This window comes from Rhipicephalus microplus, chromosome 2, assembly GCF_043290135.1.
Source record: "Rhipicephalus microplus isolate Deutch F79 chromosome 2, USDA_Rmic, whole genome shotgun sequence".
NCBI classification, from domain to species: domain Eukaryota; kingdom Metazoa; phylum Arthropoda; class Arachnida; order Ixodida; family Ixodidae; genus Rhipicephalus; species Rhipicephalus microplus.
In genome coordinates this window covers 68,044,518-68,288,310 of record NC_134701.1, presented here as the reverse complement: position 1 = coordinate 68,288,310, position 243,793 = coordinate 68,044,518, and the positions used below count along the sequence as shown (strand labels likewise).

Sequence of the window (243,793 nt, the reverse complement as noted above, 5' to 3'; positions counted from 1 at the left end):
TCAATGACCGCGCCGCGCCTCTCGTGCAGCTGATGCTAGCTCGTGCTGCGCGAGGATTAGAACAAGCTAGCGCACTTGGTGTGTCGGACGTGGAAAGCGACGCGGCTCCACTTCAGGCGTGGAATAAAGTGGCGAGAGAACGACACGACCACGTTGGCCACCGTCCCACTTCCCTCTCTCGCTACATTGGTGACCCGGAGAACACGCCCTTCGCGGAGCGGCCCGCTGCCATGTACCCGCAACTCTGCCCGCCAGTGCCGCCGTTTCAATCGACCTACCCTAAGGTATGGTTCATGCAGCTCGATGCCGTTCTTGCGTTGAATGGCGTCACGGACCAGCCGCTGATGCACGCCATTCTCCATGACGCCCTTCCGGTAGAGTTGCGTCATCTCGCTGCCACTTCAAGCACCAGCCCGCAGCCTTACGATGCCCTCTGCACTGCGGTGCTCGCCCGCAACGGCCTCACGTACCGACCGCTTCCAGGGACCCGCGACTTTGGGGCTGTCACTGCATCGCAACGTGTGCTACCAACCGTGGCCCCACCAGACTCCATGACGACCACCTTGCCGCCCGCCTCGGAGCCTGGCACAGGTGACCTTTCGCCCGTTAATGACTTCCCAACCTCAAAGCTTCCGCCTTCAAGAACGTCCGATAAACGAGACTTAACCTCTCGTCTGGCCACTAGCGACGCGTGTCCTGCTCCCGTCTGCCCATCCGCCAAGATTCTCGACATTTGGGCTGAATGCAACCAGTCAGCCACGAGGTTTGTGTTTTCATCGTCCTCGGCCGATGACACTGCAGGCATGCTTACCACCGGCTCGCCTCGGTCGACCTCCCTGGCTCACAACACGGCTGACACGTCAGGTTCTACGACGGCAGCATCACGGAACGCCCTGGTGTCTACCGCGACTACGGACATTGTTACGCCTGTGATTCACCCCCCTGTCGCGAAGGCTTCAGTGTCGACAATGTCCGAAGGTGCCTCTCCACTCACCTCATTGATCTGCGTGTCCTGCCAACAGCAACCATCCTCGCCCTCGCAGTCTCTCGCTGGCGAAGTTGAAGCCACAAGCTGTCAACCACAGCCAAACATCCGAGATGTTGCGACTATGGCCGACGCTCCTGAGGACGACGTGCCTGGTCTGCCAATGTCACAGCAGACCGCACATCTCACGCCTGGCATACAGGCACCCATCTTCCATGCCGACCTGCGCACGAACCGACCTGCGGCGACTACTGAAGGTGTTTCCCAAAGTCAAGGTACGCCCACTGAGCCTCCTCCAGAGTCCATATCTGCTGGATCCCATGACACGCCTCCTACTGAGTTCTTGACGAAAACCGTAGGCGAGCTGGCGTATAACTGGACTGTAGGCACACCCTTTTACAAGCGGCATACGTCATTCACCTCTATCCAATGTGTACAATGCTACTTACTCACTGCCAACGTAAGTGGTCAATTCCACTCATATTCACATACCACTCACGTCACGACACCTGCGTACCGACATCAGCACCAGTGCTGTGCACGCCCACGAAAGCACCGTCAAAGCCGTTGCTTGTCGATGGGTGGTCTGCAATACTTCACTACGCCACTTCTAATTGCTTCGTGCACAGGGGCCAAATCGGCTTTTGTGCACCCGTCGTCACCTCACCCTGAACGCCTCTCTACCTGCAATGCTCACTCGCGACACCCTGTGCGCTCCCAGCTAGCCCCAGCTGGCCATCCTGTCACCCACTTGTGTGCAAACACAGTTTCCGAACGCTTACTTCTTCGTCCACTGCGCAACTCCCAGTGTCGCCCACCAAAGACCCACTGGTTCCCGATGGTCACTACACGTTGACAAACTGGAGTTCCCAAACGGACACCTTGCGGATTGTCGTTCATGTATATAGTCTCTTTCTCTTTCTTTGTGATATACACTTCAAATCGCGCAAAGCGCTAGGGGGGGGAGCCCTGTAGTGCATGATCATCATCATCATTTCTCAATGACTGCACCGCGCCTCTCGTGCAGCTGATGCTAGCTCGAGCTGCGCGAGGATTAGATCAAGCTAGCGCACTTGGTGTGTCGGACGTGGAAAGCCACGCGGCTCCGCTTCAGGCGTGGAATAAAGTGGCGAGAGAACGACACGACCACGTTGGCCGCCGTCCCGTCTCCCGCTCTCGCTACAGACCTTTTGCATGCGGGGCGGATGCTCTAACCACTACGCCATCGCTGCTGCCATTTGACAATGTTCATAGCCAGTGAACATTCTCCATCAAAAAGCAAATACTATGCATATTTGAGCGCGTTAGCCCACGAGTATTATGTAGTGCGTTACTTTATTTTTTAAATGCATAGACACTCATTGTTAAAGACCGCAGTGCTTATTACACTGTGCTGACAACGTGACGCTATCAACGAAAAAGCGGCTGTGTCCTATGCTTCACTAAAGCTACACGGTGCTGCCACCTACCAGTGGCTTTGCATACTAAAAAAACTCTGTCTCTTAAAATTTACTTCTAGATGACATCCACATCTCATGCAATGCCTACTGACCAATCTTCTCACGCAGAACGCCAAACGTTTCATTCCCTCTCTCTCCAGACAGATGACTATCGTTTTTTGACGTCCTTTGTCAGCGAAGCACGCAGATATGCAGTCATTTTTTTCTTACGGTAAATTCTCTTGGAAAAAGTACAAGAATATTCGAGAAACATTCCAAAACTATTTTATTTGATTCAAACTAAAACTTTATTATTATAATTCTCTTCTCGACCAAAATTTTGTTATTCACAAAGCCTTAGTAATCATGTGATTGCAAGGTACAAAATATTGTCACTATCTATCTGACCATAGGGCCCGAATATGGCGACCTAGCAATCTGGTTGCGACCAGACGTTACTGAGGTCAGTAACAATTCTTTGTGACATACTCACAAACAGGTGCTGCCTTTTCATATTTTAAACACTCAATGACTTCTTTCAATATGCCACAGGGGGGAGAGCACCCACAGTTTTAATTCTAGTATGTAAAAGGAGTACTAACCAGAATATTAAATAATTTTGGACTGTTGCTCTTGAACAGTGATTCTCAAACTTTCTGGCCTCGTGGAACCCCAACAGTTTTTCTGGAAAGCCTCAGAACCCTTAACTTTTTCTTTAGCATGAAGACAGTTTTTTTAATATCGTAGGCCAACGCTGTCGATGCGGAATTCCCAATAATACATAGACGACGAGTGCTCATAATACATTGAAAACAGGTGTGTGTCGCTGTCGTTATGGCCGCTCACGGAAACCGAGATGTCTTTCATGGAGCCCCCTGGGTTCCGCAGAACCCAATTTGAGGACCCTTGCTATAAATAAGAGCATCAGTGTCAATACATCATCCTAAAGATGGTATTGTGGGGCGTGGGAATCCATTGAACATATTTTTGGGAGCCTTTAAAAAATAATAGGAGGGGTTGTTTCATATTGACACATAAACACAGTTTGACATGATAGGAAGTAGGCCAACTTGCAATAAAGTGCTCACCACGCACTTTATTGCATTTATAAGCAGCAGCTATGCGATGTGCTGTCAGTTGCACAAGTTGCAGGTAAACAAATACGAGTTAATTGTTGTTCAGCCAACACGACAGCGATTCTTCAGAGGCTACATGCAGGACGCAGAGTTCACAAACTCATTGGAACTATGTTGATTCCTGAAAACGGAGGCAACATGAGGAAAAATTTAAAACTAAGATAATTTATACATGAAGTCTAACTCTGGTGTATGGAGGCCAGGCAAGCAAAAAAATGTCCATTTGGCTATGCTGTAAATTATGTCATTACTCCTTTATATCACCCCACAAAACGAAAACAGTAGGATAATGCTGTTTGACGCTGTCATTAAACTCTAATTACATTAACACTTCAAGGCGGATGAAGGAAGAGTCCATACCTGGCAGCTGCAGGGATCACAATCAAGCCCCACCACCAAACCCCGATGCCAGTCAGAGCTGTTGTCCCTGTATGTATAGGGTACAGCACAGGGTATGCCCACATATACCATCCTGTCTTCAACAGAGTAAAAATTGGAGTAAGGACCACTGTACACTGATTCCAGTTCCTTCAGAAAGAAATAGGTGTATTGTGTAATATATCTTTGTTTTCGCCATCTAGGATAGGGGTATGCTTATCTAGAATATAGAAAAATTTATTGCAAGATGAGCAGCCAGGCCCAGCATATTAAGCTCACCATGGCAATGTTCCGTATTCTTTTTCACTGTACACTTATGCAGCCCTACATCAGAATTTTACCTATAAATGGAACTCATTTTTAAGGGGTACCTATTGTGTGGGGCAAATATAGCGAAACACCAAACGACATAAAGCTCAGTATGGTGAAGCATTTAGTGCCCAAGATATGCATGATCTTCGAAATACGCTTCCTTCTCCCATTCCTTCTTGTAGTTCCGAGTGTACCCCACCTTTCTACCCATGCTGGAGCTTCTCTCGGAGCGTGGATATGCGGCCAATTTTTTTTCGTGCACCTCAGTTGAGAAAAATGCTAACATTACAAAATATGTTAGAAACAAAAAAACCTAATAAGCTGGCTCTATTGCATTTACTGGGTTCGTAAACTACATGAGTGTCTGCAGTGACTGCAATTGCATGACATCTATGAGGTGCGGAGGGACACGTCTAATTTTTTCAGCCAGAAATGCGCCGAAGCGTTGATGCTCATCAGGTTTTCCGGTGATGAACTTTGACAGTCCTTCAATGTCCTCATCATATTTGGAACGCTTCGGTTTTTTTTTTGGTTTTTTTTGTTTTTGGTGGTGGTGGTAGACCCGTACTCTCATCCCGCCTCGCTGTTTGTCTTGTGGCAGTCGCCTGATTTCCAAGAAGCTCTCTCTCATCAGACACGTCTTAAAAAATGCACTCTGGTGCCAGTGCATCAGGTGCAGTCTCCCTGGAAGGCAGGGGTTCCAAGTTCCCTCTTGTCCTATAAGGTAATACATAGTATGTCTCTCAGCACAATTTTTAACATGCAACACCAGCTTTTGAGCTGCGACTTCTCTAAATATTTTATTTATATTCATTCGCGCCTGTGTTTACAGTCAACTACTCTGCATGAGTGTTTGGCGTAAAAAGGTCTATTACAAACTTAAGGCCTCCTTTCCATTGTATCTTCTAGAAACAAGAGCCTACTAAAATAATGCCATTTAGTGGACTCGTCTAATTCATCATCGGCAGGCGCCCCGCTCTTCAATGCACGTGTCCGCTCCTTAAGGACATGCCTAAAGGTGTCTAGAAGGTTCTTCCGTCTCGCCTTCACTTCAGCAACTGCTCATAAATCGAGGAAAGTTGTACACCATGCCAGCACACAATGGCCATGCAGAAGTTTTGGCGCGAACGTCGCTTGTACGCAGATTGCAAAACACAACTAACCAGTGGATCCCATCACTGTTGCAACGTGCCGCCAAGCTGCGTCAGTGACGGCGCGGGACTTATAATTTCGGTCGCGTAGATCCCATAGCACACGTTCGCGTTCGATCACGTCAATGAGGCGCTCATTGTACGCGTTGCGCTCATCGCCGTTGGCCATGTTGTTGTGGTTGTTGTGAGAGCACGCTGAAAAGCACGTGGAAACAACCGGCAGTACGTCACTGCTGTATATCCTTTTCCGGTTTTTCGCTATAGGAAGTGCTGCTTGAGTTCAGCACTTCCGGGCGATGTGTCACGGTTTCCAAATCTGGAGAATTGAGCGATCGCGCGAAAACGAGCACGCGACACGTCGCGCAAACGCCCTGTTTCGTCGCTCGTCGCTGTTGCGTGCATTCTCGCGCTTATGAGGTTTGCTCTTAACTCTGAAAAATATCTCATTGACTGGAGGAGCAGCCACAGATTATCAGCTGTTGCTGCCGATAGTTTTTTCCTTTGATAGTCCGTTCTCGCACTTGCTGCCGGTCAACATGTACAGATGATTCACATGTCTTGTACGATAGATATCCGCGCACACGAGTGAATATTGAGTATTTTTCTTTTCGCACAAGTGACAATATAGCAGTACACATCCGACGTGCCAGATTACATTTTTGCAGTTATATCGATCCCTGCTACTAAGAAACCGCCGAAGAAACGACTAATGCAATCCGCTGAATAAGTATGCCAGTATGTTAGTTCACTAACGCGTACCAAATTACCAACTCAAAATTGCATGTTCTTACATACTAGTCAGAGAAGTACCGACTCCTGGGCTCAGAAAGGAGCTTTCGGTGACAGCCTACGTTGTTGAAAGCACGACACATCTATCGTCGCCGCTCCTTGTGCGGGCACCGCACACGCGGATGAATGGTCTATTTAGGCTCAGGGATGTCTAAACTGTACTTAACAGTAATTCTGACACTTTATAATTTTGCGTACCTAAAGTAAAAAGCGCCGGCAGCATGTACAACGACGCGGCCGGCACCATAGTCCTTGCTGGGACAGGGCACTTACTGGGTAAGGCTGCTCTCGAAGCAGCTGAGTTGCGATGCTTGAAGTTTCTGCATTTGAGCTTTGCAACATTTTAACTCTTACTTGAACTGTACCTGAAGTAAGTGGAAGGTCAATAAATGCCAGAAATGCATTTACGGAGTGGCGATGCCGAGCGACAGCCGTTTTTCTGGCCTCCGCTGGCAGTGTACAGGGGGCGTGCCAGTGTACAGATATATGCAGTTATATCAATAACAACAATTAAAAAACCCTTAGCAATACCCATGCGATCCGCTTAAACTTTATAGTAGGGTGTCAGTTCACGAAGGCGTACCACATTAACCAGTGAAAATTCCGTGTTTTTACATATCAGTCAGAGAAGTACCGGCTAAGTGCGGCCGGCAGCTTTCGGTGACCACCTGCATAGCTGAAAGCGGAACTTTCGATCATCAGCGCTCCTTGTGCAAACATCGAGACAAGACAAAATAGTTTATTTAGGTTCATGGATGTCTAAACTATACGTTACAGTTATTCTCACACTTTAAAGTTGTATGTACACGAAGCAAGAAGCGCCGGTAACTTATACACCTACGCGGCCGGCACGACAGGTTTAATGCTCGCTGGGCCGGACACATGGTAAGACCACACTCGACGCAGTGAGTTGGGATAGTTGAAGATTCTGCATTTGAGCTTCGGAACATTTCTAACTCTTACCTGAAGTAAGTGGAAGGCCAGATATACATTTATACGGTGTGGCGGAATCGAACGACAGCTTTTTTTTTTCTCGCCTCCACTGAAAAACGTTGAGAAGCGATCGAGAGAGCTGATTTACGTTTCGTCAACATTGCGGCAAAAACAATTTCCTGTTTCTGTTGGGAGTGGCGTGCACCTCCAGGCTTACAATTACTGCAACTTGGAATTGTTACAGCAATACACGGATGATGCGAATATGGACGCTATACGTGGGGGCATATGCGAAAAAGGTGCATTTTAACTGCTGCAATACGTACGTACGCCGCAAAAATTACGTATTCGTAGTATCTGTTAGAGTAGCATCTCTCCATGCCTTCGAATCAAGTGTTTTATATTCAACGACTCCGAAACATACCACGCCAAATGCTACAATAACGTTCACGCTGTGCTGGTAGAAACAGCTAGTGCGTGCTCCAGTATTCACCAGCGCTTGCCAGTGAAAATTCCAGCGCTTCCAGCGCTTCACAGTGCGCACCAGCATCACAGCGGTTTAGCCAGCTCCCCTACCAATGCGACACAGCTTTTTCCCAGTGCGCCTTCGAAGTGCCAGTGATTACAAGCATGTACCAGTGTCTCCAGTGTGCACCAGTGTCAAAACATTTACTGGCATCACGCTGTTTTTGCAATAGGGATGGAATGAAAAAAAGCTCAGTCTTCTCTGTGCAGAGACAAAGATTTCCCTCTTCCTTTGCTGCAGTTGTGATGGGCGTTGCGAACATGGACGGGGACGGAAGGACAATCTGCGCATACAACATCTTTTAAATCTCGTTTTGAAGTGACACTCTTCTCTTGTGACATATTATAGGGCTTTTTATCCCCACCATCGTAGCTTGAATGGTACCTCAAAGTGTGTAGTTGCCATAGGATAACCTTTTTAGCACAGCGATTACGGGTAAAGCGTCCTGACATCTTTACCTGACGATGGCTTCCGTGGTGGCCTTGAAGGCGAAGTTGTAGCGTTGATACTGTGGCACTTTTCTTCTCGGGTAATTTCTCTTGTTCAGTGGATGTTAAGGCAACGTGCATGGATGACTGGACGTGAAGAAGTAATTCATACGGCACTTCGTCGAGTACCAGTGCTTGCGCAGTGACAGTGTTGCCGACACATGATGTGGTTACACAAGTTCACTACTCGTGAACATCTCGTCTGCCATCGTATCCGTGTACTGTTATTGACCTTTCCTCTTTTACTTTTACTCTCTCAACAATATTTTCATTTATAACAATTGTAGGGGCGCCGGCACTACCTGTAAAGTAGTTTGCGCTGCGTGGCGTAGGTGTCTCGCCCAAAAGCCGCATTTCGGGTTTTACCTACTCGGTGGTAAGTGGCGTAGTGTTCGCGTTGATCGGCTCTATCATCATCATCATGGTTGGTAGAATGGTAGCACCGGTGGTGACCCTTGGTGGAAGGCAAGCCTTGGTGGCGGGCGAGAATCGAGCGAGTCTCTTCTGTGCGTGGCGGTTGCCGCGATCGGTTGTCTCTTGCATGAGTCCTCGATGCGTGGCACCGCGGGCTGCGTGTCGGGGGCCCTCGTGGTAAGTCAAGCGTTGGCGGCGCCGCCTTGTGTGTGTGTTTTTTTTTGTTTGTTACGTTACTGTATTTTTGTTGTGTTATTGTTTTTGTCTTGGAGTGTATGGTATCTTTGTGTACGGATGTCCTTAGCGTGTTGAAAACAATTTATGTGTCGATTCGGTGGACGATATTGTCGTTTTTAATTAGCTGAATTAAGTATGTTTCTTGGTTTGGACCGACCGCGTCTGCTGTGGCCTTTTACTCCAAGAGCATGGCGTTTCACTCGCTATTTTGTGACTCCACACTGGCTGTCCAACATGGAGCTCTTGGAGCGTTGGACGACAGTTTTCGCAGTTCAGTACAATCTATTGTTAGAGCGGGGTCGAGTAGGTCTAGGGGGACTTCTTTGCTAGCATCGGTGGTGTGCTTTGTTAAGAGCGAGGAGATTGATATTAGGTACGTGTTTGAACTTGTCGGCACTCGAGTTTTAATTTTTGTTTTGTTCACAAGTGCTTTTTTGTTGTTTTTTAAGAACGTTGGTTAGTTGGGACGAGAGCCATGCGGTCTGCATCCTCGGTTGAACAAGGCTTAGAGCACGTGGTTTGTATGCCAGGCCCGAAGCAAGTGAGTACGGAAGCCTCGTGAGTGGTCCAATTTTCTGTAAATAGCTTCTATCTCTTTTGGGCTCAGGGAGCCGGGCGTTGTTGCTGTCTGGTATTGCAGTTCGACGCCAGGGCGTCTTGACACCATCAGGGGCGGTGGACGCCAATCACTCGGTAAGCTGCTGTGGGCGGTGAGCGATAAAGCCACCTTACAGAATGGATGTCTCCTTGCGGCTGCCTCTTCTGCGACTAGGCTGGGTGGTGGGCGGATGCCGGTTGTACAAGTGACTCATTACGCCTAAGGCTCTGCGCAGCCGCCTGTCGCACATGGCACAACTAGGTAGATCGTGGCATTGACGTGTTGCACTCTGTGCACTCTGCTTCCCTAACTTTTTTTCTCTTGTTATGCACGAGCTAGGAAAAGTGATTTTCATTTTATTTTGATGGGTGTCTCGGCCACCGCTGATGTATTTGCTAGAAGTACTGACCATCGTACCACGTGGGCGAAAAGCCCGAAGCTCTCTTCCCGAGGCCCTGCTCCATTGTTAATTTCGAGTGTTTTGAAAAGTTCGCAGCGGGTGTGTTGTAATCCACAGCTGGCTGTCTTCTGCACATCGTCCGCGCCGCTGCCCAGGATTGTGGTCGTAAGTTCAGGCGATGGACATGCCTGGGACCTGTGCAACTGCCTGCAGTCCAGCACCCTCGTGAGTGCTGGTCGCAACTGTAAAACGTGTCAGCGCGAATGACGGATCTTCGCGCCGACGGGAACGTTGCTGTGGCGGGACTCGTACTGAGGTGAAGTCGAGCCGGACAGTGTAGAAATGTCGACCAGCGGCAGTGTCGTGGTGCACGGACATTATGTAGAGACATGGGTTGTCATGTTTCGGTTAGAGCGTGTGTAACGGATTTCTTTTCGGAATATGATTTGAATTAGGATAGGGGGGATCTCGGGGGTGCTGACACCACCTGTAAAGTTGTTTGCGATGCGTAGCGCACGTGTCTATCTCAAAAGCCGCATTTCGGGTTAGAACTACAGGGCAGTCGGTGGCGTTGTGCTCACGTTGATCACCGCTATCATCATCATCATAGTTGGTCGAGTGGTGGCGCCGGTGCTTTCCCATGGCGGAAGCCAAGCCTTGGTGGCGCACGAGAGTTGAGCGAGTGTATTCTGCGCGTGGTGGTTGCCGCGAACAGTTGTCTCTAGTGTGGGTCCTCGGTGCATGGCACCGCGGTCTGCGCGTCGGGGGCCCTCGTGGTAAGTCAAGCGTTGGCGACGCCGCCTTGGGTGTTTTATTGTGTTTGGCATGTTATTGTGTGTTTGTCATGTTATTGTTTTTGTCATGGAGTGTATGGTGATATTGTGTACGGATGTCCTTAGCGTGTTGATAACGATTGATTTATTGATTCGGCGGACGATATCGCCGTTTTAAGTTAATAACTAAATGTATGTTGTTTAGTTTGTACCGACCACACCTACTGTGTCCCCTCCCTCCCTGAGTGTGGTGTGGCGCTCGCTCGGCAATTTGAGACCCCACACAATGAAGCTTGCTCCGCTGTCAACTCACTCACTCTATTCCTTTCCGTCACAAAAAAATGGCAGATCCCATGTACAGTGGGAATCAATTATATGCAAAGCACGAATGAGGAAGGTTGATACGCCACTCTAAAATCAGCACTATGTTACGAGGTGGAGGTAAATGATGCCGTACATAACTTAGCTGTCATGATTGTCATGTTGGGATTTTCGGTTACCTTCGTCATCTATTTACGTCACGTGATACCAAAATTAGTATATGTGGAGCTTGCAAAACGGCCGCAAGCACAGTATGAGCATAGTATGTTGTCGTTTTCTTAAATCACACGCTTGTCAGCATTATTATGTTTGCACCAGTCATATACTTTCGTCCTCCATTACCGTCACGAAACACCAAATGTGGTACATTTGGAGACAGCACTCAAGGTGTATTGACACCTTGAGTGTGGTATGTAGTCACGTTCTTACATCACACGCATCTCATAATTACCATGTTTGCACGAGTCACATACTTTCGTCATCTAATAACGTCACGTAATACAAAATTTGGCATATATCAAGCTAGCGAAACGGCCACGAACGCATCATGAGTGTGCCGTGTAGTCATATTGTTACATGACACACATGTCTTGATCATCATGTTTGGATGTGTCAATTACCTATGTCGTCCGTTCGCGTAGCGTAATACCGAGTTTGGTGCATGTTGGGCTTGCTAAACGGCCGCGAGCGCATCAAGAGCGTAGCGTGTAGTCATGTTGTTACATGACACGCATCTCATAATTATCATGTTTGCACCTATCACATATCTTCGCCATCCATTCACGTACCATAATACTAAATTTGGTATATCTGACGCTAGCGAAACGGCCGCGAGTGCAACATAAGCGTGGCTTGTAGTCTTGTTGTTACATGACACGCATGTCATGATTTTCATGTTAGGGTCAGTCGCTAGTGTTCGACATACAATGATGTCATACCATACCAGTTTTGCAGCATGCCATGTGAACAAAATCACCGTAAGAGCTGCAGGACCACAAAATGTAAAATTATGACATTCACCACATACATGTCATGATTTTTTTGTTGTGACTAGTCAAATATGTTTTTCATCGAATCATTTTGTGCCGTACAAAGTTTGGTACCGATACTAATATTGAAACGGCCAGGAGAGCCAAAAGTCGTAGGCGGCTAGATAGATAGATAGATAGATAGATAGATAGATAGATAGATAGATAGATAGATATATATATATATATATATATATATATATATATATATATATATATATAGATAGATATATATATAGATATATATATAGATATATATATATATATATATATATAGATAGATATATAGATAGATATATATATAGATATATATATAGATATATATATAGATATATATATAGATATATATATAGATATATAGATATATAGATATATAGATATATAGATATATAGATATATAGATATATAGATAGATATATAGATAGATAGATAGATAGATAGATAGATAGATAGATAGATAGATAGATAGATAGATAGATAGATAGATAGATAGACAGATAGATAGACAGACAGACAGACAGACAGACAGACAGACAGACAGACAGACAGACAGACAGACAGACAGACAGACAGACAGACAGACAGACAGACAGACAGACAGATAGATAGATAGATAGATAGATAGATAGATAGATAGATAGACAGACAGATAGACAGACAGATAGATAGATAGATAGATAGATAGATAGATAGATAGATAGATAGATAGATAGATAGATAGATAGATAGATAGATAGATAGATAGATAGATAGATAGATAGATAGATAGATAGATAGATAGATAGATAGATAGATAGATACGCTCAAAGCCGCCGAAGTCCGCTAAAAGTTACTTCGATATTATTAACTGATGTGTACAATATACTTGTATGAGACAAATAAACAGCTTCGCTTGATGACGCCTGGCGCAAGCCGAGACCCTGTTAATTTAGTATTTTTATGCCATCAAGCTCTTCGCCATTGTCTGAGCCTTCCTGGTCGGTGAAAAAGGGCACGGGCGTTGCAGGAAGCCTCCAGACAACAAACGGGCGTCGTTCTTCAGCTCGTGTGGCCCCTGTATTTCTCGCATGAGGTGTCATGAATTGTCACTGGGTTCCTTGGTTCTCGAGGTTGAAGTTTCACATTTCCCACAGAAGTTCTTCGAACGTCGTGGCTCCTCGCATTAGTATTTGTTTCTGGAGGTCCGGACCTAATTCGCTTACGATAAGCAGAACCACAGACGTATCAGGCAAGGACGAGTCATAAAAATAGCCGAGTGCAGATCCATACCTGCATTCGAACGCGATGGTTTTGTCCTATAGCAGCACCTTGCTGTCACTGAAGGAGCTCAGAAAGCTTGCTCTCCACTCTATCCATAGTTCGTTGCTGTTAGCGTTGAGAAGCCATTTGTACCAACTTTTGGCTATGCCCAATAGGAATAATCGCATGTTTTTTTCACTTTATCTTCGTCTCTGTGTAAGTGATTTTCCTTGCATGCATACTCGTAAAACGTTAGCTAGGACTCAGGACTACTAGACTCTCCTTCAAACATGTCTGGCTTCACGTGCTGATGACTTGGTCTGCTTAATCTATCAATCACGTTTACAAGCAAGCGCAATAAATAACTTCGCTGCCTGCTCTGTGCCTGGTGCGGTTGAGGAAACTTTATCAGCTCAATGCAAATGTCAGACGAAAGAGTGGCAGCAGGCTTCGCGCCGTTTCTTCCTGGAGCCTGTATGAACTTCTCATAGTATTGAGGTTCGTGTTGGCCCTCGCCTTTCTTTTAGCAAGCATTTGGTGTGGAGTGAGCTTCATTTTAATGCTTATATAGGAAACAAATGCGTCAGTGCTCACTGCTTCCGGAAGAGCTAGTTCCTTTTCATTTTGAGGCATTGCTGTCAAGCTCCGGATGCCACCACGTTAATTTGCTCCAATAGTGATGTCCACCCACATCTTTACTTGAATGTCCACACAGCAAGTATACGCGTCTGCGCTGAACTTCACCTAACGTCTGTGTACATTCAGGTATCATTGGAATAACAAAATATGTCAAACCTGAGGAATGAAAGTCACAATCACTTAACTGCGTTGTCGAATTTCGCAGCTAAATTTATATTTACAGAGAGCTGGTCTCGCAGGCTCCCCTCATTGTTCTTTTTGTGGAGTAAATGAGTCAACTGAACATTACCTCATTTCCTGTAATAGATACTCTGCCTTACGCAAAACCCTTTAGGTGCCGTTTGCCGCCTACTCTGAATGGACTTATATGAACAAAATGTGCTTTCTTTCAGAGATTGGTCTCTTGGCCGTAGTGACGTGAATATTACTGACGCATTGCAGGGGTACGTCAATGGTTCAGAGAGGTTTAAGTGTCGAAATTTCTTCGGTAGATTTTCAATACGTTTCCAAATTCATTTCTACTTCAATTGTGCCACTTCATTGTGTAAATACAGTTTATTTACGACTCCACTATCAAATTCGCCCCGTTTCATCTGTTTTTTTTTCTTTCCCCTAAAGAGATCGATCGTGAAATTTCATATAAGAAGCTTTTCATCAAAACTATCCGGTTCTCAACTAATCCTCCAGAGAGGTCTGCGCCACATCTTCAAGATTTTTGGCTTTACTTTTGTGAGTGTGTAAACGAGTAGGACTGTAAACCATGCTCCTGAATAAACCCCCTGTAATTTATAACTCGCGACACTGGTGTAAGTACTGGATGGCATCACCACATGATCGGCACCCCTGTGAGTAGCGCTGAGTCCATCCTTACGAGACAGCCAAGCGGGGAGACGCCTGTGCACCGCTCAAGCCGTTTTCTTCAGTCTTGGACCAGACTTTATTTTTTTACAAGGAGCAACACTTCCGACAGCCGCCCCTGCTAGATAACTGGCATTTTCAAGGAGTCCTGCACAGGTGAGTGTCCAGATTATGCGCAATTCTGAGTGATTTCATGGCCGCCCGAACAAAAATGCGCAAGACTGGCTTGAGCAGTTTGAACAGGTATAGCTTAGTCGAACCACTGTAGTCGAAGAGCCCTTCCACATATACTTCGCCCTTGAAGATGGCGCGAAGACGTGGTTCATCAACCGCGAGGCTAGATTGACGACATGGGAGGATTTTTGCCATTAGTTACTTGGCACTTTTGGTAATGTAGATCGACGTGAAAATGCACAACCCCTTCTTGAGACATGCAACCAACAGCTCCATGAAAGCGTCACCTTGTTTACTGAGGATATGGCGTGTTTGTGCTACCACGCGGACCCCGAGATGTCCGAGGCTCAGAAGCTAAGCCCTCTTATGAGGGGTGTCAGAAAGCAGCTGTTTATTGGTCTTGTGCTCAATCCTCGACCAACAGTGGACGAGTTCACCTGGGAGGCCACCGCAACAGAGCATGCACTGCAGCAACGGCAACGTTAGTCTGATTGCCCAGCCACCGGCGCAGCTGCAGGCGCCGCCGCGCTTACCACAAACGGCCAATTTTTATCCAGGACATCTTATTCAGCAGATTTCGCGCGAGGAGATTGTGAAGGAGAACACAAGATACACATTGCTGTCACAGGTGACCCTTCAGCAGGAGCCTACGGTTGCTTCCATCGTAGAAGTCGCTCCCCATAAACTTCAACAAGCGTTTGGCTCCTCCGACCAATATTCCGCTCCACCGTGCCACCCAAACTCGTATACATACGCAGATATTGTGCGTCGTTCATTGGCTTCAGAAGTATAGCCTACCCGCCGAGCGAGTACAGCTATGCAGACGCTGTTCGACGACCCACGCCTATGCCGGCACCGCATGCTTGAACCACATTCTTTGGCAGCCTGTGCCCAGCAACATTCTGTAAAGTGACCCTCTGTGCGAGAGACCGATATATGTCGCACTGCAGATCACCGACCACCAAGCTACAATTGTAAAAAGTCGGGACATATTTACCGTTTTCCCCACATCGCTGAGCTGAACACCATGGGAGAGCACCTGCCGCTACGCGCCGAAAGGCCCCCATCTACGACAACCAGCCTGGCCGGCGGGACGGCTCCGTTACGTTCCGGACACGCTCACCATCTCCGGCTCATTTTGCTTCACCAAGCCGCCGTAGTTTTGCTGACGCCGTCCGAGGTCAGTCTCTCAGCCAACGTCTGGGAAACCTATAAGGGGGGGGGGACAGTTGAAAGTCGTAGAATTGCCGAAAATCCTCACTGCTGCCAAAACAGTGAACACCAACGATGAAGATTCTGCCGAAAATTGTGGACACTGTGACAATTGATGGCTTCAAAGTGACGTCTTTTAGTCTATATTGCTGCAGACTTTTGCACCATGAGTGAACGAATGGCAGACCAACTCAAGAAAGTTGAGATGAAATGGATGGGCCCTCATATCCGAAATGCTGGAGGAGAGATATCAACACCCTCAGGAACACGCACAGAAAGACTCGCGGCTGATAATGTGGCTTTTGTAGCCACATTATCCGCCAAAGTATTGCCTATAAAACTGTTACACAGACATAAGCTATCTCTAGAGATATTACACCAGTATAAACTAAATACATCACTATTCTTGGACACATAATATGTGAAACAAACACCATACGAGCTGAGAAAGAGCGTAATATACAAATATAGATAACGCACGAACTATGGTGACCAACGATTAGCGTCACAAATTCCAAACATTTTAAACAAACACCCAACTATATTACATTTACTGGAAGACAGAATTTCAGCTAGATCATTTTAAAAAATAACGAAAGAGTTCCTAGTGAATGAAAGCGATGCTTTTCTTGATTTTTGAAATTTGTAGTTAATAATGTTTTTGTATTCGTTGCACCTTGTTCATTATTGTCTCTTTGCTTGTTGTTTATTATACTCTAATTTGTCTTGTAGAGCAACTCGATTTCTTAGTCAAGATGTCTCTTGTTAATTTATTTGATAGAAAACATGCGTTTCTTTGTATTTGCCACCACTCGAATAAGGGCTGTTTATATTTCTATTCTTATATTCACACTGCTGGCAGTTCCTGTACGACTATGGTACCTGTGAAAGATAACACGTGATGTTGTAATTTTCTGAGTACTGTACTTGCGGTATGTTTCTCCTTTGCTGCCAGCGTGGCACGACCAAGTCAGGCTTTTACTTAGCCTTTAGTCGTGTCCCCCAAAGCAATCTTGTTCAATTTTGCCAAACCAAATCAAACATTCCTGCTCCTACCAGAGTGCTGCCAACCCCTGAAAAAGGAATGGTGTGGTCAACATTCGTGATGGTGTGAATGCATTCGCTGCTGGCAAGCCTGTGACCCATGACCCAGACCAAGAACCCAGATTGTTACGTGTGGTTGACGACGACGTCTGCGTGCCGCCTCTGTGATGTAGCCTTTTTTCTGTGTGTGGCGGCGTGCATTGTAATGAAGACGCCATGGGCGAACGAATCACTGCCCTTCTTTTTTGCCAAGACTTTGCCATCGCTTGCGACTTCGTCAGCCTACTAGATGGGCGTGCGGAGGTGCTTCTCAGCAACTTCACAAATGAGCGCCGGCACGTCAATAAAAGCGCTGGCGTGGCATACATTAAGAGTACGACTACTCTTACGAATGTTTCGCTGGCCTGCTCTGCACAGCATTCACCACCAGTCAACAGCGGTCCAAGTTTAACACCGACTGAAAGATGCCGTCTTACGATGCTGCTCAGCCAGTTCCAGGACTGCTTCTCCTTGACGTCACGAGTGGGTCAAACACCTCTGACTAAACTGCGTATCATTAAGAAATAAATAAGCAAGACCGATCCAACAGAACCTTTATCACGTGAGACAGCGTGAGATAATCCCGCAGCAAGTGAAGATGCTAGAGGATGATGCAATCCAATCATCAAAATGTTTTTCGGCATCACTGGTGATACTCGTGAAAAATAAATATGGCAGTTTGTGTTTCTGCATCGACTACAGTAAGCTTAACGACGTTACGTAAACAAAAAACGTTCACCTCTTCACACGGATCGATGTCTTTCGACAAGCTACAGCATGTGCGCTACTTCTCGCCAATGGACTTTAAAGTGGGTACTGACAATTAGAAGTAAATGAGCCCAGCCGAAAAAAGAGTGCCTTCGTGACGCCAGATGGGCGTCATAAATTTATGAAGTCCTCCATTTTGGTTTATGCTCAGCCTCAGCGACCTTTCAAAGACTCATGGATACCGTTCGGTCTGGTCTAAAATGAAAAACATGCTTCGTGTACCACGACGTAGTGACAGTTTTTTTCGACCACGTTTGAAGAACATCTAAAATTGCTACTGACTGTTCTTCAAGTCATGTGGTCCGCGGCACTCACCCTAAAGCCGGAAAAATGCCACTTCAGCTTCGAAGAACTCAAGTTCGTGAGACGTGTGGTCAGTCACGATGGTGTGAGGCCTGACCCCGATAAAACGGCAGCCGTCGCAAACTTCGCAAGACCTGTTCGTAAGAAGGTGGTCAGGTGTTTCCTGGGTCGCGGCGCCTGCTACCAGTGATCTATAGCAGACTATGGTCACATCGCCTCTTCACTAATCCGCCTTACAATGGAAGACGTTGTGTTTGTACTCACACCACTTGCTGTCGCATGAACTGCTTCCCTGTGCTACTTCACCTGTGTTTATTTATTTATTTGTTTATTTTTTGCCTCTCAATGTGCACCCAGTGCAAAAACTCTGCCCCAGAGCAAACTGTGTATCAACGACCCATGCCACCTCAACGTTGAATCATTTTCCTTTTTTAGCGCTCAAGTTTGCAGGCTGTTGACAGGTCCTGTCACACTGGCCAGCTGTTCTCCGTCACACTCAGGGCCGGAATGCGTGTCTGGTTGGGCGAAAGTAGATCTTTGGTCGCGAGCACAACATACACTGCGTAGATAACGAAGAACAGATGTTGATTCCAGGTAGCAGTGCAGAAAAACATGCCTAGGGGCATGCACCTAAATTACACGGCCGAAGGCTACCAATTGAATGCCACTTTGTGCCAACGGCAAGTGTGTGTTGTGCAAATTGATGTGACACTTCGGCTTTTCTGCTCATCACCGCAGTATTTATGAACGCAAATTTCCGCTAAAACAAGAATTGTTGTGTAGTCACCTCGGCCGTGCACAAGTGCATATACAGCAGCCAAAGAATCGGGACAACGAGCCTATCACGTATACCATGCCACCTGCCTTTGGTGGAGCTCTTCCAGGGGTGATTTACTGAATCATTGAAACACCAGAGAGGCTTACTAATAAGGGTGAAAGCATACAAATCCGAGCACAAGAAGAAATGTACACCATTCGGAAAATCCCGATGAAAGTTGTCTTCGCATATGCCACAAATAGACCACAAATAAGGCCGAAGCTTACCACTTGGAGTTCTATATATAAACTTTTATTCTGACTCGAGCGAAAAGGTACTAAAATATCGGAACGAATTTTGCGAGGTGTGTATACTGGGCTCACAGAAAGCTCGTTCTGCGTCCCAAAGTTAAATCACTGAAAGCGAGAGCAATGAATCGGAGCAACATGAATAGTGCTGCGCAAAACACACTCGCAGTTCTTAAGCATTCACCTAGCTGGGACATCTGTCTAATAAAACCATACAAGCAAGCTCTTTTTTTTTGCAAGAATCATGCGCTAAAAAGCCAGGACAAAACAAAAACCAACTGCAAACGTTGCTTATGTGTTGCAAGATTGATGTTACATTTATTTCAATCTGTGTAAAGACGCGTGAAAGTCGAGCGGCTATTCTTGATCAACCTCGCAGCACGGGGGTGCCAAAGGAAGGACACTTGGAGGAGAGCGCGGCTTTTAGATACCACTGAAAACAGTGGTTAACCAGCGCCTTCCTCGGAGAACACTTCCCACAAGAGCGGCGGGGATCGTTCGACAGCAGCGGTAGCAGCGGCGCATGTAAAACGAACGCGCGTCCTCGCGCCGCTCTTTGCCGCGACCGCCGCCGCTCGGCCACTCGCACGTGAAACAAGCTTAAAGCGTGCCGCAAAAAAAACGCGAGAGTGCGTACACCCAGTGGCTTGTGTATCAAGGCACTCGGTGGGATGAAACACGGCGAACCATGTGCACCTGCAGGCCCTTTGTGTCGTCTCTACCTCGCGGGTCAGAGTCAATCCTCGGCCACGCTAAAGAAACTTGGGAACTTGCGTACCGCCAATGGTGAATGGTGTATACAGGGTGCCCCACGTAACATTAGCCAGATTTTAAAAATATGCCTGAACACATAACTACGACGCGACCAAATTCATGTTGCTCACCATTGCCTGGGGGTAGTCACACTATTTTGGTGTTCTCAAATATTGTTTGATTAGATATGTTTACTTAATTAACTTTTTAAGAAACGAAGATAGATAAAAAATTTCAATGAGAAAGTTGTATATCGGTTTGCAAAACATCCGATTAGACAGTTTCGCACTTTGTATCTGTTAGGTATCAGTGTTTTTCTGCTAATTACAAATGCCCAAGAAATACAAAAAAAATATCACGTGACAAACCCGTTCGTGCTCCAGTGCGTGCAATGATTCTGGTGCACCCTATACGTTCTGCCTACGAACGACCGCAGCATTTGCCTTATTCTGCTGTCTCGACAGGGCCGCCACGAAGGTGGTGGTTTTGGGATGAACACTTTTTGCTATCGGCTACAAAAACGATAACTGCTGTGACAGCTTATCACTGTCATGAACCGGTGTGAGGGAAGCGTGTTAGCGCACTCGAGGTTGTATGCGAGGTGGCCCAGCACTAAACCCCCTATGCCACGGGATGACAGGTGGCAGGTTTGAAACCACTGTCCCACTCAAACCGCATATTCGCTGCTATTTTTAAAGGGACGCGAAAGGCAACTAACTATTGGGCCGACGTTGATTCTTGAAATAACGGTCCAGAAACCTCGTAAGTTTACCTTTGTGCCAAGAAATGGCCTCTTTGGAAAAAAATCATGTTTTAGTGGTCCACATTGTGTTAGCGTCCTTAAAATTACCCGCCTCCAGAAGCGAACTGACTCACGACACTGTTGCCGTGCACAACGCTGCCAGCTTTACTGCGCTAGTAGCAGCAAACCGAAAGCAGCGGAAGCCACTGCAGCAACAACGGTCATTGATCGATTTCGCATCATTGGCTCCAAAATCACAGACGTTTCTTGATTCAACTGCACCTCGCTAGATAGCACCGCCTGTCCAGTGAAACTACACGAAAATTGAACTTTCGTACTACTCGCGCCATTCCCCATAGTAACGTCTGGTGGTTCTTTTTTCCTTGAATTAAACAGAAACGATCAAGAAGCATTATATTGCATCTCTTGATGCACACAGGGTTCGTTATTTGGCGCAGCTAGATCGATTACTGGTGGTGCGTTTGATGTCATCGATATCATTTTGAGAATGTCCTACTGCGGCGCATGTGTCCTTGCGCACTTACCTCAATTTTCAGGTAATAGGTGACTGTTGTTGATAATATTGTCGTTTTATATATTGTCATACATTGAGCTTTCACTCTGACGCAAATTGTTTTGACTTTAGTGTCCCTTTAACGAACCTGTCTAAATGTTTCGCTCAAAACGCATGAAGCCGATGCCGACTCCGGAATCATCGCGAAACGAGGTTTCTAACACTGTCACAATGAATGGTAGACCAGGATGAATGAGTTAATACAAGTAGCCAATATTTCATAAGCAATTGAGAGAACGTCGATAGCACACCAGTGAAAACTATGCTTATCCGTAACGTTGCAAGCCAACTTACTAACTTGAACTTAACAACTACTGTCAGATAAGGAAGAATCACAATATTAGTTGAGGTTCAACATCCTAAAACCATCATATGATTATGAGAGATGCCGTAGTGAAGGGCTCCGGAAATTTTGACCCTCTTGGGTTCTTTAACGCGCACCTAAGTCTCAGCACATGAGCCTCAAGCATTATCGCCTCCATCGTAAATGCGCCACCGTGACCGCGATTTCATCTCGCGACCTACGGGGGAGCAGCCGAGTACCTTAGCCACGAGACCACCTTGTCGGGTCGTTTAAAAAAGAATAAAAAGGCCTGCTGATGTGTGGTGAAATAACTAAGTACCTGCGCAAACAAATAATGCAAAAACATAAGGAAATCAATTAAGAATGATGAAACTTCATTTAAAGGCCCACAGTTTCTATTACGCAAGACGATGGTAACAAGTGTCACCCTCCGTTGATGATATTGGCGGTGCCTCTGGTGACGGCTGAAAGTCCTTAAACAAAGACGGTCATTTCGGCTTGCCGGGTGACCCAAACCTGGTCGGGCAGTTTGTCGCTGCTGAGTAAATGCGATAAGATCTACAACGCAGGCAATGGCTACACTTTCCAGCTGAAAACTGAAGCTTGAAAGACTAAATGGCAGTGGCATGTTTGCCACTAACAACTTTGTAAAAACTAAATAAAGAACATCTCGGAACGTTCATGGCCACAACAATTCTGGAATGTCAAAGCAATGTATCATATTTATTACACAAGAAAAAAAAGAAAAATCAAAGTGTAATAAAGAAAGAAAGAAGAAAAAAATTATTAAAAAAATAAAAATAAAAAGATGAATAGAAATGATGCAAAAGATAAAAAGAAGGGAAACGAAAAGAAACTATGAATATATATTCTGTAACAATATATACAGCAAAATTTAAATATTACTCTAGAAATTGCTGAAATAGGCATAATCAATTGTTTACATCTTTTATAATATATATTTTCATATAATATTAAATTTTCATATTATATGTTAACACTGAAAATGAAGCGTAAAATGTGAGGGCAAACATTTTCATATTATGTGATAACACTGAAAATGAAGCGTCAAATGTGAGGGCAAACATTTTCATATTATGTGATAACACTGAAAAAGAAGCATCAAATTTGAGGGCCTTGGCAGCCATGAAAAAACCGTCACTACAAAACTGCGCGAAAAATCGACAAGAAACAGAGAAGGCACACACACAAGCGCAGACTAGCAACTGACAGTTTATTGAAAGAAAACACTTATATACCTAAAGAAAAACTATGACGTGAAAGATTAGAAGTTGGCAGTGAGATAATCAATCTCTAGTTGGTGCAAAGTCACCGAAGGCCTCGCAACAGGCTTCGCGCCGAAGGCTTCGCGCAGTTTTGTAGTGATGATTTACCAACTCGCCCAGCGTTCAGTACTCTTTGAAAAAACCGTACATCAAAGATACATATATATACATATACATATACATAAACATATACATATACACACACATACATATATACACACATACACATACACACATACACATACACACATACACATACACACATACACACATATACGTGTGTGTGCGTGCGTGCGTGTGCGTGCGTGTGCGTGCGTGCGTGCGTGCGCGTGCGTGCGTGTGCGTGCGTGTGCGTGCGAAAGTAGCGATGGTTGGTTGAAGCCGAGGAGGAAGAAGTCAGAATAGAATAAACATGGCGTATGAGCCAGGCCACGTCTTCCATTCATCATAGCGTCACACGAGTCAACAGGATGGAGACCTGCCTTCCCCTTCATCAGTCACTCATCATCGAACCAGTTCTCCACAAGACACCCTGACCATACATCGACTACCGAACCATCGCCTAGAAGAACAACGACCAGCACCATGACAACCATTGGCCGACCTTGACATCCCCAAGTACACCTGAGCAGTGGACGATGGACCCGTGCAGGACTGGTTCAACCTGTTCGAGCTCCATGCTATCGCTGCATCATGGTCATCATGATCATCAACTTTACCGACTACGTCTCCAGTGAGGCCTTCAAATTTTATCTCGCCTACATATTTCAAAACGACGAGTGATGGGAAAAGATCGAAAAAGAAATGATCGTTTGGTTCAAAGAATACAACGACCACTACGACGAAGACTCGCTTATAACCCACCATCTACAGGCAGCTGCACTCGACCATCACAGTCAAAAGCAGCCTTCACGCATTGACCAAGTTCCTGCTTTCCATCACGTGGAACTTCGGTTGCTCACAACGCGCACCTCATGTCTCACACGTTCACTATGATCGGAATAGAGCAGAGAAGCTAGGAGGATACTTAGTCAAGCCCAGGACTTACAGTTCAGTTTCATGCGCCAGAAGAGCTCGCATTATTCGTTGCACAGAAAGACAGTCATTCCCATCTAGAATCTGACCCAACCACGCCTATCGCGGTGTTGCCATTGAGAGCACAGCCATCTGAAAGCCCAAACACAGGAGGCTCGGAAGCAACTCTTACAGGTTGCCGGGTGCCAGAAGCCTACGTACCGAATGCTGTCGCAGGCGCCTCTAATGTTCCTCCAGTCAAATCTGTCCTACCAACTTCACTGCCTAAAAAGTGTTACAACAGCCCACAGACTACCAGCTGCGGACTGGTCACTACATCAATTTGTAAAGAAAACCAGCATGATGTTCAAGAAGCGCTCCCACCTCAGCACGATCCAGTACAACCGCAGCAACGCCAGCAAAAGCTAGTCCAGGGATTCAAGACACTCCAACAGAAACGGCAACAAGGAAGACGACGCAAAGTGAGCCTCTTAAAGTGAACTCAAGACGTGAGGCATATACGCATAAGGTATCGGCACCGCAAACACGTTTTGCACAAGAGATCAAGACTGCTCCTACGATTAGAGCGGCGAAACCACAGAAAACGACGAAAGAGACGAAAAGGCATCATCTGTAAAACGCAAAGACCAAGACACCATTCCGTCAGCCACGACCATCACACTCGCTAACTGGAAGCACACCGTCTGTTCCCACCACGACACACAATTCGACGCCTTCGACATTCGAACCTGAAATGCTACAGGGACTCCCAACCTTACCCGCTCCTCACAAGAACTCAACCGATGTCATCACCAGTGCAGATATCCAAGGTGTGGTTATGCTATCCAGGACGCAACAGCCAGCCTCGTCCACCCGAGTTCTCTTAGATATGGCCAGACTGTTTCCCTCTGCTGTGGATTTTTTGTGCGAGTTAAGGAGCTCCCTTCTGAAATGGAACTACGGTGCATTTTGACATTTTTCGCTTTGACAATCTGCGTTTTGTTGGTTTTTCAAGTGTCTGACACGACTTCTTCAGGAGGGAGGGGGAATCATGTGACGTAAGATGGTAGCGACAGTTGCTTGAAGCCGAGGAGGAAGAAGTCAGAATAGAATAAACATGGCGTATGAGCCAGGCCACCTCTCCCATTCATCATAGCGTCATGTATATATATATATATATATATATATATATATATATATATATATATATATATATACTCACATACGGATCAAGCACAGATGAAGACTCTGCTTCATCACACTGTCAGCATTCTAGGGATTGCGTCAAGTCTCTATGAAAGCTGAAAGAAAGACGAAAAACAACATGAACGGAAGGCAAGAAGAACAGTTGTGAGCGAAGATGAAGACCTCAAATAGTCTAAATTAACAATACGAGATAAAGCCCCAATTTTGCCAGGCCGCTCCTTTAGTTGGTGCTCCCCTCGTTTATATTATTTTTATTTTTTTTATGAATGTATACTTTCATATATTATGTCCAATTCTTGTTTGTTTCAATTCAATAGCCTGAAATACTTAGGTGCTGCAGGCAGGGCATTGCTCTTTATTTTTTAAGTAATATTACATGCCCAACTCCACTATATGTCGCTGACAAGTGCCACCTCTCAGCGACAGCGATGCCGAAGCAGTCGATCTGCAGAAGGGACGGCAGCCACGGCGTGAGCCGGCAACTGCTTTCACACGGCAGTAGCAGCAAAGAATGGTCTCGTCGTTGATTTCTTTCTAGCATGCACCGAGAAGTTAGCGGCGGCAGTGAAATTACCTCTTTCGGCGCATTGACAAAACAAGTGCCGCAGTGTGGCTCTTTCCCCGCGCGCTTTGTACGCGTTAGTCGGTTAAAGGCTGGCACAACAGAGGCGTAGGATTGCCGGACTGAAGTGTTTCATTGTAGTGACTTCTGAGCTACGGCATGTCGTTGGTCTAACTTGTCGTTTAGTTGTGGGTATTCGCGTCAACGCGTAGACAAATTGGCAGGAGCCATAAAAAAAGAAGCGGACATACCAGTGCTTTATGCAAACGATACAACGAAAAACAGAAAGAATGTGGATATATTAAACGTGGTAAAAGTTTATAATAATATTACGGCCATGCGTCAGGAAGCGCTTTGTTTGTTGAGGTTGGTTAGTCTTGCATAGGAATGCACACGTGTCACCGAGTTATGGTTGTCCGAAGAAAGCATCATATAAATATGGTACGTTAGAAATTTCTAGAAGCTGAAAGACTTACCACATACTGGTTTCTGATGTGTGTGTATTCGATATCGCATGTACTCAATAGCATTGCGTAACAATCGATATTTGGTGAAATTATATGTCTGCTCTTTTTGTACGTATATACCTATCACTAAAGGGACTGAAGCGGTCTCAAAGTCATTCATAGAAACAAGCTAGCACATAATACACAATTTAAGTGCAGTTTACTTATCTTTCTTGCTAGTAAGCTCAGCCACTATTACAAAGAACACACAACACAAGCGCTTAAATAAGCGCTTGTGTTGTCACGGTGATGTCATGCAGTGTTCCAACAAAGTCATGCAGATTGGGAATCCGATAGCGATCTGGTTGCATCGCCTGGTTGAGGAAACAATAGTCGCCACGTGGACGACAGTCCCCTGGAGCAGACTACAGGGCTAAGTGGAGAGTTGAGAAAGGGTGGGCACAGAATATAGGTTCCGAGCATATGCTCGAATTCCTGTCGAGCGAAGTCCAGCTTCTCTGGTCAAAGCGCCGAGGACATGGGTGCACTGGTGGTCCTGTTGTCATAATGTGATGCGTTACGTTGTGCTTGACAGGGCATGTTGTGTTCACGGGAGGCGTAACGACAGAAAAGTATTTCAATAAGTCTGTGAATTATGGGTTGGAATTTGGTACCTCTAGTCGAAGCAGTGTTGACGTTATCATTACCATGAAAGTCGTGATGAAATGAATGCTCAAGTGTGCTCTAGCATCTCGAAGGCGGTAGTTTTTTATGCCCATGAGAAGACCAAAGCTGTGAAGAAAGTCAGCTCCGAAAATCGCGTGCTTCACGTCGGCCACCAAGAACACCTAAGGGACGGTTCAACGCAGCCCGAGGTCCATCGTAGGGTGCGCTGGCCGAACGTTGCGATTCTCGGGGTGCTCACGTCTCGCAGGTTATATGTTGGCGTTTCTGATCTGCACGCGTCGCTGAAACCACACTGACCTCAGCACCTGTGTCCACCAGAAAGCGGGTTTTTGAAACTTCGTTGACAAGATACGGCAAACGCGAGTCGAAATGTCCCGATAGACGAGACAAATTCTTTGGCGTTGTCGACAAGTTCTCTGAATTTGATGCTGACTACGATGAAATGAAAGTCGAACTATTTTGACTTGTTGGTATTTCTTGGTTGTTGGAGTTCCTCGATAGTATCTGTAGGAAATGATGTGTGGCCTCCCGTTGTGTCTGGCGCACCAGCGGTACTAAGTGCGTGTCCGGCACGCTTACATGATGGGCACAAGATGACGCGCAGTTGATTAAATCATGCCCAAAGCGGCGATGATACCAGCAGATTCGTCCAGAATCTGAAGGCTGAGTAAAGCGCAGTTTTGTGAAGTGGAACGACGTCGTCTTTCTACATGAACTTTCAAAGCTTTAAGAGCAGGCAAAATTTGTTTAACCCCTTTTTTTAGCGAGTGTAACTCCGTAGTAGAGTTTTTCGTCGATATAACGAGAGAAGCGTGACTCCCTTTTACGCAGCCCTTCAAAGCGGAGATTGTGGTGTCACTAACTCCAGCACCCTGTCAGCGAGAGCTGCGAGGTCATTGAGGGACAAGTGACCAGCCACCGCAAGAACCATGCAAACATATGTAGGGAGGCGCTGGAGAAACAGCGGAGGAGGGAGTCATTCATCTTCGACGCCTGCTCTACCAGGAGCTGGCAGATGCCACGGAGAAACTGCGTTGCTTTGCAGTCTTTCATGCCTCACCCTGTTATGAGTGGTTGCTGGTGCTTCTGCTCGGAGAGGGTGGTCCGGCGGGAGTGCTCACGTTTTAACGCTTCGTATGGCTGCTCGTTCGGAGGGGTGAGGATGTCGTCACGCACTCCAGCTGCTTCGGTTGGCGTTAGCGCTGATATGACGTGGTGGAATTTAGTTTCCTGACACCAATTTGTCTTCTCGTAAACTGCGCCGCGACTCGCGAACCAAAGAGCAGGGACTGCTAGCCAGAAGCATGGAAGCTTGAGGGCAACCACTGAGACAGCAGGATACTGCAGCACTTCGTGGATTTTCTCCATCGGGGTAGCATCTGTGGTCGCCATTGTGCCTACTGTTCTTGTTCTGCGAGGACATCATCAGGTGTACAGGATTTTTTTTGGGTTGAAGCACTGGCTGTTCTAACTCCGGGTCACCAATTGTATGGAGAAAATGGTCTTCTGGACTACTCTGAACTGATTACCTGTTTATAACTAAGTATACATACCTGAGTGGTAGGAGGCCCTACGAGCGTGTTTCGTTCCCCGGGAGTGCCTGGTGTTCTCTCTTGTCCCCGGGTGTAACTCGAGATATAGTGAACTAGTACTACACTCGAGATTATGTTCATATTAGCCGCGCCCTCCATTGGCATACCAGGGTCGCACATGATTGGTAGACGTTGGCGGCAAAACCTAACCAAGAGAAAACAAAACTGTGTTCCCAAACCAGGAGGAGGAGTTCTGTGGGAACAGTTTTGTTTTCCATTGTTTCGGTTTCGCCACCAACGTCTGGCAACAACTAGCAGCAATGGTATGTCACCTTTCTATTTTATCAGAAGAATTGTTGTAAGGAATGCACACTTCCTTTGGGCGTGTGTTCACGCAGCACTTCGACCCCAGAAGGACTTCGCTTGCCTTGTTTTACCATATAATCAAAATGAACCAAAAATAAGAACTTTTAAACTCTCGATGGGACCGGTCGGCACCACATGCACGTTCAGTGCACTATTTGGAGAACGAATAAAGCAGAGGCGGCGTGCCTGAATGAACGGAAAAACATGCGGTGTTGAGTACACTTTAAGCCGAAAAAGACTAAAGTGGGGTATGCCATTGGTTCTTTAGGGGACTAAATGCGCTGGCAAAGATTTTTAACCAATTTTGGACTTACTGCACGGGAGCAACTGCAAGGGTTCAACTGTTGCCCCTAGCACTTACTCCACTTGGTTTAAATGTTGGTCCTAGTAGAATGCTTCAGTGAGACTAACAGTTGAACCGTCTCGACGAATAGCAAAAAAAATGGCGACACTCCACTTGTTTAAAGTTTTGAAGTTTATTGTGACATCATGAAAATACAAGTGACATAATTCATGAGTATTACAGAAAAAGGTCCCGAAGTAAACACTGTCAAGGGGACCTCCTAGCGATAATGTGTTGATTGGAATACAGGGCAGGCAAATGTCGAGCAAAAGAAAAGCGTATTTGAAACACGGAAAGCGAAAAAAATGAAAAAAAGATAATTCAAAAGCATGAAATGTAACAATAGTACAGAAACCTATACAATAGTACACTCTGAGACAAATTGACGCGAATTCTAAGTTAACAAGACGTAAAACAATTCACAATTGCGAAACTACAGTTGATAAAAGAATGAAAAAAGACAAATAAAAGTGAAACAAAGAAAAACAAATATGAGTTAGGAAAACGTGAAAGATGGTAGCATGAAATGTTAGCAAAAATGTTGAAGTAGATGTTTCTTTAATTGTGCTTTAAATGATGCTATCTTGCGTCACATTTTACTAGACGTAGGGGGTGAATTCCAGAGATAAATACCAGAAAACAACGCTGTCTGTTTACCATAGTTTAAGTGCACCACCGGCAAGAGTAAACTATGTTGTAAGAAAAATCTGGTCGAATTTGGATTTATAAGATAACGGGACGGAATATTTATTTCAATATCATGCTGACGCGCGCGAAATTCGACCATACATGATTTCAGAGATATGGAATGATGGGTAGGGAGAATGCCACGATTAATGTGAATACGCGTAGCGGAGTCATTCCAGTGACTAAAGGTTATAATCTTCAAAGCTTTACTCTGTAAATGAGTAATCTTGAACAGATGAGTCCTATAGGCGTAGCGGAGTCATTCCAGTGACTAAAGGTTATAATCCTCAAAGCTTTACTCTGTAAATGAGTAATCTTGGAGAGATGAGGCCTATAGGCGTTTCTCTAGGAAGAACAACAGTATGTCAGGTGACTATGAATGAAGGCGAAGTATAGTGAGCGAAAAATGTGCAAAGGGAAGTAAGTGCGTGTTTTAATCAAAACTCGAATTCCAAAAGAAATTTTGGACGAAATAGCGACAATGTGCTTATCAAACTTTAGGTGAGAATCAATGGTAACACTAGAAAACGTGGTTGAGTCAGACGGGAGAATAACATGCGCGTCTATGGTTAGGCGCGGCACGAATGGTATAGTTTTACGTGGAGAGTGAAATAGCACGAAAGCAGTTTTAATCGGGTTAATTAAGAGCTGAATATTATGGCACCACTGTACGATATTGGCTGCGTCTTTATTTAATTCTCTAAGTAAGCAATCTAAATTACTATCAGAGGAAAATATGGTGGTGTCATCGGCATATAGGGTACATCTAGAAGAATTAAGACATTTTGGTAAGTCATTGAAGTACAATAAAAAAGAGAGAGGTCCTAGTATTGAACTTTGAGGAACACCTTGATTTATGGTATCAGAGTTAGAAAAAAAAATCACCGAATAGAACAAGCTGAGATCTGTTCAACAGATAAATACGTATAAGCGTTAGTGTCGGACCACAAATACCATAAGGGTCTCATTTTGCGAAAAGGATGGCATGAATAATAGTGTCAAATGCTTTCGAAAGATCCACAAATACGGCCCCGGCGAATAAGCCCATGTCGATGGAATGTTTAAGGTAATCTGTGAATTCGATTAGTGCGAGTTCTGAAGAAAAGTTGGGCCTGAAACCGAACTGATAAGGTGTGAGAAAAATAAACTTGTTCAGATAATTTGTCAGTCGAGTAACCAGCAGTTTCTCGATAACTTTGCTAAAGAAAGGAAGCATTGTTATCGGACGATAGTTGTTGATTAGCGTGTGGTCCCCTTTTTTTTGAAATCTGGAACTATTTTGCCTTTTTTTTAGCATCAGGAAAATCACCATTTTTAAACATTAAGTTAATTACGTTGGCCAGAGGAATGGAAATCTCCGAGGCAAGGAGTTTTGTTTTAAACGGATGAATGTTATCTGGGCCAGCATCTGTGCAATGTAGTTGCTTAATTACTTGAGTAATTTCATGCGGGGAAGCAGGGCTTAAATAAAAAGAATGCGAGCATCAGGGGAGAGAGGAAACAACAGAAGTAGTAGGCGCATTGGCCTTAGAAAAATGTAGATTAAAGGCATTGGCAATGTTGGAGGCATTTGTGAGCACTCGTGTACCAACAACTTTTGAAATTCCCGGCTCGGACGCTTGCCGATTTAAAAATTCCTTAATTGCCCATTTTTGTGGCTGTCATTACTATTGTTAAGGATACGATTTTGGTATTATCTGCGCTTTGTATCCCTTAATAACATGCAAAGCGTATTGGAGTACTTTTTAAACCGTTGCCAAAGTGAAAAGGTAAATGGTTGCATTTTTACTTTTTTACGCAAATTATTCTTTTTTTCAAAGCTGCGCAGTAGACCATTGGTCATCCAAGGTTGTCTGGCAACAGAATATCTTTTGACAAGTGATTACTTACTGGAACATTTATTCATTGCATCAGTGATCTTATCACAAAGTTTACGGAAGGCTGGGAATAGCAGAGCTATCGTTTAGGACACCTCTCCAATCAGTCCGTGAAATGATGTTATAGAATTTGTCAGTTGAAAATACATCTTTAGTTACAGTCTGCAGTTTATGGTTCACGTGACTATTCGCCAAAAGAAATACAGGAAAGTGGTCAGTAAACGGAAAGTCGGCAACACCGGCAGAAAGATCTTTAGTAATATTCGTTAGAATGTGGTCAATAAGAGTGCTGGAACCACCAGGAACACTACGTGTGGAAGTGGTAATTGAACACTCAAGCCCATTTCCTCGAAAGCATTTTATATATTCCGAGCACGAGGAGTCAGAAATATCAGCAATATTTATATTGATGTCGCCCATGATGATTGTATTCTTATGTTTGTTGTTAACTCGAGTGAGTGTTTCATCAAGGGCAGAGCAGAAGTCGTGGTAGGGTGAGGATGATGAACGATAAATGCATCCCAGAACTATTTTTGTACCATTAAAACAAGAGCCATCAAATTCTAGCCATACAGATTCACAGTTTTCAGTGGTAAGGGCTAAGTCATAGCGAGGAATGTAGGTCATGGTATTGCGTACAAAAATGGCAGAGCCACCATGCCGACTGTTAGCGCGGTGAGCGAACTCTGAGGGTAACCTGGCGGTACAAACAGTACGTCATCTGATGATAACAACCAAGTTTCGGAAAGACAGATGACAGAACTATGATCAATGAGCGTCATGAAGTTGATAAGATCGTGAAAAATGTTTCGGTAAACTACGCATGTTGAGATGAAAAAGTGATAGATGCGGCTTCGCGAAACGGTGTAATAGTTCCTTTGCCTGTTGAAAAGGGTAGAGAGCCATGAATCAGATATGCACTATTTGCCTAAGTTACGGAAATACAGACAGATCACTGAGCTTGGAAATGCGGAAAACACTACTGTCAGGCTCCTTTCTGGCCTTGATCTGGCAATTATCAACCCACAAGAAATGCCACTTTTTTTCTTTCTTTGCGATAGTGCTTGAGCAAACAGGCGTGTATTTTGAGCGGTCAGATGGTAATTGACCAACACTGGTCTTTCCTGACAGGCAGTGAAAGCGATGGCGCCTGTAGTAACACGAGCTTTCTTTACCTTGTTTGCGAACTCTGCTTTTTTCACACGTGAGTGAAACCTGGCAATTATGTTTTTTTTTTCATTCGGTCCGTTTTTAGTTGGCACCCGGTGAACAACATCAATGTCCGCGGACATTGATAAACGAACACTTTCACCGATGCACTTAATAATTGCAATACAATCCTCACCCTTTTTAGTAGGCACACCTTTAATTTCAATATTATTCTGGCGGAAATATTTCTCTAGGTCAGCAACTCGTTGGCTCAGTAACTAATTTTTTTGTTGAAGGAACTTGTTTTCTTTCTGAAGAGATTCCTGTTTTTGTTGCATAATTTCAAAGCAATCATTGAAGAGGGAGAGGCTATTACGCAGCTCATCAACTTCTTCGCGCAATGCCTCTACATTCTAGGTAAGACTTGTGTGAGCTAGCATCGTGAAACAGTACACTCAAAGGGGCAGCAAAAGGCGCGGCAGCAATAAAACAATGTAAACCTACGACACGAGAATACAAATGAAACAAACCTGCGAAAACAGGAGATGTTTGTCAGGCGCGTTGCAAATGCTGCCACGACCACTGCTGCCAAAAGGAAGGGCGCCGCCGGAATCTTAGTCTTATGTAGCCGACACCGATGGGTAGGAGAGGAGGCGATGACGTCGAAGATGATCGGCGATGCAGGCGATAGCCCGTGCTGTAGCTGCAACGTCGCCGGGCAGCGCGTGCAGAAATGTAGTATAGGGGGCGATCCTGTGAAAACAGGAGATGTTTGTCAGGCGCGTTGCAAATGCTGCCACGACCACTGCTGCCAAAATGAAGGGCACCGCGGGAATCTTCGTCTTATGTAGTCGACACCAATGGGTAGGAGAGGAGGCGGTGACGTCGAAGATGATCGGTGATGCAGGCGATAGCCCCTGCTGTAGCTGCAACGTCGCCGGACAGCGCGTGCACAAATGTAGTATAGGGGGTGATCCCTGCGAAAACAGGAGATGTTTGTCATGCGCGTTGCAAAGTCTGCCACGAAAACTGCTGCCAAACTATGGAGTATATTTGTGGAGTATATTTTATGTTTATTCCAATTTAATCAGCACTGAAGAACACAGTACATTGGTCATGCTACACACAATTATATAAATACCTACGCACTATTATTTCAAAGTAAAACTCCGCAAACACTGACCGCCCATGCTACACTACAGAGAACGAACTATCGGATATATATAGCATGGTATTTTGACCTTTCATGTAGTGCCAGTGGGCAACTTTTATTCGGCTTAAAAAAACAAGAAACATTGACACCGTAACTTAAAAATTTAAAAGGGGCTAATTGTAGCACCGAAGCGCACCGATCTTTTAACATGAATCCATCTAATCTTCAACATCCCTCCAGCCAGAGAATACGAATTATCAGGTGGCATTCTATCATATCGGCCGAACCAGCGTTCGCAGTGCTGGTGCACGAGTCTACAAACACAAAAATAGAAGCGGCGCTTATGCGGGAAAGCCGGCGAAGCATCCAGGCGCCCCGCTGATGTCATACCGTGTCGGCTTGCCGACGGCGTCGCTAGGCTTACGACGAGTACGGCTAAATGACCACTGGCGATCGCAACATGCGGCTCACGTGGAAGTTTGGTCGGTCGTCGTTATTTTATAGACACTAATGAACCATAGGTAAGTGTCCCATGTTTGCGGTGTCTTACAGAGTGATGTAGATATCTGTATACTTACAGTGACGAGACCGTTCACAGGCACGGTTCTTTCATCGTGCTGGTAAGTCGATCACGATGTACCGCCGGCCGCACAACTAGTTGTATCCGCGATTGCCTACACGCTGGATGTTTGATAACGATTGTCCCATGGAGAAAAAGACATGAGTTTATCTGAGCTTTGATGATGCAGGAGACTATATTTTCTGTAGAAGAAATCGTATGCGACGTTGCCTTCGCGTGTGTCGGCATTGCACTCACAGCGGCAGCCAGCTTGATACCGATGACGTAAGAAGTCTACTTTTTCTATATATCGCTTTCAAGTTGTGGTCACTGCGCGGGTACACGACCACTGACGAACAGCTTACTTTTATTAGCGTTGTCAGTGTTCTTCGTAGTTCAAACTAATTCAGCATATTGAAGCGAGTTATCCGCATTGCTTGTGTTCAGCAGCAACATTCACTTGGTTTGAGCACGCCCGTGCCGGCATGGTGGAAACGCGAGAGTGCTTGCTGTGCGCACCGACTGAGTGTTGTACAACTTGCCTCTCATAACATCTTCTATTTGTTTCATCGTGCTTCGCTTTTACAGGGGCGTACGCCGATATAACTTGTTTTTATGGTCGCTGACCACGCTGAGCATTGCAGTGCAGCATTGACGGGAGGCGATCGCGGCGCCGTTGGCCTCCCCGTTGGTCCCTTCATTGCCGGGCGTTTGCGAAAAACTCGGACTGTCACGCATTTAGTCCCTGTTGGATGAACCGTTCGTCCGTTAGTTTAACGACTGCAGTTAGTCTAACTTTGCCTAATTTCGGCTTAGAGTGTACTGCCGCCGCAAAAACAAAAAGCAAACGTGACTCGTCTCAAGCGCCCAGTCTAAAAAAGGAAGAAGCGAGCAAAACTTCACAGCATATCCACTGAGTTAATGATGATGAGTGGAGCGAAGCGTTCGTCAGCCCGTCCGTGCTTCCGTTCATTTGTTCGTTCTTGCTTCTGTTTTGCCATGCTTCCATCAATCTAGTGAGCACTTCGAGTACCATCATCTCACATCTTTTCATCACATGTTCATCATATACTAGTACCGCCATCCAGCGAACATTTCAACGACTAAACAATATGCGGCTACCTGCTACTACTACTACAGACACCAGGGACGCACGACCGACACCTTGAGAAGCTTCACACCTAAAATGCCATTCGACTAGATGTTTGACCTTCAGAAAGCGCCGCTGAGGCGAATGAAACCACATTTTTTTTATTTATAACGTACTGCAGACCTGAATTCGGTCCTTGCAGGAATGGCACTCAGAGTACACTAAAAAAGTACAATACCTAAATATCAATACAGTGAGTACAAGGAATGCGCCAATTTTTACACTCAGCTTAGTAAAGGCACTCAGACTGCGTACTATAAAAAATGCAGTACTGCAGTTACAACAGAAGTGAGTAAAATGAAGTAAAACATACAAAATGGAAACACAGCATCTAACGCGTGTATTATGGTAACTTAAAAAGGGTCATTCATTATTTGCCCAGAATTCCACTCCGACATACAAAATCAAACAAAATCAAAACACAACACACAAAAAACATACAAAATCAAAACACAACACCTAACGCGGGTATTGTGGTAACTTAAAAAAGGTCAATCATTTCACGCCTAGAGTTTCACTCCGACACTGTCCTAGCAGAATGAGAGGTTAAAGCATGTGTGTGATAGTGACATGTACGCCTTGTGGACAGAGGTGTTACATATATTGCGGTGTCGATGGATAATTCACGTTTAATCAGTGATTGTAGGAAATTGAGGTGGAGAATCTGCCAACGTGTTTCGAGGAGGGGGAAGTCATTTTCTGTCATCAGCTGTGGGGGGGGGGGGGGGGGGATCGGTGTGCTTGAATTTAGAGTAAATGAAGCGAACAGCTTTTTTCTGGACTTTCTCTATTATTTTAATGTTGTGTTTAGTGTAGGCATCCCGTGTAATTCAAACATACTTTAACTTCGGTCTAATGAAAGTAATGTAACTAAGTAGTTTATAGTGGGTGGGTGAATTAAAGATTTAAGCTTGTGTTTCAGAAAACAAAGTTCATGGAAAGCTGAGGAACATATATTACTAATATGTAAATTCCACGAAAGGTTGTTTGAAAATGTTTGCTCCAGGTATTTAAAGTTTTCAACTTCTTTTAGCGGTGAGGCGGCCAGTGTGTAGGTGTATTTTAATGGGTTTATTTTCCTTGTGATACGAAGACAGACAGAGTTTTTTTTTTAAAGACATGCCTGATCTGTCACACCACGCCTGTATGTTGTGCAAACTAATCTCGGGGTCGGTTTGGTTATGCACTGTAGTTATTTCCTGCTATGAAAAGCAATCGTCTGCAGACAATGTGACTTGTGTGCCAGGCGTAACAACGTTGACAATGTCATTTATATTGACCAAAAGCAACAATAGCCCCAGGATGCTAACCTGGGGTACTCCGGATGTCACTGGAAGACAGCTCGAGTCGTTGCCCTCAATAGTGACAGACTGCACGCGAACCGAAAAATAAGCTGCTATCCAGGACACTGTAATGCTAGGAAGATTGTAATCTACAATTTTTGTATAAGTTTACAGTGAACTACTCTATCGAACGCCTTGCTAAAGTATAAAAAGGAGCATCGATTTGACCATTATTATCCAATGTTCTTGCAAAAGTATGAATTACAGTTAACAGTTGTGTCGTAGTCGAGTAGCCCTTCCTAAAGCCATGCTGGCAGTTCGTTAACACTGAATTTCTGTCTAAACGTTTTGTCATGCGGTTGGAAATGATATGCTCGATTAGTTTACAGCAGGATGAAGTTGAAGATATTGGTCGATAATTTTGTACAGATAAACGATTGCCCTTTTTAAGAATTGGCACTACCCGAGCGTTCCTCTAGTCTTTGGGCACCTGAGTAGACAACAAAGAAGCTCTGAACAGTATAAAAGAAATCTACTGATACATTCCGCATAGCGCTTAAAAAACATATTTAGGATACCATCTGGGCCATATGATTTCGTAGTCTTCAAGTTTAAAAGCATTGACACAATACCATTGCAAGAAATAAAGTCCACTTCGTGCGCCTCAAACACAGTAGAATGAAACACGTTACCTAAAACTGTCTGGGAAAAAACGCTGTGGAAGTAAGTGTTAAAATATTCGGCGATTTCATTCACGTCTTTTGTAGTGGTTACATCGACCATTATCTCACAGACAGGTCTCTTAGCTTCGCCTAAATAAGCCCAAATTGTTTTCGGTTGCACTTTTCATTAAACCAGGTAGCTGCACGTTGAAATAGTAATTCTTTGAACGTCGAACCGCTGATGACAATTTGCTTTCTATGACACTTCTTATAACAAGTTGTGGTGGGTCACCCTTCTTTTTGCTTTTTTTAGTTTGCGCTTAAGTTGCAATATGTTACGCGTCATCCACGGCGTTTGTTTATTGACCGTCTTTGTTTTGTTAGGCACAAATGTATTTATGCAGTGGCGACACATTTTGACGAACATTGACCAGAGCGTGAATACGTCGTTGTCAGTATCAGTGAAGTCACCAAGGTACGTTTCCGTGTAATCTATTATGCTTGCATCATCGGCTTCAGCAAAGTTTTTGAAACAATGTTTTTCTGTACGTTTAGAGACAACAGGCGTAAGTATAGGCAAGGAAACATTTACAAGCTTGTGATCGGACAGATGTTCATCAACTGAAACGACGCATTCCGAAAAATCATGATTCACAAATAGCAGGTCAAGAATATTGCTAGAGAAACCTTGTACACGGGTAGGTTCATTAACTGCCTGAATTAAATTGTGTTCTAGCATAAGGTCGAAGATAATGTTAGCATTTCTGTCCTTCCTTAAATCTGCCTGAAGACGTTCACAGTTAATACTAGGCAGGTTAAAATCGTCTATGAGAAAAAAATTTTATGCCGAAAAGGAGACATGTACTATTTCAGTTTTATCATGTAATAGGGTGTAGCGTCTGATGGTCTATAACATGCGACAAATACAAAAGAATGCCCCCAGCATGACACCTTAATGCATAGGCACTCGATGTCAGGATATTCATCAATAAGTGTTGCATCAATTGGTTCTTTAGTAAGGACAGCCACACCTCCGCCCTATGTGCTCTGACCCAACGAAAACTTTATAACACGGTGGAAATACAAGATAATCTGTTACCTGACCATGCAACCGTGTCTCCGTAATGATAGTGACATGAGGGTCGTGCATGAGCAACTGAATTTCTAATGGATCTGCCTTTTTGATAACACTGCGGGCGTTTAGGCTGGTGATACGCAACTGTTTTGTTTGTCGTGAACACGTGTTAGCAGTACTATTGTAGTTATCTGTGAAAGGGGAACTTCTCGCGCTGCTTGGAACATTCTAGCTTCTCCAACTAAGACAACATTTGCGTGTGACTTCTTGTCATTGGGCAAAGTGGCCTTCCGGCCTAACCGGTACTTCATCATTTTTTTCTTCATCCCAGATATACGCCACCCCGCCAATGTACAACTTGTCAAATGATAACGTAACCTTCCCACGCATTTCACGGTATAACTTCGCACTTGCCCACAGTTTTCGTCTGACATCCAGAATGTTCCAAGATAAATCTTCACCGATTGAAATATCCGAGTTCTTTAGTTTATATCCCTTTTTTAGAATATTGCACTTGTCTCTCGAGTTCGAAAGCCTCACGACAACCGGGTGTTTTTTGTTACTTGCCGGCTTGCCTAATTTATGTATTCGTTCCATAGGCACACTTTCTAGTTCAAGAAGGCTCTGAAAAATATGTTTGTTAACGGTCATTTCCAAAATTTCAGAATTTTCACCTGTTGTTTCAGTTTGTCCATAAGTGATTAGGTTAGATCGACGGCTGTAGTTTTCTAGTTCGTCTACTTTTTTTTCGAGTGACTGAACTACACTGCGAATGCTGTGCAGTTCTTCCTGGTAAGTGTTTATCTTGTCGTCCAGGTTATGAAGCGCGCCTAGTTGCTTTTCGATTTGAACCAGCCGCTTCTCTTTAATATCCTTAATGTCACACGAGATTTCTTTCAGCTGCTTTGAAATCTGAGTAGGATCAGGGCCAGGGTTTGATTCAATGTCCCCTCCCAGAAGTAGCCACCTTCTCAGTGAGAAACGAACAGCGCATGCGCGTTCGGAGATTATCACGTTGGTATTGATGGCAGAATATCACGCGCATGCACGTGATAAGAATAAGTGGTATTGATGCAGAATATCACGCGCATGCGCGTGCGGAGATTTTTAAAAATATCGCAGCATACCCACAGAGTGAATCATGATGAGTGGGGCGAAGCGTTCGTCAGTTTGTGCTTCCGTTCATGAATCATCCCCACGGAATAAAAACTGTGTCAAGACGCTAGTCATTCTGGATGTCACTGTCTGGAAATGTCTCGAAACCTGACGTGAAATTCCCTTCAGATATGTCCCATGTACGGGATGTAGATTTTTCTTAAATGACAAAAGTAGCTGTTCAATCTCACTTCGTCCCTCCCCTTGCATCTACTTTTCCCTTGTTCAGTGTCCCTGCCCTTGGACTCAAGTTTGTGAATGCGGTACGCTAGCTGAGGTGACTTTGAGATTACTGGGACGTGCGATAGCATTTCACGGCGTGGAATCAACATAATATAAGATTTACCAAAGTGAGCATGATGCGCATATTGCATTTATTTCTCGGATTAAAATTCAGAGTTCAAACAATACATTATGATGACTTTCTAGACATCCTTTGTCACTATAATGCCAAGTGTCTCAGTGAGCTCATTCGTGTGCTGGAAACGTCCCTCTCAGTCTTCACAGTGGCGTTGTTGAAGCACAGAGCTTGGCAAGCGCAGAACGGCTCACCTTACCTGTCTCCGTTTTAGGTAGCGACTCGAAAAAGAACACACCGCCGTAAAGGTGCTTGTGCATTGCCAGGTTTTCTGAGGAAGAAAATGCGTATGTAGAAAGGCTTCTAACAAAATTATAAAAAAATATTGGACTAATGAAAATATTTAGCACGCCGAAACATTCATTGTTGTTCTAGCATGGTACAGCTACTTCAATGTCATCAAAATTGTATTGAGCCCTTCACAAGCAAAAAGTGCCTGAAATAAAATATTGTCATCAACTTTGGTTCTGTGCCCATAATCATACTAATATAATGGTTGGGTTACCTGGACTGTATCATGTTATGAATTTTGTTTTACGGAACATTATTCTCAAGTATCCACTTGTATTTGGCATTATGGAACACTAAAGCTTTAAAAAGAGAACATTGCTCTACAGCTTTCATTTGCCATAATTCGTATGATGAGAATTTGAACTGGGATGAACTGAATTCATAAACAACAATCCCAGCAAGCTTCTTTCGGCAGAAACACGTATAAAACGTATGCTGTGATCTCTGTAAACGATTTTCGCACTAAATTTAATGTGATAAACGTAGGATTGTGTATTAAGTGCAGTATCATTATGAATGGTATTGACGATATGAATTTCACCAGCGGGAGCACTTTGAGTATTAGCAAATAGGTGTGCTGTGAGGTTTTCAGACCCGTATGCCACGAGGTATATCACGATGGTGACAAGTAGCTTATGAATTAGTGGTAGTCATGGTGAGATCATTGGCACCTACTTAAACGGTTAATGAACCCAATTTTCGGCCATAATCTGTTTTGTGTAGGTTTGTACTTCTGCCTTCACAAACAAGGTGGCAAAACTTCAGCGAATTCGGTCATCTTGTTAATTTATAATTCAATATTTTTTTATAAAAGAGCGAGTGGCCTAGTGGTCGGGCAACACTGGAACTCTTACGAGCCATGACGTAACGAACCACTTGTTTCGCGAGCTTCTGCATGGTGTGTAGTACGGAGGGCGATCGCGTTTCATGATCAGCTGCGCTTGCAGTCCAGATCTTTCAGCGTTATTCAACGGGCCACTGGAACCGAATGACTTGCAGCGGTTGAAGCCTGCCGCTGCGTCACCATTCTGCGCTGTACGGTGCCAGAACGTACAGAGCAGGGAGGGTACTGCGTCTTTCTTTAAGTTTCCTAAAAAGCGCGCCAAACGCAAAGCTTGGGAGATAAACGTGCACAGGAAGGACTGGTGCGCAAGTGACGTGTCTGTTTTGTGCTTAGCGCACTTCACGGCAGACAGCCAAAATGATGACCAGCGCCTTCTCGGCGAGTTCGGTATAGCAGTTAAAAAGCGGAGGCTTCGGCTGCACGCTGTGGCGACCGTGTTTTCCCACCGTTCTGTCCTCCAAGCTAAGTGAAGGGGTGCTTTTGAAAAGTGTCAAAACAAAGAGGTAAGTGCATTTGTTTTAGCAATAGCGTTGGCATCTGCGTTCGCCCCGTCTTCAACGCTTTCTTCGTCGCTCGAGCTGGTGACGATGGGGTCGAAATCAAACTGCGCAGTGTACACGGCGTCGTCACCGCTTCTGCTCCTCGATAAATCATCGCCCGAATCTTTAGCTGATGACGGTGGCGACGACATGGCGACGGTACCGGTACTACTTCGCAACACTTGCGGACCACGCGGCAAGCAACACTCGCAACACAGTTAGCAAACTGACCGCGTGCCGAAGGTGCCGTTTGGTAGCAGACGACGACACTGCTCCCATCGGTTTGTGACGTCAAGCAGGCCAAGGCAAAATGGGAGTAGCCGGCGGTAGGCGCAGTTTACAGCCGAGGACTTCTACGATTCGTTTTCGACTGAAATAATCTTTCGCAGTCCAGTTTTCACACGTGTGCAAGCATATTCGGCTCCTTACCTTCATTTTTTGCCGAAAACCGCAAATTGTTGGGTTACCATGACATGACCCCTTTAAGCTTCGTCAATTAGCACTAAGTCTTGTCCACGCTACCTATTTTCTGCGAATACATCATTATTCACTATCACAGAAATAGATAACAATAAATATTTGAATGCTAGAAAGCATGAGCATTTGTTGAAGCATAAACGTCAATATTGGTGTTACAAGGCGTTTCCATGTAAAACCAATTATTTCCAGCCCCCATTACGAAATGAGTTTTACCTGCGATCGTTTTCTTGATTCCTTCAGCGAGAAGGGAGAGCCCATGTTTGTCACCCAGTTTTTTCGCCACGATGGCGGCTGCGGGCACCTCTCCATATTCGGCGTGTTCGAGTCCCAAAACCGTCACTTCCATGATGTCGTCAGAGTGCGTCCGAAGTAGCAGTCCCTCAAGCTCCGCGGGTACAACCTGATTGTCCATGCACTTTATCATCTCCTTAATCCGTTGCACAAAATAGAAGCGACCATCTTCGTCGTAGTATCCGGCATCTCCTGATAAGGTAACAAGCAGAGAATTGGTTAGTCCGCAAATAACCATCTGCAAAAACAACCCACAGTGTCTCTTACGCTTGCGCACAGCACAACTCAAAGAGAAATCAATTCTTTGTTGCTATTTTACCACATGCGCCAAGGTATTTTACCACACGTTTCAAGTTTTCCTGTACATTCCACTTTTTTTTGTCACCTGGATGCGGCAATGGATAAATGGAAGCTCATCTCTCGCGTTCACGTGATATAATGGGTGCCTCACACTAGGACCATTAAAGAAAGAGCCAAATTTTTCCACTTTAAAACGTTCTGTTTAATATCAAGAGCCCTTTCACTACAGCGAAAATTGGAAGATGTGAGGCATCAGACATATCGCATAAACGAACATAAAGCAAATAACTCGAGGATGGAGCAAGCCTACGAGTTTTGTGTTCATTCTATACGCTGTGTCTGTACAAGCGACAAAGAACCGACAGCCAAAACAACGAGACATTTGGGACAGCCCTAACCTGTTGTGTGTGCGCCTGACCTATTGCTTCTCTTTCTATCATGAACAATTTTCTTTCTACGTGGAAGCAAAAAAAAAGTTTTTTCGTGGAGAAACAACAAAAGTTAAGAGCGGACACTCCGCAAAATCTGGCCCCAAGAAATACGTCACGACTACGTAACAAACTAGTGCTATCACTAAGCACCAGAGCACGCATGTGCAACAAACAAAAAAATTATCAATCCAACGGAATGCTTTTTTACTGAATAATAATTTTACGCCCATATTTGGCATGTTTTTATTCTTAAAAACAATTTATTCAACACACCCTAAGTGGTGATTTTTGTGAAGCCGCACTGCCGTAACAGCATCTACGCGCCGACTATAGGGAACTGAAGCTCAAGTTTGTGGAGCGGTGACAACGCCGCGCCTGGCCCTGGCGGCGAGCTCCAAGAAACTTGAGGAGAGGCCCGGGAAAGGGCGCAGGCGAGTGAGTGTGTTTCGCCGAAACGGGAGCGCCGTTCCTATATTAATAAATTTCTATCTTATATTAGCGAAGCAGGCAAAATGTTCGCAATAAAAGGCGATACAAACATGCAAACAAACGCCGAGAGTGCAATTTCTGGAGATTAAAAGCCGTTCATATAATCTTACGCATGTTTAAATATTATAACCCTGCCAACACGAGTCACCTCCTCTAGCGCTACCCGATTAGACCTTTGGATCACTAATATTCATGTTCCTTCTGTGAGTATCGCTGTCTTCTCCGTTCAAATAAGTGATCACCACCCCATTTTTGCTTTCTTCCCTACTCTAGGAAATTCAAGCCTAACACATGTTCCTATCGCCTCCTAGATACATTAAGAGTAGCCCGTTTTCGCTCACGTACTAGTGATATAAAATGGGAATCAGAAGTTCTTGAAAATATTTCAAATAGGGCATACGATTTCTTTTTCGACAAATTGATTGCTGCATACAACAAAACCTTCCCACAGCGTTTTAAAACGTCCTAGAAAATATGCTTCTCCCAAAATTTATAAGAAAAAAAATCAAATGTACTGCACTTTCATAAAAACGCGAGAAATTAATCAGTTGGCTGAATTTGGAACTTATCGTAACAAATTACATTTAGAGCCAAGAAAAGCTGAGGAAAAGTAGCATGAAAAAATTTTTTCGCGTGTATATATGAATTCAAAACATTTGGCTAAAAATTTAAAGAAAAGCTATCATAAACAAGCCCTACTTGTGAAGACGTAGGAATATCTTCGGTAATTGTCACTCTTGCGAACGACGAAGCAGTCATTGCCGTAAATGCTCACTTTGTTAAAAGCTGTAATAGCACTACCTTTGATTTATTTGATATGTGGTGTTTAACGTCCCAAAACCACCGTGTGATCGTAAGAGACCCCGTAGTGAAATTAACCACCGGAAATCAACCACCTGGGTTTTTTTTAACGTGCACCCACATCTGAGCCCTCGGCTTTACAGCATTTTCGCCTCTATCGAAAAGGCAGCCATCGCAGCCAGTATTCGATCCCGCGACCTGCGGGTCAGCAGCCAAGTATCTTAGCCACTAGACCACCATAACGGGACAGCACTACCTTTTAGAATCTAGAATATGTAAGGCTTCTTGTAATGAAAAAATCCGTGCCCGATTCTCTTTTGTTATTTTCCATAAATGCGAGTGAAATTGAAGAGATAATCGTTAGTCTTAAGTTGAATGCAGCAGCTGGTATTGGCGGTATACAAGCCTCTCCCGCAAAACATGTATTGGATATCATATCAAGAGTCCTAGCTCATGTTATCAACAGAATGTTCGAGTACAGAATTTTTCCAAGCAAACTTAAAATAGTCAGAGTCTCCCCAATTTTCAAAGGGGGTGCAGACCACTCCGTGAGCAGTTTTGGACCAGAATCAATACTACCGCTCTTCTCAATACTTTTTGAGGCTGTTATAAACTCACGACCAGAAGGATTTTGTAGATAAGCATCGAATAATTATTGTACCGCAATATAGATTTCAGAAAAATAATTCATGTGAGGCCACACTTCTCCAATAAAACACGAAATTCAACAAAATATTGAACATCTCTTATAAACGGTTGGTTTACTCCTGAACTTGCGTAAAGCATTTGACAGAGTGAATAACGAAATACTGTTATCGAAACTTCATACTTATGGGATACGTGGTACAAAATTAGAACTCATGCGAAGCTATTTAACGGATCGTTTTCAGTATGTTTCTCTTAATCGGGTGACCTCTCCACATCCTAAAATTCAAACTGGCGTACTTGGCCCGATATTATTTACATATACTTTAATGACCTCACAAACATTTCACCTACACTGAATATGGTCACATATGCGGATGACACTAAACTTTTCTTTTCTAGCACATCCATAAAACAGATTGAAGAAGAAATAAACGAATATTTTGTTTTATTGCCTGACTGGCCAAAATTGAACGAACATCAATTACAATTAGAAAAACTAAGTATATAATATTTAGGCCGACATATAAACCAATGCATCCTATTATTCCTATTTTATCCAAAGGAAAGTAGATAGAACTAGTAGCAACGCAAAATATTTTGGCTGTATGGCGTCAAGAAGAGTTCTCTTGTGGCAATCATATAAGTAATCTTAGCAGTGACCTGCATAGTCGTAGGCTCTATATATAAAACAAGTAATCTTAAACCACAGCCACTAAAAATCAATGTGCTGCGCTATTTTTTACTGAGAACTTATTTGTTAAACATCAGTCTAAGAAACAACTGCAAAAAATACGACAAAGTAATAAAACTACGAAAAAGGCAAAAACAAGTTTCCAGAACTACCATGGTAGGCCGCGAGACTTACCCACACACAATCTTTTTGATTAACATTCTTTGATGAAAGCAATTCAAATTTGCTATTACAGATTGCCATTGCTCACGAAAAGGCTGAGACTGCATGTTAGGAGTATACCGTTTCATTTTCATGATATCAGTTACGCCCTCAAACAATAATGACACCACTTACAATCTACGGACTTTAGGACCTACAATATCAATACCCCGACTATTGAACATTATGAGGAATGACATAGACTTTTACGCACTGTGTTTCAAGCAATGTGTAAAACGCTTTCTTTCACATTCTACGATACCTAATCAATAACATTTTATACACTGTTTGTGCGTGTTTTGACTGGTTTTTAAAAACTACATGAAGTTTCAACCTTCACTATTTAATGCACTCAGGCACATAATCTTGAACTGTTTGATTATATATTTTAATCAATCTTTCGCATATGTTTCTTTTCATGAATTGTTTCCATGATATTTTTTATTTTACATAAAGTGTTTTATTGTATTGTTTCAAAAAGTGTTTATGTCCATATTTGTTCTCTGGAGGTACTTGTATGATGTGAAACTGTACTAGGTCTATTTTTATTCAGTTATGTAAATGCTGATGATTTATTATTGTTCATGCTAAAAACGATGTGTATGCATGCTGAATGAGCAAAAGAGTAAGAGCCTCTGTTTGGCCACTTGGCCTTTAGCTCTTGCTCCTCTTTTCGTTAAACGAAATAAGTAATAAAACAAAACAATACAAAACGCGTCATGGCGGATCTAGCTTACGGGATTATGAATTGGTAGTACTGAAGATTTGCATACTCTCTATTACCTTGTGAACCAGCCTATTCAGAAGCTTTTACCGGAGATGTGGTAAAAGTCTGTTGTGCATGCGTGAAGCGCCTGAATAATACTTGCGAATACCCTAGCACTAATTCAATCAGATTTCTTGACCTATGTGTAAGAAGAGATAATAAAGAAGCACGTTAGCAATATTAACTACGCCGTAAGAAACATTTTTCTGTACTATCTCAAAGCGCATTCAAGGGTGTTGAATAGGGAAGCCGCAAACTTTTGTCAGTCCAGTGCGCTCAAAAAGTTATGTTTAATTATTTTATGATACATTTCAAGTGCAGCTGCCATGATTGATAAGTGCCGGTTACTAGACCCTGCGGCCTGCTATCTAACTAGACGTTTAGTGCTACCTAATAGTGCTAAATAGTGCTACCTAACTAGACGTTTCACTGAGTAATGATTGCCAAAAAAAGCGTAACGTGAAAATGGTGGATCAGAAATTCTGAGAGGAAGGCTTAACTCTACTTGGTTTTCATTGTGCATGCAATATATCAAGTCAATTCAAAAAGCTCCTCTTAAATCTTTCTACTTGCTCACTGAAGTGTACTAAGGTTTAGATTATGCATGACTGTGTATTTTATGTCTCCTGTGGACCGGAAGATTCCCATAACGATGTCAAGAATGAAATTGTCGCAGTTGTGACCGACTACAATAACACTCTGTACCACTGCTTTCTTCATTTGCTTCGTCAAGAGAGAATAATGATCGTTTAATCTAACATTTACACACTGCCCTGTTTAGTCAATGTACTGTGTGTAACAATAAGAACATAATGCAACGCTTAAACTAGAGCACCTAAAACTAAATTTGATGTAATGGACGTCATCATTTGCGGCGCTTCGAACTCTAGCGTCATCAGTAATGTTTCACCAAGCATCCTTACAGTTAAAATACCCGAAATTGATGGCATTATTCAGATAAAATTTACTTCTCCCTGTATTAGCTCAAGCATTTTCTACATTATCGAATGTTCATCTTGCCACAAATTGTGCATTGGCGAAGCATAACAGCCACTCAAGTGGTTTATTACGTGGATATGGCAAAGATTAAGGGGTCATGACGTGAACATGGCGAAGAAATTACCTATAACAGAGGCACGTTATTTCAGTTTAGCACGTCACAACATCGATGACATCAAAACTTCCACAATCGGTACTACGTGCCTCAGTAACATACCTGAGTGATATAATATACTTTCACGTGAACAGAAAACAGTTATGGAACTAAATTAATGGGCGCAAATGGAGAGCAGAAGCAGCACTTTATGAACAGCAGGCTGTGGTGGGAAACTTTCAAACAGCAGTTCACCGCAAAACATCACAAACACCAGGCCTGCGCCAAACGTGCAGCACTGTCACAGTGAAAGCTCGAAGAGCGGCCTTGTGGAGCCTTTGCTGAACACTCTTTGAGTAACCCCTACGAGCACACTAGCTGAGTACCCACTGCGCCATATATATTCCTAATTTTGTGAAGGATGCTGGCATTCGCAACACTATCCTTCATTATTCTTCGGAGAAGCGTCGTATCCGTCACACACTTGCTAGGAATATTATGCATTATTCTTAGGCAAGGGCTGACGAAGATGAAAAATTATGTCTGAAATTGGTACGCCCCACACTTAATAGGTGAGTAAGAACACGCTTTTTTATTAGGTTAGAAGCTTGGACGACCCGCTCTTTAAGCAATTCTCATTGTGTGACAGCTGGTGGTTCATTTGATGCTCTAAAACGCTTTATTACTAATATTAGCGAGATTCTTTTCCCCACATTAAGCCTGCCTAAGGTCACTTTTTCAAATGAGTCTCCAGTTTCGGCTAGCTCAGTGGTAGAATACTGGGCTAGCACGCAGTGGATCCGGGTTCTAATCCCATTGTGCCCTTCGTGTTTTTTTATTTACTGAGTGATAATTTGTGCGATATTGATTACGGACACTGGCGGCAGCGGCGGACTACCACTGTACCATACGTAACCTGTGTTCTGATCTCATAACAGCTTTCGCTGTAAAAACTTCAAATCAGGGGCACTGAGAAGCAATGAAAGTTTCCAGGGAAAGTGTCAAAACGAGAACAATATTCCTGAACACTTCATTTTGTTGCTTTAATTGGCAGCAAGTGAAGGCGAGCATAGTATGCTCCAGCGAAGGAGTCAAATATCCAGTTGAACTAGAGAGAGATAATAGGATTGCATGCACTAGAAGCAACGTTATTAACGTGTTCAGAAAACTCCTATATCTCACTGTTGACAGATGGCCCTGCTATCTCTGGCTTCAAAATGTTTTGACACTCTGAATGACGCCATCTTCAAATGCATGTTGCACAGAGCAGTACACAATGTTTATTGTGTTGGGGGGAATTTAGTTATGAGGTAAGATCAATTAATGAACTTTTTGAAGAAAGAAAGCCAAAGAAACTTGCAGTCATAAAACTAGATCAGATTGCTTAAGATATTGTTAAACAGTTCTTAATATGCCGTGAAGCTTCAGCATTTTATTGCTTACTGAGCATGGCCGTGAAACTCAAAAAAATGAAAGCGTATCCTATGACTGAATGATGTGTGGGCAAAGCGTCCGTCTGGTCATGCGTGAGTCCAATCATTCGTGTGTCTATCCGTCCATCTGTCTGTGCTGCCGGCTGTCCGTCTATTCATGCTTTGGGCCGTCCATTCACGCTTCCGTCCACGTCCAATCGTTCGTGGGTGTGTCCGTCCGTCTGTCTGTCGGTCCATGCTTACGTTCGTCCGCGCGTGCTTCTATCCGGCCATTCGTGCGTCTGTCCGTCTGTTTGTCCGTCCATCCTTCTGTGATTCTGTCTGTCCATCTGTCTGTTTGTTCATGCTTTCATTTGTGCGTCCGTCCGTCCATGCCTCTGTCCAACCACCTGTGCTTCGGCACGCACGGACGGTTGGACATGCGGACGGACGGGCGGACGCTTCACCCCACTCATCATCACTCAACTCGTGGGTACGCTGTGAGAGCCACTGACGCCATCTGCTATAATATTCCCAAGTACATATACACATAACGCCGTCTATTGAGGAAGTCAATCTAGAGGTTGCTACATACTGCATAGAGAGGAGGGAACGACCTAAGGCCTAAGAAGCTTCGCCCCTGAAATATATATATACCACGTGACATGTCCGCTAGTGTGCCATGACTGCAGTGCTCCCTAACGTTCGCCACATGTATGTTATTCACTTGCGGCAGTTCATGACAGGGATAGGCAGACGCACTGGTCATCGCCTTTTCTTGAACAAAACACTATTTGGGCAAAGGTGGTACATATTTTTGAGGTAATATTACCAGCCTAAACAAACAAGATGCCACGCATAAAACACACGACACACACAAGTGCTCGCTGTCATGTGTGTCCTTCCAGTTCTATGTACGGCGTTTCGTGTGTTTTTTTTTGCTTTTTTTGCTTATTCTTTTACGTCATGAATCGCTTGTGTTGCTGCAGCTGCTTCAACGCTGTAAGCCACCATCGTTGTAGTCCAGTCGTCTTTACACCGCACAATGCTCGGACAATACGATGAAACTCGCTACGTTAGAGCGAACTGCAATAACGGCGTGCTTAGATGCGAGAGTAGCACGCCAAGTGGCATTTTCATTTTGTATTTCGTGAGAATTAGCAGCAAGTAGTAAAACACCGAGATATGAACATTGAAAATAACTAATCAGATGGTTTGCAATATTACTGCAACTTTCTCGTTGGATTTTTTGCCTCGCTACGTTGCTTGAAATGTAAATAATTAACCTTGCATTGAGGCGTTGAAGCAGACTACAAAGACAGTGAACTTGCTTTATGTTATTGTAGTCAACGTGCAATTGGTCAAGTCGTGATAGAATACTTCGGCCTATTAATTTTTGTAGGCTGGCAAAGGCTAGCTGGGGCACCATTTGTGTGAACTGGAAGAGCTGCTGCTGATACATGCTTTACGGCTTCCTGTCTCAACAATTTTGTACTATCAGCATCGTTTACATGCAAAGCAGCTCAAGGTCGAGCTCCACCCTGTGTGCGGCGTGACAATCCTAACTGCGCATGCATGTCCACTCCCCCTTTCTCGCCTTGCAACGTCAACGCGGGGAGCATCTGCTAGCCAACTCTCACTCCCCCTTCTCTCTCCTCTAGGAGTTCCTCCTCGTGCCATTTACACCTCCATAGCACATGCAGATCTCTCCCCTCCCTTTTCTCTTCTACGCACCCCTCTCTCTCTCGCCTCGCAACGCCGACACAGGCCACGTCTGCTAGCAAGTTCCTTGATTGAAAAACAAAAATACCACATATCAGCAGACAGAATTATTATGAGTGGGACGAAGCGTCCGTCAGTCTGTCCACGCTTCCGTTTGGTCTTTCGTTCTTGCTTCCGTTCGTCCATGTGTCCACCTGTGCATTCGTTTATCCGTCCATGCATCTGTCTGTCTGTCCGTTCATCTGTCTGTACATCTAGTGAACACTCCAAGTACGACAATTTTGCACCTTCCGATAATGTATTCGTCATAAAGAAGTCCCACCATATAGCGGACATTCCAAGGACTAAATGTGAGGTAGTTACCTACTACTACTACTACGACCACGACTACTGCTACTACATACATCGCGGACACATATCTCACAGCAGAAGGAGCTTCGCCTCTAAAGACCGACTGCTCGCCTTGCACAGCCGTTCACCGGCCACCCCATACATATAGCCACTGTATCTCGACCTCCAAGGTAGTGCCAGTGGGAAATTTTTCTTGTGCGATGTCGGACAATAAAATTTGCAGCGGCAATGAACTCAAAGTGGACACCGATTCCATGTGTCCAAACGGTGTTTTCTCTCTCTCTGTCTCTCTCTCTCTCTCTCTCTCTCTTAATGTGCATTATCAGCAATTGACATGTTCCAGTAGGATACACCGGTCCATCACTGCGTGCTTTGTGCCTCTGCAGGTTTCTCTCCTGCGCAACGCTGCGATTGCCGCCAGCGTCACCGTCAGAGTAAGCGCTAGCGCCCGCTGCTTAGCCTCTACACATGGCTTACTTCAGCGGGAGATGGTGTAATTTCATTCTTGCCTTGTTTAACCTAGCAATATACAGAATTATTTATCCCAGTTTATGTTGTCTATTATTCTTGCGATCTTTTATTCGGCACTCCCCAAAGAAGCATTTTCATACAGGTGAAGTTTCAACGTGCCGTAAATACGCAATCAGTCTTTATTCAATCTAAAGAGAGTGTCTGGCTTAGTATTTGTGTATGGCTTCCATAGGAGATTATCATTTAGAACCAAATATTTCTGCTAATGTCTACTGCAACTATAGAATATCAGTCAGGGCCTACCCACCAGATTTGCACCACCCATCACCTTCAAAAAACTCTGTAGTCTCCTTGGGACGTTTGTAGTAGCCTCGCATAACAGTGGGAATGCGGAAGCATATTTCCCCCGTCTGGTTGGGACCGAGCTTCTTGCGGGACACCATGTCCACCACCTGGAGCAGCGTCAAATACAAATATATGTATAATCTATAACACTCGATAACCTTATCGACATGAATAACATTACTCTCAAATGTGCAATATTATGGCCAGCACCAAAAAGGTCTCAGCAGTGAACATCTTGTAGCGCTACATTATTATTCATTTAGATCCAGACTTCAACACGTCATCGGAGAAAAAAAAAACAGTTTGGATAACATTACCCGCAATTGTGCAATATCATGGCCGGCACCGAAAAGGTCTCAGCAGTGAACATCTTGTAGCACTACATTATTCTTCATTTAGATCCAGACTTCAACACGTCATTGGAGAAAAAAACAGTTTAGGTTGCAATTACTTTGCTGTAAGAGGTATTGATGACAACTGTAATCACCGCATTGTAACAAAAAAAGCGCAAGAAGACACAGACAGGTGGCTGCTGTTATTTTTCTAGTGCAACCGAACTAACTTGCTCACCGGCAATCGCATAATCAATGAAATAAATTATTCAATTGTTTTCGACATTTCTTCACATCTTGTTGGGGGAACTTCACGCGACAAGCTGTTTTAAACAACTTGAAAATGCCTTAAGGCTATTTTTAGGCAGTCCTGAGGACAGAGTACCACAAAATAGAGTATAGAGGCGTACATGGGCTCCATAATGAAAACATACTCGTGAGATAGTTGAATCTCACCACATCCGAAAAAGAGAACATGACTGTAGCAGCCAAGCTACGATTGTGCTGCATGATAAAAAACACGCCTACCATCAACCCCTATAATGCTCGGAAAATATATTAATGACAAATTACATAGGCAGTTTTCTAATCCCGATGCGAGTGGTTTCTGTTGCACTCTGTTCTGTGTCACATGCGTTAAAAACTATGTAACCACTTTAAATGTTTTTCTGACTAATAAAACTTCAGTTGTGAGAGCAAGCGCTCTCCTTGTCAGCTTGTTCTGTGCGTCTGTTTTTAGTCCACTTCAACAAAAGTTTCAATTAAGAACGTAATCCAACTGGCCCAACTTTCCATCTTGCTGCAATATATTTTAGCACCCAGGGCACTCTACAACCTAATGGTTTGCCTGACCTAGCCTTTTTTTGCTTCAGTAATCGCTGTCGTGGTGTCCGAGCAAAGGTTGCTTCATAGTATATTTTACAGGGAACGTGCCCGCCAGATATACAGAGCCTCTTTGGATAGATGAAGCTTACTGTGGGACATACCAGCAGAGTTTACCACATCGTCAGGTCTGAGTTACTGGGCAGGTCTGTTGCTTCAAAGACCATCTCAGAATAGTGTGCAGCCGAAAAAAAAGGGCAAGACTGGCAGCAATTCCATAGGAAGTGGTGCAAGACCAGTGGTGCAACAGCGGAGGAACTCTGTCAAGTGGTGATGACTCATTTGTCGAAAATAAAAATAAAGACGCCGGAAAAAGAATGACAGGTTCTGAACTTGAGCAACACTCAGGTGACCCAATCCTACACTCAGCTTCTGGCTTTTGGGCCAAAACATTACACCGAACCAGTGCTCAACCGTGCAGAAAAGCTCGCCACCACCAAGACTGCATCCAGGCAAGCAGCCGACGACGAGAAAGCAAGGTGCGTTGCTCAGTATGTGGACGTTGTTGTTTCAACTAGAGACGTTCTTAAGGCTCAAAATAAACTCAAACTCGTCTGTGAATTTCTGGTTCAGGATGAATTGCGCTTAGCTGTGGCAGACAAAAAAATTTTTTTAATAATTCTGGATAGAAGGGCGTTTTGTGAAAAGGGTGCAACAGCGATGAAAAAGTATTTTGCACTAGACCGGGAATAAGCAAAGTTGTCGTACAAACAGCACTGGTTCTCTTAAATGATATTAATATGCATGATCTGGCATCTCAGGTGAAGAGAGAAAAAACTTCAGGTGTTGTTTTAAATGAAGACAAATAATCCTGGTTTACCATTAAGGGCATCTGTTTCTGAGAGGGATACCTGGTGAAAAACTGTGTCCGGTTATTTGCAGAGCAACACTGAAGGACTTACTGTGGAGGATTCTTATCGTCGCAAAAATTCAATGCATTTGGCAAAGATTTTAGTTTTCAGAATGTAATCTATGTCAAAGCTATGCATTTTGCATTAACAATTAAGATTTGTTCTACTCTATACCTCACGACAAAATGACGGTGACAGTAAAGGACTGCATTACTATCCAAAACGACGAAATTTAAATTTTCAAAAAAAAATCCCGTAACAACGTAGCATCATTCCGGCAGCTGCTGTAGTTTTATTTAAAGTCTACTTTTATTTCTTGGGAAAATAAGTCTTTCTTCCAGCGATCTAGAATATGTATAGTCTCCTCTGAAGCGCCTACCTTTAGCTAAATACTTTTGAGTAAATTTGACCGGGGTATTAAGCAGCACATTTCTAGTATTGTTAAATATATATTCAAGTATGTGGATGACTTCCTGGTATTCCCTCATGGCACTGATCCCTCTAGAGAGGTAGTGAACGTGACAAAGGTGTTTAAAGAAAGTAGCATGGGCTTTGAGTTCACTACCCAGCAGCCTAAAAACAACAAATTGCAATTTTCGTATTTAAAATTGGAGCTTGGTAGGAAGCACATTCGCTGGTGTTATCAGCCAAGAAGCGCTAAGCCAGTGCTAGATGTCACAAACGAGCGCTCAAAAAGGGCACGCCGCCAAGTTCTCGCGATAACGAGCGGGAAAGACGCCGCGAGGCCAGCGATAAAAAAAGAAAACAAGCATCCAGACTCCCCGGGCGCGCGACTCTCTCCCCTCGGAAGCGTAGGTTCGCCGAACCTCCTCACCCCACATCGGCGGCCGAGCAAGCACTCGAAATTTCTCGATAGAAAGGGGCGTGGCGATGTCGGGTTGAGTCATCCGTCGCGGACGGCCCTCGTATCGTCTTGACCTTTCTCCCCAGCCTTCGCTGCGTATCGCGCCGACGAAATGACGAGAACCTTGTGGAATCTCGCACGGAAGGTATTTAATGGAGCAGCCGAGGTGAGAGATCAGGAGAAGACGGAAGTTAGCGCCAGAGCGCGTAGGGATTCCGCCGTGTAGTCGGCGAAGGTTTTGTCCGTGGAGACAAAGCAGGAGAAGAAGATGACTTCCACCTGAGGGGTGACGACTCGAGCTACAGGCAAGAGTGTGTGTTTACCGCTATCGAGCGAAGTCACGTGGCAACAGCTGCGTGTGTGAAACCGACGTGTTTCCGGCGAAGAAGGTTGAAGCTTGGAGAGTGGCCAAGTGAAGACGGGAGGTTTCCTAGAAGAGAAACTTCCGGGCAGTCGAGGTTTCCTGGAAGAGAAACTTCGGGGCAGCGGAACGACAGAGGTTTCCTGGAAGAGATACATCGAGGCAGCGGAACGAAAGAGGTTTCCTGGAAGAGAAACTTCGGGGGCCGCGGAACGACAACAATGCTGGACTTTGACTGAGTGATTCTCGGAAGAGTATCATCTAGACTTTTGTTCCAAGAACTTTGAACTGAATATGTTTTCTATCTCTTTAGTCTTTAAGTGTCTTGGTTGTTCATTGCATGTGACTGCATTGTAGTGCGTATTGTTGTCTGTGTCCGTTGTTTCGAGTGTGGCTGATTGTACTGTGTAGTACGTTGTTTGGTGTGTGACATATTGTATTCAACTACTGTGGAGTGTGCATACTTGTGTATTGCTTTTCATCTGCCATTATTGAGAATATAATTCTGTTTTGTTTATCAACTCTCGGCTCTGATTTGTTCTTTGGGCCACAGCCGGAGTCCGCTGGTGCGCCAAAAAGGACCACTTCTAAATTGTCCACGATTTCGTGGTGCGGTTCGGGGGGCCGATACTTCGGCCCTTGGAATTAGCCCGGCGATCGCCTCCCTAATTAACAGGACCCGTGACACTAGATTACCCCTCTGGGAACTCAAAGTTGGTAAAGAGTGTGATAGTGAAATCTTTTATGTCATCTTTGCAGAAGCTCCAATAGTCAGGTGGAAAAATTCCACAATGCAGGTCACCCGAAACAGTTAACTCACGGTCTTCGTCAGAAAATAAAGAGCAAAAAACAAAGATCCAGTTCGGAGACAAAGAAGCTAGAGAAAATGGCTGTCATTTTATACGCACACAAGTTGGCACACAACTTCAAGCATGTTGGAGATATATACTGCGCAGACGTTAAGTTTTCGGCAGTAACCAAACTAGCAAGCTTGTGTCGACGCGTTAGTAATGCCATAGGTTCAAAAGCTTGCTTCGTAAAACCACAGAAACATGTTCGTGAAGTCCTTAAATGAAGTAGCATGAATGACTCCTTTTTTTGTGAAAAACTCTACATAGAGCAATCAGGAAAATGCGTGAACGACCACTTTAGACAACATCATGCATCTGTTAAGGCACCAGGGAACACTCGTCTTGCAGATCACTGTAAAAACTGTGGATGTTACCCTGTGTTTAAAGAAACAGTAATAGTATTTCTACATATGAATCAACTGACATGTGAGATAGTGGAATCTTACCACATCCGAAAGAGGAGACATGTCGGTGAGAGCCAAGCTACGATTGTGCTGTATGATAAAGAATACGCGTATCTTGACACTTAGTGCTTGCAAAATATCATAATTGGCAAATAAAATGGACAATTTTGTATTTCGAATACGAGTGGTTTCTGTTGCACCCTGTTTTGTTGCACATGTGCGAAAAACCAAGTAACTGCTTTAAACTCTTTTTCTGACCAATAAAACTTCAGTTGTGAGAGCAAGCTCTGTAGTTGTCACCCCTTTCTGTCGTCTGTTTTTTGGTGCGCTTCAACAAACTTTTCAAGTATGACTACCAGAAATAAACTTGTTTACACAGTCGTGATTTGACGAAGCTATAGATGAGTAAAAAGCAGTGAAAAAACGCAATTTCGAATCAGAATGTAAACTAAATGTAAACTTTGTAAGATGAGCTGGCGCTCTTTGGCCATGAAATGGCCCTTGCGCTACAAAACATCAAACATCATCATCATCAGGAAATACCATAAATATACCTATAGGGAGGGAGCAGTACATTACCAACAGGTAAATAGAACTTCTGTTATTACACAGGCGTCATTCATCATTGGACAAGAAATGCTGCCTTATTTATTTCTGGCTTAAAGTCTGATCGTCAATACTTTCATTCTCATATTTAGCGAAAATTTGAGTGATGTAGTAAAATAGTATTTGGAAAACAAATTAGTGCGCCTTTTCGGAACAAGCGTTTTATCGTTGCTTCGCGTGCCATTGTCACTGAACTGCCGTTGTAGTCTTGACAGCAATTTGATAAGTGCAGAGAACTTGCTACAAATAAATATGAACACAACACACGAAAGTCATACACCTCAGTACCTCTGATCATGCGAAATGTTGTCAAAAGAAGTAGGATTGTGCTAATCATGACCCGCTCACCATAACTCGAACTGAACGTTTCTAAAAAACAAAACGTTCCTGTATGTTCGTATATATAGTGCTGACCAACTAAGCATGCAGTAGTTAGCGTGCGAAGCAAATATTGCCTCGTGACTTTGTAATTTCTCCTTTTCTTGAAAGAAATAGTGACACCGTGTTAAGTCACCTGTTGCTGATTCGAAGATTTCGACAACAGTTCAACATGGGGGCTCCAATTGATTATAATATATAAAATGACACCAAGTGCTTTATGTACGTGAAGATTCTGACATTGTACTGTAAGCTTACGCCGCAGGAGTGAAGGAAATATGTGCTTCAACGACAATCAACGCCACCAGAAAACGAGAGCATTGGCTTCACGCGCCACCACCAAGCGCTGCCTATATTTTCTTCCTTTTGCAGTGGCCCATACTCCGTTTTGCGCGCCGTGTAAAGGAGGGCAATAGACGCTCCCTCATGCCGACTCAAAGTCAAAATCTGACGGGTTTCAGGCTGTCCAACGAAAGGTCAGGCGTAGAAAAGACGTTTTTTATGGCGGTTGCCTGGTACATCGGCTTTAGTCACTCCAAGCTAACTGTCCCTTCGAGGTCGTTTAGTAGAAGAGTAAGAGTTTCTTAAGTGTGGTTAAGGGTTGGGAATGGTCCGTCGTAGAATGCTGTTATACGTGGTTTGACCACGTCGTGGCCTACAAAAAGGTGTGTTGAAGCGGCCAGACCAGGGTGGACAAATATTGATTATTGATCGGAAGGTCGGTTGGGGTGGACCGAAAGTGTGAGTACAGTTCATGCGACGTTCTAGAACCTCTTGCGGCTGGAATCGCATCTGCGTTGATATGAAGAAGTTTCTAAGGAGCCGCAGAGAGCTTCCATACACTAGCTCTGCTGCTGAGCTCTTTAAATTCACTGGAATAACAGTCTGTAAACCTATAAGCACCAGTAGCAAGGCATCAAACTAGGTGGCTCTATGAGGCGGGTGGTCAGGTAGGTCTTCAATTGCCGGTGAAGGCGTGCCACCATGTCATTGGCGCACGGATTATAAGCAGTGGTAATGCAATTTCTGGATCCGAGGATGCGGTTTAGGACAGTAAACAGCGTGAACTTGAATTGACGTCCACGGTCTGTTGTCACGCAGTACAGCCAAAACGAAATACCTACGTAGAAATGAAATACTGGGCAATGGTCTCACAATTATGTCTCGAATGGGCACAGGCTCTGGCCAGCGCGTGAGACGATCGACCATGGCGAGTATATAAAGCATCCTTGAGACGCTTGCAGAGGGCCCACAATGAACAGATGTATATGCTATAAACGATGGTGCGGTAGAAGTAAAAGTGAGGGAGGCGCCCTGGTATGAAGGGAGACCTTTGTGATCTGGTAAGGGAGACACATGCGTGTCCAAGCATGCACATAATCATTTATTTCATGTCAGACATATCGCTGGGTGAGAAGTTTTAGAGTAGCCTGAATGCCAGTGTGACAGATGTCGTGTAAGAAGTGGAAACCACTGCGATGTAATGAAACAGCAACAAATGGGTAGAGGATTTCAGCTGAGCATCCCACCATAGTGGCTCAGATAATAACGAATGTCGCATCAGGCGTAGCCGTAGAGAGTAAGGGTTCTCCTGAAGAGCAATGCGATTTCATCAGTCTTCTGCGCGGTGAAGAATTAGGCCTAGTCAATCGCTGGAAATGGAGAGACAGCCCCAGCTATACGAGAATAGGCATCCGCGGTGGTGTTGTTCACGCCTTTCACATTACGGATATCAGCCGCGAATTCCGAGACGTAAGTGAGATGGCGGAGTTCATGGGGCACGTAGTTAGATGAGTTTGATAAACGTGCTCCAGTGGCTTATGATCAATCAGCACGTTCCACGAGCATTCTTGCTGAAAATGACGAAATTGCCTTAAAGCTTAGGAGATGGCTAGCAAATCCCGGCCGAAGACGCTGTAACAGGTCTCCACTCGTAATTAATGCACTGCTGCAAGACGGCTCCAACAATCACGCTGTATGCGTCCACCATAAACCGAGTAGGGGCATAGTTGTGCGGAGGAATGAGAAGCACAGTGTTTGGGACCACTTGCTTGGCGGTAGTTAAGTCAGCCTGGGCTCCTGACGTCCAAAGAATGACAATGAACGGGGTGCTGATAGAACGAATGAGATTGGTGAGCGTTCGAAGCAGTTCTGCAAAGTGTGGTATGAAGTGCCTGGTGAAATGTGGTTTATTGCTTCGAGTAAAGCACTTGATCGGCAGGGTTACGGACACTGAGAGTGGCGGCGAACACGGCACATTAATCATAGGTTGGATCCCAACAGCTCGCGGTCGGCTCTTCAGGCTAAGGTCGTGGCCCACTACGTAATATCACTCTGCTTTCTCTTTACAACACTACGGCGACAAAGGGGAGCCATTCTGGCTAGCAATGGTGCCGACAGAAGAAAGGGTCGAGATATGGCTTGAGGCTGCTAACGGGCACTGTCTCGTGCCCAAGGCAGCACCTGTCTGTTAATGGCTTGACGGGCTCAATAAGCTATGTTATGGATAAGTGGTGTTTCATGACATAGTAAGGACCATGATGCTTTGAAGCAAATTTAGACGACAGGCCAGCAAAGTAGAAATGCACTCGCAGCAAGACGAGAGGGCCCACGGCGAAAGTCGGGAAGTGCTGGTCACGGTCGTGGCTTTCTTTTTTGAGGGTTCATTCTTTCGAGGTGAATAAGTGCATCAACTGACGGCACTCTTCAGCGTGGTGTACAACTCCAGAAACGGAGCTGAATTCGGAAGCGACTGGGCAATACGGCAAAATAGTGTAAACAGTGGCGTATGGCTCACGGCCTTATGAGAAAGAAAGCTGAAAAGCCAGTTGTTGACTGCGTGATGGTATTATACGCATAAGGCACAAACGGAAAGACCGCATCCCAGTTTGTTTGCTCAGAATCTACGTAAATCGCGAGCATGTCTTTCAGAGTTCGGTTGAAGCGCTCAGCTGGACCAGTGGTCTGCGGGTAGTAGGCTGTAGAGGTGCGGTGAGCCGTGTGGCACGCGCTGAGAAGTTCTTGAAGAACTTTGGATGAAAACACAAACCTCTATCAGTGAGTATTTCGCATGGTGCACCATGACGTAGTATGAATCGCCGTAGGATGAAAGTGACGACATCTCGAGCATCAGCGGAAGGCAGCGAAGCTGTTTCCGCGTATCTCGCAAGATGGTCCACCACGACGCTTACCGATCAATTACCAGCCGCGGTGTATGAAAGCGGTGCATATAGATCGATGCCGACATGGTCAAAACGGCGTGCAGGGCATTGTAGATGCTGCAGGAATCCACGTGAATAGGCAAACTACTTGCGTTCTTGGCACAATAGACAGCCTCGAATATATTACTGGATGAAGGTGTATATGCCACGCCAGCAGTAGCGCTGGTGAAGCTGCTGATAAGTCTTCAACGCTCCAGCGTGAGCATGTTGCGGATCATCATGAAAAAACGCGCATACGTCAGATCGCATGTGTTTTGGCATCATCAAGAGCCATTTGCGACCATCCGCGTGCTAGTTTCTTTTGTATATTAGCATGTCTCTTATCACAAAATGCGCTGCTGGGGATGAAGAGCACGTGGGTACGCAGAGGTTGAAGTGTCGAAAGGACGTCTAAGAGAGAGGATATCCACAGGTACTTTTCCCGCTCGAGGACATTTGTGCAAAAAAGGGCAGATATATATATATATATATATATATAGTGGGAGTAATAATTCAATGGGCCAGTTAGTCTTCGTGAAGGTATGGGATATGGCACAACGGGAGCGTTGTCAACAAGGATAAATATATTTATTTCCCAACAGTTTCGGGAGGAGTCCTCCCTTCATCAGGGGATGAGTTATCCCCTGATGAAGGGAGGACCCCTCCCGAAACTGTTGGGAAATAACTATATTGCTCCTTGTTGACAACGCTCCCGTTGTGCCATATCCCATACCTATATATATATATATATATATATATATATATATATATATATATATATATATATATATATATATATATATATATATATATATATATATATATATATATATATATATATATGTATATGGGCAGGCATGGTGGTTGAGTGGCCGTAAATATATACATATATATATATATATATATATATATATATATATATATATATAATAAAGGGAAGTCGGCTTTAGTCTGCTAGTCTTCACTAGACGGCACTAGTGCTCGACATGCACGCCCGCCACGTAAAAATATTTTCGACCAGATCTGTAGACGACGTGAATGTCAAATACTTGAAGGCGTAGAACCCAACACCCAAGGCGACCGGTAAGATCTTTCAATGATGTTAAGAAACAGAGGGCATGGTGGTCGGTTACAACGTCGAAAGTCTGTCCGTACAAGCAAGGACCATACTTGCTTACAATGGTGAGGCACTCTTTCTCGGTGACTGACCAGTTGGTTTTTGGGTTTGTGATGGCGCGGCTTGCATATGCCATGACGTATTCTGGAATCCCGGTTTTGCGCTACGCGAGTACTGCACCAAGACTGACGCCACCAGCGTCAGGGTGAACTTAGGTCGAAGCACATGGGTCGTAGATGCGTAGAATTAGTGGTGACGTAAGCAGGCGGCGCACTGTGCTGAAGGCATCGTCCCATGCTTGGGTCCAGCTGGGAAGGTTAGCAGAGCCAACGAGTAGTTTCGTCAGTGGTGCTATTATCGATGCAATTTTATGCATGATGCGACGAAAATATAAGCACAAATCCACAAAACTCCTAAGTTCTTTGAGTGTTGTCGGCTTTGGAAACTCAGCAACCACACGAATTTGGTCCGGGTCCGAAGGTATTTCATGTTTTGATACCACATGACCTAATATAGCGAGTTGGCATGCTCCGAAGTGGCACTTCTTCAGGTTAAGATGGAGGTTTGCCTTGATAAGGTACCGAAACATTGTGCACAAACAGTCCACATGGGTGAGAAAGTCTGGGGTGAAGACGATGACGTCAGCAAGGCAACACAAACATCTGTCTCTTTAGGCTGCGTAAAACGCTGTCCATCATTCGCTCGAACATCACAGGTGTATATCAATGACTGAATGGCATTACTGTGAATTTGTGTAAGCCATCCGGTGTAACGAACGCTGTTAAAGGTCGGTCACAATCGGCCACGAGCACCTGCCAATAACCCGAACGCAAGTCTCATGACGAAAAGTATTCAGCCCCTTTCAGGCATTCGATGGCGTCATCAATTTGGGGAAGAGGATAGGCGTCTTTCCGTGGGATTATGTTGAAACGCCGGTAATCCATGCGAAATCTAGTGGAAACATCTTATTTCCTCCCGAGCACTACAGGTGTACACCACAGACTTCAGAAAGGGGTGATGACACCGTGCTGAAGTCATCACTCACTTGCGTCGCAATGATATCACGTTCCACTGCTGTGATGCGGTAGGGGCGTCATCGCAAAGGAGTGTGACCTCTAGTGTCGCTTCTATGAGCAATGCTGTTCATCTAACGCAGTGGTTTTTGCGGAAAATTAAATGAAATTCGAAACTCATGAAAAAGCGCAGTCAGCTCGCCCGTTGATCCTCAGGGAGCGTGCTGTCGATGGAGCGATCAAATATCTTCGAGCAGCCATCATCCGTAGTAAAACGAGGAGCCACAGCATTCACCTGGAATTTTGAACCAGTCTTACGAGATTGAATGAACACAGTGGCGTTTTCATCGACAGGCTGAACGTGACCAAGCGTCTTGATACTGTGTGAAACGAGAGGGCATAAGCTGGGGTTTTAAACAGAAACTTCAGTCGTATGCCGATGGGGAGGTAGAACGGCACATGGCAGCGAGGTGCTGTGGTGGCGACTAAAAATATTGGATGGCGTGAAGACAAGGATCATGCCACAGAGTTCAGTACAGCAGACAGGGACTATGACGGCACTAAAAGGTGGGACGCTAGTGTCGGTGGCAACAACAAGCTTGCCGACACGAGATCGTTCTACGTCGGTATACGGGGCATCACGAAAGACTGAAAGTTCCACCATAGCATGAGTGCAGTGAATGACGGCATGGTGGCGCAATGAAAAATCACAACCGAGTATCACGTCATGCGAACACGTGGCCAAGACGACAAACTTTGTGTATACAAAACGTCTTCAATGACGACTCTGGCCATACATGCTCCAACCAGTAAAATTTGTTGCGCGCTTGCTGTACTGAGCGAAAATCCAGAAGGTGGCGTGGTGATTTTTATTATAAAGCGACAAAGTTTGCGACTCATTGCGGAAAGGGCAGCTCCGGTATCAACAAGTGAACAAGTACGCAAACCTTCGACGAACACTCCTATAACAATGGCGGAGGCAAGTGAGGACTCACATACTGGACAATTACGGAGCTCGTGCATAAGAACCTGCAGAAATTAGTTTTCTGTCTTGAGAGGGCTTGCTCAGTGACGCCGGGGTGACAGAGATCTGCGCAGTGGTGAGGGTGACCGACGGTACGTGGACTGTCGGTATTCGAAAGTGCGTCGCCGGTCTCGTTTCGCTGGTATCGGTCAACTGGCAGTCGGTCATTTTGAGGTGGCATTTCTTGCTGTGCGTCGTACGGGGCCCGGTAAGAGAAATCGGAGTATCTCGATGCAGCCGAGGTCGCTGAGAAGCGCACGACATGGTCCAGATACCCACACGCGTAGCAAATGGGGTGGTTTTCAGCAGTGCGCCAGGGGTTTCCGTAGCAATGGTCTGTATTGGGTGTCGTTGGCACTCACACAGGTTGAGACATCGACAAAGGTAGTGGTCGTTGTGGGCTTGCACTAACGGCCGCATAAGTTCGGTGCGTGGTGACAAGTGTAGCCGGAAAGGCGGACGGCACTGCCTCGGTGACTTGCTCCTGTATCAGCTGTCACATCGCGGGTGCGAGACACAAAGTAGTGGCATCCGCTGTCGGTGAATACTACAGGCATGCAAACTATCGGGCCACTTCCTTGCGAACAAATCGCTTGATTTCTGACATGATCTTTGTTTTTTGCTCACCACCAAGGGTCAACGACATGAGAGTTTCATCTGTAGCCGCTGGCTGCCGTGCCAAAACCCATCGTTTTCGCATCTCCTCGAAGCTCTGGCACAGAGTGGCTAATTCAGATACAGTCCGTGGTTCCTTGGCCAGCAGCATCTGGAAGGCGTCATTGTCTATACCCTTCAAGATGTCTCGAATCTTGTCTGCCTCCGCTATCGAAGGGTAAATGTACTTGCACAAGTTGAGCGCGTCTTCAATGTAGCTCGTCAAGCAGCTGCCCTGCAGATGCACGTGCCTTTGCTGGCGCTGTTCAGCACGGAGCTTGTGTACCTCGGGGTGGCCGAAAACGTCGACAATTTGTTGCTTAAAAGCATTCTAAGTGCCAAAATCGGACTGGTGGTTGCTCAAACAGAAGCTCACGACTTCTTTCAGGTAGAAGGTAACATATTGCAGCTTCGAAGGGTCCTCTCGCTTGTTGCGTGCACCCACTTTTTCAAAAGTTGACAGCCAATCTTCACTTTTCGTTCGTCTGTGCCGTTGAAAATAGGTGGGTCATGCCCGCGTAACGTAGTAGGCACGACGACCATCGGAAGCTGAGAGTGAGTCGCACCTTCTTGCTGAGTGTTTTCGTCAACCTTTTCTGGAAGAGCAGGCAGTCTCCTATTACGGAGCTCCAGGTTGAATACCCCGTACCTGCACCACTTAGAAACGGTGTTTATTGGTTCAAGTAAGCTCTTCAATAGAAGGCTTACGGACGCTAAGAGCGGGGCGACATTCGGCACACGAATCAAAGGCTGGATCCCAACAGCTCGTGCTCGGTTCTGGAGGCTAAAGTCGTGGCCCACTACAAAATATTGCTCTTCTTTCTGGTTACATCAGAAAAAATGACAAGTCCTGGAAATAGGCATAACTAGCTCACTATTATAGGTTGATGATAATGCTGGATTGCTTTAACGTGGGTCGGGAGAGGGCGCATACCTTTGGGCGATATGTGATGACCCAAAAACTCGAGCTTCGAGGCGCCAAAAGTACACTTCGACACGTTCACAACGAGGCGATACTACTGCAAGCATTAGAACAGAGCACGCAGATGCTGTGCATGCTCTTAAGGCGTCCGGCTGGTGATGAGGGCGTCACCAAGGTGCGGAAACACAGTAGCAAAGCCTCGTGTGACCTCGGAAATGAACTGCTGAAAGGTTTGGACTAAACTGCGCATTCCCAAAGGCATCCACGCATATTAAAACCAGCCAAAAGGCGTATTGATGGCACTCTTTGGTGAGATTGTATGTTTTGGTTAATTCCAGCTGGAAACTTGCCAAGAGTTTTTCGAACAGTGAGGGAGGTATCAGCATGCAGATGCCCATTGTAGCAATGTCGGATATGACTCCAGAGATGAAGAGACAAGTCTCACCATCGATGAGGCAGCAATGCTGCGCGTTGACGTCCAAATCAAAGTATGAGAGGAAGTCCGAACCGATGATCAGCTAAATGACGTCTGTTGTGACGAAAACTTGCTCGAAAATGCGGCGAAGGCCAAAGTGAATGATAAGATATTGGAGTCCAGACGTCGCAATTGCAGCGACGTTGGGAGCACTAAGCGACTGCCAGGTGACTTTGAGCGATCAGCCTTACTCGGGGGCACAATGCTGATTTCTGCGCCCGTATCTATAAGGAACTTTGCGCCAGATAAAAGGCGAAAAGACAAGCCGTTTCGGGTTACAAACAGACTAGTCAACAGACAGAGAGAGAGAGAGACAGACAGACAGACAGACAGACAGACAGACCAAAATTTTTGCATCGAAGTGTCCGAAGAAAGGATATCATCTTCATTATTGGGCGGCGCCATGGTGTCCCCAACTATCGAGAAAATAGGTCACGCGACACCATTCACGGAAGCTCTTTAAGACCACCTCTTGATTATAAGTGGAATGATTCACCGTAATACTATCATTTCATGATGCGCGTAGATGCCCAATATAAGAATCGTCACGAAATATTGGTGTATACAAAATTCGCATGAAATACAGCAAACCAAGAAACAACAAGCATGATGCCATTCAGCTTGGTTTACGCACGGTAAGTACGGACAACGCTGGATGCGGTGTTACCACATAAGTGGAACGATACCGACACGGGTGCCGACGTGTTCACCGAACGCTCGGAAGTAGCCAGAGATGTCGCACGCTTACGGATCTGCCAGCAACAAGGCTACCACGCAGGCTGTTCCAATGCCCGTCATAGAACAGTAACTTACAAAACATAAAGTGGGCGTTGAATCGCTGCATTTCAACACCCACACCATGTCTACAAATAAATGTAGGCAAGACAAAAGCAGTCTTATTTAAGCCGAAGAACAAGCGCATACCTCCACATCAAGAGAATATTGTAACAAATATGTGAAAGGCAGAGAAAAGAAAGAGAGGAAGACAAAAAGCCTTGGCAATATCACAGTGCGCTATCGCGGACTGCCATCGCTCACCTCTTGTAAATAAAAATGTATATCATAACTTCCTGTAACAGTTGTGGTGGAAGTTCTGGGTAGTCGAAACCAGAAGACGGAGGTTGAACCGCAAGTTCTTTGATGAAGCCGTCACCTTGCTTGACTTCCACCGAATCCATCTGGGCTGAACATGTCTCACAACGCAGATGAACATCGACCCCTCTCCCCTTGTGCGCCAACAAGTTGGGCTCCACAACTGAGAGATGCCCGTCCCTTTGCCGGCAGACCAGATGAAGACATCGAGGCCTGGCTAATCTATTACAAACGGCTGAGCGCCGCCAACAAATGGGGCGCCACTGCTCAGCTTTCGCGCGTCGCGTTCTTTCTGACGGATACTGCATTAATGTGGTACAAGAACCGCGAGGAAACACAAACTATATGGGACAGAATCGTTTGTGAAATCAAAGTGCGTTTCGGCGACCCCACAATAAAAAAGAAAAAAACCCATAACAGACGCTCATGCAATGCGTGCAAGTTCCAGGTGAAACTTGCACGACCTACACTGAGTAAGTTATAAAGCTCTACATTAAGTAAGCTATAAAGCTATGTAGGATCATTGACTCCGGAGTGTCTGAGAAAGACAAAGCAGGGCGCATCCTAAAAAGAATCGTCGAGGATGCTTACAGTTTCCTCATTGCGGAAGACCCCCTGACGTCTGTCACTGATGTAATTCGTCATTGCAACACTTTTGAGCAACTAAATACGAGGCACATCACACCGAAGGTCGGCAGACTTGCCAATGTGACGACTATCGCAAAGCACAGGGAGCAACTAGCTGCCTGATCTTGCATCAACTATCCGGCCAATAGTACGTGAAGAACACGGTCTGTACGCGCAAGTGGCACACCACTCAAGCACTAATCCCCCCTGCCTGCCGCCAGAGTTCAAGTGAAACGTTGCTTCATTCTCCTCTCACTCAGCGGCGGAGAGCATTGAGGATTGTGAATCCGCGCCTCGGTATGAGCGACGTCTCTATGATAGAGGCCCTGCCTATGACGCTCGATCACGATGAGGACTGCCGCGTTCTTATACTGAGGACTCTGAGCAGGACTATGCCTAACTGCAGCAAGGATAGCACCGACCCTACTACCAAGATGCAACTTACGACAAATACAATAGATTCCGGAGAGTGGCAGAAACTCCTTATTCGCGTGATAATGAACTTGCTCGCCGAAAGCAGTGGCCCAGAATTGGTTGCAATAAATACAGTCACGTACCAGTTTTTCTCTGCGTCTCCCCGCCGGCTCAGTTCTTCTGAGTAGAAGAACGTTCGTAGAACATGACAACTGGTGAAGACGCTGGGTAATTCTCAGCCGATGTTCCAAACACCTCCAGGTAGCCCTGTGCCTGTAGTGACAACACCTGTTTACCACGCAAGCTGAAGACTCCGATGACTACCTCCTGGGCTTGGACCTCTGTCCGAAATGTCGTCAGTGACATCCCCGAACGCTGTGGAAGGAGCTGCAGCCTCCAATGCTCTGGAAGGCGTTTCAGCCACGCCTCCTACGCTGCGGAAGCCACGTGTGCCGAAGATGTTCCATGGGTCTTGCTTGCAGGATGTCTGGCTGGCTCAGAATACAATGATTCGACCTACTTCGACAAGATGAGGAACGTTTATTTCAGCCTTTCGGATGGCGCTCGTATTGGTACGAAAACGGTCAGCCCTTTTTCTCGTGGAGCGCCTTTCGCCATAAGTTGCTGGCAAGCAGGGTGAACCTTGATAACCGTGAACGAGCTGAGCAAGCGATTCTGTTACGCATCCAAATGCTTAATGAGAGCGTCTTTATTTACGTCGAACGCATGGCGAGCCTCTTTCGCTGGGCCGACCCCGACATGGCAGGAGAAAAGAAGCTCCGTCATTTAATGCGAGGAGTGAAGGAGTATCTTTTTACTGACCTTATTCTCTGCCACCAAAAACCGTGGTGGAGTTTTTGACCAAAGCCACAACCAAGGAGCAAGTGCTACAGCAGCGCTCTACAGTGTACGACCAGCAAATGAGTGTCGCTTTGTCAGTAGGCCAGATTAGAGGTACAGGAAGCAGTATCAACATCAAATCAGGAGGCAGAATTAACATCGAACCTCTCTGCGACCTCATGCAATCGGTGGTGCGTGACGAGCTACAGAAAATCTAGTGCCAGTCCAAACCTACTTCGGGGTCCATCTGCAGCATCGTCAGGAACGAAGAACGCAAGCTCTGCAAGTGCTGCCTTACCGTTATGTTCGCCTGTCCCAACGGAGCCACGTCGTGCAGCATACGTGGTAGCTGTCAGTCGATATATTACTACTTCATCGCGTTTCTATAACCCTACGCCTCAGCACGCACTTCCTTCGCTGTAGTTAATTCACCACTTGGAAAGTCGGGAAAATCAGCAGGCAATTTCAAGAAACTCCGACATATGGCGCATACCAGACAGACGACCACTATGTTATCACTGTGGTGAAGCGGGGGATGTGTACCGGGAATGTCCCTGTCGCCACCTTGGACTCCAGGTTTTTGCCGTCGACTCGCCACGGCAGATATTTTGTGAAAGACCGAGTGCTATTGAAGATTACCTCTCGCAACAACGCATACCACTGCGGCGGCAGTCGTAGTCCCCATGCCCAAGACGATCTTCTCCAAATTTTCAGAGCCTCCCAGCGGTGGCGCATGCACGCTCACCAAGCCCTAGGCGGGAAAACTAACCACAGCGACCTTCGGGAGCGAGGCCGCTGACACTCGATGCAAGCAAGGCCTCGCATCGACACAAGTACGGGCCCGCAGCGATTCACCAAAGACAGCGACGAAATGCGGAAGCAGATTTTCTTTGGACATAAATGTGGTAGTCGATGGTCACCACGACGTTAGACAATTATTGGATACAGTGCGGACTATTCGATAATAAGCGAAAAACTAGCAGCGCACATAAAGAATGTTGTCACGCCTTGGTACGAAACACAAATTCGTGCTGCCGGCGGGCATATAGTCACCCCAATCGGCATGTGCACTATCAGGGTGACAATTCAGGAAGTACGTTTCTCACCAGCTGCCTCGTACTGCGTGACTATTCCCGAGACCTAATCCTGGAATACGACTCCTTGCGGGAGCACGGCGCTGTTATAAATATTCGGGAGCGTATTGTGACGTTTTCGACAGCTAGATCTACCGACAAATCCGATGACAGCCGTGACAGCTCGTTTCGCGTTTATGCCGACCGTATCACGTTGCCTTCGCGTACCAGCATCCTAGTTGATGTGGTGTCTGACAAGTTACTGGATGGTGAGGCTGTCGCCGAAGGCAACTTGGCGCGTTTGTTCGCGGTAGGTGTTTGCGCTTCACGCAGCCTCGTCACGCTTCATGACGGACACTCTGCCCTACTTGTGGCTAGTTTCAGTAACGAGTACCGGCACCTAATTCGTCACACCGCCGTCGCTTTCGCCTACCCTATCTGAGACGTTGCTGATTATTTCACTTATACATCAGCCCATGGCGGGCTCCGACGAAGACCGAGCGACGTGACTTCATTACTGGCCAAAATTGATGTCAATTCGACCTTCTCGGAACAAGAACAGACTGAGCTATATATATGTGAGCTGATCATACATCCATTTAAAGAGTGCTTCAGATCCAACTGGGAGGTTCGTCAGACATTGATCACCAAACACCAAATATTTGCGTATACCGACGCCTCGCCCATAAAACAACACCCTTACCGCGTTTCGGCAAAGGAAGGTGACGTGATAAATACTCAAGTCAAAGCGATGCTCCACAATGACGTTATCCAACCTTTCAAGAGTCCCTGGTCATCCGGTCATTGTCGTAAGGTAAAAAAGATGGATAACTGCGCTTCTGCGTAGACTACACAAACCTTAACAGCGCGATTAAGAAAGATGTCTACTCAGTGCCCCGTATCGTTGATTGCCTTGACAGACTACGGCAGGGCAAGTATTTTTCATCGATAGATTTGAACAGTGGCTACTGGCATATCGAAGTTGATGAACGAGATTGTGAAAAAAACGTTTTTGTTACACCGGGCAGCCTATAAGATTTCAAGGTGCTTCCTTTCGGCCTCTGTTTCGCACCTGGGACATTCCAGAAAATTATGGACACTGTTCATACTGGTCTAAAGTGGCACACGTGCCTACAACATCTGGATGATGTGGTCACGTTTTTATGACCATTGAGGAACAGCTGAAGTGTCTGCAGACTGCGCTAGAAGCGCTCCGCTCTGCTAACCTGACACTGAAGCTAGAAAAATGCCACTTTGGTTATAACGAATTAAAGCTTTCGGCCATGTTGTCAGTGTGGATGGTGTTTGACCAGACATTGACAAAAGCACCACCGTTGCCTCGTTTTCTGTTCCACGTGATAACAAGGCAGTATGTCGCTTTCTAGGGCTGTGCGCGTACTACCGCTGCTTTAGAGCCATTTCTTTGGAATGGCTGAACCGCTCACTCGACTCACTCGTCAAGACGTGCCATTCGTCCGGGAAAAAGAAAAGAACGCAGCTTTCTCTGAACTACGAGAGCGTTTGAAGGCGCTGCTAGTCCTCGCTCTCTTTCACTAAGATGATGATACTTAGATTCATACTGACGCCAGCAACGTGGGTCTTGGCACTGTCCTCGTCCATCTACCACAGGGTACGGAGCGAGTAATAGGGTACGCTAGCCGCACTCTTTCTCGCGCCGAGGTCAACTACTTCACGTCAGAAAAATATTTCATCAATGTTGTATGGACCACGATGAAATTTAGGCCTGCCTTTATGAACGCCACTTTAACGTAGTGACCAACCATCACAATAAAATACGTGCACTCGCTTTCCCGCATAGCATATTCGCTTGACAGACTTCGATACTCACGCTCCTTCTCTTGCATGGACTTAAAAGAGTGCATATTGGCAAAGTAATCGTGAAATATCGCATTCGTGATGCCAGACGAACTGTGCAACTTTATGGTTTTACCATTCGACTTGTGCTCCATGTCTGCTAGTTTTGAGCATCTCATCAATACCGTGCTGTCTGGGCGCAAATATAGAACTTGCCTAGTATACCTTGATGATGTCATTGTTTTCTACAACGTTTGACGAACACCTTGAATGGTTGCAGGTAGTCTTGCAGGCCATACGAGCTCAAGGCCTGACACTCAAGCGGAAAAGTTTCACTTCTGCTTTGAGGAACTCAAGTTTCTTGGCCATGTTTTCAGTTACGCAGGAGGTCATGCAGATCGCGAGAAAGTTGCCGCCGTCCCACAGCTTCAACACCTTAAGATGAAAAGGCTGCCAGGTGTTTTCTGGGTCTTTGTGCACATTATCTGTGGTTTATTCAAGACTTTATGCGCATTGCGTCGTTTTTGACTCACCTCACGAGGGATGACGTGGCATTTGTCTGGGGTGACGAACAGGAAGCTGCATGCAATGACTCGTGGCAACGTCTACACACGACCACCTGCTTGCTTATTTCGATGAGACAGCCCTCACATTGCACCATACTGATGCCAGCAACGCTGGCCTCGGAGCTGTGCTTGCGTAGCGCCAGGATGACGAGGAAAAAGTGATCGCTTGCGCAAACAGAAATCTGTCACGCACGAAAGCAAATTACTCGACAACTAGAAAAGAATGCTTTGCCACGGTGTGGGCAGTAATGAAACCATACCCATGCTTTTTCAACCGTCCATTCAAGGTTGTCAGTGACCACAATTCGCCACCGTGTTGGTTAAAAGTCTGAAATATCCTTTTAGGCGATGGTGTACAAGTCGGAAAAATGGCACACGGTAGCCGACTGCCTGTCTCGATCACCAGTGGAGTCTGCTGCTTTTTGGATGAAAAGACAGCGTTCCTCGGAATCCTAGATACGGCAACCATCACAGACCACCAGCATAACAACCCTGAGCTACTTGGTTTGAATAATTTTTTAGGATTACGAAGCCATAAGACGCTCAAAGCCTTTTCAAGAGGATTATCATCGTTCTGTTTGTGAAACAACGGTCTTTACAAAACGAACTTCTCGTCAGATGGCTCCACTTACCTGCTGTCGTTCCTACCACTCTTAGTTCTCAGGCATTGCAAGCGCGTAACACCGAGTTCACATCTGGACATTCAGGCTTCACGCGCACACTGGGGAGAATTTGAGAAAGGTATTTCTTGCATAGACTCACCGCTGCCGTGAAAATTCATGGTCAGACCTGCCTCGATTGCAAGCGGCGCAAGTGACCTCTGGCAAAATAAGCCGGTTTGTTACACCCAGTCCAGATCCTGCCAACGTCATTTCACCAGGTCGAAATGAGCCTTTCGCGTCACATCCTGCCTCTAGTGCTGGTAACCGCTGGGTTAAAGTGGCGACCGACTACGTTACTCGTTACGCCAAGACAAAAGTCAAATGGCTTTTGTCTCTGAATAGAGAGGCACAGCCGAACAGGTGGCCCGATTCTTCATAGAAAACATTGTGCTGAGACACGGTGCACTGTCGATTGTTATAACAGATTGCGGAACCACATTCACGGCCGCGCTTTTTACTGCACCTCACTAGCAGCGCTGCGCGAAGAACAAAACTTAAACTGTATAAAAAGTTTGTGGACAGTTCGCTAGCTAACCCTATCCAATCCGAAGCCTGTACTTTCCATATTTTCCATGGGGGTGCACGATCGCAGCGCCAGATTCCTCTCTAGGTATTACTGTGTGAAACTCTATGTTTTGTGCGCTGTGCCACAATGCCGCAGTAGATCTTCAATTACCGTGGAATGAAAAGTCTTGCCACAATTACTCTACCGGACAAGAGGTACAATTTCACGTAACACAATGTTGTACGCATAGGGTCAGTTCTGCGTACCATGTCAGGCGATGAACTACTGTCACTGTATACCATGACCTCTTGGCGTGATGTGAAAAGGTCTGATTACGTCTATCACAGCGATGGCGAAAGGCGCTTCGGGACACGGAATTAGGTGCAATAGGCCAGCAAACTTGACGTTAGTAGCTTCGGCCGTTGACACAAAGGGCAACAAGCAACGTAGACGGTCACAAAGGTAGACAGGCCAGGACAGAATAAACCTTGCCTGACGTGGCTGTGTGCTATGGTATAACCCAAGTGGCCTGCACAATGGCCGTCATGATAGGCTTTGAGAAGTTGGTGACCTAAAAAACGTGAAATAATTGGAACCCAGCGGTGTCCATATATGGTGTGACGGTGTATCACATTGTTGTCCACGCGAAATATCCGTAGTTATGGACTTGATCTGGCATAAAGAGAAGGCGACTTGTCTCTTAGGCGTTCGATGATTCGGCTTGAGTACGGATCATCATGCTGGCGCAAAGTGAACTGAGCGTAGTGATATGAAACCAGCATGCCAGCAACCGCTAGTTGGGACAACGTAGAGCTTGACACAGCATCTAGATCATGGGACAAATATTGATTAATTGGTCTAGACGGTGATATTGGAAGGGGCAGCGAGAGAAAGCGTCTGCGTCTTCATGCTTCTTGCCAGACTTAACGAGCGAACAATGCAAAAATATTACACGCATGGAATATTTTTATTATGCTTTGTATATTTTATGTTGTTGCTCGTTCCTTAAATTTAAGTATCGCTATTTATCGGAACTGTTTGTTACATATGGGCAAATTACCCGACCCGTTAACTTTGACTGAGGAGCCATACAGTTTTCACGTTAATAAAGTTCAAACTTCAAACATTGAATTTACTTGCGTTGTACCCATCATGGCATGTACTTCTCTGGCGGGCAGAATGCGGAGTTCATGGGCCATCATGCAATTCTTTTATATGACTGGTATAGGCCTTTGTAAAAAAGCGTAATTCTAAAGTTCGGCACCTCCCGAAATCAGTAGGATTGTGGCTAGGGCAGAGTTTTACATTGACCAGGGAAATGATTATAAGCATGGGTGAAAACCTCGCGGAAGTAATTGTGCAACATTTTCCCTTCCGAATATATCAGAGCTGAAATAAACTAAAGGTACATCAAACAGCAGCCTGCTTTTAGTGAAAAGCAAGTTATTTGTTGCGCCCAATACAACAAACTTTTTCATCTCACCAACAACTTTCCGGTTAACCGTGAATATATAGAGACAAAGCTTACCTTAGCCTCAACCATGCAAGCGGGATATCCGATGTCTATGCCCCTCGCATGGCTCATGGTTGGCGAACAGACAAGACCCGAAGCCTCGGTCATGCCATACATGTTTACTACGCACTCGAGATTGCGGAATGCCTTGAAGGCGGAGTTGTACGTGGCCTGGGTCAGGGTTCCACCTCCAACTCCCAATCGTCGGATGGTGGGGAGCTGCAGTCCGCTGTGAATCATCTTTTGACACAGCATGTGGAGGAAAGACGTGAAGAAAAAGGCGGAGGTCACCTGCACGGGGGATGGGACAGTACAAAATATTATTTGCCTAGCTTTTCAAGGCCACAGCACTAGGTCAATACAAAAAAATGAAAGAATCTATTTTATAGAAAAAAAGAAAAAGTTCATTCCATAAATAACAAGGTTCTAAAACGTTGAATTTAATGGTCAAACCACGTTTACCTGTGTATTTCGCACAGTATAAATGTAAACGTCCAGGTGCGGCAGGGTAGCCAACACTAACCGTCTGGCGTCCTTTTAACGGCTGTGCTTTGCGATAAACGGAGGTCAGCGGCCCTGGAGGAGACGAGCGCTCGCTCGCATATAGTGAAGTTTCGCAGCACGATGAGCATAGGCATGCTCAGGGATGATCATTAGCGAATTAGCTCCAGTGCCTTCTAGATGCGCGCAGCTTTAAGAAGCAGCTGCCTCGAAGAGATCGTCATGCTCACAATCCGCTTTTCCTTGCCCATGTCATCAAAGGGACGTGTGCTTTTACTTTAAAAAGGCATCGAAAAAAGCACCAAATAGGTTTGTACATAAAAATTGTGTTTGAACCATTTTCTTATGCTATAACAATGATGTCAGCGCTCGAGGTGCATTTCTGCCGTCGACCTCACCGGAGTCACCAAGCGGATTTCATGCCAGACGGTTGTCTCGTTAGCGAAGCTCTTCCTCCAAACTCCAAATAATATTGCTTATTACCGATAACAAAACTACGTAAATGCTACACGATTCACCAGTGCGAGCACATGCACTGCTTCTATGTTTTACCCCGCCGGGGTTCACCTTTCCCGAAAGCACAGCGGTCTGTTGCTGACTGCCTCGTCTACGCCATGGGTGCTGCTTTTCAAGTCTATGAGTGGGACAGCGCATCACAGGTTCGTGCGCTAGTAGAGCGATTGGTGTGTTTTCAACAGCTTTAACTTCGCTCCCTCACCCTTTTAATCCGTCATCCCATTCTCTCGTCCGCTACTGCTCAGGTCTCGCTTACTGATCCAGACAATTGCGGAGCTCACTTTTCATTCTTACTCTTTAAAGGACCACTCACCAGACCCCATAAAAAGTTTTGTTAGACAGTGGGTGTTGCTGTGCGTCCGATGAACAGCATTACGGCACATTTTTTTATCTGTTCATTACGAGCTAAGAAAACTGCTTTCTTGAAGCAGAGCGAAACGAGGATGAGAGGAGGCGAGCTGAAAACACTTCCCGCTCCACCGCGTAGCCTTCGAAAGCCAAATTTCTTTCCGTATACTCTCTTCAGCATCCGACCGAGAGGTCACGTGAGCATGTACCCGTACAGGCTGAACCCCCAAGCATACCAACGGCGTTGTTTTGTTGATCAGCATTATTTTGGGGTATACTGCTTGTTTCGGCGGGATGGTTTTGAAACGCTGGTTTTAACGTGCTAAAATAGATAAGAGCAATGAGTGAGCGAACGCATAAGAACCCTAGTTTCGCTTCCATGGCTGTTGTCTGCTTGATGCGCTGACCACGGGGACACGAACACATGTGAAATGCCGGCAAATTAGCCCCGCCTCTTTTAGCAATCATGCTAAATATGAGAAAAAAACGCGCATATTCCCTTATAGCATCTCAATTTTTTTATCTCAAGTTTTAATGAGCTCTTCAAGCAAGAAATTACGTATATTACGCACGCCGTGTTAACTAACTTTCACCATGTCACGTGCCACGGTTGGCAACGTCCGAACACAGTCGTCTACACAGAGGACCAAATTCACTGCACTTCCATGTAGTACGTTGGGCAATTTTTTTTTATTCAGATACCCCAGAGAACTCAGTAGGCATTACATAGGGGAGATATTATAAAATAAAGCTGTTACAATTACAGCATACATATTCAAACAAAAAAAAACTTTGATAAAAATTATAATTATACGCATTCTCTCATACACACTTGCATACATATTTATACATACCATTACATGAGAGAGCACTAATTCAACGCAGATAAAAGAAATGCTCAATTTAAAAAAACGTAAAGAAAGAAGAGTAGAAAAACTCGAAGGGAAAGTTTATTTCAGTGCTTACAGAACAAGAAAACGATACAATAAAGAAAATGATTCTCGCTGCTTGAAATACAGTCTGAAAGATTAAGAATAAAGAGATATGCACAACAACAATAATAGTGATCAGTAAAATAACTTTCAGGATTATTTATGATATCTTCATGATTCAGAGAAGAAACGATGTCTTCAGGTAGCATATGTGCACGCCATGCCCTCATTCTCTTGGCGCGCGCCCGCGAAAGGAAGTGGGAGCAGCGTTCATTTTGAAATTCGACCCATGTCCGCGGCACGTAGCGTTGCAAATTCTGGCAGAAGTGATCGTGAACACCTCATCTGCGCATTGCACTTATCAGCTCATAAATGTTAAAACTGGTGAGTGGCCCTTTAATAATTACCTCCGTCTGTCGCCCTAGCCATGAGGTACTGCACAAAGCCTAAATCGATAAGATCGTCCTGCTCATCACTTGTTGTATGAGCAAGTTAGAACGTGTGAGGCCCGCAACTGATCGCAGCTGAATGGGACAAGAAATACACTATCCATCCCCTATTTTTCTCATGGGTAAGGTTCATGAAAATGGTAGCAGGGGGGGGGGGGGGATAATTGCGTCGAGAGGGGCATGTCACTAGCACAAACTGCGTGCCTTAATTGGCCAGACGTGGTAGCATGCTCCCTTCCTTGATAAGAGAGAACAGGGGGAGGGGAGACAGCTTGTGCCACGGAGAAAGGAAAAACTTAGGAGAGGCCCTGACGTCACTCGTTGTGAAGCCGTGGTACAGTGTCTAGAAATTTACTACAACCTTGGTGAAGCCGCAAGTCGGTCATATTGACTGGGCAGATTCTCCTCTCTTGTTTACAGCCGAATGTAAACCAGAAGGCGCGACTCTCTCTCCGCTTCGGAAAGCACGTGGGCTGCGCAGCGTGCGTGTGGTGACGATCCGAAACCAATGTAGCGGGGTTCAAATATCTGGGCCAGCGCGACAGCTTCACGAAATCATTTCGTCCGAGTAATAACAGTGAGTAATAGCTCGCCGACAACGAAGCATGTACAAGAGAAAGCGCGCTAGATGCACTGACAACGGCGAGTGATTTCACGTCATTAATCGAGCAACTGTGCAGACAACGCGATCGGTCGTGCGCTTTCTACGCTTGCATTCAACCACGCGGCTGACGCGGTGCACGGCCACTATGTCCGTATTCCGCGTGAAACTGACCGGCGTCAGCATTCTCCGACCGTGATGACTTTGAGCACGGTGCAAGTAACACTTGAACGCGGTTGCTCTAACGCTGACATTACAATGCTGGGCGCGAGTATGACAAGCGGAACGGAAAAGGTGATTTATTACACACATGCAAGTTGATACTGTACACACACTGTAAACAAAACTACGAACGGGCACATGGTCCTCATTGCGTCTTGCTGGGCACAAAAGTTTTGTCCGTTGTCACAAGAAGGAGCACTGCACAACCATCACTGACCTGCAAAGCGTTCGTCGTTGTTCCGCTTCGTCATGGTGCCCAATTCAATTTCGCTGAACACATCAAATGCTTTATTCACGTCATCCGCCGCCCGACACATGGAAATGCGCTCGTTCTATGCACTGTCGGGGCCCCGTGGTGGTCGAAAGGTTTTGGAAACTGCCAGGAGAACAATGCGTAACCAAAAACGCGGCGCAGAGCACGGATATTAGAGAGTTTTAGTACTGCCGAATGGTGCTACGTACGCATCACGCAAGCGCCTTGCGTTACTTGGCGTCGTTTGCCACTAATCGGCTTTTAGTACGCCGTAGTACCCGCGTACGTAACGAGCGTGAAGCGTGTTGCGCCATCTGGTAGATCAAAATAGAAGCACGTGTTGTTACAGCCAATGTGAGCCAATCCAAGTGTTATAGCCAGATTATGGCCATATTTTAAGCCACAGAGCCGCCATTTTGCAAAACGAAGTCTCGCGCTTTCGCGAACTTGTTCGAGAGCGGCGCGATCACCTCATACGTAAGCACGCACGCATCTCTTGCGTGCGTACGTAGCGGCTGCGTACGTAACGCGATACGTGCGCGTTGCGGTCTGCGCATGCGCACTACGCTGAACGTGGCGTCCTTACGTACGCAACGCCGCCACGTACGCAGCGTACGCAGTACTAAAACTCTCTATTGTCCGTCACGGCTCAGCACGAGATCTGTGGAGGCACACATGCCGCCGCCAGCCGCGGCAGCTCACTGTTAGTCCAGCTACACTGTGCAACACATAACCATAGCAACGCCGCTACTGCGCCCAGTGAATATGGCCGCCATGATGTCATTTGCTCCACACTTTTCACCGTGGAGGAAGGAAAAATATAGGAGAGGCCATGACGTCATATTCATGAAGCCGCCGCATCGCAAACACCCACACTACCTCCTAGCGGAGGAGCAGATAAACACTTCGCGATTGCCGGCGAGCAGCCGCCGCAGCGGCCTTGGAAGCGGTGTTAACGGTGTTCTCTGCCGGTTGCGAGTCAATCCACGAGCGTTTCTTCTTTTGCGTGTTTTTTTTTAGAAAAGCTGTGTGATGCCCCGCTGTAGTGTACACTCGGTGCGAATCACGTGCACCGCCGGATGAACCTGGTAGTACTTTTCACACATGTTCGCATCCTTGTTGATCGCATTTGCATGCAGAGCTCTCCGCTGTAGGCTCCATTCGTTCTGATTGCGTCAACTGAGAACACACGCGAACTTTCTTTTTCAGTGTTGTAGGCATCGTGTCGGGTTTTTAGAAGTTGTGTCGTTCATATGGAAGGACAATAAACTATTCTTGTTACCAGACTAAGCTTGTATGAATTATACAGTGTGCGCTCACTGCATGTTAGTTGTGTGCATGCGCACTGAAAATACACACTTTACGTGCATGATCACGTATATAATACAGCTGTGCTTTCTTACCGACGTGAAGTACGTCAAGCACTAGGCCGGCATTGCACGGAAAAGTTACGAAGCCAGCTCTCAAAAGCCTGCGTTGCCACACTGACTCTATATACGAGCAAAGAACTGCTAATCAGCTCGTTGATCAGAAAATCTGGCTAAGAGAGAGAGAGAGAAGAAGGCTTTGCGGCGAGCAGAATGCGTTAGTCACTGCCGGGTTAGTTCGAATACGATGACGCAGGGGCTGATTGATTTTCATTACGACACGTACCGGTGCTTTCTGTGCCGTTGCACAAAAACACTCCATGAAGTACTTCAGCACGCCGCGCTCGGGCCTGCCACGAACGAACAGTCTGGGAAGTGTGTGTTCGCAACATTTTACTGCATGCAAACGATACTAATACGCGTTAAGGTAACGCCGGGACTATAGAAGCGAAACCGCACTGAGAGCACGCCGCGCAGCCTCTGCTATTTTGTTTTCCACATACCGGTTTGTTTGCCACATAAATTTGACGTCATTCCCGCCACACTTCTCGCAATGCATTGGGATACGATAGGGCCTCTCCTCAGTTTTTCCTTCTTCCATGCTTTTCACGTAGCGTGCCGGCTGGACATGTCTTTTTCTATCTTTCCTTCTTACGTGACTTGTGCCCATGTGCGGCTCTTTGCAGCCAGCTCGTACCTATGCGCAGGCGGTGTTCTCCTGGCTTGGTTTGCTGTGAAGCGACACAAAACACGCGGTGACGCTTCGGTATATCACCGTTTTTTTTAATGCGAAGCATTTCTTAGCGAGCTTCAGCGACTTTGAGCGTATCTATCTATCTATCTATCTATCTATCTATCTATCTATCTATCTATCTATCTATCTATCTATCTATCTATCTATCTATCTATCTATCTATGCGCCTACGACTTTTAGCTCTCCTAGCCGTTTCGATAATGGTATCAATACCAAACTTGGTATGGCATAACATGACTGTATGAGAAGACATCTGAGTAGTCATGACATGAAAATCATGATATGTATGCCATTAATGACATGATTTACATTTCATGACCTTGCAGCTCTGGCGGTGGTTTCGTTCTCAAGGCAAGTTGCATAACTGGTATGGTATGACGTGATTGCATGGCGAGCACAAGCGACAGACCCTAACATGAAAATCATGACATGCGTGTCAAGTAAAAAAAATTGGCAGAACCCACGTACAGCGGAAATCACTGATATGCGAAGCATGAATGAGGAAGCTTGATATGTCACCTTAAAATCAGCACAACAATATGAACCGGAGGTAAATGATGCCGTATGTGACTTTCATGTGATGATTATCACGTTTGCACGTGTCATTTACCTTCTTCATCTATTCACGTTACCTGATAATGAATTTAGTATATATGCAGCTAGCGAAACGGCCGCCAGCACGCTATCAGCGTAGCATGTATTAATGTTTTATATGAAACGAATATCATGATTATCATGTTTAAACGCGTATCATACCTTCCTCACCCGTCCAAGTTTCGTAATACCAAACTTGGCATATGTGAAGCTAGCGAAACGGCGGCGAGCGCGCGTAACGTTGACGCGTGCCCATGCTGGGCGCAGCGAAACTACGCTAAGAAAACGCGAGCACTCTATTGTCTGACATTAGGCGTGGTCTCTCAGTGACGACCAGCGGCAACCTGCTCGAAATGCTACATGCTGCATTTCGCGCCGACGACGCGACCTAGACAGCACTGCGTCTGCTTAGCTTCGTGCCTGAAGGACGCCGGGTGCACTCAAACGCGCATGCGTCAAAGCAACGCACCGTGGCGTGCGCCTGTTATTATTTGCCAGGCAGATGGGCACCTGATGGTACATCGCCCACGTGACGCGACGAAACGAACACCGGTGCGCCCGTGCGCCGAGTTACATCTTAGTGCTTTGGCGCCTTGAGTGTGACACGTAGGCATGTTCTTACATTACACACATCTCACGATTACCATGTTTACACCAGCCACATACTTTCGCCATACATTCACGTGACATAATACCAAATTTGGCATATGTGAAGCTATAGCGAAACGGCTGAGAGCGCATCGTGAGTGCGGCATGTAGTATTCTTGTTAAATGACACGCATGTCTTTAGTATCATGCTTGGACGCGACATTTACTTATGCCATCCGTTCGCATCACGTAATACCCAATTTGGTACATGTGAATCTCGTGAAACAGCCGCGAGCGCTTCATGAGTATGGCTGGGAATCATGTTGTTACTTGATACGCATCTTATGATTATTATGTTTGCAATAATCACATACCTTTGTCATCGATTCTCGTCTGGTAATACCGAATTTGGTGTATATGAAGCTAGTGAAACAACCGGAGCACATCATGAGTGTGGCGCGTAGTCATATTGTTATATGACACGCATCTCATAATTATCATGTTTGAACATGTTATATACCTTCGTCATTCATTCACGTCCCGTAATACCAAATTTGGTGTATGTGAAGTTAGCGAAACAGCTGCGAACGTACCATGAGTGTGGTACGTAGTCATGAATCATGACTTACACGACATGCATGTCATGATTTCTACGGTAGGGTCTGTCACTTGTGTTCGCCATGCAGTCATGTCATACCATGCCAATTTTGCAACATGTCATGTGAACGAAACACCACAAGGGCAGCAAGACCTCGAAATAAAAATTATTACATTCATGACACACATGTCATGATAGTCATGTTACGACTAGTAAGGTATGCCCGTCATACAGTCATATTATGCCACACCAAATTTGGTATTGGTACCATTAACGAAATGGCTAGGAGAGCTAAAAGTCGTAGGCGGCTAGATAGATAGATAGATAGATAGATAGATAGATATATAGATAGATAGATAGATAGATAGATAGATAGATAGATAGATAGATAGATAGATAGATAGATAGATAGATAGATAGATAGATAGATAGACTCAAGTTCGCCGAACCTCGCTAAGGAAGGCTTCGCATTTAACATGACTAAATGTCACCTTCATGAAGCTCTCGCGGCCGTTTCGCTTGCGTCACATATACCAATTTTGGTATTATGTTACCTGAACAGTTGACAAAGGTATGTGAATGGTGCAAACATGATAATCATTACATGCGTGTGATGTAACAACATGACTGCATACCACACCCATGATGCGCTCACGGCCGTTTCAATAGCTTCACATATGCTAAATTTGGTATTACGTGACATCAATGGATTACGAAGGTATGTAACTGGTGCAAACATGATAATCATGAGATGCATGTCATGTGAGAACATGACTACATGCCACAGTCAAGGCGCCAATACATTTCAACGTGACGCGGTGCAAGTGCTTCCCGGCGTTCATTTCGTCGCGTCACGCCGGCTTTGCCACGCCCGGCACCGGTCCTGCCATATACTCGCAGGCGCGCGCTGCACTGCGTTGCTTTGACGCATGCGCGTTTCAGTGCATCCGGCGTCCCTCCATCACGAAAAGACGGGGCACGCAGTGTCGTCTGGGAAACACATCGGCACAAATTTCGCGCGTCGCTGCGCCCAGCGTGCGCGCGCGTCAACACTACATTGAGGTATAATGGGCCCTTCATGATGCACTCGCGGCCGTTTTGCAAGGCTCCACATCTAACAAATTAGGTGTTCTGTGACGTCAATGCATGACGAAGTATATGACTGATGCAAACATGATAATTCTGACACGTGTGTCATGTAAGAACATGACAACATACCACGCTCATAGCGTGCTCGAGGCCGTTTTGCTAGCTCCACATATGCTAAATTTGGTATCACGTGACGTGAATAAATGACAAAGGTAAACAACACATTAAAACATGATAATCAAGACACGGAAGTCCCGTATGGCATCATTTACCTCCACCTCGTAATGTTGCCCTCATTTTAAAGTGGCATATCAAGCTTTCTTATTCATGCTTCGCATATCATCGATTCTAGCTGTACATGTGATCTGCCATTTTTTTAGGGGCGAAGCTCCTTATATCGGCAACCGTTCATCCCTCGTAGTCGTAGAAGTAGTGTGTGACCAGTTTTACATTTCGACCTCCAAGGTGGGGCCGGTGGGAGATTTCTTCTCTGCGTTGTTGAACAATAAAAAATTCGCAGCGTGCGCGTTAACTAAACGCCGAATTCTCCTGTCTCTCATTCCCCCTTAGCAGCCATTGCATGTACATTGAGCACTATCTGACAAGAAAGGGTTGCTACGTTATACTCGCTGGGCGTAACCTCCTAGGTTTTAGAAAAGATTAGCGAGCATTGGGCCACTGCCATGAATACAGTGAACTAGTATATATCATGAGCTCGCGCTGGTTAAACGTGGGAAGTAGACACAAAGCGCAAGCCGTGAGAAAGTGTGCGTGTGCTTTCTCTCGTTCAGTCCTTAGAATTTCCGCTGTATGGCGGTGCTTCTATATGAGGAATATATGATGAAAAGATGCGAGATGGTGGTACTTGGAGTGTTGAATAGGTGGACGAACGGACACACAGACAGTTGCAAGGACGGACGCATGAATGGCTGCATGGACGGATGGACGCATGAATGGACGCAGGAGCGGATGCATACACGAACGCAGAGATGGACGCACAGATGGACGTGCGGACGCACGAACAGACGCACGCATGTACGTGCGCGGATGAACGCACGAACGGCCACACAGACGCACGCATGGACGGACGGAAGCAAGAACGAATGGACGGACGGATGCTTCGCCCCACTCTCCATCATTCACTCCGTGGATATGCTGCGATTATTTTTCCATTATTCTACTTACATAGTAAAGAAGTTAGCTGCAAGCCATGGAAGGTGTAACCTTCCAATTTCTCAATACCGCATTCATTTGTTCGCCCTTTTGGGCGAAATTTACTTATTGTAATTCTGCGGTTACCGGTTTCATTTTTGAAGATTGGTAACAGAACTCAAGCAATTAAATGCGAGTGTGACTTTTGGGGTCGGAAGGTAATCTTATCTATGTGTTTGCTACACTAACTTAATGCAATTTTCCTAAACGAGTCCCGGTAGGCTTCAGGCATTTTTAGAATACAGCAATATAAATTACGAAATCATGCCCCCTTAGCAGACGCCAGCAATATTGCAACGTCCAGAGAAATAATAAGTGCGATAATAATCAATTCAATTTTTAACGTGATGAAGCGAAATAGGTCCTGTTGATATATGAAAATATTAATTATGCACAATAATAAAAATTACTTTGTTCTTTTTATTGTTCCTTTCTTGGCCATACGACCCCGCTAAGGTGTTCGGAAGTCAGGCATAAGTGCTCACTATTTCAACAAAGTACAAATGACTAACCACAAGTACTTCCCGAAACTAGATTACTTCAATAAATCGCATACGTGTGAATTGGCACAGAAGATAAGTTGACTACGTCGACAAACATTATAGGGCGCGTACAAAAATGAGATGATTATAGCGAAGGCAAATCATTTGTGGTATGTTTTTCATGTTACTGCGTATGCAGGAAATAGCGCTATGCGACAGGGCATAACGCAATAAAAACAGTGTAGTTCCTTGTGTTCTTTTGGTTATATCTGCCTATTGTGCTCTTGTCTGTAATTACTTTCTCCGGTCTTTTTACTTTGTCTAGCATCACTCCACCATGCAAATGAACCAACATATTTTCAGAGAGCAGTCGAGTCAAAACCTGCATGTACCATTGTGAGCAGGGTAATTGTGAGCAGGGTGAGCAGGGTAAGACGCAGGGTAATTTGCGGGGCCGCTGTCGGAATATAAATGGCTCCGCGGTTCCACTAAATGACGGCATGCACTCCTTAGCTAATAAAAAGAATTTGGTGCTAACATAGTGTTTGTATTGTGCTCGCTTCAACTACAATTCTTGGGCCAAATGAAGCTGCACTAGTGTGAAACCGAAGTAACTGCATAGCACGGCCACCCAGCGGCTCCCATCCGTAGAGCGCGCACTACTACTTTTACCAAATGTGTCACTGACGACAACATTCAAGGTAAGTATATGTCGGGCTCCCTGGCCACGGGCACCGCCTTCTCAGGGAGACTTGCAGACTCGGTGTCGGCATCCTGCTTCTTCAGAACTTTGAGCGACGTGTCAGCCGGGGGCAATTCCGTCAGGTTATTTTCCCTTTCGGATTGAGATATGTACGCACCTCAGAAGCGCCAACGAGAGACGCAGTCACTCACGTGGTGACGTGGTGGCACCCTTTCTATCGTCGTGTGTGCGTCGACCGTATGTTTCTACAGCATCCTTAGCGTTTATATGCTAATAACTGCGTTCAATTGGTTATATTTATTACTTGTGGTATTGTCGACAATGTTCATACACTTCAACTCGTTCAAGGAGGAGGGGGAAAGTTTTACTTTAAAACTTCGGTTACCTCAGTAGTGTGTAGCCCATGCCTAGGTGTCAGCCAGGAGCCCTTGAGCCCTGGTGGCGTCCTCGGTGCGTCGAATCGCCATCCGTTGCTTTTTGGGTCTGAGCTTAGGCAAGGTCTCCCACTGCTCAACATTATCAGTTGTGAGACCCTGTCGGACCCCCTTTGGACAGGCCACAGTATGTGAGGTAGTTCCATCCTTTCCTTACATAATTTGCACCTGTCGGTGTATTGACCTATGTAATAGAGGCTATAGGCCAACAGGATCGCGTACTTATTTGTTTAAAGGAGGCGCCTTGCCACCGCTTGCTGCTTGATAAGTGTGCGGTGCATGGGAGGATACCGGGCTCTTTCCAATCAGTAATGGTTTGCGATTTCCTTGTAGGCGACCACGTGATCTCCTCCCTACCTAGTGAGGGCGTCTAAATGGCTCTGCGTGTGAGTCCTTGAGCCACGGTGTGAGCCGTTTAGTAGCGAGGAAGAGAGGAGCCTGCAGACGTCCAAACAATTTAAACTTTTCTGCGGTCTCGAACGCTGACCGATATCCTTTGTGCTTCTAGGGAGATTCACCCACTGCAAATGTTTCTGACTGTGGCCTTGGAGTCCCTGATTATACCTTAAGCCTGCGTGCAACCTATGGCCAATGCGATAGTGGATTCTTCCGCAGCTCACACGCTACCGGTTCGGATGGAACTGCTAGCCTCTAGGGCACCATCGTTGTCTACGACTGCAATTACCATGCCACAAAAATGCGCATATTTCGCTGCGTGCACGTTGACAGCATCTGCTGAGTGTGAGAATCTGTTTTAATTGCTTTTGAGCGTTTCAATCCCCATTCTTTGTTATATTCTGGGTGCATGCTCTTCAGCAGCGGTGGTACGTAAGATTTTTCCTGGTTTCATGCGGTTTATTGGTGTTAAGACCGTGTTGTAAGGCGTAGTTGATGCTGAGATTACTAAGTATTTGCCTTCCCCTATGGGCTTTACGCAAGTCTTTCGTATTGAGTTATCCATTGAGCCTCTATAAGTTTCTCAAGAGTATTATGTAGCCCCAGTGCTGAGTGTTTGTCATTAGGTGTTAGCATGGGCAGTCCTAAAGCTTGTTTATAGGCTCGCATCAATTTTGGCTTTTTTGGCTTTCCTAAGGTTTAGGTAGGGAGCTACGTATGTTATCTTGCTAACAACGAAATGCTGTATGAGAAGAATTAGGTTCGCTTCCTTCATGCCGTTGTTGCGGTTCGCTATGCACGATATGAGCCTCATTGTTTTCGCTGGACACTGTGTTCAAGCATTCTTAATGTTTCGCCACTGTACCAGTTCGACTGTGCGCGTAGTTTCAGGATTCGAATGCAGTCTACCACTGATATTGGGTAACCATCCGCTACGAGTTTTTCAACTCGTTCAAGACTTACTTTAGAACTGTATTGACGCTCTCATTGTGAGCGTAATCACAACCCATGAAATCTACGAATGAGTGACAAGCCAAGCTTCTGAAGTGCTCTTGACTATAAAATGCAGCTGATTGTGCAATGTGGACCACTCGCGAGTATTAGGCCAAGGTGCCAAGCATAGCGGGTAAGTGTCATTTCAGTCAACCTGGGCATCGCGGAAGTCCACATTATGAGCTTTTGCTGAATAGGCGTAACTTCCGAAAAATGCATTGCCGATGATGTGACGGCAGCCTTTGTACCTAGTGCCACAGTTCACAAAGGGGGTGTTACTGTTGTGTGAAAAGGTGTATAGAAGCTTCTCGCAAATTTCGCCTTCCATTTGCTTGTGCGTGCACGTGTGGCACATGCAACCAAGATAGAGAACAATAAATTATCAAAAATTATAACAATGACAATGCTACTAATTGCTGCGCGTGAACACTGCAACAGGTGCTGAATTATCAAGCTGTAATTTCAGTGACACACTAAGCACATATTAAAGACACACGTTAGGTAGGGCATCGAAACAAAACGCAGAAAAGCATCAACCTTAGCCCTTTATATGCGTTAGCGCGATGCCAGCGTCGGTCTTATTATGGTTTCAGGCTATTCTCCACACACTCACGTGTTCGCCGCACTTGTGCTTGCCGCAATATCTACTGAAATACTTCAGAGCAACTGAGGCTGAAACTCGGAAGTTTGAACAGTTGGAAAATTATTTGACACGGGCATACTTTTCAAAAAGTGAAGTTCGTAAAAAAACATATGCTGCCTTGACGACGGCAACATACTTGCTGGAACGCAGTCTAAATCAACACCGCCTGCGCTACGATGTCTTGTCTATTCAAATACCTCAACAAATGTAGTTACATTGGCATTTCTCATAGCTATTTGCTCATCATTCCCGTTGACAATAGACTATGTGAGGTAACACTGATGAGTGGTCGTCCCGTGCCAACACTGTTTGTGTAGGCTTTAATGCGGAAAAGAGTACAATAGGACATTATAAACCAAGAAAATCCGAAATATCTATACGTTATTGGCGCTACAACACTGGCGACCGCCGGCGAAAAGTCTTGAAAGACAGGTCACCTGGTACTTGTTAACAATATCGGCGAACTCTGGCAGCGTGATTCGTGGAGCTGTGAGTACGCAGACAACTCCGTCCAGCACAGTCATCATTGTCCACAAGAAGCCGGATCCGTGAGTGATGGGTGCAGGGAGTAAGGTGACGTCAGTTTCGTCATAAGCCACACATGGCCTGCAACAAGTGTTTCATTTTTTTTTCGTTTATTGTACCGTCAGGGCAAAAGCATTACATAAAAAATTGGTTACGAAGCAGTGTTATATTAAAAATAATATTAATAAACAACAAAAATATCCAATACATACAGGATTATACCAAACAATCGTGAACAACGACAACACACTATACATCAGCCAAAACTAATTATTTATTAGTAGTTAAAACTGTCCAAAAATTTGATGGTTAGTAATATCTGCGGATATAGCATGAAGGTAGTTTCACTCCTCGCAACTCCTAAGAAAAAATTAATAACGGAAAGTGGATGTCCTGCAAAAAAGAACAGCAACCTTATGTCGGTGATCAATGCGTGACGATATCTACTGAGGAGGTAAGATTAGGTCATTGCGTAACGAACGATGATGAAATATGCGATAAGAGGGACACAAACGAAACATTTTACGCATTTACGGCGGAATGATAATGATCGTAGTTTAAGGTTTGCCTTCATGTTAGTAACGCTTGCGGCTCGTGCATAGTTAAAACATAAGTATTTCTGTTGAACTGTTTTGAAGGATTTCAGGTGAGTGAACAAGGTCATCATGAAATAGGTCCCAAACCTAGGCTTTGTATACGAGCTTTGAGCGCAGTAGTGTTTTGTTCAATAAAAGTTTGAAAGCTGGAGAAGCACGGGAAAAATATCTTCTAAGTTAATCGCGTGCTAGCGCTATAATTTACGGAGCCATTGTGTTCATTCCACGTTAGCTTCGTTAGTTTATACAAGGCAGGGACGCAATGGTTACAAGTAGTCTTAATTAACACGCTTTGCTTTGTAGCTCCGTAGACTAGTTAGTGTTCGGTCACGCGCAAAGCACGAACATAAAACAGAGCAAAACTAACAAGAAAAGGTGTGATTGAGTGGTATTACTGAGCTTATTTTGAATAAACTTTTGTTTGATTGAATCTTATCCCTATAAAACGTGGGTGGAATCCTTCAGGACCCCAATAAAAGCTTTTCACCCATCCATCTAAATGTCCCTGACGGCACCTGAAGTAGGTTTCATTGTGTGTTTTATGTGTTCTATTTACTTATATAATGGTTGCCTTCAAAGACAAAGAAGCTCTTTAAGTGCATAGTGAATGGCACAGATGTTCCCTCGTAGCCAGTTGACAGAGGGTAATCATGCAGTTTCCAAGACGATGCTTCATACTCCCTCGAGGCCAAAGTGAATATTTTGACATCTTTCTTGCAGTGGCATCAGCAACACAGCCAGAAAGATATAGAAACGTCACAGAAAACAAAATTGGCCTCATATCTACTTGTTTGATAGCAAGTGTCGTCGAAAGATGATAGCTAGTCTTTCTTCTGGAGATGGTGAACAAAACGTTTATTCCTGGCAGTAATCTGGGAAAACGAAAGGAAGCCCTCCAACAGTACTGCCAACCTGCGCAGCTACTTCTTGCCTCTCTGGAGCAAAAAAATTCTCTAGATTTCCCTAGATTTGCATGGAGAGCAGTTTCTTGAAGACTAATATGTGTTTTTGCTGTGGAAAACGATTGCCAAGTTCCCTTTTATAATGCATTAGTGCATTCGTTTGAAAATATTCACTAAAATCACCGTGCTGAAGGTTAAAAACTGTATCAGTACAAATTGAAACGCTTTAAACAACATTTTATCTCATGAAATCACAAAGGTAAGCGGTCATCATAAAAAGGGGGAGGGGGAGGGGCATGTAGTATTGCAGTATTTTAGACAAGTCACCAAGAAAAAGGCATTGCATAAAGGTTGAAGAAAGAATGAATTATCAAAATAATACTTGAAAACACTGCTACGTGTTCAATGAAAAACACGGAAATCTTACACTACAATACAGTGCACTTGTAATAGCACGTAAGGTACGTAATAATAATAATAATAATAATAATAATAATAATAATAATAATAATAATAATAATGAGAACGAGCATATAAAGCGTAGTACTTGAAATATTCCGGTGAGCAAGCTTTCAAAAATTAATCATCAATTCTGTTATTTCGCAACTCTCCTGCCGAAAATGCTTGGTGGTGTTCATATAAAACATGAAGTGATGCACGCTTACTAAAATTGTAAACAATGTCTTGAAAAACGTCACTCTCAATCCTTTTCATAATATTTGATGCAGGATATCGTGACTAAAATTGGTTAACCATGAAAGCATATTATGCCGTGTGGCAGTTCATCCCTCGCAACCTGCTGAATAGTAACGAGAATATATGTTTGTTAAAAATGTTGACTGCCTATATCCGTTCCTAATATATTCATGCATTCTTCCACTAGGCACTTTTTTTTCAACTTTCTTTTTCAGCTGTGCAAATAACCACATACACGCAGCCTACTGTTCTGGCTGTGCTTCTCACAGAAACCTTGGTAACCTGGGCGGAATCACATGGCTCCGCGGGCCAGCTCACTAGCAACACGACAGCGTGCACAAAAAAGGGAAACCGAAAAAACAACAACAACAAAACAAAGAAATAACGCTGCGGGTGAAAGGCGAGAAAATGGGAGGTTGGTGTCAAGGAAACCATATATATAATTGGCGAGCTCGAGTGAGAGCACATTTTCTTTGATTCGAACAGGAATTAAGGCACTCGACGTCGAACACGGACTTCATGGAATGAACTGCAATGAAGTGGGGGACAGAAGAGCGCTGACACAGCGTTGGGGATGGCGACCGGCCCCGTCCCCCCTTGCACCTCTTGACACCACTGCTGGGCATGACACAGCACTTTTTGGTGAGTGTAAAGGGGGTTAAAAGAGAAAAGGTGCATGAAGGAACAAAACAGGGGTTGTGGGCAAGACGTCCCTCTATCCATAGAGTTACATATCAGTATTACTGCATGAGACTCTATGCATCTGTCCATCTGCTTGCTTCACGTGGAAGCAAACATTTCCCTAGATGTTGACAAATTTCCCTTTTCCCCTAAATACAACCGGAAATTTCTAGATCTAGGGAAACTTTCCTAGAGTTGGCTGCACTGCCCTCCAATAATGCAAGCACGCGCCATGGGCCCGCAATCTCAGACGCCGTAGTTTGTAGATTGCAAAGGAGGTGGCAGCACCGCATGGCTTTTGAAAAGGGTAGGAAACGCCCGCCTTTTCTTGCATGGTGTCACAATGTCAGTGGAGCGTAATGAACGCTACAGTTCTTAGAATTACTTATGTATGTTGTTTATAGTATAAAGAAACACATCACAAACTTTTGAAGTATCGATATTGTGCCCCATATTTGCGCAATAATTGCTTTTTAATTGACAATTGCACAAGTATGAACGCGGAAACCAAATCAATATTGGTGAGCGCAGCGGGTGTGGTTGAACTTCGGCCGTTTCGGTTTACACAAAGGCAAGTCGACCGATAGACAAAACAAAATTTCCGCGTTGAAGTATCACAAAAAAGACCACAGTAAAAAAACGCACGGGCGGGTAGTGCTTTTTCATGTTTGTGTGCCAACATTCACTCTACACTCTAAGGCAAAAGGGTGTTAAAGGGTGTGTGGTTCGTTCTTTTGGGGACTAATGGGGCTGCCACAACCATTAATCTCTTTCGGGACTAACGGCACCGGGTCTAACAGGTACACCCCACAGACGAGCTCAAGAAACTAACATTTAGTCTTCACATTTACACCTTAGCGAGTAACCATTAGTCCCACAATTCACCTCAAAGGACTAACATTTAGTCCTCAAATTCGCACCTTATAGAGCATCCGTTAATCCTCACATTTACACTTTACCCGGCAACCATTTGTCCTCTCAGTTGCACCTTGCCGGATGAACCGTTGATCAACTCAAATACTCAAAAAGGATGAACTTTTTGTCCCCAGATCAAACACTGTTTTTTGTTTATTTTCCGCCAGGACCAATACTTTTTTCGCCTGTTTATCTGCGCAGTGAGCAACAAATTGCACAGAAAAGAACACGCGAAAAAGTTGTTAGCCACCTATGTGTAACTGCTTTCGCAGTCACGGCAACAATGAACGACAAAAGTGAGACATCAAAATCTTAAATTTGTCAACATACACATGAAGTTTTTCCCTTCTTTTAAGTGAATTCATCGTGAAGCGCACAAGTCCAGTCTCGTTGTCACATCTTGTTCACTCCTTGTGGAGCTCCTCTGACGGAAGCGATAGGTGACAGGCATTGCAGACGCCAGCACACGCAGCCTTCTGCCTGTTGTGTTCCCGCGGCTGCACGTGCAATATTATAGTAAGAATATTTAGACACACGTGACAGTAGATGAAGATGCACGCATATTACAAGTACGTGCACATTAATATAAAAGCATGCGTGTAAAAAATGACACACAAATAAATTTACCTTCACATCTCGCACAGTCCTTCTGAAGCTGCTCTGACGAAATAGATGGATGACAGGCATTGCAGACGCTAGCGCACACAGTCTTCAGCACGGTGTGTGCCCACGGCTACAGAAACGGTATGTAAAATGGTGAGTCACACGTGGCAGAGGATGAATACAAATGCATATGAGAAATACGTGCAAGGTGAAATGAAAATATACTTGAGATATGACATCCTAATAATTTCACCGTGAAGTCACTCATCGTCAAAAACTCATTTCGATCCCCATATCGCAACAGCTTAGGAGCGGCGACCGCAGCCAGAACTCCGCGACTTACCGTGACGCTAACAAGTCGGTGAGTCCTAAGCGAGCGACGTTGTTCAGCTCGAGCAAGCGAACGCGAGACCAAACGGCGCTGCACGCGGAGTGTCTGCCGCCAGCGAACTTCGAACAGGAGAGTGAGCATACGCTTGGCCGCCGCCACGAACAGCGCGGAGCTGGTTTGGAGCTAGCGCCTAAGAAATCGATGGTAATGCGGCCCTTTTCCACAAACTCGAACGAGTACAGCGGGCAAACGCGAGTCCGCCACCGCGGCCAACGGAAGGCGCCGAGCTGCTTGCGACCGGATGACGGGAATGCCAACTGGAATGGTGACCAATTATCAGTGAGTTCCGACGCTAGCGAAAGCCCCGCCAGCCCGTGCTGGTGCACTTACAGCGCGCGACATACTACAACCTAACTCTTTACGAGAACCCGCAATGTGCTTTCGACGACTCCCAAGACAGCGACGAGGTCTCAGCCCAGTATCATCAGCCCGAAGCTCATCGCGGCGGCGAAGACAGGCGAGCACTCGATGAGCGAGCGTACGGGAGGCCGACGACAATGGCGGCCAATTTCCAGGTGGTTGCAACGCACAGGCGAACTGAAGACGCAGAAGCTCACCTTCGCGATGCGTTTCGTGCGTGCGATATACAACACGACCAAGCCCATTGCCGGCAAGCGTGATCCGTATCGCTCACGCGATAGAGTAGAATATAGAATGATAACCTACTTGCTTAAGGATCCAGCGCTGATTTCTGCCCTGCGTCGGACAGAAGTATACATCCAATAGGCCTGCTGTCTTCTCGGCCGCCATATTGGCCTTGCGAACTGTTGCTGCCATGTGTTGGTCGTGACTATCTTGAAGTTAGAGATATACAGCGTGGCGTGGTGACGTGTCGAGACTTGCTCCAGACTTCATGGGTGCGACGAAACGTCAAAGCAGCAGCCCACGCTCATCCAACCGTACACACAAGCACCACGTCGTAATTCTTAGATCATTAAATTCAGGCGGCCGTGGTCGAGCACTCCGAGCGCGACGAAACGAGAACCGTCGACGGCAAAATACGGGAAAGACTGAGCCAGCAGAGGAGGAGAAGGAGGGCTGGACACCTTGGACACGCTTTGCTTTTCTCATTGCCTGCTTTTTCCGGGTGGTTCATCTCTTTCGAGCGTGTTTGGAGACTAAGTGGTTTACGCGTGGCACGCTTCCCTCTGTGGTTGCTCCTCAACGGTCTATCCGTTCATCGCGCGCGCCTATTGGGCTCCGTTACCCCTTTTTCGAGTAATTTTGCCTTAGGGTGTTGTTTCTAACGCACGCTGCCAAACCCGTGTATAACGCTGCTCGTTGTCGTGTGCGATAGGGTTAGCCACTTTTATCTCATGTGCATAAATTATTATCTGTACTTTAGTAATTGGACACCTGAAGTGAACAAGCCGGCTGATAACTAAGCGGGCTTCAGGCAGTAATTTCGCATGATTTTTCCAACTTCTTTCTAAACTTAGACTCACCCTCCACACTGAACCCGCTAGCCCAACACGTGTAGGCAGCTCTGTTGAACAAGATACTTGCAAGGACCTCACATTTAAACGCAATATGCGCCATGCCAACTGGTTGAACACACATGACACTCTCAGTAGGGATCATTGTGTTGTAAACGCGACCGTCTACATGCGACCCTCAAAACGCCAACTAACTCAAGCTCGTGTCCCAGACTGGATGACTTTCCGCACCTCTCTATCTAATTTATAGCCCCTTCAGGTTGAATAGGACACCTGGCCCAAATCACTGACTTCCACACTAAAAAAAAAGAAAGCGAACGGCTTATACAACTCACGGAAACGGACGTAGAAAACCACCTCCTCTACTTTTGGGACGCCGGCCATAACCTACTAGGCGATGGAAAAAAAACAGAATCATAGCAGTCACATCAAGAAGCGCATCCTCGAACTCAAGCAGAAATCTCTGGAGTTTGCAGCTCAGCTAGCCGAAACTAACTGTGTGAACCGGTGCAACACGGCTGCATTCCAGATGTCTCGCCACAACACGTGGCGCCTGTTTGACGCTTTCGTGGATCCAACACTAGCAAGCACGGAAAGCCTACGTGACTTACATAAGGTTATGCGCAACTTTACAAGAAGGACATCACAGATGGCACATACACGTTCAGGGACCGATACTTGTGCACCACCGAGGACCCCCGTGTGGCCGCATAATGGTATGCAGGGTAAGAGAACCTGCAACTGGACACCCCGTTACAACTCCACGAATTCTGGGCGGCCTTGCGCAAGATGAAGTGTGGGACTGCACCCGGGCGTTCCAGGTTATGGTGAAACTCTTGGCCACTTTTCGCGACGCTGCCTACGCCACTCTTGTCAAACACACCAAGAGAATTAGGGACGGAGAAATTCATCTCCCTTTTAACTGGAAATCGCCTCTCGTGACCTTCGTCCCAGATGCCGATAAACCTATGGATGTGCAGAACCCTCGACCCATATCCCTCATGTCATGCGTCGGCAAACTGATGGACACGGTGGTGCGTGACAGACTGTCCGATCCGATTTTCTAGATACAGAGCACACTTTTTCCGACACCATGTTTGGTTTCCACCCTCAGAAGTAAGCTCAGGATATACTTTTGCAGCTCCACCATGACATATTAGATCCTGTAGAATGTTCCCACAATGACAAGGTAGTCCTGGCCTTGGTTCTTTTAGGGGCATTCGACTACATGAAGCATGAGGTAATCCTGGACCACGTAAGTCAGACGAGCTGTGTTTACAACAGATTCAACTATACTAGAAGGTTTCTCACAGACCATCAATCCTACATGCCCATACAAGATTAGGAATATAGGCTTTACGCCATAGGCTCGAGAGGAATACCTCAAGTCGCGGCTCCCTCTCCCCTCTTAATTAATTTAGCCATGCATTCTATTCGCGCCAAACCGGGTTCTCTACCAGGGATACATCAAACTCTTCACGCGGATGATATTACGATGAGGCTCACGCAAGGTAACCTAGCTGTGTCACTCAGCGCCATGCGTGCAAGCAGCAGTGGCTGTAGTCGACGACTACGCAATTTACTGCTGACTCCAGTGTGCCCCGACAAAGTCTGAATTTGCGCACGTACGTCCCTCTCCTCAGTACACAACTTAGCTACACATCAGTCGATTTTCAGGGCCAATCTGTGAGACCAAGGTGGTCAGCGTCGTTGGCTTTTCTATACACCATCAACGCAAGGGCGACACCACAATAGCCAAGCTATACGGCGGGAGACCACGTGGACTGTGTGGTCCGCCGGGTCTCCAACAAGCAGGGCAGATTACGAAGCAAGAATTTATTGCCGCTTCAGATGCTTTCGTAATGAGTAGAACACTCTACTCGAACCCCTACTTGCTCTACACAAACACAATGATGGCCAACTCGAGGTCATTCACCGAAAAGTCATCAGGCAGTCTCTCGACCTCTCTATGCCCATGGTCAACCAGAGACTTTTGGCCCTATGCGTGGTAAATACCTGCAGGGAACTTGCAGAAGCCCACCGCATAAACAAATACATGCGTTTTGCAGAGACACATTGCGGTCGCTGCCTCTTCGGCCGGGTATACATCAAATATGACTACCACATTGATGAAAGGATGAGGGTGCCAGAGCCTTGCAGACACACCTTCCAGATCCAACCCGTTTCCCGAAACGCGTCCTGAATATTAGAATCCGAACGTCTCACAGACTCTTATAATCAATTCTTAGTTGAACACCCGAGTGAGTATGAGCCATATTTGAGGCATTATCACCATCATCCTCATCATCATCATCATCAGCAGCAGCAGCAGAAGCACCAGCAGGTGAGCTGTTGCGCTGTACGTGCTAGAAAGGCAGAGACCATTTATAATGATGATACTTTTTGCGAACGTGAAATGGTAGAACAAAATCGAATTGTGGGGTTTAACGTCCCAAAACTACCATATGATTATGAGAGACGCCATAGTGGAGGGCTCCGGAAATTTCGACCACCTGGGGTTCTTTAACGTGCATCCAAATCTGAGCACACGAGCCTACAACATTTCCGCCTCCATCGGAAATGCAGCCGCCGCAGCCGGGAATCGATTCCGCGACCTGCGGGTCAGCAGCCGAGTACCTTATCCACTAGACCAACGTGGCGGGGCAAAAAAATGGTAGAACAGTGAGCATAGATAGGTGTGCTGTTAAATATAAATAAAGCTCGAACTACTACAGCAGTAGGACTCACTTCATTGTAAAGTGGTTGGCCACGAATCCGTAGTGCGTAAACTCCACGCCTTTCGGGAGCCCTGTGGTTCCGGACGTATATATTATAGCCAGCAAAGTGTTCTTCGGGTCTCCAACAGGATATTCCCGGAAGAAGGCTTCATTCATGTTCTTGAAGGTTGCCGCTGACACGAAGCCCTCAGCTTCTCCCATGGTGAACAGGCCCTGCGGAAGATGAAGCTCACATGTTAACCATGCTTAGGGTGCAAAATAACAAAAACGCCGACCAAGGTGAAATACACAAAACTTAAAAAGACGTTTCGGCTCCCCACACGGGAGCCTTGTTCACAGTCTTTTTAAATTTTGTCACAGTGAACAAGGCTGCCGTGTGGGGAGCAGAAACGTCTTTTTAACTTTTGTGTATTTCACCTTGGTCGGCGTTTTTGTTATTTGCACTATGTCCCCGACCAGACGGAATTCAGTCAGACTCTTGACTATATAACCATGTTTATATGTAAAGCGAAGGCCTTAAGCGCTGCAAAAAACAAGAAAAACTAAATAAAACGTTGCGTACGAAACGCATGTGATCTTCGAAATTCGGCAGATCGTACCTATTGTGGCAGCTGATTTTATGCGAAGCAGTCAGCTCATGCCAGCCTACGGTTGATTGTTCGTTCAGCCATGTGCTACCAGCTAGATTAACGTCTTTGCGCGTGTGAAAGTTTCGTACACATTTGCGAGACACGTTGAGCACACTGATGTGTAAAGGGTTAATGATTGTCCGACGTAACAGTGGCACCCATGTTACAGCACAGCTAAAAAAACAATAGCACGACAAAGTGCACAGTGTTGTGCAGTGATGCACATAAGTAGCGGTCGTCGGTCTACGCAAGCTATGCGACACTAAACCTTGCTGTCCAGCCTTCAACTTAGTTGGAGTTCATTGCTTTCAGAAATAGAAGTAAACGATCAACAAATACACAGGCCATGATCCTGAAATGAAGTGTAGTGGGACCATTGGGTAACTAACAAACCTTGGGGTAATAACTAACACCTCCAGTGAACGAAATGTTTGGCGAAAGCAACACATATTAGATAAAATGCCTATGTTCAGATCAAGATAACATAATAAAGCGAAGCAGGAATAAACTGACCGTTCGACTAAAAAAATTAATTTGACGTGAGTCGTGGCATCCGCACACGTCGTGCCGGTAGGGATGCCTAACGTTAATGTAAAATATTGAGAATGAGAGATAGAGAATTTCGCCAAAGAACAACACTCAGCGCCTTTAGGAACAGGGAAGGGGGAAGTAAAGTGGAAAGAAAAAATAGGAAGGAAATAGAGAGAAGAGGTGAGATATTAGGTAGTGGTTGGCAAATCATTTCAAAACGATAATGAAGTGACGGCACAACTGCTTTTTTTGCTGTAGTTTTCATTAACTGCACGGAACTAAATAATGCTACTAGCTGCAACTCAGGTCACCTTTTTATTGTGCGTTACTTTAAGCATTGAATACATTGCTCTGAAAGCGCATACGGAATATTGCACCCACTACTGCCCTTGCCCCGACTAGACGCTTGTATATGACTTTTTTTTAAGCACTGGTGTTGCTCTGTGGTAGAATATCTGACTTTCACGCAGAAGGCTACAGTTTGAATTTGCCTAAAACTGCGAGTTTACTCCGGAAGTTGTAACGAGATTAGAATAGCGGTCGATTTCGCCCCTCTAGTTTTTCGCCATCGCGATAGTAAAAGCAAAAGGCTAAGACGCCCTTTGCTTTTGCTTTGCTTTTGCTTTGCTTTTTCTGTTACAAACGAAATCACAAAAATTCTGCACCAGATGGGATTTGACCTGGACACTCTGTAGCAGTCCCATATTACACCACAAAGCCTTGCCTGGAGCCTCGTCTAAAAACACTCCATGTGGCGTAATGTATGGTAAAGAATCTATCTATCTATTGATCTATCTATCTATCTATCTATCTATCTATCTATCTATCTATCTAACGCATAGGCGCTCTTGTGGTCATCTATAGCACAATATATATCTTAAAGTAGTCATAAATGGACATGCACATGAATATATTGTGTGCATTTGCTTTGCACTTTTTTGTAAGCTGTGCAGTATTGTAAATCATTATTTGTTGGTCTCTTTGTCTGCATCGGCACCATGTTTCATTACCATTGCCGAGTTATTTTAGTCGACAAAACAAAATCATTGCCACCGTGTGTCCGCGTTCTACCCGTTCATTTTCTGCCCGGTCTTCCTCAAATAAACGCCGTCAAAACCAGGGCTTTATACGAGGTGGAGGTGGATTGTAAGTCCTCGGCGCTCCCCCAGCCTACTCTACGACCTGAAACTTGGTTAAGGCCGCGGCTTGTGCCCTCTGTCCAGCAGCATGTGGCAAAACAAGCCTGTCAGCGCTGATGCGATCACCCGCTCGTCAAAGCAGGTCAAGCCTCCTATACACGGACACCAGCTTGACGGCCCGCTCTTTGGTGGTTCTCGTAGAGAAGACGTCAAGGACTAGCTCGATGACTATGAGATCGTGAGTGCCATTAGTGAAAGGGATGAGGCTGCCAAACTGCGTTACGTCTTTTTTGATGTGACTGACGTCACCGAGGCATGGTATTTCTACCGCATCATTGAATTACCCGACAGGGTCAGCTTGTAGTAGCAGCTCTGACCTGTTTTTGGAACGGTGGCCATTCGGCTCGTAGTGGCGAAGAGGACCCTACATACTCGCCTACAACATCCTTGTGAGTAATACACGTCGTACGTCGAGTAGGTTCTTGCGCTATGTAGGTGTGTCAATTTGTATATGCCGGAATGGGAAAAATTTCGCTATATTTTGAATTATATCGAAACAGTTGCTTTTAATGCCCTTGCTGCACTGATTCCCGCTACCATCCCTGACATCGTCACGACATGTCAGCGCCTCGATGCACTGGACTCGGTTCGTCTCTAAACAGACATTGGCGAATAACACTGTACGTCTCATGGACATCTCCGTGACCTAATGTGGGTCATCATACAAAAAATGTTGTGTATAGGGGCTTCACAACTCCTTCACCACGTTCTACAAAGAGACTTCTGAAACGGCCTAACGCGGTACCATCAGCAGCTCGCCTCCCTGACTGGTCCTGCCTTATTCTCGGCCCATACTAACCTACGCTCGAGTTTCTGCCACGGCTTCTGGTGACGTAAACGTGTCATTGCCGCTACCATAATACGCGTCGGTTGCTGCCGCTTCCCCACCCCGCCCCCCCTCAATTTCCATTCGACGCCACCTGACTCTTCATTGACCCACCAGACCATGTTCTGTCCAGGATCTCCGAAGTTATTCTAATCACCACTTTGGCACTCGATCTGCCCTGAATGCTATTAAAGCGGGTATCGCATACACATATCTCGTTTCTGCCGAAAGCGCAAGCAAGAAGACCGTCAGGATTTCGACATGCGTGAACGTAACTTGTTCACTTAAGCCCTATATCAAGATCAGCGCTATTCGTGATTACCGCATGAGTCTCCACCTCCGCCCGCATTGATTGTAGCAGGGAAACACCGATCTGCAGGATGCGGCTGGCCGGCGCCCTTTGTGCGCTGCTGTTATCCACTTCAGCCCACCTCGTTCACTACAAAATAATCATTCCTAAACTCAGTGATGCACTTTTTCGAGGGAAAAATGTATTCCAAAATATGAGTGAAATTCCTTCATCAGACACGGGCAGCATAGTCTTTGTGGTGGTGAAAAAACGCAGGTGCATGATTTGGTTGACACGAGAGCAACATTTGTATTCTTCGGGGTGATTTGTGTCAACACCTGGAGAAAGTGATGACGCCTTACAGTGAACAAACGTTAGTTTCTGCCTGAGGGGAGACCATTCGCCTATCCGCGTTTTGCACCGTCCATGTTTTTATCAACGGTATCCGCCCTCATATCCCGTTTGCTGTCCTGTCTCGCTGCTCATACCAACTAGATTTAGGATGCAATTTGCTGTCATCCGCTTCTGCGCCTATTTGATGGGACAACATGCCTTTCACTTCACTGGCACTAACTACATGTTCGATGATGACACACAGCAGCCACTTCATCAGGTCGCTGTGGAAGACACTGAACTGCCACCACTTTAAGATAAAGGCGTCACCATTACGTTTACCGTAGCGACGTATTCGATCTCCCAATTACTTTTTTGCGTTCTCAGAGGCATCGATCTTCCGCCTGGTTTCATTCGTTTTCGCACAGGATCTGCTCTCGTCCCCGCCTTTAATTCTACATCGGCGAGGTTTGTACAGCCGCTAAGCACTATGCTGACCGATGTGGCCGACCAGTAGCAGGTATACTTGTCATGCCGCTTCAAGCCGTTGCATCCCTCTCATTGCCGAACCCCTCCATTGATGAGCATGCTTCTTCCTCCACCTCTTCCGTCGCCATCAGCAATGACTTGACAGCTAAACAGACGCAGCAGCTGCTGGTATTGCTACAGAAAAACGAAGCTTTTTTCGATGTTTGCTCGTACGTTTTGGCTAAAACTGCTACTATAGCACATGAAATTTATACAGGTGGTCCATCTATTGTACACTGCCGTCCCTATCACGTGTGTCTAGTTGGAAAAAAAAAAGCTATAAAGGAAAACATTGTCGACATTTTCAAAAGTGAGCTAATTTGTTCTTTACCTAGGCTGTCGTCATCAGTTACTTAAAGCTTGTTTCCATGCGCCGCTTTTCATATTTCCTTCTGTCATAATACTGTAACGTGCCCAAATGACGCATTTATGAAGCTCAGTTTAGTTCAATCCACCAAAGACCGATTTACTAGAACTCTGGTGTCTGTGACGAGTGTAGTGAAGAAACTCAAATAAAAATGAATGATGTTCACTATTGCACCTTCAGAGCTAGAGGCGCAGTTGCCTTCTTCACTTTCTCTGCGAACTGGACATCTGATAGAACGTGCGTGCTGTCACTGTCTTCCAGCTGATAGCGTAGCTCTCCTGCATAGAACATAAAGAACATGACTTAAACAGTGTCAAGAAATCTGCATTGCCATAGCTCTGTATTCACCGAACGATAAGAGGACCTTAACCTCTTACCTTTCTTCAGTCTAACTAGGCGAGTTTCTCACAATAGCAGATATATGGACCCTCGCACCTTATTTTTGCCGTACCACGTCAATGTCCGTCAATGATGGTGCCGTCATGCTCCGTATATATATATATATATATATATATATATTATGGAGTCTTGGTTTGGAAGACCTTTATTAGGCCCGAAGAACCGGCAGCCGACAGCTGAGATGATCGGACCAAGATGATGATGCTACGTGACAACGATGAGGATGCATGAGCAACACATGATAATGATGATAATGTACAGATGAAGAGGATTGGTATACTAAATGCCCACAATATATATATATATATATATATATATATATATATATATATTTATGTATATATATATATAAATATATATATATATATATATATTAATGAGATCTAACAGACAGTAATTCCAAGGAATGTACAGGGGAAGTTATTAGAACCAATGGAATGTAAATAAGAAGAAAGAAAAGTGGATGAAAAAATAACCAGCCGTGAGCAGGAATCGAACCTACGACCTTCGAACAACGCGTTCGATGCTCTAACCACTGAGCTACCACAGCGGCCTTCCCTCCATTTACTTTTTTTTGGGGGGGGGGGGGGTTATATTTGAATTTAGAAGTAGGAGTGACAGTCAGCGCCATCTATAAGCCAAGCGACGAGTGTGAACCACTCTTTATGCGCATATTTGGCGTCACGTAGCACGTGAACTTATTACGAGCGGGCAGCTGATTATTAGTCCCTCTTATACAACCTAATGACACCAAGTATGCCAGTACGAGACCCTCGTTAAATGAAATAAGGGAAAAAAGTGTATACCTAAGGGCTCGTTTTTCCGTATTTTGACACAATAATAATGAGATCTAACAGACAGTAATGCCAAGGAATGTACAGGGGAAGTTATTAGAACTAACGAAATGTAAACAAGAAGAAAGAAAAGTGGATGAAAAAATAACCAGCCGTGAGCAGGAATCGAACCTACGACCTTCGAACAACGCGTTCGATGCGATGGTTAGAGCATCGAACGCGTTGTACATGCCAGTGGCTGCTAATGTGCATGCCAGTGGCTGCTAATGTACATGCCAGTGGCTGCTAATGTGAAATGAGAGACAGGAGGATTCAGCTTTTACTTTCTTACGGCTTGCGCTTAGTATCTGCTTCCCCCCTTTAACCACCTCGAATTCATTCATGGTATATACTTGTTCATTGTATTCATGGCCCTGCGGCTCAACGCTCGCTAAACCTTTCTAAAACTAAGGAGGTTACACCCAGCGAGTATAATGTAGCAGCCCTTTCTTGTCCGATAGTGCTGAATGTACATGCCAATGGCTGCTTATGGGGATCGCAGCGTGCGCGTTGACTAAAAGCCGAATGCTCTTGTCTCTCATTCTCCATTAGCAGCCATTGGCATGCACATTGAGCACTATATTTTATTGTTAAACAACGCACAGAAGAAATCTCTCACCGGCACCACCTTGGAGGTCAAATGTTATACCTATTTCGGGTATGTGCCACTGGTGGTTACGTACTACGAGGGACGCATAAGCCACGCCATAAGGAGCTTCACCCCTAAAAAACATTTCATCATTGAGGGTGGTACAAATGGAAGAGGGCTTAATCCCACTACGCCCCTGTCTCACCCGCAGGAAACTGGCGTACTTTAAAAAAAGTTCATTCATACGTTCATTCCTTCTGTCACTCAATTAAATGCAATTACTAATTTTTATTCCACTCAATATACATTGTATAGAACAACGCTCAGATGAAGTACAGTTACTCACCGATACAATATCCAGTGCTTTGCCCACTCATGATGATTCTTTTTCGGGAGTTGCGTAGATTTTTTTTATGAAGTATGAGTTGTGGTTACAGTTTTAGTGTATTTGATGGTTTTGAGAAACTAACCTTCTCTCAGGGATGTCTTCGCCAGAACCAAGCAGGCACCCGCAAATATGCAGCCGTACATAGCAGCCACGTTGTCTATAGTGTTGCTCAAGTGAACGCAAACGCGGTCACCCGCTGAGACAACATGCCTTTCACTTCACTGGCGTTGAATGCGTGAGAATAGCTCCCGCCGTGTCAGCTGCTCAGCCCCGCTGACCTGCAAGTTTTAATCCGCGAGAACTGAGACACCGTCACACTCAAAGATCAGCTCAACGCAGCTATTTGCATGAATACTTTTGTAAGTCACAACCATTATTAGTGCACCCACGTACGCTGCACGCACACGCCCTTTCACTTCTTTAGGACCGTCACACCTAACCTTCTATTACAGAGAAGAGGCCAGTTGTGTAGGTACATAGGCGTGCCTCGGTCAGCTTTTTTAGTGATGGGTAAATAACAAGAAAAAACATGTCTGTGGAATTCATTTGTGGACCTCGTATGAATTATGAATCGGGAAAATTATGGTTTTGTCTACACGACTATGCATGGATCCTCACAAAATATAATTTACGAGACGTTAGGGGAATAATTATGCCACGTTTTTCGTTAAAAACACTCTGACGCGCAAGATGAATTTGTCGAAGAACATAAACTCCCTGAAACCATGATTTCGAATATACAAGTGGCTACGATGCATTATATCAGTGGAGCACCCTGAAGGAAGTCAGCTGCGGTCGTTTAAATGCTATACACCTCCCTGGTGGTGCTTTTAGTAGGCAGCTCTTACGCGCCTATTTGCAACTTTGGTGTCCTCCGTTTTAACCGAATGAACCATTGATACTGAGGACAGTGACAGCCAGAGAGTGCAGCTCGCACTTCCTATGACATCCGCCAAGAGGACAAATTCGCCCCAGAGAGGTTTATTCTCTTGCGCAATAAATCATGAAAGAAAGCGAGCGCAAAGCACGGGACCTCGCACCTGCGACGGTTTTTGGTGGGAAGGGAGCTTTGGTGCCGGTCAGCTAGCGGATAGTTAGAAGTACTCCCATCGTACCCATTTGCACACATTTCTAATTTTGTTGCTGTAGAGAGTTCCGAGCACATCATGAATTACTTTGACAATGTCCAAATAAATTTGGCAATTCCTACGCTTTACCACATAATATAAATGGAAGTGTCACGCCTTTCCTTTGCGAACGCGTCGTAGGCACATGATGGCTGCAAGCTAAAAGCTTTTTACAGGACGATGCTGCAAGAAATGTTATGGACATCATCATGCTAGTGACTACACAGACTCATCTTGTGGTGCAACAGATCCGCCTATAGCAGATGGAAAGCGTCAATCACACTCCCTATTCCTTACTTCGGTCACACCTTGTGAAGTAGAAAAATTTATTTGTCGAATACGTGGCAATGTTGCTGCAGGTGTTGACGAAATGGCAGCCAGCCCGATAAATTTTGTAGCGCCACTAACAACACACCGTCTTTCACACATAATGAACACTATGTTAGCAACTGGCATTTTTCCTTCAGAACGCTCTGTCCTATTCATAAAGAGGGTGCCAAAAATGTATTATCGAAACCGCCCGATATCGGTTCTACCGGCACTCTGAGAAGTTTTTGAAGGAATAATACACATCAGACTTGAATGCTTTTTCACTAAGCACCTGATAATCAATAAATCACATTATGGGTTTGAAAATGGCAAGTCTACAGAGTCGGCGCTGCTTGATACGAAAGAGGAGATATTAAAAAAACATGGAAAAGAGAACGTACGCCTTGGGTTTTTTCATTGATTTGAAGAAAGACTTCAACACAGTCAAACATGATATTCTAATATCCAAGTTGCATGATTACGGTGTAACGGGCGTGGCAGCTAAAAGATTAGAAAGTTATCTTGCCAAAAGAAAACAATATGTAAATGTGGGTAACATTGTTTCTGCAATGAAAAATATAATAAATGGTGTACCGCAGGGTTCAATGCTTGAGGCATTACCATTTAGAACTTATAAAATTGATCTGTGTGACATTTTACGATATCCAAAATTAATTATTCACGCTGACAACACTAACATACTTTTACAGGTAGAATACTCATGCACCTTGAAGCTGAAGTAAATGATTACTTACTCAAGTTAGAAAAATGATTCATCAAAATAAGCTCATGCTTAATATATGTAAACGTAAGCACATCGTATTTCATCCTATCAACAAGCCCTACGAGGACGACAATATTATCTTTTTCAAGAATCAGAAGTTGAAGCAAATAAATCGCAAAAATTTCTCGGAGTGTGGTTCCGAGAAAATGTGTCCTAGAATACACATAATGATAGTCTTGCATCCATTCTAAGCCAGACTGTTGGGTGTATATTTGATATACGTTCACTTATACCAATTTGGCCAAAAAAAAAAGATATAGTACGCTTGTTTTATTCGCGATTCAATGATAGTATGCTTGTATGGGTAACTACAATTCAGAATAATTGAAATAAACTAGAACTCTTACAGAAAAAAGTCCTCTATCTATTCGAAGAATATTATGGCAACCCAAGGGAGATGTCTAGCAGTCCACTATTTATAAAACATGGCATAGTCAAAGCAGCAGAGGTGTATGAATATAAGCTATTACTTTATATTATGAAAATAAATTCCACACTATTAGGGCACAGGAAGGCGCACTCACTCAAATACTCGCTCCGTAGGTAAATAATTCATGTTCCTGCTACCAGGACTCAGTATTATAGAGCCCTAATTGCATATCGTGCCCCACAGCTTCTAAATAATTTGTGTGAACAATTAAATTTTAACCTGTAAGTAACGCAATTCAAATATCAGATAAAATATCTCCTTATTAATTGGGTACAGTGAACATCATGTTTTTACTATATTCATTGCTAGGTTCCACATATATTGTAGCGACGTGAAACTGACAGGATACAGGACAACGGTGCGACCAGGAAAAACAAGGTATGTATTAACAGAACAAAAGAGCAGCCGCTTCAACGTGGTCTTCCTCGGAGCAACCGTGGGTGCTGTCCACGCTCATCACTTCGTCGTCCTCTGTCTCTTCTTTCCCGGCCTTTAGCCGGCCGTGACATTAGCCTCCCATTCAAGAAAGCATCGTCCCGACGCTTTATGATCAAAGATCATCGGAACGGCGTCATGTCAAACCCATTCCTGTTCTTTGTACAGGTATTCCTGCCTGTGGTGTCTACGGCGGCCAGCGCATCGACTACGCAGACGAAGATAAATGCCATCACGCTCCCGTATCAGCAGCTTACCCATGACCAAGAACCGCACGTGCTGAATCTTTCTACACCGCATGATGGCGCCTCGACTGCATCGACTATGGCTATAAAAGGACGGCTGCAGCAACACCCGCGCAGTGGGCACGTCGGCTGGCATCGGAACGGCGTCATGTCAAACCCATTCCTGTTCTTTGTACAGGTATTCCTGCCTGTGGTGTCTACGGCGGCCAGCGCATCGACTACGCAGACGAAGATAAATGCCATCACGCTCCCGTATCAGCAGCTTACCCATGACCAAGAACCGCACGTGCTGAATCTTTCTACACCGCATGATGGCGCCTCGACTGCATCGACTATGGCTATAAAAGGACGGCTGCAGCAACACCCGCGCAGTGGGCACGTCGGCTGGCATCGGAACGGCGTCATGTCAAACCCATTCCTGTTCTTTGTACAGGTTGGTGTCGATTACTCCTCAGTTAAAACAAGCAATCGTTGTTTTATACAGCTGACGTGCCCAAGCTGTCTACATGCTTTTTTTGTGAATACATGGGATCTTGTACGGTCTTTGCTAATGTTGTGCGGAGACGTAGAGCTCAATCCCGGACCTAGTACCGCGGAACTTCTCAAACAATTACTTGATGGTCAGAAACTTATACAAGAAAGGCTAAACGCCATTGAATCCAAGCTGCAAAAAGTTGACAAAATCGAAAAAACTGTGCAGTGCCTTGAAAAAAGGCTTGTGGATTTAGAAGACCGAAGCAGACGCAACAACCTTGTGGTATTTGGTATTCCGGAAAGCGAGAATGAATCAACCGTTGTCCTAAGCGAGAAGGTCGTTACTGAGCTTTTTAAAGATACTTTGGGAGTAGAAGTACACTCAGTAGAAAGATTACACAGAATGGGGCGTCGCCAACCAAATAAACCTCGCCCTGTGATACTGAAATTGTTCGACCATCGTGAAAAAATAACCGTTCTACAAAACTGTTTTAAGCTAAAAGGAAAGCGCATGTCAGTGTCTGAAGACTTCTCCGCTGCCACTAGGCAAATAAGAAAACAGCTCTGGGATAGCACGGCTGACCTACGCAAATCGGGAAGGAAAGTCAGACTCGTGCACGATAAAATTAGAATTGATGATGAGCTATTTGAATGGGACGACGAACAAATGACTAGAGTATCAGTTTCAAAACGCCGATCTAGGGCAAGGCAAAAAGATGCGTGACCACACAGTCACACAGAAAGTTTTACTTGCCTAAACATTAATGCTCGCAGCATCGTAAATAAAACAACCGATTTGGAAAGCATAGTCATCGCGCACAATCCAGAAATTATAGTAATCACAGAAACATGGCTTAACAGCGACATTGGTGATTACGAAATTACACCCTCGGGTTACTGCATCCTTCGAAACGATAGAGATACGCGTGGTGGCGGAGTTGCGATTATATTCAAGGACTCGCTGGAGTTGTTGAGACTGCCCGACATCATAGGAATCGAATGTGTTGTCGTGAAGGTTATCTTGAAAGAATGTGCATTGATAATTGGCGGTTTCTATAGGCCCCCTAGTTCAGACATATCTTTCTACGAAAGGCTTAATAACTTTTTATTGCCTTATAGAAATCACTCCAGTAATCTAATGCTTGTTGGAGACTTTAACGTTCCCCACGTTGCCTGGGACAATGACTTTCCCTATGCGCTTTCAAATGAGGCTGAACATATTCTTGATCTTGTGTTGTTTCATGATTTAACACAACTTGTTCATGCACCTACTCGAGTCCAAGGTACCAAACAATCAGTCTTGGATCTATTCTTGGTCAACCACAGGGTATTACAGCGAAATCCAACTATCCGAATCTTAGAGGGTATATCGGACCACAAAATTGTATGCCTGGATATGCAATTAAGCTGTATCCACAAGGTGACAAAGCGAGAAACTTTTGTTCCTGTGTTTGCACGTGCAAGTGATGTTGACGTACTTGACGTACTAGACAGCTCTTTCGCACACTTTGTATCCCTCTACGAGTCGGATAAGCACTCGGTTAATCACCTGTGGAACTTTTTCAAAAACCTTGTGACAAAGTGCATTGACGAATTTGTACCACGTAAGCGTAAAATAGTACGGAACACTAACCCCTGGATAACCAAAGAGATAGTACGCTTGGGACGAAGACTTAAAAAAGTAAAACAAAAACTGAAACGGCGCAACGAAGCGTCCACAAGCAACTTGGTTTGCGCACTGAGATTGCAGCTTAAAAACTGTATTGCTGACGCTAAAGCTCATTATCAAAACGTGCAACTAAAAAAGTTTATTTCTTCGTCCCCGGCGAAATTTTGGAGGTATCTGTCACCAAATAAAAAATCGGCACCTACTCTTGTCTTAGACGGCAATGCGGTGACTAACAGCTCAGAAACAGCGCGCATACTCAATGAATACTTCTGTTCAGTTTTCACTGATGATAATGGCACGGAACCTGAATTTCTTTTGTTTGGTGATTTGCCACCGATTGACAATATAGAAATAGATGAAGAGGGCGTATTTTCCCTTCTGCTCAAGTTAGATGATAAGAAATCTAGTGGGATCGACAACATACCTAATGCTTTTCTGGTGCGCTACGCAGAATGGTGTTCTAAGTACCTAAACCTAATCTTTCGGAAATCTCTTTCTCGAGCAGAACTTCCTCATGACTGGCGTTACGCCAAAATAACTCCCATACCAAAAAAGGCAAACCAGTACATACCTTCCGCGTACAGACCAATATCGTTGTTATGCGCATGTGTTAAAGTTCTGGAACACATAATATTCAAGCACCTTTCCGCGTTTATCGAAAGCAACAACATAATAGACAGTCGCCAGCATGGCTTCCGACGCGGCTTATCGACGGTTACGCAGCTACTCGAAATGGTACATGACCTTGCCTCTGGTCTGGACAAACAAAGCCAAATTGATATATTATTTCTAGACTTTGAGAAAGCGTTTGACCGCGTGTCACACCGTAAGCTTCTAATCAAATTCAAGGCGATTCTGAAAAATGACTCTTTATTAGCCTGGATCGAAGCATACTTGAGCTGCAGGTACCAGTGCGTCACAGTTGGTGGAACCAACTCGCCATCCGCGCCAGTTCAATCCGGCATACCTCAGGGATCCGTCCTGGGGCCTCTTTTCTTTTTGGTTTTTATAAATGACATTGTCCGCGATATACCAGTTAAGATAAGGCTTTTCGCAGATGACTGCGTGCTTTATCAAGAAGTGAATGATCCTAGCGACCAGCTTCTTTTAAACGATTCTTTATCTAAAATTCAAGACTGGTGTACGAAATGGCAAATGAACATAAACCCCAAAAAAACTGTTGCGATGACCATAACCCTCAAAAAAGATCCTTTAAAATTCCGATACAACCTAGGCAATCACTCCTTATCATTCGTTTCGCAATATACGTACCTTGGCCTTGTAATCACATCTGATTTAAGGTGGAACGATCACATAGCTTACATTGAAAAAAAGGCTTTGAGAAAACTAGGTTATTTACGAAGGACGCTAGCTAAAGCAACCCGCGAGACTAAGCTACTCGCATATAAAACGTACGTAATACCATTACTTGAATACGCGTCGCCTGTATGGGACCCCCACACACAAGCTAACATTGATAAACTTGAATCAATACAGCGAAAATCTGTACGGTTCGTGTTTAATGCCTACCGACACGACACATCTCCATCAGCTCTTTTGGAAAGCGCTAAGCTGAAAACTTTGCAATGGAGACGTTACCATGAAAGAATGAAGTTGTTCTACCTCATATATAATGACAAGCTAGCAATTCGGAAAACCAATTACATTAAACCAATTTTGCGCCGCGAAACGCGCTCCTCCCACCCTAAAAGAATTGATGAGCTTCTCTGTCATACTAACATATATCGGTACTCCTTTTTTCCCCGCGCAATCAACGAGTGGAACAAATTGCCACCAGAGGCTCTGGAAAGTGTCGATCTGAAATCATTTCTCCGTGCGTTACCTGCCCCATCTTTCTGATAGCTACACTCCCACTTCCTTTACAGTGCCTTTGTTCTTGTGCCCATTTTAGACAAAATATTTGCCTTACAATTTGCCACGCTTGTAACTAACATGCCCGGATGTACTTTTTGAATTGTTGCTGACTATTCTTGTACTTGAACTTTTTTTTTTTTTTTTTTTCCACACAGCAAAACCTGCTGAGCACTACTTTCGTGCAGTTTTCAGTATAGCCTTGTATGGCACGGCAATTGTGGACTGCATTTCCAGTTTCCTTTCTATGTGAATCAACGCGTTCCTTTTTTTTGTACCACTGTATAATCTGTTCAATATTTTTTTTGTACTTCCTGCATTTGTGTTCATTGTACCGCCCACCCCTGCCCAAAGTCTGGCATTCAGACTGGCAGTATTCTCCTAAATAAATAAAGTGGTTTGTACACGTTGGAAACGCGTGAGTTCATTCGGAGAAATAAGGTTTCATTCGAACAACGTGCACAACTTCTGTAACACACCTTCGACGCCTTAAGGAGTGCACAGTCACTGAGACGTCTTAGAACTTTATAGGGCCTGAAGTACCATCTTAAGAGCTTTTCTGAGAGGCCACGGCGCCGAATAAGAGTCCATATTCAAACTTTCTCTCCTGGCTCGTATGAGGCTAGTCGGTGTCGAAGGTTGTACCATCTTGAATCAAAGACCTGCTGGCGACTAATACGTACGCGTGCAAGTTGTCGGGCTTCTTCGGCAAGCTGGGTGATATAATCAGCATCCGGCTCGACGTTTTCGCACTTAGGCGGCAGTATAGAATCCAGCATAGTACTCACTTAACGACCGGGAAGAAGGCGGAATGGCGCTGTTCTTGTTGTTTCTTGATGAGCCGTGTTATAGGCAAACGTGACATACGGCAAGATCTCGTCCCAGTTTTTATGCTCCACATCGACGTACATGCAGACCATGTGTGCAGATGCTCCGTAAGACCATTCGCTTGCGGATGATACGCCGTTGTTTAACGGTGGGGTGTGCCACTAAGTCTTAAAACCATCTGTAACAGTTCGGCTGCGAATGCAGTTCCCCTGTCAGTTATTACCGCTGACGGAGCACCATGCCTCAGCACCACATTCTCCACAAAAAAATTGGTCTGCTTCACTCTCCGTGCCCCTCTGCAGAGCCGTAGTTTCGGCGTAACGGGTGAGGTAGTCGGTGGCTACTATAATCCATCTGCGACCTGCCGATGAGGTGGGAAATGGGCTGAAAAGATCCGTTCCTACTTGAGCGAATGGAGTAACAGGCACATCAATAGGATGGAGGAGGCCTGCTGGTTTGACGGATGGGTCTTTTCTGCGCTGGCAATCAAGGCAGGTTCGAAGATAGTGTTGAACAGTCACCGTAACACTTGGCCAGTAGTATTTCTACCTCACTCTGCACAGCGTACGCGTGTAACCCAAGTGGTCGGATGTTGGTTCATCGTGGCATGCCTGTAATACTTCACTCCTTAGAGATGTTGGCACGACTATTAAGTAGTCGCTTCCATGTGCCGTGAAGTTCATCTTATACAGAACGTCGTCGCGCAAGCAAAATGACGAAATCCCTCTCGAACACATACTTGGTACAGCTGAAGTGTGACCCTCCAAAAAACGAAATACGGGTTCTACTTTCGGGTCGTCTCGTTGCAGTTGTGCGACAGTAGCCGTGTTTACAACTCCGTCAAAGGCTGTATTGTCATATTTTGCCGTTGCAGATTCGTATGGCGCACGAGAAAAGCAATCGGCGTCTGAATGTCGCTTCCCCGATCTGTACACCACCGTCATGTCAAATTATTGAAGCTTCAGGCTCCAGCGCGCCAACCGTCTTAAAGGGTCTTTTAAATTTGTCAGCCAGCAGAGGGAGTGATGGTCGCTGACAACATTAAAAGGATGACCATACAGATATGGGCGGAATTTCTTAACGGCCCACACTACCGCAAGGCACAGTTTTTTCGTAGTGCAATAATTTTCTTCCGCACGTGAAAGAGTTCTGCTCGCGTAAGCAATTACTCGTTCAGCGTTATCCTGCCACTGCACGAGTACAGCTTCTAAGCCGACATTGCTAGCGTCGGTGTGCACTGTTGTCGGGGCATCATCATCAGAGTCTGCGAGGACTGGTGGCTTCTGAAGGTGTTGCCTCAGCTCGTCGAATGATTTTTGCTGTCCTTCATTCCATACGAATGCGACGTCTTCTCTGGTAAGGCGGGTCAACGGTGAGGCAATGCGCGAGAAGTTCTCAATGAAGCGTCGGTAGTACGCACACATTTCTAAAAACCGTCTGACTGCCTTTTTGTCAGTTGGCGCTGCGAAATTCGTAACGGCAGTTATTTTTTCAGGGTCAGGCCGCACACCTTCACTGCTGACACCATTCCCCAGGAACAGAAGCTCTTCGAAGCCGAAGTGTTATTTTTCTGGCTTAAGTGTTAGTCCGGCGGAACGGATAGCTTGAAATACTGAGTACAGTTGCCTGACGTGTTCGTCGAATGTGGCAGAAAATACGATGACGTCATCTAAATACATTAAGCACGTCTGCCACTTGAGGCCTGATAGTACGGTGTCCATTAGCCGCTGAAACGTTGCCGGTGCTGAGCACAATCCAAATGGAAGTACCTTAAATTTAAAAAGGCCAGCAGGTGTTACGAAAGCTGTTTTCTCCCGGTCTCTTTCATTGACTTCTATCTGCCAATACCAACTCCTTAGATCTATGGACGGGAAATAACGCTCATGCCGTAGTCGGTCGAGTCAATCGTCGATACGCGGAAGTGGGTAGACGTCTTTTTTGTCACCTGATTTGGCTTGCGGTAATCCACGCAAAAACGTAAAGTGCCGTCTTTTTTCTTCACTAATACAACCGCCGAAGCCCAAGGGCTTCTCGACGGCTGAATAACGTCATTTTCAAGCATCTGTCACACATGTTTTTTGATGGCTTCATGTTCCCGCGGAACTACCCGGTACGGGTTTTTCCTGATGGGTCTGGTCATGTCGTCCGTTATAATTCGATGCGTCGTCAGTGGCGTTCGATGAACCCTGGATATTGAAGAGAAACAATCTTCGAACTGGTTAATAAGCTGCAGGATAGTTTGCTTCTGCGCCAGTAGCAAATTTGGGACAATATCATTAGATTGAGGTACGGGGGGTAGATAAGCTGAATTATCTTTCTCAAGAGTTAGGCAGTCTGTCATCTCGGCGAGCTCTTCTATGTACGCGACTGCCACACCCCTCGTCAGATGTCAGCGTTCGGAGCTGAAGTTCGCAACAAGGACGAGCGTGTGTCCGCATTTTATGCTCACAACGCCTCTTGCGATAGATAAACTATGGCTGAATAGCAATGTTGAAATTTGCTCGGCGTGTTTTCAGAATTGCTCGACGTGTCACATGTCACAACTACGAGAGCACTCGACCGCGGTGGGCTGGTCACGTTGTCGTCAAAGGCAAGCAAAGGTTTACGTTGCTGGTTTGTACAGGGCCCATCCGAAACTTGACCGGGGCCATCCAAAATGTAACCGATCTCTCAGGAATGTTGATAACGGCGCCGTATTCACGCAGGAAGTCCATGCCCAAAATCAGGTTTTTGCAGCACTCCGATAAAATTAGGAAAGTAGCAACGAAATCTGAACTACCGATATTATTTCGAGTGGTACACTTGCCCGTCGGCGTCACCAATTGACCCCCTGCGGTTCTTATGTTCGGGCCCGCCCATATTGGTCTGACTTTCTTTAGGCAGTCGGTGAGTACACGGCTGATAATAGAGAAGTCCGCGCCAGTATCTACCAGTGCTGTTGCTTGGCGTCCATCTATACAAATGTCTAGATTTGCCCTTACAATTTCCGTTGATGTCGGTGGCGTCGTATCGTCCTTCGTATCGACGTCATGCGATCTGTGGTATCATCCATCGTATCACGTCGTAGTGAAGACGTTGAGGGTGTGATAGCATCTCGACGGGCGGCAACCTTCCCCCTAAAGGTCGCTGCTGTTAGTTTCCCCGACGAAGGCTAGGGGATATGCCCCGGGCCACCACGGCGTAACTGCGCTGCTGCGGCGAGTTAGGTGCAGGTGAATGAGAGTGGGGTCGACGATACGGCCCATCAGGTTGCTCCTTGCGGGCCTGCACTGCTGTCACGGCGGTTATCAAAATAAGCAAGAGGGAAGATTTGTAGAAAGCTCTGATGTCTATGGTCACGGTATGGACAAATGCGGAAAACGTGGCCGGCTTCTCCGCAATGGAAGCAAAGTGGTCGACGGGCGACGGTGCGCCACAAGTCCGTCTTACGGATGAATGGTCGACTGGTGGGCATTCTTTGCGACCAAGATGCAGATGTCGGTGGAGCGTACATAGGCGACATTTGCATAGGTATGTTAGACTGTGGATACTGCAGCGGCGGATTGGAAGCTGGGGCCCACAGCTCGTTGTAAGGCCCTTGGCTGACGTCGCGATAAGCCAGTGGTGTCGAATTGTACGTCACTGGAGTGGGTCGACAGAGAGCCGGTGCGTAGCTTACACACCGCTGGTCTGAACGCGATTCGGGCAACGAAAATGCATGGCGGAGTTCTTGCCGCGCGACTTCTGCAACTCAAGCCACGGTATTTTCTTGCGGAGTCAAAAGGAGGTTCCGGATCTCCTCACGAACGACCTCACGAAGTAGCTCACGCAGAGAACACTCACTGCTGGCCGTCAAAGCAGAGAGGCTGGGAGATGTGTTGCATGGTTGGTTGTGGTATCGGCGCCGTTGCTGTAGTGATTGATTGATTGATATGTGGGGTTTAACGTCTCAAAACCACTATATGATTATGAGAGACGCCGTAGTGGAGGGCTCCGGAAATATTGACCACCTGGGGTTCTTTAACGTGCACCAAAATCTGAGCACACGGGCCTACAACATTTCCGCCTCCATCGGAAATGCAGCCGCCAAAGCCGGGATTTGAACCCGCGACCTGCGGGTCAGCAGCCGAGTACCTTAGCCACTAGACCACCGCGGCGGGGCCCGTTGCTGTAGTGCTCGCTCAATTCTCGTAGCCTATTTGACGAATTCTGCTACGCTTGTTGACGGGTTGCGTAGGAGACCGGCAAACAGCTCTTCTTTGACACCCCTCATCAAATGTCGGAGTTATTTAACTTCAGGCATCTCGAGGTCAGCAGGCCAAATAGCCGGGTCATGTCCTCCGCAAACATGGCGACGCTCTCGTTCGGTTTTTGTATGCGTGCCTCGGTGAGCTGCAGAGCAGAATCCCAGTGGTCGGTGTTTGTGAATGTCCCGAGATATTGCTGCCGAAATTCATCTCACGAAGACAGCGCTGACTAGTGGTTCTCGTACCACGTACGAGCGCTGCCTACCAAAAAAAAAGTAGACGCGTGATAGCTTTTGTTCAGAGGGCCAGCGGTTGGCCTTGGCGACTCGCTCATACTAGGCTAACCAGTCCTCAACGTCCTCATAGACCTCACCGTGAAAGGTCTCGGGAATTTGAGGCTGCTCAACAGTAAGCTGTGAAGGCCCTCCAATAGCCATTTCTTTAAGCACGCTGTGTTGCTGGAGAAGTTTGAGGGCGATTGCCTCGGGACTAAGGCCTCGCTGTCGGCGATTGTAGCGGTGGACAGGAGTATCCACTGCAGGAACGGGTTGCGGTGGTTGACTCGAAGTGCCAGGGCGCGGAGGTGTCCCAAGCATCAGTTGGAGAAGTCCAGCACCTCCACCAATGTCGTGACGTGAAAATGAGAGGACACATGACGACGGTGCGACCAGGAAAAACAAGGTCTGTATTAACAGAACAAAAGAGCAGCCGCTTCGACGTCATCTTCCTCGGAGCAACTGTGGGTGCTGTGCACGCTCATCACTTTGTCGTCCTCTGTCTTCTGGCCCGGCCTTTAGCCGTGGCAATATTATACTCTCACCTTTAGGTACAAAACGGGTGTATATACACAAGTATGTACGTATATATGTGCAGATGTATGTATGAATACATGAGTGTATTATATGAATGTATGAAGATGTTATACGGTACTGTGTGTGTGTCTTTTGTATTTATTTATATGTATTGAAAAGAGCCTCGATGTCTGATTCTGTAGGTCTATGTCACCTATTTTCGCATTGAAGCTATTGTTATCTTCTGTTAATTTGCTGCTTCTTGAATTTTGATAATTATTTTTCAATGTAGCACTGTTTGCTGAAACGTTTTAACATTTCGCGTAGCGAAGCCATGTAAGGCGGAATGGCCTTTAGCATCGCTTCGTTTTTCTGTATCTTTCCAGAAATAAAATCTGTTCATTCATTCAAGCCACCATCAGGCTTGGGGTTACCCGCACACCACGCGCAAAGGCGCGAATCGCTGGCAGGCAGTGGCGGACTTTGGACTCACATTAAAACAGATTCCAACTTTCCCACTAGGATTGGCAACTCTGTGTCACAGGATTCGACTCCCGATCTCACATTCGTGGGGTCAGCAGGGGAACTTTCGTGGGCTAACTTGAGAGTAGAATTAGGGAGTGATCACTATATTGTCAGCACAGAGTTGCAGGTAGGCAAGACTCCTCCAAAGACATTCAAATACATAGACTGGGATCACTTCCGAAAGATCAGAGAGGAAAGAGGGGGTGAATCATCGGAGAACTTCCAAGATTGGATGGCTAGTGTTGGAGAGGACGTAGAAGAAGCGACCAAGTTGATACACACCGAGCTCGAGGTTAATCAGATGGATAGCAGATTAGCACACTTACTAGAGGCCAAGGATTCTCTGCTGTCTCGATGTAAAACGCAGAATCTCAATCGCAGGCTTAGAAAGAGGCTAGCCGTGCTAAACAAGGAAATTATGACACATGGCCAAGTACTTGAGAGACAGCAATGGCAGGAAGTGTGTAACATGGTGGATGGACAGATGCAAATAGGTGTGAAATAAAACCTACTCCAGCACCTGCTTTATGAAAATAAGACCAAAACCAGCCAGAATCGGGTGGTGGATAAAATTCTACATGCCGAAAGGCAGCACCACGGCGAGGACGAAATCGCCACGCGCTTAGCACGGAGGTATCTTCCTCTGGCGGGCGATGCTGGATCTCCGGGGCTGGCCTGGTCACGATATGAGGGCAAACCATCCGTGCGCCTTGATAGGCCGTTCCAAGAGGCGGACGTTCGCGAAACACTACAAAAGCTCAATGGCCGGTCCACCCCGGGAACCAATGGCGTAACTAACAAACTGCTGCGCAATTTAGACGACAGGTCGATAAAGGTCGCAACGGCAGAGATCAACCGTATATGGGGATCGGGTGTCTTTCCAGATGAGTGGAAGGTTACGTCCGTGATTCTTATGCCCAAGCCTGGGCGCAGCCCCGGAGCTGAAAACCTCCGGCCAATCTCTCTCACGTCTTGGTTGGGCAAGGTGGCGGAGCATGTGCTAAATGGTCGGTTCTCTAAGCGCATTGAGAACGAGGATCTTTTTCCAAACAACATGATAGGCTTCAGGCCTCACCTCTGTGCGCAGGACGCTATGCTACTCATCAAGCATGATATATTAGATAGAGACACCCGAGACACGAGGGCCATTCTCGGTCTCGATCTGGAAAAGGCCTTCGACAAAGTGTCACATAGGCATAGTCTAGACTCGATCTCCCACCTTTACCTGGGAGAAAAGTTTTACAGATTTGTGCAGTCCTTTCTCGGAGGTAGGAAGGCCACCATCAAATTGGGTGACCTAACATCAAAGGCATGCGATCTCGAGCAACGGGGTACGCCTCAAGGGTCGGCTATTTCGCCGCTCTTGTTTAACGTAGCGATGCAGGGCTTGGCAGTCGAGCTTGAGCAAACGGAGAGTATTGGCTCCGCAATTTATGCGGACGACATCGCTCTCTGGTGCTCTGGCGGGTCGGACAGCAGCGTTAAAGGAGCACTGCAAGCGGCAGTGCATTGCGTCGAAAAACACGTTAGTCAGATGGGCCTCCGTATCTCACCTTCTAATTCAGAGTTGCTCCTATATCGTCCCACTAGAAAGGGACCGAAGCCTAAAGGGGACCGAAGCCTCCCGAGAATTAGGTTACGAACTTCATCCGGGTGCGAGATCCCCAGGGTTCGTTCTCTCCGGGTGCTAGGCATGATTATTGAAGCTAACGGTCAGCACGGGCGTACTATAGATAAGCTTACAGGACATGCTGAAGGAGTACTCAGACTCATTGCAAGGGTTTCCAATAAAAAAGGGGGGCTTGGCGAAGAGAATCTACTCAGGCTATTTCACGCGTTCCTTATGAGCCTAGTGAATTATGTCACTCCCATGCACAGATGTCACAAACACGAGATTAACAAGCTGAACACGCTAATCAGGAAGTGTATTAGGAGAGTCCTCGGACTCCCAATGCACACACGCAAAGAAAACCTAGCAAGACTTGGCATACACAACACATTGGAAGAAGTGATTGAAGCTCAGCAGACCGCACATATTTCCATACTTTTGTCTACGACGGCTGGAAGAGGAATCCTGACTAATGTCGGGCTCAGTCCGACGACTTTAAAGGATTGGACCACTCAGCTTTCCGATAGTGTGCGACAGGCTATTACAGTCTGCCCTATTCCAAGGAACGTGCATCCAACTTTCAACGCTGGCAGGAGGACGGCTCGCGCCTCCGCGCTTCTGCGGTACGCGCATGCGCATGAGGCAGAGTCGTGTTTTGTAGACGCTGCCCAGTACGACGGTGACTCCAATCGCTTTGTTGCTAACGTTGGGACCTAATGAGACGCGTATTATCAGCCGCGTCAATCAGCATGTCATCGGCTTGTAAAGCAAAACAACTGGCCAATGCACTGGCAATCCTCAGGTCAGACAGAGAAGAAATATTTATGGACTCGAGATCAGCCCTTCGAGCTTTCTCAATTCTGGCTGTTTGTGAGGAAGTTGCTAGGGCACTTGAGGGTAAGGTGCTGACACACCACGTCATTACATGGTTCCCGGCGCACGAAGGCGCCGAGGTAGGGGGGTTGGCCAACGTCGATGAGTGGGCCCATGCCCAGGCGCGAGGTCTTGCCGGCCGTGCCGGGCACTGGGAAGCCGGTGTGCCAAGTGGGACCGGCGACGGACTTGGTCCGACCCTTTCGGAAGCTGACCCACCCCGCTTCAGCGACATTCTCTACACCTTTAACTAGATTACCAGCCACTACCAGATGAGCCGCAGGGCTTTCCCCTTGCCACATCGAAATCTCACGAGGCCTAGGCCGTGACTCTCAGGCTTCTGCAGACAAAGTCGTATCCCACACTCTCCATCTTCAGTAGGTACACAGAAGTCTCCCCTCTGTGTCCCGACTGTGGGGTGGTTAGCGACTTTGAGCACATGCTCTGAGCGTGCCCCTTTTTGCAGCACCACACAATCCACGGCTTGACGGAGGAAGCCTTCTCTCTTTTCCTCACGAGCCACGACTGGTTTGACCAACTCTGGGCTGTCCAGAAGGCCCACGATCCGGCGGTGAGGCTTGGCCTCCCTATCCCAACGTGGGAGCGGCCCGCAGTCTGGTCCCAATAAATTGGGGTGAAGATTCTTCCGGACCCAAATAAAGTTAACTATCTATCTATCTATCTATTCATTCAAGCACAAGAAGGCACAACTGTACCGCAAATGCCATGAGGTGATTTATTATACCGGCTTGCCGAGTATGCTGTACACCGAAGCACGGAAAGACAAGGATGAATGACACGCATTAATGTGATAATAAGTATTGACAGGCTTGCCGTAATTTGGCTTCAGATGCACATTTTCATTTGTAGTTCATAAATCAATGTTCCTGGCTAGTGCACGGTGGACTGAAAGTATGACGATTGCAATTGCTGCAGTCTTGTGTTCATGGACTTGCAGACAACTAGTGTCTCAAAATAATTTAAAATGATCCGAAACATTGAAACTTTTCTGAAAGATTAAAGAACCAGTCAATAAGCTCCAGCTGTTTTTTTTTCTTTCTCTGTTCTCAGAAGCCGCGGTCGCATTTTCGGAATATCACAGTGTCACAAAGCCGCTCTATTTTGAAAAGCCATTCCCACTTGCGTGTGTCATTCGTTGCCTGTCGCGACAGAAAAATTTACACGATGATATGTGTGAAGGTGCGTAGGCACAGGAGCTCAAGCAACAGCAGAGAAGACGTAGACACATTACTTTTATGCACAACACGGAGAGACGTCGGACAACACATAAAAAAAATGAACGAGTGTCCCTAAGTTCGTTGTAGCCCATTACAATTCTTTAGAGGCGATGCGCAGAGACATTTATCCACGGTGAGTAAGCTAATGCTCACGCTGTACTATGCCACTTACGAACGTCAGCGTTGAGGTGGTAGTAGTGTAAATAAGGTGGTTTCGTGGTTGCATGTTCTCAGATCCGCGCTGCTAGGGATGTCACCGAGCGGACCAGACCGAGCAGATAATTGGTCCAAGACCTCAAGGAGGGTGTCACAGTGGACCACGAGCTGCCGTGGTCGCTCCTGGAACGTTCTCGTCTTCGTCTGTCGGCTTTCTTGATTGAACACTTGCCCGTTTTTGTTTCTGGCGCCTTACATGCGGCGCACCGTTGCAGAGACCTCATCTTCGTCTGTTTTGTTTGCCGCGCAATTGTTTTTTTTTATTTATGCCGACTCATGTAATTTTTCCCGACTTCGAGAACATTTTGTCGCAAATAGCGTTCCTCTATCCCCGAGGCAATGGTACACAATGTTAAATAAACTAACGCTACGTTCCAGCAAATGCAAGAAATACAACATCTGCAAGTCTTCTATCATCGTACACAAACCTGTGGATCACTGTCGCGGGACATTGTCACGGAAATTTAAAAGTGCTCTTTGCACATATGAGCACTGTTGTGGCATGTACGGAACCTCACACCTGTGAACAGCACATACCGATGGGCCCGTACACATGGCGGAGGTTACTGCGTATAAACACGTGCCACACAAGCGCACGCACGCAATACCTACAATGCACGACGTGCTTCACGTATCACTGGTGTCCACCATTTCTTTTTCTCAGGGAATATGACACACTGTGTTCTATGAGTCATTTTCAATGGCCGTTCCAATGTGGCTCTGGTACACTTTCTTCCCGTGACGACGCGTGCGGCTCTGGAAAGTCGAGGGCTGTGGCGGCGATGGCGACTGAAGCGTCTGTGCCCTAGTGTTTTCCGTGCCACCGATGTCGGGCGTAAGAAATCCCGCACAAGTACCTGGCTCTTGGAAGCGGTAGTTTCTTCGGCGACAGGTCAGAACTCAAAGGTGACTAGGCTCGCAGAATGAGAATACCACTCTAACGCGGCGCTTCTCATCGTGAGTTCATTCATGTTGGAGTCTGTAGCCGAGGAGCCCTGTATGAAGGTGCATTAGCTTGCCATCCCTTCGCGCATCCTGTCCGACTATCGCTTTTTTAAGCAGTGCTGATGTCCCTGAACTTAGAACCCTGTAAACGTGGTTGGTTGGGAAAGCTCCTCACGGTGACCTGGCTCTGTCGCCTACCCTGATCAACAACAGGCGTTCCGAGCGTCACAATCTCGTTATATTTCATACGCGCGTCTTTCAGCATCTTTCGCTTCTGTGAAATCACCTCGAAATTTCATTGTATTAGGTAAAGCTGCTCCTTTGATATTTGTGTTGAGATCATTAAGCGAGTCTTGCGTTTACTGTGCATGAACCTCTCCTCTGAAAAATGGCGTATTCAGGAAGACCATAGCTTCCGGCAGCTGGCGCACCGTGCGATCAATGAGCAGTACTGGTCGATAGGTGACAGTCAACTTTTCCCTTGGTGGTAACGCCTTCCGCACAGCAACCGCGTTGCAGCTAGTATTGCACAGGACAGTAACAGGGCCAATCTCTGACAAAACGCTCGCAATAGACATGTCCTAACAACGACCTCGGCTCACTATAGTACCAACAATAGGGACCTTCTTTTCTCCTTAAGAATAAATAATTCCTTTTTTTCTGCTAGGCTTGCATTGGTTCTCTCTACCGGCACCAAGCACGATGCTTGACTTCTTTACTGCCAACCAGAGGAATACTTCTTACTTTCAGGACCGGTAACTGGTGAACTCCATTGTTTTTTTTTTATCGCGACCAGAATTCAGCTGCTCTATGTCATTTCTTCTCGCACCAGAAGCATCAGTTGTCTGCTCGATGTGTCTTTGAGAGCTCCATACTTACGGATGGGCTTGAAACCATTCGTTATATGTACTTCCCTTGCCCAGATTGACCGAAGCCTGAGCTTTCATGGAGGTGTCAGATGTGTAAGCTATTTCCTGCAGCGTTCGGCAGTTCCTCTTCTTTAGGAAAACCCTCGGAGCGGGAAGACTATCCTGCATGAATTGCACAGCGGCAATTGCACAGCTACCACAGGCAATTATGACTTCAATGGAATGTTTACTCATTATTCAATCATTGATCACCATCGTTAGTCGTCGGGATGGAGATGTTTCACGAAGTGGCAACATGGATGCATTTACGCTGTTCAGCTGTCAAACACCCACAGATTTTCTATAAGCTTTCATTATCAATGTGCAATAAACAATAAAATACTTCTGTAAGGAGATGCGTTACGTTCGTGTTGCACCGATTCTTATGACGGAAAGATCAAACATCATTTCATATACTGAGCTCTTTCTTTCCATTGTCGCATCATGAATTTGAAACAAATTTTGAGTAACTCACCAGGGCCAGTCGATCCGGGTATTTTGCCAGAACATCCTTGATGATTGTGTACGCGGAGCAAAGCGGTATCTCTACGCTAGAATGGAGTGAGTACACCACGTAGTCTTTAATAAGGGCTTTCATTGCTAGCAGTCTTGTCTAAACGAACAATCAGCGGGCTCAGAATACAGCAGAGCCTTCACTTCAAGTGTGATTTCAAAGCGCCCGCGACGACACCAAACGCGCGTCGAATGCGTACGACGAGCTTCTGTCAAAGGCGTTGTTTCTGAGCAAGAAGCTGTGGCGTCTGCGGGAAAACACTTGGTAAGTTCCCTTAAGCTTTGGACCGGCAAGCTAGCTTTCGTGCACAATTACCTGAGTGGTTTATAACTACAATGTTGACTTCCAGCATATAAAAGAGTGTCATTGCTCCTTTTGAGCCACGTGAAGACACAGATAACGCAGCCCAGATACTTGTTGCGTTATCAGTAGCTTATATCTGAAGTGTCAGGTGCAGCTGATATACTTTTAGATGATAAGCGTATCAAGTGGACCTCGACCAGCCATGCATTGCGTAATTGACAGTGATCGCGACGGAGTGAATATAAATAAAAGGGTAAACAAGCGCAGGGGAGCCTCGAGTTACGAGGGGTGATGAAGTTTTAAGTAATAAAAGTCAAACAGCCCGCCCAAAACAATGCTAAGCGAAAATCATTAGAAGTAGCCTTCACACTGCACTCAAAATCAACATAGGTTGAATACATAATTTTGACGCAAATGAAAATGAAGATTTAAAACACGACTGAACTGAATCCACGTCATTCATATTACGGTTTCGTTACCTTTGTGAAAAGCACCTCAACCTATTGAAGTTTCTTCAATCTTGTGGGCAGGTTATTAACTTGATAGCCTTGTGGATTTTTGCATCTCTGCACATAATTTCCACTCCAAATATCGAAATTCTACGTGTGGTGCCATAAATGATTCTTGCTTGTGAACGCAAATGCGATTGTTCCTTTTCACAGACTTCTAAGCTCTCAAAGCGTGAACTATATTCCTAATGGCTGCATTGTCTTTCCTTTACATTTTATGATGTATTTTGAAGTTGACATTTCGCAGGAAATACACAGGTTTTTTTAAGCCAGATATATATAGGTAACTGTGTAAAAGGGACTCTCAAGTATTTTCATCGTAACATACAAAATGCTTCTTCATCAGTAGAATGTATTACTAGCTTACATTGTTTTTATTAGCCAATAATTGGGGTATGTATTTATTTTTAATTATTTACAATATTTATTCTACACTGCACATAATAATTGGATTCATATAAAGGGGCAGTACATAAATACATACATTGATGAGTAATAGTCAGAAAGAAATGACAAAAATGAGGTAAATAGAAAACCTTAGCAACATAGGATAAGTTTAAAAGATACAAATAGAATGAACAATAACATCAAAAACAAACAAAAGTATTATTAGAGAACATATTGTACACGCATAAACATTAGATAATACTCTTACAAAATTGAACACAACAATATTACTTTTGAAATACTCAATAACAATGACACTAGAACTGAGGAAAGAAGAATTTATTAATGTGATACTTTTGATAACGGTAATAGGTGTACGTTCAATATAATCTGCGTTGATTATTTGTGATACCTCCAACTTATTCCAATCGTTTACAGTTGATGGGCAGACGGAAAACTTAAACAATTTAGTTGTAACATGTTAGACAAAGATCATGACGATGCCTCATTCGACGTTCTGTAAATGGGGCCACATAACTATGTGGGTTACGAGAGAATCAATTGTTTTTAAGTTGGAAAAGAATTTTTATCGTATGTATTTTCTTCGCAGTGAGGGCCTAAATATTAGGTTGTTTCATTAGGCCTTTGGGAGAGTCGTTTATTTTTTATTTAGAAAAGGTGAACCTAAGGGCTCGGCGTTGAATGATCTCTTATGCAATAAGAATTTGGGGACCCTTAGGCTTCACCTTTAAGAGTTGAACGCAATAGCAAAATCCGGCCCCTAGGCACCCTTCAGCCACTAAATGCCTACCTAATAATGTTTTGTTACAAACACACACACACGCACGCACGCACACACGCACACACGCACACACACACACACACACAAACGCGCGCAACGTATCTGTGCAGTGATTGTGCAGTGTGGCGACTTCCGTCTGCCATGAAGAGTATCACAATGCCTCACAGGTGGCAGCACATTATCTAGCGTTTGCTGTTTGCTCGATCAACCCAAACGCCTCCTCTACGCCTCTGGAAATGCGTATGTTTTCGCTAGATGAACATAGTTGTCCATTTTGAGAGCTGTTTGAAAGTTCCTGTGTGTTTTTAGCGGCGAGACGGCTGCACTATCACCTTCTTTTTCGACGTGGTTTGATAGCCTCCCGAATGCGCCTACAAATTGCTGAATGGGCTCGCTTACACCGTGACACCTGTCGAACGAAATGCGTTAAGGAGACTCTTTCCACTACATGGCAATTATGTTGGTTTTTTTCCGGCAGCACCTGCAAGCAACATCATGGCTTTGAGCCACGCGAGGTTTTTTTAAGGAAGTTGCAAACAGTGTCCGGTTCTTGTCAGTTCGGTTTTCCAAGGAATACCTTTCTTCTGTCGGGCGAAACAAATTACATAAAGACATATGCGACATGATTTTTCCAGTTCCTATGTATAAGTTAATTAATAGCGGGGGAGAAGGCAATGATGTTCTTAAGCGTGTTAAGAAAATGCAAATTCAACCTAGTGCGGAAAGCTTTTTCTTTAAATTACACTCCGGAACACTACCGGTTAAGACTTTTTTTAGAAGATAGAGGACTTTATATGCCATGGGGTTCGAGCTGTTTGATCTGCCGAAAGCCGGAGACAATAGATCACGTTTTTCTGCATTGTTGGGAAGGGGTTTACTTCTGGGATGTTTTACAGAGAACTCTAAAAAAGGAACTTCCCTTACATTCACTGGGTATCAGGTTTTTAACAGTAGAAAAAGAGGAGGGACCGCCTTTTGATCTTATAATGCTGCTTGGCGTTCATTGTCTAGGCGGGCGAGAATGGCCGGTTACTACTGTGACCCTGACAGGCGTCCGGCCCGTATGCTGTTCCGCGAAAGCATTGCTCAGTACATTGATATATTCAAACAACAAGATTTTGTTCCGGAATGGCTCTGCAGGGTCAAACCCCTGGTAAACCTGAAGGAATTCTAGCACTGTAATCACTAATAGTTCCGCGGCTGTTTTGCCATCACTTCTGTTTGTATGTTACTGCTTACAGTGACTTATATTGATGTGTGTACCTTGTGCGAAACCAGTAAGAACGAAAAAAAACATCTTGGCTTTGTGGTAGGACATCTGCTTGCCACGCGAACGGCCCAGGTTCAATCCTGAGTGGGACTAAATGTTTTGTTTTTATATTTATTTGTTTTTTTTTTACTTTCTAGCTGATGGACGATTTTTCGCTTACAATCAACGGTGCCGACGCCGACGGCGGAATTTCTCCGACATGAGCTCACCAACACTATGGCGTTAATAATGCTTTTTCTCTAGGGGTACCATACCATGCAAGCATATTTAGGCTTTGGTCACCCCGCCACGGTGGTCTAGTGGCTAAGCTACTCGGCTGCTGACCCGCTGGTCGTGGGATCGTATCCCAGCTGCGGCAGCTGCATTTTCGATCGAGGCGATAATTCTGTATGCCCCTGTGCGCAGGTTTGGGTGCTTGTTATAGAACCCCAGGTGGTCGAAACTTCCGAAGCCCCCACTACGGCGTCTTTCAAAATCATGTGGTGATTTTGGGACGTTCAACCCCACGTATCAAGCAATCACTCAATCATCGAACTTTGGTCAGATGAGCGATGTGTAAGCCAGAAATCTAGTATCACGAGTTACATGTTTTAGTATGTGCCTAAGTACAAAAAGTTTGTTGAAAGCACAGTTATAGATGTTGTAAGTACGGTTATTTCAGCAGAGGTCATTAGTTGTTGTGATTTTAGACATTGTCACGTAGTTTATTTACGTACAGACCTACTGGAAGGCCGAGGAACGCCAGAAGAGCGAGGAACGTCCACAGGCCGAAAATACAAACAAGCGCAAGCTCGGGTCGCGCGGGTGCACCAACGCCGTGGCTTGCCGTTTCTTGCTGCTTCGTCGTCGATCACATAGTTCCCTACAACATTTATATTGGTTTGGTGAGTGGTCTGTGTCCCAGGTTGTAAACAACCAACAATTTGTTAACGTTTTTTTGTTACAGCCCTGTATACATATTTCCGTGTTCAGCTCTATGCCACACCGCTTGCACCGCGGCAAAATATTTGAAGGTCAGAGTTAGGCCTGAACTGGTCATTACGGAAACTTCGTTAAACGAAACACAGTCGTCTGCAAACAGCCTAACTAGTATGGGGAAGATGATTTCGTTGCCATTGTCATTTACGTATATTAGAAACAGTAATGTCCCTAACACACTTACCTGGGGAATTCCAGAGGTTACAGAAAGTTTATTTGAAAAATAATTATCAATTGAAACAAACACCTTGCGATTACACAGGTAAGCTGCTACACAATTAATACTGTGTCATGGAAAGTTACTTGATCGCTATTTCTCTACTAATTTACAATAAGGAATAAGGTGAAATGCGTTTTTAAAATCTAAGAATAGAATGATCATTTGGCTTTAATTGTCAAGGGTAATAGCAAGGTAGTGAATTATAAGTCGTTAGTTGTGTTAAAGTCTAATAACCCTTGCGAAAGCCACGCTGGTGAGGAGACAGCACATTGATATTATTTAGAAAATTGGTTATTCTATTAGCAATATTATGTTTGACTAAATCTCAGCATGTACAGGTCACTGAAATGAGGCAATAACTTATCATTCGGGCTGAGTCACCACTTCTGGGAATGGGCGTGACCCTTGCAGTTAGCCAGTCTTCGGGAAAAGTAGCTATTGACAACAAGGAACGATGAATACTTACTTGAAAGGGGGCTAATGCTTCAGCACACCGGTGCCGAAAAGGCTCTCGGTATGTGGTTCGGTCCTGGAAAGGATTGAACTTTAGGTTCAACAGCATTGATACAACACTTTGTCCAAATACGATATCAGGCTTCGAGTGACATAACGCGCGATCAGAATTTACAGCGGTACGGCAATGAGAAAATACACTTTGAAAATAATTGTTAAATGCTCCACGATACATTTCTTATTGAAGACGACGAAGCCGTCGTGAACGATATGGTTAATTGAATTTGTTTTCTTGCATAAAAAGACATTAACGTTTGGGGGTGCTGTCCGGAGGGAGTTTTAAAATGTGTGCTGAAAATACCAGCGTTTAGCTAGCCATACTTCTTTATTTATTTATTTGGCATTCAGTGAATGATAACCTGTGAGACTCATCATTGCTTTAGGCGCTTTACGTTTTGTGTAATATAAGATCTCTCTGTTAGTCTAGGAGTAGTCACAAATTCCTTCTTAGTTTTGTTGGGGATGAAGTTGCTGAGACAGTGAGCAATAGGTTTTTTAAACTGATCCCAGAGGACAGCAACATAATACACCACAGTTTAAATACCGTACCGTGCTCCACCGCGGTGGTCTAGCGGCTAAGCTACTCGGCTGCTGACCCGCAGGTCACCGGATTGAATCCCGGCTGCGGCGGCTGCATTTTAGATAGAGGCGGAAACGATTTAAGCCCGTGTGGTTGAACGCCAGGTGGTGGAAATTCCTGGAGCGCTCCACGACGGCGTCTCTCATAATTATATAATGTTTTGGGGATATTAAACCATACATATGAGTAATCAATGAAGGGCAGTAACATTATTGCTGAAGAAATCGTAAAGACTCAGTTCAAGATAGTTTAAGACTCTCCCATCTCTGACACGAGAGAAATCTTCAACTGTGATCGTTCTGCATTTTCTAGTGTTAAGCACTTACTGAAAAACATTATTATAATAAGTGGCGATCAGAAATCTCATTATCAATCGACACAAATACATTCGGTTAAGTTTCTAGTGAACGACCAATAGACACAAAGTAAAGTACATAATCCGTTGAACCACAGGCACGCGTTGGCTGTTTAATTATACAATGAAGATTGTGATACAGCGTAATCTCCTGCAAGTAACGTATTTCTCAATGAATTTATTCGTGAAAAATTTGTTTCATTCAAAAAATCTACATCAGGTAGACTAAAGTCGCTTATAAGTACCTTATCGCTGCGAAATGAAGGCTGCGAAAAAATTAGGGGAAAAAGTCCGGTGCTTGATAAACAGTAAAAAGCAAGAATGATTTATCCCCACTGCAAAATTATACTCAAACGATTTCTAAGTTATCAGCCTGTGGTAAAGAAGCAGCAAGCACAGTGTGTTTTACAAAACAGCCACCCTGCCCTGTCTAGTGCTTTTGTCACGATGATATACCTGATACAACGGAAGAAACACGACTGCATCTTCAATATCATCGTGCAACCATGTTTAGGTTACGACAATGTCATGACGATTTAAATTTATAATAGGAGCATCGAGGACTTCTGATATATGAACGCTACGGACGTTGATGTTAGGACATGAAGTTCTTTAGAATCGGTGTAAACCCGCACAGAGGCAAGTCAAGAATTTCCGGAAGTGTTGGGACAACCGTGAATTTTAAATGCGAATCACTTTTCAGCGAACTTCGGCGACATTGAGCGTATCTATCTATCTATCTATCTATCTATCTGTCTATCTATCTATCTATCTATCTATCTATCTATCTATCTATCTATCTATCTCTGGAGAACTCTGGAGACCGGTGCCGATCAGCTGCGTGAGTGGAGGAAACCGAGCGTGCCGCATTTAATAAATGCGTATCATTTCTTAGCGAACTTAAGCGACATTGAGCGTATTTATCTATCTATCTATCTATCTATCTATCTATCTATCTATCTATCTATCTATCTATCTATCTATCTATCTATCTATCTATCTATCTATCTAGCCGCCCACGACTAAAAATTCAGCTCTCCTGGCGTTTCGATAATAATATTGATACCAAACTTAGTATGGCATACCGTGACAGTATAAAGAACATATTTTCCTTGTTATAACGTGAAAATCATGACATGTATGTCATGAATGTCATGATTTATATTTCATGGTCCTGCAGCTCTTGCGGTGGTTTTGTTCACATGGCATGTTAAAACTGGTATGGTATGACATGATTGCATGGCGAACACAAGCGACAGACCCTAACGTGGAAATCATGACATGCGTGTCACGTGACAACATGACTACAAGCCACGTTTATGATGCGCTCGCGCCCGTTTCGCTGGCGTCTCATATATGAAATTTGGTATCACGATATGGCAATGGATGACGAAGTTATGTGAGTGGTGCAAGCATGATAGTCGTGAGATACGTGTCATGTAACAACATGACTACATACCACGCTCATGATGCGCTGGCGGCCACTTCGCTAGCTTCAGTTATACCAAGTTGGTATTACGGGACGTGAATGGATGACGAAGGTATGATACTGGTGCAAACTTGATGAACATGAGATGTGTGTCATGTTACAACATGACTACACGCTGCACTCATGATGCACTCACGGCTATTTCGCTACCTTCACGTGTACCAAACTTGGTATTACGTGACGCGAACGGATGACATAGGCAAATCACACAACCAACCATGACAATCACGACATGCGTGTCATGTAAAATGACTACATGCCACAGCTACGATGCGCTCGCGGCCGTTTCGCTAGCATCCCATATGTCAAATTTTGTATTACGTGACGTCAATGGATGACAAATTAATGTGACTGGTGCAAACATGATAATCATAAGATGCCTGTCGTGTGAGATTATGACTGCATACTACAGTCAAAGCGCCAATATTTTTCAACGTGATGCGGTGCGCGTGCTCGCCGGCGTTCATTTCGTGACGTCACGGCGGCGTTACCACGCCAGGCGCCGGTACTGCCTTATATTCGCAGGCGTGCGCCGCGCTGCGTTGCTTTGACGCATGCGTGTTTCAGCGCGTCCGGCATCCCTTTGACACAAAAAGAGGGAGACGCAGTGTTGTCTGAGTAACATATCAGAGCGAAATGCAGCATGTCGCACTTCGCGCCGGTGTCCGTCGGCCTGCGCCGACGGACGCTGGTCTCGCCTGGCGTCAGACTATAGAGTGCTCGCGTTTTACTAACTTAGCGTCGCGGTGCCTAGCGTGCGCGCGCGTCAACGCTACATTGCAGTGTATTGCACCCTTCATGATGCGCTCGCGGCCGTTTTGCTAGCTCCACATGTATCAAGTTTGGTGTTACGTGACGTAATGGATGACGAAAGTATATGACTGGTGAAAACATGATCATTCTGACAAGCGTGTCATGTAAGAACTTGACAACATACTACGCTCATAGCGTGCTAGCGGCCGTTTTGCTTGCTCCACATATACTAAATTTGGTATCACGTGACGTGAATAGATTACGTAGGTGAACGACACATCTAAACATAATAATCATCACTCGTAAGTCATGTACGGCATCATTTACCTCTATGTCGTAACACTGTGCTGATTTTAAAGCGACAAATCTACCTTTTTGATTCGTGCTTCGCTTATCATCGATTCCCCCTGTACGTAAGATGTGACAATTTTTTTTCATTCTCGTGTTTTTACTCTCATCCCACGTGAAGAGTTCATGATTAACACGCAGTTCATTATAAAGAAGGCTAGGTTTCTTGCCTTGCTCTATATCACTTTTAGTGCAATCCCGCAGGAGTTCACGCTTCCTAAATGTACTTCGCGACTAATCGTTTTGTACCTATATGAGACTACTTTTTAGTTTATGAGCATTTTAGGATAAGCTGCTTTTTGGTAACATCCTGAAAATAAACGACAACTAGCCTAATAATATGTGCCTGCGTCACCAAGGTGATGAATTCTACCGACAGACTTGCAATAAACCGCGATCGCTTCGTGATCATAACTTCTTCAAAAACCTTACTTTTCAGAATAGTTTTAATTTACCCTACATTCTCTAGAACACTAAATACAACTAAATTGAATCATCTGCTCCTATCCTTGGTCAACTTCGCGTCGAGTGATTTTACAGTACGTTCAAGGTCATCGACTAGCGAGGCTCGTCTTTCCAGATGACTAAGTCCCCGACTATCGATAACTTTTTCAAAATTATTCTGTTGCTGTTTGAGTGCAGCCAGTTCTACTTTCAGCTTTTTCTGGCCAGACGGCAGCTACTTCACCAAGGAACCAATAAAAGCACCACCATTGTTAGTGAGACTGAAATTCAAATCGCCTTCACCAACAAATATCAATAAACACGTGCATTAAACTTGATCAGCAACAGAAGCACTGTTTGGGGAACGGCAAGACCAAAAGACTGTGTCAATCACTCTTAATCGTGCTAGAACAGCTGCCAATCGTTCTGCACGAGGTAGCAGAACGGTTGGAGCCACATGTACGCTGATGGACCGCAGTGCCCAGATAAGGCATAGGTCTACGGGTGGTGTCTTTTTAACTGATGCGTCGACGTCACGTAGGTCGTAAGCGGCGCCACTTTTGACGCATTCCAAAACAGCTAGAATGAAGCGCTGAACCAGCAGTGCATTGTGGTGTTGAATCAGTCAGCAATTTAGAACCCAGCCCAAGGTTAATAAGTTAACTGAACTACTCCGAGGCAGGGCAGTTAGATTAATCTACTCCTATCACTCATCTATTACTCATGCTAAACCAGTGTTGCTATACTCCTTAAAGTTAAAGCGGAGGGCTACTTGCCTTATACCTGCAGCAGTAGGTCCCTTTCAGAGTGACTAATGCAAGTCATTGAACTTCTTGTGATTTTTTACTAACACTGCTGTATAAGCAACAAAAACGGTGATTTACATATCATTACTATATATTCAGCATGGTAGTTATCTGCCACTCACTTGGACGTTGTAATTTTCGGCAAGTATCATATATATACTCGAACAGTGGCCACATCCATTGCCATGCTCGGACTTCTTAAAAAAAAACCTCCAAGAAACACATTTCAAATTTGCCCGTGCATTAGGCTAGCAATGGGATATGGGTAACGTGTCGCAAAAAGTTCGAAGCTTTCTTTTCGCTGCTTTTGTTCCTTCATGTGCAAAACCAGTCACTGTGCAGGTGTTTTTCGGCAGTACGTATAACAAAGACGTGGTTCAATGGCTAAGCAATTTCAGTGGAATCGCTGTGCGTAAAACTGTTCGGCATCGCATGAGGAAAAAAAGCATGGGTTATTAGCACTTCAAGACAGCAATGAATGTCTCAGCACAGCAGCAAAAAGTGCCCTTCATCACCGCACATCAATGTACTGTAGCGAGGGCAGTGGGCATGGAGCTCCAGTATGGAAAAAGAAGAAGACTTGCTGTGATCGCAGGCTTGCGTTCAGTTAGCCCTTGCCCTAAATAAAGCTCTCGTTCACCGAGTCAACTCCTGCTTGTTCAACAACCCGTTTCAAGTGGTGGAAGTGCGGGGATACATCTGGTCCTCCCCCTGGAACTTCGCAGCCGCACACTCCAACGACCTTCTACAATGACTGATCCTGGGCCATCTCAGGCCCCTACTCCAGATCTCGCGCCTGTGCCTGTCTTCTGCGCTGGCACTCTCCGGCAGCGCGACCCGCTCATATTTGGTGGCACAGAGGACCAAGATGTGGACAACTGGATTGCCGAGTATGAACTGGTGAGCGCATACAATAAGTGAAACGCAGCTGATAAGCTCACAAGTGTAAGTTTTTACCTGATTGATTGATTGATATGTGGGGTTTAACGTCCCAAAACCACTATATGACTATGAGAGACGCCGTAGTGGAGGGCTCCGGAAATTTTTACCACCTGGGGTTCTTTAAGAAGTTTTTACCTGACCGACGTGGCAAAATTATGGTACAGGAATCATCAAAGTGATTACAGTACCTGGTCGGAATTGGGAAAAACACTCTAGGAAGTCTTTCGCCGTCCTGCTGTCCACCGCCTTCGTGCTGAACAGCGCTTGCGGGGCAGAGTACAAGAGCGGATGAAACTTTCACGAGCTACATCAAAGATGTGCTCTTTCTCTGCAAGCTCGTCGATTCGACTCTGGACGAGGCAGACAAGATCAAGAACATCATGAAAGGAATCGACGACGGTGCATTCTAAATGCTTGCTGCGAAGAGTCCCCAGACGGTCGCCGAGGTGATTCAGCTCTGCCAAAGTTTTATTGAGCTGCGTATGCAGCGCGCTTCTACACGTTGCTCTGCTCAAGACACCGCGGACATCTCATCCCTCGACTATCACCATGACACCGCCTGCCACTCTGCGTTGATGCCACTCATAAAGCAATTTATACGCGAAAAGGTTGCCCGGCAGCTATCTATAATCACAAGAACTACCAAGCTGATGGCACCCTTGTCACCTTCGCTTCGTCTGGTCATTCAATCGCAAGTTGCCGAAGCATTGCCGCCAGCTCAGGCTCCACCAACTGTTACCGCACCACTAATGTATGCAGCCGCAGTTTCTCGGCCACGTGCGCCAGCGTCTCCGGCCATCTACGAAGCTACTCGCCACGTTTATTCGTCGACGCCACCTTCCCGCTCGCTGACCGTCCCGTCTCCGGTTGTATACGAAACAGCTCAGAACGTTTGTATGACGCCGCCTACACGACCATTTACGGTACCTTATTCAACGAACAGTGCCCCTACCGTCAGCCAATGGCGCACTCCGGATAATCGGCCGATATGTTTTTCATGTGGCATCCCAGGCCACGTATCTCGTTACTGCCGTCGTCGCAGCTTTCCTTCTCATGACATTGCAGGGGCCCCACATTACTTGCCCACCATGCCCACTCACCCGCGATATTCCGTTCGTGTCGATTCATCTCTAGACGTACGTCCTGGTCGCCCACCATCCGGCTGAAGCCATTAACCTTCTCCTCATCGTCGATCTATTTCTCCAATGTTACGTCGCAACGGACCACCGCGAGGGGAAAACTGACGGGCGCAGTTCTGGAGGCAATAACTGCGTGAGCAGCGAAAATTTCAAGACCTAACTGCTGTCCACCGAACGAAATTGAACTCTATATTGATGGCAATAAGGTGCACAGACTTGTTGACACTGGAGCTGCCGTATCTGTAATTAGCGAGAAACTGTGCCGAAACTTGAAGAAAGTGACCACGCAACTTACCGACCTATCTTTGCAGACAGCTATGTCCCATCATATTCACCATTTAGCTTTGTGCACTGCACGAGTCGTCAGTCAAGGTGCAATGTACGTCGTCGCATTTGTAGTTTTATTCTGTTCTTCGCATGACGTTGACGTTATCCTTGGGTGGGACTTTCTTTCGTCAAATTCTGCTTTGGTCGACTGTGCTCGTTCCGAACTCGCGTTATCTGTGCCGTGCTATGACCCCGACGATGGCGCTTCGTGCAGAGTGTTTGCTGCTTCTGACGTGGACATCGCACCTTTCTTAGCTGTTGTTGTATCGGCGTCATGTGCTACCCCTCCGAAATCGCCTGTGTTATTTTTGCCATCGGTCACGTCTGCGCGCCGTCGAAATATCATGCTTCTGTTAGCCGTCGTCGTTTTTCGCAGCGGTCACGCTGCCATTTATGTGTGCAATCCCTCGGACAGCCCGTCATCTCTGCTACGTGGAGAATGCCTGGGAAGCTACGAAACCTGCGAGCGTATTCTTCCAGCTACTATACCCGATTCTACGGTTTCACTCCCAATTTGTGCTGTCACTCCTACCAACGCGACTATTGATGTTCTGGACGTATTTTCGGATGCCATCGACTCTGAGCTCGCACCAACTCAGCACGAAGAGATTATAAATCTTCTACTCCGCTTTCGCTCTTCATTCGATCGTGACCAGTCAGGCTTAGGCCGAACTTCTGCGGTCGTTCACCGTATTGACGCCGGTCAACAAGCCCTGCTAAGACAGCGTCCGTACTGTGTGTCATTTGCTGAACGCCGTGTCATCGACAAACAAGTGGAAGACATGTAAAAACGTGGCATCATTGAGCCCTCGAACAGTCCTTGGGCTTCAACGGTTGTTCTCGGCAAGAAAAAAGACGGATCCATCCGGTTCTGCGTTGACTACCACTGACTCAACAAGATAACGTGCAAAGACGTATACCCTCTGCCGAGCATCGATGATGCTTTGGACTGCCTACAAGGAGCAGAGCTCTTTTCTTCGTTAAATTTACGCTCCGGCTACTGGCAGGTCCCGTGGCAGAGGGTGACCGCCCGAAGACAGCCTTTGTAACACCGGATGGACTATATGAATTCATCGTTATGACCTTTGGCCTCTGCGATGCGCCTGCCACTTTCGAAAGGATGATGGATACCATCTTGCGAGGTCTGAAATGGAAAACGTGCCTGTGTTATTTGGACGACATGGTGGTATTTTCAAGCGACTTTGCAACCCACCTCAGCCGCCTTGAGCAAGTTCTTACGTGCCATTCCATGGCGGGACTTCAACTTAACTTGAAGAAATGCCACTTCGGCGCTCGCAAGCTTGTAATTCTCGGTCATGTGGTTTCTAAGGACGGCATTCTTCCGGAGCCTACAAAAGTTAATGCAGTCGCGGCGTTCCCAAAGCCAACCACCATCAAAGAGCTTCGAAGCTTCATAGGCCTATGTTCGTACTTCCGGCGCTACGTCCGCAATTTCACCTCCATTATCGCCCCCTTGACCAATCTTCTTGCCGGAAGTTGTGATTTGTCAGCGTGGTCGCAGGCGTGTGATGATGCATTTCAGGAACTCCGACGGCTCCTCGCCACGCCTCCCATACTCCGACATTTCGATCCGTCTGCTCCAACGGAGCTTCATACGGACGCTACTGGTGTCGGGCTAGGGCCATACTGGCCCAACGCAAGGATAGCTTTGATGAGTACGTCGTTGCCTATGCCAGCCGCACCCTCAGTAAAGCCGAGAAGAATTACAGTGTAACTGAAAAGGAGTGCCTCGCCATTATTTGGGCAATCGGAAATTTACGGCCTTATTTATATGGATGTCCGTTTGATAGTGTAACAGACCACCATGAGCTTTGCTGGTTATCTTCACTAAAAGATCCTAATGGTCGGCTCGCTCGTTGGGCATTGCGGTTACAGGAGTTCGATATCCATGTTATCTACCGTTCTGGCCAGAAGCATTCCGACGCCGATGCCCTGTCACGTTCGTCATTGGCTTCAGAGCCTGTCGGCTCGCCTATCTCCACCAGTGCTGCCTTGGCCATCAGCATTTCGGACATGACTTCTGAGCAACGCAAAGATGCTTGGATTTCTTCATTTTTGGACTTTCTCTCAAACCGGACGCTCGCTCCGGTTTTCAGGACGCTTCACCGTCAAGCAGCACACTTCGCAATTCGGGATAACCTGCTTTACCGCCGAAACTACAGCTCGATCGGCCGTAAGTGGTTGCTCGTCATTCCCCGACATCTGCGTTCTGACGTCTGCGCCACGTTCCACGATGATCCGCAATGTGGCCACGCTGGCGTGTTAAAAACACACTCGCTTGCAGCTGCGATACTACTGGCGCGGTATCTACCGTTTCGTTCGCCGTTACGTAAGGTCGTGCCTTACGTGCCAGCGACGCAATATGCCCACTCACCATGCCACAGGTCCCTTGCTGCCGTTGCCATGTCCAGCACGAGCTTTCGATCGTGTCGGAATTTACTTTTACGGTCCGCTTCCCTATACTTCGAGTAGCAACCACTGGGTCATTGTCGCTATCGACCACCCAACGCGGTACGCTGAAACAGCTGCGTTACCTTCTGCTACCGCAAAAGACGTTGCATGTTTTATACTGCAAAACCTGGTTTTAAGGCATGGAGCACCTCGGGAGTTACTGAGCGACTGCGGCTGCGTTTTTCTCTCCGATGCCATCAAAGCGTTGTTGAGCGAGTGTCGCATTATACACCGCACTACCACAGCCTATCACCCGCAAACTAACGGGATAACAGAGCGTTTTAATCGTACACTTCGGGATATGCTGGCCATGTACGCTTCATCCGACCAGTCAAATTGGGATAGCATATTGCCTTTTGTGACATATGCTTACAACACTGCAAAGCAAAGCACCACTGGATTTTCGCCTTTCTTTCTTCTTTATGGACGCGAGCCATCATCAACAATGGATATCATTCTTCCTTATCGACCGGACCCATCAGAGATGACTACCGTTTCTCGAACAGCAGCACACGCTGAAGAAAGTCGGAAGCTTGCTTGTGCGTTCACGTCACATGACCAGACGCGCCAAAAACTTCGCCACGACGCGTCAACCACGCCTATGAGCTTCGCTCCGAACTCACTGGCGTGGCTATGCATTTCTTCTACTCCTCCAGGACTCTCCCACAAGCTTTCGTCCAGGTACCATGGCCTCTATCGAGTTGTACGCCAAACATCCCCTGTCAACTACCTTGTCGAGCCCCAAAACCACCATATGATTATGAGAGACGCCCTATTGGAGGGCTCGGGAAATTTCGACCACCTGGGGTTCTTTAACGTGCACCCGAATCTGAGCACACGGACATACAACAAGGCCTATATGTGTACAAAGATTCAATTTTTATGGAACCAAGTTTTGTCAACAAAGGAGCAGTATGCCAAAGATACGGCACCGTGGAACGAAAGGTTTGGTTTTTTTTGTAGTACCACGAGTCAGTGAATGTTTTCGGCTTTAGTGGTTCCCCAGACTGGAATCCCGTATCAAACCAAAGAAAAAAGATTGATTTGTATAAAATCTTGTTAATGAATGTAGTAAGATATGTGCGATTGCGCCACATAGTACCTCTGGCTGTAGATCATTTACTAAGTGATTCCCTTGATAATTCCATGGCAGAGTTCAGAGAAATGTACGCCAAGTGATTTGAAATGTGGCAATATATTCTATTTAAGTATTGCTTGTTTAAGAGGGCTTGGTTGATATTGTTCATTACGTGGATGAAACATTAGTCCCTTTGTTTTTCCTACATTTATTTTAAAATAACTGCTCGTTGTCCACTTGTGCACACTTGCAAGTGTCTTATTGACTCGATTTGACAATTAAGAACCTAGGTCACCCTAAAAAAACATGCTTGTATCGTCTGCATAAATTACACACTTTGCCGATGGATCAACATTCACTCTGTCACTGACGTACAATATTAAGAGTTACAGACCCAATATGCTTCCCTGCGGGATGCCTGTTGTCACAGATTTAAATTCTAAATGGTCCCCAGTTGTAGCTACGAATGGACATCTGTGTTGAAGGTAGTATGTGACTAGGGATTGAGCTATCACGTCATAAATACCATTGAGATCAAAATTTTTAAGCAAAACATTATGACTTATAAGGTCAAAAGACCAACGTGACCGATGCTGGGGTACTAAACTTCAGCCAAACGCCTCTTCTTTAGACACATAGGTGTAAGCTGCCCCTAGGGTGAAGGTTTTGCTTTGGGCCGTCTTTGAACCACCTTGATAAGGTGGCTATGGCGAAATACGTTTCGGGCTCTGCCGACGAAGGTCACCATTCCAGGTGCGTGTAAGACTGCATGAAAACCATTGTGAGGACCAATCATGCTACGCACAACACAAACAGGCTGTAAACGCTAGTAAACTTTTTTGGTGAAGCTAAGCTTAGGTGCTGGTTGCTGACTAAGGAAGAGTTTTGTAAGTGTGGATGGCTCTATGTATATCGATATGGTATCCACTGCTTTGGAAGAAAGCTTCAAGCATGTTGAAGCGAAAAGCGGTCGACTGAAGGAACAGGTTCATGCACTGCTACTAATGATTAATCTGGAATGCTTAGCGGCAAGCGCGGAGAGGGCAAAAAAGCAAGAACTGTCCTTTTACGTTTCAGTGAAGACGCACAAGGCTTTATTGCCACTAAAAGCGATTGTCTAAGAAAAGGGCACGTGGCAAATAAATTTTTCATGGTACCTAAAACAATTTGGAATTTGGAATTACAGGCCGATCAGCTTGCTCTCTGTAGTATACAAGCTATTTACAAAGGTAATTGCTAACAGAGTAAAGAAAACATTAGAATTCAATCAACCAAAGGAACAAGCAGGATTTCGAACAGGTTGCTCAACAATTGACCACATTCATACTATCAATCAGGTAATAGAGAAATGCTCAGAGTATAACCAACCACTATACATAGCCTTCATAGATTACGAGAAGGCGTTTGATTCAGTAGAAATATCAGCCGTCATGCAAACACTGCGGAATCAGGGCGTAGATGAAGTATATATAAACATTCTGGAAGAAATCTACAGAGGATCAACTGCTACCATAGTGCTTCATAAAGAAAGCAACAGAATATCAATCAAGAAGGGTGTAAGGCAAGGGGACACAATTTCCCCAATGCTATTTACCGCGTGCTTACAGAAGGTTTCCAGAAGCCTAGAATGGGAACAGTTAGGGATAATAGTCAATGGAGAATACCTTAGTAACCTGCGCTTCGCCGATGACATTGCATTGCTGAGTAACTCGGGGGACGAATTGCAACTCATGATTACTGAGTTAGACAAGGAGAGCAGAAAGGTGGGTCTTAAAATGAATCTGCAGAAAACGAAAGTAATGTACAACAACCTCTGCAAGGAGCAGCGCTTCGAGATAGGTAATAGTGCACTTGAAGTTGTAAAAGACTATGTCTACTTAGGGCAGGTAATAACCACAGAGCCGAACCACGAGATTGAAGTAACTAGAAGAATAAGAATGGGGTGGAGCACATTCGGCAGGCACTCTCAAATTATGACAGGTAGATTGCCACTATCCCTCAAGAGGAAGGTATATAACAGCTGTATCTTGCCAGTACTTAGCTACGGAGCAGAAACCTGGAGACTTACAAAGAGGGTTCAGCTTAAATTGAGGACGACGCAGCGAGGAATGGAAAGAAAAATGGTAGGTGTAACCTTAAGAGACAAGAAGAGAGCAGAGTGGATTAGGGAACAAACGGGGGTTAAGGATATCATAGCTGAAATCAAGAAGAAGAAATGGACATGGGCAGGGCATGTAGCGCGTAGACAGGATAACCGCTGGTCATTAAGGGTAACTGACTGGATTCCCAGAGAAGGGAAGTGGGTTAGGGGGAGACAGAAGGTTAGGTGGGCAGATGAGATTAAGAAGTTTGCGGTTATAAATTGGCAGCAGCAAGCACAGGACCGGGTTAACTGGCGGAACATGGGAGAGGCCTTTGTCCTGCAGTGGACGTAGTCAGGCTGATGATGATGATGATGATGAAAACAATTTGGAGCGTTTGAAGATTTCTGACCCACTAAGAATTTCTAGCACGGAATATCTCATCAAATTAATAAAACGACAGTTTTTGTACCGCCATGCATTCAGTATGGACGTAGAAGATTTGTATTAGTCTTTTCCCCAAAGTGAAGTGTTAAAGTGTGTCAAGCAATGCATAAGAGAGGACAATAATAAGCTGCTGTTCCAGAGCCAGTGTGGCATTTCTGTTGAGTCATTTCTTGAACTCATGCAGGCCTACCTCAATTCAAATGCTGTGTCTTTGGAGGAAAACCATTTTGTCCGAAATTAAGGTATCTGCGTTGGATTATGTGTAGCACCAATAATTAGCGATATCTTTTTTTAGTTTTGTAGACATGCAACTGAAAAAGCATTCGAATGGTTTACCATTCCACGTTTTTAGGTATGTTGATGACTTCTTGGTTATACTAGACAGTAACGTTAGCGCTTTACTGGTTGTTATTATATTGAAGGTTTTTAAGAAATATGAGGTGGATTTGCATTTCGCTTTGGAGCTGCGGAAAAATGAAGTGCTACAGCTTCTCGATTTGAGACCTGCTATCGCCAAGAATAGCGTTTGTTGGCAGTACCAACCTATTTTCATAAAGCCGATCTTAAACTTTGGTTGTGGCCGCTGAAAAACCGTTAAGAGAAACAAGTTGTCTATGGCGCTGCATGTTGCTCTTCACAAGCCATGCGAGCTCTTTATGGTGCTTACATTTGATGCGCAAGTTGCTCGCCTTGCGAATTCAGGGTTTCCGAGTGACGTGATTTTCTCCATGTCGGAAAAGCTTATAGACTTATATCAAAGCTCAATTCATCACCATTATTCTAGAGCCCCAGAATTTAGCAAGACAAACAGGCATATATAGCTATCCTATATATACACAGAACTGCGCAACATTTGAAAAAAAGTTGGTGCTCGTTATGGCGTAAGCGTGTTGCTCTCAGCTCGTAATAAACTGGGTAATGTGTGTTCTTCGGTGGCTAGAGCGTTATGCCATTAGCCAGGGAAAGGGAACAAAGGTGTGTCTAATCATGTCTACAGATATGCGCCTTGTGCTACTGGTGAAGTTTCTGCCAATCCAGGGTCTTGCGGTTGCAAATACGTAGGCCAAATGTGGCGTTGCATCAACTTGCGCCTACACGAGCATGACCTGATGCTATCCGGTGCCGCGATTACGTCGCATTTGGCAGCTCATAGTAGATCATGTGGGTGTGTGCCCCATTTACAGAAAAGAGCTATCCAATATATACTTGTTGATCAGCGCACGCGTGAAACATCTAAAGCATTTGTCCTTAGATCGAATCAGAAGTACATAAGTGCATTAGTCCTTATCGCTATTTTTCACTTTTATAATAAGTATACCTGTTAAACAAGACGAATCATGGGTTGTAATACTTGCGCACATGCGCACAGTTTTGATTGGCCAATATTTCCTATATATCTTCCTTTCTTTTCTAAATAAATTCAAGCTGTGAGTTAAGCAATGGGTGTCTTCACTGTTTGTATCGAAACACTGCAATGTAAAATATTTTACGAAGCCACCAAGTTGACCAAGTCGCGATTCTGATCCAGTAACAGCGGTGGATCAGGGACACGTTCAACTGGTGCAACCGGAGCCCCGATCTCCTTGAATTGAACTTGAATTGCACCGCCTCAATGCAGCGGGTTTGAAACGCGTTCGTGCTGATAATACGCTTAGATTATGGCCGCTGGGTACAATGACAACTTAAACAGGTGCTGACGAATGTGTTATTAAATGATTACGGTACAAATCTTCGTCTCGTCACTCACTTACGCTGTTAAAATTACTATGTCGTAACTCCTCGGCGCAAGAAATGCATTTCCCCACGATTCCTTACGGCGAGGGGGGGTGGCATTTTTTCTACACAACTAGGCTGGTCGTTTTCTGCTAGCCTTCCTGATTACAACAAATATTTTTGCCCGAGTTAATAGCTCTTATACGAGCCCTACGTTAAAATATAACTATATTTTCTGTGGCTATAGTTACAAACTAATTGTCCTTGTGTTCAGCACTAACTGTTTCAACAGGTTCGGATATTTTAAGATTATTGTGATTACTTGTTGTCATCATTTGCGAAGCCTGTGATTAATTTGAGTGCCGCGACACTAAAGACTTTCACTGAACGAAATTTTAGACTTTGGCGAAAGCCTCTCAGGCCGGTCCAGTTCTCTCTCTCCTTCCAGTCACGGCGTTCGTTGCTGCGGCAAGGTTCAGAAAGCATGCACTATCTCTGTGCTTATTCCTAGTCTTGATTTATCACCAGGCTTTCTGCGCTTACAGTTCTCCTGGAGCAGGAAATTGTGTGCAGCAAAACAGGCTGAAGTTATAGTAACCTGAATGCGTTGTAGAATTCCAAATCTTATTTTTACATGCACAGAGAGGCTTTGCCAGTCTCGCCATTTTGCTCCTATTCGAAAGAACTCGAAACTATCAAACACTTTTTCTCGAGCTGCCGACGTTTTTCCTTACACAGAAAACGAAGTATCAAAATCATAATGCGGCAATCTGGTCTATTGGTTACGTCGGCCATTCTGTTATCATTTTAAGCCTGTGTGCTGGGACAATTGGACAAGAATATTTTCATAGCTCTCGAAAAGTTCATAAACGACTGGAATATATTTGGTACGTATATGAACTGCTAATAACTATTGATTTAGTTATCCTAAGGAAAAGATCTTCACTCACGGTGAAGTTACAAAAAATAGTGCAACATAAAGTTACAGTCGTACATGTTTTACATTATATTAAAAGTTCATCTGTAAATTACTTTAGCTCTTACTAAGTATTAATTCTAAATGCAGTATGTATGATCCACCCGACTCTTGGCCAATTCCCCTGTGTGAGTGCGGCCAATATTCCATGGAGAATCATCATCATTATCTCACAGTGGGCATGAGCCACAAGGGAAAGTCAACAAGGACAGCATGGCTTGTAAGTTATCACGTATCTGTCTTTTCTTGCCACTTTGTTAAGGGTCAAATTATTCTCTAAATGTAACTCCTTACGACTTCTTCAATCTTTGCGTTCGTTGGAAGCAGTCATTTTGATGACCCTTGGTGAAAAGTGCCGACCGAAGGTTAGCGGTTCCAACTATATGTAACAAGGCACTGTTACGTTAGAAAGCATTGTTTTTAGCTTCCGCACTCATAAATAGCGGGTCATTGAACACGCCTTGAAGTCAAGTCAAGTCAAGTCAAGTTTATTAAATAGTTCAGTTGAGTTACATGGTTAGCGTTATTACAGCAGGAGGTCCCAAAGTTTCAGAGAAACTGACAGGGGGACCTCCTATGGCTACATGGATGGGGTAATTACAAAAAAATACAGCAATAGTATACGGTCTTGTGAGTAATAATGAATAATCTTGATTAACAATAAAAACACGATCAATACACAACATAATGGTAATACTCACTATTGAAAAATAACAAGGAAACAATCAAAAGCAAGTTAAGACAAAAAACAATATTAATGAACTCTACGTGACAAATGTAACACGTTTCATTATCAGTGTTATCAATTATACAATGGCAAATTGAAGTAGTAAAAAAGCACAGAACTGTGGAAAGCTATTAACAGTTAATTACACAAATCGGATGAGTTGATTAATTCCTGAACGTAATATTTCTTACTACGCGAAGTGAAAATATGGATGTTATGCGATGATTTCAATTCGAAAGGCAATGAATTCCAAATGGCTATGCTAGTAAATAAGGTTGAGAACCTGCCGTAGTTTGTCCTTACGGCCGGCAAAAGAAGATTATAGCACTGAGAAAACCTGGTGATGTTACCATTAGTTAAGTGACGATGATCAATGCATGCAATAAAAATGTCATGCGTGATGAGTCTAAAGGCGACAACGGACATTCTATGACAAAATAATTGTCTCAATGGGAGTATGTTAAGCTGAGAAAACAACGAGCTGCAGGAGAAGTAAAATGGGCTGAAAGTCATTAATCTAACTGCTTGATTCTGAAGTCGCTGCAAACGTTCGATGTGCGTGAAATATGTGTTGGCCCAAGATGATACGCAATACGAAATATGGCTATGAATATAAGCAAAATACAAAGTACGTATGATGTGAGGCGGAAAATAAGTTCGTGTCTTGATGATAACGTGAATACCAAATGCAATCTTTTTAGCGAGTGATGCTGCATGTTTATGAAATTTTAGTTCGCTATCTAAGATGACGCCAAGAAACCGCGCTTCACTGGAAATGTTTATGACGGTATTACCAATGTGAAGGGAAGGTTGTATGTCAAGTGAAATGCGCGGGGAATGGAACAACATAAACACGGTTTTAGTAGCATTGATCTGAAGATAATTGGCCTGGCACCATAAAGTTATGTTATGTAAATCTGTGTTGAGGTCAGACTGGAGTGAAGAAACTGATTTAGATGACTGAAAGATGGTTGTGTCGTCAGCGTAAAGTATGCACTTGGTCCTTGTAAGAATTGTAGGTAGATCATTAATAAACATCAAACATAAAAGTGGGCCTAAAATTGATCCCTGTGGAACACCGACGTTAATTAACTTGGGCGTTGAAAGATGGCCATTAACATGAACCATTTGAGACCGGTTACTGAGGTAGCTCTTAATAAAACTTAGTGACGGACCAGACATACCAAATGATTCGAGTTTAGCAAGTAGAACGTGATGATTTATAGTGTCAAAAGCCTTCGTCAAATCGATAAACACAGATCCCACAAGTAACCCTCTATCAATAGCTTGTTTAATTTCCTCCGTTAGGGTAATTAGTGCCAGCTCAGTTGAATATCCATGACGGAATCCGAATTGTTGTGGAGATAAAAGATTAAATTTTTTCAGATAACGCATTAATCTAATGTGGAATAACTTTTCAATTACCTTACCGAAGAAAGGCAGGATACAGATTGGCCTATAATTCTGTACAAAAGTCTTATCACCCTTCTTAAAAACTGGAACTATTTTACCAGCCTTAAGGCAGCTCGGAAACACACCCGCTGAAAACAGCTTGTTAATAATTACTGCCAAATGTGGGGATATTAAGTTTGAAACTAGCTTTACTTTAAAAGGATCAATATTATCTAAACCAGCACTTGTGGTCTTTAGTGATGTGATGACCTGAAGGACTTCATCTGCAGACGTGGAATGAAGATAAAAAGAATGAGTACACCGTGGTATATTGCGTAAATGACCTGGTGATTGCTGCGTATCCGCAGATGCGCAGAAATGCTCACTGAACGTGGCGGCCACTCTTACAGGGTCGGTATACATTTCGTCGCCTTGCTTTATTTTTATTGTGGGATCTGAGCATTTTTTCATGTTCAAGAAATCTTTAATGATTTCCCAGCAGCGTCTCGTGTTACCCGTGTTTTTTACAATGAGATTCCGGTAGTAATTGCGCTTAGCACACCTAAGTAAGGAAGATAATGTTGCTGAGTATTTGTGAAAGCGGCATTTTAATGCGAGATTATAAGGCTGCGACTTTAGTTTCTTATGAAGGTTATTCTTTTTATTAATGGACTTCAACAACGAGTTGCTTATCCATGGATTTCTAGGGGAACGATACCACTTCGTGACAGTAGTGGAAGTGGTGGATGCATCTATACCTGAAGCTATTACTTCTGAGAAAGACTCAAAAGCCTTTTCTGCGCAGTCTAGATTAGTCACCGATGTCCAGTCTACTGTGCTAATTATTTGCACAAACTTGTCCGCGTCGAATCGGCGTTTCGTAGAGATGTTACTGGCCTTGGTATTTTCGGAGCCCAGAATGAAAAATACGGGATTATGGTCTGTAATGCTATGATCTATTACACCTGCTACGTGTTCAGTGGAAATGTTGGAGATAATATGATCTATTAGGGTATTCGAACCTAGTAAATCGTTTCTAGTTGGTGCTGAGATATGCGACGTAAAGCCATAGCAGTATAAACAGTTCATATATTCTAAGCACGATGCACTATCAGGATCAATAATGTTTATATTAAAATCACCACATAAGACAACGTTTTTATTTTCCCTCACTAGGTTATTAAGAATGATGCTTAACTGATTACAAAAATCGGAATACGACGATGAAGGTGACCGATAAATGGAAGCTATAATAGTACTACGGCTATTCAATGGTATAACACTATGGTTGAATTCAAGCCAAACAGATTCACATAAAATATTATTAAAGATTATGTCACTACGGCGTGTGTAGGTTAAGGATGAGTTGACAAGTATGGCACTACCGCCACCACGACAGAGCTCCCGATTACAGTATTCGGAATAATAACCTGGCAATCCGTACAAGTTATCCTCATTACCAGACAACCAAGTTTCAGATAAACATATGACAGAGAATGAATGTTTAAGCAAGGAAATCAACGCAACAAGGTCATCCTGGTGCTTTCTAAAACTGCGAATGTTTAAGTGAAGTAGTGATAGGGATGGTGACTTCTCGAGTAGCAATTCTGATGTTTGCTGGCACGAGAACGCAGCCATGTTGATCTAAGGTCAGTTTAAAATGGGGACTGATAGGATAACTAGGAGAATACTCGGAGATCTTCTGCGCATGCAATTCGAAACACGCGACTGTCATCCGCCTTTCTGGCTTTGATTGTACAATTGTCAGTCCAGAGATGCTTCCACTTATTGGCCTTCTTAAGCGCAAGTGCCTGTGCAAAGAGGCGCTTTCGTTCTGGTGTGAGATGGTCATTCACATACACAGGTTTAGGGCCTGTGCTCTGAGAAAACCCTATATCTGTGGTAGACAAGCGCGCCTTTCTTGCCTTTTTAGCGAATTCAGCCTTCTTGTTTCTCGAACAGAATCGCGCAATAATGTTGCTTCCATTCTTTGCGGGCACCCGATGCGCGGCGTCTATGTCTGTATTGGCAATTGGACAACCAATCTTCTCACCGATAACCTGGACGACTGCCAAGCAGTCTTCGCCCTTTGTCTCAGGGATTCCCTTCAGTTCAACATTATTAAGTCGCGAGTATTGTTCGAGATCACACATTTGTTTACTGAGCTTCTTATTCTCATCCCTCAGGACCTTGTTTTCTTTAGTTAGTGCCTCATTGTCATTCTTTACACGTTCACAGAGGTCATTGAACATCACAAGGCTTGTTTTCATCTCTGCGACCTCCTGCCGAAGAGCCTGTATTTCCTTTGCTAGTTCCGCGCAAGTCGGCATTCTCAAAATAAGTAATGAAGAAAAGTATACTCAAAATACGGAACACAAGACACAAAATAAAGACACAAACACACAAGACACAAGACACAAAATAAAAAAAATAAACTATATAAAATATATTGAAGGCAGCAGTGGAAGCGAGAAAAAAGGCAAAACAGAAAGGAGTGCACCGAGAAGCAACGAACCTGGACGGAGCGAACACAAGGGTCAATGCTTGTACACAGCCGCAACCACTGCTGCCAAAATGACAAGCAATGGCAAACGATGGTCTATTTGTAGGGCTCCTTGTCCGGTAGATGGCGAACGTAGCGGCTGAAGTTCAGTGACGTAGCTGCACGTGCCGAGGATACAGCAGGAGCAGCTAAGCAGTGCTGTCCAGTAAGCCGTGCAGATAAGATTCACCACCTGGACGGAGCGAACACAAGGGTCAATGCTTGTACACAGCCGCAACCACTGCTGCCAAAATGACAAGCAATGGCAAACGATGGTCTATTTGTAGGGCTCCTTGTCCGGTAGATGGCGAACGTAGCGGCTGAAGTTCAGTGACGTAGCTGCACGTGCCGAGGATACAGCAGGAGCAGCTAAGCAGTGCTGTCCAGTAAGCCGTGCAGATAAGATTCACCACCTGGACGGAGCGAACACAAGGGTCAATGCTTGTACACAGCCGCAACCACTGCTGCCAAAATTGAGACATTGAATGACTCCGTCATAAAGTTGTCCTAAAAAGAATACATCATTAGTTGAAACTTAGCATTAGGTGAAGCCCACTAATTTTGTACTCTCACTTCTTTTTCTTGTTCACCTATTGTCCATGGCGCACATCCACTATGAGGAATTGGCCAAGAATTGAGTGAGGGCCAAGAATTTCGTCCTTTTCAAAGGCGGATGCACAGAAGACTGCACCATTGGGCAGGCACTTCAAACTGACGTACAGGAGCGGGGCAGCCGGTGACTCCGTTTTCGCAGATAACGGCCGAGTGCATTTCTTTACTCGCGGGCTCGATGGGCTGCCATAAATACGTCATTTTCACGGGGCCTCTCCAAATTTCAATGTCCCCTCAGCACCCTACGTACCAAATTGAAGTGATTTCTACCCTCCCCTTCGCTACGTTTCATGCAGGCGATATCTCATTTTTGCCGCTTCTTTCTTAAATACAAGTGTACAATGTTAGCACTAAGTGTTAAGCCTATCAAGATTTCTGGCTTTTCGACTAGAAGCTCTTATCTCCGCTTGTACAGTTGGAAACAGAGTAAATGAAATTAAATAGAATGATTGCGCAATATAGTCATGCGAAGGAAGTAAAAATCGATGAGCAGCTGCATGGCAAAGCGCTGCAGGTGACAGTTGATTGATAGATATGTGAGGTTTAACGTCCCAAAACCACCATGTGGTTATGAGAGAAGCTGTAGTGGAGGGCTCCGAAAATGTCGATCACCTGGGGTTCTTTAGCATGCACTAAAATCTGAGCACATGGGCCTAAATTATTTCCGCCTCCATCTGAAATGCTGCCACTGCAGCCGGCATCGATCCCGCGACATGCGGGCCAGCAGCCGAGTACTTTAGCCACTAGACCACCACGGCCTGCGGGGTGGGGGGGGGGGGGGGCTGCAGGTGACAGTTCACATATGATACTTCGAGTTTATAGACCAGTCGAGAATAAGTACTCTGCGGACTTCACGAACTTTTGTTCTTTCGTCCCGAAGCGCGCCAGAATGACGAAAAACGTCTGGCGAGATCAATTCAATCGTAGTTCTTTTTTGTTCGTATTTGTAGAGGCTGGTAAGGGGCTCATTAAGCTGTATGCATTTGCAGGCTGCCCTGGCTGTCACTATGCTGCTGTTTTGCTTGATTTATTTTTCTTCTTCTCTTTTTTCTTATCTCTCTGTTTCTGGTGTATGACGTTTTACATTGTCAAACTTGCTTTCGGTAGGCATTACCAAGCACCAATGACACAGTGGGGTTCAAACCCAGCTCCGCTGGGTGCGAGCCGAGCATTCTACCACTGAGCTGCTCCGGTGCTTTTGACTTATCGTCGAACTTGCCTTAGGCAGGATTCATGTCGGGAAGGCAATCACTTTATTACGACTTATAAAGCGTTTTACAACAGCGAAAGAACAACCAGTCGTCGCACAATGCGATTAGCTAACGAGTGGGTCGTTCAATGCTCCAACACTTTGCAAAAGCTTGTTCTAGTTTTCCTATTACCTCTGACGCATATCCACTTCAGCCATAATTCTTCATCGTCGTAAGCCACTGCATGGACATTTGGCACAAAATTCCTAGCAATTATCTAGCGGATATCACGCTTCTCAAAAGAATGACAAAAAATAACATAGCGAATGCCGGCCTACTACCCAAAAGTTTATTAATAAGGCTCTAGTGGGTACCAAGCAAGTGTGTTTGCAGTAGTTACCCAATGAGTGCTTTTAAAAGGCTCTGAAAGGCCACTCTTCTGGCTTTCGCTGTGACTGTGCTGCGCCTACCGCGCAGGCTTGGTGTTTTTTTTTATTTCTTTTCTTTTCTTTCTTTTCCTGATGTTTTCTCTTTTTGTCCTTCTTTCTGATTCTCTCTTTCATTGCTGAGCTTTATTCTCTCCCTTCTTCCTTTTTCTCCTCATAACCTGCACTTCTCTCTTCTACTATACTATACAATACAAGGCACTATACTATATACAAGGATATGCTACGCTCTGCTACCAAATCTGCATAGCCTGGAGGATACGACGCTTGCCTTTAGACCGGTGGTAGACGGGTTTGAATCGAGTCTCGCGAAAGACGTTTTCCTAAAATCTCTCCCTTCGTTTCTCTCACAACTCCTTGTCACACCAATCACAGTATTCACAGAAATCAGCACATGTGTTCTTGGATCTGAGCGGAAAATGAAAAGAGTGTCGCCGATGAAAAACAGGACGAAAGCAATGCGTGCTCGTTCGTCATGATTATCTGTTTGGGGCAAACTGAATAACGGCCACCTTAAACAGTTTCGCCGTTGAAAAGTATTTCACACAGGGTTGTTTTCTCTAACTATTAAATCCTGCTTTGAAAAATTTCACAAGCAATGTTGAAACCACTAAAAACACCGTTCATATTTCAAATAGCTCTAGCCCAGCGTGACGACTTTGTAGGAGGCAGTATTCAGTCGGAAATGATACACTGGACTCACTCTTCGCTACTGAATGATTATATGTGGGGTTTAACGTCCCAAAACCACCATATGATTATGACAGACGCCGTAGTGAATGGATACAGAAATTTCGACCACCTAGGGTTCTTTAACGTGCACCCAAATCTGAGCACACGGACATTTCCGGCTCCGTCGGAAATGCTGCCACCGCAGCCAGGATTTGATCCCGCGACCTGCGTGTTAGCAGCCGAGTACCTTAGCCACTAGACAACCACGCCGGGGTCCTTCGCTTTTTCCGCTACTGAAGTAGGCTCTTTTCGCAGCTTTGAGACATTCGTAACACCAACAGCCAGAGCAATGATGACGCCAAACGGAAACACTTGATTAAGTTATTGAACGCATTAGACTATAAGTCACGCAAGGCGGCACCGTGACCTTTAGATATCACTTCCAAATACGGCACAGCGACACCGAGTAAATCCCACACAAAACTAGGCAACTGCGCGCCCTTTTCGTCTTCTCCCGCAGTCCTCGAGTACGTGTGTCTTGAATGCGTTCTCTCGTTGCTCCGATTACTCCGCGGTGCAGTACAATAACTCGAATGGGCAAGAATTGAGCACAGAACGTGTGACGGAAAGAGATAGAGATAAATAGTGAACAATAAATTGAAGCTATAAAAAAGACACGACGAATGAGGAAGATTTGGACAGAGATGAAGAGGTTGAAAAAAAGAAACCAGGAATTGAGATGGAAAAATAATGATAGACAAGTAGAGTTAGAGGGGGGGAAAACAGGGAGGAACAGACAAGAAATATTATAAAAAATACATGAAAGGCTGCTCGGCTCAGCTGTTGCTTCAAGCTGGACACCACTAACACGAAGCTGCCTTTATACTTTTTTATTTATCTTTAAATAGTTTCTTCCTGTTCATGAATACTTTGTTGTTGACAGAAAATTTCTGGCGGGAATACAAACATGTCAGCGTCCGTTTGTTGACAACTTCTCTAGACATTGACTGCACACGCTAGGCAGTTCCTAAGCATTTGGTTCAAGCTTCTACACGCTACAGCACAAGCACAAAAAATGCTGGGTTTTTTGTAGCTCTTACTGCCCGAAAATAATATTTGTTGTTGAGAACCTTCGGCTGCTGCACAACAAAGTGCAGTTTTGAGTCTCCGCATTGACTGGTGTGAGCGTCTCACCTGACCAGTACGACGTTGTCCTCCACCGCATGCTAAGTGCCTGCTTGTCGACTTCGCCGTACTATAGAGTCAGGAGGTAAAGGTAGCGTCGCTGGATGCGTTTGCCGTCATGACCTCTGATGAGAGAGCTCGCCAGGCTGCAGAAGTACTTGCGTTCCTGCGCACCCAGGTTGAATTCAGATAGTCTGGTAAGGACGTAAGTGCGCACTTTCTGCCGAGTCTATTGCAGTTACAGAAGAAGCTTGCCTCTTATGCTATGACTCTCGTCACACCACCGCGGAATGTAACATCCAGCTCTCAGCGGTCGATAATTGGGCTCGTCTTCGCAGCACTTTACGTTGCTGCCACTGCGAGAGGAGCAATCACATGCCAAGGTTTCGTCGACGTGCTCACTTCACTATGCACAGCAAGTGCCATCGTCTACGTCTAACAATCCTGTGTGAGTTGCTCCAGCCTAATGCACCAACTCATACAAATGCGACGACTGCGTATCCGGGCAAGCCCCGTATTGCCGGCCGTGACACAAGCACGCCTACCTGCCTCCAAGCACTTTAAACGAGGTTAATACAGTCCTGCAAACAAGAAGAGCGTGGGTCGAGTGTGGATGACGAAGGTGCCTCGTACGCATGTTCCTTGACAGTGGCAGTCAACGCACATTTATCCGACCAAATTTTTCAAATGTCCTCAGATGCCCGGTCTTCGGAAACGATGACCTTTTACGTTCGGCCACTTGAAGCCCCGCCAAGTAATGAGCAGCAGACGGGTAGCAATAACTCTTTGAGGCCAACGTAGGAACACAGCGGTGACCGTGGAGGCCTTGGAAGTACCCGAAGTGCGTACGGTAACAAGCCCGCTGATCAATTGCACCGTCTTAGAGCTTCTGTGCCACAAGAACTATGGCGTAGCCGGTACCTTTCATCCCGACACATGGAGTCCACAAGAAATGAGTGCTTTTTTCGGTTCTGACCTCTATTGAACCTGTGACCTCATGGTGGTGGAAACGGAGTTTGGTTGGTCCACTGAGAGAACAATGGACGTCGCAATAGGTTCACCAACGAGTGCTCTCTTCCTGAACTGCAGCCACAGTCGCCTTCCAGACAGCAATCCTTCGGCGAGGGGGTGTCTCAACGATATTGCAGTCAAGCCATGTATGCAGAGACAGGACAAGTCAACGCTAGCATTTGAGACACTTGAACAGAACACCGTAGACATGTAGTAATGGGACGAAGAGCTGCTGAGGAATGAAATTCCTGAGATGCCTTCAGGCAGCGTTAATCGAAGATTAAGTGAAGGCTATCTGCAAGCGCGATTTAACAATTTCAAGAAGCATCCCGAGCTGTGGGGGCACGGTGGCGCCGAAATCACAGCGGATTTTAGTGAAAAACAGACAAGGCAAATTGAAGAACTAAGGCTATAAATTATTATACCCATCATGATGAACTTGCCTGCCAAGATGCGAATATGAGAAAACTTCATGCTGGCTCGGACAGCTCATCGCACGCGATAGGTCACCCATGCCACAATGATGTCCTGCTAAAGGATTCGAAGCTCGACGCTGCTATTCTGCAGCCACTCATCGTTTTAGGAAGCCAGTCGTCGAGTGGAAGTTTGTGGGTCATGGATCTCTTTGGTGGGGAGCTACGTTTGAGCTTCATCGGATTGCCAAAATGCATTGAGACGGCGACCTAAGCGCGACGTGTCTGAACCGCGACAGGCACCTTGACAGTAACGCTGAATAAGTGAGACCGCTGACACTTTCACACGTTTTGCTCAGAAAACACGTTGCGTGTTGGTGATTGTGCTTGTGTGTGACCACAACGCATGTTGAGTGATAGAATCGCTAAACATTGTTATGTCAGTGCACGCAGAGAAGAGCGGTACACTGCGTGCATCTGTAGTCGGAGACAGGGCTTTGGAAAACAAACAAAATGACTCCTTGAGAAGGTGTACATTCTTTGTGCAAGCGCGCGGGAATCAACTGCCTACTGATCGTCTTGGCCTCTTGGCAATATGGCGCCGATGATCGCGGAGGGGTTGCAACATTGAGACGTAGAGAAGAAGAATGAGGAGGTTCAGGAAAGAGCAGTGGAAATAAACTTGAAGTTTTTGAAATAGGGCCCGGGTCTAAATTTCACGACATTCTTTCAAAAATGTGGCGCTCTAGAATACCGATGCCCTAGATGCGACCGTAGACGGCTGCATATAGGGCATAAGAATCATCGTTGAAATCAAGGTGTTTCATAAAAGGGAAAAAGATTCAAGCCACGGCGTAGGCCTCATTTGGTTATATACTTATCACAGCAGCTGCCATGTGCTACAGAATGTAGAGCCCCTGCGCATACACTTTCGCAGCCTGGGCACACATTCAGTGCGTCAACGCGCGCGAGCGATTCTGTCAGTTATGAAAGCACAATAATAGCGACAGATTAATATGTCAGCAACACACCCATGTGCACTACTTGTCAAAATTTCCGGAGCCCTCCACTACGGCATCTGTCATAATCATATGGTGGTTTTGGGACGTTAAACACCACAAATCAATCAATCATGTGCACTAATACTCGCTGACATATCTTCAGCAACGATGATGCATTTTTAATGACTAGTGTGCACTCTTGAGCCTTTACTGCACAAAAGGCCACAAAACGAACGTTTTTATGAGAGCTGTCACTGCTGCGCGAACACGCAGACGGCAAATAAACTCTTTCAATACTGCTCAAAGTGGGTGCACCGCTTGCCGTATACACACAATTTTCAGACTTACGTCGTGATTTAACACACTTCCAACATTTTTCTTCAACCATGCTTTCTCGATCTGAAATCATTTCACGGTTGCTAAAATATCATCGTGTCGCTTAAATTATCGGGACATAGATTGTACAAGAAACGCTCCTCAGTGCCTCTGGTTTGTGTTTGATGGGGTGAGGATGGTTTTACGACCAGATTTCAAACACTGGGAACAGTTAAATCACTAGAGGTAAGGAATATCTTAGATGCTGCTAAAGACTCTACTCAATTACCGCGAAGATTTTTGACATTTTTCTCATGAACAGCGAGGCTGTAGGTTTTCAACGAGTCCTCGACATAAAATTGCACGTTAAGGACTCACGATTTATCCGACAGCCTTTTTTAAAGGTGGAGAATACATCGATCTGACGCAGCACGGAGAGCCGGATAACGTGGAGCCCAGAAGTGTATCGGGCACTTGTTAGTTATATAGCCACTTGTGCCGAGAAGCAGAAAACTCAGCATTAACAACGAACAAATGTACAGTCTATATGGAACATAACTGCACGCAAAATCTCTTCAGTCCGCGTACCAAAACACGCGGACACAGCGCAACCACAGCCAAACACACGCACGATCCGGTGCACGTTGCTGGACTGGCGGAAGCCGGTTGCGACTGCATCGCCAATTTCAGCATCCACATGCGGCGGCACTGCGCAACCCCGCCGAGTTTCAAAACTGAACAGGTTTTACAAGTGGGGATCAAGGGTCACATTAGGAACTTCGGTTGAGCGTTAAGCTGATGTTTGATTACGGGCATGAATCCCGCTGCCGCTTCATAGAACGCAGAAGCGTGCTTGCTGTTTATCTCCCTATATGAATCAGTTTTTCATTTTTCAGACAGCGGCAATAGTTCTACTGTTTATTGATACGTCCCAGCTGTTTGGTGAGCCGCATGAGTCTTAGCAGACAAGTGTTCGTGTTTACCAGACTTGTACAAAAGGTGGAAGTACTTGTGAGTGGTAGAAGATTGAGCTGAGACGACCGTCCTCCAAGCTGTATCTTCAAACATTGCTTTGTTTTTTTTTTTGCCAGTTCTTACTGTACAGATAACAAGAAAAAAATCACAGTTTTGCTGCAAGAGTGAAATAATAAATGCGATAACAACAAATTGAAATATCATGCTAACAATGGCAAGCAGATCGAAAATGGGGTCTGCACCAAGCACAAAGGGCGCACGAAACGTGAATAGGGTATACAAAGCGGAACGTATTATATGAAGCATGAACTGTGTCTGAATTGCGTGCTTTTTTTTTTCGCAAATGGTTCTCTGCAGTGGGTGAAGCGGCCTTTGTGCCCTTTGTAACCTAAACGCAATTTTTTCATTGAAATATGCAAAAAAAGTGGGAGACCCTTAAGCTTCGCTTTTGAGACTTGAACGCGATAGCGAAATCCGGCCCCTAGTGCACCCTTCAACTACTAATTGCATACTTATTAATATTTTTGTTACATACACACTCACGCACACAAACACGCACACAGTAGATTGGACCAGCGCGTGCTATTATCGCCGAATATGCTCGTTTTTGTTGTGACACCTGTCGGACAAAATGCGCTAAAGGCGCCCTGAAACACGTTTTAATGTAACCAAGGAATGAATTCACTAGAAGAGCTTATTGCCTCACGAATTTAACGCCACCAACATTTTAGGAATCCGTCCAGTGCGAGTGGAGTTAGAAAGGTTTGTCGCATGCTGCACTTTCATGATCTTTTCTCTCGTCCCGACGAAAACGCTGGACGCTAAGCAGGAAGAGGTGGCAGAGCAAACAAACTACCGTGCCTCGTAACCTTGAGAACTTTTTTTCTTCGAAGGCGTGGCTTTTTCAGTCTGATTGCGCGTGCACGCGTGAACAAGTAGCGGCCTCCCTGACTCATAATTTTGCTTTTATATCGCGTACGGATATTTATGAGGCAGTCAACCGAAGCGCAGTTATGCCTTAGATAGCTGAGTGTCCTGATCATGTCATTTAAATAAGGTACGGGAGAACTGACTTGGGCAGATTATTGCAGAAGGTATTGTTTAGCCGACCTACTATCACCCCTACTTCTTTCACAGTGAAAGTTCTTGAGTTCTCAATGTCTCCTTTTTCGTCTTCTTAATATTGATTTTGTTTGGTAACGCAATGGCATTATCAGTAACGTGTTCGTTTACTGTATACTCTCGACTGAACCCAAATCAAAGGGTCGCACATGTAGCATAAGGGCAACTTTCTAGTGCAAGCTAAGTATTTGCCTAGGTAAACTACTAAAGCAAAAGTTGAAAATTGTCACTGGTATGGAATGCCACAGTGTTTCATATCAGGTAAAGCAAACTCTGAACACGTGTTGCGTACTTCTTGAAAAACAATTTCTATGTTTGTTCTTACTTTGCCCACCGTATCCACTGAACACCGAATAATTCACAAGGCGAATGGGTGATCATAAGGGGTGAAAACTTGCCCGTAACCAGTCCGTGGTCATCGCTGAACCGATCACGTTCAGTCTAGACATAGTCTAGATGCATGGCGGCCGCTTGCACCTTCGTCCATCTATCCGGCTTCTGCGACTCGGCGGGAAGATTTTTGAAGTGGCGGTTCAATAAAAAGCTGCGCTAGTTCAACAAAAGAAAAGAAAAAGCAACCATTTTATTTGAGTTAAATTAGTGAGCGCAGAGCGCAGCACTCTTCTGACTTCGCTAGTTGATCGGGCTGTCATTTTTAAAGACGATAGATAGTCTTTCTTGGAATGCTTCGACGGAAAAAAATTGGTCTGTCTGTCTGTCTGTCTGTCTGTCTGTCTGTCTGTCTGTCTGTCTGTCTGTCTGTCTGTCTGTCTGTCTGTCTGTCTGTCTGTCCACTCTTAACGGCACTGGGTACTTGCAACTGCCGACCTCATCCGTAGCGCCCAGTAATGTTGCTCAAGCTATAGCGTTCATACTTGAGCAATTGTCAATTAAAAAGCATTTATTGCGCATGTCTGGGGCACCATAACCACACGTACATATTTTGAATGTGCGTTTTTTACTAGGAAAGGCATACATTAGTAATTTTAAGGACCGTAGTGCTTATCACGCTGCGCTGACCATGCAACACTTGCACGAAAAAGTGAGTGTTTCGAACGCTTTGCTAAGACGGGACGGAGGTGGCACCTTCCCGTCGCCTTGCGTTCTACACCTTATCACCTCTTAGACGGGTGTGCGCGCCCGTCTCAGAGCTACGCGTTTCGTTTTCCAAGAAAACTGGCAGATGGCGCTCATGTCTCACGTGTGACGTGACTCGATGCGCTCGTTCGCCTCCGCTGCACGAGGCACTCTAACCTAGTGCCTCCAGAATACCATTCGCCGATTTTCTTGCGCAGAACATGAAATAAATGTTTTGTTCACTCTCTCCACACAGAAGACTATCGTCTTTCGACGACATTTGCAGATTACATGCAGATACGGGGCCACCTTTTTTTCTTTGCCAGTACTCTCCATACTTTAGAGCCCGCAAATTTTGAAGGACAGCAACTTTCCCCCAGAGCCACATCTCATGCAGAAGCATCGCAATTATAAGTGCTTCAATTTGCGTGGCGAAAATCTACAGCAAAAAAAATGCTCCATTAAGAATATATTCGCCTCTCGTTCACATTAGCCCGCATTTCCCGAATGAGCGTGAAGTTATGTAATAGCGCGAAATTATAATAGTAGAGTAGCAATTATATGGACACTCTGGGCTGGATTTTGCCATTGGCGTCAGTGACGCCGTCATTAACCGTATATGTAGATGTATTAATTTATGTGAAAACGCCAGAAAAAAATAATTCGCAAAAAGATTTTGGTTCGCGGAATTGAACGTCCGACTTCTGAATTGTGAGTCCGAGGCGTTAGCCAGTGAGCCACTAAAGAGAACCTCCTTCGTTGTTTAAACGGCAACATGGATGAAGGAAACCTTAGGAGAGGGCCCCCAAAGGGAGCAGCAAAGCGAAAAGTGTGGCGGAAGTAACGTACTTTTGCAGGGGGGTCTTGGGACAAGGTGGGCATGCTGGCGCCCGTTGCGCATGCGCGAGTGGCCGTAGCGTGCCTACAATTGAGAGGAGGAGTCCTCTACTGTTTCCTACTTCCGGCTTCACAAAATGTGACGTAGTCACCTCTCCTCAGTTTATTCCTTCCTCCATGACACGGCAAGCTCTTTATATCTGCCACATACAGCTGACGGGGCAGCTATCATGTTTTCAACATTACCAGCGAAACGGAGCCCTGAGCGCGCGTCGTCTTATCCTCACGGCGCTGCGGCGCGCGCTCTCATCTTCCACGCGTACTTGGCCCCGCCGAGGGGATGCTCGTGTGTACTCTTGCTTATCTCGCGGAAGGGGGTGGGGGCGCTCGTACACTTAGGGCTTTCACCGAAACAAATCTGTTGTAGTTCGGCGCACACAAAGGTCACTGCACTCGTCGCACATTCTTCGTTTGCAAAAAGGGCGTGCTTTTCAGACATAGTGAAGTAACAACTGAGACGCTTATCCGCGTTCATCTATACTTGTGAGTACGTTTTGTGCATCGTTTATGCGTGAGAAACGCGGGGCACGTTTCGATATGATTCCCATTTTTCGTATGACCTTCCAATTTGTTGTCATCGTGTTCATTGCTTCGCCTTTGTAGCAAATTTTTTTCTCACCAGATGCAAGCTCACTATGTGCAAGCTTTACCGAAGCTTGCATCTGGTGAAAAAAATCGTTCTGCGCTTTCATATACCCTATATATAGCGCAAATTGGACGAAAATAAACGCAGTAACAAAGTCATCCCGTCGAGCTGCAGAAGCAGGATACAGGGACGATGGTGCAGGCAGCCGCCATGCATCTAGATTGTGACGGCCGGAGAGAAATTCACTATGAACCCGCCATATCGGAGGCTAAGGGTGTACACAAACAGCTTGTCGTTAAGGCAGCTTCGAAGGGACCGAAAGCGGCGACACTCATCGGAACTGCACTCGCTTCACCCCCTAAGCGGCCGGGATACCATGCCGCACGGCCTGAACAGAAAAAAAAGACATGAGTCCAAAACCAATTTTTCTGCCACGCTAAACTGCATCCGCCCTCCAGTTAGCAGCTTTGGCTGAACTACACTCAAACCACGTGATCCAATCAGCCGACCGCAGACTCAACATGGTGGCAAAGGTACAGTGTAGTAGAAATGAGCAGAGGAGTGAACGAGGTGGCCGTGCCCTATCTGGGCTGATTCTCCGGCGTGTGACTGTAGCGGCGGCGCTGGAGTCGCATAGTACTGAAGATCTCAGAAGCGTCTGCATTGGGAGTGCACACGAGTAGCCCGCGAAAACGTGTATTTGCTTGTTTTTAGCGCGTTTATTGCGTTTCGTAGCCTTTGTTAGTGTATGCACACCTGCTAAGCCCAATAGTGCACGAGTAAATATGCACACACGCAGAAATTGCGTCGGGAGATTCACTGTTTCAAGAGCCTGCCGACAACAAAAAAAGAAAACATGTAGTACAATCAAAATTTGCTTGGACCCGCCTAGCTTTTCACTCAAGCAGCACTTTGAGCGGCGCTACATCGTAAGTGGCTACTGGCGAGCTACAAAGAGGGAAGTATCAAAATCGCGAATAAATCGTACGCTTGTTTTGTCGGCAGTTTCTATATCCATAGAACTCCTCCTCAAATAAGTCCACACGCCCTTGATTTTTTGTGAAAAACCCTATTATAAGTAATGTTGTCACCACATTAATATCGGTGATGTCTTAGTTTTATCATCCCAGTTTTGCGGAAGATAATAAATAATGTTTTCTGAAAGGCTTTCTTGTTTTAACCGCTTGCTTTCACGCTCACTTTGCTTCTTTTATGCAAGCTCCGGGAAGCCGAGCCAGAGAGCCGAGTTGAAAGTACGCCTGTACCTCCTAGTCAAGAACACTATGCCAAAGGGGTTGTCTTGAACATATTAAAGAGTGCCTGTTGTATAGTATTCATAGCCCGTCTATTACTCTGCGTAAGTTCACTGTAACAAGTTCTCATTTTGTATCGACAGCTTAAATTGCACTGCTTTCCTAATAATATATTGGCGTAACGCCATTGCAAGCGGGAAAATTCATTACGTTATTTCCTAATATAGGTGTAGTTCTCTTATTAAGTGTCAAAAGTGTGGCAGGCGTTGGTGCATTTTGTTTTGAGGAATATAGCTTGTATATGTACACAGTAAACACACACACAAACACACACACGCACACACACACACACATATATATATATATATATATATATATGTATATACAAAAGCCGCTATTTTTACGCCGTGCATTTTTGTTCAACTACGTTAGACTTGAACTAGTTTTGAAACATCATACTGTCGAAATGTGAAATATACAGTGCGCATTAGTACAGAGGTACGCTATATTCAGCTTCGCCAACTGTAAACGTACGGCGCAGGGCTACCCAGGATTTTTTTAGGGGTGCGGGGGAGTACAGAAAAACAACTAACTTTGGCAATGTTGTCGCTGTGAATACGTGTAAATATTTTTGTGTACCCTGAGAAGTTAAATTACGAAGACATTTTGTGGTGTAGAAAGTTCAGATTCCCTTCCTTGCTCCTCCACTTACGGCCTCCTGGTTCTGCGTGCGTTTAACACGGTATTTTTTTTCGTCCCACAGCTTTCGGAGCACAGCAAACTTCCGAAAAAGTGACTCAGTTATCCTTAATATTGAAGACGCCTGCTCAGGAAATAACAAGTTGAGAAAAGAAATCAGAATAAGACATGCCCTTTCTAAATAATTTTCGATCTCTCACAAGGACTTTTATTGAGCTCAAATTCAATAGATTGGCGTGTCATAATTCAAGGGTTATGACATCATGTGCTATACATGAATGATGGGCAGGTACGAAGAAATCTGCATCAAAAAAGCGCACCGGGGAAGCCGGAGCGCTTAGCAGTTCCTGCGCCCGGTGCGCGGCTCTTTTAGTACTATTCGACTGCAGCGCCGCCGCTACGGGCAACGCGGAATGATCAGGCAGCGAGGCGCGGTCACGCCCCTCAACATTTCTAGTACACTCTAGCAAAGGCGTCGGCGGTGGCTTGTTTGGCTCAAATTGCAAACCACCCGTGCAGCACGACTACGCACGACAAAGCCTGACAGTCTAAAAAAGGACACGTTCATCAAAAACCTGGTTTGGATTACGATCGCCGAGAGCACTGGAAGTAGACGGTGCAGCTGCAGCGACTCGGAATGCCCCGACGTGTCTCGCTTGTGTACAGCTGATTGAATCCACTGCCGCCACAGCCGGTGGGATCGCTCGTGTCGGTGGGATCGCTCGTGTGCCCTAAGAGATTTTTATTTTATGCTTCTATATATATTTGCCTATATACAGTTATGCAGTGATGGCACAAACTTACCGAAAATATCTGTATAATTTCCGGATTATAACATTGAGAACATTTCTTGACATGTGCATTTGAGGATCAAGTTTCTATTATTAATAAAAACATCGAAAAATTTCGTAAATGATTAACAGCAATCGAAACAAATGTTATTTGTCCTCCGCTTTGCGTTTCTAGATGTTCGCGATCGCTTATATTGAGCAAATAGATACTTTCCTCGAATACAAAATTTTGTTTTGAAGCATTTTATTGCAAAGGTACTCTTTCAGATCGAGTCAATTCACAGTTATGCAATAGATTGGTAAAACTAAACTCGCTTGAGTGATAAGTGACACGAAACAGCCTACAATACTGTGCGTAGTTAAAATACGGCATATGGCAAAACAAGTGAGGATGGCTGTTGCTCTTGATTGTTTCGCAAGGTCACAACATAGTCTACAAAAACTGCAGAACAAAATTAGGTATAAGAACACGTCTCTACAGTGATTTTGTCTTTATTCTTTAGTATCAAAATATAGTAAAGCTGAGTTGAGCTACGAGATTGGAGTAATAGAAGAATCATTATGACGTAGAGCACATTTGGCAAGCATATTCAAATCATGAATTGTATATGGCCAATATCCCTAAAGAAGAAAGTACGCAACAGCTGCGTCTTACCTATACATATCAATGAAGCGATAACCTGGAGGATTGCTGAGAGTGTTTATCTGAAGTTGGGGACGCAGCGAGTAATAGATAGGAAAATCATAAATGTAACCCTAAGAGAGAAGAATAGAGCAGAGTGTATCAGGGAACAAACGAGTAATAAGGACATCATTGTCGAATTCAAGAAGAACAAATGGTCATGGGCAGGGCACGTGGCGCAAAGGCAAGATAACCGCTGGTCATTAAGAATCACAGACTCGATTCTAACAGGACGCAAGTGGGTAAGAGGGAGACAGAAATTAAGGTGGGCAGATGAGATCAGGAAGTTCGGGGTATAAACTGGCCACAGTAAGCACCGAGTTCACTGGCGGAACATGAGAGAGGCCTTTGTTCTGCAGTGGGCGTAGTCAGGCTGATTATGATGATGATGAAAATATATGTGGAGGAATGAGAGTTAGCAAGGTTATTGTTGTACATCTTAATTTCGGGACCATTATTAGTAAGGCTAGCGTAGAAAGCAGGCGCAGCCAGTTTTGACGAAGTCTCCATTTTATTAAGACGCTCACTCACACCCGAGCGGGCACTGTCAAGCGGGCTGCAGTATTCATTTCAACTCAATTCTTCATTCACCCTTAGTACAGAAGGAGGTCCTGGAGTGACAATATGGTCAGGGGGACTTCCTATTAGTCATTTGTCAATATCAATAAATTGGATGTACTGTCCAAATTGCAGGTAAAGCGTAAAAAAATAATAGGCAGCACATACACGAAAAAAAGAACAAGAGAAAGAACCAACAAAAGGTAATTCTGTACAAGAACGTAATTTACGAGAAAATACTACAGAATTAGAGACGATCAAAATTGCAATCAACGTAACTGAAATAAACATAAGGGTTTGTAAAAGAACATGGTGTACAATTGATACTTAAATAACAGAAACATGCTGGCAACTAATTTCAACAAAATTTTAAATTTCTAGGAACAAAAAAACCAAATATTTCAGAAAAAAGTTCAACACAATTTTATGATACATACTATAGAAGTGGTATTGTAACAAAGAGAATAAAACGCTTTACGTATATTCTCCTAATCAATCGACAACGAGCAATGTTGTTTGTAGGTGTGTCTTCATGTCTTGTTTGTATATTATTGTTCTGTGGCATACTTTATTATCTGATGTCAATATATTCCAGTATTGAATGACAGTGAAAAGACCAGTGAATTTCTCATAATGAATGTTTCTTTTGGGAAGTAAAATGTTGTTAGATGAAAATCTAGTGTTGTTACTATAGAGCAGATGCTTGAAATGTATCGAAAGCGATTTCATAGTTTCATAGCAATCTAATAGTAAAACCAGTTTGAGCTGAAGCATGTAGCGTAGTGGTAGTATGCTTAATGAAGTGTAATTTAGTGCCGAATGAGCATGCGGCTAGAAAAACTTATGATCCGCAAATTCTGATTCTGTAAATGTTGTAGCTGTGGTAAATTGGTGGTATTATGCGTTTTCCCAGACGGAAATGCAGTATTGACGTTGGCTGTGTATAAGTGCGTAATAAAGTGAAGTTCTTATGTGCTAGCTGTGGGATGGTATTTTATGAGAGATGGTGTCAATTGCCTTGCAAAAGTCTGCAAATTCTGAGCCGACAATATGGCCGTTGTCATGGGCATACTTTATTTTGTCAGTGAATGATAAAATGGCTGTTTCAGCGGAATAGATTCTACAAAACCCACGTTGCCTAGGTCATAAAAGATCTAACTTTCGGATATAATTTGTTAAGCGGATAACAAGTAGCTTTTCTATGATTTTGCTAAAAAAGAGTAGCATACAGCTTGGCCGATAGTTCAGTATTATTTCTTTGTCACCTTTTTTGAATACGAGAGTTTTTTACCGTGCTTTTATTCGTAGGGAAAACACTTCTTTTAAACATGCAGTTCAATATATGTACGAGCACTTAGACAATGTGAAGTAATAATAATTTGATTTTAGAGGGCTGTAAATAGTCAAGACCAGGTCCAACTGTCCATAAGCTTGATTGCATCGGATACTTCTTTCGTTAATGTAGGATATAAGTAAAATCAATAAGGGGTCTGTTGAGCATTGACGGTGTTTATTGAGTGTTCACTGGGAATAATCAGGTGTAGGAGAGATGTAAGCACTGAACTCATTTGCGATGTTAGTGGCTTTCTTTACTTTCCGTGTAACTGTATTCAGTCTATTGGGATTGCGGCCAGGTGAAGACAAGTTAAGAAATGACCTGATTGTATCCCATGTTTTACCAGTGTCATATTTGCGTTTAATTATTACATTCCCCAAGTAGGTGCGCTTAGCTTCTTTCAAAAGTCTGCCGAGAGTATAAAAATAAGCGACGTATCGCGACTTCAACGTTACCTTTAAAGGCTGACGCTTTACCTTTTTGTGAAGGTTTTCACGTTTATTTTTTCATAGTGAGATGGCTGTTGTTATTCATAAGTTTCTCGGAGCTGAAAACCAGTGTGAGACCTGTGTTATGCTCATACTCTTTAAGTACGCCGTACTAACTTTGTCATTAAATTGCTGGAATCCTATGACTGGATCATTTGCCGAAACAATTGAACTGCAATCGTTTTCTTCCATTCGTTTGGTAAACTTCAGAGTGTTAATGTTGTTTTTTGTGTGTGTTTCTATGCACTGCGACATTGGTTGAGGTTAACAGAGCAAACACAGGTTAGTGGTCCGTAACAGCAAATGTGATTATACCAGCAAGTTACTCAATTTATAAATTTCATAATTTCTGGTCTATTAATGATTAAGAACCACAAGGACACATCTGGTGGGGACAGTTATTAGTGAATATAGGCCATGGCCTTCATAGCATGCGGTGTAGTTAGAGCAATGACTATCAGAAAGGTTAGTAATGTCTATGGTATGTCACCAAGAATATTGACATTATTGTTTTCATTAGCACTAACAATCAAGATAGCATCCAGCTGAGAGCAAGAGAGAGCAGAACAAGATGACGGGAAATGGCATGTAGATCCAATAATTGTGTTTCTACTGTTAACGGAAAGGAGTGACGTGTGGAATGCCAAAAAAAGTCAGAGCTTTGCCGCAAAGGCGAAGCAATGAACGCGGTGGCAACAAATTGGAAGGTCACACGCAGAATGGCAAGCAAATAGAAACGTGCCCTGTGTTTCTCACGCATAAATTATGCACAAAACGTACTCACAGGTACAGATGTAAGCGAATAAGCGTCTCAGTTGTTACTTCACTGTGTCTGAAAACCGTGTTCGATTCGCAAAGGCGGCTGTGCAACGATTGCAGTGACCTTTTTGCGCTCCGTTATTACAACAGAATCATTCCAGTCCCCCAAAGCCAGGCAAGAAGTACGATCCTCCCCTCCGGGAGATAAGGGCGCGCGAGAGATCGTACACTGTCCTCCTCTACGCGGGCCAAAGTACGCGTGAGAGATGAGAGCCGCCGCGCCCTCATTGCACCATCTTGCTGATAATGCTGAAAACACGATAGTTCCCCCCGAGATGCCCGCCAACAGCATAAAGTGCGATATATAAGTAGCTTGCCGTTTGGACGTTGAAGGAGGTACACCTCGGTGGCTCAGTGATAACGTCTCGCATTCAGGGCGAGGAGGTCCCACGTTCGATTTCGGGCGCCGGAATCTTTTTTCTGTTTTTTTTCTTTCTTGCACGTTCATATAAATAGATACGTATACATATATAGTGCATGCTATCGATGCCCACACCAACGCCCATGTTGACGCCGGCGGCGGTGAGCTCCAACCGAGAGTGTCCATATTTGCTATCGCAATAATACAGACTCAGCATTAAAACATAAGAAATAGAGATGGTGGCGACAACGATGCGACTGATTATCTTGAATTTGAATGGCTGAACCGCTGTATCGGATGTCCTTATCGATGCATGCTTCCATTGAATAACCGGGAATGCGAAATGACACAATATCAGCGTTTGAGAGCCATATTTTCGAGAGGCAGATGACAGTGCAGGGGTTATTTAGATTGGAAAAGAAATCTGCCAGGCTATCATAGATTTTTTAAAGGCTACGTTTATTAAAACGTATCAAGAATTTGTGGGTGTACTTGGTGTTATTAAGCGAACATTTCAGTTCTTCTGATGACATACATTGTCGTGAATGTAGATCTGAATGGATAAGAAAACGAGGAAGCTTGGACAGCTATAGAAGTATTAGCGAGAGGTCGCTAGTGCAAGATATGACGTACACGCGACTTCCCTCTGTCTTGTTGGCTTTAATGCGGCAGTTATTCGTACACAGGAATTTCCAGTTGTGTTGCCTTTTTAGCCCGAGAGCTTGCGCAAACAGACGTTTGTTGTCTTGCGTCAAGTGGTCGTTCACAAAACCTTTAGTCTCTGCAGAGGAAAAGAAACCGAGTGTCATCGCGTTTAGGCATGCCTTCGGAGCTTTGCTTATCAATTCCACCTTCTTAGTGCGGGAACAGAAGCGAACAATTACATTTTTGTCACGCGGTGGACAGTGTCTAAGTAAGTTGACGCCACAGGGCATTCAATCTTCTCTCCAATTTTCTGCACCACAGCTACGCAGCTTTCGCCCTGTGGGTATGGCACCCCCCTGATTTCCGCTTTATTTGCACGAGAGTACTGCTCGAGGTCAGCTATCGTGCATACAGCTTTTCGTTTTTCTTGGTTAGGGCTTTGTTTTCCGCACTCACGGCATCGCACTTTTCCTTGGTTTCTCTATACAGTTGGTTGATAATGCGTGAACTTTCTTGCATTCCTACAATTTCTAGCCGTAAAGCTTCAACATCACAAACAAGTTCTCCGTTACTAGGCATTTTTAGAACCGTGGGAACAACATTGGCAGCAGCAGGTGTGACAAGCGTTGAAAACAGAGGTGGCAAATGCCGTAATTAAGCGAAAAACTAACCTGCGAAACCAGAAATGTGTGGCTTAGCGGCGTTCCTTGATGCCACGGCTGCCGCTGCCAAGTGAAGCGCAGGTAAATAGGGTCCTTTCTTTTGTAGTGCTGGTGGCACCACGGAGTGGTGCTAATCTGCGGTGGCGCTTTCAGAGGTCTACCGGAATCCACAGTGACGTGTAAAGGTGGTGTTGGTGGCCCTTAAGTCTACGAGCCAAGATAGCTGGATGCTTATCATCACAGCTATGGTGGGAATTGGCGCTTACCGATTGTAGTACTCCAATCTGCAAAACCAGAAAAGTATGGCTTAGCGGCGTTCTTTGATGCCATGGCTGCTGCTGCCAGGTCTTTGTGCTGTTCCTTGTGTGATAAAACGCTGACCCGCAGATCGTGGGTTCAAATCCCGGCTGCGGCGGCTGCATTTTCGATGTAGGCGGAAATGTTGTAGGCCCGTGTACTCAGATTTGGGTGCACGTTAAAGAACCCCAGGTGGTCGAAATTTCCGGAGCCCTTCACTACGGCGTCTCTCATAATCATATGGTGGTTTTGGGACGTTAAACCCCACATATCAATCAATCCTTGTGTGATAAAAAACGACGCTAGTCAAAGTAGTGTTTTGAATTTACTGCTATTGTTTTTTAAACATACTTCACAAGACTCCGTTACTCAATTCAGAGTCATGTTTTTTTTTGTTCTCGCCACTTTGACTCACAGATGAACGGACCATGTCCACAACATGTAAGTATTAAAAAATAGGGGCATTGGGCCTCGGCGCATGGATGTGGCATATTCGGTCATGGGTGGTGTTGGGTTAAAGGAACGACTAGACTGCCCCGTAATTCCTCAGGTGCAGAAACGAACAGAATGAATTAATTTGAGACAGCGCATAGGCTGCGTGCTCCGAAGAGGTTAACGCCATGATGATCATTCAGTTACCCCGGCTTTCCTGTTTTTGTGTACTTCGCGCATGAAATGCGTAACATCAAGCACCTTTCAGTATACTTCTAGCGGTAGTTACGACTATATGTAGCGACAGAATGGCTTCATATAAGCGCACAGGTGTCTACTTGCAAGGGCAACTCTTATAGGGTGAAATGCACGCCACTGTCCTAACAAGCCGGCTAAACTATTTTTTTCATTGCTATCTTAAGCAGTATGGTTTGACTTTCGCCAAAATGGCGTATTTCAATAGCGTATGTGTGTGCTCCCTGTCGCGTTCTCGTCAGTTCAATGTGCGCTTAACTTTACGAAGTATTTCGACTGATTGCTAATGGTTTTATAAAATATCTTCACTGAGACTCCATAAGTGCAATGTAAGAGTTCAAGTTTTATGTTCATGTTGCCCTACGTCACAGATGGACGAACCATGTCGGCAACAAGTAAGTATTTCAGTAAAAGGCGGCCTTTTATTGTCGCTGCACAGGTGTGGCATACAACGTCGTATATTATGTCGTGCGAATTCATCGCTGCATCCCTGTTACATGTAACCATCTTAAGGCTTCCCTAAACTTCGAACTTTGAGCTCTATTTCCAACACAAAGTTAGGAGTGGCCCCAGTCAGAAAGTTGCTGAAAACTACTTGAAAGGAGCCCATTTTTGTCACGAATGCACCACTGCAAAACATTTTGAGTCTGCCATGCCCAAGTGGCGTTTTAAAAGTTCACCGCACGATGTAATTAATTTAGCTCTTCTCTCATCCACTTGAAAGCGCTTGATCCTAAACAGCCAGCGATGGCCCGAGAGAAAGAAAGTATGTCACTCATGCGTCATAATGTTCTTTTTCAAGGACGATAGTCTTTCTTGAGGTACTTGGACGCAAAAAGTTTGGTCTGCCTGTCTGTCTTGCAGTGTGTACATTTGTCTGTGTCCACCGTAACAATTCCCCAAACAGCCTTAAACGATACCCAATACGGAACCCCATCCGCAGCGCCTACCAATATTGCTCAAGTTTTAACGTTCATACTTGTACAATTGTCAATTAAAAAGCAATTATTGAGCATATCCGTGCCTCAATAACACCACTTCGATATTCTATATGTGTGGCTTTGTACTAGAAAAAGTATACTTAAGTAATTCTAACAACTGTAGCGTTTATCACTCTGCGCTGACAGTGCAACGCTAAGCATAAAAATGCAAGTGTTTTCAATGCTTTGCTAAGACGACCCGGTGGTGGCACCTGCCCGTTGCTTTGCGTTCTACACCTTATTGCCTCTGAGACATGCGCTCACGCCTTCCATCGTTTTCAAAGGTAACTGCCAGATAACGCTCGTGTAGAACGTGCCTCGATGCACTCGTTCACCTCTGCTGCACACATTGAGGCACTCTAACGCAGCACCTCCAGAGTACATTTCACCTCTTTTTTCGCGCAGAGCATCAAATAAACGTTCTGTTCACTTTCTCCAGACACAAGACGGTCGTCTGTCCGCGACACTTGCAGTGATACATGCAGATACAGAGTCATTTTTTAAATTAACACGTCACTGACCAGTGAGATCAAGAGTGCGCGCACAGGCAAGTGGTGAGCTCCCATGGTGCCCGCAGTACCTATGCAGCCCACGATGCGCAATTTAGCCAATCGCCGTCAATTAGTGCATAAAGCGCAGTCTTTGAGCAAATGACAATATTTCTAGAGTAAATCAGGAGCGATTTTTAGTTGACTATAGGAATCGTTGGGAATTCCAGGTCAAGTGCTGCTAAGATGTTTCGCGCATGTGTTTTCAGGAGCTCCGACTACTGACCGGCAGCTATTATAGACCATGCTGAAAAAGAGTTCCTGGGAACCTTCAAGTGAAAAATTCATTTGATTGATATGTACGGTTTAACTCATAAAACCACCATATGATTATGACACACGCCGTAATTTAGGGCACCGGAAATATCGACCACCTGGGATTCCTTAACGTGCATCCAAATATGACCACATGGGCCTATGGTATATATTTTTGCCTTCAGAGAAAACGTTGCCGCCGCAGTCGGGCTTAAATCCCGATACCTGTGGGTCACCAGCCGAGTACCCTAGCAACTAGACCACAGCAGCGGGGCCTAAATAATAGACGGAACTTACATAATTCTCTACGTGCGAACGCGATAAACCACAGGACAATTGCGTTTCACGTTAACGAAGACTGTGTGTACCGAATTCATAACAGTTTTTACGATCACATAAAGAATTACCCTAGCCTGGCTGCTTGTTGCAATTATTGTGCAGTGAATGCAATACATCAAGCGCTCTTTTTTTTAGTGTACGGCAAACGCATGTTGCGACAGTTGCAATTGATTGTGCTCACATTTGCTCAGAGTGGTGTACATGCAAAGGCTACTGGCAGCGAAGCAGGCATGCCACGGCGTTGCCATGCGAAGCGAAGATCAGATTAGTGCATAATAATCCTTGCTGTCGTCATTACTCCTTCTTCTTGTAGTTATTAAAGCCTGGAAAATTATTGTAAGATTCACCCAGTAGAAAACTGAAAGACGAATGTTTATCTGTAAGACTTCAATGCTCTGTGTGGGTTTCTGTGCGTGTGTGTGCGCGTGCCTCTTCATTCAGCTCAGAAGTGAACATGATTGCCGTGCTTCCACGTAATAAGACCACTTATTAAATAATCCAGCTTCTTGTACATTGCTACGCTTACTACATATGTGCTATACCAGAGAAACAGAAAAGTATACGGAATTTTCTCATCTTTTAGGCGGTGCATTCTACGAGTAAGTATTTATTGCTACTTCATTCTCGGCCCTTGCCTCTCCGGCTTGATTATACGGCAGCAATTTTCATTGCTGCAAACTGTTACATTTACGCCAACTTCTTGAAGTTGCGACCTTTTTGACATGTGGTGATATTTGTGCCATATCTCAAAATTGCGAGAGGGCTTTCATAATGGCTGAACCGCACCATCAGAACAGTGAGTACCAGCAGTTAGACGCTAGCGTTACGTTTACAGTCAGGGCCGGGTTTCAGCACCGTTTGCTCAGAGCTCGACCCTGTTCCATCGTCGGAGAGGTTCCGGGAGAGAGAGTCGAGACAACGTAAAAACAAACCAACCTTCTGATACACCACTTCGGCTGAGTGCAGCTCTCGACATACTATGGAGAACATACAAAAAGCTTGTTCATCGGAACAAACAGAAGAAGAGGGCGCTAGCGGCAATCTACCATTGCTAAAGACAAATGGCTCGCATCAGTCTCTTTCGTCGTTTACAATCAAATATAGTTTTTGTAGGAATCAACACATTTATTTATAGCACTTGTGTCGTTCACCACTAGTGCACTGGTCGGCGAATTTGGTTAGTTCAGTGTTTAAGCCAAACAAACGTTTCGTGGATCAAGAACTATGCCATTAATCATTCTCTCGCAAACATGTATTCAACCAAATAGAAAGAATACTTCGCAGGTGACCTTAAAAGTAAATACGTGATTTTTTTCATACTTCCGCAATTTATAAATATCATTGTAAAAAATGGTAGACTGATATTTTTTCATCTCTCCTTCGTATTTGAGTAAGGTCTTTATTATAACGAAATAGGTTTTCGAGAATGGGGAATTCATTGAATTCCTATAAATTTTCACTTGATTTAAGTTTCTTTCAAAAGAGGCACTGCTTCTTTTGAGATCAATTTTCGGTAATTACTTGTTCCTTACCTCGAGATAATCTGGGAACTCTGTCCCTAACACGCACAGTCGGCACCTGTTACCGGTAAGTGCACTCATGTCGGCAAGTTCTCTCTGGGTGCTGGCTGGGGTTCGCATTTTCGCAAATGTCGCGCAAAGGGATCAATTGCTATTAGAGAGTTTTAGTACTGCGTACGCTGCGTGCGTGGCAGCGTTGCGTACGTAAAGACGCCACGTTCTGCGTAGTGCGCATGCGCAGACCGCATCGCGCACGTATCGCATTACGTACGCCGCAGCTACGTACGCACGCATGAGATGCGTGCGTGCGTACGTATGAGGTGATCGCGCCGCTCTCGAACAAGTTCGCGACAGCGCGAGACTTCGTTTTGCAAAATGGCGGCATCGAAGGCAAGCACCGACCGGCTCTGTGGCTTAAAATATAGCCATAATCTGGCTATAACACTTGGATTGGCTCACATCGGCTGTCAACAACACGTGCTTCTATTTCGATCTACCAGATGGCGCAACACGCTTCACGTTCGTTACGTACGCGGGTACTACGGCGTACTAAAAGTAGATTAGTGGGAAACGACGCCACGTAACGCAAGGCGCTTGCGTGATGCGTACGTAGCACCATTCCGCAGTACTAAAACTCTCTATTGTTAGCAATCATCACGGATTTCACGCAACTGTTCCGACTTTTAATACAGCGTCGCGAGTATAGCGGCATGCATGCCTTCTGTCCCACTAGAATATTTATGTTATCTGACGCGCGCCCAAAACCGCATGTCCGCACATCTAGCTGTAAAACAGGATATCGCAGGTAAAGCTAACTCCCATTGAAGTGCAATAACTCTTTTGAGTACATTTTCCAGCAGCTGGAAGCGTTGAGAGCAGTGCTTAGCAAGCTGTAGCATCGCTATTTAGACGCTGCAACAGTAGGCGAACATTGAATTCGTCTGAAGTATATAGCAATAATCTAAGCTGGTTTTCGATTTTAAGGTACGTCCCACACCCCTTGTGTCTCGACTTCCATTATTGAATTGTTGGTAACACCGTTTGTTGGACGGGCTGCATAAGGTCGTACTTTCGAGGTCAGCGAGAGTGTCCAGTGTTCTCGAAGAACGGGCCAATCGCGGGTTTTCGGGTGAACTGTGTAGTCTTACGCCTCATTTTTTTTCATTTTTATTTTTTTATCACCTCAATTGCGGTTCTGCTGTTTCTCTCGGTACGCTGCATGATTCTGGCTCTTCAATTAATAGGTTGGAAAGTTGCCCTAAGAGTGACCTTCGCAGCGTCTGTTACCCTGTTGCTACCTATTTAACCCTTACTTAATCACACCTCATAGTTGTTTATGTCTTACGCTGCTAAGAACGAGGGGGCGGGTTGGCTCTAAATACTGAGCAAAGCGATGATCGAATAGCAAGTGCATTTTTAATATATATTCAAAAATAAATAATATAAACCTTGTACAACCTTAATTTACAATTTGAACTTAGGTTGAGAGTGTGATTTTTTTCTTAAATAACTAATGCCCAAATAGCTCACTTTAATAAAAATACTTCTTGAAGGATTGTTTTGTAAAAAATTAACAACCGTGAAGGCGCAAGAAGAGAGAGGAGCACTGCCCCCCGTCCGGCATATCTATTGGTTCAACTGTAGAAACGCTTCTACGGTTAGAATATGAATGAATGAGTGAATGAATGAATAAATGAATGAATGAATGCATGAATGAATGAATGAATGAAAAAAATGAATCATCGAAATGAACCTTTATTTTAAAGCGAAGAATGGCTCGGGACCGCAAGTTTGGGAATATGGGAGGAAGGAAATATTAGACGCACAGCGTGAATATATCAAAATAACGCGAGTTTGCGTACATCCGTAACAGTCGCTATCGCTCGAGTTGGTCGACTTCTTTTAAGCCACTCAAAACAGGCCAGTTGTATAGCCTTAGGTGGTTATCCACCTAAGGCGGTTAACCGCCTAAGGCTGGTTATCCGCCTAAGGCAAGTTATCCGCCTAAGGCTAGTTATCCGGCTAGTTAACCATCTAAGGCTAGTTATCCACCTAAGACGGTTAACCGCCTAAGGCTAGTACCACCTTAGGCGGATAACCACCAAAGGTGGTACTAGCCTTAGGCGGGTTAGGTGGTTATCCTTACGCCAGAGACTTTCAAGACGCATATCCATGTGCTCGCAGTGTCATTGCACGGAGCATATTTCCTGGCATGGGAATGTGCCTCAGTGACTGCTGTGCTGAATCCTTCTAAATTTTTAAAACAATCTCCGGTGGCCAAGCCAAATTTTCTCCTGTAAAAAATAGGTACCTGTCTTTCCTCTCTAAGTTTTTTGTGATTGATCGGGATAATAAATGGTAGATGGTCGCTTCCCAATGCTGTCATTTTAACCACCCACTGCCGCACAAGCCCAGCATAGGTGAGCGTCACATCGGGAACCGTGTTCTGCTGCTTCGCGTGTAGTCCTATACGGGTTGGCGTTTCCGGTAACTTGCATATATTCGATATTTCCAATGCATCGTATAGTACCCGCCGTCTTGGATCAGCCTTGACCATCCACTAGGAGACCGAGACTTTCTGACTGCGCCTGTTCCTCACAAAGCCATTCACAAGAGTCGTTCTGACTCTTGCTCATGAAAGGCCTGTAGTACACGGAGACTGACCCCATTAAGCGATACCCTAGCAGGCTTAGCTTAAAGGCCACTACCTCTCCATAATCGTGACTTAGGTGTAAAATATTAGGCTCGGTAGCACTGCAGTCATGTCAAACTAAAAGAGCAATCTGGTCCTGCGCCTGTTGATTTTCTTTCCCGTGATGTAGTATGGTAGTCTGTTGAAAGGTTCGTCAGCTTTGAACTCAGCATGGCCCTCTTGTCTTCTGTAGCAGTACGAAAAGAGCTTTCAGTTGCTTATTTGCTGCCTTTCTGTAAAACCATTCTGAGTAAAGCTGCAACGATTCCGTTGGATGAGTATAGGTGGTGCAGCCATATTTCTTTTGCTGGCTTACGCCATTTAGGGTTATCCTCTCGAGTCTGCAGAATTTTAATGAACATATTTTTCATCTGCGTTTGTATTGCATTAGTTGATTGATTGATATGTGGGGTTTAACGTGCCAAAACCACCATATGATTATAAGAGACGCCGTAGTGGAGAGCTCCGGAAGTTTTGACCACCCGAGGTTCTTTAACGTGCACCCAAATCTGAGCACACGGGCCTACAACATTTCCGCCTCCATCGGAAATGCAGCCGCTGCAGCCTGGATTTGAACCCGCGACCTGCGGGTGAGCAGCCGAGTGCCTTAGCCACTAGACCGCCGTGGCGGGGCTTGTATTGCATTAGTGACAGCCTGAAATTCGTTAAGAAGATTTTTTTCTAAACGCTGAGTCTCGTTATACCTTTCTTGCCGTAGGATGCTCTACATGTGTGCATATGCCGAGCCTCGAGCAGTATCTTCCTGGGAGTATTAGCCCTATCTTTTTTTTTTTACTAGAAGAACGCCTGGCGTGACTTTTTCGTCACCCGCATTGTCCTTTAGCCATTGGTGTAAATGGGGCACCTTTCTGAAATGGCGTTTGAGGTTGTATATCTCGCTCCTGCAGAGTTAGCCTTTCGAGCGATTCCTTCAGCATATTTTTCAATGTTGATTTTCCTTTTTTCGCTCTTTCATTTGTCCCTCGTGTTCATCTAATATGACAGGTTGCTTGGAGATGCAAGCTTAGGCTTTGTGAGACCAGCTGAGAAAATTGTGGTTCTGTGGTACCTCTGCATTATGCCTGATATTCTAAAATTCTTTCAGTGCCCGACTAGGACATGCATAGTTCAGTGATATGTGGCCCTGCTTCTGGCAGGCAACGCGGAATAGCTGTTCAACGTGTTCCGTATTATCAGGATGTGTTCGTCCACACTGCTTACAAACTTCGTCTGAAGGGCAGCACTGGGCAATGTGTCTCAAGCCGTGGCAATTATCGCAGGCTATAATTTTCGGTTTGCACTCACACACCCTTGTGATCTCATAGTCGACAACGAGCCTTGTTGCGGTTGATGTCTTATAAAACTTAAGCAGCAGCATGTTCGTCTTTCTTGATGGGCGTGCGTCAAGAATTTTCACACCACAAGCGGTCCATGATATAGTCGATAGTGTGATCAGGACCTATCTTGATACCGCATGACTGCTACCTGCTCTCTGTGTCAGAGCTCTTTCGATAGCACTTCACATGTACTAACCTGACGACAAATTCTCTCAGTCAGTCGTGCCAGCGTTGTGAACCGTTCTGCATGTTCCTCACCCTCATAACTTTTATACAGTTTGATGCATATTCGTATCGGAAGACCGCCAAATCTGCAAGTTCCCAAATTTTAGCCGTCATCTCCAGTGCTGCCGTTATATCCAGCTTAAGTATATCATGTACATTCTATATCCAGCTTAGGTATATCATGTACATTCACCTTCTTATTGTCCTCATGAAGAAAGCGAAATGAGGTCTACTTAGCAGTTCGAGGCGAAGCTGCTCGGGCTTGACTTCCGGGTCGGTTCCAGCTTGAGAAACAGACCACTCTGCATTTTGTTCATCGTCGTGTGCGTCTCTGGCATCCATGGAATCGTCGCTGATATCCCCGGTATCCATTTGGTCGTTCACTGGTGTCCCTGTCTTCTTGGTCACCTCCTTGCAAGTTTCGTGCTTCGGCATCTTCAGCTGCGACTCGGCGTTTCGTCATCCTCGGCATGCTATCTGCATCCTGGAGGGGCTGCTGTTCAATTATCTGGCCTCTCTCTTGCTATAGGCCAATACAAAGCTTCAGCGTTCAGTTCACTCGAATGCGGGTGGTGTGATGGCGTCGACGGAATGATGATGGATTCACCAGGCCGGCATATCTGAGGCCGCACTCGAGATAGGCCTTCGCGCTGTTAAGTCTAGGTGAGCAGTTTTCCGTAGAAGCGCTCGTCGTAGTCGAGAAAAAAACGGCAGCTGATGCTTTGAAAAAGCAGTGTGCACTCACCAAAATTCTTCATAGAATCGTAGGTCAGTTTTTTGCACCCTAAACGACGAACTGAACAATTTATCAGAAAAAAATTGAAGAGCTCGAGTGAGACGCATCTTCACACTATGACGATTAGACAGCCCCGCCCCCCCCATCCCACTAGAATATGAATACAAACATTTTCTGTCGAACACTGCCGAAGTAATCCCTTCGCGAAAAGGGCATTCTGTAGCCGGTCGACAGATAGATGGACGCAGACGTCTTCCCCCCTTTACGAAAACCATAGTCTAAACATGACATTGTATTTCTTCGAAACATTTGTTTCTCACATTTCACGCACAAAACAGTTTATTGTGATAAACATTTCTTAATTCATCGGTGTGATCAATATACTTCCAAATCGTTGAAGCACAGTGATAATATGGTGTAATCTCATTTTTTTGGCAGTGGTAAACTGCGACAGTTGAGGCACGGCTACAAATACTTCGAACGCTTGAATTGTTGCGATCGCTTCATCCACTTTTATTATCCAGTATTTGATGGCTGCAACTAAAGAATTCATTTGACTTTAATTCATCCACTGAGTAACCCGGCCGGTATCTGGAGGAAGCCGTAACCTCATGCTGGAGGCGTTGGATGTGATGTTTTACCTGGATGGCAGTTTTTCCTTTCACAGTCGTTCTACCAATCAGCAGGGTTCCACGACATTAATTTGCCCTACTGAGTGTCACTGTTCCACTTGTCAGTTACTTCGCTTTCACGCTGCTAATTGATCGCTTCCTGCTTTGGGAAACTGGCATAGATCAGTGGCTTTAGCCAAGCGTTAGTCTCCGCTTTCAACTCCAGAAAAGGAAGAATTCATTGTCAATAAAAAGAGGTCTTGATTTTAAGGAAACCGTACAAATATCTTAGCAGCTTTGCACTTTAACGCTTTATACGAATGCATGACACTTTTGCCAATAATGGAACCGTAGGAAGAAGGCCTTTGTATACGACAGTAATAAGACCATGTAAAGTGATAAGGAATATTATGCCATGAACGTGACTGCATGAAACTTTGCTGTAATAAAAATGAATCTGATCATGTGTATGCTACCACTGTGTATGTGTCAACAACGTGTTTGGCCTTTTTCGTATATTATTAATGTAGAAGCGTAACTTGGACTTAACTCCATTAGAGCCTAATCCGCGAATAAATTTATTTACTTGTAAAACAGTTGAAACTAAAATTAGACAATTTCGAATTGTAACGTGAACTGAAAAGGCGGGTGATGCATATGACCTAGGAATATGTATACAACACGAAAATTCAACATGTCTTTACAGAGCTGTTCAGCATTTATTGTGCATTGTTTGCCGCACGGGGGAAGAAATGAACGCTACAGCAACAAATTGAAATGTCTTGCGAAGAACAGCAAGCAGCTGAAAATTCGAAGGGCCGACTAACAACCTTCACAGCTCGACACTTCAAGCGCTCTGCTCAAACACAGAGAAAGGCGCAGGAAACAAGCGCTCAAGTACATACACAGGGCGAGCATGAACAAGTGTCACTTTTTTCTTTCGTGTGTGGTTACCCCGGGGGTATACTGGTTACGACGCTCGACTGCTGACCTTCAGGTCACGGGAGTGAATCCCGGCCGTGGTGGCGGCATTTTCGATGGAGGCGAAAATGCTTGATGCCCGTGCACTTAGATTTAAGAGCATGTTAAAGAACTCCAGATGGTCAATATTTCCTGAGCTGTCGACTGCGGCTTCTGTCATAATTAAGTAGGGTAAATAGGGGTTAAAAAAGAGACCTAGATGCTACGGGTCCCCAGAAGCAGGTTGTGGGTGAGGCCGTAGCAGGTGATTACCGCAGTGCAGAGGGTATCGTAAGGCTGCGGACTGTATGTAGATGCGGCAGCAAGATGACGCAGCTCCACCGTTAGGGCGTCCAGTAGAACGGCGTGCACTGTCGGTGGTGCTGTGACGCCATTGAGTGCGAGAGTTTCGTCGAGTGTCATGAACCATACTTTGGTGTAGGCCGGGTAGAAAGGTTGACCTGCAGGCAGAGTCGGGTAGCATGACAGCAGCCGCTCTACGAAATGCGCGTTCGCCGGGTCACCACTTGTAGCGAGAGGCAAAGAGACGAGGTGGCAGAGGCCGATGGGCCGTGCCGATGTTGCCACTAAATTCTAGAAGGTGCAAAGCAGAGCACCTGTGGCTGTCTGCATCCGTACTGCCAGGCACGAGGACTCGTTCTCCCCCCCCCCCCCCCCTCCAGCACGACAGACACGAGAGGCACGGCTCTGAGGCTGATAAGACATAATGATGATGACGATGAAGGCACTTCAAGCTCACCGTTAGCAAGCTGAACAAGGTACGTACGCATTGTAGCCTATAGTTGTTTTGCGTCGGGCGCTGTGGAGCGCGAGGTTAGAGCTTTCACACGAGGCGACGATACTTACTCTGTCTTTGCAATATGTTAGTATATATTCTACAATGTCGTATCTGTGACGTAAATGCGTTTGCGGAGCCATGGCAGACCCGGCATAAAACAATTTCATGTTTAAAAAGGCATTTACTTCTACTTGCCTCTTCGTGTTTCTTTTAAATTTAGCATTGCTTACCCTTGTTTTGCTCAAACATTGTTTATTTCAAAACCATAGAAGGGCTATCAAATGAAGTAAATTGGACACTGATCCATTTCTTCAAATAAAGAGAGCCAGAACAAGCTCAGAAGAAGAGCTGTACCACTTTTCAAGGCTTTCAATAGATGATAAAAAAAAGCTGCCTACCATCAAGAAAATTGCACACTTTGCCAGGATGGACTATTCGCTGTTCAAGTCAACTCATCGACATTACGCCCGACGGACGCAGACGATTTATGTTAGGTTCATCGCATACTATTGCTATACCGTCAGTATGAATCATTTCAAACTTCTTTTACGAGCTAATTCAAGCTGTAATGAAATGTTGCAATTTATTGGAATCAAATGCACATTTTGCTCCTGAATACGGACGATAATGGACTATATAGAGTGTAGCGGCAATATAGATTTCAAGTGTTCATTGTAGAGAATACGACTCGCAGAAACTTTGTGGGACAGACGCACCATATTGTTATTTGGAAAATAGTCCGTTTTTCACGGTTTTATTTAAAGTGCGAGTGGCTCTTTTTGAAAAAAAGAGAACGAACTACCAGGCCTTCGTTATAGGCGCAGCACAGTCATGGCGAAAGCTGAAAGAACGGCCTTTCTAGAACTTTAAAAACACGTTTTTGGCAACTACTACAAGCACACCCACGGTACCCCCTACGCCCAAAGTTATACGGAGCGTCCACTACGCCACTATTCGTCAATCATGGGAGAAGCGTTGTACTCGCTACACACTCGTAGTGCATTTTGTGCACTTTGTTAACGTTGTGGTTGGTGACGACGGATTGGAGCAATCAACTACTCACTCGTTACCTAAGTGGCATTGCGTGATACCTCGTTGTGGATTTTACTGCTTTAAAACACCATAATATACACATGTTAAAGCGATTATCAATGAAGACTGCATGGGGTCAGTTTGCAACGAAGTTTTGAAGCAGAAGCATAGCTGAGTGGTAAAACACTGGGCTGTCATAAACAAGACCAGTTCAGAGCCCCGCTACATCTTGGCTATTTTTATATACTTTTTTTTATTATTCATGCTAGAGCAGTTACGGAGTGCGGCTAAAGCTGCGGCGGCTGTGGACAGCTACGGCACCCTTGTTCTCGTCTCATAACAGTTTTCGCTGTCAAAAAATGGCCAGAGTTGAAACTGCAGCCCCGTCAGAGTGAAGAATGGAAGAGTGACATTTCTAGAAACCGCTGTAAACACTCCTAAGGCTACCAATACAAGGACGCTTTCAAGGTGCCCACTACGCCGTAGATCACAATCTTTGTCAGTTTATTAAGCGCCCACAGTGCCGTTATACATAATTCTGTGGAGAAATGAGGTACCCGCTACTCATTCGCAAAACATGTGCATTTTGTTGATGCTGTGGCTTATGACGATGAATAATTTTGGCTGAGCCCTTTGTAACGGGTTGGACGCAATAACGACCCATGCACTCCTGACGCATTTCAAATTGTGTGGCACCTGGTTACAAAATTTTGATTGTGTAACTATTGGTTGTTATTTTACTTCTCTACCACGCTATAACTACACGTGTTCACGCGGTTCCTTCCCGACATAAGGCCTATGTGGGATTTTTTTTTTTTTTTGCAATGGAGTTTCGAGCAGTGGCATGGCCATGTGGTAGAACGCTGGGCCACCACGAAGTGGATACAGGCTTGAAGCCCATTCTATCCTGGATATATTTATTTTTCTTTTTTTGTATTTAGAGTATTAGTTGTTACGGGAATTGGCGGCATTGGCGGCGCTGAACGATCTTTGCTATCCTCGCAAAACAGCTTTCACGGTTAAAAGAAAATGAAAGGGGAGCCACATGTATAAGTTATGTATACATTACTATGGCTATTTTCTCGAGCTGTCAGGCTTTGTTGCCACATGTTCCGAGCCCTAAAGGGATTACTCAAGTATTAATGTTTTCGTGCTCAATATAACAATGGGATAGCAGTTTTTGGTGATATCGTTGCTTTCGCTGACGCAGCTTAGCAGTTGAGGTGCCGCACTGCTAATGGCTGTCTCGGGGACGCATGCTCCGTTCCCTGCCATGGTGGCTGCCATTGCGAAACAAAATTCCGGATGTCCAAATACCAAGGCTGTGCATGTTTTTACACTTAGCTGCCCGCGAGGCAACCTGCTGTGGTCTAAATCAATCCATAGGGCACTAGTACTCCGCGTCTAGTAAACACAATCTGGTTTGAGCACGTAAAACTTCGGAAATCATTACGTCAAGTCAATCACTCTTGAACGACTTCAGAAGTGTTCAAAAACATTCACTTTTTCAGGGTCATAGCTGGTAGTGTTGTGCTTCGCTTGTTTCCAGAATAAGACAGAGAACCTGAAACCAGTGGCTTCCGCTTTGGGACCATTTTATCAGACGGGTATGTATTCTCGTTGTCAGGCAAATGTGTGTGGGGCTAAACCCTAGCACCTACTCACTTCCGAGTAGTTTCTCTCTCGGCATGGCCAAGTATTTCCAAGCTAAGCCTTTTGACATTTTTAGGGAGGAAATTCATGCATATAACTCTGGCTTTATTCATTATTTATGTAAGGTACCAAGTATTCGATCATTTTAAAATTTTTATGTTGAGCGTTATGCACAAATTAACGAGCCTTTTTATTGAGAATTTGACATGAGTGAAGTACAACAGCATGAATGTCTGCACTAAAACATCTGATTCTTTGTTTCTTTTTCTCACTTCACTATTTTGCAGAGAGAAGAGAGATACGTTTGCCACCTGCCTCGTGACGACGGCCGTGCTGCTCGTAATCATTATGGCCATCTTGATGCTTCTGTTGGGTTTTATCAGTAAGTTTGCCATATACATCCTTTGTTTGATTTCATTTTCATTTCATTTCATTTTATTATACTGTCAGCCCCATTTGGGCTATAACAGGGGTGGAAAAAACCAATATACATACAAAAATAGATACTCCCTATACAACTTCTATTATACATAACAATGAATGACAAGAAATAGCCAAAACACTCTGCTCTTGAGGACATAGAATAAGCAAAATGTAAACTATACATCTTTATACACGACATCCTTTAGGCCCTTCAAGAAAGAAGGTACACATTCCGATAAGACAGTGAAATTCGTCAGCCTGTTCCACTCACTGATCGCCCGCGGAAAGAAACTGAACTTAAAACAATCGTTGTGTAATCTGCGAGGAGGATGTACATGTTATGCCTTCTAACAACATAAGCCTTCACAATAAAAAAACGAGGTCAGAATGCCATCACAAGACAAGCTAACAGCGTGGAGTAAGTTAACCTGCGCAGCATCTCCTTCGGCCGTAAAGATGGTTAAAGATTTAAAGAAAGTTAAATTTTTCCAATAATGATTCAATAAAACGTCCAAGAGAAAATGAGCTTGCAACGATATCTTAATAAATCGCAGTGAGAAGGGGAGGTGATGGCGCAGGTTGCGGGGTAGAATTATGGCCGTGGTGGCCGCATTTTTTAGGGAGGCGAAAGTGGAGGGTATCTCAGAAACCAGTGATTCGCTTATGACATTGCATTGATGAGTAACTCAGAGGACGAATTACACCTCACAATTACAGAACTAGACACGAAAAGCTGAGCTTTGAAAAAAAAACATGCTTAAAACTAAAGTAACGTGTGATGGTCCCCGTAGAGACCAGTACGTGGCGATAGATGGCGAGACACTGGAAGTTGTACAGCAATATGTTTACTTAGGACAGGTAGTAACCGCGCAGCCCTACCATGGTAGCGAAATAACTAAAAAAATATCAATTGGGTAGAATGCATTCGGCAAGCATTCTCGATTAATGATATTCTATCACTTTCCCTAAAGAGGAAGATTTGTGCTGTATTTTACCAGTACTTACCTACGGGACAGAAACCTGGCGGCTCACAAGGAGAGTTCCGCTCAAGTTGAGGACGATGCAGCGAGCGATGGAAAGGAAAGTATAGGTGTTGCCTTAAGAGAAAGGAAGAGAACATAATGAGTTATAGAACGAGTGAGGGTGAAGAATATTGAAGTGGAAATCAAATTAAAGAAATGGACATGGGCGGGCGATTTTCACCCATAAATGAAAAAAGCAGCATTGGTATATTGTGTCATGTGTAATTAGTAAAGCTAAGCCAAAAAGGGAAACCTGATAGCTACAGTGATACAAGGAGTCAATAAATTTATAACTCAGCTCTTCATTATATATTCTCATTTCAGGAAACTTGTTCGTCGAAAATACTTTGCAATAGACCTGCCTATTTACAACCTAGCAACTCATCATCTGTTGGCTACCAAGGCTTCTATGTGAGTGTAAAAATCAAATAGGTTGCGCTGCATGCTCCTAGCTTTCCTGTGTGCGTGAGATGCCATCCCTGGACTAGAAACTCTCGGGCGTTCACTGGCGCGCAATTTCGGGGTTCGCGTGCTGCATTGCGCTACCGCTAACCAGGTTTCGGCATGTGCTGGCGTACCACTGAACCAGAAGTAGCCGACAGCAAAGTCAAACGAAAAAGATAAAATTTCGTTACAGCCTACCTTTTTGTTGCATGTATATTCTTGCCTAGCTTTACGTGGCTTGAGTTTCATTAACGTGGCTGAAGTTCCAGCACAAAAGACAGCCAAACACGAAAGACACTTCGCGGTAACACATAGGTACACTGAAAGAATCCTTCAAATCATCTTAAAAAAAGTACGCGACTATTATTACAGGTCTCAAGTACAGTATCGATTTAATTGACATGTATGGTTTAACGTCCCAAAACTACCCTATGAATATGAAAGACGCTGTTATGGAGGGCTCCGAGAATTTTTACAACATCGGGTTCTTTAGCGTGCACCCAAACACGAGCACACGGGCCTACAGCAGTTTTGCCTTCAACAAAAATGAAGGCTTCGCGGCCACGATTCGATCACGCGACCTGCGGGTGAGCAGCCGAGTACCTAAGCCACAAGACCACGGCGGCGGGGCATTACGGGAGTTATGTGGAAGTCACTTTCACTGTAGAGTATGTTTGAAGGTTAATGTCGCTTCGTGCATGGTCGACAAAAAGTTTTTATTAAACGAAATAGGCTTGTAATAAATCGAAGTTTATTATGGAAGTAGCGTTGCAGAAACCTCGTGGTGCTTTTTTGTGCCAAGAAGTGTTCAGATTAAGAGGAGATCATGTTCTGGTGGTCTGCGTACCTCTAGAAAAATTCAAGCCGCCCACCTTCGAGGGCGTCTTATGACGTTGTCGTGCCAGCTCTTTTTTCGCTATCGACCCTCTCACTGTTTACAAACACAGCCCCTTGATGACATCGGGATTCCTCCACAGATGTGCCAGAATAGGATCGATGGGCAAGAAGAGCATTATAATGTAGCCCGCTAATTTTCTACACTTTATTTCCCAAGCCTGGCAAAATACTATCCAAACAAATGTTCTTTTGAGCTACATAAAAAAGATAAGAGATGCCCTTAAACTTTACGCACGTTTCTTTTATTGTAAAAACCAGCACAAGACATTTTACATTTAAAAGGAACTTCAGAACTTGCTTTTAGTTTCGGCATTAGGAGCTGGTAAATAAGGTGACCGGAAGTTTTCTTGGGTACAACGCTTGAGACCTTGAAGCCGTCTATACTGTGTGACAGCCGGCGCTACAGAGCAAGGGGCTTAAGCGCAGGGGTGCCCCGCGAAAACAAAACTGATTGAATCAGGTTGAAATTCCCTTTGTTGCCATTCATTCCATCTTGCAATTTGCCGAAACGCCATTTTTAGTAAGTATGTCTTGCGCACGTAGGACACAACTTTAGGAGTTTACAGCATTTCCGCCTCCTCCAAGGCGGGTACATAGCGCCTGCACCGATGAGAGTGCACTCAGAAGAGACGTCATGAGTGCGATGGCCTGGGATTCTGCCTTAGGACAATAACATTAACGTGTGCATGAGCGGTGCTGTTCTTAAGGATGCGTTTCAATACTCACAGTATTGAAACGCATCCTACCTGTTTGTTTTATTTTATTTTTTATTTACTTGACCATACTGTTAACTCCGTGTGGAGTCATTGCAGAGTGGGGTTACAATAAGAATGACGCATGGAACATTCAAGGTAAAACAGCAGTGAAAATATGAAGTCAATATACAGCGAAGAACTAACACAATTTGTACAGAAAAACAGGAGCAGGATGTATATCGACAAGAAGAAGCAAAAAAAAGCAAAGAAGATCAAAAAATGACCGCAGTTTCCTGAGTGGGAACACTGGTTAGCATGCGGAGCATATATGTTGAACTGCGATAAATGTGGTTTGTAATTTGCGACATGCGTGTGTGTTCTGATCTCGCTGCTGGCAATTGCGAACGGCGTCGAACGAGGGCCGGTTATCTTGCGAGGTACGCCGAGGTATATGGTGGGAGAGGTGTACTCTTTGGCGCACTCGCCAAAGAAGAGCGAGATGGGAACCTTGTTCTCGCCCAGAGCAACGTGCAAGCTGTAGGTGTTGTCCACGAGCGTCTTTGTCGCTCACCTCCTCGCCAGTTTCTGCGCCTTCGGCACCGCCGCCGGTGCACGCTGCCATGTCGTCGAACACCAGCGTGCGGCTGACGGCGTTCAGTGCAATGGCCGCCTGCACTGGGTCGTTCAAGTCGCTGATTTCGGGTAGAGCTTTGATTTCGTCTTCGTTGTAAGTTGCGGTGGCATCGTCGTCGTCGAAACGTTCGAGTCGGTTCCAGTCTATGCGAACGTTGAGGTATCTGTACAGCGGGGTGTTTTCCAAGTGTTCACTACCTGGCCCTTGATTCCGTACTGTCCGTTGCCGTGAGTCAAGCGTCATATACTCATAAACGGGAGTCGAGGAGCGATGAGCCGTTCTTCGACAGCGTTCAACTCGGGTAGATGTTCCGGTCGGGGCGGGTAGCGGTTGCCGTAACTCACGCTGAGCGATGGGATTCCATCGGCAATTAACGACTGGTTGCACGTTGCACACGCGACGTAGTCGGCAAATTCGTCGGCGTCGCTTCAAAATGCATCGCAAGGAACCAACAACGCTTTGGAACGATGCAGTTCATTCTGAATGTTGCCGATCCACGTCAAGTTGTTGTTGAATCACATTCGATCACACACCATGCAGCTGTGGCCGAAGCTCCGGTCGAGGAAGTCGTGCTTGAAGCGAGCGTTGGGCATGGCGTACTGCTTGGCTCGCCACGCCGCTATCACGGCGCGCTCGCGGGCGGAATCGAGATCGGTCTCGCGGCGTCAACGCTTGCACGCGGCTTCACCGTCCGGATTCTCTTGCCGATGCTTACACCTCGCAGTGGCTTCGCATTCTCGGAGCTGGGAATCTTCCACTCGACGTTGACGTATCGCAGCTGCTTTGCGTTGGGGATCCTCCGCTCGACGCTGACGTCTCGCAGCTGCTTCACGTTCTCGAAGCTAGGGATCTTCCGCTCGACGCTGACTTTTGCGTTCCGCATCGCGAGCTCTTCTCAGCGCGGCCTTGTCCACGGACGAAGTGTCTTCGGAATTTCTTGTGGTTCCGCCAAAACATTGGCGGACGCTATTCGAAGGGACGTCAGTAAGTGTGTTTGCGGATTCGTTAGCATACATTTTCACTAGCGACATCGGACGTGGAGCGACCGCACAAACCAATTGACGAAGGGCGGCGCGCCCCGACACTCGGTTATTTATAGCGAGCGCCGGCCCCGGCCTGCGCATGCGCACGTTGGCATACAGCTGGCGCACGTATAACTGAAGGTTGCGCAGCGCGCGAAGGGGAGAATCGAGCGCAGTGCGCGCTGTGTCGAGAGGAGGAAGAGATGCACAGATAACTGGTGGTGGAGGAGGGGAGGCAACGGATGGTGACGGCGCATTACTAGCCCTTAGTATAACATGCTCCACATGTTAAACAAAACAAACAACTCATTCAAGTTAATATGTACCGCGATAGGCATATAATGCATAAAAATAAAACTTGACATCTTTAACTAGCAAGTAAAGAGTCGAAGAGTCCTATAGTGTTGGTTTGATATGGAATGATTGAAAAACAATGTCGCAGTCTCGTCTCGTGACCTGTTGAAAAATGCACGTAATCGGATATACTGCCGTTGATATGACCTTTAACTATTTCAAACATAAAACGTAATTGTTTGATTTTATTCCTCACCAGATTGTGCTTCAGATTACCCTTAGCCACAAAGCCTGAGACCAAGACCCTATTGTTGCGATTAAAAATAATTCTTACTGCTTTATTTTGGACCCTTTCCAACTTATTATTATTATATTAGATAAAACTATCCCAAACAATGTTAGGTGCACTCTGGAATAGGTAAGGCGAGTGTTTTGAATACTATGAGTTTTGTATCACTAGAAGAATGAAGGCAATTAGTTATCAGGTGTTATTATGCAGTTTAAACATTGCTTTTTAAGTGATCTCTGTTATGTGATCGTTCCAGCGCGGGTTGCTGCTAATGTGAAGACCAAGGTACTTGTAGCACTCGACGCGATTTAGAATAGCACTGTTAATTGCACAGCCGAATGAGTGTATATTTGTTTTATTTGTGATAGACATGACAATTTTTTTTCAAGATTTACTAACTTTTGTTATATATTACATCATTGAAAAAGCTTATAAAGTTTCTTGTTCGATTGCAGTTCACCCTTGATAGAGATAATAACAGAGTAAATTACGTAGTCACCTACATACAACCTCATTTTTACTCCAATTGTCACCAATATTTTTGGCGTAGGGTAAAAATGTTAATGGTCCTCACACCGATCCTTGGGGCCCACCTGAAGAAACCGGAAGCATGGTTCAAGTAGCTTGATTAAATGAGACGCACTGTTTTCTAGACACATAGGTGAGACACTATTCTGATAAAAATTGTACTATTCGTTAAGATGTGCGAGACATTAAGTAGTAGTTCTGGGTGTGACAGTTTATCCAATGCTTTGGTTAAAATCAGAAAAATAGCGTCAATTTGAGAGTGATTTTTGATCGCCGAAGCAAAGTCATGAAATACCTCAACTAGTTGTGTGATGGTGGAAAACCCATGCCTGAGGTGGGGCGCAGTGTGGCCCGAGCTTCTCGGCAGACGAATTTGCTCCGAGCTTGTTCTGCAGTTACCATGGCATGAAGACAATGCGGAGAGCGTAATAGCAGCGTTGAGAAAAATGGCTATAAGAACGTGCGTGGCCTTGAAAACGCATATGAGACATTTGCGGCGGTTATCAAAGAAACAGCGTATGCGAACACGTCATCGTCGCCACTCTGTCAACATTTCAACTGTGCGGTGATGTCAGCGTGATTGCCGCGCCATCTTTTTGCCAACTCAACACGTGCCTCTCGCAGGTGTGTTCGGAGGTATTTGTGCTCTTTCGAACAGGTTCTTTCGTTTCACCTGCAGCATGAATATTTCCACTCTCGAAGGCAGCAAGGGTGCACACGCAGCTCTCTTGAGCTGGTGGTTCCGGTCGTATCAAATATTCCAGATAAATAATAGGACAGGTGGCCACCAAAGGCGCTCGCATCATGGCGGCAACACGGCTGTGATTGGCAATGTCGTGAGCGCGGTAAATTTTAATGTGAAACGTCGTAGCCACTTGGTGATATCTCTTTCACTTAAGCGTGCGTGTGCGCATAGTCCGCACGATAAAGCTGATAGACTTGAGTACTGCTCCTCGGCAAGAGCAAACGTGGTAGGCGCACCCGATCTCCGCCACAGGTGTCTGTCAATCAAATGGATTGACACGTAAACTTGGATACAAACTTGTTTATTCTGAGAAGGCCCGAGTTCAACTCAGGACTGTGATAATGCCTGTGTGACTGTCAAGCGTTTGATGCAGTGAACGCTAAGCGGCCGCTTCTTTGCATATGAAATAATTTGGTGAGCTTACACTACTTCTGAAAGGCTGGAGCCAAAGAGGAGCTTTTGAGAACCTAGCATTTTGCAGCTCTTTAAGTTGGTCGTCTACTCATATGCGTGATCGCCTTCGAAGCGACAACCGCATCAGTTCTGTCTCAAGTTTGATTGCACTAATTGAATAAAGCTTTATGACCATTACACTGAGCTGTCTTGTCTTCAATGGTGAGGCTTCAAATGAATAGCAATTCTCTCGGGCACAAATATCAAGGCAATGATCAGTATGAAGCTCTTAAACGCAATCATGATAAGCAGGATTCTAATTGTCATAATATTAGTAGGGGCTAATTAGCATGGTTTACTTAGCTTGCTTGTGATTAACGTCGCATTAATCAACATAATTTAGTTAGCTCATCAACTAGTGTGCTTTAGTTAGGACAGCTCTAGTTTTACATGGCTTCATCAGCACGGTCTTCTTAATATGTGGCGTAAATACCTGGCCTTACCCTACCATGACTTGGCGTAATTACCTTACCATGACTTGGCGTAATTAGTTTGGTCACAGCATGTCCTGCCCTAACTACCAAAGTATGCCGTTCGGCCAAATAGCTAATCAGCGGGCCGCACGTGCTCGGGTGCAAGCAGGTGATCACCACAAAGACGACGCGCACCGGCCGAGCAGCGCGCTTGAATGTACAGGCTGACACGTGGCTTCGCTAGAATTTATAGACCGACACGTGGCCTTGGATTTAGCAGCGGTCGCGGCGTTGTAAGGCTCTCGGCCAATACTGATCTCAGAGGCCTCCGGGCTGATTTTTCTTAAACAGGCTTACCGTAAGCATCGAAACCTTCAAAATAAATTTAAACACCCTTGCCTCAAAAAATATCATCTCAAAAAGTTTCTGACACATTTCTTGCATGGGTGCACATCTGCACTCAGTGGAACGACAAATAAATGAAAGAAAAGGCCTCTGGGTCGAAAACACAGCCCAACTTAGTGGACTGTCTTTCACGCGATGACTAGTTTCTTCGTAACCAACGAACCGCAGCGGGCTGAGGTAGGGCTTGACTTTTTCACCCTGTTGGCTCGTTGATTATGGGGTGTAGCCAGAGCTCGGGAATATCCCGAGTTTTGAGAAAGTCAGCCGATCCAGCACAGAGCTTTTGAAACTACTCTGTGCCCGTGATAAACCTGAGTTAGCTTCGAAGAATTTTATAGCATGCTTGTAAATTACGTGCTCCAATAGTTTGCAGCATATAATTATGTGAGACGCCATAGTGTAGGGCTCTGGAAATTTTAACCACCTGGGTTTCTTTAACGCGCACCCAAATCTGAGAACACGGGCCTACAGCCTTTCTGCCTCCATCGGAAATGCAGCTGCCGCAGCCGGGATTCGATTCCGCGAACTACGGGTCAGCAACCGAGTACCTTAGCCACTAGACCACCGCGGCGGGGCGCCTCAAGAAAGAAATTGTACAAGCACAGCATAATGGTCGACATGCCATCAATTACATCACACTTAATAGTTCCCGGAATGTTGGTTCGAACGAAAGATCAAGAACTGATCCAGAATCACCGTGCACACGTGTACAATTCATAACTATTTGTCTGATATTTAAGCGAAACACAATCTCGCAAAGTTCTTCACTACGCACAATGTCATTATTAGTAGCTGAAAATATTTTTCAATCGACTTCTGGCAAATTAAAATATCCGCAAAGAATGCACTTTGTGTTTTGCGATATAAAGGAAGTTATAAATGCCTTCAGCTCTTCCAGGACTTTAACATCTTCGCCATGTGGTCTGTAAAATATTCCAATGACTAGGCATTGCTTTTCAAAAAGCAATTTGCAAAACATAGCTTCCGCTTCAGGTGGCTCGGACAAGCGTACGACTTTTAACCCTTTTTCCTTCTCTTACCCCTATAATTCCTACCTCTCCTGTGAGCGCAAAACTGAGGGGGCGTGAATTCGCTACCAAAAACTCCGTCATGAAGTCGTGTTTCTACCAAGGCTATTGCGGCAGAATTGTGAATTGAAGTGCTGCAAATCGAGGCTCTTGCGCACAATGCTCCGACAATTTGCGTCGAGCAGATTCAACGAACAGGCAGGATACTGGGGTCATCGTTTTGCGGATCTAGAAACTGCAACCTTATCGTTAGATACTTCATCCCAGATATACAGAATTTCATTTTCTTTTTTATTTATTTCAAATACTTCCAGGGTACAAACGTACATTGAACAGGGCAGGGGCAAAGGATAGTACATAATAAGTACCTCATTATTGGTTCAAAATATAGATAGAAAATATCACGGTGGCACTTCAATATGAGTCACAAAACAAAGGCAAAAGTAGGCGTAACTGTTATTGCAGCAATCAAAACACTTAATTGTCCCGGTAGTATAGAATACGGGCTCGTTGAATATACATACACTAAATAAACTGCTGAAAGCTAAAAACATAACGCGAAAAATGGTAAAAGCGGGATAATGGTAAATAGCATAAGATGCAAAAATAACAGTTTTTAAAACGAATTTTCATGAAGCATAGCGAACACACATATAACAATCAAAGATGTAAAACAAACACTGATAAAAATCTGAGATGAAACTCTGAGGATCTATTTTGAAGTTATTTGTGTTAGTTATGCTTGTGCGAGTTGCAGGTAGGTTGTTCCAATGTCTTGTTGTTTTGGGGAAAAATGAACATCAAAAGCTAGCGGTGTTACTGTGTGTAATGTTTACTTTATGGCGATGGTCTATCCGCGATTAAATTTATGGTGGTGGCGGAATAAACATAGAATGTAAATATGGGTTGTGGTAGTAGATTTTATAGAAACGACGAAGTTGAGACAGTTTTCTGCGGTGTGATAACGGTGGAAGGTGCAGAATGTCTTTCATGTTTGTAACACTGGCAGTTCTTTGGTAGTTGTTGAGAATGAAACGAACTTAGTGATTTTGTCCTTTTTCTTGTAGTTTCTAAGGTTTTGATATCTGGTGTCCTATACTGACAATGCATATTGAAGCTTTTGACGAATGAAAGTTGCATACAGTAAGAGTTTTAGTGATGATGGAGCTTGAGAAATCTTCCGGCGAAAGTATCCACTCTCCCTCTCGTCAAACAAGAAAGACGCTTTGCTGTCCGTGAAGGCTTGATGTATCGCCGCCACTATCTGACGAATGTCCCTAGGTGGCTCCTTTAATCCTCCGTCATTTGCACTCGGACATCTACACTGCCTTTCACGACGACCTCCATTGTGGCCACGCTCGAGTATCCAGGACTTACTCTCGCCTTCGTCTAAGCTAATATCGGCACGTTCGCCAGTACGTTTGGCCATGTGCCCCGTGTCAACGCCGCAAGACACCTTCTCACAGCACTGCTGGCTCTTTGCAACCCTTAACCTGCCCAGAAAGACCAATCTGATTGATTGATTGATTGATTGATTGATTGATTGATTGATTGATTGATTGATTGATTGATATGTGGTGTTTAACGTCCCAAAAACCACCATATGATTATGAGAGACGCTGAAATGGAGGGCTCCAGAAATTTCGACCAACTAGGGTTCTTTAACGTGCACCGAAGTCTGAGCACACGGGCCTACAACATTTCCGCCTTCATCGGAAATCCAGCCGCACAAGCAGGGATTCGATCCCGCGACCTGCGGGTCAGCAGCCGAGTGACTTAGCCACTAGGCCACCGCGGTGGGGTGAGACCATTCTACCACGTCGTAATTTATCTTTATGATTCTTTACTCAACACTCTTTGAGGCAACCGGTGGATTATCGTCGCCGTCGATCATCTGACACGCTACGCTGAATCATCTGCGCTGCCTGCTACCACAGCGAAAGACGTTGCTTCCTTTCTTCTGGACCATCTCAATTTCTGGCACGGTGCACCTCATGAATTACTGAGTGACCGTGGACGCGTACTTGTCTCGAGCGCCGTCAACGAGTTGCTCAAGGAATGGCGCATTGTCCATCGGAGAACCTTGGCATACCATCCTCAGATCAATCGCATGGCAGAACGCTTTAATCGTACTCTTCGATATATGCTTGCCATGTACGCGTCTGACGATCACACTAATTGGGACCAGGTGCTCCCTTTTGTCACATACGCGTACAAGTGTGCACCACAAATAATCACCGGCTTCTCTCCTTTCTTCCTTCTGTACGGACGTGTACCATGTATCTCCATGGACACCAGTCTTCGTTACAGAGCTCATGTTTCCAATGCGATGCCCGTTTCCGAAGCAGCTGCTTATGTCGAAGAGTGTCGTCCGCTCGCTAGCTCGTTTATCGCGTAAGACCAATGTCGATAGAAAACTGACCACGATGCCTGTGCGTCTCAAGCCCACTATGACCCAGGAATGTTGCTTTAGCTCTGAGTACCTTCTACCCCTCCCAGTCTTTACCCAAAGCTTTCATCAAAATACCAATTCCCCTATCGTGTGGTGCGACAGACGTCTCCCGACAACTATGAAGTTGAGCCCATTGGTCCACCTTCGAACCAACGCTGCCGTGGGCGTGAAACAATTCACGTGTCAAGCCTCAAACCATGCTATGACCCACCTGTCTTGTCATTTCGTTAGTTCGCCAGGTTGGCTTCTTTCTGCGCGGGGAGTAATTGTACCGGAGCATAGTTTGCACCAGCTCTGTGCCAGCGTGAAAGAAGACATGTACGTCCGTGTGGCTTGTGCTTGCCGGGTTCCAGCCTGAACCAGCAGGTTGCGGCTAACGCTCCTTCAATAATAACAAGTGTTTATACGTCAACTCGCTCGTTGCATTTCTTGAAACTAAATGTTAGGCAACACTAAATAAGCTCTAAATTTATGTTTATTGACACGAGAGAACATTTAATAGAGTCTTTAACAGCGAGCAAAACACCACCACCGATTCTACCAGTTAGGTCACTTCGGTAAACAGTATAATGCTTTTTAAACTAAAATTCCGGGTTCGTTATCTTGCTGCTTAGTCATGTTTCTGTCAGCACATTAATGACAGCCTCATAATCAAAAGTGCGGGGTTCTTTATCGAACAGAATCGAGCTTTCTTTAAAAAATAACTATGAATGTTAGTAAAACAGACTGAGCACTTACCTCCACTCAGATGGCCCTAACTCGGCGGCAACTTACGGCATGAGCGAAGACTTCTGCTCCGTTCGAGCTTACGTGTGTGCTCTCTTCTGCGCATTTCATGAACGCATTCTTCGGCTTCATCGTAGTGGTACGACCTGCCATCGAAAGTCAAGGCTTTATACTGGAGTTTGTAGAACGTGGTCTTCGATTTGCCGTAAACCATTACTTTTTCATGTTACGCGTTTGACTAAAATCCTCTCTCAGTGCTATGTCAGTGCTCTTTAGCAAAATTTGAAGAACGCAGTTTTCTGGTTCTAAAGGTTTCAAATTTGATAATGAGTGGTCATGTTTTCGCTTAATTATAGCGCCCTATTCTGTGATCTTGGCATATATTAGAACTTGTGACTTCAATTTTAGGAGTGTTGGTTATAATATTGATCATCTTATCTTCTAATTCGGCAGTAGTTCTGTCTGCAGTGTCCGGAATTCTTTCAAAAAACAAGATTGTTTCTCCGTGATTAATCTTCTGCTTTATCAAGACCCGAATGAAAGATACTAGTGTCTTTTTTCTAGACCTTCTACAGTGCTGCGCAGTACACTGATTGCTTGCTGCCAATTTTCGAAAACGGTGGTTTGGTTTTCAACTTTTACTAGTCTGGCATTATTTCAATCGTCGCTTTTGAAACAGACCGTTGTTGCTCCTTAATTGCAGAGAATCCAGTATCGTTGTTAGGGCCGATTCCATTCTTTTTGTACGCTCGTTCAAGTCTTTCATCGTGTTCACTAGTTCTGCTAAACTGTGATGCCAGGGTTGCTTTTCACATCCCCAATAAAGAAGCAGTAGTGAAGAAAAAAACGGCAGTAGAGTGGCTTCAGGGCACGGAAGCACAATAATAAAAAGATCAATTGATCGGAAGCTACGACAAGGCAGTTTAAAAAGGTAAATAACCTGCCATTGCCAGACACCTTGTCATAGGAAAATTTAACGCAATCCACGCGTTCTCTTTTTACACTGGTACAATCCCAAAACTTTTTTTCTCGTGTTCCGCACTTTTTCTGTGTAATGCTCAGTGACGTACATACCAGACTTTTTTTGCCACAATTCTTTAGAATTATTTAGTTTTATATAGTCAAGTAATTTAATAATAATTGGTCTCCTTTTAATTGAGCATTTTGATCCGGTCTGGGGACATCTTTCTATGCCATTTATAGAATGCTTAAGCTTTTCTTGAAAAAAAATTTAGAAACACATTCGCACAGAGATGCCAATGTTTCATTCTGGAGTTCATGAAAAATCGTGAATAATGTCATTTCGCCTGCTGCGACTTCAGAGGTCGCCAACTTTATCAGCAATAGAGGCAATGCTTTTATCTATGTTCTGAATGTAGGATTCTATAGAAGCAAATCGCTCCTAAACATTGGCCATTGGTGTGAGTGATGCCTGCGAGGAATCTAGCCTGTCTTTGAGCTGAACTAGGGTGTCCTGTTAAGAAGTCTGCGCCATGCTGTAGTCGTTCAGGCAGTAAATTATTTTCTTTTGCCCTTCAAGAACGTGAAGTAAAAGTTCTTGATCATTTTGGGAGTCTACTTTTGAGCTGCGCAGTTGGCGTCATACCTTTTCATCAATAGGCCCTGGGGTTCGCTCAACGTCGCCGCACAGTAACAGCACACCAAAATAGACAGAACGCAACGAACATGATAGACTACAAGGTGAACATTTTCACTTGTGCAGATAAGGCAGCAGGACAAGAAATGGACCATTGCTTCGAAAACAATTAGCACCGCTAAGGTAACTGAAATGTACAAAGAAAAAGACGTGCTTGTTCAGCATAGTTGCAGGCAAGCTACCGCCTCGCCCACTGAGATGCGCAGAGGTGGCGGCGACTATATATACGTCCTGGGCCAAATGACGTCACGTATAAAGAGGTGAAGGCATGGCTCGCAAGTGCACACGAGGCGCTTCGTTGTTTGATGAAAGTGCAGTAGTTCTTGAAGGTTGCGTTTCTGTGTTCTTCGTCAGGTAGTGCCCGAGAAACGTCGGCTGGGCAGAAATCCTGATTGGATAACGGCACAGGGCTGAACAAAATGGTGACCAACAAATTTACAAAGAAAAAATACATGCTTGTTTAGCGTAGTTGCGGGCACGCTGCCGCCTCGCCCACTCTTGAAACACATCCTGCAGTATTGAAGAACATCCTGCACTACTAAAACACATTAGCTGCATAAACAGCTAAATAGACAACAGCCACCTTAACTCCCATTTCAATTTTCACATAGCCGGCTAAATAAAGAGCTTCGAGAAGATGGCATCAAAGATTGAAACGATGACGGCTACTTCGCCTTCCTAACAAGATGATGGTTAAGCGATATTCCCGAATAGCCCAACTCTGCGCACACGGACATGTGCAGACGTCGGCGTATATGCAAACGCCTTTCCAGGAACTCAATAAGAGGTACCTTCACTTTTTCTTACATTTCAACACAAAAGTTTATAAATGAATGTAGAATATGTTTGTTCTTTTTTCGAATTTCTCTTCCCTATTTGAAGTAGCTGCACGTTATGTCAACGTCATCCAAACGCGTTCTGTTTCTTGGACAAACTTGGCTCGATGTTGTCTTTCAAGCTGTGATTGTCGACTGTCTATGATATTGACTAGAATTGTAGCAGAGCCTTAGCCGCGAAAGCAATCGGCGCTTCGGTTATGAGAGCAGGGTTTCTTCAAAATTGTTAAGTCCTGTACACCTTTCGTGATTTACTACACTGCTTATGTTATTTGGCATGTTTCTTGAGTTAAAAATTTTCGGACTGGTGGTGCAAATCGTGACCCACATTTATCTGAATAGTTCTATTGCTAAAGCAAGCCTCACTACCATATTGACACTTTGTACGTGCTGAAGAATTGATATTTTCCCTCGATATAAATTTTTGTTTGCCTGTGTCTCTTTTGAATGACAACACTATTATGTTAGTGACATAGCCCATACTACACCAAAGTCGATGTTACTACGCATCGCTTAGGTTATGCTGATGTATAAATACATAATATCACAAGCAGGTTCTTTCCTCGCAATTCGTGAGGAAAAAGCTCTTTTCGTAGCTCAAGGTTCGATGAAAACTCGTCAGTTGAGAGGAGTTATTTGAATAAACAAAACAGGCACTAAGCTTGTCTGAAAACATATATTTACTTTCCGAGACCACTACGCGTCCCTTATTCACAATGTAGAGCATGCAAGAGGTTGGAACTATTTATGTGAAGGTTGACGCAGAGTGCGGATGTGCGTCACCAGTGAACTACCCCACGTCTAGTTAATTGCGTTTTTTGTTGTTTGAACGTGCAGTGATTCCAAATATAGCCGTGTCAATAGGCACTTTTTTGTCACAATTGTGCGCGCAGGATCCCAGTCGATGATTCGGTTACTGTTCAAATGAGGATCCGCAAAGGCGTTCAAGCTTGCATAACCTTTCTAGATATCCTTTCGTTGCTGTTGGGTTATTCTTTTGACATTGAGTTTCACCTATGTAGGATACGTCACAATTTTTACGCGGTACCTTTTTAATAACACCGAGAAATGCTGAGTCTTCCAGCAGCCCTTCAACGCGTACGAGATTCTACTTCAGTTTGTTGCTCGGCACACGCGCAATTAGGCGCCATGTGGGCCAAACACTTTTGAGAGGACCTTACTGACGCTTTGCGGGTAACGGATAGCAGCATGCAGAGGCCTGTCATCTTCACGAAGGTTTTCAAGGCAAGCTACTAAAGATTTAAATTGTTAATTTTGCGGAGCTGAGAAGGGAAGCTGTTATTACAGAGGTCATTCTTTACCACAGTTAGCTTTTGCTTGCACAGACCAGGCTCAAAACAAATGCGGAGCGTGTCGCAATACCGCCGTGATGTCAACGGCAACGGTTAAATCGTGATCATTGGTGGTAGTCATCGCTTTGGAGATATACCACTGGGCTTCAACGCGGGTGCACCGCCCTGCGACATCAAAACACGCTGTGCAGGCTCTAGTATCATTACACAATTATCCCTACTTCCGTTAAAACACGTATCGCTTTCTTGTAATACAGATTTCTATGACGAAGGGTACAACCATGTTTTTTTTCGTCACAGTCGATGTAATGATGCTGCCCCGCTCCCCTCCAAACGTTTTCAGCAACTACCAAGGTTCTCCGTGACCAGCGCACCTTTAACCCAGGGCCTATGTCATGAGATAATAATGTCGTGTGATATTGTCACGTCCTTGTCAAAAAGAAAGACAATGACAGTTGCGCATGTGCCATGAAGTACAATGAAACGGATGAAAAAGAAGAACTCTCTTGTGCGTTCTATTAAAAGAACCTACCTGCTTCTGGTGTCTCAGTTTCTGGGGCAAGACCTCTGTTCTGACGTCGTGACACTGGTGGAGGTGCTGGAGCCTACAACCTGATGCAGGACAGTCTTGCTTGGACCCGTTCACCTAGTCCAGAGACTCAGCTTCTCGTCACGACTCCAGTGCACTGATTCAGTCGGCGCCTACTAGGCCTAAGTCCAGAGTCCGCACCTGTTCCGCCTCTTTCCAGCATGGCAGCTCGTACGACATCCCCGGTTACACCACCATCAAAGACCGCTCTTCCCTCGCAGGTAACTCTTGAACATCCTCGCGTTCCTGAAGTTTTCCGTGGGGAAGAGTACGAGGATGCCGAGGACTGGCTCGAACAGTTCGAACGGGTCGCTGTATCCAACCACTGGAGCGAACAGCACAAACCTGGCCGTGCATATTTCGCACTGGAAAATAACGCTCACACGTGGTATGAGAACCGTGAGGCTACATTCCAATCTTGGGAAGACTTCCGTCGAAAGCTCCTCGCTACATTTTTGAACTCGGACCAACGGGATCGCGCACAGCAAGTGATTGAGGCACGCGTGCAAAAACCCAATGAAACCGCCGCCATGTACGCAGAGGGTATGATCCGTTTGTTTCGACGAGCTGACCCTGACATGCCTGAGGCGAAGAAGGTGCGTCACCTAATGCAGGTTGTTAAGGAACAAGTGTTTGCGGGCCTCGTACAAAATCCACCTACAACAGTAGATGAATTCATAAGAGAGGCGAAAGTCATCGAGCGTGCACTGCAACAACGACGCCGACACTTTGACCGCCTGCAGAACCACACGGCAGTAAGTGCTGCAGCTCAGAACACTGCCGTATGCGAAAGTTCCCTGCGACAAATGATTATAAAGAAATACTGCGTGAGGAACTTCGGGCCCTCTACGTTCCCCCTGCCCAACCGCCAGTCGCATCTGCTGCCGAAATCGTCCACCAGGAGCTGAGGCAAGCCATTACACGCGCCAAGTTCTGAGCCACATCCAGCGAGCTACGCTGATGTGGTCCGTCGCCCTCCATTGACATTTGTGGCGACGCCCTTCCAGCCACCACCCGCTGCCGTACCTTGGCAACGGGATTTCACGAGACGACCACCAGTTCGCCGAACTGACTTGTGGTGCATGGCCGACCGTCGACCTACTTGCTACTGCTGCGGAAAACCCGGTCACATTGTCCGCGGTTGCCGTCACGGCGATTCTGGGTTCGGGAACTTTTCTCGTCCCGCTTCTTTCCGCTCCGAAGACCGTCGTGCCCACGATGCTGATCAACTATCGCCTGCCCAAGCAACCCCACCGCGTCGCTGGTGATCTCCATCACCTGCGCGTCACCACGACTTCCCTAATAGCTACGCGGACGTCACCAGAGGCCGTTCGCCTAGCCCGCGCCGGGGAAACTAACTGATGCGACCTAGGGGGGCAAGGTCGCCAATCATCGACACACTGAAAAGTTCCTCCAATCATCGCAAGCAGGTATGACGACAACGACGATGAATACGACGACGAATAATAATGCTGATGAAGTTGTACGTGCCGATCTGAGCGTTCTCATTGACGGACATCACGTTACAGCAGTGGTCAACACTGGCGCCGACTTCTCAATCATGCGACAAGAGCTCGCCGACCGCCTTAGAAAGGCCAAGACACCATGGACAGGGCCGCACATAAGGAGTGCTGGTGGTCAGCTGATGACACCCACGAGTAAATGCACCCCTAGGATTTGCATCGGGGATTCTAGCTTCGTGGCTACTTTCGTCCTGTTGCCAGACTGATGTAAAGAGTTAATTTTGGGCATGGATTTTCTTCAAGATCATGGCGCTGTTATCAACATCCCTCAACGTATGGTGATGTTTTGCGCACATCCTTATGCCGACAACAGCAGTGAAGAACCACGTGGCCGTTTGCGAATGGCCGACGATGTGACACTCCCACCGAGATCCTGCGGCCTTGTGTCGGTGTCCAGTGGGTGTCCTTGCTATAAAGATGTGATAGCGGAGCACATTGTCACTCTTTTGTTCACGCAAGGCATTTCCATCGCGAGGGGCGTCCTGGCGCTTACTGGTGGACAGGCAGAAGTGCTCCTCACAAACTTCAGCAACGAGCGCCGTCAAATCCAGAAGGGTACTGCAATTGCCTACTACAACGATGTAGACCAAGCCGGGGATTGTTTTACCTTGCAACCAGGTGACGCGGCTGTCCCCGCCTCGACAACTTTGTCGGTGGACATCTGCTCTACGCTACCGCCCTCTCATAGGAAGCGCCTGCGTGAACTTATACACCAATTCGAAGACTGCTTTTCGCGTACATCAAAGGTTCAGCAAACACCATTGACCAAGCACCGCATCATTACTGAAGACAACACGCGACTGATTCGGCAAAACCCCTACCGTGTGTCTCCGAAAGAGCGCGAAGAGATTCAGAAGCAAGTACACAAGATGCTCGCGGATGACGTCATACAACCTTCAAAAAGTTCTTGGGCGTGCCCCGTGGTCTTGGTCAAGAAAAAAGACGGCAGCTTGCGCTTCTGTATTGATTATCGCAAGTTGAACCAAGTCACAAAGAAAGACGTCTATCCACTGCCCCGCATAGACAATTCACTCGATCGGCTGCGTCATGAGCGCTATTTCTCTTCAATGGACCTCCGAAGCGGCTACTGGCAGATAGAAGTCGAAGAGAGATATCGTGAAAAAACGGCCTTCGTGACGCCCGACGGCCTATACGAATTTAATGTGCTTTCTTTTGAGTTGTGCTCGGCGCCAGCCACTTTTCAGCGTCTCATGGACACCGTACTATCAGGCCTGATATGGCAAACATGCTTGGTCTATCTGGACGATGTTATTGTATTTTCAGCAACATTCGAGGAACATCTCAGCCGTTTATTCACAGTCCTCCAGGCCATACGTTCGGCCGGCCTTACTTTAAAACCGGAAAAATTTCATTTTGGTTTTAACGAACTCAGCTTCCTAGGCCACGTCGTCAGTCATGAGGGTGTTCGACCTGACCCGGCCAAAATAGACGCCGTAGCGCAATTTACTGCACCACGCGACAAAAAGGCCGTGAGACGCTTTTTTAGGGTTGTGCGCCTATTACCGGCGATTTATCAAGGACTTTTCGTCTATTGCGGCGCCATTGACACGACTCACACGTGAGGACGTCGCCTTCTTTTGGGGTGAACAACAGCAAATGGCGTTCAATGAACTACGACAACGCCTGCAAAGACCTCCAGTCCTCGCGCACTTCGACCAAGAAGCCCCTATAGCACTTCACACTGACGCCAGCAATGTAGGTCTGGGTGCCGTTCTGGTGCAGTGGCAAGACGGTTGTGAAAGAATAATCGCCTACGCCAGCAGAACTCTCTCTCGACGGAGGAGAACTACTCGACTACCGAGAAGGAGTGTCTCGCCGTGGTGTGGGCGGTCATCAAATTTCGTCCACATTTGTACGGCCGCTCCTTCAAGGTTGTTAGCGACCATCACTCTTTGTGCTGGCTCACCAACTTTAAAGATCCATCTGGCCGTTTGGCGCGCTGGAGCCTAAGACTTCAAGAGTTCGTAATCACCATCGTCTATAAATCTGGAAAGCGGCACACCGACACCGACTGTCTCTCACCGTCACCAGTGGAGACTGTCGCTCGTGATGATGAAAACATCGACGCGGCATTCTTGGGAGTTGTCAACACAGCCATTATTACACGAGAGCAGCGCAGTGACCCCGAGCTGTTACCACTCATTGAATATTTAGAAGGACGACGTAAGGACGTGCCGCGGTTATTTGCCAGAGGACTGCCATCTTTTTGCTTGCAAAACGATGTTCTCTATAAGAAAAACTTCTCATCAACCGAGAACCCGCACTTGGTCGTCGTGCCTGCCTCTCTTCAAAAAAAAATTATGGAAGCGTGCCATGATGAAGCAACTTCTGGCCATTTAGACTACACCCGAACATTTTGCCGACTACGATGCAAGTACTACTGGCCAAAGTTACCCGCCGATGTTAACCATCACGTGCGAACTTGCACCGACTGCCAAAGACGCAAAGCACCTCCTAGCAAGCCAGCCGGTCTTTTACATCCAGTCGAAGCACCAGTGAAGCCGTTCACCCAGATTGGAATGGATTTCCTGGGCACCTTTCCAACTTCCACAACAGGTAACAGATGGATAATCGCCGCCACCGATTACCTCTCCCGTTATGCGGAGACTAAAGCTATGCAGCGCGGCACAGCAGCAGACGCCACTCAGTTCTTCATCGATAACATCGTCCTTCGGCATGGCACTCCGACAGCAGTGAACACAGGCAGAGGACCTGCCTTCACCGCAGAGCTTTTGGAGTCGGTTCTCAGACTCAGCGGTACAGCTCACCGGAGAACAACTGCTTACCATCCACAGCCAAACGGAATGACGGAGCGCCTCAATAGGACCCTCACAGACATGATCAGCATGTACGTTGACACGGAACATAAAAACTGGGATAAGATATTGCCGTACGTGACCTTTGCCTATAATACCGCTCGACAAGAAACCACTGGAATGACGCCGTTAAGTCTAAGCTCTGTTCGCGAAGTCACGACAACGTTGGACGCCATGTTGCCGCATGAGTGTGACGACATCCATGTGGACGCCAAAGAGTTCACTCAGAGCGCTGAGGAATCCAGACAGCTCGCGCGTGTGCGCATCTGTCATCAACATCATCAAGATGCACAACGGTACGACTCTCGACACAAGTTTATTAGCTACACACCAGGCGACAAGGTCTGGGTCTGGATTCCGATACGTCGACGTGGACTGTCGGAAAAACTGCTAAGACGATACTTTGGCCCATACAGCGTCACGCGACGCTTGAATGACGTGAATTACGAAGTTATTCCCGACACTGACTGTAGTTCTAAGCGTCAAAATCATTTACCCGAAGTCGTACACGTCGTGCGTATGAAACCGTATTTATCCAGTTGACGCGAAAACTTCATACGCCTGGTAGAGCGCCTAAGTTACGCATCAGGACGATGCCTCTTTCGGAGGGAGGCAACTGTCACGTCCTTGTCAAAAAGAAAGACAATGACAGTTGTGCATGTGCCATGAAGTATAATAAACGAATGAAAAAGAAGAACTCTCTTGCGCGTTCGATTAAAAGAACCTACCTGCTTCTGGTGTCTCAGTTTCTGGGGCAAGACCTCTGTTCTTACGTTGTGACAATATTACATCATGTTGGTCATAATGACGTTATGACATCACATTTTGGCATTTGCAACGTCATCAAATGATGATAGTTTTACGCATTCAACGAGTTGACGCTGCCAACATCCACAGTCGATTTCCGCGTTTGATGAGGCATCTAGGCTTTCAATACACGCACAATGCCATTTAGCCAGTGTAGTAATTTTCGGTCTCAATCACTTGCATCTAATTTGCCAACGACATATTCGTGGCGCAAATACGCCACTCCCATCTTGGTGGAAAACAGCAGAAGATACTTTCACAACTGTATACATGGCGAATGCATCAGGCATCTTGACGCCTATAATGCCATCTTCCCTTACGATGCACTTCCGATACGACGCCGATGCCTGCGGGCGCTATCACAGCTGTCGCCGCACCCTCTCTACATGACAAAAATGTTCTGTTTCACAGCGTGGACACCATGCTTACGCAAGACCATTGCAATCAGGTCGTACAGCTACAAAACTGCCTCTTCCGACCACGGCCCACCTTCCTTGGGAGGCACGTCAGTTTTGTATCACCATACAAACATAGGTCAACAAGCTCCCCTGCGTCAGCGTTCTTATGTGTCTCACAAGCTAAGCTTGACGTGATAACTAAGCACGACGACGACATGCTGCAACGTGGCGTCATGCTGCTCTCTCACAGTCCTCGGGGTTCTTCGGTGATCCTCGTGAGAACATAATAAAACAGCTCAATCAAATTTTCGGTGGATCGTCATGACTCAACAAGATCACACGCAAAGATTTTTATTCTCTGCCACTCATTCATGACGTCTTGCACTGGCTTGATGGTGCGTTGTTAACACACGTAAGCTTGTTGCAGGTTGTACAATGTATGGTTATGAAAACGTGGATGGCGTCTCTAAACACAGCTTTGGTCAGACTTGTAAACATGAAATCAATGCCATCGGAATCTTCGAGGTCGTTCCTAGACAAGCAGAACCCGTGTGAAGTTCTTTTGTGAACTGGTACTGTGGTGTCAATGAAGCGGAATTGAGCCGCCGAGGAGACTTGGACGCCATTCACTGACGGTGTTTGAAGCGCCCGCTGGTTGTCAGGTGCCAATGAGGCATGACCGCTGACCCTAGGTGGAACGAGAACGTGCGTATTGTTGTCACGAAGTAGCACGTTGCCGGACAAGTTACCTAGAAGCACAATGGAGACCTGGATGCCATTCACTGTTGGTGAGATTGACAATTGCCGCTGTGGTCGGCTTGCGGGTTCCACCAGTTAGGGAGCGTGACGGCGTTCCTCAGAAAGCTCGGATTCGCCAAAGCCTTTCGACAACTGCAGTATGGTCGTGTACTAGACGGATAAATGGACAACGCCTGGTCTAAAGGCCAGCTGTTCAATTCTGCCTCGTCTTACTCTTTCTCGTGCAGATCCAGCTTGAGAACCAAAGTTCGCTGCTGCTCTTTATTACTGCCGTATGTACGCATGTGTGTATATAAGTATGTATGCATGTACGCATGTGTGAATGTATGTATGTATGTACGCACGTACGTACGTACGGATGTATGTATGTATGTATGTATGTATGTATGTATCTATGTATGTATGTATGTATGTATGTATGTATGTATGTATGCATGCATGTAAGTGTGTGTGTATGTATGTATGTATGTATGTATGTATGTATGTATGTATGTATGTATGTATGTATGAAAAGCCCTGTATTTATCCTCTTTGATCATAGATGGATAGATGGATAAGTGCACTGACTGTTTCACTCAGTCAGTTAAATTACCAGTCCTCCTCAAACATTCCCAAAATGTCTGTAGATACCGGTACTGCTAGTCTTGTGTTCTCGTTGATAGTCTGTTTTCCTGTTCTCGCAGGTATTGGCGATGATATCGACACCGTTACATTCGAAGAAACGACAAGTGACTCCCCGGGTTTGGCGCACTCACGAAATGCCGAAGGAGCCTCCGGAGCAGAGCTTTTAACAGGTATATATATTGTAACAGACTAGAAAAAGGTAGAGAAGAGAAGCAGAGGAAGACGAAGAGTCTTGGCACGATCGCAGTGTGCTGCCGCAAACGACCATTGTTCACCTCCTGTAAATAAAACCATCTTATCACAGCTCGCTGTTACAGTTGTGGTGGACGTGCTGGGTAATCGACACCCGAAGACGGAAGGTGAACCGCAAGTTCTTCGACGAAGCCGTCGCATTGCTGGACTTCCACCGAATCCATCTGGTCTGGACATGTCCCACAACGCAAATGAACACCGACCCCTCCCGACTTCTGCGCCAACCAGTTCGGCTCCACAACTGAGAGATGCTCGTCCCTTTGCCGGCAGACCAGATGAAGACGTCGAGGCTTGGCTCATCCTTTACAAACGGGTGAGCACCGCTAACAAATGGGATGCCGCTTCTCAGCTTTTGTACGTCGCGTTCTTTCTGACGAATACTGCACTAATGTGGTACGAGAATCGGGAGGAAACGCTAACGACGTGGGACAGATTTGTTTCTGAAGTCAAAGAGCGTTTCGGCGACCCAACAACGATAAAAAAAAGAGCAGAACAGACGCTAATGCAACGCGCTCAAGTGCCAGGTGAAACTTGCACGACCTACATTGATGAAGCCATAACGCTATGTAGGGCCATTGACTCCGGAATGTCTGAGGAAGACAAAGTCGGGCACATTCTAAAAGGAATCGCCGAGGATGTTTACAGTTTCCTCAACACGAAAGACACCTTGACATCTGTCACCGATGTCATTCGTCATTGCCGCAATTTTGAGCAACTAAAGACGAGGCGCATCACGCCAAAGTTCGGCAGGCTACCCAATGTGACGACCATCGCGAGCATAGACAGCAACCAGGCGCTTGATCTTGCAACAACAATCCAGCAGATCGTACGTGAAGAACTCGGCCTGTACGCGCAAGTGGCAAACCACCCAGCACTCATCCTCCCTATCAGCCACCAGAGTTTGAGCGAAACGTTGCTTCATTCTCCTCGCACAGAGTGGCGGAGGGCTTTGAGAATTCTGATGCCACACCTCAGTATCAGCCACGTCTATACGATAGAAGCCCTGCCTATGACGCACGACAGGAAGCTAACATCACCTCTCTAAAAAAGAGGAACTCATCCAGCATATCACGACGAGCACAGCCACATTCTTATACTCAGGGTTCTCAGCCGGACTACGTCCCGCTGCGGCAAGGACAGTACCAACCCTACTACCAAGATGTAACTTGCGACGAATACAATGAATTCCAGAGAGTGGCAGAAACCCGTTCTTCGCGCGATAACGAACTTCCTCGCCGACAGCAGTGGCCCAGGATTCGTTCCATTGAATATAGTGTAAACCGTGACCCTCCCGTGTGCTACAATTGTGGCTTCACTGGGCATATTGCTCGGTATTGCCACCAACAACGCCGCCGATCACGAAGGACACCAGCCATGTCTTCGCCGCCAAGACCCGGTGCTTCATATGACCTGTGGACAACCGACTTGTTTCCAAGAGACCGTTTTTTGCGCGAGACCAGACGCAGTGATTCGCCAGCATCCGAGTGGAGTTTGACACCACCATCCAACCGTTCTCGTCGCTCGCCGTCTCCTCTGCGTAGTTCTTCTCCGCCACCGGGAAACTAGCATCCGCGGCCAATGGATATGAGGTCGCCAGACGGTCCTTTCAAGATATACCTCTGCCTATTGTTATGATCAAAAACAAAGTGAATGTGTTGATTGATGGAATACCGACGATGGCGTTAGTTGACACTGGGGCGACTGTGTCTGTGATGAGCCTCGCCTTTAGAAACCGCTTAGGTCGCAAAGTTATGTTTTCATGGGACGATACAATCACCTTTCGTGGTGTAGGCGGCGAGTGGCTCAATCCTCTTGGTGTATGTGCTGTCAGTGTTTCATTGGCTGGAAAAGTATTTGTATCGGAATTTCTGGTTCTATGTCGTTGTTCGCACGATGTCATTCTTTCGTAGAGCAATGCGGTGCTTCCGCATTGCTCTTCGTAGAGCAATGCGGTGCTTCCGTTGACTGTGGTAGTGGGGAAATATCACTAAACAATTTGTTTCTACCGTCGCTTTCCGAAGAAAACTACCGTGGCGAAGACAGGAACACACTTAGTGTGATTGATGAAGTGATAGCACCATCTTTGTGCCTGACACCCGTTCGAGTCTCTTCCACAGCGGTTGATGATGCTTGTGTTGACCTCGTAGTGGGGCCTCTGCGCAATAACTGTTTTAAGAAGGACATACTTGTGCCTTCTTCTGTTGTGTGCATGACGAAAGGAGTAGCAACACTGTGGGCGCTGAACTGTTCTGCCACGCCGGTTGTGCTTCCTCGCGGGATGAAGATAGCTCTCTTTGATGAAGCCTCATGCAACTCGATAGCAGCAATAGCTACGGACCTCCCCACCTCTTCCTCTGCTTGTGGTATTCGCCATAATGAAGGTCTAATGCTCGCTATGATCAGCAAGATTCTCAGTACGACGGAACGGCAAGCGCTGGTGCAGGTACTTTCCCGTCATGTTGCTGCTCTCGACTTCAAACATAGAGATGCACCCCTTCAGTTACCCTCGTCCCGCGCTCGTCACAGAATAGACACTTGCTCTGCACACCCCATCCACCAAAAGCCCTACCGAGTGTCATCTTCTGAGCGCAAAGTTATCGCCGAACAAGTAAAGGACATGCTGAACAAAGGGGTCATGCAAGAGTCGTCCAGCCCGTGGGCAGCCCCGGCAATTCTTGTCAGGAAAAAGGATGGTTCCTGGAGATTCTGCGTAGATTTCAGGCGTATAAACACTGTGACGAAGAAAGATGTATATTTATTACCACGTATTGATGACGTCATAGATTGCTTGCATGCCGCTTCCTATTTTTCAACGCTTGACTTGCGGTCAGGTTATTGGCAAATACCTATGGATCCCGGCGACAAAGAAAAGACTGCTTTCATAACTCCGGATGGCTTATTTCAATTTAATGTCATACCTTTTGGCCTTTGTAATGCTCCAGCCACCTTTGAAAGATTTATGGACACAGTATTACGTGGTCTAAAATGGGAGATATGCATGTGCTACCTTGACGATGTTGTGATCTTTGGCCGTACGTTTGAGGAACATAACAACCGTCTCAGTCTTGTTCTCGACTGCATCGAAAAAGCCGGGCTGGTTCTGAATTCTAAAAAATGTCGCTTTGGCGAACGTCAAACTCTCGTGCTGGGGCACTTGGTCGACAAGGATGGCGTCAGACCCGATCCTCGCAAGATAGAAGCAGTGAGCTCTTTTAAATCACCGCAGTCCGCACGAGAACTTCGCTCATTTGTCGGCCTATGCTCATATTTTCGTCGTTTTGTTCGATGATTTGCGGAGATCGTGTATCCGCTGACAAACGTCTTGCAATAGGATGCAACCTTCAACTGGACACCAGAGTGTGACGCCGCATTCTCACAACTTAAGTTTGTACTAACGTCAGCACCACTGTTGCGTCACTTCGATCCATCTGGCCCGACTGAGGTTCACACGGACGCTAGTGGTATCGGTGTAGGCACCGTGCTTGTACAACGTCACAATGGCGCAGAGCATGTCGTGGCATATGCCAGCCGTTGCCTGAGCAAATCAGAACGCAATTACACAGTTACTGAACAGGAATGTCTGGCAGCTGTTTTCGCTGTACAGAAGTTTCGTTGTTATCTTTACGGGAGGCCATTTAAGAGAATTACCGATCACCACTCGTTATGCTGGCTGGTCGGTTTGCGTGACCCCTCTGGCCGCCTCGCACGTTGGGCGCTGCGACTTCAGGAATACGACTTTACGGTGTCGTACAACAGTGGCCGTCGTCACGCTGACGCAGACTGCCTCTCCCGGATTCCTCTTGCAACTACTGACTGCGATGCTGAGAATTTTGACGACTGTTACATTTTGCTGCTGTTACAAGCACGTTCCCCAACGCGGCTGATTTCCAGAGAAAACAACGCAACGATCTCAACTTGGATCCTCTTTTTGCCGCCGCACGTGCCTCCCTACACCGCGGTCGCTTTACTGTCCGAGACAAGTTGCTCTATAAAACTAACTACTCCAGACCTGGAGCACGTTTTCTTCTAGTTGTCCCCGAGAGCTTTCGCTCCGAAGTTCTACGTGCCATGCATGACGATGTGACGTTCGGTCACTTCGGCTTCATTAGAACACTGAACCGCACGCAGGAACGCTTTTACTGGCCCAAGATGTACGAAACGACGAAGCGTTACGTCGCTAGCTGCGAGACGTGCCAACGTCACAAGCGCCCGGCCACCGCTACACCAGGTCCCCTTCAGCCGTTAACACCACCCAGCACACCTTTTGAACAAGTAGGAATTGACATTATGGGTCCATTTCCGTTATCTAACAATGAGAAGCGTTGGATAATCGTCTGCGTAGATCATCTTACGCGGTATGCCGAAACTGCAGCTATTTCCTCTTCTACCGCTGCATCCGTGGCGGACTTTTTGCTTCACTCCGTGGTCCTTCGCCATGACTCACCACGTGTTATTATCAGCGACCGTGGCCGCCAGTTCACTGCCAATGCTGTTGAAGAATTACTACGCATGTGCACGACACAGTTCCGTCATTCCACACCGTATCACCCACAGACGAATGACCTCGTTGAACGGACAAACAGAACGCTGACCAACATGCTTGCCATGTACGTTTCTTCTAATCATAAGAACTGGGATGAAGTGCTGCCTTTTATCACGTACGCGTACAACACGGCAAAACATGAAACAACGAACTTCAGCCCATTTTATCTGTTGTACGCAAGGTTGCCACTAAGCCCTCTAGACACTTTCTTACCCTTCATTCTACACAATGATGACTCTGTATCAAACACCCAGTGCCTCGCGGAAGAAGCCCGTCGAATCGCTCGTCTTCGTACTCTGGCCTCTCAACGTCGTTCGAAGGAACGATACGACGACCGTCACGAACCGGTTTTATTCGAAAAAGGTGACTTGGTGTTACTTTGGACACCGCAACGCAAGCGTGGATTGTGTCAAAAGCTTCTGTCACGATATTCAGGCCCATTTGTAGTTTTGGAGGGTCTAAGCCAGCTCACTTACGTAATAGCTCGTCTTTTGTCCCATGGTCGACGATCAAGCAGAACGCAGCTCACTCACGTTGCTCGCCTGAAACCTTTCTACCCTCCTTGTGCATCATAACTCGCCCTACGGGCTTCGTCTGCTTGCGGGGGAATGTAACAGACTAGAAAAATGTAGAGAAGAGAAGCAGAGGAAGACGAAGAGTCTTGGCATGATCGCAGTGTGCTGCCGCAAATGACCATCGTTCACCTCCTGTAAATAAAACCATCTTATCACAGCTCGCTGTTACAATATATACGCAGCTATTCATGTTTGGAATGCTTCGAGAATGCCTTTGGAATGCTTCGAGAAGTTTTCGTGAAAATCAGCCAGCACGCATGGTGCTTTTGTAGTAAAAGTTGTCCGTCAAATTCTCGATTAGGCTGCGTAGCCATGCGTACCACTGCATACAGTTAAACGTTTTGTTCCAGTCATATACATAAACTGCGTGTGCGGATGCGGGTGCCCATGTGTCCGCGCGTGTGCGTGTGTCCATGCATATGCAGGCGTGCGCGCGTGTATGCGCATGTGAAAAGGCGTATGCACGTGTGTGCTCATGTGCGCGCATATGTGAACAGTAGTGCACTGTAGTTAGTGTACGCTACCCCGGTGTACGGTACCCCTATGTGCACCACAATAATACTGATCATACCGGATTACTACTGATTTTCTACACTACTACCCGATTTTGTATTTAGGCAGCTTCGCCCCTAAAGATTCAAAACTGGTTGATGCCGAGAAGTACTTCGCAATTGGGAAGTGATAGTAGAAAGAAAACTGCTTATTTGCTTCTCGTTACACGTGCCGAGCCGCAAATAAGCAGTTTGACACAATTCTCAGTATTATTACGAAGTTGGTGACATCTGTACAAGATGCATATACAGAGGACAACCACAGGCTAAAGTCACAATGGCTATCAGTAGGGTTGAGAGCTGGGCTAGTTGGTGAGACATCATTTAACCATATGGTGTAGTAGCGCAAATTTGACGGGGACGAAGAGGACAAGAAAACACGACACTCACTATATATGAAGTGCTGCTTCTGAAATAAAAATTAGTTGCGAGTGTAGCAAGTGTCGTGTTTTCTTGTCCTCTTCGTCCCCGTCAAATTTGCGCTACTACACCATATGGTTAAATGATGTCACAATGGCTAATTCACACACTCATGCGCCTGTCATCTTCTTCTAGGCTTCGTCCTTCTTTACTCCATCTCCGTAACAGGACCCCCAGGCGTTAGAGTGCTGTCTTGGTGAGTCCGAAGAAGTGCAAGAAAAGTAGGGTTTCATGCGCGAAACATTGATAATGTCAACAAGTGACGAACTTGGTGACGTACTGGGGTGCAATGGCGCTATCTTGTAGTTCACGTGGCTAACTTGACGTAAGACTAGGTAGGACCCTGCGTATCGGGACAAGAGTTTTTCAGAGAGACCTACACGGCGACACTGTGACCAGAGGAGCACATGCTCACCTGGGGCAAATGTTATATTATGGTACCGGTGGTTGTAGCAGGCTTTTCGCATATCCTGTGACCTGGCGAGACGACAATGAGCCATTTGACGAGCCTGTGAGTCCGATCAATGGCGCCGCGAGCGTACACGGGAGCAGATGGCGCGAGAGACAAGGTGCTTTCAAATGCCAATATCGGATCACAACCATACAAAATATAAAAAGGTTAAAATCCCAGGGTGTCATGTCGAGAGGAATTATATTCCAAAGTAAAATAGACCAACGCGGTGTCCCAGTCTCGATGATATTAGGAGACGTACATCGATAGCATTTCTGTGAGCGGGCTGTTGAGACACACCGTTAGGCCATTTGTTTTTGGGTGGTAGGTGGTAGATAGCTTGAGCGCTGTGGCATACGAGCGAAGGAGGCCGTTGACAACTCTGGACAAAAAAGAGCGGCTACGGTCCGTAAGCAGCTGTTGGGGTGCACCATTGTGTAAGATGACGTCATGAATAAGAAAATCCATGACGTCAGTGTTGCAACTGGTTGGCATGGCCATTGTTGTCGCGTAACAGTTTGCATAATCTGTGGCGGTGGCAATCCCTTTATTTCCCAGCGTCGTCATCAGGAAAGAGCCAGAAAGGTCGTCCCAGGCGATGAAATGGTTCGGAGGGGACTTCAATTTGGTGAATATATCCAGCTGGCAGCAAAGAAGGTCTTTTCCGGCACTGGCAGAGGTCGCAATTGGCGACATATCGACGCCCGCTACGGTACAGTCCAGGCCAAAAGAACCAACGTCGCACGGTCGCATGTGCGGGAAACACCGAGGTGTCCCACCGATGGTGCGTCGTGAAGTTATTAAAGTATGGCAGGTCGTATACGACAAGGAATTACAGGCAGAAGCTCAGGATCTTCAGTGCTGACGTTGCGGCGGTAGAGGATGTCATCATGCAGCGCGAATATATGGGCTTCAGCGTCATGGCTGTCAGACTGGATGGCGTCAATGATAGTACTCACTGACTCATCCTGTCGTCGTTCGATGCGCATATCGCTGATGTCAGTAAACGCCATCACGCTGCTCTTCAAGTCAGGCGCAACGGGATCAGGAGGATCCACCGGATGACGAGAAAGACTGACTGCGTCCATGTGCGAACGACCAGACTTGTAGCTGACGCTAAAGGAAAATTCCTGGAGCCTCAGAGCCCAGCAAGGCAGACGTCCAGTCGGGTCCTTCAGAGAAGTCAGCCAGCAAAGGGCGCGATGGTCCGTAACAACGGAGAACATGTGACCACATAAATATCGCCGTAACTTGGCAAAGGCCCAAACTAAAGCTAAACACTATCTCTCGGTGATGAAATTATTCTCCTCAGGAGGAGAAAGCAGGCGATCGGCGTAAGCTATCACACACTGTACACCGTGGTGCCGCTGAGCGAGAACTGTGCCAAAAACACGACCAATGGCGTCGGTGGGAACTTCTGCGGCAGCAGAAGGATTAAAGTGAGCAAATATGGGGGGCGTAGTTAAGTAGCCGATGATAGCAGTGAACGCTTGAGCCTGCTCAGGGCCCCATGAGAATGTGGTATCCTTATTCAGCAAATATGAGTGGCCTGGCAATGCCAGCAATGTTTTTTACAAAGCAACGAAAGCATGAACGTAAGCTGATGAAGCTACGGATGTCATGTAGAACGGGGCACCTGAAAGCGGCGCACGTCGCGAATCTTTTCGGGATGTCGTTGGACGTCATCAGCGATTACAAGATGGCCCAGAATGGCAATCTGACGGCGGCCAAATTAACATTGCTTAGAATTCAGTTGTAGCCCAGCTGTTCTGAAGACTGCGAGAATCGCAGCTATCCGGGTCAGGTGGCTATCAAATGTAGATGAAGACTATCACATCGTCTAGGTAACAGAGACAAGTAGACCTCTTATAACCACACAGGAGAGAGTCCATCATCTGTTCGAGTGTCCCACGGGCGTTACATAGTCCAAAAGGCATGACCTTCAACTAGTATAAACCATCCGGTGAAATAAGGCCCGTCTTCTTGCGGTCTATTTCATCGACAGAAATGTACCAGTAGCCAGACCGAGGATCAATAGAGGAGACGTATATGTAGCACCATACAGGCAGTGGAAATTGTCATCGATGCGTGGTAGCGGATATACGTATTTTCGCGTGATCTTATGGAGGTGGTGATAGTCAACGCAGAAGCACCAAGTTCTATCGTTTTTCTTCACAATGACGGCAGGAGAGGCCGGAAGACTATTTGATGGTTCTATGACACCTTCGTTGAGAATTTGTCAACTTTCGTTCGGATAACTCTGCGCTCAATGTGGGAGACACGATGGGGGCGTTGGCAAATAGGACTGTTGTCACCGTTGTTTATACGGTGCTGAACGGCGGATATTTGCCCTAGAGGCCTGTCATCGAAAGCAAAGATGTCGGTATATAACGCGAGAAGGCGACGGATGCCATTGGCCTGCGCAGTGTTTAAGTCGGGTGCAATCATCTTCGAGAAACAATCCGGCAGAGAACTGGTGATACTAGCTACAGGAGGCTGAAGTAAATCAATCTTGGTGGAGAGAGCCCCTATTTAGAATTCGTCAACATTAGATATATTGACCAAGAACATGCCACGAGAAAGCACTTCAGGGCACAAGCTGGAATTGAGAAGTGGAAGCGAGGTGCAGTTGTCAGCGACAGTCGCAAGCTTATGGGGAATGGCGATGTTTCGGCTCAAAAGGACGTGGACGACAGGAATAAAGAGATGTTGACTATCTAAAACCTGTGGCTGTGCGGTCAAAACGACGTAGGTGGCTGTTTGAGGTGACAGCTGCAAATCCTGAAGAGAGTGCAGGCACGGCGGGCTAATGTGGGGAGAAGCGGCTATCTGCGGCAGCTTTAGCTGAAGGACGCCGGTAACACAATCGATAAGAGCAGAATGATTCGACAAGAAGTCCAGACCTGCGATAGCGTCATAAGAGCAGTGGTCAATCACGGTTAAAATGGCAGAAGTAGTGTGGTCATTTATACTTAAGCGGGCAGTGCATAGACAGAGAACCATCGGCGTGCCGCCATCGGCCACACGGAGCATTTGCGCAGCCGCTGGTGTCAGAAGTTCCTTTAAACGTGTGCGTAGGCTTGAACTCATGACCGAAATGCTTGCGCCAGTGACTACAAGCGCTTGTACAGGTGCGCCGTTTACTTCAACATCTATTACTCCTCGTCTGGTGGGAACGGAGAGAAGATTTGCTGCGGAGGTCATCAGTGCAGCATCACCTCCAGCGGCTGCATTTCTGTCTTCCGAGACGGTGCGGCTGGAAGCCTCGGGAAAAAGCGCCGTGGCTGCGGTGAACAGGACGATGGCCGACGTGTTTACAGCGAACGAGACTGGTGTCCATGTGAAGGCGAGTGGCTGTACCAAGTGTTCCGAGAATGGTCAACGGAATTGGACTCATGGGCTGGGGAAAAAGTGCGGGCGGTACCGTCGAAACGGGTCACGTTGGTCGTTGTACAATGTGCTGAGGACCATGCGTAGCGGCAGTAACGAGAAATATGTCCAATGCAGTGGCAGTTGAAACTTACAGGGCAGTCATCTGCAGTTCACCACTCAGCCGGGCTGCGAGTACGTGGACAAAACCATCGGTCGGAGGAGGACATCACGAAAGCACGTTCGCTGACTCTGGGCGCGTTGATATGGCACACGGAACGCACCCCGACGTTCTCAAACTCCTCGCGCACGATATGTTCCTCTTGTTCAAGCCATATGGCTTGAACAAGAGGAACAATACCAGAAGTGGCATTGGTGCTGCGTGAATAGAATGCTGAGGGTGCCATTGCTTTCAGTTCATGAAGAACAATACGTGTCCGGTCTCCCGGTAGTTATGAGCGTTTTGGTGTGGACTGGTCCTCGCAAGTTGATGTTGCAGTGGTGTTGAGAAGTCGGGCGAATGTTTGCAGAATGCGGTGACTTTTCACTTTCTCGAACAGTCGACACGCTTTGATGATCGCATAGACGGCGGAACAACCCTTTCAAATCAGGAGATCGAATGCTTCGTCGACAATCCCTTCAAGGACATGCCCGACCTCGTCACCTTCTGTCATGTCACTTTCAGCCTTTTGGCAGAGGGCCAGCACGTCTTGAATGTATGTGAGGTATGATTCCGTGGTGGATGGGGTACGGCAGGCCAATTTCTTCTTGGCGGTGATCTTACGACTAATGGTTTTTCCAAACACTTCTCGCGTCTTTCCTTTGCATTAGTTCCAGCTTGTGAGTTCTTCGTTGTTCCCATACGACACCTTGGCCGTGCCTCTCAAGTAAAACAGCACGTTAGCCAACTGAAGCGTGGGATTCCATTTGTTCGGTACACTAACTCGTTCAAACGTGGCTAACCAATCATCATTGTCGACGCCATAGGTCCCGCAAAATGAACCAGAATCCTTTGGTAACGCGCAAACGTATAGTTGCGACGCCGTGTCCATCGTAGACGCTGACATTCACACGGAGGGCTCAGCACTGGCTATGCCTGGAAAAGCGATGCGATGTCCGCTGTGGAGCTCCGTTGCCTGATGGTTACCCAGCACCTCTCACCAATATGTTACGGTGTTGGCGACTTCTGTACAAGATGCATTTACAGAGGAAAACCAGAGGCAAGAGTCACAATAGCTGATTGGCAGACTCGCACGCCTGTCAGCTGCTTCTGCCCTTCACCTTTCTTTACTTCATCTCCGTAACAATATTTCTAAACATTTTGCTTGAATAACCTCGCACTAATAAAGCCTTCGAATAAAACTTCGCAACCTATTAGCCGACAGATAAAACTCGAGAAGCCAGCAGCATCAACTCTTTTAAAGGCGTATCCACACGAGCCTCCACCATTGAGCATATGCTCCCCACGCGAACGTCAAGAGCCGGACGTCCAGTGACCACCTCTTTTCTAGAGCATTGCCGAATGCACGGGAAAAATTAGTCCCGAAGGTGACCAGCCGCCGTGCTTCGGTTATCTTGGCATAGCTTTTGAAGTCTAAAAATATCAAACTTCTCGATCTTCAGAGACCAACAGACCCGCATTTTCTCTATATTTTGATTGCATAAATTTGATGGCAGACATTTATAGCTTAGAAGGAACTAATCTGGTGGGGAAAAAACTTCAAGAACATCTGAAGTGCGCTAAACAGCATATCACTTGTGATTCCCATATCAACAGTAACAGTTCTAGCGGCGAGTCGAGACGCGAGACGACGTCGAAGGCGACCAGTTGAGCCGTGCCACTCTTGCCACATCATTCGTAGGGTCGAAGCAAAGCGGTGGCGACTGCCAGGATTTGACGGGCCAGGCGTGCGAACCCGTTCTGGTGCTCGGGCAGCTGCGCGAGAGGCGCGGCGCGATGGCTAAGAAAAAATGATGATGATGATTATGAATGGCGATGGTGATAAAGCTACAACAATCTAGAACTTCGCTGAGAAAGAAGCAGTCTTCACTCAAAGTACAGCACACTATTTCACTGCCACACTGCTCTTTTAGTGCCCTGGCCCCTACATACGTTTTCTACAAAAGCATAAAGATTAACACTACAGTAACAGACGAAACAAAAGACGAGTATTACGTGCCATGCATGACGACACCGACAGCCATGAGACATAGTTTGTTTGCCACGACTATGGTCGACCCAATTGTAAGTTTTCTAGCGCATTGATGATCTTGCATGTTCGTCCACAAGACGAAGCAAAACAAATTAAGCATTCAAAGTAGAATGAGAAGCCGGAAATCATCTGCAAGCCAGAACAGACGGGAGGATGTACTTACGTGAAGCCATGAATCTTAAGTAGAAGGCCAAGTGTTAGCTCGGAACCGAATGTCTCAGCCCTGGATGCCGTCCAACCAGCGCAGCAGTAGCTAACAGATTCCAAAAAGGTAAAGATACGACTGCTCGCACGTAAAGATTGTGTATGCTTCAAATAAACTGCTCAACTGGGCAAATAAGAACCTGTCGCATACATCTGCACAATAAGCTCAAGACCAAACCGAAAATCGGTTTGTGAATTGCGAATGTGTCAATCAAATAGCGTGTCATTCAAGATGCTTAACCAACACAAGTGCAAACACACGCACACATTTAAATAGCAGCCTGTCGCAAGTTACCAAGCTTTCCATGCAGTTTAAATAAAACGAGCATCAATACGCCAGTGCATTGCACAATATTAATGGATGCCTCTATCCTGGCTAACAAAAAGCTTCAGATTAGTCGATGTACGTGACTGCAGTCGTTTAGGGTATTGAAATACAAGCATTCTGGTGAAACAGGCTACCATATGTTACACTAGCGTCATTTATTAATTTACATGGGTCAAACTAATTGTACATAGCCGCTAAAAACGCGACATTCAGTCAATGGCGTCTAGACAGCCTACAAGTTTGAAGTTCGATAGGTGCTGCAAGGCTTGCGACTATTCCTTAAACAGCTCTGTATGACCGTAGGTTAGATAACTGACGTCAAGGTGTTGCACAGCAATTCACGGGCAACGTGAGATGGAGTTGGTCGTCCACTTACCCGCCATAGGTCACAGTGGAGCAACGACAAGCAGCAACGTCAAAGAATCGTCACAAGGAGCGAAGACAACAGGGTACGCCACAGTAGTGAGGTTTGTTCCGTAATGCATTTCTCATAACCTAAGCACTAGACAGGAACCACATGGCAAATTCTCGTGGATGAGGGTGCACCATGGCTGTAGGACACTGGGTACCTGGATTCTTCTCCACTCACGAAGCACAGGGTGGATGCAGAATTCAATACAGTTTTGGATGTAGCACCCATCGATGAGGTCGATTAGCTGTAAGGACACCAAGATTTTATGATTTCATGATTGCAAGGCTAACATAGTAGTGAACGTTTACGGGAGGCGGAGGGGACCATATTCAAGGATGCCGACTTATTGGTCAGCCTAGAAACGGACGATAGAACGGATTTTCATTTTCTAAAAGTGGTTGAGCATGGGACGTCATATTCAAAGGTTGTGGGTTGCACCAATTTCGTTCTCTTTATTTCGCTGTCATTGATATTATACTGACAACACAACAGTTATATACCACAATGATATTTATGCTTTACCTTGTCTAGTGGTTGGATTTGGTGGCGCCTGATCGAACGAATAGATCTGAAAAATCCCTCCTTCTAATAAAACAAGGACCTCACCTAGCAATTGCCATACCTTAAGCATAGAAGGGCTTATCATTCAGCAGCATACTCATGCAAAAGTCGTTTGTCACACTTTGGTGAAACATTTTTCACACTCACCACCTCTACTACTGCAATACTGCTCTTCACAAATATGAATTGATATGCCTCGTAGTGACCAAATAGAAATCATCAAGTTTAACGTTTTATTTTGCAAAGCTAAGTTAAAAATACATGCATGGGGAAATTTGGACGCTTTACTGAAGAAATAGCATTTAATCTACACAACTACGCAACTGAGTGCATTTAGCTGCCGGCACTGTTGTTTGTCCTAGTACTGGTCGGCCTATTAACATAGCTGCAAAGACATTGATTGCAAGTACCACGAAAATTCAGCATGTTTTTGAACAGCCGCATGTGTACCAAGGCTGAGATTGTAGAAGATTTAGGGCGTGTCTCCCATGGTCTGAAACAGGCCATGACACTGAAAAAATAAGTCTTGGTTTTCAGCAGAATATAGAAGCAGAGGATATATATATATATATATATATATATATATATATATATATATATATGTATATATATATATATATATATATATATATATATATATATATATATATATATATATATATATATATATATATATATATATATATATATATATATATATATCCTCTACATGTATGAAGATTAGATTGCGAAAGTGTTAGAGTGCAAGACGAGCCTTGAACTCACCAGACAAACTTCTACGTCCCTGGCAAATTCCACTTTACTGTGGCTTGCGAAACATTTGCCGCACAAAGAGCATTCCTCCGGCAAAGCTGAAGCAGCTGCAGTGTCATGACACTTTTAATGAAAAAAATTACGATGTGAACTGAGAGAACTGTGCATAGAAGACTGGTGTATTGTTCCATCTTCTCTTTATTTGTTCGTAGTTTGCACCACAAATCTTCCCTGTTACGCACCACAGCTCTACCAGCATTACACTCATTTGAAGCATACACTCTAGCCTCCTATTCACAAACGCTCCTTCACTCAAGAGCTCCCATCGACTTGATGTAGTCAAGGCGGAGCGTACTCCTCCACTCAAGGAGCCGCTGTCTTTCACGAACGCTCCTGGACACTTCCTTCTCTAAGGGAGGCCTTAGAAATGCTTCTTTCACTTGAGTGAACTGCATGTGCCGAAAAAAGCGCCTCATAACGAGAATATATCTAATTGTAGTTAACTCTGTACAATAAATTAACGCTTTTTCTAAATACTCTATTTCATAAATTGACATTACAGCAAAATACATGCATTTAGAGTGTTAGTGTGCTTTTCGTAAGCCTTCAGCCGACAGAGTTGGCAAAAACCCTGCTTCACTCCTGAAAACAATCGCACCCAGGCAGCTGAACGAACAGCTGATAGCATTTCGTCTGGTGCTGCATGTTTCTACGTGCTGAGTTTATTTCGTGTCATATGTGTCTATTGATTGCAGTTTTTATTTATGGTAGTGTCTGCATGTGTGTTCTTTGAGACCTTACTTTTGCCGGCTGACTAACGAACTGTGTGAGTGATGACAGGGAGCCCAACAAACAAATTGTTGCTCTGTTTACTTTCGCTTTGCTGAGAGCCTTCTGATCCCTAGTGTACCCTCCAACAAATAGCGCGGTGGAATGAGTAATTTTTACTATATATCACATTATATTGGTGTTTTGGCTTTTATTTGTAGAATATGATTGCTGAGAATGTCTCTTGAAAACGATCGTTGTGTCTGGGCTGCATTCCAAAGTCTCGGCCATACAGAATTTATAGGAAAAGTTTTATTCTCTTGTAAATCATAAAATTGAAGCCGCTTCTGAGTTTGGCGCTTTTCTGTCTTAAAAACGACCGCGTGGGTCCTCTGAACCTTGGAGAAAGTGTGGTGAAGAAGCAGAATATTTTACTCTGCCGATTTAACGAGCACCAGTGCAACAAAGTGGTAAAAAATGCTCAAGAGTATTGCAGTCATCGCGGATACATCTGGGCAGAACCCTGCTAAAAAATATACGCTATTGTTGCAACATTAGCATGTCCGCACGTTGGAACCCCACCATCTCAGTTTCATGGAAGTGGAGTGGTGCTGCTGTATATAAAACAAGATTGATTTTTGTAAAACTGCTTTCCTGGAATATTGCAGAAGTGGTTTTCGTGATCCTGTCTCATCCTGAGAAGACAAACATGACGATAAATATCTATTATTAAATTACAAAGCGAAAATTTTGAATGCAAAACAAACCTTTATTACATGTGGCTGATGAAGAGCAATGTGGCAAACACAAGAGTGCAACTGCAAAGTGTTCATCGATCAAGCAAATGCAGCTGACACACTGTGCAGATAAAGTTCGACCTCGTAGGACATCATAAATAAGATCGAGGTAGTATACACCATAACGTATATAATCCAGTGCAGCTGCATGCATTCACCGCAGATTTTGTCCTTTTGTATACAGTCGTGCAAACTCTACAATGCATTGCTAATATGACACGCTTTAGGAGACCTTTTATTTGTGTTCTTCTGTCGGCAGCATGGCATCTGCACAAAAGAGGCAAGAAATAATATTCAAAAAACGCAATATCTAGGACAAGAAAGTCGCCTTTTTTACTTCTCGTGGTGCATGTATTCGCTATAATTTCTTGCGTTAAACAACAGACATGGTTGAGTAATTGAGCTTTTACCACTTTGACACATGTTCGGCTCAGGCACTTGAGCCGAGTTGACCAGGCATATGAATATGTATTTCCATAATCTCATTGCATGAATCAGTGGCGTAGTCAGCAATATCTCTTTGGGTAGGGGGGGGGATTCAACTACAAAAAAAACAACCTTATAATGTATCTGCTGTATTTCTATTTCATATGCTTGCGTTATTATATGACACACTATGCAGTCTTACTTACATGCACGTTTCACAGAGCATGAACCTCTGCTTGATTCCCTAAAGCTGAGTTTGGTTGTTCATTGATATTGTGAGCTGCATCGACACTGTGTATCGAAGCTATGTTTGACGCGCAGTAGCAACAGCAGCACACTCATTGGGCCCAATTGCATTGTGTTTTGTTTTTCATAAACACTCTAAAATAATGATCTGACCTACACAGGGGGGGGGGGGAAATGAACAAAAAAAACAGGGGAACTTGCCTACTCGTTGATACAAACGATCCTACAAGAAGGTATGCTTTGCCATATATTTAGGCTATGGTAGCAACGATTCACTGGAGAGGAAGCCGCTCAGGAGTATGGTGAATGCAGCGCATCGAAAGTTTGCTATTACGTTTCCTCTCCGCTTGTTTGTCAAGCTTTAGCGCCACTCTTCAAGTGATGTGGTGTGCGAGCTTCATCAAAACACTTGAAAGCACTGGCGTCCACAGTAAGTCTTGAAGCACTCGCACGACGAGCATACGCACACCCGAAGGCACTGGCTCATGTACGGAACACAACACTTCATGGCACTGATGAGCGCTCCTCTTGACACAACGCCAACGTGTCTTGGTGCGATAGTAGCCATTGCCAAACCATTCAAAGGCAGCTCCGTAGTAAACGCGTACCGTCACTGTCAAAAGAACATGGCGGTGGCAGCGTAAGAAACGTCGTCAAAGCGACATGGACTCCGTGATGGACGGGACGTTGACACAGACACTTCACTTTAGAAACGATTCAAGGTACCTCGATCGCTTCCTTGACAAGCTCGAGGAAACACTTGAGATTTTCTCAAGTGAAGGAAGTGCTTGAAGTGAAGGGCGGTTTGTGGATAGGAAAACACCACTCAAGGAGCGTTTAGAGTTATGGGTCGAGTCGAGGAGAGTTTGTGAATATGGGTGTAAGAAGTAAAGGAGTAGCGAAGAGGCTTCTTTAGAGAAGTAACTTACTTGCTACATTCATTGAACAATTTCAAGCGTGACTGCGAAGGCGTAACCGTGCTTACGCGATTACTTCTCGAAGGAGCAACGGTTATTATACAAAAATTAAGGTTTTGGTTGGCTTGACCAGACTTTCGAGGTGCGTGCTGGCATTTCATTAGATGTACAACCGATGTACAAGCAACACATTCCGAAATTAATTTCAGAAATTTCGCTGCAAACAAGTGATTTGAACTCGCGCCCACTCAGTCAGCATGCGCGTACACTCACCCCTACACCACACTACACTTCGGCACTGGCTGAAACGAAACAAGCTTGTGTAGGCACCGATGGGTCGTTTTCGCACGGCGTGAACATTGCTGCAGTTACTCCGAACAAAAGAAAGGTGCATTACTCTTCAAGGGGAAAAGTTTCCCTCCTTGCCGTGCCGTGTGCGGTATTCCTTGCGCATTTCATCTTTTGGAGGAGCAAAAAGCCCTTTCTGTGGTAACTGTGCACATAATTAGAAAATATTTTAGAGTGTATTTTCGTCATTTTCCTTAATTATCGAAGTACAAGAGACTTACGCGAGGTGGTGTTGAGAGACTGTCAACGAGGAAGACCTGTTCAGTGCGAGCAGCAAAATGCTAAGGAGGTGCGCATATGCCTCCTCTCCTCATTTAAACGAAGACTCTAACAGGTTGCGCAGGTTGAGGATCTGCAATGACATCAAAACCAGTTGGTTACGCAATCTGATACGGCAAGAAACACACTAACCTGTAGTGAAGCCTTGAAACCCTATTCGGCATACTTATATTAACTGTCAAAAATGAAGTGTAAAGAACGATGCTTTTTGCGAATTGTTGTCATTGCAATCGCGGCTCATTGACTATTGCAAAGTGCACTGCAACACGTATGGTCTGTAGACTGATTTTACCCCTATGTAATACCCCCTATGTAATACCCTCTCACGAGGGCCTTTAGGGGTATTATGAATAAATAAATAAATGCGAAGATTTCTTAGCGAACTTTGGCGACTTTGAGCGTATCTATCTATATCTATCTAGCTATCTATCTATCTATCTATCTATCTATCTATCTATCTATCTATCTATTGATGCATTGGTATTCATTAGTTGCTTGGTCGCCTCACCACAAACCTAACATACCTATCTGAGAATCTGCTTTTAAAAATAATACTTATATGTGTCGCTATGACCAGCATTCCTGGCCTACTTTGCAAGCGCAAGTTTAAACGCTGCACCACCACTCTCGAACATCGGCGCACGTGCAATGGTGCCGTCTTCATGCATTTGACTGTTCTAGCGCCCATATTCTTCATGGCATCTTCTGCACACTGCACCCGGGGATTTGATTTTCCTGATATTGGGTCTGTTAGATTACTTCAGGATTGGTTTCCTTTTTTTGTTTGTTATTTGCTTTTCTGCAAAACGTGCGATTCTAAAATGACATAGATGGATATCTGCGTACACTCAGTGGTTGGTATTTGGAACAAGGAGTTACGTAAATAGGTATTTTGTTAAATTTTATTATTTTCAAAGTGCGGAACATTTTTGTTTACACCTTCTAGGTGTCGAAAATTGAGGCAGCAGTATTTTTAAATTAATAAAACTGACACCAACTGCTATCACTTAAACTGCTTCGTCCTTTATGGAAGCATATTTCTTTTTTGTCAAAATTCAACCCACCAACTTTTGAATCGCGATATTTTCCCCTCCCCCTCCCCAGAACGGCGCCGCCGCTGATCCTATGGACCCCGCGCAGTTGACGTACCGCCATCAAAGGTAAAAATACCAGTGCACCACCACCGGCAGTTTGGGTACCGGCGCACAGCTCTAATACGAAGTGGACCCTCCTCTTGACGAAAACTCGAGGGGACTTCTAACAGTTCTAAACTGCCTAGTGTTAGCTAATATTCTGTCGCCACGCAATTTGTGCGGCGAGAATGGTCGCAGCAGGACTTAGTGTGCAGACGTTTGTGAAGACAGAGACCACCCACCAAACCCTGTATTATAACACCCGTCGACGTTGGTCTTTGCAGTCTGGTACCAGTCTAGCCAGAACATCCTGTTTGCGTGTTTACGCGTGTTTTTCACTTGTCCTTTTGCTTCGGCCATGACCTGTCACTAAAGACGCATACAACTTCAGGTTTGGGAAACCCGGAGCCATAGGCGCCATCCCACCCAGACAGTTTCCTTTCGTTTTTGTCAAGGAGAAATGCCATGGCAACAACTGTGCCCATGTTTAGCTACTAGTGGCTCGCACAATTCACATTAAAATTCGAAGCCGCAATGAAGCTAGGATTGGTAAGAGTACAACTTTTTACCCACCTCGTCCCTTTTACCACGCTGCTTCATACTTGGTGCTCTCCACTTGTCATTATTTGACACTGGCAAAGCATATAGTTTGTAAAGCTAGAGTGACACGCATCACTGCTTAATTTATTCGAAATTGGTAGGCTCCGAAACCATAGCCATGACAGCTTCAAAGCGCATTGTGTATGGCACGAAACTATGAGTTAGATGCTTTCGGCCACATGGAGCCTTGTTATGTGCAGCGAATTTCATGTACAGTATTCACAAATACAAAAACTTTACGGTTAATTATGGCCACTATTTTTGCATGTTTATAAGGTGTCAGCCGCAAAATTCCGACCAACCCTTGCACAATTGCGGAAGTTAGCTTTTGCATCAATTACATATAGCTAATATATTGTTTATAGCAATGTTTATACTATTATTAGTGTCACGGGTATATGCGCCGCCGCGGTTGTCTAGTGGCTAAGGTACTCGGCTGCTGACCCGCAGGTCGCGGGATTGAATCCCGGCTGCAGCGGCTGCATTCCCGATGGAGGCGGAAATGTTGTAGTCCCGTGTACTCAGATTTGGGTGTACGTTAAAGAACCCCAGGTGGTCGAAATTTCCGGAGCCCTTCACTACGGCGTCTCTCATAACCATATGGTGGTTTTGGGACGTTAAACTCCACATATCCACAACTCCACAATCAATCTCCACGTGTCCAACTACACATATTCAACTCACATACTCAATACTCAACTCCACATATCCAATCAAACTCCACATATCCAAACTCTACAATCAATCAATTAGTGTCACGGGTATAGAAAGGTACCTCAGACATGCGCGCCGAAAAGCACAGCAGGAATGAACAGTATGGTGTTGTTGTGGGGCTGTGTCTGAGCTGCCCTGCTTTCCTGCATGCTTACGTGCTTTGTTCAGTGTTAAGCCAACTGGCGTTAAGTTGTTAAATACTCTCCGTTACATATTTTGGTGGAGGTGTGGATCTTTGAACTTTGGCTCTCCGTAGCGGACGTCACCTTCGTCCAAACACGATACCTGAAGACAGTGCACCATCCGTCCAGTCCACGCCTGCTCTGTTCTCTGCGATTCCTTCCCATCTTCTGGATCCTCGTACATTTTGCCGCACCGACCGAACTGACGCTGACGAGTGGGTCGTCTTATACGAGCGCGTCACCAAGCACAGCAAGCGGAATAAGACGCCTGTTCTGGCCAACATCTTTTTCTCTATGAGATACTGCACGTGTCTGGTACGAGACGCATGAGGAAGACTTGACGAGTTGGGGCGTGTGTACGCAGAAGCTTCACGACTTGTTCGGCCGGTACGTTGCTCGGCAAATGACCGCGAGGCAGGAACTCACGTCACGAGTTCGATCTTCTATCGAGTCGTACATCATCTATATCTATGACGTTCTCGCAATGTACAATTTCGTATTTCACTCTTGACATCAAGATTGTAGACGAACATGCCGCAGCCGTACAAATTAAAGCTTTCTTCGGGAAAATGATATCAAACTACATGTCGTCGTCTCAAGTTGAAGCGCTCCATGGTCTCATATTTTCTTACCTCGACATTTTTGATATCGACGACTGTCCTTTTGGCCGCAAGAGCATCGTAGCCCACCGTATCGACACCGCCGACGCCAGTCCCCTTTATAACTGTCCTTACCATGTGTCTTACTCAGAGCGCCAAGTAATTGAGAAGGAGGTACAGAAAATGCTCGATGAAGACATCATAGAACCTTCATCAAGTCTTTGGGCATCACCTGTTGTGCTTGTAAAAAGAAGGAAAACAGCTGGCGGTTCTGCGTCGACTATCGTCATCTCAATCGAGTAACCAATAAGGATGTCTATATTCTACCTCGAATTGGTGATGCACTCGACTGTCTCCATGGGGCCAAGCACTTCCCTTTACTGAAATTGCGATCTAGATATTCGCAAACTTCAGTCAATCACCGCGATGACGAGAAGACAGCATTCATTACACCTGACAAGCATTATCAATTTAAAGTCATGTCTTTTGGGTTGTGCAATGCGCCTGCAACATTTGAACGCATAATTCACTCTGTGACGTAGTGTAGGGTTTGGGCTTAGCCCAGGACCGCTAGCCAAGAACCAATTGAGCCACGAGTGCACGCACACAAACTCACACAATATATTCGCACGGAAAAAGCAACTATTAATGGAGCATCTCTAAACATAGTCTGTCAGAAGATGTTCTACCCGAAATCTCTCACTAAATTAGAAGTCTCTCGCCGTGTTTTGCTTGGGCTTCGACTTCGATCGCTCGGGGTGACGTGCCATCTGTCCAGTTGGTGTCTTCAACGTGAGTTGGCCCACGCCATCTCACGGCGTTCTGCCGCAGTACCAGCAGGATGGTAGCGGTCGCTCGGAAGCTCCGCACTACAGCAACAGCTCTCAGCCGCCGCGTTCCTCCCAGTAGCACACCTGGGTCGAGCCAGCCACTTAGAACGGCAGCAGGACCAGCGGCCCACAGCAAACGGGAACTTGTAACCACTCGGGACGGCAGCCGGAACAGCGGAACCTCGCCTGGCCCCTGGGCCAGTCACCCAGCCGGAGTCTAGGACAGTACAGCGCCTTTAGGACGTCTTCTAGTTCCCCGGACTGCACGTCCAGCCAAGAACCGTCTGTCCTTGCCCGCTTCGCTGCCTAAAACACTGTCACGCGCTTCCTTCACTTCACTTTACTTTATTACCTTAAAGACCCCCTAGAGGGGGTATTATATAAGAGGTGGGAAACACAAAGCAAATGAAATACATATGCACGACGGGTATAAGTATGAGCAGGGGTAACCTATACAGAAATAAAATAATACATGTGCAGGGTCAGTATACATAGTGTTACCACATGTGTAATTTAGGTATGTGCACCTGTGTAGCGGGGAACATGGTGGTAGCAGAAGAAGAGGACGTTCGGTTGGTGGCAAGAGCTCGCTACTTCGCGTTCACTGCGGTATACCGTCGAGTCGACCGTTACGTCTGCTTCGAATAAACCCCTCCTAGACGTAACAGAGTGGTGGAGGTGCGGGGTACGACACGTCGACGTACCACGGAGCCACAGCTGTTCGGAGTTTGCCGGAGCCGTCGTCTTGCCGGTCTGCCGCCGACAACAGTCGTCATGGCCCAGAGCGCAGGTCAGGAATCAACCGCCTCGACTTCGCGCCAATCCACACTGGCTACACCTAGGCATCACTACATGGAACCCCGCCCGTTCGTGGGAATGGCGGGAGAAGACAGGGACGCGTGGCTAACGCACTACAAAAGGGTGAGCCGGTACAACCACTGGAACTCTATCTATCAGCTAGAAAACGTCGCGCTGTTTCTCACGGACACTGCACTCATGTGGTATGGAAACCACGAAGAGTCCATGACAACATGGGCTCTTTTTGCTCAAGAACTCAAGAAGTGTTTTGGTGACTCCGACTCAAAAAATAAAAGCGCGGAGCGGACTCTTGCTGGAAGAGCCCAGACTCCTGGAGAAACCTGCACTGCTTATATAGAGGACGTCCTTAAGCATTGCAAGATTATAAACCCGCAGATGTCTGAAGAAGACAGAGTTGGACACCTATTGAAAGGCATAGCGGAAGACGATTACAATTTTTTGATAGGCAGGGATGACCTCACCTCTGCCTCCGACGTCCAACATCACTGCCGCACGTTTGAAAAATTGAAGACTCGTCGCATCGCTCCAAAATTTGGTAGGCTGGCAAATGTGACAACGGCTGCCAGCGTCGACGTGAGCCCGCCCACCGACCTTGCGGCTACTATTGGGGCAATTGTGCGTGAAGAGCTGCAGCGACAGGTGGTAGGGTTGACGAAACCATTCCTCATCCACCTACCAATACACCCTACTACACGGCGGCACCATCAGCTCCTTTGCCACCATCGGTATGTGTGGCAGACATCAGCGAAACTGGAAATCCAAGGCCACGTCGTGACTCATTCGCGGTCGACCAGCGATATGGCCAACGCCTTCGGCACGGCCCCGCCACACAGAGGTGGCCAGCCCCCGCTCAGCAAGCTCGTCACCGACCCTTCACAGCTGAGCGGTCTCAGCATTGGTTCAGCGAGCGTCCTCTACCAGTCTGCTACAACTGTGGCTTCGAAGGACACATTGCCAGGTATTTCAACTACCGGCAGCCACCAAGGTACGACCGATCACCGAGATTTAACCGTTCTGGCGTTACCCGAGCACCGACATTCCCGGGAAGCGCGTCTTACGAGATCCCAGGACCGCTACGAAACCAATCTCCGGCCTCTGACCGCAGTCTGACACCACCACCTGCCCCTCGCGCCAACCGATCACCGTCTCCTCGGCGCCGCCACTCCTCGCCTCCTACGGAAAACTAGCCGGCGCGACCGTTGGAGGTGAGGTCGCCGGACAGTCTTCGATTTCAACAGATATACCTCCGTTAGCTTCCATGTTTAGAAATAAGGTTCGAGTGCTTATCGATGGTGTACCGACGATGGCGTTGGTGGACACAGGTGCAAGCGTGTCAGTGATGAGTTTAGTTTTCACCCGTCTTCTTGGACGAAAGGTTATGTTTCGTTGGGACCGTCCTGATACGTTTCGTGGAGTGAGCGGAGAGGTGTTACAACCTGTTGGTGTCTGCACTGTGACTGTTAGTTTGGCATGCCAGAACTTTGTCGCGGAGTTTGCTGTTCTCCCTCATACTACGCATGACGTCATTCTGGGACTCGATTTCTTGAAGCTATGTGGTGCTACTGTTGATTGCCGCACAGGACAAATTACAGTAGATTCTGATATCCCAGTTTCGTTTATGGAAAACTCGCCCTCTCTAGAAAGTGCTCTTTGCGTGTCTGTGGACACAACTGTGCCGCCGTTGTCTGCAAAATGTGTCTCTGTTGCCTGTTCACCTGCAAGCGAGAAAACATTTGACGCAACTGTGGAGCCCGTGGATCTTAGTTGCATAAAGAAGACAGTTTTAATACCCTACTGTACATTATCGGTTGTGCAAGGGCGTACTGGTTTATGGGCGATTAACTGCTCTAATGAACCTACAGTGCTGCCGAAGGGTCTGAAACTTGCAGAGATTCGTGAACACCAAGTCTTCTCGCTTGCCATTCTCGCAGAAAGCAATGATTCCCCGGATAAGATCCGTTGCGATAATCTGCACGCCAGGGACACCACCATTATGGCTATGATTGATAAGTCACTCAGCACCAAGGAACGTAATGAACTGGCGAGTATTCTGCGCAAACATGCCGGTATTTTTTATTTCGCTCAGCATGATTCACCGCCATTCCCTGCTTCTCGTATAAAGCACCGAATCGACACGACATCTCACAGACCTCTCCGACAGAAACCATATCGTGTATCGCCTTCGCAACGCGCAGTGATCAACGAACAGGTTTGCGAGATGCTCAAGCAAAATGTAATTCAAGAATCATGTAGTCCGTGGGCCGCTCCAGTAATTCTAGTGAAGAAGAAGGATGGGACATGGCGATTTTGTGTTGACTACCGCCGTCTCAACGCCATCACTAAAAAAGACGTATACCCACCCCCGCGGATTGATGATGCTATCGACTGTCTATCATCGGCCTCTTACTTTTCGTCTGTGGATCTGAGGTCAGGCTACTGGCAGATTCCAATGCACGAGGATAACAAGAAGAAAACGGCATTTGTTACAACAGATGGACTATTTGAATTCAATGTGATGCCGTTCGGACTCTGCAACGCGCCCGCAACTTTTGAGCAATTTATGGACAACATTCTGCGTGGATTGAAGTGGGAAGTGTGTATGTGTTACTTGGACGACGTTGTAATTTTTGGGCGCACTTTTTGTGAGCACAACACACGCCTTGACCTCGTACTGGACTGCCTAAGCAAAGCACGCTTGGTGCTCAACTCAAAGAAATGTCGTTTTGGAGAGCGCCAAGCACTTGTCCTTAGACACTTAGTAAACAAAGAAGGCATACGACCGGATCCCGCCAAGACGGCCGCAGTGGAGGCATTTAAGCAGCCAAGCTCGGTGAAAGAACTGCGCAGCTTTTTGGGGTTTTGTTCATACTTTCGCCGATTCATTCCTGGCTTTGCTAATATCGCATACCCGCTCACGTGTCTGCTTCAGAAAGGGGTGCAGTTTGACTGGACCCCGGAATGCGAGTCTGCTTTTTCGGAGTTGAAGTTTCTTTTGACGTCCCATCCAATTCTTCGACACTTCAATCCTCTCGCTCCCACTGAGATTCACACAGACGCGAGCGGTATTGGTGTAGGTGCTGTCCTGGTTCAACGCTTGGATAATCAAGAGCACGTCGTAGCGTATGCAAGTCGCTCACTCAGCAAGTCCGAGCGTAACTACACTGTCACAGAGCAAGAATGCCTTGCAGTAGTCTTCGCAGTGCAGCGCTTCCGGTCCTACCTGTATGGACGCCCCTTTACCGTCGTGACAGACCATCATTCTCTCTGCTGGTTGGTCAACCTGCGTGACCCATCTGGTCGGCTGGCGCGCTGGGCACTTCGTCTACAAGAATATGACTTCACGGTTTCCTATAAAAGCGGCCGACGTCACGCTGACGCAGATTGTCTTTCGCGACTACCGCTTCCAACGATGGAATGTGACGCGGACACCTACGATACCTACATGGCATCACTCGACCAACCTTTTCCCAATAACAAGACCTTTAAGAATGAGCAACAAAGGGACAGCACCATACAACAGCTTCTTGCTACCAAACCAAAATCATCGCCTACGCGCTTCTGCATCCGAGACGGGCTAGTTTACAAAAAGAACTACACCAACACCGGCTCACGATATCTTCTGATTGTTCCGAAGAGTCTTCGCGTTTATGTTTTGCAGGCTATGCATGATGACCCAACATCCGGTCATCTAGGCACAGCGAAAACTCCGTGCCGTCTTCAAGAAAGATTCTACTGGCCCAAAATGCGCCAGACGACGGAACAGTACGTGTCTAGCTGTAACGAGTGCCAACGTCATAAGCGCCCAACAAGTGCTCCTTTAGGGTGATTACATCCGGTGCCGCCCCCTAGAACTCCATTCGAGCAAGTCGGGATTGACCTCCTTGGACCCTTTCCCCGGTCTTCTGATGGAAATCGCTGGATAGTCGTTTGCACCGACCATTTAACACGGTACTGCGAGACAGCTGCCATACCATCGGCAACAGCAGCCAATGTGTCTTTCTTTATGCTACGTTTTGTAATTCTTCGACATGGACCTCCCAAAATCGTAATCAGTGACCGTGGCCGACAATTCACAGCAGACGTGATGGAAGAGATGCTTCGTGTCTGTGCTTCAAGGTTTCGGCACTCTACGCCATACCATCCCCAAACAAACGGTCTAACTGAACGAACGAACAGAACTCTCTCGAGCATGCTGTCTATGTATGTTGCATCCGATCACAAGGACTGGGATAGTATTCTACCCTTTATCACATATGCATTCAACACCACTCAGCATGAAACTACCGGCTACAGTCCTTTCTTTCTTCTATATGCTCGACCACCTCGTCATACCCTGAATACCATCTTTCCGTGTTTGGACCACCATGATCCCTGCATATCCGAGATCATCTGTCGGGCAGAAGAAGCTAGACGCCTTGCTTATTTGCGCGCTCTTGCTTCGCAAGATCGCTCGAAGGCGCATTTTTACCGCCGACGCCGATACGAAACGTACAATCGCGGCGACCTAGTGTTGCTGTGGACACCAACTAGAAAACGCGGTTTGAGCGAGAAACTGCTAGTGCACTATGCGGGACCTTATCTTGTTGTAGACCGTATCAGTGATTTAGTTTACCGCATAGCGCGCCTCCATTCAAACGGCCGACGGTCTGCAAAAACTGAACTTGTCCATGTTGCACGTTTGAAGCGCTTTATTCCTCGAAAGACTGTTTGACTCGCCCAGCGGGCTTCGTCTGCGCGGAGGGAAGTGTTACCACATCTGTAATTTAGGTATGTGCACCTGTGTAGCGGGGAATATGGTGGTAGCAGAAGAAGAGGACGTTCGGTTGGTGGCAAGAGCTCGCTGCTTCGCGTTCACTGCGGTATACCGTCGACCGTTACGTCTGCTTCGAATAAGCCCCTCCTAGACGTAACAATATTAACAGGCGTAACACCTTGCCAAAAAAAGAAGACAAAGTGAGAACCAGTGGCACAAAAAGGAACAATGTAATGTATCCAAATGGAAAAGAAACGAGTGACATTTTGTGTAACTGTTGAGTGGCACATTATGGTGACGAGATTAGTGGAAAGGCCATTCCAGTCGGAAGCTGCACGAAAAAAGAAGTAGGCGGAAAATGTCGTGGTTTGGGCACGTGGCCAGCCGACATGAAAGGAATGAGTGGTGCGGTGAGATGTGCGGGCAGGAGGCAAGATATAGAGCAGTTGGCCCAGTTGACTGTGACAGAGCTTGTGGAACAAAATGAGGCTGGCAACTCGGTGACGAATGTTAAGGTTCGAAAGATTGTATTCTTGTTTAAGAGATGAAACACTCACGTTATACGAATACGAGCAATGAATGAATCTAGATGCTCGATTCTGGAGTGATTCTAGTGCGCCGGTTAAGGGCGCTTGATGAGGGCTTCAGATAGGCGACGTGTATTCAAGTTGTGTGCGAAGTAGACTTATAAGCTTGCAGTTTTACAGGAGGGGGAGCATGACGTAAGTGCCGCTTTAAGAATCCAAGCGATCTATTAGCTGATGATATCATATTGGTAATGTGGACGTGCCATGATAAATCGTTACTCAAAGTGACTCCCAAGTACTCGTACGTGATGACATTTTCCAATGAAACTTCACTGATTTGATAAGAATAGGTGAAGGGGCGGCGCCGACGGTGAAACTAGAGGGACTTGCGTTGATTAGGGTTTAGTGTCATTAGCCAACGATTGCACCGGTTAAGCACATGGTTTATGTCATCTTGCAAAGCAACTTGGGCTGATGTGTTAGTAATAGTACGGTATATGACGCAATCGTCTGCAAACATACGAATATTGCTGGATAATGGAAAGGTAGACCGTTAATGTATATTAGGAATAATTGGGGTCCAAGAACAGATCTTTGCGGTACGCCTGATGTTACTTCCAGAGGGTAAGAGTTATGTCCAATAACGGCAACGAATTGGTAACGATTAGTCCAAAATTCTCAAATCCAAGTTAAAGTTTTAGGGTCTAAGTTTAATTTTGAAAGTTTTAACGTCAGGCGGATGTGGCGTATTTTGTCTAATGCCTTTGCAAAGTCAAGAAAGATAGCGTCAGTCTGTGTGTTATTGTCTAGTTTAGTGTGCAGATCATGAACGAAAAGGACAAGTTGGGTTTCGCAGGAAAAAATTTTTTGAAATCCATGCGGAATGCAAAAAGTTCTTAGAGTCCAAAAAGTGCATGATTTCGGTGTAAATGACGTGTTTCATAGGCTTGCAAGGCACGCTTGTTAAGTAAATGGGGCGATAATTGAGAGGACATGATCTATCGCCTGATTTGAAGACTGGAATGACCTTTCTTATTTTCCAGTTTATTGGTAGGTTACATGTGGATAATGACTGACAGAACAACAGTGATAATTATATGGCAGACATGTGCTTGGTATTTTTAAGAAATTTTGAGGTAATATCGTCTGATCCCGCTGAAAAAGAGAGTTTCAGTTTGACTATTAACGATATTATTCCGGAAGCGACGAAATCAATACTGCACAGTACAGAGACGATGTTATACGGAAAAATTGAAAGGGGACTATTAGTTTTGTTTGTGAACATGGAAGCGAATGCTGAGTTAAATACTTCTGCGCATTCAGACTCACTAACTTACCCGCCCGAAGGATTATTCAAAATAATACCTGGAATTCTCTTAGGGTTAATTACCTCCCAAAATTTTCTAGGGTTATTTACCAAAATCTTCAGAAGATCAGTACGAAAAAATGTTCTTTTTGTGGTTCGAATGGCATTATAATAAAAGGTGTCAGCTTATTTTTACCTATCCCATGCACTGGCGGCCGCTGCGCGTTTAGCTGCACGAAAAAGTCGTCTTTTGTTATTTTCATGTCGCTTTAAAAGTTTACAAAACCATGGATTTCGTTGATTAGAACGGAAGGTAGTACTGGGAATGAACTTTTTTGTTAGCTCCTTAAGTTTATCTTTGAAAATTAACCAGTTATATTTCACTGATCGTTCACTTGATGTTTTAAAATGAGGTAGGAAGGCTTCGAGTTCAGCGTTTATTGCGTTGCGATCCCCCTTGTCGTACAGACGTATACTTTACTGCATGGTTTGCGTAGTTTCGGGACGAATTGAAAAACAGCATAAATAACTTTGTGGTCGCTAATCTCAGGATGAAGTGTAATATGTGAAAACCTTTCAGGTTTAGTTGTCAGTATTAGATCCAGAACATTAGAAGTTTCATCAGCGATACGTGTAGGTTCTGTTATTAGCTGTGCTAGGTTAAACTGTAAGCAGACGTTAATGAATTCTTTTGTTTTGGAGTCGCCTGTTATCATTAGGCTGGCGTCTTGCCAATCAATTGCAGGAAAATTAAGGTCACCAAAAGATAGGATATGCACGGTAGGATATTTTGTAGTTAGCTGGTTAAGTATATCAATCTAATCTTGTGCGAAATTTGGGTCATTGTCCGGTGGCCGATAGCACACACCTAGCAGAATTGTCTCCGGTACAGCGCGGCAGACTGACCACAGAATTTACAGCTTGCAAGGGATATTCATCAGTGAACAGGATAACTGCTTATTGAAAGCGATAAGTACGCCCCCATCACGTGTTTGTATCCTGTCTTTCCGGAACACAACAAACTCTGGCATTTCGGCAAGAACCTCACTATCTGTGACGTCATCCTTCAACCTTGTTTCTGTGAGAACCAGTATATTGCTGTCTGATGTTGATACAAGGTTTAATACTGCGTCGCGTTTTGAAAGGAAGCTGCGTATATTAGTAAAGATTACAGAGAAGAAGAGGCTTGTTTTGGGTGTTGTAACATTAACACGTTTTGTTTTTGTTTTGTTTTTTGGACGACGGGATGAATGCTAGAAAATTTCGTTTACCATTTGAGAAATTTTCGTTGAAAACGTATCTTTTTTACCAAGAAACAAAGTCTTGTACTGCACGGAGAAGGGCTCAGATTTCGTACGGGCAAACTCAACAAGGTGCTTTCAGGCTTTTCGAACGGATTCGGAAAAGTCTTCCCCAATACTGTAATTAGTACTTTTTACTTTGCGTCCATTCGAGAGAGTATCCTCTTTGGTATTAAAAAATGAATTTGGCTACTATAGGCCGCTTGTGATCATACCGATGCCGACCAAGGCGGTGAACACGTACAATATGTTTTGGCTCAAGAGTTAAGTTTAGGTGGTCGCGACAGTGGTCAATAAGTGTTTCTTCGGAATCTGCAAATTTTTCTGACGGGTTCGGGTCATGGAGGCCGTAAAATATGAGGTTATTTCTTCTGGAACAATTTTTGGCATCACAACCCGCGCCTCCATGTCGCAGATGTGACGGGCCATTATTGCGGTGTTACCATTAATTGTTTAGACATCCTTCTTAACTATCACAAGAACTTGGTAGTGAACTTCAAGCTCTGTAATACGTTTAGTTAGATCAGCCATGGCTTTGTTTGTTGTCAGTAGCGCAGATTTAAGTCCCTGCACTTCCATGAGCAGTGTATACTGACCCGTAGATAACTTTTGCAACTCGGAAAGAATAAGGCTTGCTGGGAGAGGGTCTTTAGGTGGAGGGTCTTTAAGGAGAGAGTTCGGGCTAGGATTGGATCCCACGTCCCCCGACAGAAGTAAGAGAGCACGAGCGATATTCACGCGTTCAACGGCAAGGGCACAACAGCAATGTGGGCTCGGTAGCTGTACTAAAAAATAATTGCTAATTTTTTAATGAAGAGGTCATATGATACACTAACCTGCATTGCGAAGACGAAAGGGTTAGTGTACCGTGCGATGGCACAGCCACAAAGCCCACAAAGCTTGGCGGGTGGTTCTGATAATTTATAGCTGTTGTCGTTGAACTGGTTGATGACGGCGGTGATACAATGATGACGTCAGTGGTCACGTGATTTCTTGGCGGCGCAGCAGGACAGCTGGATGCGTTTGCGGCACGCATGAGAAGGACGGTGTCATTCCCAATGCCGAGTCGCTCTCGGCACGTTGAAACATCCGATGAGGCAGCCAGCAGAGCACGAACCAGCAACTGAGCGATGATATGGGCGAGCGCCTGCATTGCGAAGACGAAAGGGTTAGTGGACTGTGCGATGGCATAGCCACAGAGCCCACCCCCCCGGTTTCGTGCGCTCTTCATTGTCGTATTCACTCTTCTGCCCATATTATCACAATACCCCGGGTTTTAAGAAAGCCGTTTACAACTTTTCTGATGAGTAGAAGTGAACAGCAAATGTCCCAGGAGTGTGGTATTAAAGTCAGTCAACATGAAGAGTTCACGAAAGGGAAATGTCCAGTTGGATGTGTACACAATGTCACGCCGCAACACGATACGTGGAAAACGTCAGTGTACTTCAAAACACGATGTCCAGCACCCTTATACATGGCTTGAATAGTCGCTGCCAACGTTATCACAGCCCTTGATGTAGTCAACGGTAAAAGTGTGCTCTTGCAACAGTAAACTCATGCGTAATACTCTATTATTCAGATGTTTGACGGAGTTTAGGTACTGCAAATGTTTATGGTACAATTTTGTGATAAATGGCTTGCTGTACAGATAGAGGTGAAATTTTCGTACTGCTCATACAAGTGCCAAACATTCCCTTTGAATGGTGAAGTACCGTGTTTCTCTTGGAAAAAGGTTGCGCCTAGCGTAAGCAACAGGGTTTAACAAGGTATCATTGCCTTGCTGTAGCAGTACAGCACCGAGACTAACGCTTGAGGCATCGGTGCGTAGTAAAAATTCTTTTTTTTTTCATTTTAGGCACTTGTAGGATGGGAGCTTCACCAAGCTTACTCTTCAATATGATGAAAGCATGTTCTTGATCCGGTCCTTTGCGATGTTTCTGTTTTGTTCTTTTTCTCGTAAGATCTGTTAAAGGCTTCGTGATTTCGGCGTAGTTGAGTATAAACTTTGTGTAGTACCTAGATAAACCCAAAAATGACTGAAGCGTCTTCTTCGTTTCTGGTTGCTTGGCAGCTAGAATTTTATCGAGAGTCTTGGGTAGACGTTAAACATCGCCATCTCCAATTCGATGACCCAGGAAACCGATACTTTGTTCTCCAATTTCATACTTACAGGGCTTGATAGTGAGACATGCCTTTTGAATTCTCTCAAACACATGTCTCAGAGTTGTTCGATGTTCACTCTACGTGTTTGTGGCAATGACAACGTCATCAAAATAATGATATACATCTGGAAGGCCACCAAGGACGGCTCACGTGAGTCGTGCGAAAACAGCTAGGGCTGTTTTGATTGCAAATGGCATGTACAGGAAGTTGTATAACCCGGATATACTGGAAAATGCCGTATTTTCGCGGCTGTCCGCAGACATTGGCACTTGCCAGTATCCTTTGGTAAAGTCAAATTTCGAAAAAAAAACTTGCTCTGTCCTGTTAGTGCATGCAGGCACTACATCAATACGTGGTATGGGCTCACTATCGGCAATCAAAACTTTGTTGAGCTTTTGAAAGTCGATGCACAAGCGTATAGTGTTGCTGGTTTTTTAACAACCACGATAGGTGCAAGGTAAGGCGATTGCGCTTTCTCAATCAGGCACAATCTTAACATTTCTTGCACCTCTTTTTCTACAATTTCTCGTATAGCTAATGAAACAGGATACTGTGGAACATGTATTGGGTTTTCCGAACTCACGCATAGTGCGCATTCAACGAGCTCTGTTTTTCCTGGCTGGTCAGAAAATATTTCTTTGTATTCTTGAAAGCGGTAACGAACTTGGGAGCATTGTTCGGCGTTCAGATCCACCGATACCTTCACGTCAGTGGCTGTCTGTATACGGACAAGGCTGGGAGATGGAATCTCGTGCGAAAAATTCTCGCTGGACAAATCCTCCTCTAGATTCGCAGAATCTTGAATAATCTCAGTGACCCCTGAGACCTGCTGTGGAGGAATGGGCTCGCGTTCCTCATATTTCTTCAACATGTTTATGTGGAATATCTTCATCCTGCCGCTTAAGTTCAATACATAGTCAACGTCATTTTTCGCTTGATGACTTCGAATGGATCTTTCTATTGAATTAACAATTTGTTTGTGTCAGTAGACAGCAAGATCAAGACTTCATCACCCACATTTAACTTGCGCGAAAGGCTCTTTCAGTCACAGTAAAGTTTCTGTTTTGCTCGCGCCTTGTCCAGTTGCTCATGGGCAAGCTTGCACGTATATTC

The 243,793-nt window shown here is 45.4% G+C and overlaps 2 protein-coding genes and 1 long non-coding RNA gene across 3 annotated transcripts; 1 reads left to right on the top strand and 2 right to left on the bottom strand.

Annotated features, from left to right (window-relative positions):
• Positions 1-18,479: 18,479 nt before the first annotated feature.
• On the bottom strand, positions 18,480-34,536 carry LOC142796279 (uncharacterized). The gene is made up of 2 exons (XR_012893700.1): positions 33,308-34,536; positions 18,480-18,743 (listed from the first exon to the last, which is right to left on the bottom strand). It is a non-coding gene; the product is annotated as an uncharacterized LOC142796279 (long non-coding RNA).
• A 1,183-nt stretch (positions 34,537-35,719) lies between these two features.
• Positions 35,720-125,731, bottom strand: LOC119169863 (uncharacterized). The gene is made up of 9 exons (XM_075886554.1): positions 125,429-125,731; positions 105,532-105,727; positions 103,415-103,518; positions 98,549-98,751; positions 89,493-89,661; positions 75,396-75,671; positions 52,301-52,445; positions 42,540-42,809; positions 35,720-40,443 (listed from the first exon to the last, which is right to left on the bottom strand). Exons 2-9 carry the CDS (start codon positions 105,590-105,592, stop codon positions 40,316-40,318), a joined length of 1,356 nt encoding a protein of 451 aa, XP_075742669.1. The 5' UTR covers positions 105,593-105,727; positions 125,429-125,731; the 3' UTR covers positions 35,720-40,315.
• LOC142796278 (uncharacterized) lies at positions 108,664-113,209 on the top strand. The gene is made up of 2 exons (XM_075886553.1): positions 108,664-109,212; positions 112,953-113,209. Exons 1-2 carry the CDS (start codon positions 108,673-108,675, stop codon positions 112,992-112,994), a joined length of 582 nt encoding a protein of 193 aa, XP_075742668.1. The 5' UTR covers positions 108,664-108,672; the 3' UTR covers positions 112,995-113,209.
• Positions 125,732-243,793: the final 118,062 nt, after the last annotated feature.

Bases quoted from the DNA above. Each gene is read 5' to 3' on its own strand.
- LOC119169863 (XM_075886554.1), bottom strand. From the start codon at position 105,592: ATGTACGGCTGCATATTTGCGGGTGCCTGCTTGGTTCTGGCGAAGACA. The intron at 98,752-103,414 runs GTGCAATAGTGA...CATCTTCCGCAG, and splicing joins CTGCGCCTCTAGCTCTGAAG to GGCCTGTTCACCATGGGAGA. The intron at 40,444-42,539 runs GTAAAACTCATT...TTTCTTCCTCAG, and splicing joins AATCAAGAAAACGATCGCAG to AAAACCTGGCAATGCACAAG.
- LOC142796278 (XM_075886553.1), top strand. From the start codon at position 108,673: ATGTCAAACCCATTCCTGTTCTTTGTACAGGTATTCCTGCCTGTGGTG. The intron at 109,213-112,952 runs GTTGGTGTCGAT...TTTTCCACACAG, and splicing joins CATTCCTGTTCTTTGTACAG to CAAAACCTGCTGAGCACTAC.